This window comes from Artemia franciscana, chromosome 4 (assembly GCF_032884065.1).
Source record: "Artemia franciscana chromosome 4, ASM3288406v1, whole genome shotgun sequence".
NCBI lineage: Eukaryota > Metazoa > Arthropoda > Branchiopoda > Anostraca > Artemiidae > Artemia > Artemia franciscana.
Genome location: NC_088866.1, coordinates 37,000,063 through 37,281,498, shown reverse-complemented (window position 1 = coordinate 37,281,498; position 281,436 = coordinate 37,000,063). Strand labels below are relative to the sequence as shown.

Genomic DNA, 281,436 nt, shown 5'->3' with positions numbered 1-281,436 from the left:
GTCCCGGTCGTCATTTATATTCCCTGTGTCCCGGTTTCCCGGTCGTCATTTGTGTCCCGGTCTGTAATTTCTCTTGGAGTGTCCCGGTCGTCATTTATATTCCCTGTGTCTCGGTCGTCATTTGTGTCACGGTGTCCCGGTCTGTAATTTCGTATTCAATCCGAATTCAGATCTATACCTCATTATTCTAATGATTGCCCTTGAGTTTTGTTGATGGTAATTACTAATCGAACATTCCCTGTGTCCCCGTCGTCATTTATATATCCCCCTGTGCCCCCCGGCGTCCTCGTTGTAGTTGTGTCCCTGTGTCCCGGCCGTCATTTATATTCCCTGTGTCCCGGTCGTCATTTGTGTCCCGGTGTCCCAGTCTATAATTTCTCTTTGAGTGTCCCGGTCGTCATTTATATTCCCTGTGTCCCGGTTTCCCGGTCGTCATTTGTGTCCCGGTCTGTAATTTCTCTTGGAGTGTCCCGGTCGTCATTTATATTCCCTGTGTCCCGGTCGTCATTTGTGTCCCGGTGTCCCGGTCTGTAATTTCGTATTCAATCCGTATTCAGATCTATACCTCATTATTCTAATGATTGCCCTTGAGTTTTGTTGATGGTAATTACTAATCGAACATTCCCTCTGTCCCCGTCGTCATTTATATATCCCCCTGTGCCCCCCGGCGTCCCCGTTGTAGTTGTGTCCCTGTGTCCCGGCCGTCATTTATATTCCCTGTGTCCCGGTCGTCATTTGTGTCCCGGTGTCCCAGTCTGTAATTTCTCTTTGAGTGTCCCGGTCGTCATTTATATTCCCTGTGTCCCGGTCGTCATTTCTGTCCCGGTGTCCCGGTCTGTAATTTCGTCAGTCGACAAACAACTTCATGACGACACACAGCTCAATCCTTATAATGACGTCAGTCGACAAACATGACATCAGTCGACACGCAAACATGACGTCAGTCAACAGACACACAAACAAACAACTTATTTTTATATATATATATACTAGCTGTTGGGGTGGCGCTTCGCGCCACCCCAACACCTAGTTGGTGGGGGCACTTCGCGCCCCCCCCCAAGCCCCCCCGCGCGCGTAAGTCGTTACGCGCCATAATAGTTACGCGCCATTGTAGTTGTGTCCCTATGTCCCACCTGTGAATATAGATAGATATATATATATATATATATATATATATATATATATATATATATATATATATATATATATATATATATATATATATATATATATATATATATATATATATATATGGTTTTAACTATGTAAAACTTGCGAATATACAACATTCTTTGCTGTCCCATTGTCTTTGCATATAAATAGATTGTCAGGTTTACCGACTCTTGAACATGCAACATATAATGGTCCATGGGAAAACAATCTGTATTCAGATCTATACCTCATGATTCTAATGATTGCCCTTGAGCTTTGTTGATGGTGATTGCTAATCGACCATTCCCTGTCCCGGTCGTCATTTACATCCCCCTGTTTCCCCCGGTGTCCCCGTTGTAGTTGTGTCCCTGTGTCCCGGTCGTCATTTATATTCCCTGTGTCCCGGTCGTCATTTGTATCCCGGTGTCCCGGTCTGTATATACATCCCCGGTGTCCCCGTTGTAGTTGTGTCCCTGTGTCCCGGTCGTCATTTATATTCCCTGTGTCCCGGTCGTCATTTGTATCCCGGTGTACCGGTCTGTATATACATTCGTTTTTTAGTTTTGTTTTTCTCCTTTATTTTTTTCCTTTTTTTTTCTTTTTTAGTTTATTTAGATTTTTAGATATTTTAGTTTTTTTATTAGTTTTTAGTTTTTTTTTCTTTTTAGTTTTTTTGTAGTTTTTAACTTCTTTTTAGTTTTGTTAATTTTTTTTTTTACTTATGTCCTGGTCGTCATTTATACTCCCTGTTTCCCGGTGCTTTGTTGATTGCTAATCGAACATTCCTTTTGTCCTGGTCGCTTTCTCTTTGAGTGTCGTCATTTATTTTTTTCTTTTTTAGTTCTTTTAGTTTTTACCTTTTTTAGTTTTTTTTAGTTTTTTAGATGAAAATTTTTTTTAGTTTTTTCCTTTTTTTCTTTTTAGTTTTTTATTGGTTTTTACCTTTATGTTAGCTTATTTTTCAGTTTTTTCCTTTTTTTTAGTTTTTTTTTATTTTTTATTTTTTTTAGTTTTTTACCTTTTTTTAGTTTTTTTAGTTTTTTTAGTTTTTTTAGTTTTTTAGCTTTTTTACTTTTTTTTATTAGTTTTTAGTTTTTTTGTAGTTTTTGCCTCCACAGATCCACAGACAACTTATTTTTATATATATAGATAGTTTTTTTTTTTTACTTATGTCCTGGTCGTCATTTATACTCCCTGTGTCCCGGTGCTTTGTTGATTGCTAATCGAACATTCCTTTTGTCCTGGTCGCTTTCTCTTTGAGTTTCGTCATTTATTTTTTTCTTTTTTAGTTCTTTTAGTTTTTACCTTTTTTAGTTTTTTTTAGTTTTTTAGATGAAAATTTTTTTTAGTTTTTTCCTTTTTTCTTTTTAGTTTTTTATTGGTTTTTACCTTTATTTTAGCTTATTTTTCAGTTTTTTTCCTTTTTTTTAGTTTTTTTTATTTTTTATTTTTTTTAGTTTTTTACCTTTTTTTAGTTTTTTTAGTTTTTTTAGTTTTTTAGCTTTTTTACTTTTTTTATTAGTTTTTAGTTTTTTTCGTAGTTTTTGCCTTTTTTTAGTTTTTTCAGTTTTTTTTTTAGTTTTTTATTGGTTTTTACCTTTATTTTAGCTTATTTTTCAGTCTTTTCCCTTTTTTTTTAGTTTTTTTTAGTTTTTAGTTTTTTTCGTTTTTTACCTTTTTTTTAGTTTTTTTAGTTTTTTTAGTTTTTTAGCTTTTTTATTTTTTTTATTAGTTTTTAGTTTTTTTTGTAGTTTTTGTCTTTTTTTAGTTTTTTAGTTTTTTAGCTTTTTTATTAGTTTTTAGTTTTTTTTGTAGTTTTTGCCTTTTTTTAGTTTTTTTAGTTTTTTAGCTTTTTTATTTTTTTTATTAGTTTTTAGTTTTTTTTGTAGTTTTTGCCTTTTTTAGTTTTTTCAGTTTTGACGTCACCTGATCCAGTTTTTTCAGGTGACGTCACCTGATCCACACATCCACAGACAGACAACTTATTTTTATATAGATATATATATATATATATATATATATATATATATATATATATATATATATATATATATATATATATATATATATATATATATATATATATATGTATATATATCTATATATATATATATATATATATATATATATAAATATAATATATATATATATATATATATATATATATATATATATATATATATATATATATATATTATATATATATATGTATATATAAATAAGTTGTCTGTGTGTGTGTGGGTCTGTCGGATGACGTCATGTTTGTGTGTTGACTGACGTCATGAAGTTAGTTGTCGTCATTTTTGTTATGACGGTGACGTCATTAAAGGTATTTAAGACATGCGTTCACGGAGAAATCTATTAATGTTTAACTGTAAAATGACTGATGAACTTACAATGGCAACAGCCGAGGAAGATGCTCAAAGAGTCTATGCTAAAAAACTTGCTGCTGATAGAGAAAGTAAGAAAAGAAAGCGTGCCGAGGAATCACAAGAACAGCAAGAAAACAGGCTTGAGGCTGATAGAGAAAGTGAAATTACAGACCAGGACACCGGAACATAAATGACGACCGGGACAAAAATGACGACCGGGACACCGGAAAGCTAAAAAACTAAAAAAAGGTAAAAAACTAAAAACTAAAAAAGAAAAAAAAACTAAAAAAAAACAAAATTTTATTAAGTTTATTTTGTAAAAACTACAAAATAAACTAAAAAGAAAAGAAAACTAAAAACTAATAAAAAAACTATAAAAACCAAAAACTGAAAAAGAAAAAAAACTAAAAAAAGGAAAAAAACTGAAAAATAAAGGAGAAAAAGAAAACTAAAAGCCAGGACACAGGGAATATAAATGACGACCGGGACACTCAAAGAGAAATTGCAGACCAGGACACCGGGACACATATGACGACCGGGACACAGGGAATATAAATGACGACCAGGACGCTCAAAGAGAAATTACAGACTGGGACACTGGGACACAAATGACGACCGGGACACAACTACAACGGGGATGCGGGGGGCACAGGGGGATATATAAATGACGACGGGGACACAGGGAATGTTCGATTAGCAATCACCATCAACAAAGCTCAAGGGCAATCATTAGAATAATGAGGTATAGATCTGAATACGGATTGTTTTTCCCATGGACAATTTTATTTTGCATGTTCAAGAGTCGGTAAACCTGACAATCTATTTATATGCAGAGCCAATGGGACATCGAAGAATGTTGTATATTCGCAAGTTTTACGTAGTTAAAAACATATATATATCTATAACGAAAAGAGAAATCTTTTTTCTTTTATCTATATTCACAGGTGGGACACAGGGACATAACTACAATGGCGCGTAACTAATATGGCGCGTAACGACTTACGCGCGCGGGGGGCTTGGGGGGGCGCGAAGCACCCCCACCCACTAGGTGTTGGGGTGGCGCGAAGCGCCACCCTAACAGCTAGTATATATATAAATATATATATATGTATATATATATATATATATATATATATATATATATATATAAACTTAAAAATTAAAACGAACAGATATTACTCCGCGTATGAAAGGGGCTGTTCCCTTCTCAACGGCCAGCTCTTTATGCTAAAGTTTTTACTGTTTGATAAAGTAGAATTGAGAGAAAGAGTCAAACTTTAGCGTAAAGAGCGGGGCGTTGAGAAGGGAACAGCCCCTTTCATACACGGAGTAATATCTGTTCGTTTTAAGTTTTAATGTCGCCCCTTACTTTCAGTTAAAAAAAACTAGGTTTTTTTTATTTAACAAGATATAGGTATCTAAGTAAAGAACGATGTTGGCACACTGTAATTTTCATTTTTTAGACCAGGGCCCTTCGTATAAAAGGAATTGTCGTAGAAACTTCAAAATGGCACATTCTATTGAAATTTGAGAGAGCTAGTGCTGTTTTTAATAGTTAAAATGATCGTTGGGCAAATAGCCCCCCCCACGCTCATCGTTAGCCCGAAAGCATCCAATCAAAATTTCCAGATGATCTTTTTGTTCTAATTAGTTCAAAAGTCTGAAAAGTAGTCAGAGGTTCTAGTCCCTTTTTAAGGGTGAAAGTGATCGAACGGCAGTTACCCTTCCCCCAAACGTCGTGTTTTCCCAAAATATGCAAGGCAAGGGTTGCAAAAGAAATTTGGGGATAACCAGTTTATTCAAAATAGTCCAAATATCATTTAACAAGGCTTTTGACGTTTAATCAAACTCCCAGAGTCCGGGGCATGAGTTGTAAGTTTTGCCCCTGGGGCATTTAAGGTTTTTATGGAAGGGATTGTTGTATAAACTTAAGAGTAGGCTCATTTAGTTAAAAATTGGAAGTTCATCTCCCTTTTCTTTTTCTAGGGTTATAGAGGGCATTTATCTCCCCCCCAAACTACCCCTTTTTTTACCAAACGCACCTGACTGAAAGTGCGAGATAGGCATTTTATTTAATATAGTCTCAACAACATATAACAATGCCTTTAGGATAGAGACAACTCCCCAGAGCCCTTGGGCCAGTGTTTTAAGTTCAGCCCTGGGGACATAAAAGGTTCTTTTGAAATGGGTGGGAATAAAAAGCTTAGATAAAGATCATTTAATTTGAAATTGGAAATTATAGTACCCTTATTAAGAGCTCTAGTTCCTTTTTAAGAGTCAAAAGTGATGGAGGACAGCTAGCCACCCCATAACTACCTCTTTTCACCAAAAGCATCCGATTGAAATTGTGAGAAAGCAATTTTGTTCATAACAGTCTCAAGAACACATAACATAATAACATAATACATAATAACGCTTTCACTGTTGACACAGCCCTGGGGCAAGGTTTGTAAGTTATGCCCAGGGGGATATAAGACTAATATGGGATGGATGATCGTATAAACTTTAGATGGTACTTATTTCAAACGAAATTGGAAGTTATAGTGTTCTTATTAAGAGTCAAAATTATTTGAGACCAACAGTCCCCCCTCCCACGCATCATTCCCCCAAGCCCGTTCAATCAAAATTTTGAGATAGTATCTTTTTTCAGCGTAGTTGAAGGATCTGGAAACAATTTTTTGGAGATGACATCCTCCAGCAGACCTCAGGGCAAGGGTTGTAAATTATAGCTTGCGGGCATATAAGTTTTCATAAAAAGTGCGATCCTATTTTTTGGAGGGGCTCAATGGATTGGTAATCAGAAGTTTTTAGTGGCATTTATAAGATAAATGTGATCAGGGGGCATCCATCCATCCCCCCAACACGTCGTGTTTTCTCAAAATGCATTCAATAGAACTTTTGATAGATATATAGATAGAAAGATAGACTTTTATTGCCACAAAAGCCATTTAGGGGTCATGAAAAATTGTTTGATTCTATTTCTGCTCATTTTTGGTTTAATGGAGTTCTTTACTTTTTTTGAAAAACTTGTTTTGTGGAGATTTTTGTTTTAATTAATAATGTGAAAAGATATTACCCTTTACATCTGAATTAAATCGTGGATTTTACATGTTTTTTCCCAAGGGGAAATATTAGGAAAAATTGAAGATGCTATAAAAAGATATCACCCTTGTTTTAAAACTTTGCTTTCTACATCTAACAAAACTTTTTTTTATCCTGTCCATGCAAGAAGATTTATTAAGCAAGATCAATGGAAGAGTTTAAGAAATAAACTTTTAACAAGTTTATTCGACCTTAAACTTCACGAAAGTTTAAATTTCTGTCATAAAGGTCTACTTCTAATGTGTTCGACAGTTTCATTCAAGAATAGCCTGAGCAAAAATGATTTTTATAAGTTAGAAAAGGAATATAAAATTTTATCCGATTTTTACTTGAGTTTGGAAAGGGATATAATATAATGATTCTAAGGAATCACTTAAAAAATTTGGGCTATTACCCTATGATGATTCCCTTGGTTTGTAGGATTATTGAAAAGTAGCTCTCACTAGAAAAAAAAAAGCAAACCGATTAAGGACATCTTTTATAGCATAAAAATAAAAAATTTTAGTATTATTTCTTTTTTTTCGTTTCATTGGGTATCATTTCTGCAAAATGGCTCAGACCAATGATTGGCTCTCGTTTTCGTTCTGAAAAGGATATGTCATGATTAGGTTGTTGACAAGTTTGGAGTGAAGCCATCTTGATAGCGTAAGAACAATAGACTCGCTTTAGAATTTAAATCATAACTTCAAATGCTCTGTTGCATTAAGAGAAATAACCGGATCGTCGGAGTTCATATTATGGCTTATTTGATCTCCACTTTTATTAATAATAAAGCGCATTTCCTTAAGATTTTACAATTTAAGATTGTATATTACTCATTGTAGGTATCATTGCTGGTGACATCAAATTTTTATCTGACTAATCAATCCAATTTTTCTGTATTTTGTTCAATGACTTTGTAGTTATTAGAATCATATTTATTTGTATACTTATGTTTTTAAGATAGTTTGATTATATATGGATAGTTACTGATGTTACAGTTGGTGTGCTGTAAATGGTGTGCTATGAAAAGTTTTATAGATTAGTTTGTTTTTGTCAGGCTAGGTTCTCACTTTTGACTCCTAAATCGATACTAAAGTTTTTTATGCTAAGATTTTGTGTTTTCAGTAAAACACTAGTTTTCTATAATCTTTAAGATTAAGGAGTTTTATGATCTTTAAGATTAAGATTATGTTTAAGGAATCTTTAAGATTCCTTAAACATAAGGAAATATAATTAGTTGGTTCATTTGTACTAGTTATATTGATTCATGTTAGATTAAATAGAAAACAAGTTTTTTTTAACTAAAAGTAAGGAGCGACATTTAAACTTAAGACAAACAGAAATTATTCCGCATATGAAAGGGGCTGTTACTTCTCACAACTCTACTTTTTAAAACAATAAAATTTTAGCTTCAAGAGTGGGTGTTGAGGAGGGGACAGCCCCTTTCATATACGGAATAATTTCTGTTCGTTTTATGTTTTAATATCGCTCCTTACTTTCAGTTAAAAAACCTGTATTTTATATTTAATTTCTGAACATTTTTGAATTAATGAAGGCTTTGATTTTGGCTCATCGTACATGAATAAATAAAACGAAATTTACATATTGATTTTACTTTTTTCGCCTAATGGCTTTTTCGAAGTTTCGATAGAAAGATTTTGAGAAAAAAGTAGCGGAGGAGAGGGCTTAGTTGCCCTCCAATTTTTTTTACTTAAAAAGGCCACTAGAACTTCTAATTTAATTTACGAACGTTTTTATTAGTTTTTATTATATAAAACCTGGCTAAGGGTTGTGGTGTTGATTTTTTTATCTACTTGGAATTTTATTGCAAACCCTGAAAATATATAATCTCGATTCCCTTTTGAATGAAAATCGTTGACAAAGTTAAAAAACAACTGCTTCCCATTTACAAAAACAGTAAATCATCTGAAAAACAATCATATATTCGGCGCAAAACCATGACTGAAAAAATAAAACCCTATACTGAATTGAACGTTTGCCATTCGAATTCAAAATCTAACGCTCTAGTAACTGAACTATGGCAGCCGATTATTGAATTTAATCTATAAAAGATTCTGTGGAACCATAACTGCGTAACTTCCAACCCTTTCCCCAGGAAGTATGGAGCCCAGTTATTGCTACAGGGCGCGTAGTTATTGAACCGTAAAAGTATAATTACTGAACCTTATTCAGCCGATGCATTTGTAATTGCTTATTACACAACATATAGCTAATTACAGTTTCTATTGTAAAGAGTGAGAATAATAAACTATATTTCGAGAAGCTAAATTTTTGCTAACAGTAGGAGGGGTGGGGTACTTCAAGGGATAATCATTTGGAATTTTGAAGCCCAATTATTAGTTACTCTATAAATTTCTTCTTCTAAAGAAAGTTGATATCTTAAAAATTATTTTGAGGGCCTCAACCTCAGCTAACTATATTAAAAACAAAGACTTCGTGGTTAATTCTTTCAACGGACAAGATAGGTTCTTGTAAACGCCCATTTAAGGGTTTTGAACCATAATTATTACAATAGTACCGTTTATACTTTCAAGCTCTTCATCTTGAGACATGGCACCAAAAATGTTGTTTTTAGTACCATTTTTTACCTGCAGATGGTGAAACTTGTAACAAAAAACGTAGAAATAAGCAATAGTTTTTATATGAGCTAAAAAAATCTATGTACGACGTTCTGCTAGCCCGCTCGGTCCATCCCTTGAGAAATGGCACAAAATTGCCGTTTTCAGTGCCATATGGCCACTGCAGATGGTGTGATTTATAGAAAGCATGTAGAGATGAGAAATAACTTTTAAATGAGCCATTCAGCATCTCTCTATTTTCCGGTAACCCGCTAGCCCTGGAAAAAGAAAACAGAAGAAGAAAAGAAAAAGAGACACATAAGTGCTACCAATGCAAAGAAGTTGGTTTTCCTTGCCCTTCAAGTTGGGGGCTGTAATTCTTCAATGCAAGGTTTTCAACTATGCTCTTTCTAATGGTGTATTATTATTTTTTTTTTTGGCACCATTTTCAAGGGGTTTCAGTCTTTTTCGAATTTACCATGAAATTCTTTTCACAGTATACTTTTACTACTAAGATGAACTGAAATAATAGTTACCATCCTTGAATAAGTTTCAAATGGCAATTCTTCTCGCTAGACAGTTTTTTTTTTTCAAAACACGCTTCTTAACTTTTGGTTACTATGTGCCGTGGTTAGCTCTTTACTATGTTGCAGCTGCTGCTGCAACCATGATATGCTAACTCTCGACAGGGAACACAAGTTATACTCGACTCCAACCCTGTAAAAATAATCTGCGAATCTATTCAAGGTCATAAATCATATCAGTTAAGTACCCTAAGTATCTCGCAATATCCTTAGAGCAAGGCTGTACCCAGGGAGGAGGGGGTTGTCCTGTTTGACCCCCCTAGGATTTTTGTAGGGAAAATTTGTGTTAGAAGTATGGGAAATTGATGTTCGATATGCTCCAAGGCTTGTAGTATATCGAATCTTAATTTTGTGTTTTTCCTTGGTAAATTTTCACTTACCACATGAAGATTTGGCCAAATTAATAATAATAAAAAAACCACCAATTCACAAGAATATAGAGGGAGAAGAGGCAAGGTAGCCACCCTCTACTTCTTTGGCCTCCCCTCTTTGATTTTATTGGTACTTTTGTATTATACGAGAAACACATTCGAGAACTTATAGTACGACACTACCTGTTTTTCACAGTGTTAATACTAGACAATTAGCTTCGACTTGGTGGAAAAACATATTATAGCTATATTTTATTTCAATATTTTGTCGGTATTTTGGTTAGATTAAGTTACGTATTTAACATGCGTTCTGGGTACCCTCCCCTTCCATTTTTCTTTGCTGTAGTTTTTATAGCTGGAGGTAATTGTCTATTATTAGCACCACGAAAACGGGTAATTCCTCATGTTCGCGATACAAGTTGTCGAGGGGGTTTCTCGTATAATACAATAGTATCGATTTTTGAAAATATTTCGTTTGCGTTTTCATTGAAATCCCCTCTTTTTTCTATTTTTATTGACGGGACTGAGGGGAAAAAATAACATTAAAAAATATTTTGCCCCTCCCCTATATTTTCTTGAATTGACCCCACTGACTAGTGAGTTAGGACAAAAAAAAAGATTCAAAAATAATACCAAGTTTTTGTTCATAAGAACCAACTTGACAAGCTTAATTAATAAACATTTTACAGATTAATAAAGAGTCAGTTAATGATTGCTCTTTACATCAAGAAAAGCAGGGTCTATTGTTAAGATTTAGGTAAGAAAGAGAATATATTAGGTTGACAAGGAGAAAAAAAAAGTAAGAGAAGCTTAGAGAGGAACAGAAGTAGTTGAAGTAAATGTTTAATTTATGCGATACAAAAGATTTCCGGTCAAAACTGAAGGAAAATAACAATAAAGAAAGGTCCAATCATATACCCCAATGGCTGATACTTTGCCAAGTAATTTAAAGAGTATAGAAAGGGAATGTACAGAATTCAACATGATGAATTAAAGTGATTGTATGTTGTTTCCTATGAGAAAAAAAAGATGAGGATTAGGTAAGGGGAACATGGAACAACGTCTCCCCTTCAAGTCGGTTCTCAAAAATAATGGTTGAGTCAATAAGAAAATCATCTTTCATCTCCAGCACATTGAGTTTTTATTCAACAAACTTGAATGAAAGAATTTTTTGGCTTTCCAAAATGTTAAATTTCTAGATTTCCAATTTCTAGTTAAATTACTAAGTTAAATTAGTTAAGTTTCCATACATTTCAAATTAAATTACTAAGAGAAATCCAGCTTTAAATCGCGTAAATTACGATTATTATTTAGGATTTTGGCTTAGGGAAACAACTCTGGGTATAAAAATGACTAAAAGTAGAATTTAGTTGTGTAATCATTATTTCTAATGAAAAATCCAGAACCTGAAAAATAGTCGCAAAGCGTAACACCTGGACAAAAGGACAAAAGGACAAAGGAAACAAATTGACGAAGGAAGGTTAAAAAATTAGGCTAATTGGGTTCTAGTTAATTAGTTAAAATTACTTAATTGGGCCCTGAATAAAAAAAGTACAGACTCCTCAGTACTGATAGCTGTTAATAGCCATCACAATGTATTAGAAATTACAACAAAAGTACGAAAAAAATGAGGCAAATAAAGAAATAGACAAAATCGAAGCAGCAATGAATATAATAAGATAACTGCAACACCAGCCAAATGCGATTCAGCAAGATTAACCTAGTTTGAAATCGTTTTTAAACATGAGAGAGTGCTTAATTTTTACCATATATATAAACCATCATGATGGGTTAATTGACTTCTCACACATTTACTCGAGCAGTTGGGGTTACATTTCTGTAAACATTATCTGTCTCTAAAAAGAATAGCCTCTTTAGTGAATAGATATATAGCTTCATATACAAGACGAAAAACCAATTCGTTTATTTCACAAAAGCCTATTTTGAAATGATTCGAACAGTAGTAATGGAGATAAATTAAAAACCATAAATTTGTTTAAAATCTCAAAGAACACGCAGCCATGACAGGAACACAGTGGGCAATAAAACACGCTAGAGATAGATTTACTATGACATTTTCTACTTAAACTATTATTGTGTTCATATTTGGTTGTCACAGAAGTGATTGATACAAGAACATTATGCGATCAGAACATGATAGCTTAATTTAGACCCAGAAAAATTTTCTTCGAGGAAATAATACCCTTAAAATGTCATTATTTACAATATTCACATTAGTGTGAGAATTATTTTCTGGTTGAAGAACAAAAGATAAGTTAGATGCATTTTCAATCTATGTGATCCACAGGTTTGATTAACGTAGCGAGTAAAACATTCTTGTTACAATAATTATCGAAACTGAAAATACTTCATTTTGTATAACGGCAGCTAGGTTAAAACTTGAACCGCTTGATAGTGTTTTAATTGTTATGCAAATTTTGCTTTGAAGCTCTTATTATACTTAATTTTATTCTCAATTTTTTGAATTTGGAATACAAACAGCTGACCTTATCTGTTTTGCTAATCTTCTTTTTTCTTTTCTTTCTAGAGACGAGTTGGAAAGCCCCCAGAATAACCATGCAAATTTGTCCAAGGGCTTATATCGATTCATTTCCGTTCTGATCAGCTTACATACTATATATTTTATATAGCAAGCTATATGCATAGGATGGTTACCTAGGTGGTATCACAGCTCTATTGCGTTGCCAAAGTAAAGAGCGATGTGGGCTTGCAAGTAAAAAATTATTCTTACAACAATTATCTAAACTGAAAATGCATCTTATTGTATAACGGCATCAAGGTTAAAACTTGAACCGCTTGATAGTGTTTTAATTGTTATTAAAATTCTGCTTGGAAGCTCTTATTATACTTAGTTTTATTCTCAATTTTTTTTTTTAAATTTGGAATACAAACCCTTGACCTTATCTGTTTTGCTAATCTTCTCTTTTTCTTTCTAGAGACGAGTTGGAAAGCCCCCGGTACAACCATACAAATTCGTCCTAGGGGCTCATATCAATGCACATTCTTTCTGATCAATTTACATATTATCTATATATATAAAAATAAGTTGTCTGCGGATCTGTGGATCGTGGATCAGGTGACGTCACCTGAAAAAACTGGATCAGGTGACGTCAAAACTGAAAAAACTAAAAAAAAGGCAAAAACTACAAAAAAAACTAAAAACTAATAAAAAAAATAAAAAAGCTAAAAAACTAAAAAAACTAAAAAAAGGCAAAAACTACAAAAAAAACTAAAAACTAATAAAAAAGCTAAAAAACTAAAAAAACTAAAAAAAGGCAAAAACTACAAAAAAAACTAAAAACCAATAAAAAAATAAAAAAGCTAAAAAACTAAAAAAACTAAAAAAACTAAAAAAAGGTAAAAAACTAAAAAAACTAACTACAAAAAAAAACTAAAAACTAATAAAAAAAATAAAAAAGCTAAAAAACTAAAAAAACTAAAAACAGGCAAAAACTACAAAAAAAACTAAAAACTAATAAAAAAGCTAAAAAACTAAAAAAACTACAAAAAGGCAAAAACTACAAAAAAAACTAAAAACTAATAAAAAAATAAAAAAGCTAAAAAACTAAAAAAACTAAAAAAACTAAAAAAAGGTAAAAAACTAAAAAAACTAAAAACTAAAAAAAACTAAAAAAAGGAAAAAACTGAAAAATAAGCTAAAATAAAGGTAAAAACCAATAAAAAACTAAAAAAAAAAACTGAAAAAACTAAAAAAAGGCAAAAACTACAAAAAAAACTAAAAACTAATAAAAAAAGTAAAAAAGCTAAAAAACTAAAAAAACTAAAAAAACTAAAAAAAGGTAAAAAACTAAAAAAAATAAAAAATAAAAAAAAAACTAAAAAAAAGGAAAAAACTGAAAAATAAGCTAAAATAAAGGTAAAAACCAATAAAAAACTAAAAAGAAAAAAAGGAAAAAACTAAAAAAAATTTTCATCTAAAAAACTAAAAAAAACTAAAAAAGGTAAAAACTAAAAGAACTAAAAAAGAAAAAAATAAATGACGACACTCAAAGAGAAAGCGACCAGGACAAAAGGAATGTTCGATTAGCAATCAACAAAGCACCGGGACACAGGGAGTATAAATGACGACCAGGACATAAGTAAAAAAAAAACTAACAAAACTAAAAAGAAGGTAAAAACTACAAAAAAACTAAAAAGAAAAAAAACTAAAAACTAATAAAAAAACTAAAAAATCTAAAAATCTAAATAAACTAAAAAAGAAAAAAAAAGGAAAAAAATAAAGGAGAAAAACAAAACTAAAAAACGAATGTATATACAGACCGGGACAACAACTTTCAACTAGAATATACAAATATTCTAGGAAATACAAAAAGGAGTACAACAAACAACAGAGCAAAATAATTGAGACCCAAGCTCAGTTTTCTGCTTTTGCATTCCCATTTCGCTGCTTTTGCATTGCGATAGATGCCCTGAAAAAACAGCTTTTATTCACAGTACTTTCGAATTATATAGTTTAAGAGACGAAAGCTATCTAAATTTTTTTATTTACTTACTTGTTATTTAATGCCAAATATCAGAGTCCAAAGGACCAGGGTCAAAAAGGAGACATGTGCTCTGAACGTGTCTTACTTTTGGTTATGCAATCCACGCAGCGGATAACTCATTTTTATGTTCGTAACGGTACAAGATTCGACAAATATGACTGCACAGTCCAATTCCTTGTACTTAGTTTACCCATGATACATACATAAGTCATTTGTCGAACAAACTGGGATATGCCGCACTTATAATTTTCACAGCCGAGCTCCCTTTTTACACGGGATAGTTTCTGTTTTATCTTATTCTTAATGTTGCTCTTAACTCTTTTTTTTAGGAAACTTGTACTTTTTTACTTTTACACTGATGTTGGATGAACACATGCTGGATGAACACAGGGCGATAGTTTAATTTTGATAATTTTGCTTTATCCTGAAAAGTAGATGCAGTAAATTAACTTATTTCCTGAAGCATTGCGCAATGCTGTGCAAAAGTAAAATTTTGATTTAAAGGTTCTGATTAGAGGGAGTGGTAGCTCTTCTTGCATTCGGGTAATTTTAGTTACGTCATTGAAAACAAACATAAATTAAATAAAAGTTAAAGACAAAAATAAAAATTTAGAACTACCAGGAGTGTCCTATGCGAGTGGACAGACCTTTTCTCCATTCGTGATCTTCACTCTTGTTTTACATTTTTGTGATTCTTTAAGCACGACTTGGTAAACGCAACGGTTGTGGAACTGGCCCTTCAAAATACTGGAGGACTATAAAACATCAGTGAAAATAATTGGGGATTAAGGAGGAAGTACCTACCTCATATACGGAACAGTTTTTTTTCTAATTTAAGCTATTTTGTCACTTTATACTTCCATTTATAAAAAGGACTTTTTATTTATAGTGTATACAATGGGTGTTTTGGAACACAGTTGTTTAGAATACACTGAAAATGGTATTAAAAATGAATATTTCTTACACCTTTGATTTTTGTTTTAATTGAAGTATAGTAACGTTAAAATTCCAACGAAGAAAAAGAATTTCACGCAAGATAATGGTATTAAAAATGAGTATTTCTTACACCTTTGATTTTTTTTTAAATTGAAGTATAGTAACGTTAAAATTCCAATAAAGAAAAAGAATTTCACGCAAGAAAAAAAATCTACTACACCCTAAACCTTAGTTTTATGTGATCACTCTGTACTTTATCTTTCTGGGTCTTCATTTCACTGGAAAAGAGTGACCTATGTAAACTACGCATATGTTACTATAAATACTGCAAATATCTGCTTTATCTTCTTCTGTCGTATCAAAATCGGAGAATAATTCAAAAATACAAAACTCCTGATATAACTGCAAAACTACAGGAGCTTCATGATAAGTTATCGGCACAAACATATCGACGGCATACCCCATATCACGGGCTCATCCGTTTGTTCTGTTGACCTATATCCATGTTGATTTTGTGGTCTACTTATTGTTGTACTTTGTACCTTTGCTTTCGTCTGTTTGTTTTGTTGATTTTGTTGTATTTATCTGTTGTTTTCTTTTCTTATCTTCTTTTCATTTCTGATTTTTATTCTGTTTTCTCTCTTTTTACTCCACTATCCTCTCATTGTTCTGTGCAGTAGGTTAAAAATAAATTATTATTATTATTAAACCTTTGATGTTTACACTATTTTTTCTCGTGGTGTTTATGGTTGGTCTTTTTTTCTTATTTGTGTTTTGAAAATGTTTGTCAATATTTGTGTTTTAACAATTGTCTATAATTGTGTATTGATATATGATTGTTTTTTTTACTTTCTTTTTTTGTTTATACTCCGAAGTTTTGCATTTGTCTGTCTTCATTGTGGATAATAGATCAATAAATGAATAATAATAAATAAATTGCTTCACTTTTAGATTGTTTTGAACAATAATAGTGTTTTAAACGTGAATGGAAAAAACTAAATAAATACAGCTGTAAAATAAAAAGTGAAAAAAAAAAAACAAATTTCACAATACTTTGAGAACGAAAGAGCTAACTTGTTCTTTTTTCCTTTTAATGGAAAAATTTTCAGCTCAAATGCTTAGAAAGGTAATGAGTTAATAAAATAAATGCAACCACCATTTGCTTATACATATTATTTGCTTATGCATATATAGCTTTTTTCTTTTTGATTTGTGTTTTGAAAATGTTTTTCATTATTGGTGTTATTTTTATTGTCTCTTATTGTGTATTGAAATATGATTGTGTCTGTATTTTCTTTTTTTGTTTATACTCCGAAGTGATGTATTTGTCTGTCTTCATTGTGGATAATAAATCAATAAATGAATAAAACAAATAAACAAAATGTTTCATTCTTATATACTTTTGCACAAGAGCAGTGTTTTACACGTGAATGGAAAAAACTAAATAGAAATAGAAGTAAAATAAAAAGTGAAAAGAAAAAAAGTTTCACAATACTTGAGAACAGAAGAGCTAACCTGTTCTTTTTTTCTTTAAATGGAACAGTTTTCAGCTCAAACGTTTAGAAAGATAATGAATAAATAAAATACATACAACTACCATTTACTTATACACGTAAAAAGGGTAACGTAAAAGAGGGTAAGGTTATGGATTTTAGAAGCTCCTCTTATATAGGGTCATTTCCTTTCTTTTAAGTTTTAATTTCACTCTGAACTTTTATTGAATCTTTTTAGGAATAATGTTTGGTTAATATCTTAATATTAATATAATATTGCATGGTTGTTATAAGTAAAAAAAAAGTGGCTAGCATACATGTTAGAAGATTTTGCTAGCATTATTCTTTATTTATTGCCTCTTCCATATAGAGAATATAATTCCAACACACATAAAAACGGCAGTCACAAAAAACAAAGCATGTACCATCTTCCTGGTCTTGTAGAAATAAATCTTTGCTAAGTCTCTTTTATAATTAGTTTTTAACTCATGTTTCTTACTATAGAAATAAAATAATAACGATTTTGACCCCCTAGTTTGTGTAGCAGGTCAAATCTAACCAGGTTATATGCTAAACTCATTATCAACAAAATATCAAATTTTGATATTTTGAAAATATTTGAAAATATTGAAAATTTTGAAAATAGCAGGTCAAAATATCAAAATATCAACAAAATATCAAATTTTTCCTATTGATCCTGTCAGTCTGCTTGTTAAATGAGCAACAACTTGTTTTTTCAAATATCCTAACAATGTCAATCATCTATAAACAATATTTTAAATATAGCTTGTTCCCCAAATCCTTTCAGGGAATATTCCAGATGAGATGCAGCTGTTTTGTTATACATCAAATCCCCGATTGTTTATCCATTGGCATAACCGAAGTGGGGTGCAATCCAGGAAAGCTTAAAATTCTTGAATTAAATGACAATGCTGTCTCAAAGTTTTGCTTTGAAATTTAGTTTGAGTGATAGCCGGTGATGTAGTGATTCAGTTGCTACTCACAGGGGATTTTAACCTTTTAGTCCTTTTCCATTCCATTAGTCTATTCCTATTATTGGTGCTAAAATTCAATTGAATCCTAACTGATGTTTGACTCTTTCTCTCAACTCTTCTTTTTAAAACAGTAAAAAATTTAGCGTAAAGAGCGGGGCGTTAATGAGGAATCAGCCCCTTTCATATACGAAGTAATTTCTGTTCTTTTTAAGTTTTAATGTCGTTCCTTACTTACAGTTAAAAAAACTTTTTTTTTTATTTAATTTCTGAACGTTTTTGAATCAATGCATGTTTTGATTTTGGCTCTCCGCAGAGGAATAATTAAAACGAGATTTGCATATTTATTTTTTTGGCTAAATGGCTTTCTCATAGTTTTGATCGAATGATTTTGAGAAAAAAAAGCGAGGGAGGAAGCCTAATTGCCCTCCAATTTTTTGGTTACTTAAAAAGGCAACTAGAACTTTTAATTTTTTACGTATGTTTTTATTAGTAAAAGATATACATAACTTATAAATTAGCTTACGTAACAAACTTTTGTGTTTTCATGTTTTTATTACATATATGAGGAGTTTCACTCCCTCGTTAGTACCTCGCTCTTTACACTAAAGCTTAAATGTGTCCTAATTCATTAAAAATGACCTCTGAATCACAAAAGCCGTAGAACAAATAGTTGAAAATGCTAAAAATACTTGAGCGTAAAGAGCGAGATATTAAGAAAAGGTGAGCCTCTCGTATGCGTAATAATTTCTGTTCGTTTTAAGTTTTAATGCTGCTCCTTACTTCCAGTTAAAAACATTTTTTCATATTTTTTTTTTCATTGTTTTTTTTTCAAATAATGCTAGAAAATCCTGCGCTCCCTTCATGGAAATTTTTCTTCCCCTTGACATATTCCTATAAGGAAAGCTCCCCCAACATATCCGCCTCTTCTAAACCCCTTCCCCCAACCAAAAAATCCCCCTAAAAGTGTCTGTACACTTCCCAATAACCATTACTATATGTAAGCACTGGTCAAAGTTTGTAACTTGTAGCCCCTCCCACGGGGGCTGTGGGGGAGTAAGTCGTCCCCAAAGACATAGTTATAAGGTTTTTCGACTACGCTGAATAAAATAGCCATCTCAGAATTTCGATCGGTTGACTTTGGGAAAATAATTAGCGTGGGAGGGGGCCTAGGGCCCTCCAATTTTTTCGGTCACTTAAAAAGGGCACTAGAACTTTTCATTTCCGTTAGAATGAGCCCTTTTTACAACATTCTAGGACCACTTGGTCGATACGATCACCCTTGGAAAAAAAAACAAAAACAAACAAACAAGCAAAGTAATATATAAACACACATCCGTGATCTGCCTTCTGGCAAAAAACAAAAAATTCCACATTTTTGTAGATAAGAGCTTGAAACTTCTACAAGAAGGTTCTCTGATACGCTGAATTCGAAGGTGTGATTTTCGTTAAGATTGTATGACTTTTAGGGGGTGTTTTCCCCTATTTTCTAAAATAAGGCAAATTTTCTCAGGCTCGTAACTTTTGATGGGTAAGACTAAACTGGATGAAACTTATGTATCTAAAATCAGCATTAAAATACAATTCTTTTGATGTAGCTATTGGTAACAAAATTCCATTTTTTAGAGTTTTGGTTACTATTGAGCCGGGTCGCTCACTACTACAGTTCGTTACCACGAACTGTTTGAAACCTGTTTTTTTTCATTTACTAAATGTGAAGGAGAAATTTATATCAAAATCTACTAACGCTGCTACTAACAACTCACCGCAGCATCAAGCGGTTTGAACCCGACAGAGCTGAGCACGCTCCCCCTCCGTCCCAGTCTATTCAAAGCCTCCCTGTTTACACCCACCCAGGAATTTCCAACTTCCTTTAAATCCTTTTTAGCCCTATATGGTTGGCCAAAAAGGGGAATCTTTGGCAATCTGTCATCTTTCATCCGCGGAACGTACCTTAACCATCTCTACCTTTCTCTCATTATAGCCCTAGAAAGCAGGATTGAATCACATTTTTCGTACAGCCTACGCTTTGAAATACGGTCAGTCAGCTGGGTACCCAGAACAATCAGTAGGCAATTTTTCTGGAAAATATCTAGTAAATCTTCATCCGCTTTTCCGAGTGCCCATAATTCCGAGCTATATTTGACCACTGTTACCACTGTAGCTTCCAATATTCTAATTCTGACTTGAAAAACTTATCTTCTCATTTTCCACACTTTTTATAACTGTGAAAAAACACCCTGAACCTTGGCTATTCTACTCTTAACATCTTCAATGCTCCCATCGTCTTTACTGGTAAAAAAAACAAAAACAAGTTTTTTTTAAATGAAAGTAAGGAGCGACATTAAAACTTAAAACGAACACAAATTACTCCGTATATGAAAGGGGCTTTTCCTCCTCAACGCCCCGCTCTTTACGCTAAAGTCAGACTCTTTCTCTTAACTCTACATTTTAAAACAGTAAAAAACTTTAGCATAAATAGTGGGGCGTTGAGGAGGAAAAGCCCCTTTTCTGAGAAATCATACTTGATTTTCAAATGTTGAAGGGGTTGTTAACAGGTTCATAGCATATTCGAAAGTGGTATACCCATAATGATGTTGAAATAGTTAATTGAAATCATTTATTACCAATGGTTATGTCAATTGTATATCATTTGAAAAGGGCTACAGGACACCCTACAAATCCCATTGGGAATCTGCAGGCAACCAGCCACACCCAGGATACCTATAGCCAACTTGACATAACTCAGATACCTGCAGCCAAATTAATTTTTTACCTGGGTTACATTGTGTTAACTGATTTCAAGTTAGGTTCGTTTGGCTTAGGATAGCATGCGGAACGCTTACTGAAGCAAAATGAACCCAACCTAACATCAGTTAGCAGCATTTAACAATCAATAACAATTACATCACTTAACCATCGTTATCATTTAACAATCATTCATCAATTTTTCATTCTATGGTTCCCCCTCAAAAAGAAATATTCACTTGATAAAATCATTTACTAATAACCGGACAAATATACAAAATTCATTTCAAATTGTCTATGCCAACATCATTACCAGCATACCATGTCCAATTCTAATATGAATCTGTTAATAGCCCCTTCAAATTTCAAAGTCAATGAGTTTTTTTAGGGCACAGTTCTGAATTCAAGCTTCGATTTAGCTTGTAGCATCGATTATTTCCTTGAAACAGGTCAGTTGCCACAAAAACTCTCAATTTAAGTCTACAATTTTTTTTCAACTTAAAAAATTTTTTCCTACAGTTTTCTTCCAAAAATATTTTTGTGAAATAACTATTTGCTAATAACATGTCCATTTTACATAAAAATCATTTAAAATTGTCTATGCTTTACCAACATATCATGGCCAGTTCTAATTTAAACCAGTTAAAATTTCTTACATTTCCAAGATCAATAAAGGTTTCTATGGGTATATTCCTTGATTCAAGTTTGTTTTTAGCATGTAACATTAAACATTTCTATAAAACAGGACAGTTTAAAAACACTTTCTTGATTTAAGTCTGAAGTCTTACCAATTTAACAACCTATTATCCTATGTCCCCATTCCAAAGATATTCACTTAGTGGAACCATTTGCTAATAATGTCTCAAATTTACGTAAAAATAATTTCAAATTGACTGTCGCAACCTCATTGCACGCAAAACATATCCTCTAATAAGATTACGTTAAGGTTTCTCAGGGTATATTCCAGGATTTAAGTTGTTTCTAGCAAGTAGCATCAAGCCTTTCCTTAAAAAACCAAAGGAATGGCAAATCCTAGATTTAATTCTATTCTTTTTAGAAATATAACAGCCTAGATAGAGTCACTGGCTAATAGCCTATCAAATTTATGTATTATTTTAATTGCTTGTAGTAACTTCATTACTAGCATACCATGTCCAATTTTGATATGAATCTGTTATTAATACATTCAAACTTCAAAATCAAAGGCTCCTCAGGGTACATTCCATGATTCGAACTTCTTTGCAGCATGTAACGTTAAACATTTACTTAAAACAAACCAGTAACATGAAAAAATCCTTGATTTAACACTACAATTTTTCTCAATTTAACATCCCAGTGTTCTCTGGCCACTGTCAAATAAGCAACTGACAAAACCATTTCAATAGGCCTATTTTTAGGCCTATGCCTAAAATAACAAATACTTAAGAAAATAATTCAATTAAATATTTTTATTGAAAAAACTATATTTAGAATATCATCATTAAAAAAATAAATTAAAAGTGAATGCTTTTATTCTATAGAACACTTCATTATGTTTTCATTTGAGATGTCACTCATTTCATTTTGGAATCAGAAACAAGTTCAAGCATGGCTTGAGGTACAGCCTCATCACAAATTTTATCACTGGTATTATTGGGTCATTTTTCGTATCTGATGGTAAACTGTCAATAGTATTTGTACTGTTCACAGACGCTTTGCTTTTCATTAAATTCTCTTTAATTTCCTTGGTGATATTATTTGCCAGTGCCCTTTTTATTTTGTCAGAGAGTTCACTTTCTATTACCAGATTATTTTTACACAGGGAACAGTTCCGGCACTGAGACAAGATATGATTCAGGACATAAGTGCAGCAGTACGCCCGTCTTCTGATTACCTTCCGTTGGATTCTAACACCCAAAAAACCGTGATAATATTTATGCATAGGTAACGTCTTGCCAGCGCTGTGATCTAGATGTTGACCCTAATTACTTTTAGACTTTTCAATTTTCTATTCAATTTTAATTCAATCCATTTTATCTACACTCAATTACCAAAAACATAGACAACTCTCCCCTGAAGGGCACAACTGTGTCCTGTGTGGGAGCAAAAGACATTTAATTAACTAAATATCAACAATAATACATATCCCCCCTCCCAACCTACCCAACCCCTGTCAACTAATAATAATGACATAAAAATATTTATTAAAATACAGGGAGAGATACTCCAACTTTACCAAACTTTCAAAAATAAATTTGTATACATTTTTAAACAAAAACTGGTTTTTCAACTCCCTGATTCTCTCCGGAAGACGATTCCACACGTTCACGCCCGACTTTCGCAAGAAAAACTCACCTCTAAATGACTCTCCAGTATCACTGACTAGTAGAATCGCATTTATCGTCTCAAACTTATGGTAATGGGCAAGATCAAAATAAAAATTTCTAAAATAAGAAGGGCAAAGCTGATTTAAACTCTTATAAACAGTTACACCAATCTGGTCTTAACATATCTTTTTTACCGGTACAATACATAATGACTTAAAACAGCTAACCGCATCGCTACAGTTAAGACGTTCCCCTAAAATACGAAGATCTTTATTTTGCATAGCCTGCACTTTTTTAAAGTGCAGGATTTATTGCCTTGTCAATTACTATTAATTTCAGGCTTCCATTATCTTTAAGTGCAAACATCTTTGGAAATTTTACTCAGGTATATCCACGATTTTGACAATGGAAATTCTTAGTCACTCCAAAGGAATTTAACTTCTTGCTGTCATTAAAATGCCCGCAAATATTTGCCAAAAGATCCCCATTGATGCTTTTTGATAGTTGAAAAATTTTCCTCTGTCAGTTTTTAATGCTACGATAACTTTATGATGAACACACACGCTCTTGAAATATTATCTCCACCTTTTAAAATAAGATGTGAGTGTTTTTTCTTCCAATGTACAAGTAATACTGTTAGAAAACGTATCATAAACTAGTTACAACCGAAGACCAGCCATAGATTACCACGGAGGCAGTCACGTACATAATTCTTTAATTGACTTGACTCGGAACAGAATTGATGGAACTGGAACAGCGTAATCAGAGGCAATAGTGGGGGATGAACTTATTCTACATGGGGTGGGAGCACGGAAATGTTTTATTCAAAAAATGTTTTAAATTTTAAGTTGTTTCTAAAAATAAAGCGGAACTGTTTAAGTCGCCCAAATAGGGAGACGGGGGCTTAAAATGCCAAGGATTCACACAAACTAACAATGAAATGGCAAGTTCCCACTGTTCAAATAAAAACAGTGGTCAATTTTAGTTTATAATTTTTTTGGTCGGAAATAGGTTTAAAAAGCCTTAGATGTAATAATATGCGCCAAAGGCTGCCATCATTTGGGTACATTATGCAATGCTGGACTCAATTACCAGGAGTCATCAGAATAAATACTATTGAGGAATTTTTTTTATGTTTAAACGATCGATTCTAGCGTGAACGAATATTGTTGCGGGGAAATGCTTGAAAAAATGCATGAAAAAATTTGTGATAATGCACGCCACAGGGTGTCGTGTTCCATGTTCTTGTAGAGTAAAGGTTGAGAATACTTTGGTGGAATAATAGTAAAATAATTTATAGTATAAGCCTTATTTAAATGATAAAAAAATATAAAATTAGAGACGAAACATTGTAATTGACTATAATGTTTTGCTAAACTAAGCAGTGTTGTTAAAAAATTAAGAGCCATATATAAAATACAAGGAGCGGAAGGTTGTGACAAGACGAATCAATGGATTAAAAGTATGATTTATATCAAGAAAAGATCTGAAAAGGGTCTTAGGAATGATAATATCACAGTGACATCACGGCCCAGCCCCATATTGCCATGTTGTTGTGAATTGACATGGTGTTCACGAGGAGGTGGCTTGAGAAACACAACACAATAGGTTTAAAGCCTAATTTTTTATCCAAAAACTATCTGAAAAAATGTCTAAGGAATGGTAATATGTATCACATGGATTTCATGGGCCAGTCAAATATTTCCATTGTGCCGTGAATTAACATGGTGCATCACGAAGGGATTGCTTGTGAAAAACACAAAACAATGGATTTAAAGCATAATTGTATTAAGAAAATTCCTGAAAAAATGCCTTAGGAGATATGGTCTATATGCATAGACTATATCTATATACAATATGCATCGTCTTGGCTCAAAAACGAGGTATTTTCATTAAAACCTCTCGGAAATGCCTCTTAAGATGACTTTCAATTACTTCTAATTACAACCCTCTCGCTCCCCCTAGAATTGGTTGCTAGGGTTCCCGCCTCTCTTTAATTAATAATTTTTTGTTTTTGTTTTATCCTTTATCAGCTTGTTCAAGTTTTGTTCTCCGTTTGATGAGTTTTACCTGCTCTTTTTTCTGTGATTTTATGATTTCATAAGGTTTGTGATGCTTGGTAATCAGGATTGCATAGTCTTGGCTCAATGAAACGTAACATTTTTTTAAAGACCTCTTAAAAATATCTCTCGATATGGTGTAAACTTCCCTCTAATAACAATCCTCTACCTTCACCTGGAATGGGTTGCTAGGCCTCCCACCTTTCTTTAATTTATGCTTTTTGCTTACATTTTGTCCTTCTCTGTCTTTTCACTCTTTGTTTTTCCGTTTGTTGAGTTTTAACTACTTTTTTCTGTGACTTCGTGACTTTATAATGTTTGTTCTTAGTAATAAAAATAAAAAGTCTGTGTCTTACAAAGCAATGTCTAGGTCATGTTAGAAAATTAATACAATGTAGTGAGCTGGTGTGTTTGATAGATTAATAGGCAATAGCGAGGAAATGCTTGCGTGCTGTCGAGTATAAACGATTAGATAAGTGCAATCAATAGCTTAATTGATCTAGAAAGTGTCCAGGAAGCTTTCCATACGTGGGAAAGCTTATTTTGTAGAATCTTCTTCTTGTATCATAATATAGGAATAGATTGCTGGTTAAGGTGTATAACGCACAGTACCCATGGGAGGAAATCTATTTTGATTTCTAGAGCAGACAAAAATTCTTGAATTCTAAAGATTCACGCAGAAAAAATAGATGAAAAAATCTTGAAGAAGATAAAATCTTGTAAAGCCACGTACTTAAGAAAAATTCTCTTAAAATATTATACAACATTCCACGTTTTTGCCGTAATTAAGTGACAGTCAAGTGTGTGCCGCCATTACTTAAAATCCAAATGAATCTTGATTTGACAGGGCCCTGAAGGTTTTTTTCCTGGCCCTCACGGGTTTTTAGAAATATAAAATGACAACCAAAAAAAATATTGTCATAAGTAAACAAACAAGCCCGAATTACGTAATAAACAGGTGTAACACACCGTTACATAACAAATAAAATACAATATAGTATTGCATAAGATCCTTGTGCTCGTAATAACGTCTTAAGGGGCTAGTAGCTTCAATGGTATAGCCTCTATGGGCGTGCTTAAATATATTGACCCAAAACTACTATTACCATTCATAAATTCGAGACGAACTTAGTTCCCGCTCTATACGTTAAATTAATCTCGCATTTTACTACCGACAGTGCAAGTGATGGTATAATATTTTGACTCGAGCAAACTAATAATAGCTTTCTAATGCAAAACTATACTAGAATTCAGTAATAAAGATTACAAAAGTTATAATTACGTGGAACCTTTTTTTTTTCAATGCATAGTTATCTTTCAGAAAAGAACGGGTTACGCATTATCAACTTCCTACTCGCAAAATTATTAACAGGATTACATCCCCAGTTGACTATTCTGTAACATTGAGTATTTTGTATCTTTAAGAAATGATAAAGATAGCCTAGCGAATAATGAAGAAATAAAAGAGCGATCAACCTGTCATGATTTAACACCGATAAAAATTTACACACAGCAATCAAAATTGCCGCTCACCATCTGGACCACACGAAAGAAGTGGTTCTTTTTCAATTTAGTTTTACAATGAGTTAAGTATAGCCTGTGATACGAACCAAACAATTAATTACAGTTTACAGTAAATAATGTCCAAATGACATTATTCACAATTACCGGAAAAGATAAAAATGACATACACATATACCTTCATAAAAAAAGAGCTGCCAGGTTGTAAAAAATTGTTATTAAAATCAAAAATTAACTAAAAGCAGTCAGAATTAATGACAATAAAAAAATATAGTACTATTGTTGCACTTGTTTTGTTAGTGGTTACAGCTACAGTAAATTAGTTTATAAAACCTGAAAGTACTAGCTGGGGCAGGGGCTGTTACAGAATGATTTTAGTCTTCTTTAGAGTAAAATTAATACCATTTTTTTCAGAAAAGCCTCTGAAATATTTAAAATACAGTTTTTGGTGAATATCTAAGTCTATTTCTGAAATGTGTGGTTAACATATTTCTATGTTGGATTTTTGAATTATAATATTTTGTATTTAGGCTATAGGCCAATCTGATCACAAAATCGTCAACCCACTAAATACCTGATTTTGACGAGAACCACGCCCCATTTGTGCGGTATCTTCTTGAGTCAGGCAGGTACGCCGGAATGTCTTTTGTTCTTTGTAGTTTTTATTTTAGGTTGGGGGGGGGATGTTTTGATTAGGATCTGTCTGCCGCACCACTGACCGCTATAACTACTAATATGCCGATTGCTACTAGTCCTATTAAATATAAGGGCATTACGAAACATTCAGGGAATGTTGAAGAGGATAGTGAGCAAAATTTAAACACTTTACGTAGATTCAAATTACTAAAGGATCGTAGCAGCTATATATCAAGAACAGCTTAGGGTATAAGTTGAAATTTCAGTGAGTGAAAAGGGGGATGTTGAACCAACCAAGACGTACTTTAATTGTATCACCCTTACTGCTTTTCCTGCAATTACTAATGCTACTATTAAGGTTAATGATATTAAGAATACATTTTTCAAAATTGTTGCGGAGTATGTTAAGTTAATTTAAAACACGCTTTATGTATTCTGGTTGTCAATTGGCTGTATCAACAGTATACCAAGAACGGCTTAGAGCATTAAGTTGGAAGTTACAGAGCAAGCTGAGGGGCATGTTAAACTAATAAAAATACACTATATCCATACAACTACTACTACTAGCAGTAGTACTTCTATTGCTGTTAATACTAATATTGCTAAGGCTAATGGTATTTATGATGTTAAAAGTAAAGATCACCATCTAGTAGTGTCTAAGGTTAATTTAAAGCTGAATTTTCGGAAGGGTAACTCCCTCCCGGAAGGTTATGATGTTGGTAGACTTCAGGATGAAAATTTGAGAAAAAAAATTCCAGGAACAGTTGAGTACTAAACTTGAGGGTTTAAAATTTAACAATGTGGAAGATGGAAGGAATAATTTCAGAAAAACAATTTGTGAAGTTGCTGATGGTGTCCTAGGGAAGAGTGCTAAGACTGCAACTAGGAATATTAGTGAAAAAGCTTTAGGTTTAATAGAGAGTAGAAGGGGTTTGTATAAGAATTATCTGAGTGATAGGTCGTATGAAAACAAAAGGAATGTAAAGAAAGTGGAGAAAGCATTAAAATATGAACTAAGGAGATGTGAAGTGGAGGCGATGGATAAAATTGCTGAGGATCTTGAAGATGCGGCTAGACGGCATAATAGTAAAACATTATACTGGCATGTTAATAAATTGAAAGGGAGTAGCCAATCCGGACTAGTCCCAGTTAAAGATAGAAATAAGGGCACACTTAGTGATAAGGAAAAAGTTAAAGAAAGATGGGTGGAACATTTTGAGAATGTGCTAAACCGAGATACAGTTGCAGGAAAAGATATCGATGAAAATGAAAAAGTTTGTGATACCTTGGATGTGAAGGAAGATTTGTTTAGTGAGGAAGAATTAGCGACAGTATTATTAGGATTAAAAAAATAATAAGGCCCCAGGTGCTGATAGTATGATTAATGAGTTTCTTAAATATGGTGGCTCTGAGGTTAGGAATAAGCTACTGAAGATTATGAACATGATTTTTGAAAAAGGGGAAATACCCAATGATTTTAGGAAAACCTTAATTAAACCACTGTATAAGAAAGGTGACAAGAGTGAGTGTCGTAATTATCGAGGCATTGGTCTGGTCTCTGTAGGTAGCAAATTACTGAGTAATATGATACTTTTTAGACTGAGACGTGCTGTAGACAAAGTTTTAAGGGAAGAACAATGCGGTTTTAGAAAAGGTAGAGGATGTGTCGACCATGTTTTCACTCTTAGGTTTATAATTGAGAAGTCCCTTCGTTGTCAAACACCTTTGGTCCTTAGTTTTATCGATTATGAGCAAGCTTTCGATTCTGTTGATAGAACAGCATTAACAAAGGTCTTATCGTTATATGGTATACCAGAAAAATACATTAAAGTGATTTGCGCTATGTACGAGAATAATACTGCTGCGGTTAAGGTAGGAAATGAGGTTAGCAACTGGTTTTGTATTAAATCAGGACTTAAGCAAGGTTGTGTTCTATCCCCCTTTATATGGATCATTTTGATAGACTTCGTCTTAAGGAGCACAGGAAAGGCAATTGGAGACCATGGAATCAAATGGGGAGGAAGAACGCTCCTGGATTTAGATTATGCTGATGATTTAAGCATATTAGATGAAAGTGTGAGCAAAATGAATGAATTTTTAGAGGTTTTACGAGTTCAGGGTGCTAAAATAGGCTTGAAAATTAATGTTAAGAAGACTAAGTCACTAAGGTTAGGAATAAGTGAAGATGAACAGGTGACCTTAGGTAACGAAAAGATTGACCAGGTTGGGAGCTTCAGTTACCTTGGTAGTATTATTAGTAAAGATGGTGGGAGCAGTGAAGATGTTAAAAGTAGAATAGCTAAAGCTCAGGGTGTTTTTTCACAGTTAAAAAAAGTTTGGAAGAATAGAAAGATAAGCCTACAAACCAAGATTAGAATATTGGAAGCTACAGTGATGACAGTGGTCAAATATGGCTCTGAAGCATGGGCACTCCAAAAAGCAGATGAAAATTTACTAGATGTTTTCCAGGGAAATTGCCTACGGATTGTTCTGGGTACACGGCTGACTGACCGTATTTCAAACAGTAGGTTGTACGAAAAGTGTGGTTCGATCCCGCTTTCTGGGGCTATAATGAAAGAAAGGTTGAGATGGCTAGGCCACGTTCTACGGATGAAGGATGACAGATTACCGAAGATTGTCCTTTGTGGCCAACCGTCTAGGGCTACACGGAAAGCAGGTCGTCCTTGTCTGGGTTGGGAGGATGTCATAAATAAAGATTTAAAGGAAATGGGAACTCTCTGGGAGGGTGTAAAGAGGGAGGCTTTAAATAGATTAGGTTGGAGGAGGAGCGTGCGTAGCTGTGTTGACCTCAGGCGGCTTGGTGCTGCAGTGAGTTATTAGTAGTAGTAGTAGTAGTAATGGTATTTATGTGAAATTTTCAGGGACTGTTGAGTGGGATTTTGGGCTAAATCAAAACAAATTATTTGCATGTAGTCTATCGACAGAACCTATAAGAAACATCCTAGAAACATCCAAAAGTATTAAGTTTTAAAACATTCAGAGCATGTGAAAAATATGTTGTACTAGAACAAAAAGGTACAATCTGAATATCATTACTACCTACTACTAATTCTACTACTGCTATCACTAACACTTCTCTGTTGCTCCTACTATTAATTCTGCTGAAGTTTAGATTAAGAAAGGTATAGGGTATACGCCTTACCCTAGAATAGGGTATAAAGTAAAAACTTTCACGGAAACCTTATGGTGCTTTAAAACTAAATCAATAGGCACTGTATGTATACTGACTACAATTAAGAAATCTTAGCAATATCCCAAGAACTGCACAGAGTATTAAGTTGAAGCTTTCAAGGCTACTACTATTACTACTTTTGCTCTTACAATTCAACTAACTAAAAAGAGTGTAAGCGAAAGTGTATAAAAAAGTATAGCAAGGTAAGTTGAATGGAAAGTTTTATTTTCCTAAAAACCTGGCCTATAAAACTAAAGTAAACGGTGTTTATATTTGCCAAACGTACTCAAGAGGTGAAGTTAGGTTAATCATAATTGGCTATATCAAAACATTATGAAAATATAATACTTTAGTTTTTATAGTAACATAAATTGGGCTATTTATTTGCACAGTAGGGGGGAAGTGGGCTAGCTTTACTCCCCCACCCTCCTGTAATATACAAATATGTAGCCCAAGCTATACAAGTCCAATACATTATATCACCTGTCATTTGTCTTTGTGGCTGTGCAGCCGGTTTTCTCAGATCTTACGTACACCAAACTTCACGACTGTATTTGTTAAAATACACAAGTGCCAAATAAACAATAGTATGTGTGTCTAGGTTTTCAAAAGGGAGTATGATATAAAAAATCGTCGAAAATTTTCTCGAACAAATAAAGAGTATCCTAAACTGTGGATTCTTATCAAAAACATAAAAGGATTTTAAATATTCTTCTCTTTTCCAATGAAAAAGACTATGTCAACAAGATACGAACAAAAGTTAATTCATAAAACCCTTTTCATAAAATAAGTTTTCCAAAGCAAAGTAAAGAGCGACTTTAAACCAAAAAAGAGCAAGAATCAAGTCAAACGATATTCCAAGCGTAAAACCACCACAAATTACAATCAATAAATAAAGAAAACCAAAAACGAATAGAAATAGCAATATATAACATAATATATAACCTGACTTCTGAAGACCAGAATATAATTTGCGCTTTACTGAAAACAAAATACCGCTGAACTATTTTCACTGTTTTAGCATGAATAAATTCACAATTATTAAGACTTAAAAGAATACATATCAGAATATGTATATTAAACATCCGCATTCACCATCCACATGTATATATCAATCCACATCCATTTGTTGTTGTTTTTACAGTAATCTTGGTTATTTTGTTTTTTTCCATACAATGAAAAAAAAAACACTCAGCACGAAATAAGAATTGTTTTAAACAAAGTGTAAATTATGTTATGGTTTTCAGAAAAATTGAAAAATTGTCGGTTTTCAGAGTAATTGAAAATAATTTTTAGTTGGGCGTAAAACCAACTCGTCTTAGTTTCTGCTCCTTTTGAGTTTTAGTCCGCTATTTATTGTAATTTCTGTCCGTTTTGGGTTTCATCTATTTACTGAAGGGGGATTTGTGGTACCCTTGCGCTTGGAAAACTATTTGATCTGATGTCTGCTCGTTTTGGGTGTGATGTAGCTTCTTGCTTTTCTTTAAAAACTCCTTTTTTTGGAAAAGTTTTTTTTTAATTAAATAAATAAAGAAACAAGTTTTTTGATCTGAAAGTAAAAAGTAACGATAAAACGTCAAACGAAAAGAAATTATTTTCTACATGAGCGGTACTGTCCCCTCCTCGATTCCTCGGTCTTTTCTGCGTGGTGAGAAAAGTTTCCTGGGTGATTTTTTTACGGAGGGTGGAGGTGAACTCCCGGCACTATCTGAAAAACGATCAGAAATTAATTAAAAATAATAAGCATTTTTGAACTAAAAGTAAGAAGCAACGTTATAATTTATAATGAAGAAAAATTATTTTGTGTATGAGGGGACTTTTCCCTCCTCAATCCCTCGGTCGTTACGTTAAATTTTGGTTTTTGTCACAATTCTTTAAGACAGACTGCTTAAACTTAAGGGCAATTGAATTTGAATGAGAAGTATTTTTAAAAAACTTCGATACTTTAGTATGAAGAAGTAGGGTTGAGAAGGCAGTCCCCGTCATATACGAATAATTTCTTTTCTTTTAAATTTTAACTATACTCTGTTCTTTCGCTTGGAATTTTTTTATATTTGACTTTGTTGAAAATCGACTAATTTGATTTGAGTCTGGATTTTTTTTTCTGGGAATATCAGCAGCTGAACGGCCACCAAGAACAAATACCTCATCACCAGAAATATCGGCCCCAGCCGAAGCAAATTCTCAACTACATGACTTCTTCAGCCTTCCTGACTACTGGCATCTCTATATATTTTTCTCTATTTTTAATGGTGAGTGGCGACTGATTGTTGGCAGGAAAGCCACTTCAAAAGTAGATATGCATCGACTATACCGCGGTATATCAAGATCTAAATTCCGACAGAAGGAAGTACTGTTTTGTTAATTTAGATTCGAGAAGATAGGACATCACTGAACGGCTTTTCTGTCATTTTGAAGCATTTCTATGCCTATTCAATGACTAGGCAATGCAGTATATAACACCTATATGTCAGTTAGCCACACTCAATAAATCAAAGATTAACAACTTCAGGTCGAAAAAGGAAAAGCATGTTTTTGTTTAACTGATGCTGGTTACGAGATTCAATTTTGACAAATTTACGGTTGAACAACATCGGATGTAATATCATGAATATTTACGAATCACGACGGAGCCTTATACATTACTGAATGGAAAGCAAAAAGTATGCGAGTTGGTATTTTCTTTTCAAGCTTGATTAAATGGAAAAAAATTTAATATATCGTCAAAAGAAACTTGATACGTCATGATGAAACATTTTCAAGAGGCAAAATTTGAACCAGGGACACAATCGCCCACGACTAAATATTAGATGTTAGTCATCATTGTGACAATGTCATCATTGGCAATACCAGTCAAATTTTCTTAGGAAAGTTCATAAGGTAATCGAAAAGTTAGACAACTAAGTAGCACACATCTTCCAAGCTAAAATCCCAATCTTTGTTTCTTTTAATTGTGTTTTGATGCATATGTGTCACTATTAAGAAATTAATAGGGTAAGCATTTTTTTTGCATCACTTAAGACCCTAAAGCAATTCCTTCTTTAATAGGGGTGGGCTGATGGGGGCGGACTCTGGTAGATGAATTGCGTCTGTCAGAGTCTCCTTCGATAATGGTTGCTGTATGCACGCTTTTTATAATGAAAAACTAAAATTTTCAGGCGAAAAAACTGTTTTATTTTCTTTTGCCATATTTGTTTTTATAGGATTCAGAATTCTGATTTTATCTTGAGTGATTTCAATTTCCCTATCCCTAATACAGTGTAAGTTTTACTTTTGTTTTCTAATAGTTGCCTAGTTCATCCAATTGTGTTTACAAACTATTAACCATTTTACATGGCAAGATATTCAAGTCCATAAATGTATATATAACAAATCTTTATTTATATCAAAGCTATAACCAGAAGCAGGCACCGTGATCTCATTCAATACAAAAATTAGACTCTCCCCACTAAATACTAAGGGCTAGACATACAAATATATAAAATTCTTTTCTATGGGTTTGAATATATTCTCTATAACATTTGAAGAAAATGCACGCGGATGTAATAGCTACCGATTATAAATAAGTCCATGGAAATCACCTAAATTCCTTAATAAAATACATTAAATTTATGTATTACCAACATGTTGACAGCTAGGTCATCTGATGCTACATTTAAATCCGGACGGCAGTTTATAATATGCGGAAATGTTTCAATTCAATTTATTCAAAAAACGGGTAGCGGAGAAGCTGAATATTCGTTTAGACGTCAAAAAATAAATATATACAATCTACAGTCAACACTTATGAAATAATTAAAAATATTCCTAATAATCCAACTACGACTATGAGAGCATTTTGCACTTAGTAGGCTTTTGTTTTTGGAAGGGCAATCCATCTTGGGCGAAGGAAAATAGTTTTAAGGACTGGAGAGGCCAGGAACCGTTCTTACAGGATTAAAACTAAAAGGTTGAAGCAGAACCGAATGGACAGCTTCTCGATTATGGTTGGTATCGAGCTGAGAAGTGAGCAGTTATTCAGGTCCGTAAACAGATGCTGTGTTGCTCTAATTTGTGTCTATCACGACTTGTGAAGGAGTTCAACCGACAAGATAAATCTGTTCATAGAAAGCCTGCCTTTACTTTAAAGCAAACCATTTTGAAAATAAATTATAATTTAAGCAACTCAATTGAGATTGGGTATTTGAAACTTTCCCAGTCAGCATTCCCCAAAACTCAGATTTTAAGTTTTGCCAGGTAAAACCTGGTAAACGAGGAAGCGTAAAAAGTGCTGGATACCACCCTTAAATCAAATTTACTTATATTTAGGCGTTATGCTGTTACAAATCTAATATCTTTAATCTGTCTAAAAAAAAATATATCTTCTTTACTTTTCCCAAGGAAAAGATGAAAGAAGAAAATACCTTCACCCTTTCTTGAATGACTACTCTAAATTACGTTCCTAGGATACAAAACTTCCATATGATGTAGTAAAGGTATCAAATACTAGTCAAATAAGAATCTGGATCAATAAGACATGACAGTGCTTGGTACAATATACAAAATCCATTTTTTGTGAAAACTCTGAATACTAGCTGCTAGGTAAAATACTAATGCCTTGTTGTTTAGAAAACAATTTTCATTTTCTATTTTGAAAAATGATTTCGTGAAATCTAGATGATAACCAATTTTAAGCGAATTCCCTAAGGATGTATTTTTATTCAAAGTCGGTAAAAAAAAACTTATGCTAATGTATCCGTTGAATGAGATGTTTGTCTCAATTATTTGCTTTTGAAATTGTGTGTATTACTTTTAGTAAAATAAAGCGCATTTTTAATAAAGCGCAAATGTAGCCCTTAAGCGGCGTAAGTCCTACTCTTGTTTGTGGTAATTTATTTTTGTTTTAAGTTTACTTGATTATTTATCGTAATTTTTATTGTTAGTTGGTATCATTTATAGTAATTAGTGTATGACTTTATGTCTCCTCGTCCTAGGCATAATTACATAAAAAAGCTAGTTTTTTAACTGAAAATAAGGAGCGACATTAAAACTTAAAACGAACAGAAATTACTCCGTATACGAAATGGGTTGTCCCCTCCGCAATCCTTCGCTCTTTACGCTAAAGCTTTTAATTGTTTTAAAAAGCAGAATTGTGGCAAAGAGTTAAGCTTTAGCGTAAAGAGCGAGGGATTGCGGAGGGGACAACCCATTTCGTATACGGAGTAATTTCTGTTCGTTTTAAGTTTTAATGTCGCTCCTTACTTTCAGTTAAAAAAACTAGTTTTTTCTATGTAATTTCTGAACGTTTTTGAATTAATGCATGTTTGATTTTGGCTCTCCATACATAATTATTAAAATGAAATTTGCATATTAATTCCTTTTTTGGCTAAATGGCTTACTCTTAGTTTTGATCAGACGATTTTGCGAAATAAGGGATGGGGAAGGAGGCCTAGTTGCCATGCAATTTTTCGGTTACATAAAAAGGCAACTATAAATTTTAATTTTTAACGAATTTTTTTATTAGTAAAAATATACGTAACTTAAGAATTAACTTACGTAACAAACTTTTATATTCTTTAATTTTTATTATGTACATGAGGGGGTTTGTACCCTCGTTAATACCTGGTTCTTTACACTAAATCGTAAGTTTTGTCCCATTTCTTTAAGAATGACCCCTGAATCAGAAAGGCTGTAGAATAAATAGTTGAAATTACTAAAAATACTATAGCATAAAGAGCGAGGTATTTGTCTCCTCCTAAATACCACGCTCTTTATGCTAAAGTATTTTTAGAACCCCTCATATGCGTAATAATCTCTGTTCGTTTTAAGTTTCAATGCTACTCTTTACTTTCAAATGAAAAAAACTTCATTTTTTTTCATTGTTTTTTTATATAGTAATTTTAGAAAATCCTGCGCCCTTTTCATTGAATTTTTGTTCCCCCATGACATATTTCTCCAAGGAAAATCCTCCCACATAGCCCCCTCCCCTCAACCCCACATCCAAAACCAAAAAAATCCCCTGGAAACGACTGTACACTTCCCAATAACCATTATTATATGTAAACACTGGTCGAATTTTGTAATTTGCAGCCCCTCCTCCAGGGACTGTGGGGGTGTAAGTCATTCCCAAAGACATAGTTATTATGGTTTTTGACTATGCGGAACAAAATGGCTCTCTCAAAATTTTGATCTGTTGACTTTGGAGAAAAATGAGCGTGGGAGGGGGCCTAGGTGCCCTCCAATTTTTTGGTCACTTAAAAAGGGCACTAGAACTTTTCATTTCCGTTAGAATGAGCCCTCTTGCGACATTCTAGGACCACTTGGTCGATACGATGACCCCTGGGAAAAAAAAAACAAAAAAAAACAAATAAACACGCACCCGTGATTTGTCTTCTGGCAAAAAAATACGAAATTCCACATTTTTGTAGATAGGAGCTTGAAAATTTTTCTATAGGGTTCTCTGTTACGCCGAATGCGATGGTGTGATTTTCGTTAAGATTCTTTTTCCCCTATTTTCTAAAATAAGGCAATTTTTTTCAGGCTCGTAACTTTTGATGACAAAGACTAAATTTGATGAAACTTACATATTTAAAATCAGCATGAAAATCTGATTATATTGATGTATATTTTAGCATCAAAATCCGTTTTTTAGAGTTTCGTTTACTATTGAGCCGGGTCGCTCCTTACTACAGTTCGTTACCACGAACTGTTTGATAAAAGAATTCTTTACTCATCTTTTAAAAGCTCCATTTGGAAAAATTTTGATTAATAAAAAGACTCTTCAAAAGGAAACTGGGAAATATTTTATTCTTATTGATATATTTTGCAAAATTCAGGTTGAAATGTGATATAATATTTAACTAGAATCATTAACTTAGCCTAATTTCTAGTATACAAATTATTAGTAGATCAAAACAAGTCTAATATATACGTGTCTCTTTAGTTCTCTAACGTTTCTTCAGTACCATAGTTATCCATAGAGCATAGTTATGTGCAGGGGTACTTAAAATACCCTGAATAGAACATTATAGAACATACACATGAAGCATAAATCTTGTAACGTCTTAAACAAATAAAATATGCTTCTGAATAAGGTTGTATCCAGGGGAGGGCTAGGAAATTTTGCACCCCTACCCCCTGAAATGTTTGTCCGACTCGTAAGAACGAAAAAAAATGAATACAAACAAAGTTTTGATGTGCTTTTGAAGATTTTTTATCCTTCAACCCGAAAAAATAGTCCTCTTGTCCCCAACCCCCCACCCCCCTAAAAAATATCCTTGATACGACCCTGCCTCTACCACAGAGAAGTTTGATTTGAGCCTTGCCACAGATACATTGGAAGAAATTATTATAAATGCTTCCCCCTTTGCCTTATTGACTGAATTTTGGATAAACATTCCTACCGCTCATCATGCCTTTTTGGGGAGATTCAGCTAAATTGCCCATTAGGTCCCTCATACTGACAAACATTTACCCTTCCCATCATAAATCATCTTCTCCAACAAACCAAGGCTTCTTATCAATAATAGTTTTTCCCATAGCTGTTCTATCTTCGAGAACAATTAGTAAGCCTACGAGATAGCTTAGAATTCTTATCAAATGATTGTTTAGCCTGCTTAGACGAAGCTGGCGTGCGTCGGTCGTGCGCGTGTTAGGCATTGCGCGTTAAGGCTAGTGAAGCAATTAAGCTATTCGAGAATTTCAGTTGCGGAGGATTAGAAACAGTTTAGATTCTGCAGCGGTGCTGGAAAGTCCATAGCGGATGAAATATATTCCATTTGAGGAATGAAGATTTGGATTTTGATTGTTTGTTTGCATGTAACTCATGGTAAGTTCTGTGGTTTGGTTAAATTAAGGGATATAACTGCTGTCTTTTTGGCAAAAATTACTTCAAATAAATGTGTGCCTACTTCTTTTTTAGTAAAAACTCAGTTGATGAAAAGAATTGAACTGATATTAGATAAGCTTAGTTGTTAGAAAAAATTGCTTAAATTCGAATTTCCGATAAAAACGATTTTTATATTCGTAAAGAGCTTAAAGAAGTAATCGAGTGGTATGTTCACTTTATCCGTAAGTCAATAATATGAACAACAAAACCTCAACAACGTCCCGCTCTTTACGCTAAAGTTTTTTACTGTTTTAAAAAGTATGAGTTGAGAGAAAGAGTCAAACGTTAGCGTAAAGAGCGGGGCGTTGATGAGGAAGCGGCCCCTTTCATATACGAAGTAATTTCTGTTCGTTTTAAGTTTTAATGTCGCTCCTTACTTTCAGTTAAAAAAACTTGTTTTTTATTTATTTAATACTACAGAATATTAATCTGTTTCTGTGGATGCTTGACTTATGGTGGCATTATTGTGGATTAACGGGAAATTTATTTGCATGGGATTAATTTGATGCTTCCGGGTATTTTCCAAAATAGTAACCCAACCACAATATTTCAAATGGGACTGTATATAGATAAATCCTTAATAGGAAGAAAAAGTGTTATATGACTATTTTCTTTTGTTGTTAGATTAGGCATTTTCGCGTTGTATTGTTTTTGTGCGTGTTTGTAATTCGTAATGTTGTTTCATTCCCTTGCTTGTTTGTTGTTTATTTATATTTTTGTGTTTAGATGGCCCATGGGCTTCTGAAATACACTTATCCATCTATCTATCTTAGTTTTTACAAGGTTTTTAAAGACACTAAATTTCAGCTAGGAAGGGGGGAAAGCTAGGTCTGCTGGGGAGGGGACAGACTGGGGTCTGTGAGGGGGACTGGTTCCCCCTGCCCTATAGTAAATTACGCCCCTGGTATGGTCACAACAACCATGCCCACTTTTTTTTTTATCTATCACCACTTAGCGTTATCAATTGGTGGTGCTTATTTGAGTTTTGTTTCTTTTTCAGTCCAGTAGTTTGCGCAATCCTGTCTTTGATTGTGAATATTTCTTTTTGAAATTTTAACATTAAATTGAATTTTTTTTCAATTGTTTTTATTTTAACTAAATTTGGTTTCGAATATGAATTCGTTTTTTTGTCTCTTTTAGCCTGTGGTAGTTGTTTGTCATAATGTAATATAATTTTATATACACCCCCCACCCCTGTCTGTTACGTTAATTTTAGTTCTTGGACATTTGTTTTTTTTATTTCATTAGTTTGTGTTAAATTTTTATTGGCCATTTTTACGGTTGTTTGATTTTTTTTTACTTTTGTCTTGCTGTATCTCTTATTTCGGTATCTTTTACCTGACATATGAAGCGAATTCTCTTATAGTGGAGCTTGTAATAGACTTTTAAATTAATCATTATCTTATCACCGATTCAATATTCAGAACCTGTTCAAGCTTCAAAAGAGTTAAAGGTTTATGTGAATTGAATACTAACAGCTTACCTCTTATGGAAATAGTTTATGCTAGAAAATTCTGTCTAATTTTTGTTCAGAGTTGTTGTAGCCATTACTTAATATTCTTCTGTTGAATAGTATTATTCCAAAAATTGATTAGGTTACATACTTAAACCATATCTTATCAGAATACCATGGGAATAATATACTTTAAACAAGAGCTAAGAGCTCGTATGGCACTTGTGACGAGGTCGGAAGAGCCAAGAGCTCATATGGCATGAGCTCTAGCAAAATTCTAAGAACCATTAGATTGGTTTAAAAGGAAAATCAGAGGCTTAATGCTGGTTGGGATTTAAAAGAAGAGCTTTGAGACACGGGGTCCTTCTAAATATCAAAATTCATTAAGATCCGATCACCCACTCGTGAGTTAAAAATACCTCATTCTTTCTAATTTTTTTCTCTCTCTTCAGCCTCCCAGATGGTCGAATCGGGGAAACGACTTTATCAAGTCAATTTGTGCAGGTCCCTGATACGCCTATCAATTTTCATCGTCCTAGCATGTCCAGAAGTACCGAACTCGTGAAATCCAGTCCGGTTACGTCAGTCACATATCTACGACATTTGCTTATTATACCCACCAAGTTTCATCCCCATCTCTCCACTATAAGCGTTTTCCAAGATTTCTGGTTTCTCCCTCCAACTCTCACCAATGTCACCAGATCTGGTGGGGGTTTAATAAGAGCTCTGAGATATTTCCTCCTTCTAAATATCAAATCAAACAGTTCGTGGTAACGAACTGTAGTAGGGAGCGACCCGGCTCAATAGTAACCAAAATTCTAGAAAACGGAATTTTCATACCAGTAGTTACATCAAAAGAATTGAATTTTAATGCTGATTTTAAATAAATAAGTTTTATATAGTTTAGTCCTACCCATACCAGCCTGAGCCAAGTTACGAGCCTGAGAAAATTTGCCCTATTTTAGAAAATAGGGAGAAACACCCCCTAAAAGTCATAGAATCTTAACGAAAATCGCACCATCAGATTCAGCGTATCGGAGAACCCTACTGTACAAGTCCCAAGCTCCTATCTACAAAAATGTGGAATTTTGTATTTTTTGCCAGAAGACAAATCACGGATGCGTGTTTATTTATTTGTTTGTTTGTTTGTTTTTTTCCTTTTTCCCAGGGGTGATCATGTCGACCCAATGGTCCTAGAATTTTGCGAGAGGGCTCAATTGCACGGCAATCAAAAGTTCTAGTGCCCTTTTTAAGTGACCAAAGAATTGGAGGGCACCTAGGCCCCCTCCCACGCTCATTTTTTCCAAAAGTCGTCGGATCAAAATTCTGAGATAGCCATTTTATTCAGCATAGTCGAAAAACCTTATAACTATGTCTTTGAGACGACTTACTCCCCCAAAGTCCCCGTGGAAGGGGCTGCAAGTTGAAAACTTTGACCAGTGTTTGCATATAGTAATGGTTATTGGGAAGTGTACAGACGTTTTCAGGGGGATTTTTTGGTTGGAAGGAGGGGTTGGGAAGAGGGGATTATGTGGGGGGAAGTTCCCATGAGGAATTTGTCATGGGAGAAGAAGATTTCCATGAAGGGGGCGCAGCATTTTCTAGCATTATTTAAAAAAAAACACAATGAAAAAATAAATATAAAAAAGTTTTTTTTCAACTGAAAATAAGGAGTAGCATTAAAACTTAAAACGAACAGAAAATATTAAGCATATAAGGGGTTCACCTCCTCCCAATACCTCACTCTTTACGCTTAAGTATTTTTAGTAATTTCAACTATTTATTCTACGGCCTTTGTGATTCAGGGGAAAAAAATTAAGCTTTAGTGTAAAGAGCGAGGTATTGACGAGTGGGCGAACCCTCTCATATACGTAATAAAAATATACGAATATAGAAGTTTGTTACGTAAGCTAATTCGTAAGTTAAGTATATTTTTTACTAATGAAAATGTTTGTAAAAAATTAAAAGTTCTAGTTGCCTTTTAAGTACCCAAAAAATTGTAGGGCAACTGGGCCTCCTCCCCCCTCCTTTTTTCTCAAAATCATTCGATCAAAACTATGGGAAAGCCATTTAGCCAAATAAATAAATATGCAAATTTCGCTTTAATTATTCATCTGCGGAGAGCCGAAATCAAAACATGGATTGACTAAAAAACGTTCAGAAATTAAATATAAGAAAACAAGTTTTTTTTTTAACTGAAAGTAAGGAGCAACATTAAAACTTAAAACAAGCAGCAATTACCCCGTATATGAAACGGGCTGTTCCCTCTTCAACGCCCTGCTCTTTGCGCTAAAGTTTTTACTGTTCTAAAAAGTAGAGTTGAGAGAAAGAGTCAAACTTTAGCGTAAAAAGCGGGGCTTTGAGGAGGGAACAGCCCCTTTCATATACGGGGTAATTTCTGCTTGTTTTAAGTTTTAATGTTGCTCCTTACTTTCAGTAAAAAAAACTTGTTTTTTATTTAATTTCATTAAGATCCGGTCACCCGTTCTTAAGTTAAGAATACCTCAATTTTTCTAGTTTTTCTCAATTAACACCCCCTCCCCCAACTCCCCCAAAGAGAGTGGATTCAGTCCAGTTATGTCGATCACGTATCTAGGACTTGTGCTTATTCTTCCCACCAAGTTTCATCCCGATCTCTCCACTCTAAGCATTTTCCAAGATTTCCCGTTCCCCCTCCAATTCCCCCAATATCATCAGATACAGTCGAGATTTAAAATAAGAGCTCTTAGACACGAGATCCTTTTCAATATCAAATTTCATTAAGATCCGATCACCCATTCGTAAGTTTTGAAAACCTCATTTTTTTCAATTTGTCCTCTCCCTCAAGCCCCCCAGATGGTCGAACCGGGGAGACGACTATTATCAAGTCAATTTGTGCAGGTCCCTGACACGCCTATCAATTTTCATCGTCCTAGCATGTCCAGATGCTCCGAACTCGCAAAAGCATTGGAAATCCCCCCAACTGCCCCAAAGAGAGCAGATCCGTTCCAATTATGTCAATCACCTGTCTAGAATTTGTACTTATTCTTCCCATCAAGTTTCATCCCGATCTCTCCACTCTAAGCGTTTTCCAAGATTTCTGTTTCCCCTCTCCAACCCCCTACGTCCCCGAGTCCGATTAGAATTAAAAATGAAGCATCTGAGACATAAGATCTTTCTATATATCAAGTTTCATTAAAATCCGATCACCCATTCGTAAGATAAAGATCTTACGAATGATAAAGATCTACAACACTTATCGTGTTTTCCAAGATTCACGGTTTCCCCCTCCAACTCCCCCGTATGTCACCAGATCTGGTTGGGATTTAAAATAAGAGCTTTGAAGCACAAGATCCTTCTAAATAGCAAATTTCATTAAGATCTGATCACCCGTTCGTAAGTTCCAAATTCCTCATTTTTTCTAATTTTTCCGAATTACAACCCACCCCCACCCAACTCCCCCAAAGAAAGAATGAACTACCTGGTTTCGTGTTGTTTGTCTCAAATCCTTGTTGAGTGTCCCTAAAGTAGTGATTCTGGGACTTCTCTGTTTTTTTATTATTATTTTAGCGATCGCATTTCATTGTAAGTCTTATTTAGTTTGTATACACACTATGCTGAGGGTGATCCTTGGATATAGAAGCGGAATATTCATTTAAGGTTTGAAAAGAAATTCTAATGTCTTAAATAAACTCCCCATTGTTTTACCTGTTGTTGTTTTTATAGCATGCTATAAGCGTGTCAGATTAGAAAGAAAGTTAACCAGTACACGAGGAGGTTGAGGTAGAATGTGCCACTGATATTTGTTAAAAAAAGCGTAAGGTTTGATGTCAGACGTTTTCAGGGGGATTTTTTTTTGTTTAGGGGGAAGATTTGAGAGGGGGGTTACGTGGGAGGATATTTCCATGGAGAAACTTGTCATAGGGGAAGGGAATTTCAATGAAGGGGGCGCAAGGTTTTCTAGCATTATTTGAAAAAAACAATGAAAAAATAAATATGAAAAGTTTTTTCTAATGAAAGTAAGGAGCAGCATTAAAACTTAAAACAAACACAAATTATTACGCATATGAGGGGTTTACCTCTTCGTTATACCTCACTCTTTACGCTAAAGTATTTTTAATAATTTCAACTATTTATTCTACGACCTTTGTGATTCAGAGGTCATTCTTAAGGAATTGGGACAAAATTTAAGCTTTAGGGTAAAGACGAGGTATCGACGAGGGTTGAACCCCATCATACACGCAATAAAAACATACGAATATAGAAGTTCGTTACGTAAATTAATTCGTAAGTTACGTATGTTTTTACCAATGAAAACGTTTGTAAAAAATTAAAAGTTCTAGTTGCTTTTTTAAGTAATCAAAAAATTGGAAGGCAACTAGGCCTCCTCCCTCGCACCTTTTTCTCAAAATATTCCGATTAACTGCAATTAATTAATATGCAAATTTCGTTTTAATTATTTATTTGCGGAGAGCCAAGATCAAAACATGCATTAATTCAAAAACGTCCAGAAATTAAATAAAAAAAACAAGTTTTTTAAAATGAAAGTAAGGAGCAACATTAAAACTTAAAACGAACAGAAATTACTCCGTATACGAAAGGGGCTTTTCCCCCTCAACGCCCCGCTCTTTACGCTAAAGTTTCTTACTGTTTTAAAAATAGAGTTAAGAGAAAGAGTCAAACTTTTGCGTAAAGAGCGGGGCTTGAGGCGGGAAAGCCCCTTTCATATACGGAGTAATTTCTGTTTATTTTAAGTTTTAATGTTGCTCCTTACTTTCATTTAAAAAAACTCGTTTTTTTATTTAATAGTATTATAAAATGTAGTATTTTATAGTGAATATTAACAACTATTTATTCATAATGCTACAAGACTACGCACTTTGCTTGTAATTCTTCTCTTCCTAGGGGGGAAGGGACCTTTTTAAGTCAAAACCTCACTTAATCGTTATTACGGAAATAGGCTAGGAAGAAAAATTAACCTCAAACAATTAGATCAAGAATCATTGTAAGTCTAAAACTAACTAAGAATAAAGGCTATTTTCAAACCAAGGGATAAAAATTCTCTGAATCATTAATCTTTAACTCTATGCTAAATGAAAGAATGAAATTAGATTTGAGATTTTCTTTTTTCTTGATACTAATTCAGAAAGGAATTTTCAGTAAATGTCAGAGAAAATTCCAATACAAATTGAATCTCAAGTTCTGGTGCTGGACCCCAGTATCAAATTACAAGCAATAAACTAAATGGTCTATTAAAAAGTGTTCAAGTTACAAAGAAAATTGACTCATTGGTAGGTTTAAAATATTCTACATCACGATCCCATATTATATAGGTCCTACATAGGTAAAGAGGGGAAAGTTACTGTTTCGAAATGATCTTTTTAATAGCAAAGCATTTTACAATCTTAACCAATATATAATTTATTATTTTCAATATTTGCCTTTACGTTAGAAGGGTTTTTAGTAAAATTTTTCGGCTTCAAAAATAGTAACATGAAATTTGGCCATGGTCGATTTGGTCGGTGCAAACTATTAAAGGCAATTGTAGAGAAGATTTAGAACATGCATTTTTGAAGAAACTATTAAGAAATTGATACTTATTTTTGAAATAATTTCAACAGTCTTCTCGCCTTATATCAGGTTTAACAGTTTCACCACCAGACGGTGTGTTGCTACTCGTGGCAATATTAAAATTTCCGAAAACATATTAGACATGCTTTTAAAGCAACTAAGAAAAGGTTTATTTCGGATAACCCCTACTAAGAGGTCGTTCAACATGGCGACAGTCCGTCGAACAGAGGCCTCTTCTATGTACTCCTGGTATTAAGTGGGGTATTAGTGGTATTAGGCCACTATATTAGGTGGTCCTGACGATCAGCCCTACCACAACTGAATTTCGTCGGCATAGCTCTGCCAGTTATGGTCTATATCAGTCCCTCTATTGTAAGAACATGCTTATTTTTGTAAAGAACGTCACTTCAGGATGCCTTGCGATGGTTGAGAGGAATTCGCAGCATTTTAACTAGGTGTTCTTGCTCTGATTGCTTAATTTTAGATTCCCTAGAGAGAAGTAAAATGAGTATTTGGGGCGGCTGCAAGAAGAAGACCAGATACTGGCCTCAAAGCAAGGTGTGAATAGCGAAAGGATGGATCACAGCATAAATATTATACAGTATAGAAAATGTGGTTCAGAAATAGGATACACCACAGCGCGTGGAAAGGGAGTTTCCCTTTGAGTCAGAGCAATAATTTAAGTTGCTTCTTGGGATTCACGTCACAATGTCCGAAAAATTTGTCATTGCCCAACCGCGAAGGTGGATCCGTGGGAAATGTGCAAGACTGATCTGTCCCAAAAATCTTTAACGGAGAAAAAAGGAATTTTCCCCACTGTATAATATTTATACTGTGGAATGGATTGAATAAGAGAAGGTTGTTTGTGGGAGGAGAACGATAATACTTCACTAGGGTGTATAGCTCGCATGAGATCCGGCAAGAAATTTATTTCTAGAAGATTATTAGTATCGACTCTTTTATTTACTGTCTTTTTCAGATAAATTCAGGGGGCTGCTACCCAGGTTCTACTTTGGTAACCAGCGATTCATGGATTTTATTTGCATTCAAGGTTACGTTTCAATTACATCTATTTAGTCCTCTATCTTGCGATTGAGTTGAAGGGTCAAATGATATTCATTTGGATTTGCACCAATCTATTAATACTTAGATTTCAGGAAAAGAAATGCTAGAAATGTTGTCAATTAGAAGGAGAAGGTCAACTTTGCAGTTTTTCAAATCTTTCAATGAAAGTTAAGCTTGCCATTTTTCAATAAAAATACGAAAAAAATGTGTTTCTTTGAAGTTTAAAGGGGGCGAAGAATTTTTACTGGTGATCAAAGCTCCCAACCCCAGTGCCTTCAGTTGAAACCATTAAACTTCAAGTTTCTTTTAGAAAGGCCCTGGAACCCCTTAAAAATGGTGCTGGAAAAAAGTTTGCCATCGGAGTCGCCATAATCAAAACTTTTTACCCGCGATTTACAGTTCCCGTCTCAAAATTTTAAGAAAGTCTGATTTTTACACGGTTGTACAGTATCTCTCCTAATTTTCATGTGTGATAGCAAACCATTGGGCGGTTCCCCCCTTTCTGAAATGGAATGATAATAAAAAGATCATTATCGGAGTCATCATAGTCAAAATCCTTAACCGTAGGTTTAAAGTTCCCGCTCCAAAATTAAAGAAAATCGAATTTGAGCAAGATAGAAATGTCTCCCTTTTCTTTCGTGGGTGCTTGCAGCCTACTGAATGGCTGTAGGTTGATTATCAGGGGTCTCACTTGAAAGTTAACAAATTTTTTGTGTTTTTATTTGCTCAAGTGGACGGTGTCAGGACAATGTGCCATACGGCAAGAGAATCTGTAATTCCGAATGTCTTAAATTTTTGTTCGCCAGGGTTAGCCAACTACTGGATGGTCAAAAATTGGACATTAGGGACTCATTTGAATTTTTTTTTCATCTTCTTTATAACAAGTCCTTCTTATTGCACCAAAAGAGCGCTACACATGACGAAAAGCGACAATTTTTTAAGAAACCTTTTTTCACCAGCACTAGCAGCCTACTTGAATTATGTAAGGGGTGATTAGGGGGCTGATTTGACATTTCGCCCATCTGTTTTTAAAGAAACCAATAATTATTGTGCTATAAAAGCGTGATAGGTGGTACAAAAATGGCAATTTATGGTGTCATGTCCTAGTTTGGTGCGACTAGGACACAGGTTTAACCCTCTAATGAAATGACTTTCCAAACCAAATTGTTCATATGAACAATAAAAAAAAGAGCAATCAGTGGCATTATGAGAGACATATTACTGCATGGTGCATATCTATTTAACAGATTAAACAAAAGGACTGGAAAAATGAGAAAAGTGGATAGGAAAGGGGTGCAAACTAAACAAGGTATACTAGGACCACTTTAGTCTGCTCATTTATATTGGTGCCAGATGTATTGCAGGTAAAAGCCACTGGGGTGTCATGCTCGGCATGGATTTTGCTAAAACCTCGAGACGCTTTTTTGAATAGTGATATTTATAAAAATTAATGATTTTTTTACAAATTTGAAAGGACACTTATTTTCGCTCCCATTTTCACTGCTTTAATTCCAGTTCATTCATAAATATAGAAAAGCATGATTTTAATAAATAATTTTATAATTTTAAGCAATCTGTTTCGCTTCCATTTCGATTCGCAAGTCCAAATGACACACTAGCCTTTTGGAGGATTCGAGAGTAGCGGCAGTAAAACTTTTATTTTTGGAAACGTCTGTTCCTTTAAATATGAAATTCTTAGTTTATTTTAATCTGTTGACTTTAAATCTAAGTTATTCACTCTATGAAAATTTTGTTTCTTTAAAGTTTAACTTTTAGATTTAACCTCAGCAAACTGTATGTGGCTACATTACTCTATCTCTACTCTTCATCGTTTCCTCTTTTTTTTACTTTGTTTCCACATGTCTTAATATCTCACTGTACTTTTGTCCAGAAAGCTTGCTTTTAAAGGAAGCTTGAATTTTCTTATTTAATACATAGATACAAAGCAATCAATTTGAACTCTTACCTAAGGTATCGATCCAAACTCTAATTAGGTTGATATCTGATATATTTGCCATAGTATAAAAGTTTTAATATCCTGGGACCATAATGTAGTTCCGAGCAACTAATACAAAAGACTGATAAGATATTACTTTTCTGCTCCCGTATAGAAGGAGCAAGGTCTCGTGGAGGGAGGAGTCATAAGAAAAAGTTAGGTACATACTCAAAGATAACCTTTATTAATTAAATTATCATATTCTGTTTGTGTGACAAAGTATCTTTGTCAAAAGTAATAAATGAAGAAATAAACCGAAAACAAATGCTAAAAATGAATGTGAGACAGTCAAACCAGTAAGATTAATTTTTTTTCAAAGGTGGCTTCATTTTCAAAACAGTTTGGCTGTCAAAGACTAAGAACACCCCTAAAATTTTGGTGTTGGTGCCCGACTTCAAATTCTCCCATGCTTTGACTTGTCTAGTCCCTTAAGTAACTTTACGCATATGAATGAATCAAGTTTTGTGACAATCAAGATTTTCTCACATCGACAGACTGGCCTATACCGGCATAGACCGGCAAAATATCCTATAGGAGGGTAGGGATGAAGACAGTTTTATATTGTGATTAATTAAAAATAACGTTTCCAAAATAAATTTTTCAAGGAAAAAGTGAAGAGCTCCATTAAACCAAAAATAAACAGAAATAAAGTCAAATAACCTTCCAAGCGTGAAACTACCACGAATCACCATCAATAGATAAATGAAGCCCAAAACAAACACAAATTGACATGAGTAGGGCTGACACCGCCATGCCTTCTAATTAGCAGAACATAATTTGCACTTTACTGAAAACAAAATACATTTTTTTTTAACTTTAATAAGTCAAAGATTATTGAGACTTTAAGGACTAAATATCAGTATATGGATATTAAACTACCAATCTATATTCACTTGTTGTTTTTTTTCAGTAAAGTGCAAATTATGTTCTGGTCTTCAGAAGGCATGGGAGGTGTCAGTCATACTTACATTAATTTTTGCTGGTTTTGAGTTCAACACGGTTCTTTATTGATATTTCTTTCCGTTTTGGGTTTCCTGTTTGTTTTATACTCAGTCGTTATTGAGTCACGCCCTTTTGATAACCTATTTTCACATACCATGTTTTGATTTAGCTCAACACTACCCTCAATATTCCCCGAAAGGCTCACTCGAATGCCCTTAGTCTTTTTGAAAAGTAAAGGTTGAATATGCACACCTTTCTCAATAACATATACTTTATGTAAACAAGGACGTATTGCCTAGCTTACGGACTCAGCCCTGAGGGCTAGAGAAGGGGGTTGAATCCCCAAACACACAATTACTGGACCTTTCAATTATGCTGAAGAAAATAGCCGTCTCATAATTTTGATTGAATGTGTTTTGGGAATAATGGGATTAGGAGGAGGAGGGGGACTGGAGGTCTTACAATGAGTTTTGACTCCTAAAAAGGGAACTAGAACTTTCAATTTCAATAAAACACTTATGTACCCTGGGGCAAAACTTACATCCTTACTCCCGAGCTCTGGGAGGTTTTGTCACCCCTGGAGGCATTTTTATATGATCTTTGAACTATGTTGAACAAAATGGCCATCTAAGAAATTTAATCGGATGCATTTGTGGTAAAGAGGGCGAGGTTTTTCAATAAAAGCCTTATATGCCCAGGGCATAAGTTAAGAAACTTGCCTTCAGGCTCTAGGGGGGGGGCTCTATTAACCCTGGAGTTATTATTATATGATCTTTGAACTGTTTTGTCCAGTATGGTTATCTCAAAATTTGATTAGATGCATTTGAGGGAAGCAAGGCGCGGAGGGGACTAGTTGCCCTCTATTAACTTTTGGCTCCTAAAAATGGAACTAGAACTTTCACTTTTCGATCAAATGAGACTCCTCCAAAGTTAATACGATCAAAATCTCTCAGAATGCCCTCAGACCCTGGGGATTCGTGTCAACCCTGGAGTCATTGTTATATGATCTTTGGACTATTTTGAACAAAATTGCTATCTGACAATTTCGATCGGAAGAATTTGGAGAAAAAGGTGCTGGGGGCTAGTTTCCCGCCCATCACTTTTGATTCTTAAAAAGCAAACTACAACTTTCGGTTTCCGATTAAATGAGCCCGCTTCGAATTTTATACGGCCATCCGTTGTGAAAAGACCTTATAAGCTAATAATGGGCAACTACCATAACTTATAGCCCTTCCCCTTAGGGCTCTGGGGGCAAAATATCTCCAAAGATACAATTACCGGGTCTTTCAACTATGCTCAATAAAATTACTATCTCAAAATTTTGATTGGATATGTTTGTGGAAATGATGGGTGTAAGGAGGGAAGGGACTGGTTGTCCCCCAATCACTTTTGACTCTTAAAAGGGCACTGGAACTTTCAATTTCCAACTGAATGAGCTCCTTTCGAAGCTTCTACGACAAGTCTTTCTATACGTAATGCCTTGGTGAAAAAAATACGCTATTTATTTGGGCAGCGCTATAGCACCACTTATGAAGTAAAAAGAATAAAAACATTTCGTCAGTGTTATCTGCAAATCTAAAATCAAGGGGTTATACAAGGAAGTTCATCAGTTTAGATTTTTAGTGCTGTTCTTCAAAAGTAAACATTTATTATTCTTCGCGTCTTCTCAAAGCGTTGTTTTTTACTGCTACATTGTCTTTTATCATTAAGAAACGTATTTTCTTCTCTTTTTTGTGCTTCATCAAGCTTTGCATCACCATATTAAAATGACTGCCATAAGAATGGCAACGAAAAGAAGGATTTGATCCTCGAAGCGGAAATTAGGTTACTTCTGGATTAGAAATCTTCAAAAATAGTCTCTGAAATGTTGCCTCCAAATTAGGGAGTGACAAGATCATTTCCTTTGAAATTTCTTTGTAGTCTTTGATTGAAGAATCTCTGAGATTGAATCGGGAATTCTGTAATCCTTGGGAAGTTTTATGTGTTACTTTTAGCTTAATAACTTAGCTTTTGATTGTTGCTGTTTTCTAAAAGGAGAAACTTGGGGAAACTTCAATGTCCAAAGTCTACTATGACTTTCTAGTCTAAAGTCAACTAGTATAATGGCCAAAGATCTTCCGAAATTATTCATTCTTGAAGTTCCAGCAATTTTTAATGAAAATTATTGCTTGTTAAATCGTAATCTGGTAATTAGTTAAACAATTTTTTTAATCATTGGTAGGAAAATGTAGTTACAAACGTCAAAGACTATTTTCTTCCGAAAAAGGGAAAATTTCAATCTTTTTTGTGCCACCAAGCACCGACACTTTGGGGCAGGTCTTAGGGTTGGTCTACTCCAAAATATGCAGGTTCTTAGGATTATGTCTAACCATTTTGAAATTATATACTTTACGCTCCCTCGTAGAAATATTTCATAAAATCCAGGGATCCATGTGCTGCAACATCGTTGGTTTGGATATGAAGAGTCTTTATATCCAAAAGCTGAAAAAAATGCTACAATTTTGAAAGAATTGTTGGTACTTTTGTCTTATAGCCTCCACAAGATCTTGTATCGATAACATGAGACAATAACAGGGTTTCACATTTTTTACATCAGACAATATTAGGTTCGGCTCTGAAGGAAACTACATTGTAGCTATATTTTAATTTTCTAGTTGGTATTTTGGTTAGGCTGGTTTAAGTTAGTTTAGATTAGGTATACAGTATAATACGGTCTGGGCGGCCTTCCATAATTCTTTGTTGCAGTTTTAGTACATTTACCGATAAAGTATTATATTTTATCATATTTTATTGTATTTCATTAGCATTAACCAAACTTCAGTTCTTGACAAAACTTGAGCATGGTGGCTATAAGAAACAAGTACAGAAGTATATATTTTTCAGGGCCCTGGGAAGTAGCTCCTTGGCTGCGGCCCTTGTTCGTAAATTTAACCAAAATTAAATAAAAGAATTAAAATTCGGCCGCTCCTCCTACTCCATTCCAATTTCCTTTTAGTAAAATTTAAGATGCAAGAATAACGGTGACCAGTTAAAGACAAGAGAACTGCTTCAAAGCCAAGATAAGCATTGGCAGAAGTAATCAAAATATGATTTTAAGCTGATGGGCATAACGTTTTGTTCATTTAGATTTCTGCAGATACGAATACACTGAACGACTTTCCTGTCATTTTGAAGCATTTCTATGCCTATTCAATGACTAGACAATGCAATATACAACACCTATATGTCAGTTAGCTACACTCAATAAATCAAAGCTTAACAAGCTCGGATCGAAAAGGAAAAGCATGTTTTTGTTTCACTAATGCTGGTAACAAGATTCAATTTTGACAAATTTACGGTTGAATAGCATTGGAATATCATGAATACTGACGACTCATGATGGAACTTTTTATCATAGAGAACGAAAAGAACATTTGGTATCTAAGTTGATATTTTTTTTCCTGCTTGATTAAACAGAAAACCATAATTTCAGTGACAAAAGCTATTCAATTCAACCGTTCAAAAATTACCATAATGCAGTATATCTGTTATTTGATTGAAAGTAAGAACAGTAACTAGTAAGTGACATATTACAAAAAACTAGTTTAATTGTGGAACATAAATAAAAGTAGATTTTAAAGAAATGTATGTAGTATTTTGCTATCCGGCATTTGAAAGTCTACTGATATAATTATCGCATGCTTCTTTATTATTGAGCCACCCTAGCTGAGTGAATACCATACTGGACTTGCAAACAAATGTCCTGCTGGATGCAGGTTCAGATTCTGATGCTGCCAAGATCCAAGTCCTAGCTTGTTTCGGTGGTCGGGGTTATGACTCTACAAGCCTGGTCACCTGTGCAGTGAAGGCAATGAACCTTCGAGGCCTTAGCCTTGGTCCAGTTGGGCCACCCTGAACATAAATTACAAAAATTACATATTGTAACTTCTTTATTCAAGGTTAGAAAAAAAATATTTTGGTTGTCTAGTACTTGCCAAGGAAGGAGGAAATAACTTAATAAAAAAAGGAACAGGTGAATAAAATAAAAAACGATATCATGTGGAACGTTCTGATATTTTTATGATATAATGACATGAGGCTCCCCACTATACGCACATGATTTATTTTAAAATCTTAATGCATTATGATAACAAAAATTGTAATCAAATGAAAGTTTTCCGGGATAATCAGTGGACGATTCTGCTATCCTCTTAAGCAATTTCTCCATTGCTCAAAAATGGTCCTCAAAGATTAGAAATATAGTTTTTATTTTCCATCTGTGCCATTAGAGAAGATTGTCTATTCTCTAATATCCACTTTACAATAAAGTGAATTTTATAATGTTTTATTTTTGATATCATCATAAAAAAAATGCTTGATCCAAACCAAATATTTAAAGCCTACTGGCTCTAAGAATTAGGTTTATTTACTAGGTAAGGGAAAAAAAAGACAGCTAAAAGATCATTGATGTTATAATAGAGATTCATAAGAAGCAAAGTTTCTCTGATGAAAGCAAAGAGTGTTTTAATTAAGTTATAATTAATATATTATATATATATATATATATATATATATATATATATATATATATATATATATATATATATATATATATATATATATATATATATATATATATTATTAATATTATTATATTAATATTAAAATATTATATTATAATATATATATATATATATATTATATTATATATATTATAATATTATAATATTTTATAATATTATATAAATATATACGTATATATATATATATATATATATATATATATATATATATATATATATATATATATATATATATATATAGTTATAATTAATATAATATTAAGTAATTAATATTATAAGTGTTTAAAAGAGTGTATATAGTTTTCAGAATTCTACAAGTATAAGTAAATATTACGAACCAGTTTATTTGAAGCACTTTCTCCAAGACATTGAGCTTAAACTGCGAAGCAATAATTTTTGTTCGTTTTAAGTTTCAACTTCGCTCATTACATTCTAAGAAAAAATTGTTTTTAAAAGTTAATTTTTGTGTGTTTTTTGGTCTTTAAGTTTCACATATCGTTTGCTGACAGGAATTTAAGTTTCAATTATTTAATACTAATTGAATAATTAGATTTATACAACAACAATTACAAATGATTAAATGGAATATTAAATATATTTGATTTCCAATTTGATTTTCCCAAACTGATTTCCAATTTAACTGTATTTTCTGTTCTTTATAGGTTTGTTTTCTTCCTTCGTCGTAACTTAAGCTTATTTCAAGTTTGATTTCTTCTTTAAATTAATTTCTGCTTGTTTTGATGTTTAACATTGTTTTTCGTTTTCATTATAAGACAATTTCTTATAATTACATAATTGCGAAAGTAAAACTAGCTGACTATATATCAAAGAGGGCTAATGTCTGTTAAAATCTCAGGACGACCAAATCTTTTACATAGTATTTTTATCATGCATAGTGACCTACATCCCCTCCTCTTAAAAACAGCTTCTGACTCTCGGTAGATTTCGTTTCTTCGTTTGAAAATCTAATAAATGAAAAATCTTTTTATTTAAATGTTCCATATGTAGGACTTTTCCTCTGCATCAAACAGAGAATTTTCAAACTGTATTAAATTCATCTTTGAGGTTTTTATAAATACTTTCTGGCTTAGTATTAAGATGTCCTCGACTTTTTACAACTTGACTGAGTGCAAACTGTGATCTTTTCTGTTATCGCTTTCCTTAGTCCAAAAATCGTCCCCCAAAATCCAGCAACTATTATATCTTTCAGATAGCCCTCTCCCTTAAAAATAAAGGAGATTGCAGTCTGTGAGACAGAAGCCCACCAAGGGCGAATCTTCAATATTTTTATTGGGGGTAAAAGTGGTCAAATCCGGATAGTCAAGGGGCATAGGGTATATAGTAATTTCTTTCCACATTATTGGGGTGAAAACTGCCCCCTTTCCCCAAACGACGCCCCTGAAGTCCACCAAAATTAGTCTTTTGTCTGTTTTATTGTGATCAAAAAGTTATTTTTAGTCATATTCTTGGAACATGTTTGAGCTGCAAGGGGTAGACTCATTTTGCTGGAACCGGAGCCTCATGCCATTTTATCATGGATAGTTCTCTCCTGCAAGTCTCGAAAGAATCTTGACTACACCTTCATACAAAATATCTTGAGCAATTGGGCAACTTGTTCATCCCCCGAATGGCTCATCTTTACCCTTCTCAAGTCTTCTTAAAGGATCGGACTATTTTCACTAACCTCACTGAGGCCCACCACAGTCTTAAATCTTCTGAAAGTGGCTCAATCGACTTTTGAATTATGCTCTTGGGGAGGCCTACTCACACTCAAGCTGATGCACTGTCTTTGATGTTTTTTCAACGAGTTTTGCTTTTCTTCCAGAATTAAGTAAAAAGTAACTGAAAAAAGGAGATATCACGCAAAATGTTCACTGGGTCCAAATGTTTTGTCACTCTATATGTGCTTTTGCGTATTTAAACTGAAGAAATTAACTGAGAACTAAAATCTTAACTGAGAAACGACGCTCCTTTAAAATTGAGGAAAAGGTTGTCGTGCACGGATCACAATAGACTCGTTTAGCACTCAATGACCCCAACTTAGCAAAATTTTTTGCTCCGATTCAAAATGAACACTGCCAACAATTGTCAATGATTATACGAGTTACAAGAACTTTGATACAAAGGCATGTATTCATCACACACAGCTGCGTAATAAAGGTTTTCAAAGAGCCCACTCCATGAACGCAAGGAGAGTTCCTTGACAAAAGGGATCATCAGCATTCTATTCAAGATTTTAACCCAGAAAGCATACTCAATACTTTAACAATTGCAACCCCACCCGTTCACCGGGAATGATACATTGCTGTTAATCGTGAGAGCTTGGTCAAGTATGAAACCCTAAACCATTGCTGTTAAGTGGTCTCTTTGCTCCATTTGGTGTGACATATCTCCAACTGTCAAAAGTTGAATTTCCCTTCAATATCTCAGAATGCTAAAGACAGTTCAAAATAGTTTAGGGATTATCAAAGTCAAATCTGATACATAGATGTCAACATCCTAACTAAAGGTTAAAATCACAACAAATGGCATTATGAAAATTGAGCCATGTAAAATTAACCTAAAATTATAATCTGTATTGAAGAACGTCGTTTTGGTTCGTTTCCTAAGTACTTTAAAAAAAGGCCTTTGGCTCTGGATTGTTTTTAACCCTGTGTTGTTGTTTTTTTACGCTAAAAGTGCAATCTCTTGATAATGGATTAAACTATTATTGAAAAACATTCTGATTAGTTTAATTAATTATAGAATTATATAAAAACATTTTAGTAAGGTTTTAATTAAGTAGGAACCAAAAAGGTATATTTTGGTCAGGTATACCTACTGAGGGTGCATTGCATGGCAAACAGGAACCTAAAATGGGCTATAAATTAAGACGTATTTCAACGTGCTGGGAGCAATAGATTTACAGAAAATATGTTCCTTTGCATCGTCATAAAAAATAAAATCTGAAAAGCACCCTTTAGGTTTTCAGAAGTACCTTTTTTGCATCTCCATTTACAAAAAAAAAAAAATCCTTGAACCTTTTCGTGAATTGGCAGTAAAGGCTGAGATAAAAACGTTAAAGTTTTTTAATTGTTGTAAAAAGTGGAGGTGTGAGAAAGAGTCAAACTTTAGTGTAAAGATCAGGGCGTTAAGGAGGGGTCAACCCCTTTTATATACGGAATAATTTCTGTTCGTTTTAAGTTTTAATGTCACTCCTTACTTGCAGTTGAAAAACCTTTTTTTTTATTTAATCTAAGTTTAAGAGGACTCAGCAGCACGAGCATAATATTTATATTTCTTAAATCCAATTCATATTCATATATAAGAGGGACTTCCTAGTAACATCTGAAAGTTATTTCAGGCATTTAAGGGGAGTCTTTTTCAAGGGAGGGGTATAGCTTACAAAAATACAAATATTGGGGAGTGATTGCTGAGAAGTATTAAACAGTAACTAAAATTGTTAAAATGACAGGGACAATACTGACATTACCGATGCACCCTTCCCTTTACACACGCCTGATACATCCACTCTTAGGTTGCAGCGATAGCTACAGCCCAGTAAAGAGATAACCACAGCTTTTAATGATAAATAATTTAAGGATGCATTTTGGAAAAAAACTACATGGTGAGAAAAAAATATCATTTATAGCCAATCACGGATTGATATACATCATTTCGATTTATCTTAATTGTTAAATGCAATCAAACATTTCGTGGTAACGAACTGTAGTAAGGAGCGACCCGGCTCAATAGTAACCAAAACTCTAAAAAATGGAACTTTGATACTAATATTTACATCAAAAGAATCGTATTTTGATGTTGATTTTAAATATATAAGTTTCATCAAGATCAGTTATACCCATCAAAAGTTACGAGCCTGAGAAAATTTGCCTCATTTTAGAAAATAGGGGAAACACCCCCTAAAAGTCATACAATCTTAACGAAAATCACACCATCAGATTCAGCGTATCAGAGAACCTTATTGTGGAAGTTTCAATGTCCTGTCTACAAAATTGTGGAATTTCGCATCTTTTGCCAGAAGACAGATCAAGGATGTGTTTATTTGCTTTTTTGTTTGTTTATTTGTTGTTTTTTTTCCCAGGGGTGATCGTATCGACTGAGTAGTCCTAGAAAGTCACGAGAGGGCTCATTATAACGGAAATTAAAAGTTCTAGTGCCCTTTTTAAGTGACAAAAAATTGGAGGGCATCCAGGCCCCCTCCCACGCTCATTTTTTTCCCAAAAGTCTGCGGATCAAAATTCTGAGATAGCCATTTTATTTACCATAGTCGAAAAACCTAATAACTATGTCTTTGGGGACGACTTACTCCCCCGCAGTCCTCGTGAGAGGGGCTGCAAGTTGCAAACTTTGATTTGCAATCTTTTTATAACCACAGTGCCACTTCCGTTAGAAATTATTCACAAATTGAATGTTGATCGTTAGATTCAAATTTATCATGAACGTATAAAATGTAGTCAGTGTACTGTTTTCAAAAAAAAAAAAAAATAAAATAAAGAGAAATATCTAGTACGTCAAACCATAGGTGATAGTTATTTGGAGTATTTACACAGTTTCCTCAGGACAGCATTTTTCTAAGTCCCTTTTCCCTCCCTTTAATAACTTCTTTGATTTCTCCTAGGGTTTAGGTTTGAGCGCACAAGAGGCAGAAAACGACAAAGGCGTCACGATTGACTGCACGTGACCAGTTAGTTGATCAATCCTGAATTTAACGCTTAATATCCGAGTTGATTGAAAGGTCATCTAGATGAGTGACTGCGGTAAAGCTTAATTTCCCTGCCTTTAATTTCAGAAACTAATTATTTCAATTTCTTGGTCGATCTTGGGGAAAATGTGACTCTGACAAATTACTACCTTCGAATATATCAGAATTCAAAGAAGCGCTCTTTTTGTGTGGTCCAGGTGGTAAGCGGCTATAAAGTTAATGTTTTACTGTTTTAATAGCTGTTTTTCGTTTTCTTTGGCATGAAATTAGGAAACATAGACCGTTGCTTCATTTCTTCCGTAACATTGGTTTGAGCTTTTTAAAGCTATCATCTCTAAAACATCACGAGTTCTTGCCCTAAGAAATTGAACCTTGGATACACTACCATATATATAAGCCACAATTTGCGTGGCTTGTCAGTAGACCAGGATAAGTAAGAAGCACAGTAAAGATTTTCAGAGCTGACTTATACAAAATAGTAAATTAAGTATAAATTAAGAAAAAAATGTGCCTGAAAAGTTAGTAGGACCCAGCCAAGGGGTCATATAGCTTTTCGTAGGAAACATTAATCCCCATGCGGCCCAGTAGATCATCAAAGTAGGTGGAAAGTTCAGCAAAGGTCGATACCTCCTTGAGAGTTTTTTTAGTTTCAAAGCCAAAACAGAACACTTGTCAAAATATTAATGATACACAATATACGTATTCTTCAACTCAAGTAGAATAAATTACATGCTAATGTTAAACAAAAGAAGTAAAAAAAAAAATATTAAAAAATGCTATTGCTTTATGAATTCACGTCCAAGTTCAGAATTGCATTCAAGGGCGTATCCCGGATCTTTTTTCAGTTGAGGGGGGAATTATATATATGCAGATATGCAACGTTTTTAACGAGCTAAAATTTGTTTGGGGGAGTGGGATTTCAAACACGGTACCCCCATCTTCTGGATACGTCCATGGTAGCTCTACGTTCAATTGCCTCTTTTTGGTATGAATTTTCTAACAAAATAAAAATAAATGGTTATCCCCTTCTGTGCCTTAAGATACATTTCTAAAGATAAAATCTTAAATGAATTGAAAAGGTAAAGAGATAAGTATTCATAGACAGCAACCATTTCAAACAAAACTAGCAAATGAAACTCTCATTTCACAATGGGCAAGTTAGTTTCTGCAATAAAAGAGCAAAGATACCCCAAACACACCACGGTGTTTTTCCGCTGCTTTGGCAGCCATCAAGTATGCATTTCCCAAATATCACTACGCGGTCCCAAATATCATTACGCGGTCATCCGATAGAATGCCAAGCATCAAGTTGATACCATCAACTGAACTAAGGTAGTGACGTATATGCTCAGGGTCTATACGCGCAATTTCAAATGTGTGTTATGTTTGGAAAAAGAAGTTGCTAGTGGTAACCCTTTATACTGTGGTAAGAAGTGAGTGACTTCAGCCTCAAGCTCCCTCCTCTTACTAAGATACTAACATTTTTGCGACGAGTAGCTAGCCACCTCTTGTAGTTTTTAAATCGTGCCCTTATTGAAACATGAACCAACAGCGAACGTAAATTCCTACTTGTAAATTCCTACTATATATATATATATATATATATATATATATATATATATATATATATATATATATATATATATATATATATATATATATATTAATATATATATCTAGGGCATATCCGAATAGTCTGAAAGCCGAATATATTCCTTGAAAATTGGTGTGTTGTAAAAACTAATCTTCAGGTGTTTCTAGATAATGTTTATGAAACGTATTTTTAGGGTTCAAAGAAAACAACGAATATAATGGCACGGTTAGCTCCGATACCTCTTGTTGAGTTTTTCTAATTCTATCGCAGGAATTGCGCCAAAGAGTTATAACATATGTTACGTAATTTACCGTGAAGGCACAACCTCAAAACACACTATGCAATTTAGAACTAAATAGGAATAATTTATGATTTCTTTGCGGGGGGGAGGGGGGTTTAAAACCTCGAAAAACGCATTAAAAATTTATTTAAGTCTAAATTTCTTTTTTTTACGTTTTTACGAGTTGGACAAACATTTCGGTAGGGGGGTCAAACCCCTAACCCTCCTCCTGGTACGGCCTTGGAAGCAGGGAGTATTCGTTTATTTTAGGCAGTTCATTTAATGATGGTACAGTACAAGTTCCTTTTATTATCAATATACATCCATTTATAAACAAAAATATCCCAAAGGGCTCAATGGCCCGTTATTTGGAAAAAAAACAACAACGAAACAAATATAAATAACTATTAAATACAATCACACTCAAAATATATTTATATTCTACTCACCAATCCCCACCCGAGTACAACTGGTCTCCTCACCACCTACTTAAATATATGTATATATATATATATATATATATATATATATATATATATATATATATATATATATATATATATATATATATATATATATAGTGTCTTCGTTTCTTGTTTTCCCCCTTTGCTTTGCTTGTATTTTTGCATAGCGGGCTTTAATAAATTATTATTATTATTATTGCTCTCAAAGATTATCTGTTTAATCCGGAATCACCGGAAATTGCGTGAAATTACGATTCTAATCAACGAGGTTCTCAGTGACTCAGTGATTTTAATTCAACTTATAACTGCATGTCTGCATGAAAAACTCGTAAGTAAGTCAACTTAATTAAGTACGATTTTTTAAGGCTGAGGGTTAATCGTCTGGCTAATATGGAAACGGTGGATCTTAGCGTGAATTAATTATTTAGTAAAGAATGTATGCTGTTCATATATAGTTCTCGACTATGTATATATTGCTTAGTGACAGACTTATAATTTTAGGGTCTTAGCACGGCTATTCCTTAATTAAGGACATAATATATTCCGTAAATAGCTTGCTTCTTTTATTATAAAACATCAGATACTATAGTAATAGAATACTAACAGTCGAAAAAATGTCAATTTTTTCCATTAAGTGAAAAAATTGCCCAAAACTTCTATGTCTATGGGTACTTCATGCTTGTTTATTTGCCATTATAGTTAATAGCAGGGCCGTGTCCAGGTTTTTTTTCGGGAGTGGGTGTTTGCCAAAGTTTTTTTTCTGGGGGTAGGGTTGCGGGGGGTGACTACAAAAGACTTTAAAAAACGAAGAAACGTATTCAAATTTATATATATTCATTTTTGTTACGTTTTCACGAGTCGGACAAACATTTCAGGGGAGGGGTTCAAACCTCCTAATCCTCCTTGGATATAGCCTTGGTTAATAGTTATTATTTGGTTGATATTTTTTAAAAGTATACGAATTTGAGAATTATACTTGTAGTTCATGATAAGATATCAACAATTCCGAAAGTGTATTTTTTCAATTTGGCTGCTAAAGGGCTGATGCGGAAAAAAATAGTTTCTTAATACTTGTTGTAACTCCAATCGAGGGACCGACCGCTTTCGTCCACGTCCACCTGGTGTATATCTCAGAACACCAAGTGTGCCGCAGGGTTCTCTAACGTTTGATATGGTTTCCACTACACTTGGCACACTTTCGCCGTGAATGGTACGCGCCACCTATTGTACTAAATTTCTGAAAGGGGGCGTTCCATCGATTTCAAGTAAGTCTAAAATCTTTTTAGTAGTTTGCAGGTTTTTTTTTCTTGTTTTAAAATAGAGAATTTACCAAAGAAACGATGTCTTTAGTTCAGTTCGGGCATTCATTCAGGGAACAGCTTTTGTGTTTTGAGAGAATTACTTATGAAAAAAGAAATCGGTTTTTGATTATATTAAATAAAAAAAAAACAAGTTTTTTTAACTGAAAGTAAGGAGCGACATTAAAACTTGAAACGCACAGAAATTACTTCGTATATGAAAGAGGCTGCTTCCTCATCAGCGCCCCGTTCTTTACGCTAAAGTTTGACTCTTTCTCTCAATTCTTCTTTTTAAAACAGTAAAAAACTTTAGCGTAAAGAGCGGGGCGTTGATGAGGAAGCAGCCTCTTTCATATACAAAGTAATTTCTGTGCGTTTTAAGTTTTAATGTCGCTCCTTACTTTCAGTTAAAAAAACTTGTCTTTTTTATTTAATTTCTGAACGTTTTTGAATCAATGCATGTTTTGATTTTGGCTCTCCGCAGAGGAATAATCAAAACGAAATTTGCATTTTTTTTTTTTTTTTGGCTAAATGGCTTTCTCATAATTTTGATCGAATGATTTTGAGAAAAAAAGAGCGGGGACGAAGCCAAGTTGCCCTCCGATTTTTTTGTTAATTAAAAAGGCAAATAGAACTTTTAATTTTTTACGAATCTTTTTATTGATAAAAGATTTACGTAACTTATAAATTAGCTTACGTAAAGAACTTTTGTATTCTCATGTTTTTATTACATACTAGCTGTTGGGGTGGCGCTTCGCGCCACCCCAACACCTAGTTGGTGGGGGCGCTTCGCGCCCCCCCCAAGCCCCCCCGCGCGCGTAAGTCGTTACGCGCCATAATAGTTACGCGCCATTGTAGTTGTGTCCCTATGTCCCACCTGTGAATATAGATATATATATATATATATGGTTTTAACTACGTAAAACTTGCGAATATACAACATTCTTTGCTGTCCCATTGTCTTTGCATATAAATAGATTGTCAGGTTTACCGACTCTTGAACATGCAACATATAATGGTCCATGGGAAAACAATCTGTATTCAGATCTATACCTCATGATTCTAATGATTGCCCTTGAGCTTTGTTGATGGTGATTGCTAATCGACCATTCCCTGTCCCGGTGTCCCGGTCGTCATTTACATCCCCCTGTTTCCCCCGGTGTCCCCGTTGTAGTTGTGTCCCTGTGTCCCGGTCGTCATTTATATTCCCTGTGTCCCGGGTCCCGGTCATCATTTGTATCCCGGTGTCCCGGTCTGTATATACATTCGTTTTTTAGTTTTGTTTTTCTCCTTTATTTTTTTCCTTTTTTTTTCTTTTTTAGCTTATTTAGATTTTTAGATTTTTTAGTTTTTTTTATTAGTTTTTAGTTTTTATTTCTTTTTAGTTTTTTTGTCCCGGTCGTCATTTATATCCCCCTGTTTCCCCCGGTGTCCCCGTTGTAGTTGTGTCCCTGTGTCCCGGTCGTTATTTATATTCCCTGTGTCCCGGTCGTCATTTGTATCCCGGTGTACCGGTCTGTATATACATTCGTTTTTTAGTTTTGTTTTTCTCCTTTATTTTTTTCCTTTTTTTTTCTTTTTTAGTTTATTTAGATTTTTAGATTTTTTAGTTTTTTTATTAGTTTTTAGTTTTTTATTCTTTTTAGTTTTTTTGTAGTTTTTACCTTCTTTTTAGTTTTGTTAATTTTTTTTTTACTTGTGTCCTGGTCGTCATTTATACTCCCTGTGTCCCGGTGCTTTGTTGATTGCTAATCGAACATTCCTTTTGTCCTGGTCGCTTTCTCTTTGAGTGTCGTCATTTATTTTTTTCTTTTTTAGTTCTTTTAGTTTTTACCTTTTTTAGTTTTTTTTTAGTTTTTAGTTTTTTTAGTTTTTTACCTTTTTTTAGTTTTTTTAGTTTTTTTAGTTTTTTAGCTTTTTTATTTTTTTTATTAGTTTTTAGTTTTTTTGTAGTTTTTGCCTTTTTTTTAGTTTTTTTAGTTTTTTAGCTTTTTTATTAGTTTTTAGTTTTTTTTGTAGTTTTTGCCTTTTTTTAGTTTTTTTAGTTTTTTAGCTTTTTTATTTTTTTATTAGTTTTTAGTTTTTTTTGTAGTTTTTGCCTTTTTTTAGTTTTTTCAGTTTTGACGTCACCTGATCCAGTTTTTTCAGGTGACGTCACCTGATCCACGATCCACAGATCCACAGACAACTTATTTTTATATATATAGATAGTTTTTTTTTTTTTACTTATGTCCTGGTCGTCATTTATACTCCCTGTGTCCCGGTGCTTTGTTGATTGCTAATCGAACATTCCTTTTGTCCTGGTCGCTTTCTCTTTGAGTGTCGTCATTTATTAGTTTTTTCCTTTTTTTTTAGTTTTTTATTGGTTTTTACCTTTATTTTAGCTTATTTTTCAGTTTTTTCCTTTTTTTTAGTTTTTTTTATTTTTTATTTTTTTTAGTTTTTTACCTTTTTTTAGTTTTTTTAGTTTTTTTAGTTTTTTAGCTTTTTTACTTTTTTTATTAGTTTTTAGTTTTTTTTTGTAGTTTTTGCCTTTTTTTAGTTTTTTCAGTTTTTTTTTAGTTTTTTATTGGTTTTTACCTTTATAGTTTTTTTAGTTTTTTAGCTTTTTTATTTTTTTTATTAGTTTTTAGTTTTTTTTGTAGTTTTTGCCTTTTTTTTTAGTTTTTTCAGTTTTGACGTCACCTAATCCAGTTTTTTCAGGTGACGTCACCTGACACATCCATCCATCCATCCACAGACAGACAGACAACTTATTTTTATATAGATAGTTATGAGGGGATTCGCCCCATCGTCAGTACCTCGCTCTTTACACTAAAGCTTAAATTTTATCCCAATTCATTAAGAATGACCCCTGAATCACAAAAGCCGTAGAATAAATAGTTGAAATTAGTAAAATACTTTAGAGTAAAGAGCGAGGTATTAGAAGAAGGTGAGCCCCTCATATGGGTAATAATTTCTGTTTGTTTTAAGTTTTATTGCTGTTCCTTACTTCCAACTGAAAAAGCTTTTTCACATTTATTTTTTAATTGTTTTTTTATTTAAAACAATGCTAGTAAATCCTGCTCTCCCTTCATGGAAATTTTCTTCTCCCATGACAAATTCTCGATGGAAAGCTCCCCCAGCATATCCCCCTCTTCTCAACCCCTCCAGCCAACCAAAAAAAAATCCTCCTGAAAACGCCTGTATACTTCCCAATAACCATTACTATATGTAAGCACAAGTCAAAGTTTATAACTTGTTGCCCCTCCCACGGAGACTGTGGGGGAGTAAGTCGTTCCCAAAGACATAGTTATAAGGTTTTTCGACTACGCTGAATAAAATGGCTATCTAAGAATTTTGATCCGTTGACTTTGGGAAAATAATTAGCGTGGGAGGGGGCCTAGGTGCCCTTCAATTTTTTTTGTCACTTAAAAAGGGCACTAGAACTTTTCATTTCCGTTAGAATGAGCCCTCTTGCAACATTCTAGGACAACTGGGTCGATACGATCACCCCTGGGGAAAAAAACCAAAAAAAAAACAACAAAAAAACAAATAAACACGCATCCGTGATCTGCCTTCTGGCAAAAAATGCAAAATTCCACATATTTGTAGATAGGAGCTCGAAACTTCTACAGTAGGGTTCTCTGATACGCTGAATCTGATGGTGTGATTTTCGTTAAGATTCTATGACTTTTAGGGGGTGTTTCCCCCTATTTTCTAAATTAACGCAAATTTTCTCAGGCTCGTAACTTTTGATGGGTAAGACTAAACTTGATGAAACTTATATATTTAAAACCAGCATTAAAATGCGATTCTTTTGATGTAGCTATTGGTATCAAAATTCCATTTTTTTAGAGTTTTGGTTACTATTGAGCCGGGTCGCTCCTTACTACAATTCGTTACCACGAACTGTTTGATTGACTGCGTGTTTGAGCTATTTTATTTGGATTATTTTACTTGGATTAAGTTTATTACGGATTTCTGAAACAATAGATGATTTAGCAGGCTCCACGATTCACTGGGCCGCCATTCCAATAAGGTTGTTCGCCACTACATTCCGTGGAGTTTCTTTTTAGATCATTTGTATACACATTTTTTGGATCATTGTTTTCAAAATGGCGGAGTTCAAGAAGGCGGACTTGGTCTTGGTGCAGTTCAAAGGATATCCACTTTGGCCAGTTTTTATTGTAAATGTTATTAAGTCAGAAGTATCTATGCATAAGGTTACCGTTTTCAGCTACGGATCTCCTGATTTTCATGTATTGAAGCTGCAAATCTTGTATCTTTTGAAGATAACTATGCAGACGATTCAAAGCGAGCACAGAAGGGCGTAAATCACACCTTTCGGAAACGAGAGCAATCTAGACATTTACCTTGAATATGACAGGAAAAGAGATGGAAAAGTATCAAGCAAAACGGCTACTGTTTCGCGCGATTCCTCAGCTCTCCACAATCACCTTGTTTCCGCACAAGCTGAGATGGACAAAATTCGCACTGACCTTGTTAAAGGTATTAAAAAAATGTTCAAGGAAAAGCTGCTGTATCAGCCGGCCCAAAATAACAAAACTTCGTTGACACGCAACTGATTGTTTCGCAAGTTTACGACTCAATTACACTCAAGCATAGTGGGAAGTTCCAAAAAGTACTAATTTTTTAAACAGTTTGAGAAGTCCTATTCATTCTCTGGAGCGTAGAATTGAGAGTAATGAGCAAAACTTTGATGATTTGGGACGCAAGAAGCTTCTCGATTCGTTGGCGTTTTCTGGTTTAAAGTAAAATCCTCAGACTAGTCCAGGCTCAACAGTACTCAACGTTAAACAACGAATGGAGTCAGCAGTTTGTCATCTATACACATGTTAGCGGTGAATTGGTTCAAACTCTTAAACGCCATGTCAAACACGCAAACATCGACTATGGTGGCTCCAATAGTGGTGAAATTTGGAATCAAAGGTATAGCTTGCACAGTTTATAAAGCAAAATAGAAACCTGCAAAATCTAGTATCTCCGTTAGTGAATACCTTATTAAAGTGAAGGAATCAGTAGGCCTACTAGAAGGTGCTAGAGATCGATTTGGTGCTAAGAACGTTTGGACTGATCGCAGCCGTATTTTCAAACAGGAGCAAGGCGACTTAAATCCCGTGTGAATCAGATAACTTACGGATACCCTCTAAATCTTCCAATCATTTTTGTTTGTGAGTTGTGCTTTTTCTCTCTCTGTTTCTTTTCCTGTTTCGTTGTGTATTAATTTTTTTCTTTCGTCTTTCATTTGTTTAATTTATTTTTGTGTTTTTTCTTCTTCTTTGCTATTTTGAAAGTCAGTTTGGATTTCCTTTATTATGTAGAATGATCTTCAATCTTTAGCGAGATTTATGAATAGTCCTTTTTGTATTGAGGACCATTTGGAGGCCCAAGCTGGTCGTAGTGATTTGCCTGTTGCAAATTTTAAACCTCTCCGTCAAAGTTCATATATTAGACGATCTAAAATAGGAAGGGGCAATTTGCTTTCCTTTGTTCTTGTAATTGCCATAATTGCTGGATATTTTGATTTGGTCTATTTGATTGAAGAATCTTCTTCTAAATTTGGTTTTGTAGGAATTTCGAAACATTTTTAAATTCTGACCAATCTCTCTCAGCTTATTTTTTTTTCAGGCTGTGATTTTGAAATTATGAAAGCCAACATCTATGAACTGTGGTGGTTTGGGATTTTTAATAAAGAAAAATTTAAAGTATGCAATTAGAGACGATTTGGGGGTTTGGATTGAAGGCAAGATGGAAAGTTTTCTTTCGAAATTTAAGTTGAAAAAAAAAGATTTTTTTTTTTAGTGTGGTGTATAAGCCGCCCAGTGCTCGTCTGGACGAGTTTATTGATGGTTTTTATGAGTTGCTTCGATGTATTTCTTCTACTAGTTTGGATTTTATATGTAAGGGTGACTTTAACTATAACCTTTCAAATCTTACATCTGATGATTTTAATTTCTATAATTATATAATTTCAAATGATCTTACCCCCTTAGCTTGTGTTACAACCCATATATCAAGTCACTCTGCTACTCTGATTGATAAAATTTTCGTTCTGCTTATTTGAATCACAGTTTTGGAGAAGAGGTTGTGCCCACCCGCTTAGGCCATCCCCCAGTTGTGACTCAGTTGATTTGTCTTCAAATGTGTGTACGAGGTCAAAGAAAATAATGGTGCGTGCGCATAAAAAAAAACCTGAGTAAATTTGTCGAGGAACTGAGCTAGCTCAGCTGGGGACACTGTGTTGAATATAACTGATGATTCATCCCTCGCTTAGAATAAATTCACGTCTTTTTTAAAGCCAATAAAAAGTATCCCTTACGAGCTGTCAGACACAAGAAGGATGAGCCACGAAAGCCATGGATAACTGACTAAATCATAAGAGAGAGAAATAAAAGAAATCTGCTATACGAATAAGCTCTAAATACTCAAGATCCAACTAATTTCGAGGAGTTCACAAAGGCAAGAAACAGAGTAAGTTTTTGCGACGCCATGCTAAAACGAGGTATTTTGTGAAAAGTTCACTGAGCACAAGGGTGATACTAAGGCAACGTGGCAAGTTGATAATGAATTCATGGGAAGAAAAAAGTGCCGCCATTCTCCTTGTGTGGCACGTCTGTAAGTGACAAAGTTGTTGTCGCCAATCATTTCGGTCATTTTTATTCAAAAATAGGATCTACAATTCATGAGGGTGCTAGAAATGATTAAAAAAAAATTTCAGATGAATTTTTGTATAATCGAGGGGGAAGACTGGAGTTTTGGTCTGAAAAATGTACAAGTGATGAGGTTATAAGAACTGTTAAGAATATTAAATCAAATTCTGCTGGGATTGACGGTGAAAAATCTCAAGATTAAAGCCACGATGATGTATCTACTTCCTTCATTGCTTCACATTATTAGCATATCCCTGACAATAGGCACCTTTCCAGATGCCTTGAAAGAAGCTAAGGTAATATTTCTGTTCAAAGGAGGTTTGAAGTCATATATGGGTTACTGGAGACCAATCTCAATATTGCCTTTGTTCTCCAGATACTTGAGAAAGTGGTCCATCAACACCTTTGTGGTTATCTTAGGAAGCATGGTCTATTAAGTGAGACGCAGTTTGGTTTTCGCAGAGGCCACTCTACTAGTCATGCTGCTATTCAACTTGTTGATTTCGTAAATAATTGTCTAGAAAGGGGTGAAATTCCCCTAACAGTATTCTTTGATTTGAAATAAATCTTTTGATACCGTTGATTTAGTATATTATTGATAAGATTGGAATGTATAGGTATAAAAAGATCATGCAGAAAATTATTTGAATGGTAGGCTTATTAACGTTATGATTGATGATGTCACTTCTGCCCCATTTCCTGTGGCCGGTGGGGCCCCGCAAGGCTCGATGCTTGATCCTCTGCTGTATTTGGCATACGTTGATAATATGAGGTTTTATCTGCCAGATTCTTGTCTCACCTCATTTCCTGATGACTCTGCATTAAGATTTTTTAGTTGGTTTTTACATAGTTTGATTTTGAAGGACAATCACGGTTTAGAATGTTTTCATATTTTTACTAGTTTAAGCTTACTCTTTGTTAATATTGCAAAAACTAGTCTTATTTTATATTCAAGAGTAGGTGAGCCCCAGGATATTAATAGAAAAATTTTGTTTTCGAAGGAGCCAGTGAAACAAGTTCACGAAACACGATACTTTGGTTTCTACCTAGATTACAATCTTTCATGGAAACGACATAGTGATGTTGTTGCAACGAAAGTCGCACAAGGAGTTGGAGCTATTCAACGTTTTAAGAATTTTTTACCACCGCAAATTCCATTACTTTATAATTCTTTAGTCCCCCCATATATTTCATATGGATTTGTGTCGTGGTCAAGCAACTTTTTTCAAATTTTAAACTACAAATTCTTCAAAACAAAGCTATACGACTTATTGGTGGATACTTGGAACAAGTCCATGACACTGAGGTATGTTGTAATAAACTTAAAGTGCTTAATGTTGGGCAACTTCGTGACTACCAAGCAGGAATATTCTCGTATTAGTGTTGGAGTTGCATCAGTCCTGAATTATTTAAGATTTTTGCAGAGAAAATAAATTACTTTATAGTTATAGTACCCGTAATGCTGATAATCTAGTCACTGAATACAGAAGTGGAACTAGAGCATTTTTTTCTGTCAGATATCTAGGTCCTAAGGTTTAGAATTCTCTTCAAGAGAGCATTCGGATGGAGGGACACCTTGGTCTACTTAAGAGAAAAATGAAAAACTTTCTTTTGGGTCTTGGTTCATAGATGATTTTTGTTTTATTTTTTCCTTTTCTTTTCTTTTTTATGATTAGAGATTGGTCATAATTTGGTTGTTTATTTATTATTACTTATTTCCTTTTTTGTTTGTTGTGTTTGTTTGTTAAGATTTTTGTTTGTTATATATGTTATCTATTATATCATTTCGTCATAAAACGAGTCGGATTTAATTGAATTTGAGCCGTTTTTACATGCATAAGATCATAGTTTGCTTTAAAACTTATTTATGCGAAAGAAAAACTATTCAAAGCCGAGCTCAGTTATCAACAGCAAGCAGGTATTAAGCACAAATTGCTATGTAGCTCATTCTTTAGTGTGATTAAATAAAAAAAAACAAGTTTTTTCAACTGAAAGTAAGGAGTGACATCAAAACTTAAAACGCACAGAAATTACTTCGTATATGAAAGAGGCTGCTTCCTCATCAACGCCCCGCTCTTTACGCTAAAGTTTGACTCTTTCTCTCAATTCTTCTTACTAAAACAGTAAAAAACTTTAGCGTAAAGAGCGGGGCGTTGATGAGGAAGCAGCCTCTTTCATATACGAAGTAATTTCTGTGCGTTTTAAGTTTTGATGTCACTCCTTACTTTCAGTTGAAAAAACTTGTTTTTTTTATTTAATTTCTGAACGTTTTTGAATCAATGCATGTTTTGATTTTGGCTCTCCGCAGAGGAATAATCAAAACGAAATTTGCATATTTTTTTTTTTTTGGCTCAATGGCTTTCTCATAATTTTGATCGAATGATTTTGAGAAAAAAAGAGCGGGGGACGAAGCCTAGTTGCCCCCCGATTTTTCGGTAAATTAAAAAGGCAACTAGAACTTTTAATTTTTTACGAATCTTTTTATTGGTAAAAGATTTACGTAACTTATAAATTAGCTTACGTAAAGAACTTTTGTATTCTCATGTTTTTATTACATATATGAGGGGATTCGCCCCATCGTCAGTACCTCGCTCTTTACACTAAAGCTTAAATTTTATCCCAATTCATTAAGAATGACCCCCTGAATCACAAAAGCCGTAGAATAAGTAGTTGAAATTACCGAAAATACTTTAGCGTAAAGAGCGAGGTATTAGAAGGAGGTGAGCCCCTCATATGGGTAATAATTTCTGTTTGTTTTAAGTTTTATTGTTGTTCCTTACTTCCAGCTGAAAAAGCTTTTTCACTTTTATTTTTTAATTATTTTTTTTTTTAAATAATGCTAGTAAATCCTGCTCTCCCTTCATGGAAATTTTCTTCTCCCATTACAAATTCTCGAAGGAAAGTTCCCCCAGCATATCCCCCTCTTCTCAAACCCTCCCCCAAACCAAAAAAATCCTCCTGAAAACGCCTGTATACTTCCCAATAACCATTACTATATGTAAGCACAGGTCAAAGTTTGTAACTTGTTGCCCCTCCCACGGGGACTGTGGGGGAGTAAGTCGTCCCCAAAGACATAGTTATAAGGTTTTTCGACTACGCTGAATAAAATGGCTATCTCAGAATTTTGATCCGTTGACTTTGGGAAAATAATTAGCGTGGGAGGGGGCCTAGGTGCCCTCCAATTTTTTTGGTCACTTAAAAAGGGCACTAGAACTTTTCATTTCCGTTAGAATGAGCCCTCTTGCAACATTCTAGGACAACTGGGTGGATACGATCACCCCTGGGGAAAAAAAACAAAAAAAAACAAAAAAAAAAAACAAAAAAACAAATAAACACGCATCCGTGATCTGCCTTCTGGCAAAAAATGCAAAATTCCACATTTTTGTAGATAGGAGCTCGAAACTTCTACAGTAGAGTTCTCTGATACGCTGAATCTGATGGTGTGATTTTCGTTAAGATTCTATGACTTTTAGGGGGCGTTTCCCCCTATTTTCTAAAATAACGCAAATTTTCTCAGGCTCGTAACTTTTGATGGGTAAGACTAAACTTGATGAAACTTATATATGTAAAACCAGCATTAAAATGCGATTCTTTTGATGTAGCTATTGGTATCAAAATACCATTTTTTAGAGTTTTGGTTACTATTGAGCCGGGTCGCTCCTTACTACAGTTCGTTACCACGAACTGTTTGACAAATAAAATATATATTCATTCAAAATTATAGAGCATGGCATAAGAGGCTTCAGTATTTTACATAAAGAGTATAAAGACTTGAAATTGATTTTTCGACTACTTCATTTTGAAATCATGGCTACAGTAGAGCTGAAATTTAGCTGCCAAAAATAACGGCCAATAATAACAAAAATTCAAAACGGTTTTCTGAAGAAAAAAAAACCATTTTAGTTAGAAAAACTTTTCATTTAAAAGTGGTTCATAAATGGTAATTATATAGGTTCATCAATAGCAAAGTCATAGTGAAAACTTTTTTTTAAATAGACTTTTAAAAGTATTTTGAAAAGGCTTAAAATTGTGGCAGGTCGAAATAAATTGTGCCTTATTGGAATCACCATGGCCATGAACCCTGAACTGAATGTTTTGAGCCCCCTCCCATATCTTGGAAAATAAGAGAAGTCCTTTTTGACGTATGTAGCAGCGATCTGTCTTTTTTTGCCATTGTCACTTAGTGTCAGTTAAGAAAAACAATGCACGGGATCAAACCTAGAAGAGTGTTTTTTTTGCGGTTTTTATGCACATTTATTATCTATTAAATAAAAAAACAAGTTTTTTTTAACTGAAAGTAAGGAGCGACATCAAAACTTAAAACGAACAGAAATTACTCCGTATGTGTAAGAAGCTGTTCTCTCCTCAACTCCCCGCTCTTTACGCTAAAGTTTTTGACTGTTTTAAAAAGTAGATTTGAGAGAAAGAGTCAAACTTTAGCGCAAAGAGCGGGGAGTTGAGGAGGGAACAGCTTCTTTCATATACGGAGTAATTTCTGTTCGTCTTAAGTTTTGATGTCGCTCCTTACTTTCAGTTAAAAAAAACTTGTTTTTTATTTAATTTCTGAGCGTTTTTGAATTACTCCGTGTATGAAAGGGGCTGTTCCTCCCTCAACATCCCGCTCTTTACGCTAAAGTTTTACTCTTTCTCTCAATTCTACTTTATTAAACAGTAAATAACTTTAGTGTAAAGAGCGGGACGTTGAGGGAGGAACAGCCCCTTTCATACACGGGGTAATTTCTTTTCGTTTTAAGTTTTAATGTCGCTCCTTACTTTCAGTTAAAAAAACTTGTTTTTTTATTTAATTTCTGAACATTTTTGAATTAATGCATGTTTTTATTTTGGCTCTCCGCAAATGAATAATTAAAACGAAATTTGCGTATTATTTTTTTTTTGTTTGCTAAATGGCTTTCTCTTAGTTTTGATCAGACGATTTTGAGAAAAAGTGTGGGAGAGGAGGCCTAGTCGCCCTCCAATTTTTCGGTTACTTATAAAGGCAACTAGAACTTTTAATTTTTAACGAGCTTTTTTTATTAGTGAAAAATATACATAACTTAAAAATTAACTTACGTAACGAACTTCTATATTCGTATACTTTTATTATGTATATGAGGGGGTTTGCCCCCTCGTTAGTACCTCACTCTTTACATTAAAGCTTTAAATTTGTTCCAATTCTTTAAGATTGACCCCTGAATCACAAAGGCTGTAGAATAAATAGTTAAAATTACTAAAAATACTTTAGCGTGAAGAGCGAGCTATTTAGGAAGAGATAGACTCCCCATATGCGTAATAATCTCATTTCGTTTTAAGTTTTAATGCTGGTCCTTACTTTCAGGTGAAAAAACTTGTTCATATTTATATTTTCATTGTTTTTTTAACAATAATGCTAGAAAATCCTACGCCCCCTTCATGGAATTTCTCTTCTCCCATGACAAATTCCTCCAAGGGAAGATCCTTCCACGTAGCCCCTTCCCTCAACCCCCAAACAAAAAAAAATCCTGAAAAGGTCTTTACGCTTCCAAATAATCATTATTGGTTGTAAACGCTGGTCAAATTTTGTAACTTGCAGCCCCTCCCCTGGGTACTGTGGGGGAGTAAGTGAGCCCCAAAGACATAGTTATAATTGTTTTCGACTATTCTGAACAAGATGGCTATCTCAAAATTTTGATCCGTTGACTCTGGGGAAAAATGATTGTGGGAGGGGGCCTAGGTGCCCTCCAATTTTTTGGTCACTTAAAAAGGACACTAGAACTTTTAATTTCCGTTAGAATGAGCCCTCTCGCGACATTCTAGGACCACTTGGTCGATACGATCACCCCTGGGGAAAAAAACAAAACAAACAAACAAATAAGCACGCACCCGGTCTTCTGGCAAAAAATACTAAGTTTCACATTTTTGTAGATAAGAGCTTGAAACGTCTACAGTAGAATTCTCTGATATGCTGAATGCGATGGTGTGATTTTCGTTAAGATCGTATGACTTTTGGGGGATTTCCCCCCTATTTTCCAAAACAAGGCAAATATTCTCAGGCTCGTAACTTTTGATGAGTAAGACTAAATTTGATGAAACTTATATATTTAAAATCAGCATAAAAATCTGATTCTTTTGATATATTTATTGGTATCAAAATTCCGTTTTTTAGAGTTTCCTTTACTATTGAGCCGGGTCGCTCCTTACTACAGTTCGTTACCACGAACTGTTGGATAAGATGTCAATGATAATACAGCCATCAACAATATAAAAGCAAGAAACATTAAAAATATCATTTTCAGGGTTTCAAGCTAGACTTCCGAAAATAACAGAAAATCCGGCAGACGTTACTGTTATAAAAGGCGATCCAGCAACTCTAAGATGCTCTGCTGATGGTGTTCCTGATCCACAAATTAGTTGGTTCAAAAATGGCAACCTTGTTCCAATTGCCCCCGATGACCCTAGAAGGTAATTTTCTTTGTACCCTTTATGCTCTATTGTAGAATTTTAAGTTAAGAAATTTATTATAAAACTTGGTCAATGGAGTGTTCAATGTCATTTTTGTGGTTTTTATGTGACGGCTATATTAAGTTTATTCATGGGTTGAAGTATATTTTTGCCTAGTCACTGTTTTACCATTGTATAATTAGTATTCTAGTGTTTTTAGTGTTCTAATTAGTAGAGTCCAATCTCGATAACTCAAACGGCAATAACTCAAAATTCTCGATGTTTCGAATTAAGTCTATTTCCGATCCCCTTGGAAAAGTCTTTCTAGGTAAAAGAAAAACCATACAAAACTCAAAATAATTTAACGTTTATATTTTATATCTGTAAGTCGAAGTAACTTATAGGGGGAAAATTATAACACGAAAATTAGTAGATAAGTCGTCATTTTATTTTCACTTTAACTCTACAAGTCAAAGTTTACCTCTGTATCTCGAAGTTCTTCCAACGGGCCTCTGTTAATAGAAAGCCCGGTATGCACGGTGTAGCATGTAAACTTTGATGTGTATTAGTTTTGTTTCACATATTTCTGTATGAGATTCTGCTAATCTTCAGGTGTCTATTTCGTAAACTAAGTTTATTATCGACATTTGAAAGTTCATTCTTGACATTTGAAACTAAGATTTTGATATTGGAAAGTAAGTCGAACTATACGTAACTCGATGGAAAATCGTGGTCCCGTGAATTTCAAGTTACTGAGAGGCGACAGCTATAATTATCATTCTTTAATTATTATTATTTATTTGTGAGCAAAAGACTGAATAAAAAGTGACTTTTGTGAAATTTCTTCATTAATTTTAAAGGTTTTACCATTCTGCATTCTTGAAACAATATCTCTGTTCATCCTTAATTGCGAAATCGTCTTTCAGAATACATGTTTTCATTACCTACCAAATCTGTGCAAGGCAAAGAGCGGTATAGTATAACAGAGTGAGAAAGAAGCGAACGATAGTGTGGTTAATACGAAGGTATGCAACGAAATGGTCAAACTCAATGAGAGCATTTTAAAAATAATTTTAAATAAATTCATTCCTTGGAGAGCATCTCAGGGATGACGAATATTCAAGAATTTCTCCGTTCCGCTACTCTACCAATGGGGTTGCCCAAACAAACATTTCTCATATTTTAGATAAATGCTATACTGCTTTTCCATCTTCACCTGTGCGAAGCAATTCCAAAATAGGTGGTCCAAAATCTTTATTAAATTCCTTTTTGTTATTATTTCTGATATTTACAGATTCCCTCACTGGATTTTGAAAACTTGAGCCAAGACATTGGATTGGTCCTCTTAGTCCTTGTTTATTAACACACACTCGCTCTTATGTTTTTTGAACTCCTCTCACCCTTATCATTTGTGTTTCTTGTAGCTGGAATGATGGCTTTCTAATCAAGGAAATGCATGTTTCTGATATCGCTTACCAAATTAGGCCTTAAGACACCCTACCGATGAGAAAAAGAGAAAATATTAAGGAAAAAATTGGCGCCTTCTTTTCCCACTTGTTCACATTGTCAGCCATAAAAGCTTTTCTTGTGGAAATGTGCAAATGACAAGTGATTATTTAGACAGCTCTTTTTGTATTTACGACTCAACTATAACAATTTTTTGAAACTATACCTGCCAAAATATGATTTTAAGATTTAAGAGCCAAGATATTAAAAAGGATTTACAAAATAAAACATGCGAAGTAAAAGATAAATAACTATATTGAGAAAATAAACGAATGGGGAAGAAAAAAGAAAAGAAGGAAATGAAATGATGCTTCAAATCGTTTCTTCTTAAACCTTTCTTACCATGGATGGGTAATTGCTTTCACAACTTCAAAAAAAGGAATAAGAAAACAGTTTCATTGCACTCAAAACATAATAAACTAGAGCAAGTTCTTAAAATTTTGGATATTTCGGGGAATGGTCCTTCCTACCAACGGACCTGCCAGAAACCCTAAATATTAAAAAATATTTTCTCGACTGAAATTATCACTATCACTATTAACCGCTTACTGCAGCATCTATCCACTTGAAGATAACATGGCTAGACACGCTCAATCTCAATCCCAGTCTATTCAAAACCTCCGTCTTTGCACCCTCCCAAGAAGTTTCCCATTTCCCCCAAATCTTTCCCTACGACAGCCTCCCACACCATTCAGGGATGAGCTGCTTTTCATTTGACTCTAGATGGTTGACCGACAAGGACGATCTTTCGCAATCTGTCATCCTTCATCCGCAGAACTGTCCTAACCGTCTCAAACATTCAATACAGCCCTAGCGAGATTGAATCAAGCTTATCTTACAAATAACTGTTTGAGATACGGTTAGTTAATCAGGTATCCGAAACGACCTGTAAGCAATTTCTCTGGGAAAGGTCTAGAAAACCCTAGTCCGTCTTTTGGAGGACCCAAGCTTCAGAACCATACTTGACCACTTAAGATTCTAATATTCTAATTTTGATTCTCAATCTAATCTTCCTATTGTTCCAAATACTTTCCAACTCTGAAACAACACCATGAGCCTCGACTATTCGACTTTCAACATCTTCACAGCACCCACCGTCCTTACTAATTAAGTACTACCTACGCAGTGAAGCTGTCCTCTTGGTCAATCTTCTCGTTGTCCATCATCACCTCTTCGCCTTCACTTATTCCGAGTTGAGCGACTTAATCATCTTAATAATTAGTTTTAAATCTATTTTTACACCCTGAACTATCAAAACCTCCAAGAATCCGTTCATTTTGCTAACATTTTCATCTAAGACACTAATAAGTATATTATAAGTCTAGGGGAGCTTTTCTTCCCCGATTGATTACCTTTCCTCCCATTACCTTTGCTGTGCTTATATCTTGTCTCCATCACAAATTGCGGTTGCAACCGGAGTAGCTTCAATTTAATTTAGAATTGGCCTTGTTTTAGGTAAAAATAACCATATAAAAATTGAAATCTTGAAATTCCACTCAGTTTTTGACTATATTCAATGAAAATATCCGGGACAAAAACATCCAGAGGGGACACTTTTTCCCCCGCCCCTCTCCCTCCATTGAAGAAACTCGTTGTATGCTGAGGAATGGTTATATTTTTCATATACTAACAATCACTTTAGACAAGGGAGAAAAACAGGGATTAGAGAATCACTAAGTATTAACATTTGATAAGTAATGAGGATAAAAAATGTGTTCGTTTGATATTTAATACCCATCTTCTTTCATCTAGCCATAGAATACTACTGCCTGGTGGAGCCCTTTTCTTTCTAAAAGTCATTCATGGAAGACGAGAAAGTGATAATGGAGTGTACTGGTGTATTGCTAGGAATGCCGCTGGTATTGCTAGATCCAACAATGCCACCCTAACAGTTGCATGTAAGTACTCTTTATACCAAAATACTGATAGCATTTCTTGTATTTACAACATGAAATTATGCTTTATGACAACATGTCCTTAGCAATTATGGGACTCTTAAATACATAAACGTTTAAGGCGATTTAACATTGAATGTGCAGACGGGATGACCTTTGGGGCTGCTCCTGTGTAGGTGTTAAGATAACCCAAATTTAATCAGTAGTTTTTTCGGCTTTTTTTGAATTTTTGTTCTGCAGAATGGGTCTCACTCTCAAAGCACAGATTCAGTAATACTGTTTATACCGTGTAATAATACAAAACTGTTTTTAGGGGCGGTGTATTTTGTATCTACAACTCCTTTTTTTGGATCTTCAACTAGTCCCGTTTATGTTGTAAATATTGATGGGATTACCACAATCACGAGCTCTGCCTCTCCGTGGTGACCCAGTGTATGTTATTTGTTATATGTGCTATATTAACAAATTGAAAAAATTGAATATAAAAAATATGTATTCATTTTTGTCATAGATAATATGCTCCCTACTATCTACTTTTTTTCATTTTGCTTAGTTGACTTGCACCTTTTTCTTATTTTGAAAAAATCTATGAATGCATTACTCCTGGTGTTAAATTATTAGCATGGTAGCCACTGCAATTTTAATTTAAAAAAAGCATATCATTTCCTCAAAGCAGATAGTTTTTTTTACAAATTAAAAAAAGGTCTTAAAAGCCAAAAAATTACAATAATGTGGATGCAAATATAATGTTAATTTTATGGAAACAGAATCCTCGTCCAAAGAACGGGTAATTTCAGAGTTTAGTCGACGGTACACGATCATATACTTTGCACAAAGTTAGCTTTAAATAGGCTACAAGTTTTTGCAGTTAATTTTGCTCACACCAGTTAAATTTCTTGTTTTTTGGCTATGGTTTAGTTCTACTCGTGTTAATTTTTCTCCTTTTATGGCTTACCCTAAACTACAGTATATTGGTCTTTTCTGGTAATTGAAAATGTAGGGGAGGGAAAGAAAGAAAAATTCTGTTCCCTGTAAGCCTTCATGGTTAAACAAACCATGAAAACAGAAAAAAATACTTATTAATCATCACTCACTGAAAAATTAATCCCCCTTTCCCCATGTGAATAGCTACAAATCTTAGAAGCTTTCTGAGAATCTTTTCTCGTAATCTTTTCACAAAGACTCTTAAAAGCTTTCCATTCTCTTTGGTTACTGCTTGACTTGAACTTGGCTTTACTTGGTCACCATGAATAAGAAAAAATTTATTAACCAACAAAAAAAAAAACAAAAAACCATCAAACAGCAAAATACTCTACAAAATGCTCTAACATCAAGTGACTATTCGCTGAAAATTAAGCCAGAGCAAAGTGCCTTACCAAATAAACAAACAACACACAATTGCAGCTTAGACCCAACATATTAACACCATATGGGTGCTACAAAAAAAAAATGAATGTAAATACACAAATATAAATGACTATGAAAACTTAAAACTAATAAAATGGTTTAAAAGCTAATGCCGTTTCTGGTGTGAGAAGGGGGAATTGGCCAAAGGTACTAGAGCCAAAATTTTCATGTTGACCAATGAAATGAAAACCATCTTTCTGCTAGAAAGATATTGGCTTGGATGACGTTGGACGGGTAAAAGGCAAACTTTGTTTGCCCTGAAGACGCAGGTCAAATATATTTTCATAGTTCAAGCTCAAACAATGTGCCACATGCCCGCCCTCTTCTACAGGGCAGAGGGGCAGTGCTGGCTCAAACCCTTACGCTCAATGTTTCTGCCTCAAATGAAATACAACATGCTAGTTTCTGTTAAAAGGTTGGTAGCGGTAGAGGCGAGGAGAGAGGTACTATAGGGCCCACAAGTCTACTCTTTGCCTGCACTATTACTGGGTGGAAGTCCTTGTGCGATTTTATCTCGAATTAGTTGTAATGATACAGAAAGGATGCATGACATTGAAAATCATTGTACAAAAATCCGAATTAAGGTCAATCTCCTAGGTTGAAAGCAAATTCTATTTCCAATAACATTGAAATACGTTAAGAGATTTCCTCCTTTCTCATTGGCTTAATTGCTCCTTGAGGGTTGTACCAGAATATCTAAAGACTGTTAACTTTCCCTGAACATTAAGACCGGATTTAAAGGGAATTTAGATTTTTCACATGTCTAATTGGTAACAGCTGACCATTTGAATTTGGTTGATTACAAGTCAGATAACAGTTTAGCATTTGAATTTTCACGATGGGCAGAAAAAAAATACAAAAACAAAAAAGGGACGGGAAAACCTGAGACATTAGTAAGTTCTATCTCAACGTTATAGTAGAATGTATTACTTTTATTCATTTACAAGTTACTATTTCAAACAGTTCGTGGTAACAAACTGTAGTAAGAAGCGACTAGGCTCAATAGTGACCAAAACTCTAAAAAACAAAGTTTTGATACAAATAGTTACATCAAAAGAATTGCATTTTAATGCTAATTTTAAATATATAAGTTTCATCAAGTGTAGTCTTACCGGTCAAAAGTTACGAGCCTGAGAAAATGTGCCTTATTTTAGAAAATAGGCGGAAATACCCTCTAAAAGTCACAAAATCTTAAAAAAAATCACACCATCAGAGTCAGCATATCCGAGAAACCTACTGTAGAAGTTTCAAGCCCCTATCATAAAAATGGTGGAATTTTGTATTTTTGATAACGGGTGCGTATTTTTTTTTTTTTTTTTTTTCCTCAGGGGTGATCGTATCGACCTAGTTGTCCTAGAATGTCGCAAGATGGTTCATTCTAACGTAAATTAAAAGTTATAGTGTCCTTTTTAAGTGACCAAAAAATCGGAGGGCACCGAGACCCCCTCCAACACACATTTTTCTCCAAGGTCACCGGATCAAAATTTTGAGATAGCCATTGTGTTTAACTTAGTCAAAAACCTAATAACTATGTCTTTGGGGATGACTAAATCCACCACAGTTCCCGGGGGAGGGGCGGCAACTTATAAACTTTGACCATTGTTAACACATAATAGTTGTTAATTATGAAGTGTACAGACGTTTCGGGGGGACTTTTTTTGTGTTGGGTTTAGGGTGGGTTGGGGGGGGGGCAAGTTGAGTGGGAGGATCTTTCCATGCCGGAATTTTTCATGAGGGAAGAGAATTTCCATGAAGGGGTCGTAGGATTTTCTAGCATCATTTACAAAAAGACAATGAGAAAATTATTTTTTTTTCAACTGGAAGTAATGATCAACATTAAAACTTAAAACGAACATAAAATATTACTTATATAAGGGGGTTCATCTCTTCCACAATACCTTGCTCTTTACGCTAAAGTATTTTATATAACTCTAACTAGTTATTCTACGGCCGTTGTTATTCAAGGGTCATTCTGAAAGATTTGGGACAAAATTCAAGCTTTATTGTAAAGAACGAGGTATTGACGAGGGGGCAAACCCCCTCACAATAAAAATATACAATTATATAAGTTCGTTGCATAAGCTAATTCGTAAGGTACGAATGTATATTACTAACAAAAAGTTTGTAAAAAAATAAAACAAATCTAGTTGTATTTTTAAGTAACCAAAAATTGGGAGGTAACTAGGCCTCCTCTCCCACCCCCTTTTTTTTAGCGAAATCGTCCGATCAAAACTATGAGAAAACCATTTAGCTTGTAATTAACATAAAAATTGCTTCTCCAGACTAAACATCCGTATGATATATGGGTAGATTATTGCAAAATATATCGTGCGAAGAGTATGTTCCGGCAGAATATGCTTCAATCTTTTGAGGATGCCAACTCCAAGTGCAACTTTGGTGGAGATAATGTCGCTATGATGCTTCTACGATAGATTAGAATCAATATGGAAGCCGAGGTACCGCAGTGATATAGGTTGTAAAATAGGTTTTTCACCAAATAGAACTTTACTGAATACATCAACAGAATCACCCACTCCACAGAATGTCAGTAAAAAATTTTCTTTACATTCACACACAGCAAACTTAAACTTGTAAACATCTCTAATCTTTTGAGAGTAATATGAGCTTTAGCTATTAAATTATCTGCAGATTTTGGAAATTTTGTTAGCAATAATGTTAGTAATATATGTATCCTTCAGATAAACGTGCATCATGTTCACGTAAACTAAATAAAGTAAAGGGCCCAGCACAGACATTTTGCTATTTATAATATTAGATATCGTCGTATGAGTGTCTACACCAGGTAACTACTTTAACCCATGAAATACAAGGCTATCAAGCATGGACTCTTGATCATAATTATCAAGCTTTTTTTCTATTCGACCAATTTTCTCCTACAAATTTTCAGTTTGAAATCTCAGACTACCTAGTAGAGCCTGCTCAATTTTTGCAAACTATGGATTAAACTCGAGCGTGGTTGAATCATAAACCTGGCTGATTATCAGTTCAGTACCTTCTTTTTTCAGTGAATTTGGATCATTGAACTTTTCAGTAACTGAAAGTAAATGAAAGTAAGGAGCAACATTAAAACTTAAAACGAACAGAAATTACTCCGTATATGATAGGGGCTTTTCCTCCTAACACCCCGCTCTTTACGCTAAAGTTTGACTCTTTCTATTAACTTTATTTTTAAAACAGTAAGAAACTTTAGCGTAAAGAGTGGGGCGTTGAGGAGGAAAAGCCCCTTTCATATGCGGAGTAACTTCTGTTCGTTTTAAGCTTTAATGTTGCTCCTTACTTTCATTTAAAAAAGCTTGTTTTTTTTATTTAATTTCTGGACGTTTTTGAATTAATGCATGTTTTTATCTTGGCTCTCCGCACATAATAATTAAAGCGAAATTTGCATATGAATTAATTGCAATTAATCGGAATATTTTGAGAAAAAGGAGCGAGGAAGGAGGCCTAGTTGCACTCCAAGTTTTTGATCACTTAAAAAAGCAACTAGAACTTTTAATTTTTTACAAACGTTTTCATTGGCAAAAAATATACGTACTTACGAATGAACTTACGTAACGAAATTCTATATCCGTATGTTTTTATTGCGTATATGAGGGGGTTCAACCCTTCGTCGATACCTCGCTCGTTACATTAAAGCTTAGATTTTGTCCCAATTCCTTAAGAATGACCTCTGAATCACAAAGACCGTAGAATAAATAGTTGAAATTACTAAAAATACTTTAGCGTAAAGAGTGAGGTATAACGAGAAGGTAAACCCCTGATATGCATAATAATTTTTGTTCGTTTTAAGTTTTAATGTTGCTCCTTACTTTCAGTAGAAACAAACTTTTCATATTTATTTTTCATTGTTTTTTCAAATAATGCTCGAAAATCCTGCGCCACCTTAATTGAAATTCACTTCCCCCATGAGAGGTTTCTCCATGGAAATATCCTCCCATGTAACCCTCCCCCCTCAAATCCCCCCTAAACCAAAAAAATCCCCCTGAAAACGTCTGTACACTTCCCAGTAACCATTGCTAAATGTAAACACAGGTCAAAGTTTGTGACTTGCAGCCCCTCCCACGGGGACTGCGGGGGAGTGAGACGTCCCTAAAGACATAGTTATTAGGTTTTTCGACGATGGTGAATAGAATGGCTATCGCAGAATTTTGATCCGGTGACTTTTGGAAAAAAATGAGTGTGGGAGGGGGAGTAGGTGCCCTCCAATTTTTTTGGTCACTTAAAAAGGGCACTAGAACTTTTAATTTCCATAAGAATTAGCCTTCTTGCGACATTCTAGGACCACTCAGTCGATAAGATCACCCCTGGAAAAAAAAGAAGGAAAAACAAACAAAAAAAAACAAACAAATAAACACGCATCCGTGATCTGTCTTCTGGCCAAAAAATGCGAAATTTCACATTTTTGTAGATAGGAGCTTGAAACTTCTACTCTATGGTTCTTTGATACGCTGAATCTGATGGTGTTAAGATTTTATGACTTTTAGGGGGTGTTTCCCCTTATTTTCTAAAATGAGGCAAATTTTCTCAGGCTCGTAACTTTCGATGGGTATAACTGGTCTTGATGAAACTTATATATTTAAAATCAGCATTAAAATGCGATTCTTTCGATGTAACTATTGGTATCAAAATTCCATTTTTTAGAGTTTCGGTTACTATTGAGCCGGGTCGCTCCTTACTACAGTTCGTTATCACGAACTGTTTGATTGGTTATATTTTCCAGCAGATGACTTCTTATTTTCTCCAGCTGGGCTTCAGTTGTAGCTAATTGTTCGTAAATCAGGGCGATACTTGAAGACACCGAGTTAGACCCTAATTTATCTCTTGCTTCCAGGGCTTAAAAGGTCTTAGAAAAAGTTTCGTAAATTTCTGTGGTATTAGTAAGTTTTTGTGGCACTTTGTATTTACAAAGTGACATATAGTGATCGTAAATTCTGTCAGTCTGTCTGTCTGTCTTTCCCTGTTTTGCTAGTTTAGTCACTTCCAGATAAGCTAGGACGATGAAATTTGGCAGGCGTATCAGGAACCAGACTAGATTAAATTAGAAATAGTCGTTTTCCCAATTCGATCATCTGTGGGGAGTGGGGAGACGGTTAATTCAGAAAAAAAGACCGGTTTGAAACTTGGTGGAAAAAATGAGAACAAATCCTAGATACGTGATTGATATATTCGGAATGGGTCCGCTCTCTTTGGAGAAGTAGGGAGGGGGGTTAATTGTGAAAAATGAGAAAAATCAGTACCTGACAAGATTAAATTAGAAATAATCATTTATCCGACTCGACCGTCTGTAGGGGGGAGTGGAGGGACGGTTAATTCGAAAAAATGAGGTATTTTTAAGTTACGAAGGAGTGATCGAATCTTAATGAAATCTCATATCTAGAAGGATCTTGCAACTCAGATCTTTTATTTTAGATCTGACTGAATCCAGTTTCATTGGGGGGAGTTGTGGGGGCGGGACCAGAAATCTTGGAAAACGCTCAGAGTGAAGAGGTCGGGATGAAATTTGGTGGGAAGAATAAGCACACATCCAAGATACGTAACCGCCGTAACTGGACCAGATCCGCACTCTTTGGGAGAGTTGGGGGGAGGGTAACTTGGAAAAATTAGAAAAATGAGGTATTTGTAATTTATGGACGGGTGATAAGATCTTAATGAAACTTTATATTTAGAAGGATCTTGTGCTTCAGCACTCTTGTTACAAACCCTGACAAGATCTGGTGACAGTAGCCAGAGGCGGAGGGGGAAACCAAAAATCTTGGAAAATGATTAGAGTGAAGATATCGGGATAAAACTTGGTGGGTAGAATAAGCAAATATCGTACATACGTGATTGACGTAACTGGACGGATCCACTCTCTTTGGGGGAGTTGGGGGGGGAAGGGTTAATTCCGACAAATTAGAAAAAATGAGGTATTTTTAACTTAGGAAAGAGTCATCAGATATCAATGAAATTTGATGTTTGGAAGGATATCGTGTCTCATAGCTCTTATTTTAAATTCCGAACGGATCCGGTGATATTGGGGGGAAACTGGAAGGGGGAACCAAAAATTATGGGAAACGCATAGAGTGGGGGGATCGGAATGAAACTTGGTGGTAAAAACCATCGTAAGTCCTAGATATGAGATTGACGCAACTGGAACGGATCTGCTCTCTTCGGGAGAGTTGGGAGGAGGAGGGTTAATTCTGAAAAATAAAAAAAATAAGGTATTTTCAACTTACGAAGGAGAGATTGGACCTTATTGAAATTTGATATTTCCAAGGATAGCATGTCTCAGAAAACGCTTAGAGTATAGGGGTCGTGATGAAACTTGATGGTAAAAATAAGCACAAGTCCTAGAAACGGGATTGACATAGCCGGAACGGATCTGCTCTCTTTAGGGGAGTTGGGGGGAGGGTTAATTCTAAAAAAATAGACAAAATTAGGTGTTTTAACTTATGAAAGAGCGATCGTACCTTAATGAAATTTCATATTTAGAAGGACCTCGAAACCCAGATCTCCCATTTTAAATCCCTACCAGATCCAGTGTCATTAGGGGGGGGGCGGAAATATTGGAAAACGCTTAAAGCGGAGAGATCAGGATGAAACTTGGTGGAACGAATAAGCACACGTCCAAGATAGGTGACTGACATAACCGGCTCGGATCTGCTCTCTTTGGTGGAGTGGGGGGGGGGAGTAATTCGGTAAAATTATAAAAAATGAGGTATTTGTAACTTCCGAACGGGTGTTCAGATCTTAATGAAATTTGATATCTAGAAGGATCTTGTGCTTTAAAACTCTCATTTTAAATCCCGACCAGATCCGATGACATTGAAGGGAGCTGGAGGGGGAAACCGGAATTCTTGGAAAACGTGAAAATCGAGGTATCTTACAAATGGGTGATAGGATCTTAATGAAACTTAATATATAGAAGAATCTTATGTCTCAGATAATCCATTTTCAATTCGAATTGGATCCAAGGATATAGAGGGTTGGAGGGAAAAACAGAAACCTTGGAAACCGGAAATCTTGGAAAACGCTTAGAGTGGAGAGATCGGAATGAAACTTGATGGGAAGAATAAGCACAAGCTTTAGATACGAGATTGACATTATTGGTATGGATCCGTTCTCTTTGGGGGAGCTGGAAGTTGTTAATTTGGAAAAATTAGAAAAATTGAAGTGTTTTTAACTTAAGAATGGGTGACCGGATCTTAATAAAATCTGATATTTAAAAAAAACTCATGTCTCAAAGCTCTTCTTTTAAATACCGACCAGATCTATTGACATTGGGGGGGGGGAGTTGGAGGGGGAAACCAGAAAACTTGGAAAACGCTTATAAACGCCGTAGATACGTAATTGACGTAACCGGACTGGATCCGCTTTCCTTGGGGGACTTAGGTGGTGTGGTTCAGTGCTTTGGTGATTTTGGCGCTTGCGGACGCGCTAGGACGATGAAAATTGGTAGGCATGCCAGGGAGCTGCACTAATTGACTCTTTACAGTTGTTTTCCCCGATTTGACCATCTTGGGGGCTGAAGGGAGAGGAAAAATTAGAAAAATTGAGGTATTTTTAACTTACAAGTGGGCGATCGGATCTTAATGAATCTTGATATTTAGAAGGACCTCGTGTCTCAGAGCTCTTGTTTTAAATCCCGATCGGCATTAAGCCTTTGATTTTTCTCTTAAAGCAAGCTATTGATTCTTAGAATTTTACTAGAGCTCATATCACATGAGCTCTTGGCTCCTCTTGAGCTCGTCACAAGTGCCATATGAGCTCTTAGCTCTTGTTTTTGACGAATAGTATATAAATATAAGTAGATTCAAAAATTTATTAAATACCCCTAAGAGGTTTCCTTCCTCCCTTACCTGTATTTATGACCCCAGGGCAAGATTGCCCAATGTTTATTATGTACCTTCAGGAACATATGACTTTAACTCCGTAAAGCAAAGTATATGATTACCGCGGTTCCAAACCGGGGTAATCAGTCATTTATGAACGAGCCTATAAATCGTCAACTATATGAGATGTTGGGGGAAAACCAAAATATTCTAAGATACGGCACTATTGGGAATAAAATGAGATCCCGTGGAACTAAAATGGACGAATATCCTACAACTTTAGATAAAAAAATAATAATGTTCGTATATTTTATAGGCCTACAATCGGCGTTTCTTTACTTTTAAGAGCCAATAATGTTTAAAATAATGTGTTTTCAAGAATAACGTTCTTTTTTTTAAATAATATTCATACATTTTATAGGCCTAAAATCGCTATTTCTTTACCTTTAAAGGCCGATAATGTTTAAAATAATGTGTTTTTAAGAATAATGTTCTTTTTAAGAATAACTTTCTTTTTAAAAATAATGTTCATACATTTTAAAGGCCTACAATCAGTGTTTCTTTACTTTTAAAGGCCAATAATGTTTAAAATAATGTGTCTTTAAGAATATTGTTCTTTTTAAAAATAAAGTTCATACACTTTATAGGCGTACAATCGGTGTTTCTTTACTTTTCAATGCCAATAATGTTTAAAATGATGTGTTTTTAAGAATAATGTTCTTTTTAAGAATAATGTTCTTTTTAAAAATAACGTTCATACATTTTATAGGTCTACAATCGGTGTTTCTTTACTTTTAAAGGCCAATAATGTTTAAAATGATTTGTTTTTAAGAATAATGTTCTTTTTAAAAATAATGTTCATACATTTTATAGGTCTACAATAGGTGTTTCTTTACTTTTAAAGGCCAATAATGTTTAAAATGATATGTTTTTAAGAATGATGTTCTTTTTAAAAATAATGTTCATACATTTTATAGGCCTACAATCGGTGTTTCTTTACTTTTAAAAGCCAATAATTTTATCTGCTTTGTAACAGCTGTGTAACCTAACAAATTCCCATTCGTATGAGGTGTTAAAAATGATATTGCCTCAAGGTGTTGTTGCCAATTATACATGTTTTCAACTTCCCTTTAAATCTGGTCGTAATAATAAGGAGATGTCAACATTCTTAATGATATTCTGGCAAACCCCTTAAGGAGTGCTTAAGCCAATGAGAAAGGAGAAAATCTTGAATACTAAGAATTATTGCTAAAAATCATCTCTTATAACTACAAACTTAAGAATCTTTGGGATTATTAATCAGTATAAGATCTACAAAATGACACAAAAATCAAGGCTGTATAATTAGTACAACTCTTTTAAATAGTAAAGGAAGGATATCTTAAATAGCAAATTTTAAAGGAAACTGATGATAATAAAAAAAAAAATTCACGGCCAAAAATTTTGAAATCTTGTGGCAAATCGAGAGGCTACTTTACAATTCTCTACATCTTCTAAAAGTAATTTTATTACTACTTTTAAAAATTAGAGGTGTCCCCACTAATTAATTTTTTATGAAGCTCTAAAGAATTAAAATGCGAATTTGTTCGGCCTATTCATGTTAAAGCTTTCAATGAAGCCACAATAATTTTTTCATCAAAGAATCTGCTCGTGTCTGCTGTTAATACGCATTTCACTGCTATAGGAAAATAGCATTGGCTTCAAACCTCGGAGATCCACCTTAAACAAAGTACGACGGGCCTTTCTTTCTACTAAAAAGCTAGCAGCAGACGAGAAGGTATAGGAGGACTAAGGACCTAGCTTGTACCAAAAATTATAAGCTTTGAATTTCATTCATGATTCTGTCTTCAGTGAGGTGTAACGCGCACTCCTTCTCAAACAGTTCGTAATAACGAACTGTAGTAAGGAGCGACCCGGCTCAATAGTAACCAAAACTCTAAAAATATATAATATATAATATATAAGTTCCATCAAGATCAGTTATACCCATCAAAAGTTACGAGCCTGAGAAAATTCACCTCACTTCACCCCTCTGTTAAGAAAAACAGTTTCTTACTGTTTTAAAAATAGAGTCAAGAGAAAGAGTCAAACTTTAGCGAGAAGAGCGAGGCGTTGAGGAGAGAAAGCCCCTTTCATATACGGAGTAATTTCTGTTCGTTTTAAGTTTTAATCTTGCTCCTTATTTTCATTTTAAAAAAATTGTTTTTTTTTATTTAATCTTCTAATACACGTTTATGAACAATGAATCAGTTGTTTAATTTGGAGCCTTTATTCACACATCTGTGAAGTTATTTTCTTCCTGAAGTTAGAAATATTGAACGATTCAACCATATTTAGCTAAGTTGCTATATGGAAAATATGATCTCATGCCTAGGAGAGGGAGACAGAGAGGTCGAGTGGGAAGGTACGGAGAGGGGGAGAGTAGTTTTTACATTTGATTGGTTATGACCCTTAAGAGCAGCACCAAAAGTTTAAATTGTCAATAAAATTAGCCCTCAAGTTTCTACGAAGCTCCATTGTACACAAAATGACCTTGATGAAAATACACTGGAGACACATCGCTCTTTAATAGGTTAATGATTCTGCTTTGACTCTGATGATTAAAAAGAAAACAAGTGTGACTAAAACAGACTTCCTCTAAAAATCAGCAACTCATTCTGATTGTGCTAATGATCAGAACTGGGATCATAGTCTAGTCTTACCCATATATAGATTGATGAATCTTTCTTAATTACAAGGGTTAGCTGGGGCTGTAAAGCCCACCACGTTGCAATTAGGAAAGAATTTACGATATGGCTGAGATTTACAAATGAAGCTAAAAATTTCCCACCTTTCAAACGTATAATTGGATATGAGAACCTAACCATTAGGACTAGAATTTAATCCAATGACGTAAAGTTTTAAAACAGAATTCTTTTCATATTGGAGACCCATTGTACCTAACTAAAAGAATCAATTGACTATGAATAAGTTCCCGAATCACTTTACCTTAGGAGCTTTGCCCTTGATCTAGCTTGGCTGTCATGTAGACACGAGTTCTGCAAGGAGAGATGAACTGTCGGTGGCGGTTCTGGCCTCTTTTGTGCCCGATGAAAAATCTCGATAAGTCTTTCCCTTCTTCAAAAACATTTCCGGATTAAATAGAAAAAATACTTATTAACAAAATCATTTTCAATTTATTAATTAATTAATAACTAATTTTCTATTTATTATTTAAGCTATTTAGTTATTATTAGTTGTTAGTTATTATTATTTAATTATTTTTTTTATTTAATTTTATTTGATCAATTAATTACTAATTATTAATTAATTCAGTTAGTATTTGCGCCCTGTCTTTTATTTCAAGAAAAAAAAATTACAAAGTGACCCCTCTGTCCCTCCCCTTGAACCACCCCTGTATACTGTGCACTTATGATTTTCGTTATTTCGGTAGCCCTCGAAATCTTGTCACTCAATTACAGATTGGACTTAGTTCCCTGAGTGCCTCTCATGCTGCATAAATACGGTGCATGATCATAGGCAGCACAAGAGTGCTACCTAAGTAAAGAGCGATGTGGGCCCAATGTTTACATAATTTTTGTTATTCCTTTTTTTTTGGTTTTAGCCCATGTAACTTCGTATAGAAGGTCTTGTTGTAAAAAAACGAAACGGGCTCATTAGATTGGAAATTGAAAGGGTTAGTGCCCTTTTTAATGGTCAAAAGTGATTGATGAACAACCAGCCCCCTTCACGCCCATCATTTCCCCAAACACATCCACTCAAAATTTTGAAATAGCCTTCACTGTAGTTGAAAGGTCCGGAAATTATGTCTTTGAGGATGAACCATCTCCCTCCCAGCCAAGGGTTACAAGTTATGCCCTGGGGCATATAAGGTTTTCATGCAAAGACTGGTGGTATAAACTTTGGAGGAGGACCATTGGATTGGAAATAAAAAGTTCTTGGGCAATTTTAAAGATTCATTCCCCCTTTTTTTGTTTTAAACCAGGGCACTTCATATGGAAGGACTTGTCGCACAAACTTCGAAAGGGGCTCATTCGATTGGAAATTGCAAAGTCTATGGCTCTTTTTAGCAGTTGAAAGTAATTGAAAGGCAACCATTCACCGCCCCTTCGCCCATCATTTCTCCAAATACATCAAATTCAAAGCAATTTTGCTCAGCGTAGTTGAAAGGTCTAGTAACCATATCTCTGAAGATGACACCCTCCCCCCCCCACAGCCCTCAAGGCAAAGGTTATAGGTTATGAGCCGGTGGAATATAATATTTTTATGCAAAGGGTGGTCGTATAAACTTTGTAGGTGGCTCATTGGATTGGAAATAAGAAGTTATAATACCCTTTTTAAGAGTCAAAATATCGAAAAGTAGTTAGCTCCCCCCCCCCACTCTCTTACGGTCTATTTTCTCCAAATGCATCTGATAGAAACTTTGAGATAGCTTTTTTTCAATAACGGTCGAAAGATCATATAAGAAAGCTTTTGGGGTTGACACAAACCCCCAGAGTCTAGAGGCAAGGATTGTAAGATGTGTCCTGGGGGCATATACGCTTCTTATAGAAGGAGTGGCAGTTGGAACTTTAAAGGAGGCTTATTATTATATATTATGGTTTGAACTTTAGGAGTCAAAAGCTATGGAGGGCAACACGCCCCTCCCCTCAACATGTTCTTTTCCTCAAACACATCTGATCGAAATTGTGAGATAGCCATTTTGTTCACAATAGTCCAAAGAACATATATCAATGCCTTTAGGGTGTACATACGCTCCACAGTCTAGGGGCAATGTTGTAAGTTATGTCTGGGCATATAAGGGTTATATGTAACAGATGATTATATAAATGTCAAATTAGACGTGGCTTATTTGATTGGATGTCATAAGATCTAATGTCCTTTTTACGAGCCAAAAGTGAATGGAGGCTAACCAGCCCCTCCCCTACAAGCATATCATTCCCCAAAACACGTCTTATCAAAATTTTAAGAGAACCATTTTGTTCAGCAGTGTTGAAAGGTCCAGTAGTTATGTGTTTGGGAATGTCAACCTTCCCACAGTCCTCAGGCTAAGGGCTATAAGTTAGGCAATTCGTTCATTGCTTAAATATAGTTATTGCTATTGCGAAATGTTTGAACTTTATTTTCCAAAAAGAAGAAAGGCACTGAGGTGAGCCTTTCAAATAACGTTGAGGGGAGTGTCCAACTAAATAAAAAAACGTTATGTGCATACGGATTGTCGAAAGAGCATAACTCATGAAGAACTTGGTATAATAATTTGGAATTGTGAGGAAATGATAAGGGAGGTGATCAAAAAGGGAATATTCGTAGGCTATCACTACTACTACAAATATCACTATTGCTACTGCTACCAGTACTACTACCAAAATACTCGATTTACAATATAGGGGGTGAATTTGAACTAAATCAAAAGACGCTATATGCATACGCATTGTCAAAAGGGCGTGTCTCAAGAATTGATTTTGTTATTAAGTTTGAACTTTTAGAGAATTCTAAAAGGAGAAAATCATCTGACCAAAAGGCCATATTTGCACGCTACTACTAATACTTCTGTTACTGCTACATTTACTACTACTGCTACTACATCAACTACTATTTCCATCGCAGCTGCTTGTAAAGGTAATACGTTAATACTGCTGCTGCTACTAGTACTATCGCTATTACTATTAATACTACTACTGCTAATACAAAGACTGCTACTATGACTACTATCAGCTATGCCCAAGGGTATGAAGTTGAAATTTTCAAGTTTTTTGGGGGGGAGAGGAGGGTGATAAAATCAATCACAACATACTGTCTGTATGCAGACATGCAGGTCTATACACCTCTCTTGTCTGGAACTTCAAAACACAGACTTAGAAACATGGAATGTTTATAGTTTAAGGGTAGATTGCTGTTCTGAATAGCATTTCAATTATAATTTTGTTTTTAGGGAATTTAATTCAATAGTTATTTACTAGCGCGCTGGGTCTTTTCACCTCAAAACTGAAAAAAAAATAAGGAAAAAGAAGAAAAAAGTGTAAATAAATATCTTCAAGTTGCTAAGAGAAACAAGTGACCACTCAGAAGTAGAAAAAACTCGAAATATCCACAGTATTATTTATCTTAAGCTTGATATTTTTTGTGTATTCCTCGAACCGATTAGTTTTTTCCATATGAATGTTTAAATACAAACTAATTTAAATGCACAAAAACGTTTCAGCATTTCTTTTTTCACCCCATGAGCGACACTAGAAAAATTTGCAAGCAGCCTTTTCTCCATTGGAAGACCAATATACAAGAGAACCGCAATATTTTACAATCTACGAAACTTTTGTGGAATTTTTTTTTCAAATATTGCCAAAGAATATGCTTTTGAGGGTGATTCCAAACATTATGTATATTAGAGAGAGGATAATCTCCCCCTCCACAAATTGGAAGGGATCTTCCTGAAAGGTTATCTACAAAAATGTGTATTTTTTCCCGAGACAGGTGGTCCTGGATGCGTGTTTATTTTCTTGTTTTTTTTTCCCAGGCTTAGTCTTATAGAAGCAGTCACCCTATAAAATTGTGAGGGGTCTCATTTCAAGAGAAATTTTCTGTGCTAATTCTGTCACAAAAGGATTGCGCCACAGCAAGGTGGCATTTTGTCCCATTGTCTGGTGTGATGCAACAGTTTTGGCCCAAAGAGAGCCCTAATGTTATCGAGGAAAATTCTGATATAGCCATTCGATTGCAGACTATTAGCAATTATTTTTATTAAATAGTCTTTTAATGTCAGAAGCCATTGTGCCACCCATTGGGTGGCACAATGTCACTTTTATTCCTAACAACAGATTCGGTCCATTTCAAATAAACGGTTAATGAAGATAATTAAATCATCATTTGGCCGATTTGATTCACTTGAGGTTTCATAAAATTATGTAAAGTAATGTACAGTTCATCAGCAACTATTAGGGAGGAAGGTCAGCAGGTCGTTTCTGAATGAGGGTGGGTTGGAAGCCTCAAAAAGAGTCCTTTATGCTTAAAATTTATATTTGTCAGCTATAGGTCATTCTGATAAATTTGGAAGGAGGGACACAGTGGAGAATAAACCCCTTATATATTTTCTTCTTAGAAATGCTATTGAAATTAGTCAGCAATATGCTTACTGCGAAATGACGGTAAACCTCTCGTTGCAGAATGTTTTAAGAGTAACATGCAAGACTATATTCATATGCTTGGGTGCATAGAAGAAGGAGGAGGAGTTGGGGCAACCCTATAAATCAGTTTTCTTTTAAAAAAAATGCCATGAAAATGAAGAAAGTAAGACTGTAGAAACTCCTAAAACCGAGACACTTTTCAAGTGGTGCCCTTTTCAGAATTTTACTCCTCCAAGAATTATTATACGAATATTACACTCGTATGTAAATAGTCGGGGCAGAGAAGGGAGAAGTGTGGTATCTTCCTAACGCTTACGATATACTTGTATTGAAAAGATCGCAAGGAAAACAACAAGTAAAGTTTAGCCTTCATAAACACCTTTCTACTTGAGAGGATTCCTACGAATCTCTTATGGCGAGAAGGTGGCTTACTAAAGGACTGAAAATTCTACTTTTAGGCCCACATTTTAAATATATTTATGAGGCGTTCTTCAGATGTATATTAATTCATTATATATATATATATATATATATATATATATATATATATATATATATATATATATATATATATATATACATATATATATATATATATATATATGGATTGAAGCTGAAATTTATGGCAGAAACGTAATTTTTAGGTATCAATTCAATACGATAAAAACCTAAACTTAAGTGGGAAAATAGAGGAGCGGATTTTATTATTCGGGAAATTTGCCTTTTAATTTTTAAAAGCAAATACACTTAATGAGCTCTATTATAGAAAAAAAGCTAAATTTTAGTGGATGCAGTCAGGTTTAACAATGTGCTAGCCCCCATTATATTTACTTTGATCTTACAAATAGTATCACACCAAATTTGTACCTAGGACAGTACTTCAAAAAACATCGACAGTATTATCATTAATGCGGTTTTATTATGACAAACTGCATTACTTTTAAAGTCACCTTTAGCAAGAAATATACATTTAAGTGCCTTAAGGCATGCAAAATAGTTAGACGAATATTAGTTCATAAAAAAAGAGAATTAACTTCGAGAAACTCATTTGGTATGATGTAAAATGTATCCATGAAATTAGGATTCACTTGAAGGCAGTAACAGGCCTCACATCATACGAAAAAAAAAATCGTTTCCTATAGATCAGATGTCGATTCTAAGACTGACCAGCGTCAATTTGCCTTTATTCTTTAATATTGTAAACCTTTACCACTTCAGGCCTAAACCTAACCTTTTTCCAGAAAAACTGTATTTTACTAAACTTCTTAGAAATTCTCATATCCTTGAAGAATGTCAGTGTTAAGCTAATAATATTAAACAGTTCGCCATAACCAACTTTAAGTAAGAAGCGACGAGGCTCAATAGTAACCGAAACTCTAAGAAAGTCTTGATAACAATAGATACATCGAAAGAATCAGATGCTTATTCAAAATATGTAAAATTTGTCAAACATAATGTTACTCATCAAAAGTTACGTGCCTGAGAAAATTTATCCAATTTTTGGAAAAGGGGGCTAACACCCCCAAAACATAAAGTGATCTTAATGAAAATGACACCATCAGATTCGGGATATCAGGGACTCCTGTTGTAGAGGTTTCAAGCTCCTATGTACAAAAATGTGGAATTTTGCATTTTTTGTCGGAAGAAAGATCAAGGATGCGTGTTTATTTGTTTGTTTGTTTTTTTCCCAGGGGTGAACATATCGAACCAATGATCGCAGAAGATTGGGAGAGGGCTCATTTGATCGGAAATCAAAACCTCTGGTGCCCTTTTTCAGTAACCAAAAATATTGGAGGGCAGCTATCCTCCCTCCCACGCTTATATTTTCCTCAAAAACGCCCTATCAAAATTTTGAGATAGCCATTTTTGAGCATAGTCGAAAAATGTAACAAAAATGTCTTTGAGGATGACTTGAATCACAAAGTCCTCGGTGGAAGGGCTGCAAACTATGAACTTTGCCCGCTCTTTGCATATTATATTGGTTATTGGAAAGTATACAGAGTTTTCAAGGGAAGTTTTTCTGGTGGTGGGGGTTGACGTGAGAGGATCATCCCATGGATAAATTTTGCTTGGAGGAAGGGAATTCTTTATGCAGGGGGAGCCAGGTTTCTCAGCATTGTTAAAAAACATCAAAAATTAAATATATGAAAAACAAGTTTTTTCAACTGAAAGTAAGGAGCAACTGAAAGCAAGGAGATATGGTTACTGAGTCGATATCAATTGCGCTTGTGCAAAAACAAAACTGTTATAAGGTTATTTGGAACCCGTGCAAGTTAACTTCAAAGCGAGTAACGCTAGGTAGAGAGTTGGGCATTCTTTGGGGATTAACTTCTAACGTCATCCTGTGGGTTGGCTAAACAAAATGTCCCAACCTTAAAGGTGCATTAACTTTTCCTACTTGTTTGCCAGAAGACGTTTCCATAACCTAACGGTGGCCAGCCAAAATTTTAGAACAAACATAATTTGGCTCTGCCGTCCTACTTGGACAAAAACCTGGACATTTATTTTTAGGCACGCTCCTTCTCTTCCTTTAAGGTTAGCTTTTTGTCACGTTGAGGTTTATTATTGGGCTCATGACCACATAATATTTGAATTGAAATAATTTGCAAAGTTCAAATTATTATTTTCATGGAAATCCTGTCTCTGAAAAGCGTAAACAAAACTTCACAAAATTTAGTATTGTTGCGCGTTTAGTAAATATAGTTATTATATAGGTTCGTCATGAAACAAAGATGATGAAGTTGATGACACTTGAATATTATTTGTTGCCCTGGAATGCTATAATGAAGTTTTGCTATTAAGGCGTGGCAAACTAGTAATTACAGTTTGCACGTGATTAATCATTAGCTTATAAGCCGTAATGCTCAATAGAAATGTAATTAGAAGATTACAATTTTGGTCTCTGTTTTCAGATATTCTCGTACGGTGATCATGTCTATTTATCCCTAAATTTACATTACAATGCACTATTCTAGTTCGAATATCACACGCAGATCGGTACGCATAATGAAGGGGAGGGGTTATCGACGAGTCCCTGCTGTAATGATCTTTGCTAAAAACAGTGTGTCTCGGTAAAATCTTTTTCATCAAGATTTGGGAAAATTCAAGCGTGAAAACAGAACAAATACTGTAGATAGACCCATATCTGATTACAAAGAAAAAAGAAATAAAATACCATTGTATTATTTTCTCGTATTAAAAATGTGCTTTGGTTATATCAATTAAATAAGAGTTATGTATTTTCGTTATTGTAAATATTTATTGTATCTGCCGCGTTCTTATAGAAATCAGAAGATTATCAGAAAGTTTTGTGCCACTGGTATTATTTTTGTTTATAAAAAACTCTATGCTAGATTAGGTGCTGAGGCCTGTCAACGCTTGGGCCCTTACCACCCTTTGATTAGACTGTATTAATTGTATTGTTTGTGTTATTTCGTTTTTCTTTCCTTAATGTTTTTACTCCGCTTAATTTGTCAAAACAAGCGGGTAACAAATAAATTATTATAATTATTATTAATTATTAATTCATTTCTCAGACACATTTTTGTTACGACAAAAAGGCAAGCCTGATAACCCCATCGTTTTAACCTATTGTTGTATTTACCCGTTAATGCTGGTTAAATTTTGAGCAAAAAGAAAAAATTAAAAATCTTCAGATGAGCAAAACTACTTGTGGAAATCTTCTTTTAAAAAGTTAACGCATTTTCACCTCCCAGTAGAAATTTGCAAAAATTCTAATCCATAATTAAAACTGACAGTGATCCTCACAAGAAAAAGCCTAATAAGAAAGGATGGAAATATATCAAAGAGAATGAGTGTTTGCCTAAAAAACCTCAAACCATCTTGCAAAAAAAAGAAAAAAACTTAGTGTGTTCAGTTTCACTGGAGTATTTCAATCAATATTGCCTCTTTCAAGAAAATGTGAGCTAAAAGATTTTGTGGAAGAGGATATTCTACAAACAAGGCTAAATGTTCTTTAGTTACAAATAAAACTCAAATACCTTATATCACTTGTAACAAATAACGATATCTCAAGTGATATCTAGGGTTTTTTGGTCATATTAATGCCGACTAAAACTGTTACTGTAATTTTATTCATAGGAAATCTGTCAAAATTTTGTGTTTTGGACTTGCCACCGCCACCTGCCATCCAGGACTTGCCACCGGTGCCATCCACGGGAAATTAAAGCTATTTCAGCTCTGCTACTATTGTTTCTCCAACCTTTGGAGCCTAATTTTTTGTAAAGCATGAGATTATGCTAATTAATTACAAGAGCTTGGCAGGTAATCCAAAGTTATGGGTACAGTGTTGTCACTTGTAACATGGAAAGTACCCTGGGAACTTAAATAAAAAGTCAATGTTGGTAATAATCTGAGTAAACATAATTCTGGTTAGTGAGCTAATCATTAAAAAGTTCATAAAAGCAGTGAAATGAAAATTTTTTTTTCAAGCTCCCGTGTAAGCCGACGATGACCCCATTTTGACAATTAGAAATCAGCACTTAAATTCCTTCGTGAATTGGTGGAGGTAGTAGAATGAGCTTGGATTCCTAGGCCTGGATTCCTAAGTCCAGCACTAGGTTTAATTTGTCTAAATTTCTTCCCAGAAGTTTTGTAATAAGCAAAGTATTCTAAATTAGACTTGGAAAGTATATTATTTCCACGGATACTTGCGGGAGATCCTGGGAACCGTGGGGAACCCCTGATCTGCGTAAAGTTTACTTTCAGACATTTTTCACCTACATTCACGCAAACCTGTCAATATAAAAACAATGGCAATACTCTATTCTTCTCCCCTTCCTCGATCAGCCCCTATATTAGACTGAGATAGGTTTATGAAAACTGATTTAAGACCTTTGTTAACTATCTGAAGGTAGTCAAAACTTGAAACAAGATGGGATGTAAAAATGTCCACGAACCTGTCTGTGGCATTTAGCATAACGTTTGCGACAAGTTTTGTTGTAGTATTAGCAGCAGAACTATTTTAATAGTCCATAAAACAACTGCCCTATCCAAAATGATTTCTAGGGTAGCGTTCAGCTATCGTAAATAGAAATACATCAAACAGTTCGTGGTAACGAACTGTAAGTAAGGAGCGATTCGGCTCAATAATAACCGAAAGTCTAAAAAAAGAAATTTGTCGTCAAAAGATGCAATAAAAGAATAAGCTTATTATGCTGATTCGAAATATATAAGATCCATCAAGTTTAGTATTACCCTAAACTTGGGTAATACAACCCGCCCTGGCCGAGTGGGTTGGTGCGCTGGATTCGGGATCCTGTGTCTGAGAGGACGTGGGTTCGAATCCCGGTGTACCCAATTCTTCAGTTTGGGACGGGGGTCAGTGGCGTGATCCTGTAAGCTTAGCCAGAGTCGACCCAGCTCTAAATGGGTACCTGGAGAAATCTGGGGAAGGTAAACAGGAAGGGTGTGCGAAAGCACAGGTTGGCTGGCCCCCCAACCCCCCATTGCAAATTGAATTTTCAAGCTCCTATATACAAAAATGTTGAATTTTGCTATTTTTGCCGGATACAGATCACGGATGCATGTTCATTTGTTGTTTCTTTTCCCATCAGGGGTGATCGTATTGAAAAAATAGTTCTAGAAGATAAGGAGAGGTTGCATTTGAACGTATATGAAAAGTTCTAGTGCCCTTTTTAAGTGACCAAAAGATTGGAAGACAACTGGCCCCCTTCCAATGGCTATTTTTTTCCCAAAATTTTTAGATAGTCATTTTGTTCAGTATAGATGAAAGATCAAATAACTATGTCTTAGGGGTTAAAGTGATCCCCCATAATCCGTGGGGAGAGGCCTGCAAGTTATGAAATTTGTTGATTGTTTACGCAGAGTATTTGTTATTGGGAAGTATAAAGACATTTTCCGAGGGGATTTTGTGCTTGGGGTTGATTTCCCTTGGGAGAATCTTCTGGATGAGGGAAATTTCTGTTGGGAATTTTCCAGGGGTAATTTTATACTGGGGAAATTTGACAAAATTACTATAGAAACATCTTTTTAATTGTTTTGCACTCTCTTTGCCTACTCAATTTTGTATGTGGAGATGTTCCGGTGGTAAATAATCCGGGGATTATTTTCCGCGTGTTTTGATTTCCGGGAAAAAAATTCCATGGAAAGGGGTATTACAACAGTGATCGAGAAACCGTTTAAAAATTAAAGTCTTTTTCAAATGAAAGCATGCTAGAAAGAATTTTTCAGATTGAATCGTCCGCAAGAAATTTTACGGAAGGGGGGACTTTCAGCGAGGACGGAATCTTCTGGAGAGAATGTGACGGGGGAGGGTGCACTTTACGTTGGACTAAATTTCCACGAAGGAGTTTTCCGTGAGGGGGTATGGTTCCAGGTATGTTTCAAGGAGGGTGAGCTAGATTTAGGCTACCTGCATTATATGAAAAACGATCACAAATTAAAAAAAAGCAAGTTTTTTAACTGAAAGTAAGGAGCAATATTAAAGCCCGAAACGAACTTAAATTATTCCATATATGAAGGGTTGCTCCCTTCTCAGTACCTTGCTCTTTACGTTAAAGTTTGACTGTTTGTCCTAATTTTTAAGAACGGCTACGGAAAGACAGGAGCCGTTTAATTAAAATAGGAAGCTTTTTTTTACAGTGCTAACAGCTTTAGCGTAAAGAGCAAGGTATTGAGGAGGGAGCAACCCTTCATATACGGAATAATTTCTATTCGTTTTAATTTTAATGTTGCTCCTTACTGTCAGTTAAAACAAAACTTGTTTTTTTTTTTTTTAAATCATATGTAAAGAAAAATGTTGAGTACTTTCTCTTTGAGGTTGCAAGATTTTATTGAAGTTGAAAATACATAGTTGATTTTAGATCCTTACAGGTCGATCAGTAGGTTTAAGGGTTTCATTGGGTTAATTAATCAATAGAGTGACACTGATGTTAAGGTGGATTGCGTCTTCATAAAACGGAGATTTACTAGAGCTTACGAAGTTTGTTCTGATTTTGTGCGGCTGCACTCCCGACTCGCTTGTCATGGCAACTCAGTAGTCAGCTTTAATGCTTTTGGTTGCTTTGTTAAACAATTTGTTGATTTGAACAAATTTAGCTTTTATAGGAAATGGGGGGGGGGTTGCAACTTTCTCAAAATAACAACCGTTTAAACTGCTGGTTAGATTTTTTCTAAACAACAGCAACAACCATAAGAGAGACAAGTTGTACTAAATTGCAGAATGTAATTTTTCTATACGAACAAAACAACAATGAAATTGATGCCATTCCCAAACATTGCCTCTCGTAACCGTTTTTATTGTGGTAAGCTGGTGAATGATGGCATTGCAAAGAATAATTTTGTTCTTGCCATTTCAGATTCTGAAGCAAGATTTTTTTTTTTTTTTCATAAGTCTTAGGAAGGATTATGTTTACCAGATTATTATAGATATGTGCAGCAAAATATTGGCGAAATCTTGCTTTTTTGCAACATTTCGTTTAACGTTTGCGGTCTTTGAAGATGAAATGCTGAGAAGTATTGGGCTACTGCTGGTTTCATTATTTAGCAGTTGCAGAAATACTCCTTGTCAGGCAGGTACTAATAAATCATTCGTGATGCGGTGAATTTTCGCAATTGAGAAATTTCGGTGGAGAATGGGGAGGAAGATTATAAAATATCTTGAAAAATTCCAATTATGTGGAATACGCAAGAACTTAAGATTACTATCATTGTTTGGCCATACACATAAGTGGGAAGATGAAGGGATTTACTACATAATTCAGCTCTCGAAAGGGGGTTTGAAATCCATTTTGTTAAAATTTGCATTTCATCAAATTAATCGAAGCGCAGGAGTTAAACCAGACAATAGCAGAGAGTCCACCAGTCAGAGAGGAAATATTCAAATTTCTTTCTCTGTTGCTAATACTCGCGCTGAGATCGCCTAAAATAGCTTGGAATTGCTTTACGGAAACAAGCGGAGTAGTTACTTTGTGCAAACAATTTTAGCTATCTATGGCTGTAAGCTATTACTGAAGTTAGTATTTTTTTTTTTTTTTTTTGTTTAAAACCATATAAGATTCCTTCCGCTTTTGATCTTCCTTACCTTGGTGGTCTCTTTGTTTTCTTTTTAAAATAGAAGATTCACCGAAAATCGAGTTATTAACAATAAAATATATCCATCGTTAAAATCTATTCAGCTTTTGACAGGAGGTCGATTTTTGATAATTTCATAGTGAAATGCGACTTTGACTGGTCCATGTGGTGTAAATAGCTCAATCTAGCAACAATGTGGCTTTGGCCATCATTCAAAACTCAGTTTCAAAACAAAATGTAAAGACAACACTGTCATTAGTTTCAAGAATCTTAAGATTTCCAAGACTGCATCTCACTTGGGGTTTTAGATAGGGTAAACAATTCGGAATTTGATGTATGCAAAAACAGCTGACTCTCATCGCCAAGTTTCCACTGGAAGGATTAAGATAGACGGTTAATTAGCGATGTGTTCCAAATCTGTTGGCTCTGTCATTAAGTTAAGCTCTCCTGAAATTCACCAGAAAATTATGGGAGAACATAATTGGTGCTGAAGATGAAATATAAATTTATAAAATAAAAATACAAAGTGGAAAAGTCTAAAAAACGTTGAAATTCAGAAGTCAAGCCTTCAGTGAAAGTTGATTATTGTTATTCGTCACGGCTAAATCGTAATATACAACAATAAAATTTAAATTACTAAACTGGTTTTTAGTGTTTATTCGAGGCCTAAATGGAAGGTGAGAAATAACTGATTTCTTCAGTTGACGAGGAATATTTGCCTCATCGTTGGTGCTATCTCTAAAGAGAAGTAAATTCTTACTTCTCTTTAGAAAACGACGAAACTTTAGCTGACCAGAAAGCTTAGTTTTAAAGCATTTTGACTACCATTAAACTTCGCTTCTGTAATAAGAATTATAAGAAGTTTGATGCGAGTATTCTCAAAGTTTCTTTGTATGAGCTTTTTTTCCCCTGCAACTTCTTGCAGAACAAAAAGTCGTAAAAACTTTAGAGGGGCTTTATTTGATTCAATTAGAACTTCGAATGTTTATCTCCCCTTGAAAGGGTCAGAAGTATCCAAAAGGAGATCAGCCCTTTGCTGTGCCCTTTTTCCAACGATAGGCCCGTAGATTATTTGACATTCACTCGAAATGGTTGAAAAGCTCAAAACCGTGCTTTTAGGGGAAATACCACTCTTGCTGCCCCGACAACAAGGGCTCCAAATTATATAAATACCACTTTTTTGTAAAAAAAAAAAAATTAGCAGAAAAGGCATCTGTCACACCTTGTTAAAACTAAAATTCTTCAATAAATTGCAATCTCTATGATTGGAGGAATTCTTTGGGAGAGTGGCCCTTCCATCACCGACTTTTAGTAGAAAGGTTGACGTGTTGTATCCTGTTTAGACCATAATCATGCAAATATTTTTAATCACTGTGATTGGATAATAAAAATATTATCAGTTCAAACTTGATGCAAAAAACTGTATGTCCAAACTTGAGGCCAAAACACGCCTGACTCAATGCAATAATGAGCGTGGTTCTGGCTCGGTCCTAAAAATTGTCGAGTCCAAGCTATGGAACTTTGGTGACGTGAGCTAATTCCTGGCCTGGTACATAAACAAGATAAGTCTCATCTCGACCCAAAAATGTCTTGAGTCAGAGCTGTGTGGAAAAACAGAAAATAGTCCTGACTGTAGTACATCAACTAGTAAAGTCCGGACTAGTTTCAAACTATTTAAATTAAAGCTGCGGAATTTCAGTAGCACGGTGCAAAAACGACCAAAAACCCTTTTTCAAATAAAGTAAGATAAATCTTTGTTAATACTAGCGGTTACACTAATTTCAAAATTTAACTTTTAACAATTATAGATAATTAAATAAGATAAACACAACTTTTGTACTGAAGAAAAACCTATTAGTGTTGGCGGTCGTGCTAAAGTCCATGTAACTACTGACCTTTCAAATTAATTATTTAATAAAGTCAAACCAAATTATAATAACGTATCTAAGCTTATCCAAGAACCGTCCATATATATATATATATATATATATATATATATATATATATATATATATATATATATATATATATATATATATATATATATATATATATTTATCATTACTTCAACGAAGTTCAACCAGGTCTGATAAATAAAATGATGTAAGACGATAAATTCATTCAAACCAAACAGAACAAAAATAATTTTTGTAGTTACAGGATTTAAATAGGCATTGATTATCAAAACCAAAAGAGCGTAATAGATGTTCAAAACATTGGTTTGAAACTTTTTTAAGCATCATCAGTAGATTTATTAGAGAAACCGAAAGAATAATGGATTTTTTTTTTCAGTTTTCACGTTTCCAGCAGGGTTGTCAACCTTTTGTTCCATGAATTTGTCTCCTGAGTATCTAATGATGTCTCACCTCTTTCAAAGCAGCTAGCTAACATCAAATATAATGAAAACGAAAAAAAATCCATGCAAAACCTTCATACAAAATTACTAAGTGAAAAAGCACAAATGAATCCCTTATTTTGGAGAAAATCCTTTACTTAAATCTCTGGCAAAACCTGGATCCTCAAAAAAAGAAAACGATGAAAAGCACTACTTTTGTGAAAAGGAGACATTTTTTTATTAAAAGGTATATTAAGTTGGGAAATCTTTCGTTTAATGTCAGAAATTCACAAAATTTGCCCTTTGTTGACCCTTTATGTCCCAAATTTCTAAAATGTGTCATTTTTTTGTCCGTTTATGTCATTGTGTCTCGGCACATGGGAGTTCGTTTGACATAAAAAGCGCTCATTTGGCAACCCTGGTCTCAAGGGGATCGGAGGAAGTCTTTATTTCTCAGGTTTGTAACCTCTGGTTCCCACTGTTAAGATTTCGCGCAAAAGATTTCTACGACGTGCGACAAATGACAAAAATCGTGCGACAAACGACACAAAAACACCCGTTTTGCAGCAATGTCAGATGCGTTGAATAATTCCAATTCATACGACAAATTGAATGCGTTGAAAAAAAAATCATAACCAAAGTCATGGAGCTGATTAAAAAGCTAATTTTGGATGTTATGTGCCAGCCCATATTATATTCCAAGGATCACGATGTTATTACGAAGGATCACGAGTTTGAGAACCTGATTTGAATTCTTCTAGAGTTTGTCGCAGCGACGCAAAAGTCTGCGTTTCTTTGTGAACCTCCATCCGATTCTGTCGTACGTCTGTTCCGTCAGAAAAAAAAACCGTGTCGGGATTGACGCAGCAGTGGGTACTATAAATAAGAACGGTGATATGATTAAACGTTCCAATTATCGGAGTGCGCGTATCAATTTTTTTTTTTTTTTTTTTCTATGTCGGACTGTCCAAAGGTAAGAAAAGAATATAGAAATTCTGTTATCAGCCGAAAGAAAATTGCCATAACACAAATGCGTCACGTGTTGTCCAAAGCTTCATTTGGTCTAGAGGATAAACATTGATTCAAGTCCAATAAATTTATTTCTTGTTGTGGTATGAAAGGGGGAGGCCTGTTTGGACAGAAAAGCTAGGATACGGTAGGCACTAAATTAAGAGGTGTAATATTGCAAGGTTTCTAGGTTACGTATAAATACTTTGTACCACAGCACCCTTTTGAATACGAAAGACATAAGTGCCGTGAGTTAACCGATATTACTCCTTAAATAGAGTGACCATTTGTCGTTTAAAAAGTTCTCACAATCTGCTGTAAATCAATATAGAGTGCTGTAAATCTGCAGTATCTGCTGTAAGTATCTGTAAATGCTGTAAGTATCTGCTGTAAATCAATATAGAGTGACCATTTGTCGTTTAGAAAGTTCTCACAATCTGCTGTAAATCAATGCATATTGTGACACGTACAAAAGATGGTTTAATCAAAATGTTAATTGTAGGAAGCTATTGCTTCTAGAAATTCTATTATTATTCTTATGGGGACATTGTAAAAGTCAATTTTTTTTAAGTCAACAAATCAATTCCCCTCAGAAACTATCCATGATTGGCTCATATCAATGCTTTTTGATATGTAATTTAATTCAGTGAGATTAGTTTACCCATAGAAGGACTCAAACATTTTGTGGTAACGAACTGTCAGTAAGGAGTGACCCGGCTCAATAGTAACCGTAATTCTAAAAAACGGATTTTGATACCAATAGATACATCAAAAGAATTTCATTTTTATGCTGATTTCAAATATATAAGTATCACCAAGTTTCAGTCCTACTCACCGAAAATTACGAGCCTGATAAAATTTTGCATCATTTTCAAAAAATAGGGGAAACACCCCGTAAAAGTCTTAGAATCTTAAAGAAAATCACAGTATCAGATTCAGCATATCAAGGAACCCTTCTGTAGAGATTTCAAGCCCCCATCTGCAAAAATATGGAATTTTACATTTTTTGCCAGAAGAAAGATCACGGATGCGCGTTTGTGTTTTTTTTTCGTTTTTTTCCCCAGGGGTGATCGTATCGACCCGGCGGTCCTTAAATGTTGCAAGAGGGCTCATTTGAACGGATATTAAAAGTTCTAGTTCCCGTTTTGAGTGACCAAAAAAATGGAGGGCAACTACGCCCCCTCCAATGCACATTTTTTTTTCGCAATGTCGCCAGATAAAAATCCTCAGACAGCCATTTTGTTCAGTATAGTAAAAAAATCTAATAACTGTGTCTTCGAGGACGACTTAAACCCCCATAGTCTCCGTAGGAAAGGCCGCAAGTTATAAACTTTGTCTATTGTTTACATAAAGTAGGCTATTGGTTTTTGGGAAATACACGTATGTTTCCAGGGGGATTTTTTATGGTGGGGGTAGGGGTAGGGGTTGGGGGAGAGGTCTACGTGGGAGGATATTTCCATGGAGGAGTTTTTCATCGGGGTAGAGAGTTTTCCATGAAGGGGACGCTGGATTTACCGGCATTAAAAAAAAATATCAGAAATTAAATAAGAAAAACAAGTTTTTTCAACTGAAAGTAAGGAGCAACATTTTTAAAATGAACAGAAATTATTACGTGTTTGAGGGGTGTTGACCCCCTCGTCAAGACCTCGCTCTTTACGCTAAAGTGTTTTTTTAGTACTTTCAAGACAGGCGTTTATTCTAATTAAACGGCCTTTGTGATTCAAAGGTCATTCTTAAAGAATTGGAAAAAAATCGAACTCTAGCGTGAAGAGCGAGATATTGACGAAGGGGCGAACCCTCTCATATACGTAATAATTTCTCTTCGTTTCAAGTTTCAATGTCGCTCCTTACTTTCAGTTGAAAAAACTTTTTTTTTAAATGAAATTATACTCGTGTAGCTAGGTCTAAGCCTATATATGAACCAAGACAACAAGATTTATGGCTAACGATCAACACGGTTACCACCCCAAGAGGATTTGTTACTATTTCTAGCCATATTTATATTGCTTAAAAAACTTATTTATATCGCCAAATTTATCCATGTTTTCACCAAAAAAATCACTAAATTCTTGTGATTTTCCCCACAGGGTAGCAACACTGCGTATGCACATGTATATTAGCTTCTCTGAGTGTATTCCCTTTTTTAGTTGTTCAGGCATATACACACAGCTTAATATTATGCTTGACTACTGTGCCAATAATAAATTCTATGCAAAAATCGGTGAATTCTACTATGTTTAGCTTTCAAGTATAGACTTTGTGATTGACCAATCGTAGTTTTCTTATTTACATGATGAATCTGATATAAGATACTAAGACATTGTATCAGAGTCGACGATGAGCAGAAAGAAATTAGTGTTGAAATAGGCTTTTCAACCCAATATTCTTTACATTCTAGTTTTCTGCTCCTATAGTATAATGACATGGAAGTTAACAAAATGATTTATTTCATTTTTAATTCGCGGCTTCGTCATGGAGAAGTGTGGCATGAGAGCACCCGTAGGCAAGCACAGAAGAACCCTTGGATTTTGTTAAAATTTCAACCAATTTGATTTTGTTATAAGAAAATACTGAATTAATTATTATACGCAAGAGAAGACCATGTCAAGACGAGAAATACCAATGAGTCTTTTCTACATACATTGAACTCTTAGCTTGGGCAGGATTAAAATAAGTGTTTCATATCAAAGTGTTCTTTTCACTCCCATCCTCCTACTGTCAGTAAGTTTCTTCTGCCGCGAGAGGTAATCGTGTCTCATGAAACATCGTTATGCTTGTTAGCTCTCTTCGGAAATGTAAATTATCTCAAGGGGTTTTATGATTTCTAATGATGTTGTAAGCTGTATTTCCATATGAGTCGTAGTATTTTATTGCATTCTTTATGTTAAATCACTCTTGGATGACACATACAATTCTTAACGAGTAGAACATAAATATTTATTTAATAATCTCAGATGGTGAACATTTTGTGTGGTCTTTCTGCACAAATAGTTCTCTGAAAATTGAAATTTTTTTCTATGCTATTTACATCCTTTGAAAGTCAAACAAAAAGATTGAATTATTGACAAAGATAAAACACATTTAAAAAATTCAAATGCTATCCTGCTAAGTACGGACGCCATGTGTTTTAATTTCGTATTTTAGCCTGATTTTTAGGTGTGTTGTATTAGATAGACGGCAACCTCATAGTCTATGTCGCTATTTTAAGTATTAAATAATAAAAAAAAGTCTTTTTTTTAACTCAAAGTGAGGGCAATATTAAAACTTTAAACAAACAGAAATTGTTCCGTGTGTAAGAGGCACGGGCCCTTCCTCAAACCTCGCTCTTTATGCTAAAGACTTAAAGTTTTGGAAAAATACGTCTCATTCAAATACAAAGGCTCTTGTGGCTGGCCAGTCTCTCTTAAAGAATTTTGACAAAAAATCAAATTTCAGCGTAAAGAATGAGAATTGAGGAACGGGCTTTCCTCCTCAAATACTGAATAATTTATATTTTTTTAAGTTTTAATTGCTACTTGCTTTCTGTTGAAAAACTTTTTTTTAGTCTCTGACCGTTCTAAAATCCTTCCTTAAAATCCTCTGCCCCCCACCCCTCATTTAAAATTCATCTCAGAAACATTCCTTTGCAAAATTCTCCCCACGGAAAATTTTTCCGCAAAAAATCCCCCGCCCCCTATATAAATTCCGAACATTTCCCAATAACAAGTAAGATACGTGATCAATGGGTAAGCTAAATATTTACAGTCCTTTCCTCAGTGACTCTGGAGGATTGGTCATGCTATCCCCAGAGATATGATTATAAAACCTGTCAACAATGCTGTATCAAATGGCAAACTCAAAATTCTGATCAGATTTCTTCGGGGGATCAAGGGGCATAGGAGGGGGGCTAGTTACCCTTCAGTCTTTTTAGTCGCTAAAAAGGGGTACTAGGGCTTTTGAATTTCTTCCGTCTTCTAGGATGATTGACTTAAGGTCCTTCCCAGGGGTTTGGCGTAGAGATCAATGAGAACATGCGCCTCCAGGATGCCCAATCGTTCACCAGGGTCTTGGTTTCCTCCACTAGGGTGTGGGATAAGGATTTCGTTGGCTTTGTCTGACTTCTAGTAGGGACCTCTTCTGGTACGTTTTAATCCGTACAAGATGGGTTCAACGTCAAACACAACCTGTGCTGGGGCTTCATGTGGCACATGAAGGAGGCATATGAAGGTACCAGCGAACAGTGCACTCGGCAAGCTGCGTCTAGAAAGGAGTTTGTGAAGTACGTGATAGGAGAGTCTGGTTGGTAACAAACTCAGTCTAGAGAAGACCGTCGTTTCTTCGATGAAATTCGGTCTGAACACCATCAACAAAGTTGAAGATAGGTTTCGTCTCTGGCCAGGTCTCTGCTCCATACAGTAGCACGGGTCTGACTGAAGCGTTGTAATTAAGCATTTAAAATGGCTGCTTATACCTGATTTTCACCAAATGCTATTCAACCTCACAACATATGCTTACACTTTGGCCATCCGAGATTTAAAATCTTTTTTTTTTCATTGAACTATCTCACGACAGTGTCGATGTCAGGTAAGTAAAGTCTTCAGCCATATCTATTAAGTTGATCCCGATTTTGACTTCCTTTACAGTAGAGAGTGATTTGGGGTACTTGATGATCAAAAGCCACCTTAAACACTGCAAAGGCAGCTTACGCTTTTCGGTGAAATGCTTGCGTCTTCTTCATCAACTGGAACACAGCGAAGATTTCCTCTGTTGTTGACCTGCGAGGCATAAACCTGGTGTGCTGTGCCGAGCTCTTCTTTTTCTACACAGGAAGGTACAGTATATCTCTATTAGTGTCATGGGGAAAAGTTTCTGGGAACAGAGAGAGGCTTAATCCGGCGATATTTAGAACAGATTTGACGGCTGCCCTTTCTTTTTTGGAGTGGAAAAATGGTGCCAGCATGCCTTTTTTTTTGTCGTATGGATTCCGTCGTCCATAACTGAGAAGATGAGTTGGAGCCATAGTAACATTGCTGTATCTTTGTACTATAGTTCTGCAGGAATTTTTTTTCCATAAGGTCTTCCATAGCTGTATTTTTTTCCATAAGTTATGCAGGAATGCCACTGACGCCAAGTTTTGTTTTTTATTTAGACTTTTACAGCATTTTGGATCTCAAGGGCTGTACACGGTTACGATATAAGGTCGGAAGCCACCTCCGGTGTAACCCTGGCTTCTTGAATCCGGTCCAAGTCTGGGTATGCAACTGCCTCAGTATTCAGAAGCTTTAAAAAGTGGCTCTACCTGGCAGAAAATTGAGAAAATCATTATTAACATGCTACCACCGACAGATAGAGCACAGTTCACGATGGAAGGCTTCCCTACCGTCAGCTCACTTAGACTTGTATAGTAGAGAGGTGTCACTTTCCTAGCAACATCTTCAAGATCACTGACTATCCTCTCAACAAAGGTATCTCTATCTCTGTGCAGTTAACTACAACCCATGCCATTGCGACGTCTCTCCTCTGCCATGTTCTTTGCTAGTCAGGCCTATCTATTCAGCTCGATCACGGATAGGGTCTCATGGGATATCCAGGGTTTTTTCTTGTGTTTGGCTCGGCCAATGATAATGCCGGCAGAGTTGAGAATGCTTTCATTGCAATAATTTCAGACAACTTCGGAGCCATACAGGCCTTGGAGGTAGCTCGACCGGTTTGAGATATCAGGAGTATACTTATGGTGCATCTCAGTTGTTGCCAGGCTACTCATATCCAACTTGAGAAGCCGTTTTTATTTAAGCTGTGCTTAAATAAATTAATTTGTGTGGTCTATGCTTCCAAGCTTGGCAGACCTATACGCCCGGAAAATAGTTACTGAAGAGTGCCAGCGTCAAGGAATAAAATATAATCTCTCATCTTCTTTTCTGGCCGTCATTGCTGTACGAAGTTTGTTTATGTATTTTTTGTTTCTGAATGAGTGTCTTTGATACTGCCAGATTGTACATGCTGCACAGCTGGAGGAGTCTCTCTACCAATTCAGCAGATACGGAGTCAACAAGCCAAGAATTTTTTTCACACCTGTCATTGTGATTGGATGAGACTCTAGACAGGTTTGCAGAGAGCTCTGCGTAGAACTGATCCTTCACCTCTGCAGTTCTCGGGTTAGTGAGAATAAAGCATATAATAATTGTCCACTTTCCCTGCTTTTACTGGAACTCAGCCATCAATGTTCTATCTCAGAATTGCTTACAAGAAAGAAGGAATCTCTCTGATGTGTCATTTAGCTCAAGACCTACTCCATTTGTCTTTGGTTTTGGGTTACTAGATAAGATCCGGTGATATCCTTCAGCAATATTTTCATACTCTCTTTCCATGAAACGGATTTTCTTGAGTCCGGCCACAGCTACATTGAAGCGTTTAATTCAAGAGCAAGCATTGGTTTTGTTCCGGAAAAGTTGAGTGTAAATACGTTCCAGATGGCAATCCGGAGTCCACCTTGATCAAGGACGTTCATTCGATGATCTGAAATTGGATCAGGGACATGCTGAGGTTGTGAAAGGTAAAAGTAAGGGTTGTTCGAGGTAAAATCATCATGTTACGCTGCGTAAAGATTTCAGGTGGAGAAATCCAGACACATCTGACCCTAGGCCTGAGATCTGATTAGGGTTAGCACTTGGCTATATACTGAGGGCCCCTGGGGTGATCTCCCACCCTCATCATATGGTTGAGACTGCCCTTAAAATATGGACTGTTTAGTTAGGGGGAATTCTTATATCCATAGCTCTGTTGTCAGCCAACAAGATCTGCCACATTCCGGATTAACTCCATTAACCTCCAAGCTCGAATAGGCTAGTACATTACACTAAAATTGAACAGAAATTAAGCATTATTTTTTTATTTTCTTTCAAATAAAAGCAGAATTAAATTAAAACTGAGAAGGAGCAGCAATTATCCTAAAAATTGGGGGATTGGTGCCCTTCAACCCTAAAACGAATCGCGTAGACATCTGATATGCTTAGTAACTTGAAAAAGGTTGAGAACCTCTGTATTAATGTTATCTCACTAAACGACTATTAACAAAAAAAAAAGAAAACTGAAACAAATTGAAATAGCTTTGGCTCATACTTACGTCAAGAAATCAAGCGGAAATTCAAATCATTAAAACGAACTTAACCGATGACCTGCTAATAGTTTTGGGACCCCCCAGGAGACACCATGAATTAATGGTTTTTTTTGTGCTTACAAGTGCCTTCTATCAATTAATTATAATTCTTGGAGGGATTTCTTGGGTGTAGAAAGATATGGGATCTTCCGGTAAAATTTCCAACATTAGTTTATGCTTGAATGCTCCCTATTTAGTGGAAGGAGGTTGCTAGTCCTACATTTATGTTTTCCCCAAATGGTAATTTATATATAAGCGCGTTTAATGGTGGTTGAAGCGGTGGTATTCTCTCAAAATTCCAGGGATATGAAAGTAAATACATTTTTGTCCCTTTCTCTCTTGGACCCATCTTAGACTAATTCATATCTGAAAAATGTTATTTTCCTTGATACTTTTTTTTGTTCCAAAAACATAATTCTTTCAGAGAGTACTCTGTTCTCGCCAGTGTGGCCATATTCAACCAAGGAATTGAAGAAGCAAAACTAATTAGTTAATTTTGGCAGCACTTATTGTCTATGAAAGTAAAACATTAGCAATCTGTGAATTATAAACCAACTACATCTTCAACCGGAAGCTACACTTTCTTAAACTTTTTAGTACAGTATGATTCTAGCCCGTTTTTTGCTGATTTTTCTCCGCCTTTTTTTGTTGAAATTTGTTCATGCTACTGTCAAAACTCATGGGTAGCTGCATATGTAGATCTTTTCAATAAAAGTTGATTTCCCAATTGTTTTTTGATTAAAAAAGATAACGTTTCCGTAAGTTCCCTTTTCTCCACCAGTGATGTCAGGTCATGGAAATTTAGTGTGGGCAAAAATGTATTTTTCAAAATCTCGAGATGCGATTTCAGTGAAAACACCAAGAAAGTGGTTTTGCAAAATCTAGGATAAGATTGAGGGATAAAAGAATCATGTGAGAGGGATCAAATAATCAATCAGTCACTTAACCCGTACTAAAAAAAAACCTTTTAGAAGCACAGAGTGGTTAATTTTTCTCAGACTCTAAGCTTATTAGGAGGCCTACTGTTGACTTAAGGGAAGATAAGGGATTTTCTGGTATGATTTGGAAAACGGTTAGAAGTCGAACAAAAAAAAATGTTTTTTTTGTTCCGAAAGTAAGGAGCAATATTAAAAGTCAAAATGAACAGAAATTATTTACGTATATGAGGGGGGGGGCTGTCCCTTCCTCAGCCTTCGCTCTTTACTCTGAGTTTGAATATTTGTCACAATTCCTTATGAAAGACTGCTCAATCACAAGGGTCGTTGAGTTTGAATGAGAAGCAATTTCAAAGAACTTTGATAATTTAGCGTAAAGAACGGCGATTAAGGAAGGGGCAGCCCCCCTCATATATGGAATAAATTCTGTTCGTTTTCAGTTATAATGTTGCTCCCTACTTTGAGTTGAAAAAACTTCTTTTTTATTTAATCAATGGCTCGACAACCGCAGATAAGAAACCTAGCTCAGGACTACGAAAACTCAGCATGAAAATTTTGGTTCTTTTGAAGCAGATTTTCCTGTGTTAAGTTTTTTTTTAGCAAAACTTGAGTTCTTGCAGGAGAATTCAAATTTTCTCGCTAATTCTTGTGTATAATATTATATTCTAGCTAATACAGTGTTTTTGCTGATCTCCAAGAAATGTATCTTATTGGTTTTTCTTAAAAATTATCTGAAATCAGAAAAAACTTAAAATATCTTTTACTGCGTTTCATGTTTTATTGACCGTAAGTCATTATTTGAATTGCGTGTAAAGCTGAACAATACAGGGTTTCGTTTTGTTTATTCATTAACCTTTTATCAGAAAAATGAAACCGTCCCCTTCAAAAAAGAGAAGAAGAAAACTCAAATTTGACGGAGCTGGGGTAGAAGAAATAGATTCATCTTGTGTTTTTCAACTTGTGCTGCTCTTAAGTCAAAGAAATTAAGAAAAACTTATTCCTGAATTTTTTGATTCTTTGAAAAATTTTTGAAATTAGCTCCTACTAATGTCATAAAATAGTATTCTTTTGCCAAATAAACTTGACGGCGAGAAAAGGTATATTAAAATTACATCAGTTTCAAATTGCTCTGGGACTTTAGGCAGTACTTTTCATTGTTAGTACCTTCTATTCCCTTATCCATAGAGCTTGTCAAACATTAGGCATGAAAAAGAAAAAGGAATGTGGTACAAGCTTTTTATTGAGGACCGGGAGAGTCATTTTTCTCCTTCCCTCCAAAAACAAAATTCAAAGTCCCGTTACCGTCTAAAAAATCCTAAAGATTTCAACCAGATATCCTACCCGTGACACCAAACTTGGCATCCTTACTAAATATTAAATTTAATACCTTTAATGAATTCTGCGGATTGTATGAAATCTCTATAATCAGAAAGCACTCGCTTGCTTTAAGGCTTCAGACTTTAAAAATGTACGAAAGACGTATCCTCGGTTGTGAACATTAAAAAACAACTGACCCTCATTGTAAAAGTACTTTAAAAATGATTGCACCAGATACCTGTGATGAAACGTCACATGATTGCTTTAAGATTAATAATTAGCTTAGTATTAAGGCATTCACCAATTACCTAAATATTTACTAATTTATCAATTACCAATTACAATTATTAATTACCTAGCAATTTGATCAAGTGCCTGGATAAAGTGAATGACTAATTTCCTTTACCCAATAACGATTTTTCTACAGAATCAAATAAAAAAAACTAATTTTTTTAGCTGAAAGTAAGGAGCGACATTAAAACTTAAAATGAACAGAAATTACTCCGTATATGAAATGGGTTGTCCCCTCCGCAAGCCCTCGCTCTTTACGCTAAAGCTTTTAATTGTTTTAAAAAGTAGAATTGTGGCAAAAAGTCAAACTTTAGCGTAAAGAGCGAGGGATTGCAGAGGGGACAACCCATTTCATATACGGAGTAATTTCTGTTCATTTTAAGTTTTAATGTCGCTCCTTACTTTCAGCTAAAAAAAATTAGTTTTTTTTATTTAATTTCTGAACGTTTTTGAATTAATGCATATTTGGTTTTGGCTCTCCGCACATAAATTATTAAAATGAAATTTGTATATTAATTCTTTTTTTGGCTAAATAGCTTTCTCTTAGTTTTGATCAGACGATTTTGAGAAATAAGGGGTGGAGAAGGAGGCCTAGTTGCCCTCCAATTTTTCGGTTACTTAAAAAGGCAACTAGAACTTTTAATTTTTAACGAACGTTTTTATTAGTAAAAAATATACGTAACTTAAGAATTAACTTACGTAACAAACTTTCATAACCTTATATTTTTATTATGTATACGAGGGGGTTTGTACCCTCGTTAATACCTCGCTCTTTACACTAAATCGTAAGTTTTGTCCCAATTCTTTAAGAATGACCCCTGAATCAGAAAGGCCGTAGAATAAATAGTTGAAATTACTAAAAATACTTTAGCATAAAGAGCAAGGTATTTATCTCCTCCTAAATACCTCGCTCTTTATGCTAAAGTATTTTTAGAACCCCTCGTATGCGTAATAATCTCTGTTCGTTTTAAGTTTCAATGCTACTTCTTCCTTTCATTTGAAAAAAAAGTTTTCATGTTTATTTTTCATTGTTTTCTTATAGTAATGCTAGAGAATCCTGCGCCCTTTTCATTGAATTTTTCTTCCCCCATGACAGATTCCTCCAAGGAAAGATCCTCCAACATAGCCCCCTCTCCTCAGCCCCACTCCCAAACAAAATAAAATCCCCCTGAAAACGTCTGTACACTTCCCAATAACCATTACTATATGTAAACACTGGTCAAAGTTTGTAACTTGCAGCCCCTCCCCCAGGGATTGTGGGGGAGTAAGTCATCCCCAAAGACATAGTTATTATGGTTTTCGACTATTTTGAACAAAATGGCTATCTCAAAATTTTGATCCGTTGACTTTTGGAAAAAAATGAGCGTGGGAGGTGGCCTAGATGCCCTCCAATTTTTTTGGTCACTTAAAAAGGGCACTAGAACTTTTCATTTCCGTTAGAATGAGCCCTCTTGCGACATTCTAGGACCACTTGGTCGATACGATGCCCCTGGGAAAAAAAAACAAAAAAAAAAACAAATAAACACGCACCCGTGATTTGTCTTCTGGCAAAAAATACAAAGTTCCACATTTTTGTAGATAGGAGCTTGAAACTTATACAGTAGGGTTCTCTGATACGCTGAATATGATGGTGTCATTTTCGTTAAGATCCTACGACTTTTAGGGGGTGTTTCCCCCTATTTTCCTAAATAAGGCAAATTTTCTCAGGCTCGTAACTTTTGATGGGTAAGACTAAACTTGATGAAACTTATATATTTAAAATCAGCATTAAAATGCGATTCTTTTTATGTAGCTATTGATATCAAAATTCAATTTTTTACAGTTTTGGTTACTATTGAGCCGGGTCGCTTCTTACTACAGTTCGTTACCACGAACTGTTTGATAAAAATTATAATCGTGGAATTGAGGCAAATGGCATCCAGATGTTGAATCAGCTTGCACTGGACATTACATCAACAATATATGTCAGATTTATTCGTCTGTAATAAACTCACCATTATTAGCATTATTCATTTTTCCTGTCGATTTCAAAAATATTAAATTTTAAAATAGAACCAACACGCACAGCACACATAATATATTCATATATATATATATATATATATATATATATATATATATATATATATATATATATATATATATATATTCATGCCTAAACATTATGCTGCTATGAGGAGGCATCCCATAGTAGATAAAATAGCTACGAAGAATTTTTTCAGTCCGAAAACGTCCGTCAAAATAGACCAAACCCAGAAGAATCATCAATTAGCCAGAAATCCCGTGCGAATGCTGTTTTGTTTACTAGGCTATAATTTCCTCGAGGGGCGTCACTCCTCCAGTGGATATCGAGTTGATCGCAAGTTCCCCATTCTTGCATGTACCCCGGAAAGGTTGAGACAGCGCTTTGTAGAGGCCGTTGTCCATATAGATCTGGATGTTACGCCCTGCTGCAGTTCTCCTCCTATAGAGGATCCTCCCACGATGGTCTTCTGGGTCACTGTGCAATTTAACCTATTACTGGGAGAAGGTTTATAACTCATAGAACGTGTGGACACGCCGGTGGGCCCTCTTAAGTGTACATTTAAGGGTCTTCTTCATGCTCCATCTGTAATTATGGCCCGGGCAAGGGTGTCCCAGTTTCTATTACGGCCCCCAGGGACAAGGTCCCCCCTTGGTCCGTGCCTCCTATGTAGATACCCTACATATCTGTAGGACGCTCCTCCATCGCCTCCTGGGGACACGCTGAGTGGCTTAGGGGAGGCCCCTAAAGAGCAGTAGACTCATAAAGCTTTTTGGGGGGAGTTAAATGTTTTGGGGAAGTAAAAAAAGGAAGCCGTCTAAGAGATTATTTAATTAATGCCTCTACTTAATATGCCGTTCTAGCCGGCACGCTGGACTTTTAATCTTTTGTCTGCAATTAACGGGTTTTGAATCCTGATATTGCTGATTATTTGGTTTGGAACGTGGGCCTACGGTTTGACTCTGTAAGCTTAGCCAGAGTTGACCCACCTTCAAAGGTATACCTAGATAAAATATGGGGGTAAAACAAGAAACGTCGGATGTTTTGGCCTCAATCACGCAAGGAACTCCTGAACGAAGGCAGAGAATCTAAAAGTTTGCATCTGCTTTACACGGATCAATGTCTACGTGCGAAATAGTTTTTTTTTAATTAGAATATGGTAAGTTTTTATATTTCTCTACTCAGGCCCTTGTTGTGACTTGTAAAACTTTCTAGCTTTTTAATGTTAAACCACTCTCTGCATCTGCTGTAATCTTGGTCGAAAATTCCACCATCAAATTATGACTCGCAAGATTTCGAGCCCGTCTGTGAATTCCATTCCTCGAGAAGATTATTTAATGACTCTATTGAAAGCTCTGATTATAGCTGGGCTGAGATTGATGAGAAACTATGCTTGATGTTGAATGCCTCCAAATATTAGAATTAAGTTAGTTATCAACTCTATCCTAGTCTCAAAGGACAAATTGCCTTATTCCGTGGAATCTGAAGGTTCTTCAAAAGAAATTTGATGACAATCTATGAGAGCAGGGAACATTCCTTTAATCGGCGAAATAATTTCACTAAAATATTGTTTTGAATTAGATAGATAAAAGATATTAATGCGTCCTACAGAACAGAGCTATTATTAAGAGAAAAGAGGGAGAGTGAATGTCTAGGATTAATAGTGACAATCTTGTACTTGAAATTCGGTTTTTTTTTTGGGGGGGGGGGGAATGAATTCATTTTAAATGCGATTTTAATGAAGGTGATAAAATTTCAGTTGAAATCACTAATACCTAGGGCCTTACCCAGGATTTTTTTTTTTGGGGGGGGGGGTCACAAAAACTTCAAAACACGCATTAAAAATTCGTTTATACCTATTTTTGTTACATTTTTACGAGTCAGACAAACATTTCGGGGGAGGGTGAAACCCCTACCCCCCCCCCCTGATATGGCCTTGTGAACAACTGAATTATAATTTCTCACAAAGCCATCTAAACCTTCCAACAGAATCATAGGAAACAAGTTCAGAAGATAATCAAATGCTCATGGTCATCGCTCCTTACAGATTGCTAAATTAAAAGTTAATTTAATTTAATCCTTGTCGCATATGCTAGCTTGCTCTAATTCTATTTTCATCTTTAATTTCTTTCATTCGTTATTTCAAATCCGATTATCTGGTTTATAGTCCTCTATACGCCTCTATTGGAACTTCGATAAGATCTGCTAACCAATGATGGACTGCCACTACTAAAATCATAAATTTTCTTTCAAACAAGTATCTTGACCCAGTTTACAATATTTTTCTCGGTTGTTATATGCGAAATCAAATAGGTTGTAACTCACTATTTGAGTTTTTTAAGGATTCAAATCTTAAGCAATACATTTAAATATTTCCTACTTTATCAGCTTTTTGTTTTTATTAGAATTGACGTTTCATTTATGTATTTTTCACCCCCCCCCCCCACCAACAGTGTCAATTCAATAAAATCTGTCGGGGGGGGGGATAAGATTTTCTTAATTAAAAAAAACAAAGATAAGCACATTTTAAAATGTTTGGAGGAGTATTCTCGTTTATCATCAAGCTTTGTAAATAAAATTAACTAAAAAAGTGTTTTAAAAGCCTAGCCCCATTATCATCCACCCCCATTTGATGCCGGGTCCACATATGTCAGCCTTTTGTGTCACACATTGTTTGTCTTTATTTTCCCAAAAAATTAAATTATTTTTGAACTTTTAAATATTTTTAATGAATGCAAAATAAACAAAAAGAAACTGCACAAACCAGAAAAAAAAAATCACTGGGTTAAGGCAATGCGACCTTTTTTCTTTTGATTCTCAATACAAGTGTACTAAGGTTATCTATTTCTGGCTTATTGTGAAAAAATATTTTTTAGACCTCCAGTTGGAATTTCGTGCTATTCCCCAACCAACAAGAGCCATCAGAGGTGAATCTGCCTTACTTGAATGTGAAGTCCCTAAAGGATATCCTGAGCCCAAAATATTTTGGAGAAAAGATGGTCACGACCTGGAACTGAGCTCAGCAGGCCCACGGTAAATTGATTTCTTTGTTCTAAACCAGGAGAAGAATGCTCAGTAGAAACCAAGGGACACACAATTAAGATGTTATTTGTGAAGCTACTTAGTATTCTAGATAAAACTCAAAGTTGGTGTAGTAATCGTTTCCGTTTCCTTGTTCCTGTTTATTATAATTCTGGTCCGAAGAAGAAAAAAATTCAAAAGTGATAAAATTGTGAAATGTTTAAAGAGAATATTGCACATGTGGGCCGTTTTATCATCACTGTACTAAAATAATAAACTCACAGGAATAGGAATGGTATTTATAACAGGGTCTTACATTTGTTCCCAAGAAACAAAAGTAATTATAATTAGTTTATATTGGTAGATCCTTAGCTCTGATCAGGTAGCTTGATTTCATGTTCAGTGCACACATAAACACAACTGGGAGCGATTTTCTAATTTTAAATTTGCCTCCTCCCCCTCCTCAGCCGTATAAACCAAAAAGTCAAAGCATGTTATTTTTTCACGTTTGGAAACTTTATCCACATATGAGCTTTTTTGGTAAAAAAAAAAAAAAATTATCTCAAACCCCTGTCCACCCCCAGTAATTTTTCATACCGTAATTTAATCATTTTAAGATCCCAATAGAATTGTTGATGGGAATAAAATTTGACCAAAGTATGCATCTGATAATCTTTTGCTAGTATTTGGGTGGAAAACTACGAAAACTGCAGGAAATAATGAAAAAGATAAAAATCTTGTCATTTTGCAGGGGGCGGCATCCCCTCTCCAAAAAAAATCCTATTCACATTTCTGCAAAACCAGCAGGGTGATAAAGGAAGTGTAAGAGCTGTCTGAAAACAATTATTAGACTATTCAGTGCGCTGCTAACAAGGCCGCATCCTTTAAGGAGGGATACGGGGTTTCAACCCCCCACTCCCGAAATGTTTGTTTGGCTCGTAAAAAATAGGAGAAATGAATATAAAAAAATTTTTGATGAATTTTTTCAAGTTTTTCTTGTACCCTCCAACGGAAAAAATCTTTTGTAATCCCTCCACCCGAAAATAAAACCCTGGTGAAAAAGGAAATAATGAAAAAGATAAAAATCTTGTCATTTTGCAGGGGGCGGCATCCCCTCTCCAAAAAAAATCCTATTCACATTTCTGCAAAACCAGCAGGGTGATAAAGGAAGTGTAAGAGCTGTCTGAAAACAATTATTAGACTATTCAGTGCGCTGCTAACAAGGCCGCATCCTTTAAGGAGGGATACGGGGTTTCAACCCCCCACTCCCGAAATGTTTGTTTGGCTCGTAAAAAATAGGAGAAATGAATATAAAAAAATTTTTGATGAATTTTTTCAAGTTTTTCTTGTACCCTCCAACGGAAAAAATCTTTTGTAATCCCTCCACCCGAAAATAAAACCCTGGTGGCCAGCCTTTTCCCTCTCCCCCCCGCCCCTCTTTGAATTTTATAATATGACATCACGTTCCCCTTAGATCTTGTCTCTGAAGAATTACTACTTTACATTGTATGCGCTATAAGCAATTATATAGAATTCCTGTCTAAATCTGAATGTTCTCCCATACCTCCATGGTAGGGTGCTGCATTTCTGTTTGGAAGAGCTTACTTTAAATTGTTCGTTTTTGTCTATGATATTTTGGACTCATGTCGGTTGATATTTTAGAGTACCCTGAGAATATGACTCATGTTTCAGAATTAAGAAAATATACCCCCCACCCATACAACTCCCGTAACCCAACTCTGCCCATGCTGTTGACTATGGATTTTCGGGCTGGGGATTGCATGGATGTAAAGTTTGCAGAAAGGGCTTCCTATCCCCTGGTTTATAGACTTATCTGATAACATTAGATACATTGTGATAGAAAAAAAAAGCTTTTTAGGTTCTATGGTATGGTTTTCTTCGGTTTCAAAAGACTTTTACGAAGAAAAATAAACAGTAGCAATAGATTTGAGACTAATAACTGTAAATTTGAACTCATGAGGAAAAAATAATAATAATAATGACGCAATACTGAGATAATACCACACTGAGCTACACAACACGCAACAGGTAGATTTACTATGACACTTTCAACATGGACTATTATTGTGTTCATATTAGGTTGTCATAAGAAGTGATTGATATAAGAAGGTTAAGTGATCAAAGATATGATAGCTTAATTTAGACCCTGAGAATTATCTTTTGATGAACAATTCTTAAGAAAATTAATATTTTCAAGGAGCGATAATGATTTCTTTGTGTACATCAGAAAAACACCTTTAACATCAACAGTTTGGGACAATGAATTGTCAGGGATAATTCAAGAAACCAAAACCCTAATAAAACTAATTATATATAGCAGTATTTACATGAAAAAAAATTAGATGATTTGGAATAGTGTAATTTATTAAGTTTAAATCTAGCCTTCAACAGGTAATTGCGTAAGAAATTTCTTGTAAATTTAAAAACAGTCAAGAAAACATTCCGAAAAGGGGAAATATTTTGATGAATATTATGCAACTTTAGATTTAAAATGTCTAAGGAACCATATCGAAGGTTTCAAATTAGTAGCTGCGTAAATTAGAAGTTTTGCATTTTCCCTTACAAAACCGATCATGGATACGTTTTTGTATAGGATTTTGTTATCAGGGTTGATTAAAACAACCCTGAAAGCTTGGCCGCCCATTTGAAGTAACAAAAGATATTGTGCCGAATTCTCTCACTTATCTCAGTGGAAATTTCTTTCATTTAGTGCCTCAGAAGTAAAATTTTGGCAAGATCAAAGCCAAATTGTTATCGATAAGAAAATCAGATTTAGCCATTAGTCGGATCATTTTGTCACATGCTCGTACAGCCATCTTTCTGTCAGCACAAAATGGCCATGTGTTACACAGAACGCACGTGCAGTATCACTTGCAATTTATGAATGTTTTATTATATACAAGCAATGGATGTGATGGGGAGAGGAAATCGGAGGATCTCTCTATGGTGGAAGGACAGCCCAAAGACATATTTATTTAAAAAAAAAACCCTGGTTGAAATATTCTAAATTTTTGTGAAAATGCTTTTGATCAGCACAAAGAAGGGACCTTTCCTCGATTTGAGTTTCACTCGGTTATTTATTGTAATTTCTGTTTGTTTTGGGGTTCATTGATTTATTGATGGTGATTTGTGGTAGTTTTACTCTTGGAAGATTATTTGACTTTATTTCTGCTCATTTTCAGGTTAATGGAGCTCTTTACTTTTCCTTGAAAAACTTATTTTGTGGATAAAACTTTTTTACTTAGTTTCTGTTCTTTTGTATTGACGTAGAATTTTTCGTGGAAAATAAATATAGTATATCTTTTCGTTTTTTTTCTGTAAGGATTCATAGGGCCTGCTATTTCTGCTATTTCTATGTTGGAGAACTTTTTCAAATTTTTTTGATCCTGACACAAACCGTGTTGTATAATTTAGTTTTATGCCTCCTCAATTTGACCTGAATTAATAAAACTTAATACCATTTCTAAAAAATTATATCTATGCTCTTTGACAACCTGGATAAACTTAGACTCTTTTGATTTATTTATGCTGCTTCAACTACTACTTTGACAATGTGTATGCACAGGGTTTCTTTTGATTTGGTTCAAATTTCCCCTTAATATTTTAAGTGTAGTAGTCTGGTAGTAGAAGTAGTAGTAGTAGTAGAAGTAGTAGCAATGGGGGTAGTTGTAGCAGTTGTAGGGTCGTACAAATATTGCCATTTTGGTCAATTAATCAAGACTTTCCTCAATATTCTCGGAAAGGCTCGCATGAATGCCCTTTGTCTTTTTGGAAAGCAAAGTCAAACATGCAAACCTTTTTCAATAACATATACTATTTGTAAACAAAGAACAAATTATCTAACTTACAATTCTTGCCGTGAACGCTGTAGGGGGGTTGACATCGCCAAAGTCATAATTGCTGGACCTTTCAACAATGCCGAAGAAAATAGATGTATCAAAATTACGATTGGACGCGTTTTTTTTTTCCGGAAATGATGGGCGTGTCGGGGAGGGGGGGCTGGTTGTCCTCAAATCACTTTTGACTTGTGTGAAAAACGGCACTCACAACTTCCAATTTTAAATCAAACGACCCCATCCGAAGTTTATGTGACGATCTATTCCATAAAGTCTTATATGCCCCCAGGGCATACACAACACTTTCCCAACGGCTCTGGTGGATTATGCCAACTCTGGAGGCATTGTTATTTGGGCTTTGGACTATTTTTAACAAAACGGCTGTTTAACAATGTCGATTAGATACATTTGGAGAAAAGATGACGTCGGGGGGGGGGAGGCTAGCTGCCCTCTATTACTTTTGTTTCTTAAGAGGGAATTATAACTTTCAATTTACAACTAAATGAGCCTACTCTAAAGCTTATAAGACCATCACTTCCATAAAAAACCTTATATGCCCTCGGGGCATAACTTATAACCCTTTCCCCCAGGTTTTGAAGGATTGTGTCAACGCCAAAGGCCTTGTTATATGATCTTTAGACTATTTTGACCACAATTGCTATCCCAAATTTTCTATCAGATGCAATTGAGGAAAATAAGTCGTGGGAAGGGGTTAGTTGCCCTTCGATCAATTTTGACTCTTAAAAAGGGTACTAGAACTTCTTATTTCCAGTGAGCCCCCTCCGAAGTTTATACGATCACCCCTTCCATAAAAGTCATATGTTAATATCGAGCAACTATTATAACTTATAGCTCTTGGCCTGGGGGCTGTCATCCTCAAAGACATAATTACCTGACCCTTGAACTATGCTGAACAAAATGGCTATCTCAAAATTTTAATGGCATGTGTTTGGGGAAATAATGAGCTTAAGGAGGGAGAAGCTGGCTCCCCCAGTCACTTTAAACTCTTAAAAAGGGCACTGGACCTTTCAATTCCTAATCGAATGAGCCCCTTTCAAAGTTTTTACGATAAGTCCTTCTATACGAAGTGCCCTCGTTTGAAAAAAAAGTGTTGTGCCGACATCACTCTTTACTTAGGCAGCACCATTGTGCTAACTGTGATTTCAAATCTATGAAACTCATTAAGTTTAATGTAACCCATCAAAAGTTACGACCCTGAGAAATATTACTTGATTTTTGAAAATGTGGGTAAACACCACAAAAAAGTTAAGCGATCTCAATGAAAATCACACTATCAGATTCAGCATATCAGAGAACCTCACTATAGAGTTTTCAAGCTCCTATCTACAAAAATGTGGACTCTTTTTCTTGTGGAAAAAAAATCATGGATAAGTGTTTTTTCTCTAGAGGATCGGAAGAGAGCTCATTTAAATTAAAATCAAAAGTTTTAGTGAGCTTTTTAGGTGACGAAAAAGATTGGAGGACAACTAGCCCCGTCACTAGCCGAATTTTGCCCCAGATACATCTGATCAAACAGTTTGTGGCAACAATCTGTAAGTAAGGAGCGACCTGGCTAAATAGTAATTAGTAAACTATCATGCTGATTTTATGTTGGTTTAAGTTTAGTCTTTCCTGTTTAGTTACTTACCCAAGTTACGAGCCTGAGAAAATTTGCCTTATTTTCGAAAAAAGGGGAAACATCCCTAAATATCATACAATATTAATGAAAATCATACCATCAGATTCAGTGTATCAGAGGTCACCACTGTAAAGGTTTCAAGCCAGGGAACCACCAGGGAAGCGTTTTTTTCCTGGGGTGATCGTATTGACCCAGTCGTCCTAGAATGTCGTGAGAGGGCTCATTCAAGCAGAAATTAAATGTTCTAGTGCCTTTTTTAAGTGACCAAGAAAATTGGAGGACAACTGGGCCGCCTCCTCCGCTCAGAGTATTTTTAGTACTTTCAAAAGAGTTATTTATTCTTATTAAATGTCATTTGTGATTCAATGGCTATTCTAAAGGAATTGGAACAAAATTCGAAATTTAGCGTAAGGACGAGGTACTGACAAGGGGGCAAAACTCCTCATATACGTAATAATTTCTGTTCGTTCTAAGTTGCAATGTTGCTCCTTACTTTCACTTGAAAAAAGTTTTATTATTTTATTTAATCAATAATTTAAGATAGCCATTTTATTCAGTACTATTGAAGGTCCAATAACTATGTTTTTGGTGACGACTTGACCAAAAAACCGAAATTATGATTGAGAAATATACGGAATTTTCTGGGGGGAATATGTTTAAGGGGGATTTTCTATAGGGAGGATTTTCTGGAGCAAAGAAAATTTCCGAGGAGATTTTAATGGGGAAATTTTACACGGGGTGGACTAAAAGGGATTTCCTGGCATGAATTTAAATAATTAAAAAAAACTCTGAATGTAAGGAGCAACAATAAAATTTGAAACGAACAGAAATTATTCTGTATATGAGGGTGAATGCCCCTTTCTCAACTTTCGCTCCTTACGCTAAGTTTTGACTTTTTATTCTCCTTACTCTCAGTTGAAGAAACTTGCTTTTTTAATTTATTTTATGGCAAGAACTGATTTGACCTCTAGGAAGGAGAAGGAAGCGGGATCCAACTGGGCCTTCGGTCCTTTTAGTTGAGTTTGTGAATACAACTTTTCATATCTAATTTTTTCTTTGTCTAAGAACGTTTTATTTAAGAAAAAGAGAAAGGCTTTGTGATCGAATAACTTTGAGAAAAACAAACGCTGTAACTATTCCAAAGGTGATTTTTAAGCACTGTTTGAATTTTTTTTTTCCTTTTTTCAGGCTGAAAATGGATGTAAATGGGAACCTTTTCATAGAAGTTGTAAATCCCAGTGACGCCGGCCGATATCAGTGCGTTGCTTCAAATGTTGCTGGAATCCGAGAATCTCCACAAGCCATTCTGTCTGTTCATGGTATGTTTGAAGAAATTTTGAAACTTAAAAGTGGTCCACCTCTGTGGTCTGTCTATGTTAAAGTGGCCCACTATGCGATCCGCCCCTATGGCCTTTCTATGTTAAAGCTGTTCACCAGACGTTCCACCTCTATGGTCTCTACATTAAAGCTGTCCGCCTCTATGGATGTTATGAATCCGGCCATTTTTTTTGTTTTGTTTTTGAACTTACAAGTTTTTTCAACTTTTTTTATGTCTTAAAATGACTTTTTTTTTTCATGTATTAAAATGACATTACACATACTTGTAACAAAAAAAAATTACTTATGATATTTTTGGGAGCCGAAATGAAAATGGTATACATGTGCTACTTGTGATTTATATTAGTAGTGACATTTTTTTTTGGAACAGCAATTTCTTCAAATTTTTTTGTTCTGAATTTCTCTAAAGAAGAGAAAAAAGTTACACTTTTGTTTTGAATTTCTCCAAAGAAGAGAAAGAAAATACACATCAAATCTGAATTTTTCCAAAGAAGAGAAAAAAAAGTTCAACTTTTCTTCTGTTTTTTTTTTTCTACTAAAAAAAACTTCTAAATAAAGCTTTTAATTTAAGTAATCTTGTTAATGTTTAGTGACTCGGAACTAGCACTTAGCCTTTTTGGTGGTTTCAAAGGCGGCTAGACCACAATGATCAGTGGTGTTTAAGATCTCTTTAAGTATTCATATTATGTACCGTTTTAAGGTGATTTATTGTGAATTAATGATTATTTCTGTTTTGATAAGTGTAGCAACTTATTGTAGCAGGGTTATTCTCCTTTTGAGTTTTGCATTCTCTCTCTACTTATCATGGAAAAACTATATTTTAATTATCTTAAAAGAAGGATATTGATAATCACTTACGTCTTTTCCTTGCAAACATAACTTTTTCCGGACAAACGCTATTTCCGGATAAATATTTCGACTAGGATAAGATTAAAAGTATTATTTGTTTTTAATTTTTCAAATATGAAACTTGTAACTTCTTGTCAAAAAGTTCGTAGCAATGAACCGTAAGTAAGGATTGACTCGTGGTAACAGCAACTGTAATTCAACTTTCTAAGGTGGTCCTAAATATTATACACTTTCTTAAGTTAAAAGTGCCCCACCAAAAGTCAATATCCTTAGAAAGTTTGCTTGCTTTTTGAGAAAGAGTGAAAAATCCCGTAGTAGGTGAGTTATTTTAATGGAAATTAAATAATCAAATTCAACACATCAGAGAATTCTATTTCAGCCGTTTCAATCTCTTATCTGAAATTTTGTATTTTTTACCTCCTACATCTCATTACTAGAGTTTAACTTTTTGTCCCTTATGCTTTGATAGTGACTATGCAAGTACAGGGGAAATTGGAATGGGATAAAAAGTATATTTCAGAATAGCTAAAAGATTATCAACTTTTATTATTATCGTACATGGAAACACTAAACTGAGTCAAAGCTCAGGCCACAGGAACCCACTGCCTCAGCCTTCCCCCACAAAAAAAATAGAGAGAAGGGTTAGAGACTAGTGGCAATTTTCCACATACTGCGCAAACTGTCCGAGCCTAACTTCTACAACTGCATCTTCCGGTGTAACAAGTGTAACATACGATTTATGGAATGTCTTCAGGCAGGTTGGACTTTTTCTATGAGATACCTTCTTCTTTCCGTGGCAATGTGACATTTTTGGCAGATTTAGGAATCAGCTCTTTCAGTTCGAGCGAGATGATATCAAAATTTTTTTATTACTTTTGCGGTTAAAGTAAATATTCATATTTCAGAATTTTTAAGGTGAACCAGCTGTTAAATCAATGTTTGGTTGAACTTTGGAATTAAATAATTTATTTCTTTACATCTCACCTTTCTGTGTCAGTTTTGTTCCAGCCTGTCAAGGATCCATCTTCTTATAGCGTCTTTCCAGCAACTCTCTGATATGGAATGAAAGGCTCTTGTCTATAAAAAGTCATTGACCCATGGCTGCTTCATCTACAAATTTTTGTCTGTTGTTCCAGAATGCCGTGTGGCCCACATCAATATAACATGATTAACATTTAATGCTAGCCTCTTTAAGGCTTCATAGTTCTCGAAATCACTTTTTAACTGCTCTATATTCTCAAGAGCCTTTAGACATGCTTGGCCATTAGATGTGACACAGACATTCCTATCTGTACTTTTTATTCCTCCAGTCTCTTAGTTGCCTCGTCTCTTCTAAACATTTCAGCCTACACAACCATTAGAATTCCTTTAATTGATAGTTTTTATCTTCTTTCAGATCAGCACTATTATGGTACATCACTATTCCTATCCCTGATTTTTCATGGGCTCGCAATCTATCTGTATAATATGTCATTGTGGTATCTTTGTTCTGCAAAACAATTTCCCGCCCAATTTCAATTTGATAATCTGAAATTGCTTTACAATGCTTTTGCTTCTGCAGCTCCCTCCACTTAAGCAAATACTTAAGCTCCTAAATAAACTTAAGTTCCACTAACAGGCGTCCACGTGGCTTTTTATGTTGCTACTTTGTAACTGCTGTCTTAGAGTCAATTTTGTCAGCGATCTTCTGTCTTACAGTTTCCTGTTGTTGCTTCTACCTGTCAAAATTTTCTGCAGGATGAATAGCCCCATGATGATGCGGATGTCTTAAAGCCCGCTGATCCTTATCATTAGACAGGCAAGCCTTGGCTCTCTTATCAAGGGGGATTATATGTGCCTGAATTTGAGTCTTAGTTGACCCAGACCGCAATGCCATACGACAGCATTGATTAAATTACTGGTTAGGCGCACTTTATCTTCACAACAGACTTCCTATCTCAACTGATGATCAATTATCACCCCCAAATATTTCACATATATTGTTAGCTATATCAGATCACCGTGCATTATAAAGTAAGAGCAGCTTTCTAATTCCATTTGTGAATACTGTCACTTCACTTTTTTTATGGTACAAAACCATTAACCACAGTTTATGGTTTTGTACCCTTATCTGAAACTCTTTAGCTTTCCCATTTGATCATCCGAATGACTTATCATCCTCACCTGACCGAACGAAGTAGGTGGGGGGTTAGCTCGTGAAGAGGTATTTTGTGGGTCTCTTGTAAGCCATTGCAATCAGCCGTTAGCCATTTAAAAGTCCAAAAACTCATGCTGCTGGCCGTAGTCAATGAAGAGAGCAGATGAAGATTAAAATCATACAAAGTAATATTGGTGCACATGATTTTTTTTTTTTTTTTTCACCAAAAGAGAAACAAGCTCACCAAACTCTCGTTTTAAGTTTTAACACACAAAAGCGTCATTACCTCATGCTCAAAAATATGGGTGTGAATAAGAATATTCTTGAGTATCAAATAATCTTCAAAAAGAAAAAAAAATGGCTGGGTAGAACCGATCGAAAATCAAGATTCTGCATGACAACTTAAATTAAGTCGATATTTCGTTTTGGCTAGATATGTGACATACGACAGTCATGTAGTTCTACTATGTCGATTGGCTAAAATAAAATGCATTTTGCGGTAAATAAAAGCATCGCTAAATTCACCAGACACGGTAGTTGTTTCAGTTGTATCCATTTCGGCGCTTATTTTAGCTCAAGATGCTTCCTTTCTATGTATCTTTGCTAAGAAAAAAAAAAACGCTGTTTGGTCTCACTTGTCATGCACCTAGAGCTTCAGAGTCGTGCTCACGACTCTGGAAACTAAACTGCTATGAAATTTTGTTATTGCTGGCATCGTATTTACCTTTCATTTACTTTGTGTTCTCACGCCTTTACATTTCAGGACGACCCGAAATATACAAATTGCCTCAAAGCGCTTCTGTTCTTGCCGGTGAGGATGCATATTTTGAATGTCAAGCGGCAGGTGATCCTGTACCAAGGATAACTTGGTTTAGAGGTGATACAATTGTTGGTACTGGACGAACTCTTAAACTCGAGCGAGTTGCTCCAGCTGATCAAGGTGTTTATGTTTGTGAAGCAGAAAGCATTGTGGGGATGATGAAAGCAAATGCAACTCTTTCAGTTTTTGGTACGTATTTCCATCATCGATTATACCAAATATTCATACTTTATCTTCTGACTCACATTTGGGAAAATAATTCAAACACAAAAAAAAATATGGAACAGCCATTAAGCAAAATTTAAAAACATTTTTAAATTTTTTTAGTATATCTTCCAGCTTGAATAGTTTCTTTTTAGGTAAGTTTTGGACATAGTTAATGGTTATTGCCATCTTTCTAATGATATAATCAACTAAAAGAAAAATAATTGTGTGAGACTAATTCAGCCGATCAGATAGTCCATTGAAACTAAAAAAAAAAAAAAAAAAAAAAAAAAAAAAAAAAAAAAAAAAAAAAAAAAAATATGAACAGAAGCATCAAAGCAGTTTAAGCTCTAGAGAAATGAACCTTTAATCTGATTCCAAATCTATAGAATTTATTGAGTTTAAAATTATATATCAAAAGTTAAAATGCTTCTAATGTTTTTGGATATGCTGAAGTTTTTTCAATGGGAGAGGGAAGTTCATCAGACTTTCCTATAAGAGGAAGGAGATATCAGAACCATTAAAAAGGCCATTTCAGATCTAAATATCCCATTTCTGTGAATAATCCTTCTGGTCAATACTGGGGGGGGGGGCAGCATTGACGTAGTATCGTTTGCACTTATCCTTGTTTGAAATAATGCATTCGAAGCATACGTTCAAGATGGATACTGAGACTAAGGAGGTAGCAACTCCCATTAAAACGAAACATATTTAATGTGATATTGGGTACTATATTCACTTGATTATGTGGAGCGCAGCCCCCCTCATACACGGAATAACTCATATATGGAATAATTTCTCTTCGTCCTATATTTAATGTTGCTCCTTATTTTCAATTGAATAACCTTTTTTTATTTAGTTTCTTACAGTTTTCAAATAATTCTAGGAAATCCCCTTCCCTCCACCCGTGTAAAGTTTCCCCGTGAAAACAGCGGAAACTTTTCTCTTCACGGAATATTCTCCCCATAGAAACCCACAAACCACACAAAATACCAAGCCCTTGATAATTTCATGTATTTTCCAATGACACATACTATAGGTGAACAGGCGAACAATGGATAAATTGCACAACTCCAGGGAATTAGGGGGTCATTTCATCCTCAAGGCCATAGTTATTGACTTTTCAACTATGCTGAGTCAAATGGTATTTAAAAAAGAATGATTGGAAGTGTTTAAGGAAAAAGAGTCATAGGACTCTTTTTATTTACGTTCAAATGAGCACTCTCCCGTTCTTCTAGGAACATTGGTATGGCACGACCGACCCTGAGAAAAAAACACACATCCCTCTTTTTTCTTCTAGCAAAAAAAAATACAAAAAATACAAAATTCCACATTTTTGATAGATGGGATCTTAAAACCTCTACAGTAGGGTTCTCTAGTATTTTGAATCTGATGCTGTGATTTTCATTAAAGTCACTTGACTTTTGGAGGGTTTTTTTTCCCCATCTTTTGAAAATCAGGCAAACTTTCTAAGCCTCGTACTTTTTGATAGGTAACATTGAACTTGATTAGTTTTATATATTTTGAATCAGCATGGAAAGTCAATTCGTTACATGTATCTTTTGCTAGCAAAATTTTGTTTTTTAGAGTTTCGGTTACTTTTGGGCAAGTCCCTCCTTACATATAGTTTGTTACCACGAACCGTTTGATCGATCCTTAACCTGGTTAAAGAGACAGACAGATGGTTTTGATTCGATGAAACCTACAGGATGCTGGCACCCAACAGATGGGTTGTTCAAGACGAAGATGCTTTTTTAACCTGAATGACCTTGAAAAGTGTAAGCTGAGTGAGTTTATAAAAGGCAAAGTATGCACTCCGCCTAATCATCTGTCTGTTCACCTTGAAAGACAGTGGCAAGAGCAGAGCAAGCTCCTCACAAAGGAAATAGTGGATGTGTTTGTAAAAGACACTCATACACGTCACATATTGTGCTACGCTGTGATATCGAAGTTAGTTGGTTATATGGTAGTGGTTAAGCATATCTTATAGCGACGCATATTTCGGTTTATTGTGCTGTTTACCTATTTAGTGATGCAAACAAGGGATACTCACCCTTCAGTTCTATTATTTGCACAACCATGTTTTAAATTTTCTTATATTTATTGAGCGATTTTTCCTTTTTCTGACATCGAAATAAATTTCCAACGTCGAAAGTTGTTATCATAACTTTAAATTTAAAACATTACGTCACACCAGCCGAAATTGAAGAAATTCTCATTCCAGAAAAAAAAATTCTCCGAAAAAAATGAAGCTCATTTCCGCCATGACATTTTCCTACTAAAGAGGGTCTTGAGTGCTAAGTTTCAGCCCATTTGGTCCATTCTCTTCGGGGTGTATAGAAAACATGCAGACAGACAGATGGAAGAAGGGTTTTTTATTTATTACGGATAAAAGCTTTTGGTCTTTTTATACAAAAATGTATAAAGTGTCCAAAACGGGTAAGATTCAGCCTGAATCAAACTCAGTTTCGTGTTCAATTTATATGGAAGTCATTTTACATAAGAGTTATATGCAAAAAAAGAGAAATCTCAAGATAACAAAAACAAACGGGACTACAACCAGTTGAAGAAAAAAAACTAGAGGATATGGATATTTCGTCTGTAAGCATTGAACAAGGAGTGTTCAACGCTAAGAAGCAAAGATAAAATCTAAGCTAACCTAAAATTGAATAGAATCTAGAACCATAAAATAAAAAATATCTTTATATGCGATTGTTGCTACTGTGATTGAGCACCACAGAAGCTGAATAGAGTTGCTTCAGTGACAATACTGAAGCAACTGAGTGTTCAGTGTGTTCGGAGTGTTCAGGCGAAATATCTGCCTCATTTTAGTTTGACTTCTCCTTCTACTGGCTGTAGTCTCGTTTCTATTCTTCATCTTTGTTTTTGTCGTGGCTGGCCATTACGACTTTAGATCTTTCATGAGTTACATACAACCTGAAATAACCCTAACAAGTGCTGATTACTTACTAAATATCAACTTATTGATAAATTCAAATCGCGTCGATAAACTTTGAACTGAAAAGATATGCAGTCTAATAGATATTTTTCCCCTCTCTCTTGCTTTCATCTCTTCGTTGTAGTTAAAACAAATATAAAAAAAACTGCTATAACAGTTCACATACTGTATTATAACCCCTTCAAGATAATTTCTTGCAATCACGATAATATCTCTTACAAGAAATTTCAAATAAAATTTCTATGAATAAAGTTACCTCGTACGACGTTGAAGGATCGGTCTATCTTTTTCCCATTCAATGCCTGGATTGATGTTTTCTGACTGTGTTTGACATTTCCGACGTTTTCTTAGAGATAAATTGAGATACGATGCAATTTTCTTTTTCTTTAAGACCTCAAAACGGAATAGAGGATCATTTACAGTTTGGTTTGAAAACAACCTTTGTCATTTTTCTTGTAATGTTTCTTTCAACGGCCAGCAATAATTGAAAGAAGAAGAATTTATGTCACGAGGTCGTTCGTCTATTAGGAATTGGTTTACCTCTTCTTATTCTATGCACCAGTATTGAGGCAAAAAAATTCTTAAAACCAAAATTTAGGTTTATACAGAATTTGTGGATTATAAAAGATCACAAAAGATTTTGGAAAGGCACAAATTCATAATATTTTAATGCCAGTAGGTACGCATAAAGTTTTATTTGTAAGGGGTGGGAAAAGTTAATCAAAATGGCAAAAGAAAAAAATGTAAATAATATTAAAATCATCGTACGAAATACCAGATTTCGGGAAGCTCTCTAAAAACTCCTTGATTAGCCTTATGGGACCAATTAGTGAAGAATTTGCCTTATGGGACAAGGGAGCACATTGGTCAAAGCAGACAAATTCTATGAAAGTTGTGTAAGTAAAATATGAAAATCGAAATTTTTTTGAATAGTTCAAAATCTTGGGCCCTTCTTCTCCCTCTTTTTTTTGCAAATATTGGAATGGCATCATTCGAAAATCCCTTTGTCTATTAAAAATGAGAATTGCTCCTCTACATAGGGAATTAAACAGCCTAGTTTTAGAGTTTTCAGTTTATTCAGATTTTTCGGTGTATATTTCTTTTGCATGTTATCATTTGTTTTACGGTTTTGCATGCTTGAAAGGAATATAAAATGAAAATTTTTCTTTGAAAATACTCCCTTCATAAAAAAAAACTGTTCTGTTTAGCTTGAAGTAGCTGATACCTTAATTTTGAATGATCTTTGATGAAAATAATCCAGCCCTTTACTTGTTGATCGAGATTTTTTAAATTCTAGCTTCACTTTGTTATTCAGATATAAGCCTGTCCAGCAAGTGCAAAGCAAAAAAGAATTTTATTTGGGTCTTTTAATCTTAAAAAAATTGTTTTAAAATCAATGAATCATTCAATTTATTCGACCTATAAATTTACAACAAAAACACTTCAACATGGACTCCCTCAGAAGGCTCTATGGCCAGGAAAAAAAGAGGGGAGAAAACACTATTTTGTGAGAAAATACAAAGCAGCTCTATTTAAAAAGAAGTGCTCATTGAACAATTTTAATCTGCAAACTCTCCTTCAGTAATTTAGATCTGTTGATGCCAAAGACCTTTGTCCTTTGATATCTCGGTTGGTACAAAATGTAAAAAAGTACCTATCTGGTACCTATTGTACTAAAGTACATGGTTAGTACTTCGGTTAGTACCAACAGTTTTTACAAAGCTTATCTTTTTGGAGTAGAATTTATCCTGAAGATGGCAGAGGCCAATCTCTCCTTGTCAATCTCTCTTCGATTTTGACTATATGGACTATTTGAGTGTCAAATATAAAAAAATCCAGTAAGATAAACGAACTTGTGAAGGTGTTGGGAGTTGAGAATGCAAAAATAAGTTTTGAGACTAATTCACATAGACTTGGCATAAATGAAGGTGAAGAGATGATGTTCGGTAACGAGTAAACTGAGCAAGTAAATAGCTTCACTTACTTGGGTAATATCAAACAGTTCGTGGTAACGATAGATACATCAAGGGAATCAGCTTATTATGCTGATTCCAAACATATACGATTCAACAAATTTAGTGTTACCCATCAAAAGCTACGAGCCTGAGAAAATATTGCCTGATTTTTTAAATAGGGTGTAAGCATCGCCTTAAATTAAAGCAATTTCAATGAAAATTACACCATCATATTTAGCATACCCGGAAACCCTACTGTAGAAATTTGAAATGTCAAAAAATGTGGAACTTTGCTATTTTTGCCAGAAGACAGATCCCGGTTTCGTGTTTATTATTTTTTTTCCAGTGGTGATTGTATCGAAATAATAGTCCTAGAAGATCGTGAGAGGGTGTATTTGAAAGAAAATCCGAAGTCCTAGTTCCCTTTTTGATCAAAATATTGGAGGATAACTGGTCCCCCTCCCGCGCCCATTTCCCCCCAAAATTATCTGATCAAAGTTTTTAGATAAGCATTCTTTCAGTATAGTTGAAAGATCAAATAAATATGTCTTTAGGTGTAAAATGAACCCCACAGTCCGTGGGGAGAGGCCTGTAAGTTAAGAAATTTTCCCATTGTTTACATATAGCGTTTGTTATTCGGAAACATAAAGACTATTTTTCAGGGGTGGGTGGTTGTGTTTGGAGCATTTCTATAGGGAAGATGTTTCTTGGGGAGGGAAATTTCTGGGGGGTGAATATTCTGGAGGAAATCTTACACTGGGGGGATTTGACAGATTTACTATACAAAACTATTTTCTTGTATTTATTTATTTGAAAACCCGTCATAAAAAGGCAAAAAGACGGAGCAGTAAAAGAAAACCAAGTAGTAAAACAATAAAGACAACAATAAAGACAACGGTAAATTTATTGTAGACCACAATAAAGGAAATTGGGCAAAATTTTGCCAAATTTTCGAAAAAGGGGAGAAACCCAAAAGTTGAAGGTACCTTAATAAAAATCACATCGTCAGATTCAGTACATCAGAGAACCTTGGAAAGATTTCAAGCTCCTATCTACAACAATGTGGAGTTTGGAATTTGATATGAGAAGAAAGATCATGGATACGTGTTTATGTGTTTTTTGCGTGTGCTTTTTCCTGGGTGATTATGTCAGACTCATGGTCCTAGATAATTGGGAGAAGGATCATTCGATAGGAAATTAAAATTTATAGTGTTCTTTTTAATGACCAAAAATATTGGAGGATAACTACCCCCTCCCACGCCCCTTTCCCCCACGACACATGATGAAAATTTTGAAATTGCTATTTGGTTCACCATGGTTGAAATAGGCAATAACTATGCAAAGGGGAGAGTTTTCCATGGGGAGGAAACTTTCGGGGGTAATTTTCCGGGAAAAACTTCACACGGGGGAAAGGGCTTTATATTAAGCACCTTATCCATTGTTTACGTATAGTATTTGTTCTTAGAAAATATACGGATTTTTTTTTTTGGGGGGGGGAGATTTCCATTGGGGAAGATTTTGCAGGGCAAGTTTTCCGCAGAAGTGAGGGGGAGTTCCTGGCATGATTCATAAACCGATCAGAAGTCAAATTAAAATAACGTTTTTTTTTAAATTAAAGTAAGTAGAATTTTCCAGAGGGAAATTTCTGGGGGCCATTTTCCGGAGGAATTTTTCATGGAAGAACTCTGAGAGGGAGTTTTAATTTTTGGGAGGGGCATTTTTCAGAAAGTAAGAAGGGGGATTTCTCGGTATAATTTGAAAGTACAATCAGAAATTAAATCCAAAAAACAGTTTTTTTCAACTGAAAGTAAGTAGCAATATTAAAACTAAAATTGACACTTCAAAATAGGGATGAAACCTTTTAATTGACAGTGAAACGAATACAAAATTTTAACCAAATATTTCGGACCTTGATCTTTTTGGTTCCGGTTCATTAGATTTATCTGAAATATCAGGTGGACAGAGGTCAAAGCTCTTAGGTGAAAAAAGATTTACTTTATTTGATCTCAGTAAATTATCATAAATTGAATTTAATCCAAATTCACCCGTATCTCTGTTTATGGAATTATTCTTGAATATTTTTTTTTATTTGTTTCGATTGTTTCTCTGAAAATTTGCTTTAAACCTTGTTCCCTAGAAATCAAAGAGACATTCTCAAACAAAATAAAAAATTCTCAAACAAAAATATGTTCCGATAGAGCCAACGTGAAATCTTCAGGTTTGGAATTTTGGTTTAAGAACGATGAAATAGAATTATGATATTGTAGTAAAGAGCTTTGACCTCTATCCACCTGATATTTCAGATAAATCTATCAAGCCGGAACCGAAAAGATCAAGGAGATTTGTTTCCGCTGTTGCATTGAAAAAAATAAGAGCAATAAACTATATGTAATTAGCTTATCGGGTATAAATTGTGTTGTTTTTATTATTGTCTTATAGTTTTACTGCTGAGATGGACACTGTATATGTGTTCGAAATATTCAATGGAAAAAAATTATATTTATTTCACTGTCAATTAAAAGGTTTCATCCCTATTTTGAACTATTTTACTTTCGTCATAGAAAGGCAGTGTGGTCTTCGAAGTTATCAACATTAAAACGTTAAACGAATAGATATTATTCCTTATTTGAGGAAGGCAAACCCTTCCTCAACCCTCGCTCGTTATGATAAAGTTTCGTAGCGCTTTAATAAAATCTTCTTCCAATTTAACGTCACCTGTGTTTCAGGAGTCGTTCGTAAAGAATTTAGAATATAGTCTGACTAAGTCATTTGACCCAATGTCAAACCTTAAAGCCTCTCAAAGCTATTATGCTACAGTCTAAAATATGGACAAATGTCAATCAATCATCCCCTTAAACATGCCTTAAAAGTTTCAATTTAATCCCTTTAATCGTACCAAGTGTTGTTTGGTTCTGCTTAACATTCCCTTCAGTATGCCACGGAAACCTCAACTTAGTTACCTTAGCCACTCCTGAGATATTACAGGTGCGTTTTTTGACCTTCCTGACAGTTCAGTCAAACACCCCACTCAACATGCCCTGAAAGTTTCGATTCAATACCTTGGACATTCCCAAGGCATTATAGATGTGCCCCTCTGGCAACCTGGATGCACGTATTTTTTTTTGTTTGTTTGTTCAATAGCCCCGTTAAAATGCCCTGGAAGTTTAAGCTTAATAAACTTAGCCGCTCCTTAGAAATCGCAGATACTCCGTGTTGGCGAACTTTGAGAAACATTGTGCCTACTTATTTAGTTAAGTTTTCCCTTAACATTCCTTGAGAATTTCACCTTGGAACCATTTCTCTTAATTATTGCAAGAGTTGTAGGATCAGGAAGAGTACTAGTACCCTAGTAGCAGTGATAGTAGACACATAATGCCTTTTGGTCAGTTCAACATCCCCCTTAGCATAGCTTGAAAGTTTAAACTGAACAACCTAAGCTGTATAGTAGTATAATACTCTAGCTTTAAGCGTATCAATAGTAGCAGTAGTAGTAGTAATGGTAGGCATAGCAGTAGTAATATTTGCAGTCCCTTTGTTTGATTCAGCATCCTCCTCAACATTCCCGAAAGTTTCACGTTATTGCTTTTAACTTGTTTAGCAGTAACAGCAGTAGTAGCCCTGGTAGCAGTAATACTTGTAGTATTATTTGTAGTAGTAGCAGTAATAGTGGTTGTAGTAGTAGTATTGATAATAATAGTAATACCAGTAGTAGTATTAGTAGTAGTATGCAGAAAGCTCTTTTTGGTTAGTTGAACATTCCCCTCAACATGCCTTAAAAGTTTGGGCTTAATTTTCTTAGTCGTTTCTGAGATATATTTAAACAATACCCCGTGTAATCATAGATTTCCTGAAGAATATGGAGGGCATATTCCATCTTGGGTGTCCCATTGGGTAAGGACTTTTGAAGATCATTGTCTGGGCCAAGAAAATCGTACATCTTGTTGTCCATATATCCTTATTTAAATTTGTTTCTTAGAATTTGCTGTCTATTTACGTACTTCATCTTTTACTTACCAGTCATTGTGTGATTGGTTTAACGGGAGCAAAATACTTCATCTAGCAGTCTTTTTTATTCATTCTGATTTAACCCATAGGAATTTCAATTGCTTTTTACCAATTTTGCTGACCCTTTCGGCTCGCCTTTAAAGCCTTCTTAAGTGTGCCTCCATAAGTTTAAATCTTTCATTTATTTTTCCTCTCATTTCTTTTAAATTTTATGAGTCATTTGTTGCCTTCTTTGCAGTGCAACCAACTGTGACAAGCACAGAGAGGCATGCAAAAGTTGTCTCGGGTGAAACTGTCACTTTCCCATGTCGTGCTGAGGGATTGCCTGCTCCAAAAACTTTCTGGATTAAGGAGTCATCAGATAACTGGGAAGCAAACGGCAGAACGAACGTCATGGATGGGAAGAAAAGACTTGTGAATGAAGACGGTTCACTGACTTTAAGGGTAATAAACACTCTTCTAGTTTTATGTACGAATAAAAAGCATTCACAAGAGACCTACAATGTGTTTTAGTCTTAGTGGTAAGCCTGCAGAAAATTTCCAGTGAGGCGGTAAAGCCTTTGAAGCTCAACTGCAATTTATTGGAATGATAAGTGAAGTTTCAAAAATAAATAATAAATAAAATAGATGTTGAGTATAAATCTATTTTTGCAATATTTCTAGGCTTAAAAACTTTTTTGGAGATTAAAAAATAAAACATGCATAATCTGTTTATGCATATAATTAAACGCTCTTTTTCTATCAAGTTTCTTGTTTGTTCAAATTTTTAAAATTTAATGGTGAATTTAACGTAGAATTATAGAGAAATTAAGTAGTGAATTAAAAATACACAATAAGGTAAGTTTCCACTCATTCCTTGCCGCTTGTGAAAGTTTATTCTGGAAATTTGTCAATTATAGATAATGGTGAGGACGGTGGAGGACTAATCCGATGTTGACTTTAATATTACGTAGATTTAATATAAAGGTTAAAGATCAGAAGAGAGACAAATTTATCTCCCACTTGCATTGAATGAAGACGCCAGGCATAGCATGTGACGTGTAATATTAAATCAAAACCAAAATAAAGGAATTTAAAAAGTCGTGTTTTTCGGAGGCAGAAGGATGTTCCTAATTAAAAAAAAAGGAAAAAGAACTAAAGTTTTGTAAACCCCAGTTTTTAATCCTGCACTGTTAATTTCACGAAATTAACTAGAATGTTCAGAAAATATTGTAACATACGTTTCAGAATTAAAAACATAACAAAAAACAAAATGACAACAATTTTGTTTAATTAAAGGAATTTACGCCCTCAGACATAGTTAGCATACAACTTAACGTAAGGCCATACCATAATCGCAACCTTGCACCAGTCTATAGATACCAATTTGTGTGTCGTGGAGGTGGGACGGGTAAGATTAAGGTTGCAATTAGGTTCTAAGTTAGGTTCCAATTATTCCTTATTTCAGTCATTATTCAGTAGCCAAAAACCATTTTTGTCCCAAAAATGCTGCTATGACATTTTTTTTTAGCAGTTTTCACCCCTGACTGCAGAACGTATTTGCTTTTTGGTATATAAAGCAAGACGAGTTATTCGAGCTGAATGTTATTGAGTATAGAGTGGCTGTAATTCACGAAATTATTTATTTTTTGTTGTTGTTATTTTTGGGGGAGGGGGAAATATAATTTGTTAATAAAATTCGGGTAAGTTAATCTATTGGGGGGTTCAATTTTTCTAACAAAACACCAAAATGGTATTTCCCAATGAAAATACCAAAAGAGGTATATTCAAAATCTAGGAAGGGAGGGAGGGAAAATACCCCACTTTGAATAAATATCTAATTAGCACCAATGGATTTAGAAAAGTACCCAAATACAAAAAAAGATCCCCCCCCCCAATCTCACCTCCATCCAAAAACAAAGTGGTGGCAACGTTTTTTCGAAAGGCTATCAATGGGCTAGTGCACAAACGTTTTATGAGTTTATGACTTTACTACCAATTATTTTCAGTACTATAGTAGTACTATAAATTAAGTTGAATTTTTTTTCTTATATTACGTTTCATTCATATTTCTTTTGGTTATTAAAATTCGGATGCTTTTTAATCTGGCCACACCTCACCTCTTAAATCTGTTATTTTGACTGAAAAGGATGCATTTCGTTTCAAAAAATTCAACTTAGCTCTGCTCTTTTATTGTAAAGGAAGTAATTTCATTAAAAGTTTCTTTCCCATTGCTAGAAAAAGAACTCAAAACTCCACGAAAAACCGACAAAGTTATTTGCATCTCATTAATTTTCTCTCACACATGTTTAAGTGATGGTCTTTTCACGCGATACTTTCGTTTTATCCCTTCAGAAATTGCTTAATATCACGCTCACGTTTTAAGCTTTCTAAAGAATTTCTTTTTCAATTTAACACTTTATGTATTTTGAACTTTCTATAGCCGATGAGAGGTCAAACTAAGGGAGGTCACGCACCCAGTTTGCGTGGACAGCATTTATTCCTAAAAGGGCCGAATTGAAATTTAGGTCTAAAATATTATATGGGTGGACTTCTAACAGAAGAATATATAGGATGCTATTGTAGCGAGAAATCACTCAGAGACTGTGGGATAAATTTTTCCACCACCAAATTACCAATTTCTCAGGTTTTCTTTCCTCAGGCCTCCCTCTTTATGCCAAAGAATTGGACGTTCTTTAAAAATGCTTTTCACTCAAATTCAGCTGTCCTTATATTTGAAAAGTCTTTTTTAAAGAATTGAGACAAAAAGTAAAACTTTAGTGAACAAAACAAAATTTTGGCAGAAGAAAAATACCAAATTCAATATTTTTGTAGGTAGGAGCTTAAAACCTTCACAATAGGGCTTTCTTTCTTGCTGAATTTAATGACGTGATTTTTGTTAAGATCGTTTCACTTTTTGGGGGCGTTCCCCTTTCGACAATCAGGAAAATTTTCACAGGCTTGTAGCATTTGATGGGTAACAATAAACTCGAAGAATTTTGTATATCTGGAATTACCATAAAAATCCAAATTTTTTTAATGTTTGTATCGATAAAAATCACATTTCCTATAGTTTCGGTTGCTATTAGGCCAAATCAATGCTTACTTAGAGTTCATTACCACGAATTGTTTGATTGTATCACCACATTGAATTACTGTCAAACCAGAAGCTTAACGCATAATTTTTTGAAAAGTTTACATCAATTAGCTATTTTGGAATTTTATTCTATTGCTTTTTTACCCTCTTTGGGCCAAAACTGTAATTTTACGACACTAAATGGTAGAAAATGCTAAATATAGCTGAATATAGAAAATTACTGTGGCACAATATGTTTTCATATTAAAAATATATATAGTACTTTTAATTGTCCCCTAAATTAACACTTTTACGATATGCATCCACAATTTCTGAATTTTATTCGACTGCTTTTCGACCCTCTTTGGGCCAAAACTATCATTTTGCGCTAAATGGCAGAAAATGCCGCCTTATTGTGGCACAATATTTTTCTCTGAGAAAAATAGATATAGTACTTTTAATTGTCCCCAAAATTAGTCCTCTCAAGGTATTCTGAGATCAGCCGTGGTAATTTTTCCGCGACATAGGCTTGCAAGCTTCCACATCAGGGTTCTCCTGTATGCTGATTTTGACGGTGTAACTTCGGACAAAATCACTTGCACTTTTTTGGGTATTCTCATTTTTTTTAAATGTAAATTTTATCAAATTCATAACTTTTGGTGGGTAAATAAAAGCTAAATCGGGATCTATCAAATATGATGACAAAAATGATAGTTCTCATTGAGAAATGATAGTTCTCAAACTGGAACAAGTTTGAGCAGCAGATGAATTTTAAGGAAAGCGAATAAAACCAAACAGTTTTGTTCTCTCGGCGGATGTAAATGTATCTTTTGCCATATAAAATGATAGAAAACACTGTTTTGATACTATCGTCCAATTTCTTGAAAAGCTTTTAAGGATTAAATACTTTTTAAATGGACATGTTGACTTTGCTCCATATTTCTTCTTGGCAAGGAATTGTTATTCTTGATAAATGTTCTCGTTTTCCAGTATATTTTGAAGCTTTTACTTGAATTAAATTGCTGTCTGTTGAGGCTGTCTGACTTGAAAATAAAATTTGAATGTTGTATTATAAATTTTTTCTTTCAAATTATTTTAAAAAAGTGATGCAAGACCTTTTCAAGATTTAAAATACAAGCTTTTTCTGCTTGTAATTCTCCGTTTCCTCTGAAAAAAAAAAAAATCTTGAGTCAAACAGCTAAAAAAAGACTGAAGCAGCCTAAAAAATACCATTAAATTTTTTTCTTTTAAATTATTAAAAAAATAGTGATGCAAGATCTTTTCAGGATTCAAAATACAAGATTTTTCTGCTTGTAATTCTCTTTTTCCTCTGTTAAAAAATCTTCAGTCGGACAACCAAAAAATAATTATATTCAAGTTCTTTGAAATAAACATTCAAATATTTTAAACTACAAATTCAACAATTCAAATTCTTGCCGCACAATCAGTAGAGAATCACATAGAAAGACTGCATGATAATGTTCAATTTAGAGCCTTCAGTTTTCTATGTGACACTTAAAAAATTTTACAACTGTAATCTCTAAAAATGTCGTAAGGACGCAAGTATCGCGTGTTAAAATTTTCTAAAAATGTCGTAAGGACGCAACTATCGCGTGCTAATTTACGCTAAAGTTTGACTCTTTCTCTGAACTCTACTTTTTAAAACAGTAAAAAACTTTAGCGCAAAGAGCAGGGCGTTGAGGAGGGAACAGCCCCTTTCCTATACGGAATAATTTCTGTTCGTTTTAAGTTTTAGTGTCGCTCCTTACTTTCAGTTAAAATAACTTGTTTTTTAATTTAATTTCTGAATGTTTTTGAATTAATGCATGTTTTGATTTTGGCTCTCCGCAGATGAACGATTAAAACGAAATTTACATATTTAACTTGTTGGTTAAACGGGTTTCTCATAGTTTTGATCGAACAATTTTGAGAAAAAAAGGAGCGGGAGAGGAGGCCTAGTTGCCCTCCAATTTTTTGGTTACTTAAAAAGGTAACTAGAATTTTCAATTTTTACGAGCATTTTTATTAGTAAAAGATATAAGTAACTTACGAATTAGCTTACGTAACGAACTTCTATATTCGTATGTTTTTATTACGTATATGAATGGGTTCTACCCCTCGTCAATACCTCACTCTTTACACGAAAGCTTAAATTTTGTCCCAGTTCCTTATGAATGACCCCTGAATCACAAAGGCCGTAGAATAAATAGTTGAAATTACCAAAAATACTTTAGCCTAAAGAGCGAGGTATTGGGAGGAGGTGAACCCCTCATATGCGTAATAATTTCTTTTCGTTTTAAGTTTTAATGCCGCTCCTTGCTTTCAGTTGAAAAAAACTTTTCATATTTATTTTTTCACGGTTTTTTAAATAATGCTAGAAAAACCTGCGCCCCCTTCATGCCAATGTTCTTCCTCCATGACAAATTCCTCCATGTAAAGATCCCCCCACATAACCCCCTCTTCTCAAACCCTCCCCCAACCAAAAAATCCCCCTGAAAACGTCTGTTCACTTCCCAATAACCATTACTATATGTAAACACTGGTCAAGGCCCTCCAACTTTTTTGGTCGCTTAAAAAGGGCACTAGAACTTTTCTTTTCCGTTAGAATGAGCCCACTCGCAATATTCTTGGACTACTTGATCGATACGATCACTCCTGGAAAAAAAACAACAACTAAAAAACAAACAAATAAACACGGATCCGTGATCTGTCTTCTGGCAAAAAATACAAAATTCCATATTTCTGTAGATAGGAGCTTGAAACTTCAACACCAGGTTTCGCTGATATACAGAATCTGATGGTTTGATTTTCATCAAGATTCTATGACTTTTAGGGGGTGTTTTCCCCTATTTACAAAACTAAGGCAAATATTCCCAGGCTCTTAACTTTTTATGAGTAAGACTAAATTTGATGAAAGTTATATATTTCAAATCAGCATTAAAATACGATTCTTTTGATGTAACTATTGGTATCAAAATTCCGTTTTTGTTAATATTGAGCCGCGTTGCTCCTTACTACAGTTCGTTACCGCGAACTGTTTGATTAAGTTTGTTTAAGACAACTAATTGGGAAAAAAGAACTTTCTTTTTAGGACGTCTACTGTAATGTAGAATACTTTTTCCTTCTGTTTGTCTCCTAAGTTATATTCTAATATATGTAGTTAAATATATATATATATATATATATATATATATATATATATATATATATATATATATATATATATATATATATATATATATATATATATATATATATACATATATATATATATATATATATATATATATATATATATATATATATATATATATATATATATATATATATATATATATATATATATATATATATATATATATATATATATATATATATATATATATATATATATATATATATATATATATATGTCATACAATTATAGGCAATGTCTCTTTATTGAGCAATATTATAATATTTCCTTCAAAAAAATCTAATATAATGTGTAATTAACCAAAAATTCATTTTTGGTTTGTGTGCCCTTTTTGTCTCAGAGCTGGGAATCGAATAGAAAATTTTAAGAAAAGTCTCTTTTTTTGGAGAGGGTAAGGAAGACTTTAAATTTCATTTTTGGGCTAATGGATTTATTTTATGCCTCTTGTTCGATATGCTCTTTGGCTAGTGTACTACAAATTGCAAAAGACTTCTAACAATTAATAGTAAACCATTGTGAAGTTTCATCTTTGTTCTCAATTTTTGCTATTTGAAACTATATATATATTTTTTTTTTAGAATGTTGAAGTAGAAGACGGAGGAAAGTATGTCTGCATGGCTGTAAATGGAGGTGGTGCAGATTTCGCTCGAACTAATTTACGTGTCTTATACCGACGACCTCACGAAATTCCACCCGTTATCCACATAGGCCCTGCAAATCAAACATTACCCCTTAGATCCGTTGGGATATTGCAGTGTGATGCAGAAAATGCGCAAGTAACATGGTCAAAAAATGGCAAAAAGCTTGTTCCACAAGAGAGATTTTCTATAGATGAGCATGGGACTTTAAGGATTGAAGGTACTTACTTTATTGATTTTCTTCTGTGTTTTGCGACTCTACATTACTTGGGAACTTTGCTCAGAAAAAATATAATTTTTTCCAAGAACATGATCTTTGACACAGCTAAGTACATTTCAATTTAATCAAGAATTTCACCTTTAAGAAGAAATAATTCAATTCAAATTACAATGAAAGTTACAGTTCATTGCCATATCAGCGGTAGGAAAAACAGTTACCATTAGGTAATTTTGAAGACCCCTCTGCCTTTCCATGACAATTTTTACAGTTCAAATAGGGACAAATCCTTTTATCGGACAGTGAAAAAAAAACAATAAAAAAATATACTGGATATTTCGATCACTGTATATGTGTTACAGTAGATCACTGTGCTGTATATGTAAGCCTATGGCTTACTCCATTTTTGTTTAAAATAAGTGGTGTGAACGTGAGGGCAGCTAAATTTCCAATTGATCGAATGTGTGAAAATCAAGTTTTCTATGTGATGGAGCCTAGGATGAAATTCTAGAAAGGGAAGAAAGTCCTCTTAAACTTAGTTAAATTTAGAGAATTGCATTACCAACTTCAAAATGTCTGAGAAAACAAGAGAGAAATTTTCAGATTCATAATCTATCAATAATAAAGAAATTTCGTATTTTCCTAAGAAAGGTAATCACAAATAAGTTTTTCCCCTTCCTTAGCGGGGAGGGGCTTTGTATCGTACACCTCAGTGCTAAAATATTGAGGAGGGTCCAATTCAAACAGAAATTTAAAAAATCAGTGCAAAGAGAAAAGGTATGGAAAATCGTACACAAAAGTGCTAATTTGTTTTCGGGCATTTTGTTCTGCTAAACAACAATTTTGTTCCAACACGACATTTGACTTAATTTGTGTATAATTTTTCAAATATTATTTTTAGGTCTCCAAACTTCAGATTCCGCTCTGTATGAGTGCACTGCTCGTAATGAAGCTGGAGAGACCCGTTGGACCGCTAAACTTTCCGTTGAATCACCAACAAATCCCAACATCGTTTTTTACAGAACATCAACCGATCCTTTGGCCTTACCTGGCTCCCCAAGTCAGCCAAGGGTTCTGGATAGATCTGCCCATAGTATCACAATTGGGTGGAAAAGCGGATCAAGAATGGGAGCTTCTCCTTCTGTTGGCTATATGGTAGAGTATTTATCTACAGAAGAAGATCTATCCAAAGGTATGTTTGAACTTTAGGTTGGATATATATCCGATTTGTAATAATAATAACACATTTCAGAATAGGGTAAAATTATATCCAGGGTAGGTCCAGATAAGGGGAAGGTCTCTACTTGGCCGTTATATCGTCGTGAAATTTTTTTGGTAAGTGAGATTCCTGTAGTGTATAATTTCTAGATCTAAGGTTTTTGGCCCATAGGAGCGTTGCGGTCGGTCAGAAAAAAACATTGAACACTTGTACATTAAAGAATATTTTATTTATTAGATAATTAATTTCGTTCAATTATTACACAGTTAGTATATAATTAGAAGAACAAAGGATCATGTACCATTCAATAACCTAGGAGATAATTAGGCTTTAGTACTCTTCTAATAACACAAGTAATTAGGCTTAAATTTGTGCTTATGAGAATGGATCCTGGAGATGATTGATTTTATTTTTAGTATATTTTTTGCGCTTCCGACAGTACAAATGTAAAAAAAAATGATACCGTATTTAGTCCAATGGTGGCATTTGTATTGGCTATTTACTGCATAGGAGCTAAGAGACGCCAGAACCTTTATCCAAGACAGGAATGGTATTGGTGCCTCTACACAAAGATTACTGAACAGAATCTTATGCACAGTGTACCACGTTGCTGCCAAAATGTTGGCTGTATCCTGTAATTTTTAAAGTTGACTCTTTATTTAAAGCCGTAAAACTGCTCTCGCAAAAATATCAAACAACTTATTTTGGCTCTCTTTTAAAATTATGAAAATTGGAGATAGGATTTCAGTTTTAAATAATTTTCTCATTTGTGAAGGGGTCGGGGGGCAGAGACTGACGCACTACTACTGTACCACTAGCACAAGTGACAAATTTTATGGACTTTTTTATGGAATTGATTCTTTACCTTCACGAAGTTTCAAATTTCTTTCCAGATAGCATTTTCTACCAAGCGATGAAACCTTTTTATGCTTCCACTCCTTCAGCTAATAATTGTTTTTCTTTTAATTGTAAAAGAAAAATTGTAAAATTAAAATTGTAAAAACTTAAAATTGTAAAAGAAAAATATTTTACTTTAAAACCTTATTAATGGGAAGAAGGTTTCCATTTATTTTTCAAATCTCTCCTCCCCCTCCTATCCTTTTCAACGGGTTTTAAAATATTATTACATTTTATTACATTCACACACACACGCATATATATATATATATATATATATATATATATATATATATATATATATATATATATATATATATATATATATATATATATATATATACATATATATATATTTATATATATATATATATATATATATATATATATATATATATATATATATATATATATATATATATATATATATGTATAATATATATATATATATATATATATATATATATATATATATATGTATAATATATATATATATATATATATGTATAATATATATATATATATGTATAATATATATATATATATATATATATATATATATATATATATATATATATATATATATATATATATATATATATATATATATATATATATATATATATATGTATGGCAGGCTTCTATATATGGATTCTCATTGTCGCTTGTCTTCTAACCGTAGACAACTTGAGACAATTTCCTGTCTTTTCATAGTGGGGTCTTATCAAAGATATTTGATTATTAAAGCAAGTGCGATTTCAAAACAACGATATCAAACAGTTCGTGGTAACGAACTGTAGTAAGGAGCGACCCGGCTCAACAGTAAACGGACTAAAAAACGGAATTTTGATGCATCAAAAGAATCGAATTTTCACGCTGATTCTAAATATATAAGTTTCATTTATTTTAGTCTTTGTCATCAAAAGTTACGAGCCTGAGAAATTTTGCCTTATTTTGGAAAAAAGGGGGAAACATCCCCTAAAAGTTATAGAATCTTAACGAAAATCACACCATCGCATTCGGCATATCAGAGAACCCTATAGCAAAAATTTCAAGCTCCTATCTAAAAAAATGTGGAATTTCGTATTTTTTGCCAGAAGACAAATCACGGGTGCGTGTTTATTTGTTGTTTTTTTTTGTTTTTTTTTCTTTTCCCCAGGGGTCATCGTATCGACCAAGTGGTCTTAGAGTGTCGCAAGAGGGCTCATTCTTACGGAAATGAAAAGTTCTAGTGCCCTTTTTAAGTGATAAAAAAATTGGAGGGCACCTAGGCCCCCTCCCACGCTAATTTTTTTCCAAAAGTCAACGGATTAAAAGTTTGAGATAGCCATTTTGTTCCGCATAGTCGAAAACCATAATAACTATGTCTTTAGGAATGACTTACTCCCCCACAATCCCTGGGAGAGGGGCTGCAAGTTACAAACTTTGACCTGGTTTGGGGGGTGGGGTTGATGGGAGGGGGCTATGTGGGAGGATCTTTCCTTGGAGGAATATGTCATGGGGTAAGAAAAATTCAGTGAAAAGGGCGCAGGATTTTCTAGCATTATTATAAAAAAAACAAAGAAAAAATAAACATGAAAACGTTTTTTCAATTGAAAGTAAGGAATAGCATTGAAATTTAAAACGAACAGATATTATTACGCACATGAGGGGTTCTAAAAATACTTTAGCATAAAGAGCGAGGTATTTAGGAGGAGATAAATACCTCGCTCTTTATGCTAAAATATTTTTAGTAATCTCAACTATTTATTCTACGGCCTTTTTGATTCAGGGGTCATTCTTAAAGAATTGGGACAAAACTTACGATTTAGTGTAAAGAGCGAGGTATTAACGAGGGTACAAACCCCCTCGTACACATAATAAAAATATAAGAATATAAAAGTTTGCTACGTAAGTTAATTCTTATGTTACGTATATTTTTTACTAATAAAAACGTTCGTTAAAAATTAAAAGTTCTAGTAGCCTTTTTAAGTAACCGAAAAATTGGAGGGCAGCTAGGCCTCCTTCCCCACCCCTTATTTCTCAAAATTGTCTGATCAAAACTAAGAGAAAGCCATTTAGCCAAAAAAAAATTAATATACTAATTTCATTTCAATAATTTATGTGCGGAGAGCCAAAATCAAACATGCATTAATTCAAAAACGTTCAGAAATTAAATAAAAAAAACTAGTTTTTTTAACTGAAAGTAAGGAGCGACATTAAAACTTAAAACGAACAGAAATTACTCCGTATATGAAATGGGTTGTCCCCTCCGCAATCCCTCGCCCTTTACGCTAAAGTTTGACTCCTTGCCACAATTCTACTTTTTAAAACAATTAAAAACTTTAGCGCAAAGAGCGAGGGATTGCGGAGGGGACAACCCGTTTCATATACGGAGCAATTTCTGTTCGTTTTAAGTTTTAATGTCGCTCCTTACTTTCAGTTAAAAAAAACTAGTTTTTTTTTATTTAATCTACTAAGCTTCAAACTTTTGGTTTCTTTTTTAAGATTTTTGAATTGTTGTAACACCTTATTAAAATATATACAAATATTTTTGCAATTACCAGCCGCCGAGCAATTACCACCAGCACTTGGTACGCGGCAGGCTTCTAAATATGGATTTTTAGCGTCGCTTCTCATCTAACCGCAGACAATTTGCTGTCTTTTCATACGACAGACTTTTCAAAGATATTTGATTATTAAAGCAAGGCTGGTTTCTAATAACGATATGTACTAAGCTTGAAACTTTTGGCTTTCTTTGTTAAGGTTTTGAATTGTTGCAATCCCTTGTTAAATTATATACAAATACTTTTGCAACTAGCAGTTTTTTTCCTCTTTACGGAATTTAATGTCTTTTCTTACTGTATTAAATAAAAAAAAAACAAGTTTTTTTAACTGAAAGTAAGGAGCGACATTAAAACTTAAAACGCACAGAAATTACTTCGTATATGAAAGAGGCTGCTTCCTCATCAGCGCCCCATTCTTTACGCTAAAGTTTGACTCTTTCTCTCAATTCTTCTTTTTAAAACAGTAAAAAACTTTAGCGTAAAGAGCCGGGCGTTGATGAGGAAGCAGCCTCTTTCATATACGAAGTAATTTCTGTGCGTTTTAAGTTTTAATGTCGCTCCTTACTTTCAGTTAGAAAAACTTGTTTTTTTTTATTTAATTTCTGAACGTTTTTTGAATCAATGCATGTTTTGATTTTGGCTCTCCGCAGAGGAATAATCAAAACGAAATTTGCATTTTTTTTTTTTTTTGGCTAAATGGCTTTTTCATAATTTTGATCGAATGATTTTGAGAAAAAAAAAGCGGGGGACGAAGCCTAGTTGCCCTCCGATTTTTTGGTTAATTAAAATGGCAACTAGAACTTTTAACTTTTTACGAATCTTTTTATTGGTAAAAGATTTATGTAACTTATAAATTAGCTTACGTAAAGAACTTTTGTATTCTCATGTTTTTATTACATATATGAGGGGATTTGCCCCATCGTCAGTACCTCGCTCTTTACACTAAAGCTTAAATTTTATCCCAATTCATTAAGAATGACCCCTGTATCACAAAAGCCGTAGAATAAATAGTTGAAATTACTAAAAATACTTTAGCGTAAAGAGCGAGGTATTAGAAGGAGGTGAGCCCCTCATATGGGTAATAATTTCTGTTTGTTTTAAGTTTTATTGCTGTTCCTTACTTCCAGCTGAAAAACCTTTTTCACATTTATTTTTTAATTTTTTTTTTAAATAATGCTAGTAAATCCTGCTCTCCCTTCATGGAAATTTTCTTCTTCCATGACAAATTCTCGATGTAAAGTTCCCCCAGCATATCTCCCTCTTCTCAACCCCTCCACCCAACCAAAAAAATCCTCCTGAAAACGCCTGTATACTTCCCAATAACCATTACTATAATGTAAGCACAGGTCAAAGTTTGTAACTTGTTGCCCCTCCCACGGGGACTGTGGGGGAGTAAGTCGTCCCCAAAAACATAGTTATAAGGTTTTTCAACTACGCTGAATAAAATGGCTATCTCAGAATTTTGATCCGTTGACTTTGGGAAAATAATTAGCGTGGGAGGGGGCCTAGGTGCCCTCCAATTTTTTTGGTCACTTAAAAAGGGCACTAGAACTTTTCATTTCCGTTAGAATGAGCCCTCTTGCAACATTCTAGGACAACTGGGTCAATACGATCACCCCTGGAAAAAAAAACAAATAAACACGCATCCGTGATCTGCCTTCTGGCAAAAAATGCAAAATTCCACATTTTTGTAGACAGGAGCTCGAAACTTCTACAGTAGGGTTCTCTGATGCGCTGAATCTGATGGTGTGATTTTCGTTAAGATTCTATTACTTTTAGGGGGTGTTTCCCCCTATTTTCTAAAATAACGCAAATTTTCTCAGGCTCGTAATTTTTGATTGGTAAGACTAAACTTGATGAAACTTGTATATTTAAAACCAGCATTAAAATGCGATTCTTTTGATGTAGCGATTGGTATCATAATTCGATTTTTTAAAGTTTTGGTTACTATTGAGCCGGGTCGCTCCTTACTACAGTTCGTTACCACGAACTGTTTGATTTTCAAAGGTATTTGATTTTTAAAAACAATCCAATTTCTAACAACTATTTGTACTAAGCTTGAAACTTTTGGCTTTCTTTTTTAAGGTATTTTTGAAATGTTGCAATCCCTGGTCAAAATAGAGAAACGTCATTTGTAATAATTGCAAGTTTTATTATTTTTTTTTTTATTTTTTTTTTTTTTTTATTATTGGCCTTCTACTGACATATAACTGGTTACGTTCAAACCTGTAATCTTAATAAAGTAGCGAGTTGATTTTATCTAACAAAAAACATGCTAATTTTAAAGCTTTCTGGCATTTTTTTTAGTTTTAATTGAAGTATTAAAATTATTGCTCAGGGACCGTAAATATTTTTGCGTTTACATAATAACTTTAGCGGTTCTGAACTGAACTTAAAAAAATTTTCAACCTTTTTTCATGTCTTAAAGACATTGTTGGACAACAGGCATATAGAAGAAAAAATGTAGCACATACGTATTTGCCAATACCCGAAGAACAATTAATTAACCCTCTCCCCCCCCAAAAAGAAAAAATATATGAGGTCAACTTGCCCCCTTCTCTCTCCCTCGGAAAAATCCCGGAATTTTCAATTCCATCCCCAACGGTTGAGCAGTGAGTACTAACCATAAACTACATAGCGCCCTTCTAATGGGAAGGTATAATAGGAACTAGGTATAACGGGAACTGTATTATATGAAATGTTGAATGGCTTCAGTTAACCACTGTATAATATCCTACGAATGAATGCTGGTTGAATGCTAGTTATTGAGTGAGAGTCACAGACATAGCCATTTATGTAGGCAGAGATTGGGAGACTTAGTAATTATCTTGAAAATCTGGATTGAACTAAGAATACACCCTTTTTGAATGCCATTTTCAGATTTAGTTCTATTAGCCTTTCTATTGAAAATACTCTGGAGTTAGGTAAGTGTGGAGAAGGGAGGAGGCCTCACTCCAGATCTTGGAATAACAACGACTTTTTCAATAGATTTGTCAATTTTGTGTGTGTTTTTTTCATTTTTACCTGCCTTCCTCTGCCTCCCTCAAATTCTGCCTCAAGGCCTCACGGGGGACATGTCCTCTTTGCCAATGTTCTGTTGAAACTTCACAACACATGGTAAATTTCAAAAAGACACACGAACCTATAAAAATATTGACGTTGTAAATATGTTTGACAGTTTAATGGCGTCAATTGAGGTAATAAGCCCAATAATCAGCTCGTAGATTTTGACAACTGGGAATAAGATAACATGACTAATGCTGGAGAAGTTTTTCTAGACTTTCTTGCTGATTGTGACACTTGCGAAAATCCTGGTTTAAAGTTAAGAACTATAGTTTAGGCTATTGTTTAGAAATTATCTCATCCCCTCCCCACAAAAGAGGGAGGGAAAGAATGAGAGAAACCAAAAAATTCTGATTTTTAAAATATCCCCTCCTGTTTCCAAAAGTTAAGAACTATTGTTTAGGCTATTGTTTATAAATTATCTCATCCCCTCCCCCCAAAAGAGGGAGGAAAGAATGAGAGAAACCAAAGAATTCTGATTTTTAAAATATCCCCTCCTGTTTCCAAATTTAGAACTACAATCCACAAAACGTTTTGAGCCCATGATTTTTTTTAGTAGAAGTTGCTCTAGTACACATAAATAAGATAACAAAATAAAAGTAAAAGCAAACAGCCTAAAAAGATCTGGATCGTAACGTTTTCACAGCAGACTGATTAATTTCTTGTCCCTTATTATGGCAATATTAAACCTCATCCTCTATCTCTCTTTTGGTTTTAGTTTCTTGCGTTATTTATATTTTGAATCATTTTTGAAGGACTCAAACAAAATGACAAGGCGAAGACATTCTGTTACGCGTGGATTATTGCCATTTAGCGTGTCTGTATGAAGTCACCCGATAAAAACGAGAGGTTGGAATTTGGCAATACGCAAAGCTCCGACAAGTTGAAAATAAACGATATTGTAAGAAATTCACTTGAGAAGCCTTTAAGATGTCTTAGAACTTCTTATCATATCTTGAACTTCTAAAAGAAATTTGTCTACCAATAATGCAGCAGTGCATTAAATTGTAGTTTGTCGAAATTGACTTTTAAATTGTAAATTTGTCGTAATTATGAAAGTAGATGCAGCGCCAAATTAAACTTTATTATGTGGAAGAGGAGTTGAGTGGGTAGCAGTCTCCCTATAACATGGAGTAATTTCTACTCATCTTTAGGTTCCAAATTCCCACCTACTTTCCTACTATGTGGAGTGGAGAAAAAAAACGACAAAACCAAAGTGTTGCTCCTGCAACACAATTAGATTTCATTCGTATATGAAATAAGTTGAGTGGGTAGCAGTCCCCTTACTACATGGAGGAATTTCTATTCATCTTTAGGTTCCATATTCCCACTTACTTTCCTATTATGTGGAGAGGAGAAAAAAAAAACAAAAAACGACAAATCCAAAGTGTTGCTCCTGCAACACAATTAGATTTCATTCGTATATGAGAGGAGTTGAGTGGGTGGCAGTCCCTTACTACATGGAGGAATTTCTATTCATCTTTAGGTTCCACATTCCCACTTACTTTCCTATTATGTGGAACAGGAGGAAAAAAAACGACAAAACCAAAGTGTTGCTCCTGCAACACAATTAGATTTCATTCGTATATGAAGGGAGTTGAGTAGGTGGCAGTTTCCTTACAACATGGGGTAATTTTTATTCATCTTTGGGTTCCACATTCCCTCTTATTTTCCTATTACGTGGAAGAGGAGAAAAAAACGACAAAACCAAAGTGTTGCTCCTGCAACACAATTAGATTTCATTCGTATATGAATGGAGTTGAGTAGGTGGCAGTTTCCTTACAACATGGAGTAATTTTTATTCATCTTTGGGTTCCACATTCCCTCTTATTTTCCTATTACGTGGAAGAGGAGAAAAAAACGACAAAACCAAAGTGTTGCTCCTGCAACACAATTAGATTTCATTCGTATATGAAAGAGTTGAGTGGGTAGCAGTTTCTCCCTACTACATGGAGTAATTTCTATTCATCTTTAGGTTCCACATTCCCACTTACTTTCCTATAGTTCTTTTCTTAATCTCTGCAAGGATCTCCGCCGAGCCACATTCACTGAAGAAAACAAAACAAAAAAAAAACTAAAAAAAAACCGAAAACATCAGAAGAAAAAAAACTATAGGAAATAGTTAATCTTAAGCAATAAAACCATAAAAGAAGAAGGAAGATCAAACGATAAAAAAATATGTTGTCACAAGGCAAAAACCCATAAAAGCTTCTTGAACTAACAATCATCACTGGTAAAACGTTATGTCAAGACCATGCTTACCTCTCCTCCAAATAGCAATTAATAATAACAGGGCTATTATATGATTATATTACCAAATATATATTGTATTACCAAATAGCAATTAATAATAACAGTGCTATTATATGATGAATGCTATATCTACAAACGGAATTTTTGGTTTTGAAGATTGGAACTTTGAAAACTCAATCCACTAAACAGACGGAGTTGAAAACTTAAAAACAACTTAAATGATTACTTCACAGCTTATCTAACATTCTTCGAAAAAACTAGCGCCGATAAACCAGCTGGTTATATTTTCTTATGTTTGTAGGATTATAGAAATCTAGCACTTTACTGAAAACACAAAACAATATAGTAATTTTGGTGCGGTAAAAGCAAACCATTTAAAGACACTATTAACAGTATAAGAATAAAGCATTTGAGGAGTCTTGCTTAATTTATTTCGTTCAATCTGGCATCACTTCTGTACAATGAGCTCGGTCCAATGAGTGGTGTAGCTTTGGACCTGAAAAAGACATGTATGATTGTCTTCTAGACAAGTTTGAAGTGAAGCAATCTTGATAGTGTCAGGGCATAGACTCACTTAAGAATTTGTGTCATAACTTGAGACTCCCCGTTGTATAGAGAGAAATAACTGGATTTTCCAGAATTCATATTATGGTTTATTTGTTCTTCATTTCGAGTAATACTAGGTGAGACCAAGATGCTACATGATAAATCAATCCACTAATTTTGTATGCTGATTAAAGACATTGCACTTATTGAAATGATATTTGTTTTCATGCCTAAGTTTTAAGATGAATTTAATTGTATACTGATAGCTACTAATATTACAGCTCATGTAAGAATATGGAAAGCGTTATAGATTAGTTTGTTGTTATGAGGCAACGTACTCACTTTTGATTTTCTTGTTTTTATGCTTGGCTTTTGTGTTTTTGGTAAAGTGCTAGCTTTCTATAATCATGCAAACATCGAGAAACATCATCAGTTGGTTTATTTGAACTAGTTTTATCGATATATGCTAAATAAACAGTGAAGTAATAATTTTGGTTCGTTTCAAGTTTCAACTTTGTTCTATACTTCCCACAGAAAAACTTTGTTTTCATGAAATAATGGATGTCTGTTTTTGATTTTAAAAAAATCATGTTGAAGGCACAAAACCATCGCTTAAAAAAAAAAAAACACCCGATACTGATGCGACCGATACTATAAACACGATACTAACGTCTAATCGGTAATGTCCGATACCGATACGGCTGGCACCGGGTACAGAGGGTCACCTCGGATGGTCATATCATCACCTGAAGCATATCTATTGGACTTTTGAACTATGTTGAACAAAGTGGCTATCTCAATGTTTTGGTCGGATGACTTGGGGGAGGGGTGCAGGGTTAAGGGGCTAGCTAACCTCCAATCTTTTGGTCACTTAAAAAGGACGCTAGAAATTTTAATTTCCGTTCGAATGAGCCATTAAACATCTCTGTGTGAAGTTCTGATAAGCAGCTAGCCCTGCTAATGTCGTATTAGCCTGCTAGTGAGCAGACGATTTATGACACTTATAAAGGGGGCTGGGAGAAGGAGTATATGGGAGGGGTTTGTGTAAACATCTATTTAAGGGGCTTGGACCATAATTATTACAATGATAACCTTTTATACTTCTGAGCTTTTTCACTTAAGAAGTGGCATCAAAAGTACTGTTTTTCTGCTATATTGTACTTATAGATGGTAGAATTCATAAAAATCACGTAGATATGAGCAAATAGCTTTCAAATGAACCATTAAATATATCTCTAAGAAATTCCGGTTGCCCACTAGCCCCAGCTTTTCCCCTTGAGACATGACACCAGAAATGTCATTTTTAGTACCATTTGACACTTGTAAATGACGAAATTTATAAGAAGAACGTATATATGAATAATAGCTTTTATATGATCTATCAAACATCTGTCTACGGTGTTCTGGTAGCCCGCTAGCACCCCTTGGGAAATGGCACAAAAAGCCATTTTTTTTGCCATATTGCACTTGCAGATGGTAGAATGTGTGAAAGGCATGTTGATATAAGAAAAAGCTTTTAAATGAGCGATTAAACATTTCCCTATGATGTTCTGGTAACCCGCTAGCACCCCTTGGGAAATGGCACAAAAAGCCATTTTTTGCCATATTGCACTTGCAGATGGTAGAATGTGTGAAAGGCATGTTGATATAAGAAAAAGCTTTTAAATGAGCGATTAAACATTTCCCTATGATGTTCTGGTAGCCCGCTAGCACCCCTTGGGAAATGGCACAAAAAGCCATTTTTTTGCCATATTGCACTTGCAGATGGTAGAATGTGTGAAAGGCATGTTGGTATAAGAAAAAGCTTTTAAATGAGCGATTAAACATTTCCCTATCATGTTCAGGTAACCCGCTAGCACCCCTTGGGAAATGGCACAAAAAGCCATTTTTTGCCATATTGCACTTGCAGATGGTAGAATGTGTGAAAGGCATGTTGATATAAGAAAAAGCTTTTAAATGAGCGATTAAACATTTCCCTATGATGTTCTGGTAACCCGCTAGCACCCCTTGGGAAATGGCACAAAAAGCCATTTTTTTGCCATATTGCACTTGCAGATGGTAGAATGTGTGAAAGGCATGTTGATATAAGAAAAAGCTTTTAAATGAGCGATTAAACATTTCCCTATGATGTTCTGGTAGCCCGCTAGCACCCCTTGGGAAATGGCACAAAAAGCCATTTTTTTGCCATATTGCACTTGCAGATGGTAGAATGTGTGAAAGGCATGTTGATATAAGAAAAAGCTTTTAAATGAGCGATTAAACATTTCCCTATGATGTTCTGGTAACCCGCTAGCACCCCTTGGGAAATGGCACAAAAAGCCATTTTTTTGCCATATTGCACTTGCAGATGGTAGAACGTGTCAAAGGCATGTTGATATAAGAAAAAGCTTTTAAATGAGTGATTAAACATTTCCCTATGATGTTCTGGTAACCCGCTAGCACCCCTTGGGAAATGGCACAAAAAGCCATTTTTTTGCCATATTGCACTTGCAGATGGTAGAATGTGTGAAAGGCATGTTGATATAAGAAAAAGCTTTTAAATAAGCGATTAAACATTTCCCTATGATGTTCTGGTAACCCGCTAGCACCCCTTGGGAAATGGCACAAAAAGCCATTTTTTTGCCATATTGCACTTGCAGATGGTAGAATGTGTGAAAGGCATGTTGATATAAGAAAAAGCTTTTAAATAAGCGATTAAACATTTCCCTATGATGTTCTGGTAACCCGCTAGCACCCCTTGGGAAATGGCACAAAAAGCCATTTTTTTTTCCATATTGCACTTGCAGATGGTAGAATGTGTGAAAGGCATGTTGATATAAGAAAAAGCTTTAAATGAGCGATTAAACATTTCCCTATGATGTTCTGGTAACCCGCTAGCCCTGGAAAAAAAGAAAAAAGGAGACATATCAGTGCTACCGACGAAAAAAAAACGATTTTCCTCGCTGTTCAAGGTTGGGGACTATAATTCCTCAATTCAAGGTTTTCAACTATGCTGATTTCAGTGGTCTACTTTTTATTTCTATCTGATGCTATTTTGAGGGGCTTAAGGATTTATTTTGAAATTACCGTAAATTTCTTTTCGCAACAATACTTTACTTTTAAGATGAATCGAAATAATGGTTACTATTCCTCAATCAGTGTCAGAAGGCAATTTTTTATCCCAATAAACCTGGCAGTTTTGTTTCAAATCATGTATTTAGCTTTTGGTTACTATGGGCTATGGTTTGCTCTTTGTAGGTTGTAGCTACTGATGCAACCATAATATAGCAAAGTAATGCGGCAATTTACATTTAACCTATAATATTAAGAATTTCAATAAAAACGATAAAAAAGGGGTGTTGCTTTTCCTGTCGGAGTTCATCGAAGTTAAAGCTCTACTGCCAAGAGTTCTAAATGCTACAATCTTGAAGTAAATAATATTGGACGCAAGTTATGATAATGTTTTACATTCCAAGAAATAGGTAGGCAAATAAAAAGAAAAAAAGTTCCACAAAGTCTTAAGGTGACAAAACTACCTATTTAGCTAATCTTTAGAGCACACATGTCCCCTTCCTCGGGAAATGAAGGTTACTTGAAAGTACTACCAAGTTGAAACTTTAAAGTTGTAACCCATACAGAATACTGATTACTCGAGATCTATGAGGAAACGAACTCTTTTTTTTCAAGTGGCCCAACTTTTGTTTAAAACCTAAATGCCTTCGTCTCAGACCGTAAATGTTTGTACATTCACAATCCATTCTCGAAAAAAGTTTTAGATAAAACATATTTTCTTTACCTAGCATTAGTTACTTTCATAGAGGGGAAAGTATCTCCACAAGGAATTATGGCAAAGTTACCAATTATGGTGTTTCGAATTTACGTGAAAATCTGTGAACACAAAAAATTTTATTTTTAAAAGAAAGACTTTTAAAAAGAAAGACATTTATGTGCAACTATACCCACAGAGAATTTTGAAGAGAGGGAGGATATATTCCCAATTACACCCCAAAATATCTCCCCAATCACCACCAGACATGAGTTATAAAGTACCAAAATTCCTGTCTTTTGCCTTAAAATACCCTTCTTGAAGCAATCCCATGAAATTGAGATTTATTCAGTCTATACAGGATCGTTTAAATAATGAAACAATTAGAGATGAAATAAGGATTACACCTTTTAAGATATAAGGTTTCCCAGCAGTAACAGAGATTGAAGCATTACGCTTACATTTAAAAAATGAAGGAAAAAATAAAAATTGATTTCAATTTGATGCTGTTCATTTTGTAACAAACATTTCATTAAGAACATTGCTTCCAATCGTCAACAAAAGAAGTTGCTCCCTAATAGAAATCTTGCTCTCAATTGCCTATCAATTTCGTAACAGGACGTATCCCCCCTTAATTTATAGTCAAGGGCGCAGTTCCCAAACTTGATACTAGGACAGAAGTAAAATAAATCATGTTTTAATGATATCGTTATTTAACTGCATTTGATCGTAGAAATCCTGAAAGTAATGTCTTTTCTCGGCACAAATTTCTTTGTTTCTGATTCTTCGTCTAGGAAACAAGTACTTACAAATGATATGTGGCTAAGTGTTGTAAGCATAAAGAACGTTATTAAACTTTATGTGAACTATGCAAACAAATTCTACAATGAAATATATAATTTTAATCAGAAGGAGTGAATTTGGGGATCCTTCCCTCATTGGTCTACAACACGCCTTTATGATTTATGCTATTATCATTTAACTATCGCATATAACAGGCCCACTTAAGGTCTCTCATAACACTTGAGACCTCAAATTCAATTTAAGCTCTTTTAGTCTGGTGGAATTTAAATATGTTAAATATAATGATCTGAAAAAATGTTAGTCGTTTCTAGACTCCCCCTCTCACCTCGAGCACCTTTATGACTATCATTTTAGCAGCAGAAAATGAAAAGAGTAAAATCAGTAGGCCTATATTTATAATTTAACTTAAACCTAAGATTGTGACAAATCACGACTTCTCTGTTATATTTTTATATATAATGTGCTATCTTTATTTTCACATATTTTAAATACATCCAGGTCATATGGGTAATAGAAAAATGTACAGCCAACGCAAATATTACTTTTTTACCATTCGTTTGAGATATCCTGAAAATAAACCAATTGTGGCTTTTTGTTTCACTTTTTACTTCGAAATTCAGTTTTTGCAAGGAAATTAAAAATATAAGAATAAATAACATTTTTCTTTGTATTTAAGTTTGAAGTAAAATAACTAGCCTACTTTAAAATCAGAAGTGGATTTTACTCCATTTTTCTCTTTAAAATTCAAATAAGGTACTGTCGTATTGAAGACCGTCTTTTATGAAATTAAATAAAAAAAACAAGTTTTTTTAACGGAAAGTAAGGAGCGACATTAAAAATTCAAACGAACAGAAATTATTTCGTATATGAAAGGAGATGCTTCCTCATCAACGCCCCGCTCTTTACGCTAAAGTTTGACTCTTTCTCTTAACTCTACTTTTTAAAACAGTAAAAACCTTTATTAAGTTCTAATTTAAGTTCTAAGAATTTAAGTTCTAAGTTCTAGTGTTGCTCTTTACTGTCAGTTAACAAAAACTTGTAATCTTGTTTTGTATCAAACAGTTTGTGGTAACGAACTGTAGTAAGGAGAGACCCGGCTTAATAGTAACCGAAACTCTAAAAAATGGAATTACGCTGATTCTAAATATATATTTAGAATATAAATAAGTTATTTAATTATATATAAATATATAACACCCCCTAAAATTCAAAGATTCTTAACGAAATCTCACCATCGGATTCAGCGTATCATAGAACCCTACTGTAGAAGTTTCAAACTCCTATCTACAAAAATGTGGAATTTATATTTTTCCCCAGAAGACACATCACGTGTGCGTGTTTTTTTGTTGTTGTTTTTTCCAGGGGTGATCGTATCGACCCATTGGTAATAGAATGTGACGAGAGGGCACATTCCAACGGAAATTAAAAGTTCTAATCTCCTTTGTTACCAAGTGACCAAAAAAACTGGAGGGCATCTAGGCCCCCTCCCACGCTAATTTTTTCCCAAAGCTACTGGATCAAAATTTTTAGATTGCCATTTTGTTCAGCACAGTCGAAAAACCTAACAATTATGTCTTTCAGGACGACTTAATCCCCAACAGTCCCCAGGGGAGGGGCTGCATGTTACAAACTTTGACCATTATTTACATATAATAATGGTGTGCACAGCGTTAAAGGGGGTCGGGGAGGAAGTTACGTGGGAGGATATTTCCATTGAGGAATTTATCATGAGAGAAGAAAATTTCAATGAAGGGGCCGTCGGATTTTCTAGCATTATTAAAAAAAAAATAACCAAAAAAAGCTTTTTTTCAGGTGGAAGTAAGGAGCAGAATTAGAACTCTTTACGCTAAAGTATTTTTAGTAATTTCAACTATTTATTCTACGGCCTTTTTGATTCAGGGGTCATTCTTAAAGAATTGGGACCCAATTGAAGCTTTAATGTAGAGAGCGATGTATTGACAAGGTGGAGAACCCCCTCATATACGTAATAAAAATACACAAATATAGAATTTTGTTCCGTTGGTTAATTCGTCAGTTACGTTTATTTATTACTAATAGAAACTTTCGTAAAAAAAGTAAAAAGTTCTAGTTGTTTTTTTAAATAACCGAAAATTGGAGTGCGACTAGACCTCCTCCCCTACCCCTTTTCTCATCAGAATCGTCCGATCAAAACTATGAGAAAGCCATTTAGCCAAAAAAACATAATATGCAAATTTCGTTTTAATTATTCATGTGCGGCGAGCGAAAATCAAAACATGCATTAATTTAAAAACGCTCAGAACTTAAATTTTAAAAAAGTTGGACTCTTTGTCACAATTCTACTTTTTAAAACAATAAAAAAGTTTAGTGTAAAGAGCGAGGCGTTGAGGAGGGGGCAACATTCTCAATACGGAATAATTCCTGTTTATTTTAAGTTTTATTGTCGCTCCTTACTTGCAGTTAAAAAACTTGTTTATTTTTAATTTTAATTTAGTTTAAGAACGAGTTGAAATGCTGTCGTGTTGTTCACTATTTTGTTATAAAATAGATATGTAACTATTATTTCATTTTTAAAACGGGTTTCAGAGAAAATAAAAAATTAAAAAAAAAATCAATACAAATTTTGTTCTCCACTGTACTATTATCATTCAAAAATTAGTTTTTACTAGTTGGCTTTTCCCAAACTTTTTTTTTTTTTTTTTTTTTTTTTTTTAGTTCTGAAGAATCAAATCCCAATCCGATTCTGATTTGGTCCAGGTTCTAAGACACAGATTGATACTGACTATTTAAACAAAGACTAAAGCAGATGGAACAGCGATAGCCCTGGATCCAATCACACTCAAAGCCAATTTTTTTTTCCAGCAACTGCATGTTGAAGACAACGTTCCGCTCCAAACAATGGTTAATCTAAAAACTTATTCATATATATATATATATATATATATATATATATATATATATATATATATATATATATATATATATATATATATATATATATATACATATAGCAATTGGGTATACACCACCACTTGACACAGCATTACCGTACACTATGTCTATATTGTAGCTAACTCGAAACCTTCTCAAGAGAGGAGAGGGGGTTTTAGACCTATTATATATCCAGGGCTATATCATAGCCTCAAAATAAGTAGAGCCTGGGTTCTATTTATTGTGCTTCCAGTATAAAAAAAAGGTCAAGTATCTTTGTTAAACAAATACTATTAGTCTCTGGAGTCTCTGGATTGGGTTATGTGTTGAGTTTTTTCCTTGTGTTGAGTGTTTTAAAGGTTTGAATCCGTTATTTTGAAAAAAAATTTCTTTTATATATTTGTTTCATTTTCGTTTCTCGCCTGTTTTTTTCCTGACCATAAAGCCTTACGTTAGAGGCAATGTTGAAGTAGTTTTTTTGTTGTTGTAAATTTACTGATGAATAGAAAAATTCCGTAACTCTGAACTCTTGTCAATTTTTTGTATGATTTTTAAAACTTTTCCTCGAAAATACAGCAAAAACTTCTTTTGCTATTATTATTACTATTTAGTCCGCTCTGGATTGTGTTATGTATTTTTCAAGACTATTAAATGGATTTTTTATTGTAAAGCTGAATTTTCTCTTGCTTTGTTCATGAATTTCTTAGTGTTTGGCTCTTCAAAGCTTCACAGAATAACACTTTCAAAAGATCTAATTTCTATAACAAGCACTCCTTGGAATCGATGTCAAAATTTTCACAAAGGAAGAAAAGAACAGAGCCTCTTATTTTTTGTAAGATCAATTTCAATTTGTGGAATTTCTAGAAAAATATGAGTTCTAGATCGAAATAATGATACTTGAAAAAAATTAGGAAAAGGATATTATAAATATACCGGGTAGAAAATCACTTTTTTCCTTTCAACTAAAAAAAAAAGCTTTGTAAAAATAATAAAGAGCTACGTTAAATCAAAAACAATAGTCTGGTGTTTAGAATGCTTAGTGGGCGTCGGCCTTAAGCTTGTTAGTGCTATCTGCTCGTTATAAGTTGGACTTAAAATATTCATTGCAACTTGTTTTTTTTTTATATCAGATTTTGCATATGAATCCTTTTGGTAACCTGAATGTATGCACTATATTTTGATTTAGTCCTACATCCCCCTCAAGTTTCCCTGAAAGTTAATACCCTTATCTGCTCTTGAGCTATTGCTAATTTGCCCTTTTGACAACCTGGATGCACATAATGTCTTTGATTGAGTTCAATATCCCTCAAATTCTCTAAAAGGTTCAAATTAATATCCTAAGCTGTCCCTGAGATATTGCAAATAAGCCCTTTCGATAACTTGACAGCAATAGAATTTGTTTATATTTATCTCAACTTTCTTTGAAAATTTCAACCTAATAGCCATTTTGACAAGCTAGGTATACTTAAAGTCTTTTGAGTTAATTCAATATTCCACTCAACATTTCTCGTAAATTTCTTCAACTTGCCTTGGAAATGTCTAGTTAATGACCTCAACCGTTCCTGGGATACTGCACACATCTGGCCACCTGGATGCACATAGTTTCTTTTGCTTTGGTTCATAATCCCTCCACAATACTCCATGAAAGTGTGAACTTGATGACCTTAGCCATTCTTCAGATATTGCAGATACATTGTTATGACAACCTGGATTCATGCAGGGGCAAGCTGTATGGAGGTAGGGGGACGCCACCTCAAAGTTTTAAGCCAGTAGGTAAAATAGTGGCGTGAAAGACCACTATTTTACTTGATAATTTTCTATTAGGTACGTTATTCGATGGAAATAAGAGAATTGGAATGCGTGGAACAAGGTCGTTCTCAGTCAGTAAAAAAATGAAGTTAATAATTGCGATATCACCCAAATCAGTGGGCAATAATGACCAGGCGTCATTCGTTAAAATTCATTGCCCCCCCCCCCTTCCCATGAATATTTATGCTAGTGACAACTTTCGACTCATATAGTGTCTTTTGAATTAGTTCATAATCCCTCTTAAAATTCCCTGAAAGTTTCAACTTAATACCCTTGGTTGTTCCTGAGATATTGTACTAATGCCCTTTTGACAGCCAGAATGCACGTAGTTGTATTTTAGAAACGCCCATTCTTCTAACCGAGTGTGTCTGTGCTCTTCTTTTTCAATTTTGACTTGCTCACATGTTCGATGTCACATGTCTTTTAACCGCATGTGTCTTTACTCTTCATTTTCATTTTTGACACGCCGTCGCTGTTCTTCTAACCGCGTGTTTATTTGCTCGTCATTTTCATTTTCGACTCGCTCACATGCTCGGTGTCGCATGTCTTCTAACCACGTGTGGTTTTTGGGATTTCAGACAGTTCAAAAGAACTAAAGATTGGCCGCTTCGGAAAATTCCTTTAAGGCAGATATTTATTCTTAGTTCAAATTACTTTTATTACTTCAATACTTTTTACAAATATTAATTTATTTTTCTAGTAAAATGGAAAATTGCAACAAGGCGATTGCAGAGTGACTTGTTCACCTTAACAAATATCAGTATCGGTTCAGCATATTTGTTCGTTGTTCGTGCAGAAAATTTACATGGGCTATCACTTCCAAGCCCTGCATCTGAATGGGCTGAACTGCAAGATTCCGATATGGAGTTGGAATCTTCAGAAACCACGCAAATAAGAGACGCCTTATCTGTTCCTGGGATACGATTTGATGCTGTAACTGCTTTGAACACTACGGCTGTGCAGCTACAATGGGAGGTAAGGTTGAAATTTCACTCTTAAGCATTAAAAAAGAAACATTTAAAACATATCCACCTTGATTTTGTCACACTTTCCTAAAGTGATTAATCTTTGTAAACATAATCCAAGATTGGCAAAAAAAGAAAGAAAAAAACGAAAACTATGTAAAGGTTCCCTGTTTTATGGATTATACGACCTGGATCCTTTGGAAATCCTCAGATTAACCTTAGAATGTGTGCTGTTGACATCTAAAGTGTCCAGTCAATACTTTGTAACTGTTTTTGCTGTGTCATTTTTTTCCTTGTATTTTTTTTAAGAATATATCTAGAGAGCATTTAAACTATAATTTTTAAGTAACTTCTTATTGCAATAAGAATTCTCCCTGGAAGGTTTTTTCCTGTTCTGTATTACTTGCATTAGAATAGCTTTGGCTGTCAGCATAATATCTTTTCTATTGTAGTGGCTAAATGATTTCAATGCAGGGCATCAACCTAATTAAGGAAATAATGGTTATCATGATTGTAGCGAAAGCTGGGATCTCTTAAAGAGCCACGACTCATAGGAACTGAGAGTTTAAAATTGCATTTTGTAAAAAAGTGTTTGATGAGAAAAAAATTGCTATTTGATGCTGATCCAGGACTGGTAGCCCAACTGTTGTTTTGCTTAATCTTAAAAGTAAAAATACATTGCCAATCAAATTAAAAAAAAATTTGAAGAAGAGCTTGAAACTGCACAAAAGTGGAGATAAAACGAAACGAAAAATGTACTATTGAAATCACCCTGGCCGAAAACACGCCACAGAACATTTACAGTCTTAACACCTCAAACAACTAAGAAAATCCCTGCTTTGCATAGCTAGCACTGTGAAGTGTCTCCCTTTTTCTACCAAGGCTAACAGGCTACCATGGGATCTTATGTCTCAGATGCTCCACTTTCAATTCGAATCGGATCCGGTGACATGTGGGGTTGGAGGAGGGAAACCGAAATCTTGGTAAACGCTTAGAGTGGAAAGATTCGGATGAGACTTGATGGGAAGAATAAGCATAAGTTATAGATACGTTGTTGACATAATTGGAACGGATCTGTTCTCTTTGTAGAAGCTAGGGGGTGTTGATTTGGAAAAATTAGAAAAATTGAGGTATTTTTAACTTAACAACAGGTGACTGGATCTTAATGAAATTTGATATCTAGAAGGAACTCATGTCTCAGAGCTCTTATTTTAAATCCCGACCAGATCTGGTGACATTGGGGGGAGTTGGACGGGAAACCGGAAATCTTGGAAAACGCTTAGAGTGGAGAAATCGGGATGAAACTTTGTGGGTAGAATAAGCAAATGTCGTAGATACGTGGTTGACGTAACCGTACTAGATATGCTCTCTTTAGGGGAATTGGGTGGGGTTCAGTGCTTTGCCGAGTAAGGTGCTTCTGGACGTGCTAGGACGATGAAAATTGGTTGACGTGTCAGGGAGCTGCACAAATTGACTTGATAAAGTCATTTTCCCGATTACACCATCTGGGGGGGCTGAAGAAGAGGAAAAATTGGGAAAAATGTATTTATAACTTACGAGTGGGTGATCGGATCTTAATTAATTTTGATATTTAGAAGGACCTCGTGATTCAGAGCTCCTATTTTAAATCCTGACCGGCATTAAGCCTCTGATTTCCTTTAAATCAATTTATTGATTCTTAGAATTTTGCTAGAGCTCATACCATATGAGCTCTTGGCTCTTTCGGCCTCGTCACAAGTGTCATATGAGCTCTTAGCTCTAGTTTTAGAAAAAAAATTGTCAATTCGGTCAATTTTTCTACCTTTGTCACATTGCCCCCTTCCCAAGATTTTGTTCATTGGCGCCCTTGTTACATTGGATCTCCCAAGATTTTGCTCTAGATCCGCCCCCTGAAGTAGGAGGCTAGTCGAAAATAGCGTGGAAAGGTCCCTAATGGCTCAATTCGAAGCTCTTGATCATATGTACGTACTATTGGTAAATTCTTCCCGTCAATGCCTTTCTAAAGTGCAATATGTCACTAGAATTGGAACTTTTTGGTGCCAGTTCCTTAGCTGAAAGGCTGGGAAGCATAAAAAGAGCAACGTTATATACTCTATGGTAGATGACCATGAACTGAAGGTTTACAACTCCCCCTCGTCTATGATCCCATTCCAACTCCTCATAGCAAGTGAAAATTTAAATCACATTTTGAGAAAAAACTGTCCAATGAAAAGAAAATTGTCTCGCTTTGGTTTTGGAACAACAAGCATTATCTATAATTGTCTTAACAGTAAAAGTTAATTACAAAGACAATTTTTTGGAATTTTGAAAATGGGCTTAAAAAATGATGTGTCTTATTTTATTCTTTTATTCCTTCAGAACTAGGGGGCTACCAAAACATCGTCGTCAGCATCGTTTGAAATCTATTTTTCTACAAGTATATGCTAAGGACAAATTTGTCTTAAAAAGGCATTTCTAAGCTGGTATATGGCAACATGGGACTTGATATGTCCTCTTCAGAGTTGATAGGGTTTGAAGCATAAACAGTGTAAAATATCTATGGCTAAAACTCTTTAACTGGATGATTAAAATTCTCTTTTGAATGCTCCCCCTCCCGGTCCCCTTAATAAGTAAAATTAAAAACTAATTTTGAAAAACTGTCACGTGAAAAATATTTCACTCAAGTTCAAACGTGATTAAGGAGTAACGGTGAAGACCATTGATGTTTGTCCGAATAGCAACTTACCATTTTTAAAAAGAGCTTAAAATTCTAATGTGTCTTTTTTCATTATCCAGCGCTAGTGGGGTAACGAAACGTCTTAGGAGCGTCAAATTGAAAAATCAAGCGAAATAACCTAATACGAATAACCTAATAATAAATAGTAATAACCTAATAAATAACCTAAAGAAATGAATAACCCTGAAAGCATGGATCAATTGTTCACTTGTTTTGGCGGTACAAACAGGCCAATCAGTTGGGGGTAGAAAAAAAGTCACTGACCCCCCCCCCTCTTCAGTTCAGAATTAATTCTGGGTTTAACCTCGTATTCTTTTTAATGATATAGCTTGATAATTTCCCCTAAAATATCGAAGTCTAAGAAGCAAAAATAACGAAAGTATACCTTTTTTGAAAGGTTCAGAATTCTTTGCAACTTTTTAGCAAAAGAATTACTGCAATAATAAGTCAAATATCTGTAAATCATATTAAGCATTGCTACTACAATTTTTTATGTTCTTGAATTTTCTAAACTTCAACAAAATACATATTATACATTACTTCATAAAAAATAGAATTTGTATCTGCAATTCCTCAAAGATGCCAATGATAATATAACTCTTGGAAATTTTATAAGACAAAACTGAACATTTTTTTTTCTGGGCAAGTGCAAGAAATGTGTGAAGTAATTATATTTAATGCCCTTTTTCAACCAAAATTCATATCAGTTTTTTATTGTCTTTACCCAATTTAGACTAAATTTCTTTAAGTTCATTCTGTTTGTAAGAAATCTAAAAACCAACAAAACTAGTTTGAAAATAGGGGTTTTTCTGATACAAGTAAAGAGCGGAGTTGAAACACAAGACAAACAAGCACGTTTATGCAACATATATACGTAAGACTGGTTTAGATTGACCTTACTCATGATTTTACTTTATTCATTAAATTTTGAAAAACGGGTCCTTTACTGAAAGCACAAAATCGACATGACAAAACAGGATTGAGACCAGAAGAGTTCTTAAATCGCCCGCAGAAAATCAATGACTAATTTATAATGCACTTTGTAATCTCTCAATAGCCAAGGAATCAACAAATTTCAACGTATAATTTAAAATTTATACCGTTATCAAGCAAGTCAGGTTTTCAGTAAAGTACTACTTTCTTGAAATTCAACGAATACAGAGAAACATCACGAGTCGGTTTATTCGAACCAGTTTTTTTTATATATGTTGTATAATCTGCGAAGCAATAATGTTTGTTTTTTCAAGTTTAAACTTTATTATTTGCTTCCATTAGATACGCTTTTTTAAGAATTGGTCACTACTAAATTTCAACCTACAATTCTTATGTATAATTAAGTTTATTTAAGATAACTAAGCAAGAGAAAGGTAATTTCTTGCCTTTTGCTTTCGTTCATAAAGTTGTTTTTATTCTTTATTTTTGTGTTAGAGGGGTGTATTGAGGGAGGTTGTTTTGAATGATTCTACTGAGCCATGAGGAGTCAGAAGTGACACTTTTTAGGTATACTCGTTGCTTTCAAGAAATTCTAAGCTTTCTAAATATTGTACAGTACGGCTACCTGGTTGATCATCCGGAATTTTGACATAACCACTTCCAGTTTCATGGATCTTCATAACGAAAACACAAATTGATAATTGGTTCTAAATAGTCCCAAAAGAAGCTCAATCTTTGGCAAACGCTCCACAAAGCAATATTTTTATGGCACTTGGTATTTACCAAGTGAACTCGGTATTGATATATACCGGTTAATTCGGAAAAAATAGAAAAAATGATGTATTTTTAACTGACGAATAGGTGATCAGATCTTAATGAAATTTGATATTTAGAAAGATATTGTGTCACAGATCTCTTATTTTAAATTCCGACCTGATCCAGTGCCATTGGGACAGTTGGAGGGGGAGACCGAAAATCTTAAAACGTGAAAATTGAGGTATCTTTATCTTACGAATGGGTGATTGGATCTTCATGAAACTTGATACACAGGAAGACCTTATGTCTCAAATGCTCCATTTTCAATTCGAATCGGATCCAGGGCAATGGGGGTTGGAGGGGGGACACAGAAATCTTGGAAACCGGAAATCTTGGAAAACACTTAGAGTGGAGAAATGGGGACAAAACTTGATCGGAGGAATAAGCACACGTTCTAGATATTTATTGACATAATTAGAACGTATCTCCTCTCTTTGGGGGAGTTGGGGGGTGTTAATTCGGAAAAATTATAACAAATTGAGGTATTTTTAACTTAAAAACGGGGATGAAATTTAAATTTAGAAGGAGCTCATGTCTCATAGCTCTTATTTTAAATCCTGACCAGATCTGGTGACATTGGGGTGAGTTAGAGGGGGAAACCGGAAATCTTGGAAAACGCTTAGAGCGGAGAGACTGGGATGAAACTTGGTGGGTAGAATAAGCAAATGTTGCAGATACGTGATTGAGGTAACCGGACTCGATCCGCTCTCTTTGGGGGAGTGAGAGGGGGGAGTCCAGTGCTTTGGCGAGTTTGGTGCTTTTGGACGTGCTAGGGCGGTGAAAATTGGTAGGCGTGTCAGGGAGCTGCACAAGTTGACTAGATAAAGTCGTTTTCCCCGATTCGACCATCTGGGGGGCTGAAGGGAGAGGAAAAATTAGAAAAAATGAGGTATTTTTAACTTAATGAATCATCTTAATGAATTTTATATCTTAATGATATTTAGAAGGACCTCGTATCTCAGAGCTCTTATTTTAAACCTCAACCGGCATTATGCCTCTAATTTTCCTTTTAAATCAGTCTAATGATTCTGAAAATTTTGCTAGAGCTCATGCCATATGAGCTCTTGGCTCTTCCAACCTCGTCACAAGTGCCATATTAGCTCTTAGCTCTTGTTCAAATTTGTGTCTTCTATTGATCAGAATAATGTAACTTCGTGCTATAAATTGGGTCTAAAAGACACTTAGCCGTATTTTCTAGGACAGGCAATTATTTTCTGCAAATCGAGTTGAACCATGTTTGTTTAGATTTGGTTAGGCAGGCTTGGTTGGGGCTGGACCGGGCTAACCTCAATACTTCTTTATTCGGCCTTTGAAAGTAGGGTCAAAAAGCTCCTGTTTCTTTTGAAATTCGATAATCATTGAGAATCTGCTATGGCAAATTCTGCCACCTTTCAAGCAAGCTTAATTTTGAGAAATTGTTTAATTGTGAAAATATATGTTTTATATTGGAATATGAGTGGAGCAAGATCTTCAGGACTTTTGTATTATGTTCAAATATCGTACACAGTACAAAGAAGCCTAGAATTTTCGCTAGAAAAGAGAAAGTGCTTAAAGAATTAATACTAACAGATTAGTTCGAAGTCTCGAAAAAGTTACTCCGACATTTATGATTCTTTGTTGACTTCAAATAGTTCAATTAAAAAAAAATGTTATAAAGGTGGAGGGCCCTTGCAGCATAACAAATGAAAAAAAAAATCAGCATAAACCTGGGCTAGGCCTCTGACTTGACTTTTTGAACTAATTTATAATCGTGCAATAACACATTTCATAATCAGTTGCGTTTTTTTGCTTGCAATCCCAAAAATAGAAAAAATATGTTTCTATTGCTCCCTTTGTGCATTTTAATGTAATTAACGTTACGAAAGCCTGAAGAGAATTGCTTTCGGTGATTGCTTCCTATAAATAGATAAAATAGTCACAATTGTGTGATAAAATTTCCTTGATTACTTTTAAAGGTCGTATAATATAAACACCAAATATAATAAAAGTGCAATATAAATATCAAAGAATAATTTTTGTGTACGACTATAACTTTTCCTCATATGTTGATGCACTGTAAAATAATAGGCTTAGAAGAGGAACATTTTGATTTTGACATTTCTTCTTCTATTACGAACAAATAAATATTCAAACGAGGATAAATCCCTTTATTTAGACAGTGAAAAAAAAAACAGGTACAAAGGTCCACATATTTCAATTACTTATACCGCAACCGTCATCTGTAGAATTACTAAGATAATATAATTGAAAATAGCATATTTATACACAAAAAAAAATCTTATTATTATTTTTATGTGTGTGTGCATAAATATGCTAGTTTCAGCTATATTATTTTAGTGATTTTTATATGTTCGTCATAGAACGGTAGTGTGGTCTGAGAAAGGAATTTCTAATTTGAGGTTTTACGTCGAAAAAAATTATCTTCTATTAAAATTCTCTGAATGTAGATAGTTTGTTACTATGTCCAAATCTTATTTTACGTGAATACTTAACTTCTTAGATCGTGAATAAGTGTCAAAGCTTGACTCATAACAAGTAAGAACTTCAATGCCAAAATGCTATTTCTTCCCCCAGCAATTGTTCGCTATCCAAAATCTCACGAAACTTTTCCCTATTTTATTTTGTGAATTTGTCTTCACTTGAGGGAGTCAGATTATAATTCTCCCTTGATGTTGAGTGGTATGGAAGGTGTGTAAACAAATCTGGATTATCGATTGACGAAGTACTGTGATGACAAATCCTGTTTTATTTTTCCTAGAATGAGCATTGTCATACAAATTCTGATTGATGTTGAGGGAAAATCTTTAGAAAGAATTTAAGGAAGAGTTGGCAAAACTTGAAAGCTTTTTCCTCGACATAATATAAAAAAAAAAACTAAAAAAAAAACCACAATGGGATAGGGTCGTTTTATATCCTGTTATATTTAGAAAAACTTTTTTTATATTTAAATAAAGTAAATATAAGTAATATTCGCAAAGTAAGCGGAAAATAAAACCCATGTAGTTATCAACTAGATATAGTTACTTCATTCTAATTTACATCCAGGAAAAGAATATTCTATCATGAGTGTAAAGAAAGGAAATTTAAGTGGATAGCATCCCACAATTTCTTTTTGTTTTAATTTGTACTGTCTTCATTAGAAAATAACTACTTATTCTATTTCTACTAATTTTTATTATAAGTTTAAAAAATTTTCCACAACAGAAGTTTTTTTTCAAGGAAAAGTAAAGAGCTGCATTAAGCACAAATGAGCAAAAATAAACCCTAGTAGCAATTCAAGCATAAAATCAACATACATCACAATTAATCAATAAACGAAATCCATAACGAAATAAGATCACCATAAATATCAAATTAAACTTAAATCCAACAAGAACAACCAGAAACGGAAGTAGTGCTGACACGCACTATCCCTTCTAATCACTATCCCTTCACTATCACTATCCCTTCTAATCACTATCCCTTCACTATCACTATCCCTTCTGCTGACACGCACTAGCCCTTCTAAGGGCTAGAACGTTATTTGAGCTTCAGTAAAACAACTTTCATTTCAAGCTGTGTTTTATTTGTTGTAGCATGGACAAAAAAACATAATTACTAAGATTACTGGAAATAACAAATCAAATATAGATTTAAATTTTGATATATTGATGTTCGTTCGTAAAAATCTCGGTAGTTCTGTATTTATTAACGTTATAAGAAAAAAGTTTAAGATCTATTTTGTTTTCAGTAAATCGTAAATGACGCTGTAGTTCTTAGAAGGGTGTTCGACCCATTCTTGTTTGTAGTATTTTCGGTTCGTTTTAAGTTTGGTCTTATTATTTGATTGAATTTCTGTTTGTTTTGCGTTTCATATATTCATTGTTGGGATTTAGCCCTTTACTTTTCTTTGATTAACTTCTAATTGGATTTTTTGTGTTTAACTGTTTGTGTTTAACTTTCATCATTTTTAATACATTCTAATAAAAGGAATATTTTTAAAGTTAATTCCGAGTTTTCTCTTAAGAATCAAGATTTTCGCTTGCTGGTTATATTTGAACAAAATTTTGCATCAAGTTTGGATAGCAGTTGTACTATGGGAACTCGGATAGATTGCTACGTGAAATATTATTCAAATAAATGGATTGACAATCTGCATAATTTTTAAGCTTCAATAGGACTGAAGCCATTTTGGCAAGCATAACGTTACAACTATGAATATGCACAAATATCAATCAACCATCCTTCTAAACCTTCCCTGAAAATTTCTGGTTAATTCTCTTAGTCATTCCAGAGTTTCCACATTTACACCCATTTCACTAACTCGGATACATATAGCATCTTCTGATTCAGTTCGATATACCCTTAAAATCTTGTTCCAAATCATCCTCAACATTCCCCGGAAGTTTCTCCTTAATATCATTAGTTGTTCTTGGGACATTATAAATGGGTCCATTTGATAACCTGAATGCGTTCAGTTTCTTTCGATTTAGTTCGGTATCTTATCTAACTTCCACTAAAAATTTCAATTGAATACCCAAAACTGTTTTCAGAAATTGGATCCATACCATTAAGACAACCTTAAGGAGTTGAACTCTTTAGACTTAGGGTAATAGTTGTGGTAATAGTGCTAATAGTAGAAGTAGTAGCAGCAGTAGTAGCAGTAGTAGTAGTAGTACTAGTAGTAGCAGTAGTAACAGTAGTAGTAGAAGCAGTAGTAATATTATTATATGTAGTAGTAGTTATAGTAGTGGTAGTAGTAGTTGTAGTGGTAGCTGTAATAGTAGAAGTGGCAGTAGCAATCACAGTAGTAGCAATAGTAATTATTGGAACTAGTTGCAGTCTCAAGTAGTAAGATTAGCAAGCAGTTACAGTTACAGGCATTCACAGGCACAGTACCAAGTAGTTGGAGTCACAAGTAGTCGAAGTTATAAGTAGTGACAATCGTATGTACTGGCAGTCTAAAGTCGCAAGTAGTTACAGCCGTAGTCGTTACCAGCCATGTAGCGAAAATATGCATGTGAAATTTTTCGTGTGAAGATACGTTATGTACGTGAAAAATATTTTTTTCCAAAAAGGAGCCTCCAAACGAAGTTTGAAAAAACTCGTGACCTATCCAACGTTTTTTCACACCAGAAAATGTTAGTATGGCAATTTTCAGGAAACAAAAGATGGTGCTGCTTTCGAGAAGAAACGTACATATATATTACCGTGACTGTCCGATATTCGAGATTGTTGACATCCACCGGTGAATGTTCAAAATATCTATTTTTTTCCTTGGATTTCATCAGCGTTGCCAATCAACTTATTCAGTTAAATGCAAGATTTGATCATGACACGTTAGGTTAGATTTTTAACCCATTTGTGAAGATTTTTAACCCATTTCTGATATTTATAACTAGATTTAACCTAACCTAAACTAGCATAACCTAACTTTAACTTTTTCCATCATACCTTGCACAAGACTGAAAAAGCTGACTCGCCAAGCTAATTTAGTCCAAGCAGAAAAAAGGAAATTTCGGACATTCACTGGTGAATGTCCGAAATTTACCAGATTTTGGACATTCAAGGTAACATATTTTACACACATAAATACACGTAGGTCATATACACGATTATTGCTCGTTTAATAAGATATATGCATTAGCAGCACTTGTAGTATTAGTAGCATTATTTTCTAGCATTCGACCAACCCTCTAAGGCCAAACAAAAAAAAAGGTCATTCCCAAATGTGGTGTGAGGATGTCGTCAGGAAGGACTTAATAGAAATTGGAACTTAATAGGGTTTAAAGAGGGAGACTTTGAGTCAATTGGGATGGTTACTTGCTTCAAATCAATGCTTTAAGAATGATAATCATTCTCCAAAACTGGATTCTTAATACATTCTTGAAGGGATTTAAAATATTAAAAATAAACTGAGAGTCATTATTTTTACAATTTCGAGGGGGTTTACAGGAGATATCTTGCTCTTTGGAGCTACTTTGATTGAAGGTTAAAAAATATTAACTAAGAAATAAGCTTCTCAAGTCTTCAGGAACTCATGGAAACACTCTCCCAGCCTACCTATGTAAAGATCCACTGATCCCTGACTCATGATGTGCAACTATGCACTACCTTACATAATTTAACATTGCCTCAGACGAATCAGCTTAGTTAGATGAAGCTTAGAAATAATTGCATTGAGAAAGTTTTCTTTCTAATCAAACAGTCTGTAGTAATGAACTATAAGTAAAGAGTGGCTAATGCTAGTAATAACTAAAACTCAAATTAAAAAGGAAATTTAATAACAATCCATGTGCATAGAAATGACCGCCTTTATTGTGAATCCAATTATCCATGATTTCAATTAATTTAGTTATGAGCTACCCTTCAAAAGCTATGAGCGTAAAAAAAATTGACTGATTTTAGTAAAAGGGAGCAGCTTCCTCAAGAAAGGGGGTTTTATTGACGAAAAAACGCCATTAAATTCAGCATATTAGATAATCGTATTCCAAAGATAAAGTAAACCCCGTCTACTAAAGAGCATTTATTTTTTATTTTTTCGGAGAAGAATGGTCACACATGCATCTTTTTTGTTTTGTTTTTGTTGTAGCTTCTTTTTTCCAGGGTGAATCTGCCGAATTGCTGGTGCTAGTATGTGGGAAAGGGGCTCATTCAACCTTAAATTACGCACTCTAGTGCCTTTTTTAGGAAGAAAAGAAATCATGCCTGAACGAAGTTTTTTTTTTCTATTTTGTCTTCCAAACAATATATAGGCCCAAAGAGAGCCAGAATGCTAATAACTGAAAACTGACAGATGGTCGATCTATTTGAAATTATGAAACAACTATCTATTCTGTTTCTTATTTCACCACTGCGCGAAGGCGCGCAGTGGCATTCTTTCATACAGATGAAAATAGTCCATAGAACATAAACTGTTAAAAAACGTGTGTCAATGTGTCAAACTTTGTCAATAAACTTGTCAAAACTTGTTTATTGACACAAAACTTGTGTCAATAAAATTTGTGTCAATATCACGCACAACATATACATAATTTTTGTGTCTATTCTAGTCATTATTGTGGCATTTAAGGTTATACGAAACCCGATAGTTTATCGTAACGAAGTGTAACAGTGAGGCGCGGTGATAGCAACCAAAATTCAGAAAATTGAAGGTTAGAAATAATTTACGAACAAAAAGAACTTACATTATATGTTGATTCATGTATGTGAAATTCGCCTAGTTTAAAGGTACCCATCAAGAGGGTTCTTGCGTAAATTTGGATAACTTCAAAAAAAGGAGGGAGCATTCTCGTAAAATGATCTGGTCCTAGTGAATATCAAACCCCTATTGGAATTGTTAACTGGTTTGTGTCAATTTAATCTGAGAGAAAAGAAATAATTTTACAATAGTAAATAGCTTCTTTAAATCTGTTTTTTTGTTATGCTTAAACAATACCCCACTTGCTAAATTTACATTTTGCTTATTAAGAATTATGAGTACAGGAAATAAGTCCCATTTTCAAGAAATTTACACCAGGAAATCCCAAATGCAAATGTTCATGGTCAAAAACCCGAAGCAGAGGTCTTAAGCAGCTAACTACAAAAATACGAAATTTCAAACTTTTTACTAGAAAATGGTCACGGATACGTGTTCCTTTTTTTCAGGAAAAATTCTATCCAATTACTGGTCTTGGTTGACTTTCTAGTATTTAGGTAGTAAAGAGGTGAAACCCCAGCAAAGTTCTGATTTATACCATTTATGTAATCATCCGCCACAAAACAGAACTCCGTATTTAGTTTCTGATAAGACTCGGTGACAACCAGGAGGTTTAAAATTATGAAGAACCGGATTTTACAACCTCCCAGCTTCAGACATACTAGCCAATGGTTGCGCAATGTCCCTCATAGCATGTCCTAAAAATGCAGTCAGTTCACATAAAACATACAGTTAATAATGAACATCTATTCAATAATGTTAATTGTTTGACGATATCGCCTAGTTTCATAACAGCTATTAGGAGAAAGTCATTTGATTTTTCACTCATAAGAAAATTTGCACAAGAAAAGTTATGAGCATAAGAGTATTATACTTTGACAAATTCGCACATGATAAACGACAGAGCCTATGACAAATTGGCACAATTTGTGATAATTGGTGAAAATATCCTATACCACAGGTTCGTTCTTAATGCAAAAAAAAAAAAATTTAGTTTTTTCCCAACAAATTAGTCACGAATATTAATTTATCTGTTTTTTTCTTTGCTTACTGTTTTTATGGCACTTGGTATTAACCAAATGACATATAGCAATCGCAATTTCTGTCGGTCTGTCGGTCTTTCTGTCGGTCCCGGTTTTGCTACTTTAGGCACTTCCAGGTAAGCTAGGACAATGAAATTTGCCAAGCCTATCAGGGACCGGACCAGATTAAATTAGAAATAGTCGTTTTTCCGATTTGACCATCTGGGGGGGGGGAGTGGAGGGCCGGTTAATTCGGAAAAAATACAAAAAATGAAATATTTTTAACTTATGAGCGAGTGATGGGATCTTAATGAAATTTGACGTTTGGAATGATATTGTGTCTCAGAGCTCTTATTTTAAATCCCGACCGGATCTGGTGACATTGGGGGGGATTTTGGAGGGGGAATGCTAAAACTTGGAGAACACTAAGAGTGGAGGGATCTGGATGAAACTTGGTGGGAAAAATAAACACAGGTCCTAGATGCATGACTGACATAAACGGGACGGATCCGCTCTCTTTGGGGTAGTTGGGGGGGGGGGTTACTTCCGAAAAATTAGAAAAAATGAGGTATTTTTAACTTACGAACGGGTGATCGGATCTCAATGAAATTTGATATTTAGAAGGATATCGTGTCTCAGAGCTCTTATTTTAAATCCCGACCGGATCTGGTGACATGTGGGGGGGGAGTTGGGAGGGGGAAACCTAAAACTTGGAAAACACTTAAAGTGGAGGGATCGGGATGAAACTTGGTGGTAAAAATAAGTACAAGTCCTAGATACATGATTGACATAACCGGAACGGATCCGCTTTCTTTGGGGTAGTTGGGAGGGGTTAATTCTGAAAAATTAGAAAAAATGAGGTATTTTTAACTTACGAACGAGTGATCGGATCTCAATGAAATTTGATATTTAGAAGGATATCGTGTCTCAAAGCTCTGACCGGATCTGGTGACATTGGGGGAAGTTTGGGGTGGGGGAACCTAAAATCATGGAAAACGCTTAGATTGGAGGGATCGGGATGAAACTTGGTGGGAAAAATAAGCAGAAGTCTTATATACGTGATTTACATAATTAGAACGGATCCGCTCTATTGGGGGGGGGGGTTAATTCTGAAAAATAAGAACAAATTACGTATTTTTAACTTACGAATGAGTGATCGGATATTCATGAAACTTCATATTTAGAAGGACCTCGTAACTCAGATCTCTTATTTTAAATCTCAACCGGATCAAGCGTAATAGGGGGGGGGGGCAGTTGGGGGACCGGAAATCTTAGAAAATACTTAAAGCGGTGAGATCAGGATGAAACCGGATGGAAAGAATAGAAACCTGTCTAAGATACGTGACTGGCATAACCGGACCGGATCTGCTCTCTTTGGTGGAATTGGGGGGGGGTAATTTTGAAAATTGAGGTATTTGTAACTTACGAAAGGGTCACTAGATCATAATGAAATTTGATATTTAGAAGGATCTTGTGCTTTAAAGTTCTAATTTTAAATTCCGACCAGATTCTGTGACATTGGGGGGAGTTGGAGGGGGAAACCGGAATTCTTGGAAAACGTGAAAATTGGGGTATTTTTATCTTACGAATAGATGATCGGGTCTTAATGAAATTTGATTTTTAGAAGGAATTCATGTCTCAGAGCTCTTATTTCAAATCCCGACCAGATCTTTTGACATTGTGGGGAGTTGGAGGGGGAAATCTTGGAAAAACACTTGGAGTGGAGGAATCGGGATGAAGCTTGGTGGATAGAATAAACAAATGTCCTTGATACGTGATTGACAGAATCGTACTGGATTCGCTCTCTTTGGAGGAGTTGGGGGGAGGGGTTCAGTGATTTGGAGAGTTTGGTGCTTCTGGACGTGCTAGGACGATGAAAATTGGTAGGCGTGTCAGGGAGCTTCACAATTTGACTTGATAAAGTCGTTTTTCCAGATTTGACCATCTGGGGGGCTAAAGGGAGAGGAAAAATCAGAAAAAATTAGGTATTTATAACTTACGAGTGGATGATCGGATCTTAATGAATTTTGATATTTAGAAGGACATCGTGACTCAGAGCTCTTATTTTAAATCCTGATCGGCATTAAGCCTCTTATTTTCCTTTTTAAATCAATCTATTGATTCATAGAATTTTGTTAGAGCTCATACCATATGATCTCTTGGCTCTTAGCTCTTCTCGCCTCGTCACAAGTGCCATATGATCTCTTAGCTCTTGTTTTTTTTTTAAGTTTTTTCAGGTTTCTTTTTCAACCAGTGCTATAAAAGAATCATGTTGATTTTGACTTGGGTCAAAACGCTACCTATAAAAATTTTGAGATAGGTAATCTGTTCTGTTCAAAACTATCGAAAGTAATACCTTATATACACCCTTTTTGCTTCAGATCGTGCCAAAAAAGCGCCAATTTCAGCCATTTTTCGCCAAAAAACAAGTCAGGCTCGCCCTAGGGCCAAATACGACAGATTGATAATTCTGAGATAGCCATTCGGTTTCAGGCTACAGAATGGCCTAGGTCTTTAAAGATGATTCCGCCACATTCTGGTCCATTTATTCTTAAGAATATACCCAGTGATAACTCCCTTCTTATTGCAGAAACGGAGATTAAATAGAAAATTTTATTTTGACTATTAAAACATTTCGAAAATATTTTAGCCTGTATATACAACTAAATGAGTCCTTTTCGTCAAAATAATAAAATATAAAAGTTTAACTTTAGCAAAAAGAGTCCCTCCCCTCTCCATAAAATGTATATTTTCCTTGACATACAACTAAAAAAAAAACAAATACATAAGTTTAAAACAAGCTTTTGTCCTAATAACAACAAATACGGAAATGAAAACTGAAAACAAACAAAAATTACTCACGATATGAAGGGTTTGCCGCCACCCTTCTACCGATCGATCCACGCGCTCAAGTGTGAATTTTATTTTCATAGCTTTAAGCATTAATGCTTTTGCATAAAAGCAGCAAACTTTTGAAAAAAAAAAACAATATCAGGCTGGCTTAAAAATTAAAAATTCTAAAACATTTATATTAATGAAATTTGCTTTAAAAAAAATTATTTGTAAAATTTTACTATTTGAACGAAAATTCATATAAATTTAACAACTGGTGCCATGTGCTGCCTTCGAAAATCATTTTTGGAAAACAGGAGGTAAACTTTAGCAGTAAGAGGGGGTTTAAAGGGGTGGCAGTCCCCTCATATATTGGGTAGTTTGTTTTTGTTTTCAGTTTAAATTTTTCCTTTATTTTCAATTTAAATAATTTTTCCTTATGTTAAGACTCTAGAAAACGCAAATAATTCTGTTATAAAAAATACTGAATATAAAAAAGAAAAAAGAAAACATATAACAATAAAAACAAAAAAGAACCCATCAAAAATATGGCATATCACTACCAATTAATGTCTCAAGTAGGAGGTTAACTAATAATTTTACTTGTAGCTGGAAATAATTGCGTTTTTACTAACATTTTAGGGTAATTTACTGTGAAGTTTTGACACTCGTATAATGGTAAATAGTAATACCATCGGAAGTATGTTTAAGAGACACTCCCCCATTTCTTTGTAAACAATACTTTTTCCACTTCAATGGTGTACGTATTATGTTCTTTTTCTAAAGAAGTTGAGCCATTAATTTATGCTAAGTAACGCCTAAAAATTAGTGTTAATGTTTTTATTACGAGATCTTCTGTAAGTAATTTGACAGCTTCAGGTTTTTGTATTTAAATCAAGTGTAGTAAAGGGTATGAGCTTTCAACTGAAGCTGTGACTGAAACTTTGATATGTATTTAGGAATCCCAATTCAGATTTTACCCAGTTTTTTTTACCCAGGGAAGGTAGGAGGGTAAGGTTTGATCGCACCGTTAATGATGTCAAAATAAGCATATTGTAATAAAGATACATAATAAACATAAAACCAACAATAAATACAAGTAGGACTACTTTCTAACATAATATATCGGGGAGAAAATATTTTAAGTCTAATCGAAAATTAAAGCTTAATGAGTTATCAGTCATACTCGTATCTGGAAAGCTCCAACGTACAAAGCCAAACTATCAATCTATGAGTCGAGGATTGCATTTTTATGCAACACAGCGTTCAAAATTTCTCTTAAATGCTACATTTGTAAAAATGTTGAAAAGTACTCATATTTATTATGTTGTAAACACTTTCTGAAATTTCAACAAGAAAGTGAGATTTCCTTTTGATAGATTATTTTGTTGGAAATATTTTTTTAGGACTTAGTGTCACCTTGAAATAATTCTATTAAGTTGAAAAGAAAAGAAACAAAACACAAAAAACACACTCCCGCACCAAGCCACCTGAGACTACCACAGCGGCAAACACTCATCTTCCACCCCCCCCCCTCATTACTCTTTCCCACAGATACACAATTTCCCTTCAACCGTTTCTTCTTGTGACTTTTTCCAACCCTATTTGAGGAGGTAATGTTTTTCATTTGCTCAAGATGGATAAACAAAATGATAGTCTTTTGGCAGTCTATCATTCATACATTCGTCGATTCATTTGTCCACCCATAGACCGTTGCCTAGCCTACGAAAATGAGATAAGCCACATTTTTCATAGAAATTTTTGATTTATATACAGACAACCAATGGCATAAAACTGTCCTCAGACAATTCCTCTGCAAAACATGTAGCATATCGACCCCAAGCCACAGAGCGGCCCGTGTTTTAGACAGGGCTGCCAAATTTTTTTTTAGGGAGTGTGTCATATTTTTTCCGAAAATGTGCTTTTTGTGTCATCTCAGATTCCATAATGTGTCGCAAAATTTGTCAAATTTTTTCGCTACAAGTGGTATCATATTTAATTGTCAAATCTTTATTTAGAGTTTTGAATATATAATCTTTTCCAAATCAGTTCAAAAAGGAGTAAAGTTAACCTTATCCTATTATCTTGGGATCTTGACCTTTTTGTGACGTCATGAAAGAAATAGAAACATTCGATTAAATTAATGTTACACACTATGAATTTGTGTCTGGGCGGCCAACGAGGCAAGTTTACATTTATAAAAGTTTTAGGGACAATCAATTCCGACAGCAAATTGAAAATAGAGTTTTCGTATGACGTCGTAATCGTAATCGGCTCTATACGTAATCGGCTTTATTGGCTAAGTAAGCCATTCAACCAGCTTCAATCTAGTATTTCTGTCATATTTTTTGGTGCCTTTTTAGGCCAGATGGATTATTCTGAAGGAAAGAAATCTCTGAAAATTTGTAATCTTGTCCAAGGTTGGATACCCCTCCTACACTCCTAAAAATTAACAAAATTTAACAAAATACACTCTGACTTTTTTCTGTTTTTTCAGCTCAGTTAGACGAAGAACTTTTCGTCAGGTTTAGAATGTGTTTCTTAATTAAAGCAAATAAAAATTAACAAAAACGTTTTTCTAATAAGATCACACACTAAAAAGAAGAGAGGATAAAATTGATTTAGCCCAGAAAAAGTCCTTAAGTAGCATAATAATCTTTCAGGCTCATAATAGTCTTTCAGCAGTTGTGATATAGACAATGTGTAGTATACAATAAGATTATCTTAAAAACTTGATAAAAATAAACATTTTTTATCACAAAAAAGTAATATGCTATTTTCTGCTATAGTAAGAGTAATTCTTTTTTAAGAAATATGGGGTAGGAGGGGGTGGTAGACTAAGTCTCTTAATCTTCCCCTATTTAATTAGCCACTGAACATCCATTTTAGTGATCCTATGAATGATCTTAATTCATCTTAAGTGAACATTAAGTGATCTTACGAATGATTCTTGCATAAGTTTCATAATTTTTGTATGTTTTCAGGTTATTGAATCGGAAGTTAGAATTGACTCAATTATAATCTTTTGGCAACTATTAGGAGAACCTGAATCGAGTCTCACAACATATGCAGTTGAGCCGACTATATACTCCATTGTAATTGGGGGCCTCGAGCCTGGCAGTACTTACGAATTCTTCCTTGTACCAACATCAAAGGGACTCATTGGAAGACCAACAAAATGTCGAGTTACTAGAACTATTGAAGGTAAAGCGTTTTCAGTTATAATCTGAAACTAAGCTTTGGATGATTTATTGCAAAAAATAGCCTAGTTGCTAACTAAATAAGCTTTTATCCAAGTCCTTTGATGACCAAACTTACAGGAGATTTTTTTATCGTATGTTGAATAATTTAAATGTAAATTAAACGGCTTTTAGAACTTCAAGAGATAAAAAGAAATAAAAAATCACTCAAAACGATCCTTAATATTCCGTTTAGAAGGACCACCTGTGGCAGGTTTTCTTATATTTAAGGACATAATTTGGGAGGAAAGAGGGTGTTTTAGACACTATACAAAAGTTATACCCAATTCGAAAATCCACATAGTTCAAACTTTGAATATTTTTGACAATAGAAATTTTTTTTCCACCATTTTTCTTTTTTAGTACCTTCTTTCATAAGCCTCCCTTTCTTTCCTTTTTTTCTTTTAATATTATATCAATTATATTCAGTAAAAATAGAGGTAACATGATACTTTTGTAACAGATATAACAATATAACAAGATTTTAAAAAAACTAGAATTTCTATGACATTTTTTCTTCCTCTATAAAATGGTTGTAATTTTGATTTGCAGCCCTTTAACTTCTAAAATTTTTTGTTTCCCTTATGTGACATTTTTGTTCAACAGATTAATTTCTATATAAGTAAAGTGTTAAGGTCGCAAAGGAATTGAATTTGCATTCCCGTCTTCGCTGTATTCTTCTTAATTGAATTCATCTCTCTTCTTAATATTCTCTAGAAAAATAGGTCATTGTTTCCTTCGCCTCTTTCAGAGTTACCATTACCTTTGATTGATCTTCAAGTACAACCAATAAATTCCAGTACAATCCGAGCATCCGTCCGCCCATCACTTACTTTTCTCTCACAGAGAAAATATATGATTTTAATAACACCTGTTCTTCAACCATCAAGTTCGCTCAAGACGACTTTGTTCCCTGACACTTCTGTTTTACTGATTGGTGGACTGAAAGCAGCGGAGAGTTATGCAGCTCAAATTTACGCCGTTGGGCGAGTGGACAGTGTTGCAGTTTCTCCTTCAGTTTCTTTCACCATGATGCCGAACGGTATCACAAGTGCGGTTTCTGAGGGACGTATGGATGAAAGTGAGGTATGATCTCTTAGATCTTTCTTTAGGCAGTGTGACTTATTAATTTTATCTTTATAGGTACATGAAATACACAGATCTAAACTGTGGGACCGAAGATATGAAAGAAGTACAACTTTCTTAGTTTGTTAATCCATCCTCACTGTAGTCAAACTTGATCATTATTATTGGGCACTAAAACCAAAAATTAATTTAGGCATCAAGAAATATTAAAGTAACAAATTGCAAATTTAGGAAGTATTGTTAAAAATAGTGATAGCCATTCTCTTGCTAGTTGTCATTTGCAAGAAATGTTTCAAAAATTGATCTTGACTAAATTCGTCCTTTAAAGTATCCTTGTCTGATCGGATGGGTTCTTGTCGACACACAACTTACGAAAAGCTAAGACACATTACTCATAATGGTGATACACAGCTTCAATTTTGTTTTCTTTATTGAGTCATTTAATAAAGAGAATTCTAGATTAGCGTTTCTGCCGGAATTCTTAACATAACTTCAAAATAGTGCGGAAAACAAAACCGTCCCAAAAATGTCTAAACACTATATTGTTCTTGACAGTGTATTAATTTTGAATAATTAATATTCTGTTCAAAACTATATAGCCTAACGTTAGAACATATAGTCTCCTCTGCCTCTAAAGTCAAACATTTCCTGGTAGTGAACTGTAAAGTACGGAGTGACAAGGCTTAAGAGTAATCCAAATTCTTAAAAAAACAGAATTTTGATACCAATAGATGCATCAAAGGAATCGCATTTTTATGATGATATTAAATATTTAAGTTTAGTCCTACTCATCAAAATTTACGAGCCTGAGAAAATTTGCCTTATTTTCGACAAAATGAGGAAAAACCCCCTTAAACTCATAAAATCTCAATAAAAATCACACCGTCAGATTTAGTGTACCAGAAAACCCCACTGTATAGGTTTCAAGCTCCTATCTGCAAAAACGTGGAATTCACGGATGTGTGTTTATTTGCTTTTTGTTTTTTTCCCTGGGATGATCGTATCGATTCGGTGGTCATAGAATGTTACAAGAGGGCTCATTCTAACGGGATTTAAATTTTCTAGTGTCCTTTGCAAGTGAACAAAGAAATTTGAGGGCAACTAGGTCCCCTCCAATGCTCATTTTTGTAAACTAAGTCACCGGATCAAAACTAAGGTATAGCCATTTTGTTTTGCATAGTCGAAAAATCTAATAACTGTGTCTTTGAAGACGACTTAATCTCCCAAAGTCCTCGGGGGAAGGGCTGCAAGTTAATAACTTTGTCCATAGTTTACACATAGTATTGGTTATTGGGAAGTATACAGACATTTTCAGGGGGATTTTTTCTGACGGGTGGTGCTTGGGGGGAGAAGATTACGTGGGAGAATCTTTTCATGGGGAAAGAGAATTTTCAATGAAGGGGGCGCCAGTTTTCCCAGCATTATTTAAAAAACAATCAGAAATTAAATTCCAAAATATATGTTTTTTCAACTTAAAGTAAGGAGCAACATTAATACTTAAAACGAACAGAAATTGTTATGTTTATGAGGATGTTTACCCCCTCGTCAATACTTTGCTCTTTAAGCTAAAGTACTTTTTAGTACTTTCAAAAGAGATATTTATTCTAATTAAACGACCTTTGTGATTCAGAGGTGATTCTTCAAGAATTGGAACAAAATTCGAACTTAAGCGTAAAGAGCGGGGTATTGACGGGGGGGACCCCCTCATATGCGTAATAATTTCTGTTCATTTTAAGTTTTATGTTGCTCCTTTCTTTCAGTTGAAAAAAATGTATTGTTTTTTTTATTCAATCACACAAGGTAAAGACTAGGAGTTTTCAGTTTTTCTGTATCCTGACACTGGAAGCACATTTTTTAAATTTTGTTGTACGAGCCAATTAAAAGTGAGAAGATATGATAAGTATGAGCTGGGTTAGCTATTCTTGGGATGACTCCTTCTACTTGCTCTGAGGGTTACCACTTATGCTTGAGGGGACTCTTCTGCCTTCCACCTGAAAGACTTGTTTTAAGTACTGAGATCGACACTGCTATCAACTTGAAGATTTGATGTCTTTGATGTATATTGAACGTTCTACGAAGAGTGATATTTCAATAATATTGAAGTTTGATTTTTTTTTTTTTCTATTTTAGAGCGATAAAACATTTTTTTACATATCAAGGGAAAAAGTATTCTAAAGAGACAACACAATGTGTCGAGATATTTAGCTTTCAAATTCTAAGGAGTAATGTTTTTTCTTGAAACGTCTTCATGAATTTTTTTTTGTTGCATTAAATTAGGCACAGGCACACCGGTAACCCAAAATTTTTCACTAATACAACCGTGGTAATTGACATCATCCGTCCTTTTCATGCTAATTTTGCTCCACTCTATCAAGGCTCCATTTTGTTTTTACTGCTTTCCTGCAGCTTTCACAGATGGAACCAAAGGTTCTGGGACTCCCTGTGAAAGATCATGAGACATCACATGTTAGTGATTCCCCAGTCTTAGCTGCGTCATCTGCCGATTCATTATCTGTTTTCCAGAGTGTCCTGCAACACACATTAGTGCAATTCAGTTTCCAATAGATGCTAGTTTTTCTAAATGCAAGGTTTCAAAGCATCCCAGCTTACTGTTTTGCCAACTCTAATGCTCTCAAGAACCCTTAGGTAGGCCAAACTTTCGATTCAGATGCATATATGTCCACTCATAATTTCTATTTGAATCAGTCTTATAGCTCAATGTTCTATTCTGAACATTTCAGTCTGAAAGAACGAAGCCAATTCCTCACAATGATAGCCTATTATTTCTTCATTCAAACCAGGCCGTTCTAGTGTATCATTGTTCAAGTCCTCAAATCTCCTTGAGCTTACAAAGCATCCATATAGGAAACTATTTCTTCATTTCGCTTCCAGGATCCAAGTTCGCTTCCAGGATCTTTATTATTATTGGTGTTATATCGTAGTTTTATTTGAATAAATTGAATTGAATTGAATTGAATTGAATTTATGTGAAGCAGCACTATCTCCTACTCCACTTTTTTTGTCCTTTTTGGCAATCTGAATCGCCTTAAAGTTTTTTACCAACGGAATGGTAAATGGAATCTGCACCCCCCTATAAATAAGCAATAATGAGTTTAAGGCGACCAGGTGGCTTTTGATTTTCCATTTCACACCTACTGTCTCTTAGTCCATTGGTGAGCAATCTACAACTTAATACCATTTCTGAATAAATCTTTGTCTAAAAATGTTTTCTGTACTTTTAAGTTTTACGCATGAATCCATTGAAACTGTAGTAGCTCCATAACACGCTGAAGTCATCATTACGTAGTCTTTGGTAATTCTATTTCTTATTTGTTATATCCTTTCTTTTTTTTATTGTACTCCATCGTTTTCTTTTCTTTTTTCTTGTTTATAGATGGGTAATAAAAAAATATTCATTCATCCATTCATTTAAAATGTTATTTTGAAAACAAATTTACGAAAATTTCCAAAAATAATCTGAAACCCCCTGAAAATGAGTCAGACCAAAAGAAAAAGCACAAAAAGGGAATCGTCTTGGCTGAAAACTATTTAGAGGAAACTAAAATTCCCTTACTTGAACAACAAGGAAAATTACATTTTTTGCCAGGGTAGCACTGAAGCCTGGATCCACTAAGATAGATTCACTAGGTTTCTTAAGTCATCCCAATCTCCTCTTTTGTATTGCCAGATTTGCCGTTTGTTCTTTATAGAGGGATGAATACACAATGACGACAACGTTGTCATTTGTTAAGGCATGGTCGTGAAATTTAAAAGAATCTGGGTGATATGTAAGGAATGGATCTAGACAAGAGGACCTGTTTGGGCCACGGTAGGTGCTGAATTCAACCAGTTGTTACAGCCCGTACGAAAGAGAAAGATCATGCAATTCTAACCTTTCCTTTTCAGTGTTCTTGCTGTGGAGCCACACCCTATGATAGACGTTGAAGTCTGTATAGAGGATAATAGCAGACTTGGTGTATTTTTCCGAATGTAATTAAAGAAAATTTCAAGATAACTACTTATCGAGCATGTTGGGACGTTATATATATTCTCAACTATCACAGACTTATTTGAAAGGGTAACCCTGGCCCACAGAGCTTCTTCACTTGCCAAATTTGTGAGATTCAGACATGAGTATGGTATACAAACAAAAATATTGCCCTCGTCGTGTTTCGCACCATCAGTGAGTTTTGCCTGAAGAATGTGTACCCCTGTATGGAAACCTCAATGCTCGGTATCTCGATGTAGAGATTAGTCTCAGTAATGCACATAATAAATGGTTTTACAGAGTTCACCAGGAAGTCGTCCCTCCAAAGAGAGTGAAAAGTCTCGCACCACTAGCCACCCATCAGTATCAAGCAGCAGTCGCTTTTCAAAGGCGATACGAGAACAAACTTCTTTATTTTACCTGAGACTGCTCCCCATGAAATATTTTTTTGTTTCTTTGTCCGTACTTCTGCAGTGAAGTCAACATCGGCAGTTTGGTACTTGGTTCGTGGTAGAGAGTCAATACGACATTATTTATTCATCAACTGAGTGAGCTTTCCCGTACGACACTGCAGATTCACCTCTGGTTTGCCAGCCAGTGCATATAGATAGAGAACAAGATTGCGCGCCAAAGGATAGGGTATGCTCCTATTTGGCTAGAACAGGCTTAGGTCTATGTAATGTTTGGTGACCTTGGGCAAAGGTAAAGCTGAAATCTATGCACTGCATACTTTCACCCAACTTCTACGTAGAATTATGGAATCATTCTGCCCTTTAGTGATATGACATCCAACTTCAGTCCATCCAAGCTTGGCAGCATCCCCACCAAAATACTCTAATTCATGGCCAGACATTGGACAGAAATGCCTGCGACTTGGTGACGATTGCAATTAGCAGTAGCATGCCCACATTTGCATATAGGTTTTAATGAGGTATACTGCAACCCGAGAAGGTTCCCGTCACTATCTCCATTGTTATCCATGTTTAAATCTCACAATACAACCTCTTCTGATTCCCATTTTGAAGAAATTTATCTGTTTTATGCATTTTACATATATTGGGCTTTATGGAGGACAAGACCTAATAAAAACGTACACTCAATGGGTACTTGCCTTGGGCCTTACCAAACTAGGGCATCATGGTAACATGTGTATGTTATGTAACTTTCAATAAATAAATACCCATGGCCGGATGTCAAGAACAAGAATTAACAATGAATTTAACTTTATGATTAACCATGACCAAATAATTTTTAAGAATGCAATAATGAAAAAAAATGGTATACTATCAATCATGATTTTAAGAAAGCAATTTGCCATTAAGCTCAGGAGAAAATATTGGTTAAGTTCTATGGTGCAGAAAAGTTCATTTTCTGATTGATACATGGTATCATGGTACCAAAAGTTCATTTATTTTCTTTTTCATTGATAGATTGAGAAGCTTTATTGAAGAAATTTGTACGATACAAATGGGTGGAATCAGATAACAATAATTCTGAGTAGGAACTTTTACAATGTTGATACAGTTGTACCGTTGGATCCATGTGTACACACGCAAACAGTAATTCTGTATTAATAGCCAAGCACGTTTTTCCTTTATACTTTAGTTTCTTGTATTTTATTCTATTCTATCAGAATTGTGTGTTTGTTTCTTGAGTATTATTTGTCTGGAATAGCTATGTCGTCGTTGTTAATGTGCCACAAGCTTCCAATTCATATCTCTCTTAAATTGTTTAGGGTTTTTAGTCTCTTTTTTTCTTTTTTGTTTGTTACTTCTTTATTTTTATGTGTGGTCACTATACCACCAGTTCCGAGCCAAACTATCAAGTTATTATTAATTTTCCGTCGTAAAATCATGATGTATTTCGACCGAGGTAGAAATAATATAAATTGACATGTTGGAAACCTTTCTTTCAGTTGACTGTTTGTCTTTGCTTCGACAATTCTAGCAGTATTATTTCATGTTGAAAAAACGATAATATTTAGTTGGAAGTTCTAATAAACTGATTTCAAATCTTTAAATTGTTTCAATTTTTCCAGCAGAATTTTTATTTGTATCAAATTTAAAGAATGAAATCAAATATGTACAAAAACAAAACCCCTTTAGCTCATCACATTAAAGGTTCAATGGGTCCCTATGCAATTCAGGTCGTTACAAAGGCTGTTTTCCTTATGTGATGTTTTCGTGTGACTTTTTAGTTAGCTGAAATTTTTAAAAGAATTGAAAACAGTTGAGAAATAATTAATATGCATTTCTAGCAGCAATAGTTATACGAAAGGAGTTCATTAGTATATCAGTGTCAATAGCTTGAAGCTATGGTTCCACAGGAAATTTGATCGATGGTTTATGTCTCAATCAGAAGCTTATGAAGAAGGGGAATGCGGGAACGTCTTGAATTGGAAAGGCCTTCCTGGTGCGTTTATTGAAAACAGCCAAGAGGGAACAATCTCCGTAGTCTTTGTTTTCATTCCATTCTCAAGTATGATGGTTATACTCACAAGGATTATATCTCCCCCGTTCAGCTTTATAGTCTTTAAGAAGGATGGCAAAATCTATGACGCTCCAGATAAGATCCAAATGAGATTGAAAAAAATAAAATTGTAGTGACTGATCAATTGTAGAAACCTGAAACAAACTTTGATAAAGTTTTAGTTGTTAATTATTGCGTCTAGCGCTGCTGAATAACCCTAAAAATAGAACAGTAGTTTATGTATCTTCTATTTTAGCTCCATGAAATTAAGGAATAAACTATCTGAATTAATTTTTTTCCTCTTTTGACCCTTTAAAAAAGTTAATACTGAATTCAGGTTAGGGTTGACCTTTTTTTGAGCCGTCCAAGCAGAGTAGTTACTATGGTAGACTTGAAATCTGATGTCCGTGAGGACAGGGGTTCGGTTTCTGGTATCGCTTGTTATTTGGTTTAATACGGGGGGTCAGTGGTGTGACTCTGTAAGCTCAGCCAGAGTCGACCCAGTTCTAAATGAGTACCTAGGAATCTAGGGAAAGTAAACAGGAAATGATGTGCGAAAGAACAGGATGGTTGGCCCCCAATCCCCTATTGCACTTTCTGGCTCAGGGTCCATAAAACGAAGATCGGCACTGCCGGTTAGGGCTCCAAAGCCGTATTATTTAGGTTTTTTACTAAACTGCTTTTTATATATTTTTAAGTGTCATCTCTAAGTAGGTCTTTTGTTTCAAAAGGAGTTTGGCCTTTTAACAATCCTAAATATAGAGGTGATTGCTTAGGATTTTGCTTTGGAAATACAAAAGATAATAAATAAAAAACAATAACAGAAACACTAGCTAAATTATACAAACAGTATGGGACCCAGTAAGCTTTCTTGGGCCCGTCAGCACCTATTTTAGACACACAGTCAAAATATATTCCTCAGAATGAAGGAAGGCTAGGAAGTAGATCCCCTCGTACTCGGTTTTGGTCTGAAGGATCGCTCATCAAACGTTCCCATTTTTGTGCCTAAAATTTTCTTTCTAAGCAGTCCAAAATATTTTCGATTGCTTCTAGGAAGACATTTTGGCCTTGGGCCTTAAATGTTGCTATGCAGCATAAATTGACACTTAATTCAGGTGCAATTTTTTTGTAGCCTCACATGGACATTTGAATTGTAAATTTTTCTGTTGAGTAAATCGTCTCAAAAATTCTGCGAACACAGATATAAGGGCCCTTTAATTTCAATAAGAAGCTTTTTAAAGTAGTAAAAACCTTTAACGTAAAGAACGGGGTATTGAGGATTGGGCAGCCTCTTTCATATGCGGAATAATGTATGTTCGTTTTAAGTTTTAATGCTGATCCTTGCTTTCACTTGAAAAAACTTGTTTTGTTTTTTTATTTAATTTATGATGGTTTCAAATAATGCAAGGAAATCCACCCACGCCTTGCGGGCTCGTAGCTTTTGGTGGGTAGTTTATAAATTTGGAAATATTGATGTAAAACTTCCGTTTTTTAGAATTTCGACTACTCTTGAGCCGTTTTGCTCCATACTACTGTTCGTTACTACGAATTGTTTGATCAAATATATTCTACGTACTTTATTAATTTTTTTTTTCATCGTTGGCATTACAATTTGAACCTCGTAATTTTATCGAAATTAGTGATTCACCGTATTTCAAAAAGTAGGCTGTGCGAAAAATACGGCTCTATCCCCCTTTCCTGGGCAAATGATCAACGAAAGTTTGAAATGGCTAGGGCATGTTCTGCAAATGAAAGATTTCAGAAAGAACGTCCTTTTCGGCCAACTATTTGGGAACAGACAAAAACCGGGTTAAGGGATTTAAGGGAAAGTTGAACTTCTTGGAAAGAGGGAAGCTTTGAATAGATTAGGATAGAGGAGGAGTTTCCTTAGCCGGGTTGGCCTAAGGTAGCCTGGTCCTGTTGTGAGTTGCTTACAGTAGTAGTAGCAGTAATCCAAGGTCATAAGAGTAAGCAAGCCCGGTTGATTGACTCTATCTTTAAACTCTGTGGCAGTGAACACAGTTGAAATTATTATTTAATTGTTTCTTTTAGCTACACATGAAGGACATCTGGTTTGCCGTTTTGATTGGATGCCTACTTTCCGGATCTATGGTCATTTTTGTGGCTGCATTTTTTACGAGAAAAAAAATGTTGAAGAACAAAGAAAGATCTTCCAGTGAGTTTCTGCTTTTGAATTTATGTATTTTACACTATCGTCATTGTGCCTTTGCAAAAGTCGGATAAAAAGAACTCTAGGAGTCAACAAAGAGTGAAATATCTGCTCTTCAAAACATTTCCGTTGATACTAACAAAGATGCACCCTTGATTTTTTTTTATCTTTTTAAATCAGAACTGTATGTTGTATTTGTTTGTCTCTTGTCTCCTTTTTTCGGGAAGCAAGCTAAAGATGGCTACACATATCAACGAGTCTTAAGAATTTTGGAACGGACAGGGCACTCAGAGCAGTTGAAGATAATCAATGGAGAGGTTAGACTTACCTAGGGAACTAAGTCAACATAATAAAGGAAAAGGCATTAAGAATAGCCAAATATTCAGTCTTTTATATAAGTTCCTGTTCGTTCCTAACTAAAGGGTATCACTATGGATCCAGGGGGACAAAGGGCACCGGTAACCCCAAGATTGCTTATGGTACCCTTATTCCTTGTTTTTTCACAAAAGTTCTCTTTTTAAAATAATGTTTTCAATTAGGTCATTTATTAATGCCCTTGCTGCATTGCCCTCTCCCCAAAATTCTGATCATTGGCACCCTTTTCACATTGGGCTTTTCCCCCTCTCCTCCAAGATTTTGCTCTAGATCCCCCTTAAAGGTAATTAGTGTAGAATTCCATCATGAACGATAATATTAAATACTGGATGTGACGAGTTATTATATATATATATATATATATATATATATATATATATATATATATATATATATATATATATATATATATATATATATATATATATATATATATATATATATAATCGAGCTTTATTAGCTAAAGATACAAAGATCTTTAATTACGACACAATGGTGGGTAATAAAATTTACAAAACACCAGACCCTATGCCGTGAAAAAGGCTACAGTTTTGGTTTTGTTTGAGTAAAAATATGCCACTAACCAGTGTTACGACCTCTGAAACTGCAAAACCTGTATAAACTGCCTCCATGCAGTTCAAAATCAATTTAGAACCCTCAATTTTTAGTATATTTAGCCCTTGATAATTTACAACCTAAAACGAGCTGACATTGTCATATATTGCAGAATATGTGATATTGTAATATGCGAGAGAGGTACCCCATCTACTGGATAATCCAAGGGGGCTTTGGAGACTCCAGGCCCTCCAATATTTTCAACTGCCCACATTTCTTCTTTTTTTTCTGTTTTACACTCTTTTTTTAAACAAATTTGTCAATTTGGTCAATTATTGGCACAATTGTCACATTGGGCCCTCGCAACACTTTGGTTATTGGCGGCCTTGTCATATTGTCCCCTTCCAAGATTTTGCTCTAGATCGGCCCCTGGCCCCATCAGCCTGTGGCTCATTACGTTTAAGTTTGGCGTAATAACAGAGCATTCTACATTGCAATTCTAGAATGCAGCAAACATAGACATTTTGTAATTCAAACTATATAGTTATTTATCAATTTGATCTTAAATATTTTGATCAAACAAATTCTGGTGGTCAAAGCAAATACATTTAAATGCATTCATTCTCGAAGCATAGCGACAAAACACTCAGCAATTTTTTCAAGTTATTTTTGGGCAGAGTAGGCTATTAGTTTTTGGAGTATTGAAGTAAAAGACCAAAGCACTATCCTAAGCAATGGGGCATGGAGGGGTCATTAAGCCCCCTCAAATATTGGATAATTTGTGTTTTTTATATCTTACAGTCGTTCTTTACTTTCACTTGAAGCATTTGTACTTTTTATATGATTGATTTTCAACTGTGTTTCTTAAAGTAAAAATTATATTTCATTAAGAACAGATAATTTAGTTTTTTTCTTTTTTAAAATAACATAGAAATTTGCAAAATATGAGGGGTTTGTCACCTACTTCTCCACTGTGAAACACACTGAGTGGAAAGGTATGATCTACCAGGATCTATTTTCTTAATTGTTTTCTCTTTTGTTCTGATTTCTCACAAAGTTTCATATTCTAATAGCTTTTGACAAGAAGATTTAAATTAGTGAAGATTGTATAATGCAAATTCAAATTTACGATTTTAATTATTTACGTTGCTGCTCGACTTCCTCTTCTTAGATTCTCGGTTACTATATTTTTTCTATTTGCTTCTTTTTGTGGTTGCTATTAACTAACTTATGCATCATTATCACTAACACCTCAGAAAACACTAAAGCTTCACGTATTTTTGTATAAAAGTTTCGCTTCGGGTTTCTCAAACACGTTTAAGTTAGTTGCATAATTTTCATCAGGATCATACCCCTTTTTGTGGGTTTTCCCCCTTCTTTCAAAATTAAACAAATTTGTTTATCCTTACAACTGTTGATTAGTAAACTAAACATCATTGAACTTTATATATCTGGAAACGGTATAAAAAATAGGTTATTCTGATACATCATATCCACAAATCCTTTATTTTTAGAGTATCGATTACTATTGACAAGGGTCACTTTTTGTCACCCATAATACAGTTACTCACCCCGATTTATTATGAAGGTTTATCCAAATATTGTAGAAATCAATTTATATTTTAGGCTCAGTGGCTTCCAAATCAGGCACTGTCAACATCTACAAATCTCCTGATATAAAACCAGGTGCCATGAGAGGATGGGAATTCAATGATAAAGAAGGTGTAAATTTTCGGCTGCTTCCACAAGCTATTGAAATTGATGCAGTCTATGCTGAAGTGAATCATGGTCCATCGTTTTCATCATTCCAGAGAAGACAGCAAAACTATTATTCTTCATCAGGCTTTGGTGAAGACCCAATATATAGGACTTACTCTAAAACAAAAGTAAGACTTTAAGAACCCTTTAACTAAATACAATTGAGTCTTGTAGTTTAAACATAGAGTGAAAGGTCTTACAAAAGGCTCATATGCTCTAAATAATTTAAATAAAAATAAACTTGACCGTCAATATTTTCTTTAAATTTATTGAAAAATAAGTATATGAACTTTGTTGATATTTATACCAGCTTTTATTTCTGTGTCATCGGTAAAAATTTTCAATAGATTCCTCACTCGATTAAAGAACTTATCAAATTATGATCGTTCATTAGCTTTTTTCGGTAGTAGTAGTAGTAGTAGTAGTAGTAGTAGTAGTAGTAGTAGTAGTAGTAGTAGTAGAACAATTTTATTGAAAATAATAATTTTTATATAATAGCAAAACAAAAGCGGAGTTTGCTAGGATGTGCTAAAAAAGAAAGAAAAAAAAAGGGAGTATGGAGCACGAGACCATTTACTGAAACCAACATAAAAATGAACAACAAAACACTACAATATAAAATCCGAAAACAACACAATGAAAAATACAGAAAAATAACCCACTGAAAATATGGTTAATCTGTTTCGAAAGCATACCTACTGAGCAACTCCGCACGTAAATCAGATTTAAACTGGTTACAATTACCATTATTCTTAATATCCTTACTAAGTTTGTTGCAAAGCTTGGAAGCTCGATAAACAAGAAAAAAAGAAGACCTACTAGAAGCAAGTCTATGAACCTCAATATTTTCTCGCATCCTAGTATTGTGCTGGTGAACATCTGACCTCTCACAAAATATGCCTGCAAAATAATCAGGAAGGCTCTCATTATGATACTTATATATATAAATCAAAGTATCAAAATTACGCAACCCGGCTCCAGGCATTATATTCATTTCACTGTAGACTGACTTCATGGACTCCTGGTTCCCCACGCCATAAAAAACTCGGATAGCATTATTCTGGATGACACGGATTGGACGAAGTAACGAGGGGAAAGTGCCAAGCCATATCGAGGAACAATACAAAATATAAGGGTGAATAAAGGGAAAAAGGGTAATCGAATGATTATTCATTAATAACTATCAATGGTTTTTGTTCATTCCTAAGGATCCCACATACAAATAGTGGTATGTACACATTTACGTAACATACATGTGTGTGCCACACATGCATATATGGCACACATGTGTAGGAAAACGGATTATACTTTCTTTACAAATAACACATGTGTCTGATGTCGGATCAGACAGAATTTTTAATCGTTAGTATATGTTTTGGGTTTTACTTCTCGGTTGTATCGGACCCTATCAAATTTGTAACGTGTTTTCCTTAATGCACAAAACATTTATACATTATGTCTATATATTATTCTATATGTTAGATCTACGTACAATTTTTGTATTATATATATTATTATATCATTTACATATTGAATCTATATATTATAATCTTTCTATATTATACTACATTTATTTTATCTATAAAATAAACAAAAATAAACTGTCTACCGAAATTTCTGTATGTTTGTACGATTATACAAAGTAACCATTTACTGAAACCACAAAACCCGCGTAAAAGAACAAAATGTTCACTTATAAGCCAGAAATTCATTAAGTAGCCAGCAGAAAATAATAGGCTAATTTACAGGGTTTGTAATAGATTTTCAACCAATGTGATAATAACGTTAGGGATGTAACTTAAGTTCTCGTAAAAGCTGAAACAAAATAAAAGTTCATTTAGTAGCTGAAAAGTCATTAAAGCCAAGAATGAGCCAACATAGAGTCACACAATCTTCCAAGCGTAAAACTACCACACATCACTATCAATAAATAAATGAAACTTAAAACGAACAGAAATCACCGATTCAAATAAATAGTCGAGTCAAACTCATAATTTGCAAAATTTAACATGAGTAGGGCTAATAGCCCCTATGCCTTCTCAAGACCAGAAAACAATTTACGCTTTACCAAAAAAAAAGTGAACAAATAAATGACCGTGGATTGTCAGTTAATTGACTTATGCTGACATTTCTTCGTTAAGGTTTTGATAATTTTTATTTATTAAAGTAAGAAAGGTGAAAACATTTCAAACGATTCTGTTTTCAGTAAAGCGCAGATTGTGTTCTAGTCTTTAAAAAAATAATAATAAATTACGCCCACATCGCTCTTTACTTAGGTATTACTATTGCGCTGCCTATGATAGTCGTAAAAAGTTTATTTAAAAAGCGAAAAGAGTTGTTAATTGGAGCGTACTAATGTCACAGAAGTTCCTTAGACAGGTTGAAATCGAATTTGCATGAAAAAGCTTAATCTAGAAAGCCTAGTAAAAAAGAGAAAAAGAAATAAAAAGTAACCACATATTATGTTGCTAGATCAGGAGAAGAGATCGGAACCGAAATCAGTGCCTTTATGCGTCTGTTGTCGCCAGACAAGCTAAAGATATCAAACAGTTCGTGGTAACGAACTGTCAATAGCTACATCAAAAGGATCGCATTTTAATGCTGATTTTAAATATATAAGTTTCATCAAGTTTAGTCTTACCCATCAAAAGTTACGAGCCTGAGAAAATTTGCCCTATTTAGGAAAATAGGGGGAAACACCCCCTAAAAGTCATAGGATCTTAACGAAAATGACACCATCAGATTCAGCGTATCAGAGAACCCTACTGTAGAAGTTTCAAGCTCCTATCTACAAAAATGTGGAATTTTGTATTTTTTGCCAGAAGACAAATCACGGGTGCGTGTTTATTTGTTTGTTTTTTTTTTTTTTTTTTTTTCCCCAGGGGTCATCGTATCGACCAAGTGGTCCTAGAATGTCGCAAGAGGGATCATTCTAACGGAAATGAAAAGTTCTAGTGCCCTTTTTAAGTGACCAAAAAAATTGGAGGGCATCTAGGCCCCCTCCCACGCTCATTTTTTTCCCAAAGTCAACGGATCAAAATTTTGAGATAGCCATTTTGTTCAGCATAGTTGAAAACCATAATAACTATGTCTTTGGGGATGACGTACTCCCCAACAATCCCTGGGGGAGGGGCTGCAAGTTACAAACTTTGACCAGTGTTTACATATAGTAATGGTTATTGGGAAGTGTACAGACGTTTTCAGGGGGATTTTATTTTGTTTTGGGGTGGGGCTGAGGAGAGGGGGCTATGTTGGAGGATCTTTCCTTGGAGGAATCTGTCATGGGGGAAGAAAAATTCAATGAAAAGGGCGCAGGATTCTCTAGCATTACTATAAGAAAACAATGAAAAATAAACATGAAAACGTTTTTTCAAATGAAAGGAAGAAGCAGCATTGAAACTTAAAACGAACAGAGATTATTACGCATATGAGGGGTTCTAAAAATATTTTAGCATAAAGAGCGAGGTATTTAGGAGGAGATAAATACCTCGCTCTTTATGCTAAAGTATTTTTAGTAATTTCAACTATTTATTCTACGGCCTTTCTGATTCAGGGGTCATTCTTAAAGAATTGGGACAAAACTTACGATTTAGTGTAAAGAACGAGGTATTAACGAGGGTACAAACCCCCTCATATACATAATAATAATTAAAGAATATAAAAGTTTGTTTTCTAAATTTACGTATATTCTAAAGTTACGTATATTTTTTGCTAATAAAAAAATTCGTTAAAATTAAAATTAATAGTTGCCTTTTTATGTAACGGAAAAATTGCATGGCAACTAGGCCTCCTTCCCCATCCCATATTTCTCAAAATCGTATGATCAAAACTAAGAGAAAGCCATTTAGCCAAAAAAGGAATTAATATGCAAATTTCATTTGAATATTTTACGTGTGGAGAGTCAAAATCAAACATGCATTAATTCAAAAACGTTCAGAAATTACATAAAAAAAAACTAGTTTTTTTAACTGAAAGTAAGGAGCGACATTAAAACTTAAAACGAACAGAAATTACTCCGTATATGAAATAAATTGTTCCCTCCGCAATCCCTCGCTCTTTACGCTAAAGTTTGACTCTTTGCCACAATTCTGCTTTTTAAAACAATCAAAAGCTTTAGCGTAAAGAGCGAGGGATTGCGGAGGGAACAATCTTTGTGGGAGGATCTTTCCTTTTGAGGAATATGTCACGGGGGAAGAAAAATTCAATGAAAAGGGCGCAGGATTTTCTAGCATTACTATAAAAAAAACAATGAAAAAATAAACATGAAAACGTTTTTTCAAATGAAAGTAAGGAATAGCATTGAAATTTAAAACGAACAGAGATTATTACGCATATGAGGGGTTCTAAAAATACTTTAGCAGAAAGAGCGAGGTATTTAGGAGGAGATAGATACCTCGCTCTTGATGCTAAAATATTTTTAGTGATTTCAACTATTTATTCTACGGCCTTTTTGATTCAGGGGTCATTCTTAAAGAATTGGGACAAAACTTACGATTTAGTGTAAAGAGCGAGGTATTAACGAGGGTACAAACCCCCTCGTACACATAATAAAAATTTAAGAATATAAAAGTTTGTTACGTAAGTTAATTCTTAAGTTACGTATATTTTTTACTAATAAAAACGTTCGTTGAATATTAAAAGTTCTAGTAGCCTTTTTAAGTAACCGAAAAATTGGAGGGCAGCTAGGCCTCCTTCCCCACCCCTTATTTCTCAAAATCGTCTGATCAAAACTAAGAGAAAGCCATTTAGCCAAAAAAAAATTAATATACTAATTTCATTTAAATAATTTATGTGCGGAGAGCCAAAATCAAACATGCATTAATTCAAAAACGTTCAGAAATTAAATAAAAAAAACTAGTTTTTTTAACTGAAAGTAAGGAGCGACATTAAAACTTAAAACGAACAGAAATTACTCCGTATATGAAATGGGTTGTCCCCTCCGCAGTCCCACGCTCTTTACGCTAAAGTTTTTAATTGTTTTAAAAAGTAGAATTGTGGCAAAGAGTCAAACTTTAGCGTAAAGAGCGAGGGATTGCGGAGGGAACAATTTATTTCATATACGGAGTAATTTCTGTTCGTTTTAAGTTTTAATGTCGCTCCTTACTTTCAGTTAAAAAAACTAGTTTTTTTTATTTAATTTAACATAGAAAAGATAGTCAGGAGGATTTCTATACCGTTCACCCTTAACCAAATTCAAACCATGCAAAGACATTTTTTAATGATGTATTTTATTTATTTTTTTTTTATCAGCATCCCAAACTACTTTACACTTTCATTATACAAAATTCAGTTCTGTATTGCCTTTCAATAAATTGTTATTTCTCTGTAATCCTAAAAAATAGAAATGTATCAGAATTTATTTTCTTTGCGCTTGTGTTTATAGATATGTTTAGTATACCTTAAGTAAGATAATTCAATTGATTAGGTTTCAATTGACTCTTTATTTTCATATGAAAGACTTTATATTTTTGTTATTCTTTGCTCTTTTTTCAAAGGAAACAGAAAAAAATATCTCAAACTTAAAACTCATTACCTTTATCAAGTATCTCCTATATTCTCTATATAGTATATGGTATTGTTTTGTGGTTTCAATATTCAGAATTAATTTAACTTAAGATGGGAAAAATATTTTGTGCTTAGTAAACCTTGCCTGTGTTGCAAACTGTTTACAGCTATAAGTAAATGAAAAATATTCGCAAAACTACATGCCTGTATGGATCAATGTCAACCCCTTTGGATAGTAAAATACACATGTTTCACCTGGATAAAAGCATTTTGTTTTTTTTCATCAAGCAGGTGAGTAGTTTTTAACAATACCCCCCCCCCCTAATGGATATTTGTCGTATGGGTGCCTTATTATAAGCTAGACTGGGAAGTACGGATTGTTTTTTTGGGAAGGGGGAAGCAACTTAAAAGGTTCTGCAATTAGGCAATTTATAAACTAGAGTTTCAGTTGAAAACTACTGATCAGTGATTCTATAGCAATGGGCTGCGTTTAAAAAACTATTCGTTGTCTTCATTTAGATTTTTCCGCCATTCCAGATAAAATATTTGCCACTGTTTTCACTGAACTTAGTAACTTTCAGCTACAAACGTTGAAAGCCGCTTTGGATTTGATTAGTTAGTCATTGTATGGCTCTATAACTCTTATAGAAGCCAGAAGGCCTAATCCCTCCCACTTCCTCCTTGGGCTTTACAATAGACGTATAATGGAACACAGGAGGGTAATTGCCCTTTTGAGGGAGTATAGGAGGATAAAAGTGAATTTCTAGCGGCACTCTCTAATAATGTTGTGTGTTTGGGGTCTGCATGAAAAAAAAAAGTTTTGTTTGACAGTTTTAACTCTAGAGCTGTAATCCCTTCTGGTTTGTTCTTTTTTTCCCTGAAAAACAACCCTACTTAAGTACCTAAAATCACATGTCTAAGTAAATTTCAGCCGATCTATCGAATTGAAAGCGAAACTCCAAAAAGTTTTCCTAGGTAGTTGCCCATATCAAAAAGAGTTACTTCAGTACATTTTCAACAGTGCATCAGTAGAAAGGTTTTGTTCATTCTAAATACAATTTTGCTGGCTGGAGCAACTAGTTTTTAACTTTGAGCCTAGGCCCTAACGGGAGCAAATTCCATATCACTAGCCAGATTTCCTTCAAGATGAAACAGTTTTTACTGCTATTTGTTCTCTGCAAGGCTCTTTATAAATTGACTTGTCACACTCCGAGTGTGACATTTTGTTTTCACGGTACACCACAAAAACAGATTTTAGTTTTTCATAAGTTTTTTTAGCTAAAAAAAATAGAGCTATGGTTTTAATATTTTTAAACCATATTTTTAGCTCTACTCTGCACCATTGGCGTTTTCTGACGCATCGACGGGTGGACCTTACGCATCTTCTTCTGGTGCAAGTATCTATGAGCCTGGTAAGCGTTTGTTCATTCTTTCTACGAATACAATAGAAGACTGTTTTCGGTTTGGATTTTCCAGAGACATTTTTCTACTCTTACTTATTTCACTTAATAGTCGTAATATTCACAAACATCACTTGACGGATGGTTTGGGTGAATTAAATTCACCGAAAAAAAACATCTGATTGTATTTCTTTGCCTTCAATATTCAATTTTTTTAGGTTTTGAGTGATTTTCGGTGAGGGATTTAAATTTTACTTTGAGAGCCCTTCTAAAGCCGTTTTGTTTTTGCACCGAATAAATTATATGGGAAAGCGAAATGCGAGAAAAAAGGACCTGGCAATATAAAAGCGGAAAGTAATAAGTTGCAGTTTTTTTGTTACAAACTGTCTCTTAATTATAACGTAACTCCAACTCACCCGCTCTCAAACCTTAATTTTAAATCAAAATGTAGTTCATAGTAATATTCGAAAAAATGAGGTCACTGTTTTATGGGTTTTAAGGAAAGTTCTTTAGAAGTGTTTTCTATAGGTGATTCTTTTTAAGAGAGATTCTTCTAAGATTAGAGGTGATAACTTCACCACCACCCTCCCCCTCCTCTTTGTCTGTATTTTTAGAAATATCACTTAAATGGGCTTTGACGCATCTGTTACGTATGTTCACCCCAAGCATAGAAAGACTCACTGACTCTCATCCACAATATCTGATGTGAAATTGTACACGAAGGTACACACTTTACTTTAAGTCGCAAACAAATCAGCTCGGTGAAGAAAGATTTAGAAATTGTCTACATTAAATTTTTATTTTGTAAAAATTTAATGTATTCTAAATAGATTGTATGTGTCGACATTTTTATCTAATTGTAATTTGGCCCTATTTAAGCCAAAAGAAAAGGCTACTCTGCGCGAAAAGGCGCTAGAACTTTCATTATCATTGGAGTGAGCCCTCTTCCAATAAGCTAGTACTAATGGATTTGATACAATCACTTTTGAAAAAAAGTGGTAAAAAAATAACTGCGCCCATCCGTGGCCATCCTTCTCGAAAAAAAACGAAATATTGCTTTTTGTAGACAGGGGCTTGAAACGTATATTGTACGATTCTCTGACATGCTGAATCTGATTATGTAATTTTAATCATTGTCACTTTTCATTATGTGGGGGTTTTCCTTCCCTTTTCTGAAATTAGCCAGACCTTTCTGTAGCTCATAACTTATGATAGATACTTATAAAATTAATAGATTGGTAAAGTTTATCTATCTGAAATTACTGTAAAAGGCGCTTGTTTTGATTTATGTATTGATCAAAATCTTAGAGTTCCAGTAACTAATATCACGAATTACGCGTGAAAAGTACTGATAGTATCATATAGAAAAAATCCGTTCCCAATTAATTGATTGCATTTAAAAGGGTATTTTAATATCATTGTTATTCGTTCGTCATCCGCAAGAAGTACAATCAGCCACTTCAGAAAATAAATCAATGAACGGAATCAGCTGTTAAGAACTTAAAAATTAGACAATAAGAAAAGGGAAAATGAGCCAGTTTTGAATGAGGAAAGCTCAAAGCAATATTGTCTGAACCGAATGTAAGAGCTGACTTTTTACCATAGTGGCCCAAATATTGAGAAGTTCAGAAGGATTACCTCTAACATAATGCCTCGTATCAAGTAATGTGAGACCTTGTTGACCTCATCTCAAGTATAAGCAGTAAGAGGCCCCTCACGTGTGAATGACAGTTGCATGTTTGAATATGTAAATTACATTTTTAATATTCACAAAAGCTATGCGGGGGATGGATGAGGAATAGAAAATTTTCTGAATAACCTTTAGACAACACAAATGTCTTTTCCCAGAAACTGATTAAAAATCGTTAAGATATTTTACCGGCAACATTGAAAACAAATATCAAGAAATCAAGGCCCAAACGCTAGGAAGCAGAAATTTTGGCATAATAAATATATAAGTGCAATGAATCTTAAAATCTTTCAATTTTTCTTTTCATCATTTTTATTTAAGTGCAATTCTAATCTTAGAATAAGAAGTGTGATAAAAAATAAAACAGTGATTTAAATGGGGCTTTTCTCTATCTTCCTGTCTGTTATGTCGTTTCCGTGTCGATCACTAGAAAGTTCTCATCTAGTCTTTCAATTTCGAATTAATTATTCAGCTTTTCTGCTCCGTCTACCTTCTTAAGATTATCATTCATGCATGTTACACAGACAAAGAGCATGAGGGGCTTCTATTACAAATTAATATAGAAACTTTTGTGCTTTACATTAAAGTAAAATAAACAAAAGAAAGGCCTTACGGAGCAGCTAATTCTGAAGACAAATACTTCATTTTGCTGACTGCCTAGTCTTACTCATTTTCATGCTTCCTATTGCGTTTCTTGTTGTTAAAAGTAACAAAATAAGTTAATTGAATAATATCTTCGTGGAAGGGAAGACCTTCTTTTTAAAACCAAATATTTTTCAAATATACCTGAAACCCAGTGTGTTCTACAGAGAGCTGTACCTATGATGTTGATCGGGGGGGGGCAAGCCTATTTGGAAGGATCAAAATATATAAAAGGTATTTTAGAGCCCTTGCTACGAAAACTTCATATTTTTGGGGTGGATTTGGAAAGTACTTGCGAGTAGAGGATAGGGGGATTTGTGATTAATGTCCACCTAAAATATGAAGCGAGTTGTAATTTCTTCAATAATTTCTCATAATTTTAGTTTTTAGTTTATCCGCAATTTTCCCGAAAATTTTAAGACATAATCCAAAATAAATTTTTGAGTGTATGCCTATTGTAGAAGTGGATCAAAACTTGGTAGCTTCCCGACTACAGCCTTGAACTGGTACTCCTCAGAACATAAGACAGAGGTTTTTAGTGTAAGATACAATTTAATGAAATTGTTAAAATGAAGCCAGATAACACTCAGATTTAAAACCTAGCCGAATTGACCAAAAAATTTATTTTCTAGCACTTTTTCTATTAATGAGAAAGAGAAAAACTATAGAATGAATTTTATGAGATATTTAGCAGATTTTGTTTATGTAATAATGAAACTTTCCCTATTTGAATATTTTTGTGTAATTCAATTTTCAATGTTTCTCTTGCACAGAAGCATGATTTTCCATTAAAATTTTTATAAATAGACTTCTGTAGATATTTATAACCTTAAGAACTACCTTTTTGGCATTACAAAGCCTTTGTTATCCATTTATCCATACCATAGCTATAAAACAGCCTTTCCTATAGTTGGATCGAAAGAATGAGCTTTACGATTCCTTTAATAGAAAATTAGCAACTAAATCCTTTGATTGTGGGGGTTAAATTATTTAATTGGAGGTTAATTCCCTTCTTTGTAATATTTACGTAACTTGAAAATATCTATAAGCTCCAATGAGGGTAACACATAAATATTGTCCTTAGTTTCATGCTAATGAGAGCTCGAACAATTCCTTATTTTTATAGGAATTTTTTTAGGAAAATTTTTTTGTTTGGAACGATTCCACATCTGGATTGAAACCTCACATCATAGAATAAGTAAAATCATTGCGACAAAAAAAGAAGAAGATATTCTTGCCGCATATTTTTCAATTACATAATGCTTAAAGTCTTTCTTACTGTAATTTTTTTCCTTATTATTACTACAATTTTTCTCTTTAGAGATGCTTTCCACTTATGATCAAAATGAAGAAACGCCAATATTTTATCAATCAGTTCCAATTCCGTTAGGATCATCTGCTGGAAGAATACAGAATGGATCTTTGCGAAAGGTCAGTTTTCAAATTTTAATAAGCATGAAACAAACTTTTCATAAAGATGGGAAAGGATTAGCAAAATTAAAATTCTGAAAATGATGATAGTGTATATTAGCAAATAAGTCGGTATAACTATATGATTTTAGTAGTAATAAACTCAACTATCAGTGAAACTTAACAGCAATGCTGATTTGTACTTCCTTAAAATTTGCAAATCTGATATCTTTCACGTGTTTGCAAATATTCGCATATGAGAACTTCTTCATGCACAGAACAACATACTATTGACAACACTGCCTAGACCAAAGGCCGGAAGTCAGTTTCTGGGTGAACATTTGCTTTTTTTGTGAAAAGATTTTCAAAATGTGTATTCTTAAAAGCATTAACAGGCAAAATTATGCAAATATGTACTAAATTTGTACAAGGAGCCCTCACGTTGGTTTCTCTTATTTTTTTTTTTTTTTTTTTTTAGAAACTGATTTCTTTTTTCCTGACATTAAAGAGTATTTACTGATCGATAAGACTAAAATTAACAAACCCGTCTGAATTATTGAAATGTTTTAGATTCAGGTAATACTAAAAAACTCTTATAAAATCCTCCGCAGTCGGTTCTATATCCTTAATCTATTCTGAATTCTATGAGCCAATAAAGCTTCCTTCTCATGACAAAGAGGGCCTCCGAAACTTCGTCAGCATTATTTATTATATTTTCTTCCTTTATCCGTTTTCCTTTTTTGCTTCTCTATGTTCAGTTAAGAGAATTTTTATAAAAGAGATACATTTAGAGAAAATAAGAAAAATTAATAAGAAGCTATACATGATGTAGTTGCAACTTCACTGATATCATTATAATTTTTTTTGTACCACTCTCAGTCAAATTATGGTCAATGAAATTGAGTATATTTAGAAAATTACATAGGAAGAAATAGTAGATTTTACGAAAAAGATTGGTACTTTAATTTTTTTTTACTCCTTTGGAGATATTCACTTGCAGGGAAAATCTGAGCCCTTTAAGTCCATTTAATTATTGACCTATTACGTGTATTAGTATATTTACTTTCACTCAGTCATTGTATAAAAAAATATATTCCTATTTAAAACAGAATCATGGCATAACTATCGGTAGCTACTATATGCTGTAGAGAGCACGAACTAAGCTGAGCTTTAAATAAGTAAAGAATATAATGCAAACAATTTTTTATAATAATTAGTTTAAATTTTGTTTTTTTATAGTTCTTTAAACAGACACTAAAAAAGAAAGAATTGTTTATAGATTGATTAAAAGTAAACAAATAATGTTGATGTCTTAGAACCGATTACTTTAATCTCACCGCTGCTAAATTGAATGGAAAACCGAGCCCTTACTGACGCTAGATGGGGTGAAAGATATCTATATTGATTTTGAACGATTTCATAATCTAATGATGATTTCATAGTGATTTTCATAATCTTATTTTCAGTTATTCTAGCCTTGCCATTGATGATAAAATATCCGTGTTCTAGTATTTTTAATGCTTTATCATGAAAAGCTTCAAATGCTTCAATCTCAATTACGAAAAAAAAAAATCAGAGGATCAATCTCAGGTGAAATAAAATACTTATAGCCTCCTAGTAAACATGTTTCTGTTTAAAAGTAGATTAAAAAATCTGTTTTACAATTTGACATTCCAAAAAATAGATGGCAAAAATATTGAAAATATTGATTGGACTTTCGGTCATATTCAATATAACATTATGATAATTTCAAATAATAGGAAAAAATGATTTTTGAAATTATATGATTTAATTTGTATGCTATGCGTGATAGATTTTAAACATTTCAAGGATCTTTTGGCCTGGGGGCCTAAATTCTTCTAAAATTGTGTATATTTCCAATTCTAATTAAACTTCAAATTAATCCGTTTTTAATATAGTAATCCTTAAGTGGATGGGAGACATTAAATTGTCGATAAAATACAATACTATAAGGCATGGGTCGGTAACTTTTTGTTGTAAAAGGGCCGAAATTTCACTTGCGGTGATTACATGGGCCACACTTAGATTAAAGATAATTTTTTAAACCACAGTGGCCTGCCATAACCTAAAGAAAGAAAACGATCAAAAATGGGGTTTGTTAATGGGTTAATGGGTCATATGTCATTACACTGTAATGTAGTATTGTTGGTATGCCATAATGATTAAAGTATATCTACAATGTTAATATACAAATATTTTAGGTTTAAAAATGAAATGCTTAATTTATATTTTTACGACATATATTGCAGGTAGGCCGTTTATTGCAGGCTATGATCAAGTGAACTGATGGAACTCGAAAATCCCATGTTAAAATTCAACATTTATATTTAAAAAGTACTCAAGTATTCATTGGCGGAAGATACCGCTTTTAATACAGTCCGTAGCTTCTTGAAGATGCTACAAAATGTTTGCTAGGATTTTGCTCTATTTCCTCTAATTGCTTAGAAAATGTCTAACTCTTTTTCACAAGTGTACTGTATGAAGGATATTGCTTTTAGAACAAAATCGGTACTATCATGAGCAGAAGACAATAACCTGTAAGATGATTGCAACCATTTTTCGATGTATTTTCCTGTTTTCGAACAATCCCATAGAATATTTTCAGCTACCTGAATTTTGTTGCCAGAAAGAATCGTTTCAGATCGCCCTAGAGACCAGATTGACCAGCTGGTATAATTAGCCTGCTATTTCCGCCAATGAATAAGTGCTATTTGAAGGGTTTTTGACAATCAACGGTCTCTAGAGAATTGAGAGACACAAGGCTACCCTAACTTCAATTTTGAAGCTCGATGTTTTCAAGTTCACTTAATCACGGTCAATACAATCAATGAGATTTTTTGTTGTTGCATTTGATTTACAATTTCTTTTTACATTAGCCTGTATTTTTGTAGTAGAGACGTGTATTATTTCGTGTAAATGTATATTCGATTACCAAGAACAGTGTTTGTTTATTCAATAATAAAAATTAAAAAGTTTGCTCAAACATAGTAAATATCAGCTGAGCAAACCTTTTCAAGTCCTTGCAGTTTTCAGAGGCCAAACTTCCACAGAAATCCGCCAAATTTATTTTTTCCTTAAAAGCTATTTTAAGTGTGGTATCACTTTGCAAATCTATTGCGTTGATTTGCAAATCACTTGGTATCCACTGCAAAGGTGTTTTCAAGAATGTCCATCTTACGTAATGTCCATCTTACAATGTCCATCTTACAAGAATGTCCATCTTTTTGAAATCAGCAAACCACTTTTCAAACTCAGATTCAAGTTATATTTATGCATTTTTCATTTTAGTATTTTGCCCAACAAAATTTATATCAGCCTCTTCTACTGCTTTCTTGTAATTTAGAAAATGATTATTTTTTGCTTGTAAGCGTTTATCGAGTAGATTCAGTTCTGTAATCAAATCAGTTGAAAACCCAAGATTTACAACCCAACGGTTGTTTTAAAGTTCGGATACTACCTTCCCTTTCATCTCCATGAAGTTACAAATTTCTTTCTTTAAATATAAAAATTTAAAGATATTAAATATAAAATAGGAATTTTACACCTATATATCACATTGCCTTTAATAAGCCCATTCCTCCAATGACTAGACAAGCCCCGAATCAAAATTTTTAGAATGAACCTTACATCAATTTAAACAATATATAGAGCTTTAATTAAACAATATACTTTTACACCTAAATAAACTCATATAACACCCTTAATAAGACATTAAAAAAAAAATCTTCAAAAAAACTTCATTAATGAAGTTTATGAAAAAATTGGTCAAATTCGTTCTAAAAAAATTCATTACAAAAAAAACTTTAAGATTAGCTTCAACACCTTTATCAAAAAGACATGAAAAAATTTTCAAGTAATTTTTCTTTAATTGCTATTTGCTTAACTTTTTCCTATCTAAACGTTTTCTACTATGCATATGCTATAAATTGAAATGTATTTATTTTTTTAGGGAACAGTTCAGACAGTCCATCCCTCTCCTAGATCTATAAGGCGAAACAATTTGAATTACCACCTTGCAGGAGAAGAGGATTTACAAGCTGCATATGAACGTTCGGGTCTTGTTCAAATTGAATTTATGAGGTCGCATCATTGACTATTGAATACTATGTTGCCATCTGTATTTTCGCTTTCTAGTCACTTACTATGTCTTACCTTTTTTTAAGTTTGTAAATTATTTTGTACGTAATAAATTTCTACCTTATGTAAGCTATGTAGGATGGAAAAGTGGGAAGTGAACTTTCCGGCTTGAAGTCGAGTTCAACAACTTTCTTTTGGGCATGGTAGATTACAATCAGAAAATAAAAACTAGGTGTTAATGTTCAACCTATTACATTAATAAGGTTAACCAGTTCTAGTACCATTTAGAGATAAAACAGAACTTGTTGTTAAGATTCTTGTATTTGCGTGAAAAATACTTTACAGAGAGCAGAGTTTAATAAGACACCTTTCTGAAAACATTAAAGTGAGCCCGAAAAAAATTCTGAACTTTATCTAGCTGCTTAAATAATTTCTTTTACCACATAACTTTTCCATTTAAAAGTACAAAAACTATTGAGATTATAAGTCGATATAGAAAAAAGTACAATAAAACAAAATTGGATTTCATATCCCAGGTACCATTCTAAACGGGGAATAAATCCTTAAATGTGGGAATAAAATCTTAGTATTGATTTCCCGTTAAATAGGATATTCAAATGTGAAAGTAGAATTTTATGAACTCAATTTCGTACCCCTTTTTTTGCTACCTTTATTACACATTTTACTTTTCTTTCTTTTTTCACTTTTGCCTTGAACGATCAAAGTGTTTCCAAGATATTTGACAATATTGATCGCTGATATATGCTCTGGCAACTAACTATTGGCAATACTTGCCAATTCCTGTTACCCTTAATAATTTAATTTGTATACATCAAATTAATAGCGGTGCCGTCAATTTTCTTACTGAATATACTCATATGGAAGTCTACAACGTTATCAGTGGTTGCAATGCTTCTACTTTTGAAGAAAAAAATAATATGGCACATGAATCTATACCAGATCTGTATCGAAACGTAAGATGGTCAATTTCTTGCCATGACCTACTATTGTCGTGCGGTAACTATCGCAATTATGCCAATAGTGGTAAATTTTGTGACAAGTCACAAAGTTGAAATTTTATTTACTCAGTTTGTGAGCCGCAAAGAATTATTGTGGTTGTACTTCTGATATGTGAACCGTGCTCTTGACATCTCTGATACAAAACATGCCTTAAAAATTTCATTTGGTGTAAAGCATTAGATCCGTGATTCCCAGCGTGGGCACAGGCCCCACGGCTGTGATATGGCAACATTTCGGTGGGTTATTAGCAGGACCTGTACCCTTCAGCTAACTGTACTTGAGCCTCAATTTTGAAAAAAAAAACAACACTCTTCATTTGATGACGTTGCATTCAAATGCATTTAAAGAGAAAAAAGATCAATGATATTATTGTAATGATGTGTAAAAAAAAGGTGTAAGATTTGTATCATTAGTATAAAGTATGCCTAGAGGACGACCTGTAAAAACATACCAAGTTAATGGCATTTTAAGCTTCCTTCAGGTGAATGCACATAAAATTTTGAATAACAAATTTTAAATATTACAAGGGGGGCAGTATTTTAAAAATGTCTAGGTGGGGCATGGCCCAAAATCAGCTGGGAACCGCTGCATTAGATGAATAAAGCATTCAAATTATTTGCAAGTATACAGTACATACAAGATAATAATATAGAGACTTCGGGTTTAGCTCGAGATTCGAACCCAACCTGATCACTATAACTCCTCCTTATTCCAGCCGTCTCATCTTATAATCATTAAGTTTTGCTATCTCGGAAATCCATACTTCTGGTGAAATAAATCATAATAACATTTTCGTTATTCGGTGCAACTTACATTTTTGTTAAATATAAAATTAATTGTGTACAAAGACTTTAAAAAATAATGAAGTGTATTTTCAGTGCCAATTCATCATAATATAACTACAATTATTTATGCAGTTAGCTATTAGCTATGGCTAATCAGCATTTGGCTACAAAAATATCTTTTCCCGCAGAATGGGAAACCAGGACAAAAATAGGAAACCAGTCCCGGCTGATTTCCTTACAAAAATACCAAGTTTCAGGTACAACAGGAAGAACTAGAAATCTAAATACGCAACCAAGAAATACCCTTTGTATTTAACAGAGTATAAAACCTGGAAAGACGTAGAAGAGAATCGTTTTATAGGTGATTTGAAATATTACTTTTAAATAAAATTGCCATTGAATAAGTTTAAAAATAATGTTACCTAAAGGTTCATTTAAAGTTTTGATTACCATAAGAAGTAGTCTGATAATTATATATTTCAGACAATTTATATTACAAAGTGAATCACACCAATGAGGAATTTTCATTATGATAACTTTTTGCTCAAACATTTTAACAAACTGTATGCAACCAGTGGCACGGGCTAATGGTAACCGAGTCCAAAAGTAAAATTTTCATAAAAATTTGCGTATCAAAAGTCGTTTTTTAACCGTGATTCTGAATGTGCTGAAATTTTTAAGTTTCAAATCACCAACCAAAGGTTAAGACCCAAAGAAAACTTGCCCTATTTTCGAATAAGGGACAAAATGCCCACAAAATGTAAATTCCTCAATGGATATTGTGTTTTACTGTGTAGTTTTTTTATCACCTAACTACAAAATATGGAATTTTACATTTTCCCCGACAACGAAGATCAAAAATACCTGTTTATTTGTTTGTCTGCTGTTTGTTTTCTTTATAGGGTAATCGTATCGAACAATAGTCCGATGAAATTGGAAAAATCTCATTCGAATGTAAGTCAGGATTTCTAGTGCCCTTCTAAGTACCAAAAAATGCAATATACCCCAGCAAGGTGGCCTTTTCTTCCATTTCCGGGTGCAGAAAACATTTTTTGCCCAAGAGGGGCCAAAAACCTATCGAGTGGTCATTCTAAGGTGACCAGTCGATTCAAAATTGTTGAAAAACTATGTACTGAGCTTTCCAGATTTGGAGAGAGTAAAGTTGGGCGGTTAAGTAATTGCCTTTAAAAATGTATGAAGTCTGTACAAAATGAACGGTTTATATAGAAATCTATTTTAAAGCTTCGTTTAACTAATTTGAGGCATTTGTAAAACTGTGTACAGCGGTGTAAAATTGTACATTAGCCATTCTAAAAGACAATTAGTGTGTATTTGTGTAAAAATCGGAGTATCCTCAGACCTCAAAAGTGTATTTCATCCCAAAAGTCTTAACTCCCCGTGAGCCTTGAAACAAAAATAAAATGATATTTTGGAGAGTGAAAGGAATATAAATTAATCTATAATTATTCTTGATTTCCAGGATTTTTTAGACTATGCTGTTAATGTGGATGATACAAGGGGATAGTGTCATCTTAGTATAGACAATCTGTTTCTGTTTAACGTAAAAGATCACAGTTGCATGCTTACCAGTACAAAAGTTGGAAATGTGACAGGTGAATACCACTAGGGGGTGAGATGGGACTGGGGGCAGAAGAAGTGGCATTGGAAACTGTGGATATTATGATCCAATTTTTATTTTTGGGGTTTCACAGTGCCTATCTCCTAGCAAATGTTAGGAGCGGGTGCATAACTTGAGGGATGATTATCATTCTCGAAGCATTTTTATTCGAATATAACTGGAATGTAAAAGTGTTGATTCAAGGAAGGATTAGTAGCCTCATTCACATTTAGGAGAGCCTTGAATTGAACACCTTTTAGGACCAAGCTGTAAGTAAGGAGCAATCCTTGTCAATAACAAGCTCAACTCTAAAAACTAAATAAGCTAAACAGAATATATTATTTATAGTACTACTACTTCAAACACACTTCACCGCCAAGCCGCTTGAGGCCAACACAGCTACACACGCTCCTCGTCCATCTTAAGCTATTCAGAGCCCCCCTCTTTACATCCTCCCAAGAAGTTCTCATTTCCCTCAAATATTTCCTTACGACATCCTTCTAGCCCATTCAGGGGTGATCTGCTTTTTATTTGGTCCTAGACAGCTGCCCAACAAAGACAATATTTGGCAATCGGTCATCATTCTACAACAGAACGTGTCCTAGCCGTCTGATCCTTTCCCCCATTATTGCCTTTAATTGTGGGGCTGAACAGTATTTTTCTTATATCTTACTGTTTGAGATGTGGTAATTCAAGGGTACTCAAACCCTTAGGCAATCTCTAAGGAAAACATCTAGCATATCCTCCTCCGTTTTTTGGAGTGCCTCTCCTTCAGAACCATACTTGACTACCTCCATCAGTGTAGCTTCCAATACTCTAACCGTGGTTCCCAGATTGATCTTACTGTTCTTTTAAAGTTGTTTCAACTGCGTAATAACACTTTTAAAACCTTCACTGCACCCACCGTCTTTACTAATGAAAATACCATAAGGTAAGCAAAAATGTCCACTTGACCCATCTTCTCATTGCTCAATATCACCTCTTCACATTCACTTACACCTTGTCTTAAGAGCTTGGTCTTCCTTACATTAATTGTTCAAACTTATTCTTGCATCCTGGACTCGCAGAAACCTCTAGAAGTGAATTCATTTTGCTAATATTTCCATCCAAGATGCTTAAATCATCATTATTTTCAAAGTCTAGGAGAGTGTTACTTCCCAATTTCATTCCGTGTTCTCACATTGCCTTTGATCTGCTCCTTAGGAAAAGTGAAATCTGCAGCTAGAAGACTATTGACAACCAGTATCAAAACGAATACATCGAATCATAAACGAAATCTTCGGTTAGAAGAGAAGTAATAATAAGAATCCCAACGAGGTATAGAAGAAAACAAACCCATTAAAACGGAGGTTTCTTTGATGCATCACCAGCAAGGAATTGAAGACATGCCAGACCTTCTTAACTCAATTGTTGTTGCTTATTTGGTACCTGGAGACTTAATAAAAAAGAATAACATATGCGAATACTCCCTTTAAATGAACAAACGGGTATATGTTTAAAACCGATTTTTGTTGAAATTATATGCCCTTTTAGTATTTTTTTTTCCCAAGGTGGTTGCATCGAACCTAACCTAAAACCTTAAAATCAAGAAAAAGTTCATAATAGTTACTGTTAGAAGACAAGCAAAAACGGCAATTAATATATAAAAGCCTGTTGTGTGTCGAGTGCCAGGGTCCGGCCTCAAAATCAGCTACATAGTTTATTGTTTTTTTTCTCAAAACTGGTAAATTTATATTTCTGGCGACAAACAGATTTAAATAGGCAACAACTTTAAATGTTCGTATTTCTCCCATGGCAGTTGTATCGACCCTATGGTGACGCCGTGATGTCAATAAATTTCACATTGTATCGGGTTGAAGACAAGTAAAGAGAATCAATATATACAAGCCTGCTGCGGAACGGTGCTGCGGAACGTTGCGCTGCTGCGCAACGGCCAAAGTAATGGGAATTGTTGAACAAAAATTAAAGAGCGACATTAAAACTGATAATGAACAGAAATTATTCGCATGTGATGTTTGCTGTCCACTCCCTCCCCAACCCCTACTCATTACGCTAAAATTGGACTTTTTGTCCCAATTCTTTTAGAGTGACCCCTCACACACAGCTGCTATTGAAATGGAAAAGTGAATATGTTTAAAAGACTTTAAAACTTTAACACAGAGCAGTGGTGGAAGAGGGTGCAGCTATCCCTATCTATTGAAAAATGTCTTTTAATTTCATGTTTTAGTGACACTCTTTATTTCGTTTGAAGAACCTTAATTTTTATTTAAATTAAGGAAAACGTGTCAGCTTTAAAGGAAGTTCTTCAAGAAGGAAAATATCTATTTGTGATTGAATTTACAAAGCAAGCATTTTTGTTTTGTTTTTTTGGCAGGAAGCAAAAACAACGTATTGTCCTTTTGTTTTAGTCAATGTCAAGAATATCAAAACATTTATATTTGAAACTGTAGGTACAATTGACCTTTCCTCATGCAGCAATATTCGATAATTAATATCTAAGGCTTGTGTCCATAAAACACAGAATTGGCTATGACACTTTCCTCTACAAAAAGGTTTCAGCTCCTATTTTTCAAAATGTATTGCTCGGATGGACACGAATTAAGGGCGAAATTCAACCCATACTTTAGAGGGGAATCCTAAACGTTCCAATATTCTAGGACATTTCTTTCTTGGCAGTTTAAATTTTAGAAAGATATTTTAGACATTCATATCTTTGAATTTACGCTTTCTTATATTGATAAAAAACTATGAATTAAGAGACAATAGTGATACTTAAAGAATAGGTTAAGAAAAGAAATCTTTCATAATTTCTTAAAAACCTGTTTAGTGTTCGCCGTTACACATAGACGAATCAAATGGCTTATAGTAACAGGCTGTAAATAAGGAGCAAATCGGTTCAATAGTAACCAAAACTCCGAAACCAGGAATTAGCATATGAGGAGGCTTCCCTTCCTCAACACCGCGCTCTTTTCGCTGAAGTTGGAATTTTTGTCCTAATTCTTTAAGAACGATTCCTGAAACCCAAGGGCCGTTAAACGAGAACATTAAATTATATGAAAAATTTAGCGTAAAAAGGGAATTATTGAGGTGGGAGCAATTCCCTCATATACGTAATGATTTCTGTTCGTCCTAAATCTTAATGTTGCTCCTTACTTTCAGTTGAAACGAACATTTTTTGCTTATATAATTTCAGATCGTTTTTAAATAGTGCAGGGAAATCCGGCTCCCCCTCCATTGAATATTCCTTCCTACCACTGAATATCCCTCCATGATATGTTATTCCCACGGAAAATAGCCCTAACCACCAGGAAAATTCTCCCTAGACAATGCCATTCTAGCTGAAAAATCCCCCCAGAAAATTTCTTACACTTTTACACTTTTCATTTGAAGAAGACTTTTTTTCCTGATTGTTTTTAAAATCATGCCAAAAACTCCTCTCAATGGAAAGCTCCTCCTGTAAATACCCCCCTCCCCAGCTCCCTAGTAAAAAGTTCCTGCCGAAGAAAATTCTCTCTGGAGAAATGGAATACACCCTCCCCCCCCACGGAAAATTTTCGAGTGGAAAATTTTCGAGTGGAACTCCCTTTCCCATAGAAAATTATCCTCGTGAAAAATCTCCCAAGCAGAAAGCCCCCCCCCCCCAAAAAATCTGTATATTTACCAATATAAATTAGTATACGTATGCAATTGGCAAATTTCAGGACCTACAGACCTTTCTCCAGGGTCTGTGGGGATCTTGTTGTACGATTTTTTTTAACCATTCTGAACAAAATGGCCATCTCAAAAGTTGGATCGGACGGCTTTGAGGAAAAAGGGGGAGTGATTAGGGGGCTAGTTGCGTTCTAATCTTTTTGGTCACTTATAAAGGGTCACTTATAAAGTAGCAAGTATGACGGAAATAGACCCTTAAGGTCCAAACCGAAGGTGTTGATCTCCATTTCGTGGTCCTTCAGCCAGCGATTGGAATGGGAGCTGGGGGTCATCTATCCTGTGCTTTCACACATCCTTCCTACTTACCTTCCCCAGATTTCTCCAGGTACCCATTTAAAGCTGGGTCCACTCTGGTTGAGCTTACAGAGTCACGCCAATAACCCCCATCCAAAACCAAATAACTGGCTATACCAGGGATCAAACCCTTGCCCCTTGGACAAAGGATTCTCAAACCAGCATAAAGGGCACTAAAAATTTTAATTTTCGTTTGATTGAGTCCTTTCCCGATATTTTAGGACTATTGGTTTGATGCTTTTACCCCTGGGGAAAATAAACAGAAAAGGAAAGAAAAAATAAATAAATAAACATTCATCTGTGATCTTCCTTTTGGTAAAAAAAAAAAAAAAAATACAAATTCCACATACTTGTAGATGGGAGTTTGAAACTTCTACAATGGGGTGTTTCAATTTCCATCCTTTTTTGAAAATCTGGTGAATTTTCCCAGGCTCGTAGCTTTTGAAGTGTAATACTAAACTTAATTAATCTTTTATACTTGGAATCAGCAGAAAAAGCCAATACTTTTGACATATTTATTGAACTAAAAGTTTTGTTTTTTAGAGTTTATGTTACTATTGAGCCGCGTCGCTGTTTATTTACAGTTTACCTGCTTATTTCCTAGTTACATTACCAGGAAGTGTTTGATTCCAAATGTATAAAATTCAATAATTTTGACGTTACCCACAAAAAGATACGAGATTGAGAAACTTTGCCTAATTTTCGAAAAGGGGTGAACCCTCAAAGAGGATAGCTGTTACAATTAAAATCATAACGTCAGATTCAGTATATCAGGAAATTTTATTGTAGATATTTGAAGCTCCTGTCTACATAAATGTAGGATTTAATTTTTGCCAAAAGAAAAATCACCAATGTGTATTCATTTATTGAATCAATGTTCTTAGAAGGTCATGAAAGGGCTCATTCAAACAGAAGCAAAAGTTTTATTGGCCTTTTTTAAATGAACAAAAATACGGACGGACGACTAGACCCTTTCAAGTCTTTTTTCCCCAAAGTCACCCAGTTAAAACTTTGATATAGCCATTTGGTTCAGCATAATTAAAAAGTCCAATAACTATGCCTCTGGGGATGACATGGCTCCCAACAACCCTTGGAGAAAAGGTCTTAGGTTATGCACTTAGTTAATTGACTACTTGCAGTATTTTCTATTTAGATATAACGTAAATCTTTCGCGGAAGGGGCAAATTTCATCCAGCGGTTGGGGTTTTTCCACGGGGAAAATTTTCCGTAGAGAAGAATTTTCTGGGAGGGGAGGAATTTCCTGAGGGCATTGTAAAATGAGTGAATTTTGGAATTCGCACACCGAATTCTTTTCATTTGTTTGCTTTTTTTTCATGTACAACTTTATATTTGGATAGAATGCTCCGTGGGTCAGAGGAAAATTTCAGCAGCTCGAAACTGTGTCAGGGGATTTACTTTGGGGATTTACTAAAAATATATAGGGGAATATATAAAAATATAGGGGATTTACTTCATATTTACTTTGGAGTTGAAGCCAAGGGGCATTTTGTTTCCTATATAGGTTTATTGGACAAGGTGGTTCTAATAGTATACATCGTTTTTTGTATACAAACTCCTGCAAATATTACTGGATTTTTCTTTTGAGCTTCTGTAACGAAAAAATTGAATCAAATTTTCTCCAAAACAAAGGAGAAGAGAATATCATGTTACGCGTGTCATAAAAACAATAGTTTAAAAAAAAATCTATTTGTGGCTAGCCACAGTAATTTTTTGCTGTCAAGCTCAATAAGAAGACTGGTAATTTTATTTTTGTGGTTTACATTAATGGTAAAATATACGAAACTGCTATATTATCTACTATAAAGTAACTAGAATTAACTATTCCAGATGGTTAATATTTCCCAGATGAAGATTCTAAATAAATACTCTAGCCTAATTTTAGACATTGGGTGGGTTTTACCTGAAAAGGGTTGATTATCGATAATTCTGGACACCAAAATGTAATTTATTTAGCTGGTATGTTCCATTTTTCTCCAGCCCAAAAATATTACCCTATTCAGAATTAGAGATAAATTATACCTCAAGATCAAGGAACTAAATGGACATTAATTGGATTATCAAATTTTGAAGACACATGATCAATGTTAATGAGTTTATAGACTTACTTCCTTGTGCTTATATAAACAGCAGTGGTCTGAAAATTTGTCAGTAGTTTTTCTCATTTTGTTTTTATCTCAATTAAGTGATGTTCATTATTGTAAGTCTTGTTATCAAATCTAGTTTTTATCTAATGTTGAAATAGTAGGCCTATTCACTAGTGAACATAACCAAGAATGCTGGTTTTTTTTTTAGAAAGATGACTATGGACAATTTTTTGGACCATTGACATTTTGATAATCTAATTGACAACAAAATATATAAAAATCAATTAAAAAACACGTGATTTGAAGTCATTAATGAGGAAAACTTTCGATTGACCATATTTGAGTAGGCCTATAAATAAGCACACAAAGGGCTGCTTGCCCTTTAAAGCTCGAATTGTATACATAATGTGCGAAAAGGGGTATTCTATGAAGCTCATCATAATTTTGAATTTTTAAACATATATTAGAAAGAAAACTTTGGTATGCAAGTTGGAGTTTTATCACAGAAATGTAATTCTCTGAAGGAAAGCAAAAAATATTGAAGGAATTCTACACCTTAACTCTACCTTAAATACAGGATGACAAAGAATAATGTGAGCTTATGCGATTCACAGTTAGAGACATGAGCATGGTGGACTTTTATATTGAGAGATTGAGTTTTCTTTCAATTGTTTTGGAATATTTACCACATCTTTTTGAAGTCTGGTCTCAACAGTATGGTGTAACACCACACAATGTGGGGCAATCAATGTCAGTTTGATTGTGGAACCACCATATACCCAATATACTGATATTAAAATAATTAAGAGACTTTTGATAAGCCTTCAAACGACGCTCTACTGAAATAGACATTTACCTGATGTCTTCTTTGATATTGTTAACTCTTACTGTCTTTTTTGAATTTATAATTTTTAGGGAAAAACATTTCTTAATTATTGCTAATCCTTTACATGAAATATACAAAGGATAAAAGTTGATGCTCCTAACAGATGTCATTGAAACTGAACTTAGTTTGAAATACCTTTTGTCTCTATTAGTACATACATTTTTCGACGAAGTCATTTGTATTTTTGTGATTTCCCTAGCCAGTTGGAGCAAACTTCCACTTTTATTAAATATTTTTTTCGTCAAAAAGAGCATAGTGGTACAGAAACTTATAACAATATTTAGCTAACGCTAATCAAAAATAAAATATTGATGTTTATTAGTCTTTAAAGCAACATGTATTCACTTTTATTGGTTCTTTAAATATAAACTATACCAACCTCACTCCCTTTGTGCCCCAGAAAATTCATTTGTCAGAATATGGCTTTTATTTTGCTTATACATGACATGGTTGCAGAACTATTAGTGAAAATTTGATTAGTTTTAAATCCAAAAATCATTTTTCCATGAATGAAAAGACCGCAACTTTACTATAGTCTTCTTTTCAGGTGTGTATATTAGCAAATATTTTTGTTCTTGCTATCTGCAAGCCCATTGGCATCAACAAAGCTATAAGCCTAGGCTCTTCCCAAATAGATGGCATTCCAGGAGAAATATATTTTATACCACAAGATCAATCATTAGCAGACATGTCTGGAACAAACCCAGGCTCTAAATCCCGAGCTTTCGTGATGTTGCAAGCTTTCCCTCAGCCGTTTCCAGCAGGGCCCAATGGATTCTTTGGTTTTCCTGAGGTAAGAAACCAGTATGATGCATTAACAATTAAATTGATGTATCGATATTTTCTGTGGTGAAAGGTTTTTATCTTTGGGTTATTCAAAAAGAATAAGCGAGATAATAAAAGCGTTTTTTTTTTTCAAATTTCCACCAAGTAGTTAAAGTGAACTTTTGGTAAAATTCTAGACAAGCTCCTTTTCGGTATCAGGGAAAGACGATGGGAACATTAAACTTTCAGTAATGAATCCACTGCTAAAAACACACTCTGAGAAAGTATTGCTAAGCTACTATGTTGACCCTCTCCTGATTTCAAATTCTTCGAATTTTGCTTACTTGACAGGTTTATTGGAATTATGACAAAACATCACTATACCTTAATTTTCAGATTTTAATTTCTTTTTCTCTGGTATTAATTTTGAAAATGCGATTCCTGTTATTTTCGGAGAATTTTAAGCCATATCAATGGGTTTTTTCTAGATTTAGGAAATGTATTTGTAGATCTTAGAAACCAAGTAAATTGGGATTTAGCAAAGTTGTAAAGCTGAAAATACTTTTTTTGTACTTTAGTTAAGCAGATCTATTTTGCAAAGTTTCAGTTTTATAACAAAAAAGTTTTTAAAGGTCATCAAAGGTAAATACCCTCTAGAAGGAGAAGGAGTGGAGATATGTGCTTCAAAATACCTACCCAGGACATAATTCAGTCTGCAGATCCATACCTGAAAGCTTCATTTCGCTAGCCTAACCCGTTTCCAAGATAGTGAAAAGTAGCTCGTCTAGAATTCCACCAAACTTTTTTGTAAATCAGTAAAATTTTCGTTCTACGTTAAATATGCCTTTTCGCCAGCCCTAACACTTATTTAGACATGAGGTTACTTTCTGATAGTTCCATTCACGTTGCGCATATATTTCCCAAGTCTTTATAGTTCTTCACTGGGTTGGCAATGCTGGTTTGGTAGCTGGCTGCAGTAGGATCTTAAAATACATATCCGCATTAAATTCAAGGTCCCCTCTCCGTATTTTCACCTGTTTACTTTTCACAAAATTGCCTTAGTGGGTGACACTGAAAACACATATTATACATCTGTTCTTGTGTTTTTTATATTTGTCATAGTATTTGAGTTAGCATTTAGTGTAAAGTTTTCCCCCTGAAACATAGGCTAAGCATACTCTAATAATATATATTATCATACTTGTGTCTAAACATACTTCAAGACTAACGAGATGTATGTACCACCTACAAAACTGAGGAAGGGATTTGGAGCCTGGAGAGCCTTTGAGAGAATGGTACATTAGAAAGATAAGGAAAGAAGACAAATGCTAGAAAAAAAACATACAAACATATACAAACCCAAAAAAATCAGTGATGTTTGTATGTATCCTAGACTTGTTCAGGCTTCAGTATGCGGGGTGAAGAGGACTGGGAGACATGTGCAGCGGATACTATTATCATATTTGGAAAACGCTTTGAGTTTGGATTCAAATAGTGGGTAATATGGATTGTATAGACATTCAGAATAAGATTTCATGTTTAAACTTAACCTTACTCAATATTTTGATCGGTATTTTTCTTTATAACATAACTCTTATATTTTATTATAAAATAGTTATCATCAGCTTATTTGTGGAAAGATGTGTTTTTATGCATTTGTTCAAAAAATTTGATACTTGAATTGTTAGTGTTTTTCAATACTATTAATCTTGAACCGTTTATTTTGGTTTCTTTTATAGAAAACTAAAGCAATTCCTGACTCTACAAAAGCAATTATTAGTTTGGAAATTTAATTTTATGTTAAGATCATAAAGAAAACTATTTTTCAGCATCAGCCGATCATACTACGGCAATCATTACCGTTTGGGTACCCAGGCGAACAGATAGAAAGCTTTGTTCCAAAGCGTCCAGTCACATCAACCACAGCAAAAACACATTTATTAAAACCAGTTTCAAAGGATATTGAATTTACAACGTCTAGACCAGTTGTTACGACGACGAAGCCAGCGCCTCTTGCAAGCTTGGGGCCTACAGCTTCAAGTAAGGTTTCCTGGTCAGCTACAGTAAGAACACCTCAGCCAATAATTGCTCCCACTCCTTTTTCAACAGAAATCCCAGTTCGTAGCATAACCAGCCCTGAGATGTCGAATTTTAAAAAATCATCACAGCCATGGCCTGTTTCAGATATTTCACAAACCTTATCACCATCAAAAGCTTTAGTGACGGATAAGAGATTTTCAGAGGAAAGAGTAAGTTATTTATTAAGCAATTTTAATTGTTTAGTTAAGGCATGTCCTTTCTTTATATATCTGTCTTTTTATTCCTTGAGGAGCGGCTCCAGTCGTTTATGTTTATGTCGTTATACCAGCTTGTAATTTGTTTTGCAAGCTTTTTAATTTGTAACTACAATAATTTTGTAATTATACGAACAATCTAATTCGTATTATTTTTTCCATTAAAAAAAAAAATACGTTCTGAGACCATACTGGCTATGCATGACGTATGAAAACAAAGAAAAGAAATAATAAATGAAAAGAGAAAAATCAAATAGGTGAAATCGAGGATTTTATTAGCCAGTAGCAAAATATGAAAAACAAGCAAATATTTCGACAAGGACCTCCGCCAAGTCTTCCTCAGTGCTAAGAAAAAATAAGAAAGAAGAAAAGAAAACAAAGAAACAAAGAAGAAACAAACAACCAAATCTAACCTTCTTAAGTGAACTGTACGAGAAGAAAAAAGACACTGAATCAAACAACAAAAACCAACTTGAAATCAATGAAAGAGAAGTTACCAATTAGATTGCAACAGATTTCGCCTGTCTACAATTTCGGTTTTCATTAGATATGCGGACAGGTTGTCTTAAATTAGACTGGGCGAAAATATTCATCGAGTGTTTTAATATTAAATTGTTATAAATTGGGGTTAAGAAAATATCTCTCGTGTCTCTATTCAAATTTCTATTTATATGTTTTTTTTTATCTCAATCGCCTCTTTAATAGATTGCGGTAGGCCAATTACGGTAGATATTAAAGTTGCCTGTTCAAAAAGAACTAAATGGTCTGGATTTTCGTATATATGCTGGACCAGAGCTGAATCAAAGTTTTCATTTTTATTTTCCAATCCCATGGACTTAACTATTGAAATTTTCTGTTCATGCAATCTTTCCCCTAGATATTGATGGGTCCTGCCAATGTAAAATTTTCCATATGAACACGGGACTCTGTAGACACCACTACCTAGTATAGGGCCCATTTTATCATTTCCCGAGTTGAAAAATGTTCAACTTTTTGTTCAGTTTTGAAAGAAACAGAGAGATTATGTTTTTTTTTTAATTTTTCTAAGTTTGCCGCTGCGTTTCGAGACGTATGGTAATGGAGTGAAAGTTTTTTTCTCAATTGTCAGTGTAACTGAATCAAGGGGGACGGGCTCCCTATTTTCTTGTTTTACCTTTTTTAATCATCCATCTATTATATTTTCAATGAGATTGATTGGGTAGCCGTTGCAGAATAGAATATCTTTAACATAATCTAACTCGGATTTTACATGATTACGTGAACATATTTTTAGAACTCTGTCGACTAAAGAAATTACTACCCCTCTTTTTACACAAGGAGGGTGATTTGACGAGATATGTAATCCCGATCATTATGGGTCGGCTTTCTATATATAGAAAATTCAAGGCTAGGAATATTTTTTATAATTAAAACATCCAAGAAAGGAAGCTTTCCTGAATCTTCCAGTTCTATTGTAAATTGAAGATTCGAACGAAAAGAATTCAAATGTGCCAACAAATCTTTTAGAGAGTCCTGACCATGTTCCCAAACAGCAAGAATATCATCAACGAAACGAAACTAGAGAGAGTGTTTTGAGGTGAAACTATTCAAAGCAGACTGTTCTATGAAATCCATGTAAAAATTAGCCAAAAAAAGAGAGAAAACAGTGCCCATAAGTAGACCCTTGACCTGAAGGAAAAAAAATTTCTCGAAACATAAAATATAAAAAGAATTTGTTGCAAAGACGTACAAGCGTCATTATTGTGTCAATTTCCAAGGTTTTATAATCTGACCAAGCAGAATTTTCCTCTAATCTTCTTTGTAAGGCCTGTTCACATTTATGGACATCGCATGAAGTGTACATGGAAACTGCATCAAAACTAGATAAGATTTTTCAGCTTCTCAACAAGATCTATGGAACTTTTTATGTAAGATTTCTGTGTTGTTAGAAGAGACTTGAAAATTGTAGCTAAGAATCTTCCTACACCTGTAGCTGGAGAACTATAACATGCTACAATAGCACGTAATGGAGTATCCTTCTTATGGATTTTGAGTGGACCATAAAATTTTGGGGCTGAACAACCTTTTGGGTAATTTTTTCTGTACAGTTGAGGGTTGATTAGTCTATTGTCTTTTAAAATGTCTAATTCTTTTCTCAACTGCTTGGTGTATTTATCTGTGGGATCAGTTTTTATTTCTTTATAAGTATTTTTATTCAATAAAAGGGTATTTAATTTATTTTGATAATCTGGAGAATCCGTAATCACAACTCTGTTTCCCTTGTCCGCTCTTGTAATTACTGTATTTTTATCTTTTTTCAAATTTTGGAGGATTTTAATTTCTTCCTTTGATTGAGTTGTAAGCGACAATGACAGCTTATAATCCAAAATACTCTTTACTATTTCTCCTCTTAGTAGGTCTGGATTTTCAACTTCACCATGAGAGCTAAAAATTATTTCTTTTCTTTGTTTTCATACACCATTTAAAATAAGGAGTAAAACAAAAATCTTATTGATTTCACTTTATTCTAGTATTACATCTAGTTTGCTGTTGTAACAAAATAACCTCAACAAGTGGGATTGAGTAGCATTAATTAGTACAAACTTTTGATCATGTTATACGTTCATTATATTGACATGTACATTACGCTGCAGTTTATGAAGCTAAGCTCAAGCAAAGTTTAGGATGACCTGTAAGCATATTGTGTTATGCCCAAAGAGCAGAGATGTGGTGAAAGTAAAAGCTTGAAAATGTCTTCCTGCAAACTAATTTTGGTTTAATTTTTATTCCTGAAAGCTTCATTTACCTAACAAAACAGTTTCCAAGTTTAGAAAACTCATTCTTTTAGGAGCACGGAGGCTTTAAAAGAGATAGAATAGCAAAATATCTCAGATATAAAAAAAAGCTGGAGTAAAACATTCAGAAGAAAACAAAACCTATTTTTGAACCGAATTATTTGGTTTTAATCCAGTCCATTTTTAGCTGAGGTAAGGATGCTGGGACTGTTTTGAAAAAAAAATAAATAACTTTAGTTTTATCGATTTTATCCTGTTGTAAGTTTTTTTTCTTAAATATTTTTTTATTGGTGAGGACGGCCCTTGGACAAAGGGCCGAAATATTCATTCTAATTTGTTTCCCACTGCCTTATGATATTTCCTATTGTTCTTGTTTTTGGTGTTTCTGTTTGTAATGTTAGGACACATTAGCCATAAGAAGACCAAACTGGATATATTTGTATATTGCACGGGCAATACATTTGTACCACTATAGCGAGATCCTCTTCCTAGTTCAGGGATTCCAAAAAAAAAAATTGGATTGAATTAAACTGTTACAAAACCCTTTCTAAGGAGTGAGTAAGAGTTTAGGGCTTGAGAAAAATCGTATGCTTTTCACTCCATGTGTATGGTATCTTTTGAAGGGGAGAAGCAGGGAAGGGGTATATGATTACCCATCTGATTAGTAGGTTTATGCAATATCTGATTCAAATATAGTATGCATACAGAAAAGACCAGATTCAAGATTTCAATTTTCCTCAATTAAAATAGATTTTTTAGCTAAAACTACACTGAAAAATATAACTGAAATATGATTTTATTTCAGGTTCCTGCAATATACGACTTCAACTATGGTATAAGCGCAAGTAATGGAGACGTTAAGTCAGCACAAGAAAGCAGAAATGGGGACAAAACTGTTGGACAATACACTGTTAACGACCCTGATGGAACTGTAAGGGTAGTCAAATATACAGTAGATGGCGATAGTGGATTTGTGGTAAATATCCTCTTTACTTTGTTTATATTTGAATTTTTTTTATCTTTATTCTTTTGTCTGCCCAGATGCCTGTCAAAAGCTTTGTTTAAGGTTGCAAAACCTTGACAGATCTGTCAATATGGGGAAGTCTAGTACCTACAGACTAGTAAAAGAGCAAACCACAGCCTGTTATAGCAATCATTTCAGAATAATTTTAAAAGAATCTGTTTAGAACTCAGACAAGAAGGTTAATAGAGGCTCCTCCCCTCTCACTCAGTTATGCATTAAACTTCGAAGCTTTGGAAAAAGTTTAGTGTTTTAAACCTTGGATTAAGGCTTAAACCTCAACAATATATAGAGTTTAGTTAGGGTATAATTTAGTTTCCTTTTTGAAATTTGTTGTTCAAGATTAGAAAATTTAATGTTATGTGCGTGTTTGGTTGAAAAAATTATTTATTCTGATTTTTTTTTCTTTTCAGCCACTAATTAAAAAAAAACTATTATGTTATTTCATTTATTCTATTAAGCTACTTTCTATGCTGTGGAGCAACACAACTGCTTTCGCAGTTGTTCTTTTTTTTTCTTTTTCTTTTTAGTGATCAGAGGTTGGTAGCTCTGATGTGGTAAGAGATGCACATTCTCCAAAATTTTTCCCAAGTACGGGAATTTTGAAATTGGACAGAAAATATTTCAGTGAAATCCGTGAAGTTTCCCAGTATTTTTCACAAAAATAAATAAAACTTATTCTTCCTATGTTGTACCTGGTGTTAAAACAAAACTATTCATTTCTGGGAAAATAAAATTTTTCAGAACAATTCTTCTCACAATCCTGCAGAAAATTAAATTATCCTTATGAAAACCAGAGAACAAAAATTCCGTATTTTCTCTCGATTTCCTGAAAATAATTTAGGAAAAATCGATCTTGAATGAGAAATTCCAATTTTGTGGCTTATTTTCAGAAATTTTTGGGTTGATAGGTCTTGCACTTTAATTGAGCAATTTTACAAAAAGCACGCAAGAAGATGTGAGTTTTTTTATATACGAAATTGCTCTGTTCACCTAGAAATTATTTCCAGACTTGGCATTACGCTTAATTTCTTATTCATATCCTTGAAGTAACTTTTTCTAGACAACATAAAACTTTTCTAATGTGTATAGACAGCTCTTCTAAGAACTTGAGCTGTTTAACTTTTTCCAGAAATAAAATCGACTCTGCAAGTTTTTTTTTGTTTTGACGTTTGGATTTTGCAAATTCCCTATATTTTGTCAAAGTAAAATGTCCTAGCTTTGACGTTGAACTGTATAGAAATCAAATAATATGAATACTCAAAAAGTTTCCTATGTTCTGTTTTCAAATTCTTCTTAAATCCTTGGGAAATAGCACTCAAACACATAATTTCAAAACAGAAATTCATATTTTTTTAAAGTTTTGTAATTTATTAAATTCTAGGCATTTAACTTCATAAGAATTAAGCAAGAAAACATGCACTCTTTAATATCCAAGAAGGGGTAATACACTATGACTTAATTTCTTAAGTTATCATAGTGAATCAACTTGCTTAAATCCTATACTTTTTTCTAGACAAGATAAACTTCCAACGCGTCTTATAAACAAGTCTTGATCTTTCAAGAATTTAATCTAACATTTATCTTCCCGAAATAAAGTTTTCAATGGGACTTTTCCAACGCTGAACTTTTTATTCTGTGAATTTACCGCAATTTATCACGTACAAAATGCAAAAGCATCTAAGGTCAAAAATTTCAATTTTTTAAAAATTTTTATCTGTAAATTATTAATTTGACGCATCTTATATTTTAACCCAGTAGAATTATGAAAAGTACATAAGATGACTTGCTTTCTATTATATAATTTTTTTTTCCAAGGCGGATACAAAGGTCTTAATCTGACATTATAGAAAGGAGTTTCTATTAAAATGAACTTGCACTAGTTTTGAAGAAACAAAATTTCTTCTGTAACCTCTTCTGTTTCTAAGTTTTGATTTTCCTAATTCGCTACAGTTTCTCTATTTGAAATGGTTTAGCGTGGAAAATAAAGTTTTTAGGAGCCAAATAATTACAAATACTGATAAAACTTCATCTTTGCTCTTCGGTAACCAAAGCGAATTCCATAATATCTTATGGATTTTTGGGATTTTTCTCATAAAAATTGCTTTATGCACTTACAAATAATTTCGAAAGTTATATTGGGGCTTTAAATTTGTCACTGATATTCATTAACCGCAGCAAATAGTATACAACCTTAATACAAACTATAGTAATAACAATACAAATACATACTTTGACGTTTTGTATTTAAATACTAGTTCTGTGCATACTTTTTGAATTTAAACAAAAGGAATAGTTGTGGGAAAAGTCAAAGTCATGGCCAATTGTAGAAAAAAGCCAAGACAGATTGTTCAATTAAGTGGGCAGCCCAGTCAAGGTTAATTTTACCCCTTTGACTGCCGTTGTTACTGTCTCCCATTTATGCTACACCTCTCCGTGCATACGTGTCCCTTCACAAATGCCGAACTAGAGTCGTACCTGTTGGAGGTTCTCGCTGGCGAACACACGCAGGTTGACTACGGGTTGACTTATTTGAAAATTTTCCTCTCATGCATGTCACTCCACAATGCTGAACTAGAGTCAACCCTCTCATGCTAATTCACGGTGGGTTCAACCTGTTGGAGGTTCTCTCAGGTTAATTCACGGTGGGGGAAGGGGGAAGCAATATATTGACAAATTATGTTTGTATCCACAGAAGGTGCACACAGACTTTCAGGAGCTCTCTATTTTATACGTAGATCTTACAAATGATAACTTAGAATAATGATTACGCATATTCAAAAATCATACGGGAGCTTACACATCTAGTTGCAGGTTTTTCTCCGAAGCAGTGGACCATGGGTCACAGTTACTACAACACTTCACGGGGCAAGGGCTCTAGATACCTAACAACTGCCTCATTAAACTTTATGTTAAGCACAGACTTAAAAGACTAGTTTTTGATGTGCTGTTGATTGATTATTATTTGTGCTTGGTGTTGGCTAAATTATTTTGCTAGAATCACTGCTAAAAAATATTTGTAATCAATTCTAATTTTGAAACTATAAATGCTGATTGACACAAACTTTATACAACTCTTAATGAGGAAAGTAAGTTTTTAAATATAACAAAAATGATCACAAAATCGAATGTCTGTAAAATGGTGCCAGATCGAAAAATAAATGAATAAAAAGAGAGTATATCACTAAAATTCTTAAGGTCAAAACCACTTGAAGGAGGGGGGGTTAACACCTTACCTGAAAAAATAAAATCCTGCACAAAACAGTGTGGAAAGGCATTTTGATACGGAAGGATTGATATTCAATTTTTGTCAGTGACTGAGGTCTTGAATCGTAGTTTAAACTACTTAATAGGATCCAGATTAAATAACAAAACATAAGGGGTTTCAACAGCTGTCTATAATTTTCGTATGGTTTGTCTGAAACTCCCTTGGACAATGTAAACCCAATTTGACAATAATGCCAGAAAACATAATGATCAATACAGAGGCACTGGTAATAAATGAAGTTTAAATGAATTTAATTTTTTCACCTTTCATTCTTTTCAAAAATTATTTTTTCGAATAGGTGTTGCTTATTCAGTTCTTTATAGCTAAGGTAATGAAAACAGCGAAAGAATGTATCTCTCTTATTTTAAATTGGGGATTTCTCTTCCATAGTGACATCTCTAATATTGCCATCTATTTGCTGTGCGTATTTTGCTTTAATTGGGATTTCATTCCCTCTTTTGGCAAGATTTGTAATACCAAATTAAGGTCATGGAATCAAAAACAAATCTTCAAGAACTTCCTTGCTAAACAGCTTTTCAAGACTGCTGTTCAAAATTAACTAACTTAAAATTTTTACTAGGCAACAGTGGAGGTGCTTGGAACCCCGGATGTCTCTAATCAACCCCTTTCAAATGTAGACTCCACCAGAACAAGAACTACCACATTTTCTGGAGCTAAGAACTCAGGAAACGACCCTAAACTGAGCTCAACCCAAAGAGCTGATCCAATATTTGGAACGTGGAATGCCCAGTATAGAGACCCAACTACAAACTATGTATGGAACACTAAATCCACTGAATATTAAAAAGTTTAATCTTCCAAAACTTTTCTTTTCTAAAGAAATATATTATATTCTGTTGATTCAGTTTACTGAAAACCCATTTAAAATATAGTAAAATAACTATAACCAAAGTGTGTAGAGCTAGACATTGAGAATCCTGTAATTATCAGAATAAACAGTTTCTGTTTTAAAAATTATGGATGCTGATGCAGAGCTCTCGCATCATTGACCACAACCCAAAAATTACCTATAGGACATTTTTTTTCCTTTCTCTTTTTCCCTTGTATTTTATATGAAACTTTTGGCCGTTCCTATAAAATTGGACAGTTAAGATACTTCAATTAAAAAAAAAAATTATGTATTTTATTTTACTTTTTTGTTTTCTTATGTATTAGATTTAGTCCCTATATTTACTATGCATTATAAAATGTTATTGTTTAAGTTTATGTTATATTGACACATACAAATTTAGATGATATATATCCTTTTCGAAAAATTAACAAGGCACTTTTTTATCCATAACTTTGTTTTGTATCAAAAAATCATGACTAAAAAGGGGTTGTAAGGGTTTGATGTACGGTGTGTCTTTTAATTCTTTAGTTTAAAATATATCATATTTTTGCTACTTGTCAAAATTTTTTGTTTTATTTTTTTTCTGAGACATATGTGTATCCACAGTAGCCGGGTGGGAACAAATCTCTTTTTCTATGATCTATACAACAAATATTAATGAAAACATGTTGAAATACTCCGAGAAAAACTCTAATAAAACTTGTTGTTTTTCAAATTTGGAAAAATTTTATGTTAATGTAATGCTATCTGATTTTTTTTTTTTTTTTTTTTATAACTAAACTACTTTTAGGACACCTAATTTTTTTTTAAACAAGATGGCTGAAACAAAACCAATAGACCAGAATAACAAATAATATTGAGAATGAAGTACCGGTGGCGTCGTTTCGGGGGGGAGGGGAGCAGTTACCCCCATTGCATTCGACTCTCCAGATGGAGACCCCTCTTGCCCTTCAAAAAAATGCTGGAGCTACGCCCCTGTGAAGTATTAAAGTTTTTTTAGAATGTTTTTTATACTCAGATTTACAGTGCCAGGTGCTTCATTTAACAAATACACTTGTGTTTTTTTTACCTCGTTTTACTTCAAGGCTGTAAGTGTCGTGTGTAAGTGTTGAATCACGCTTCCATCGAATTAGCCAAGATTTGGCATCTGCTAAGAAAATATTAGCACTAAGCTTCGTGATTGGTCGAAGAAGGGATGGGATGACCGCCTGTCCAAATTCCCAACGATGGTAAATATCAAATTCGGCAAAGGACCAGCACTGGCCTTGGGCCAAAGTGGATAGAGGAGACTGATGTCATTCAGTATGCCGAGCAGTACCCTGGGAGGTAATTCCAAATAGATGTGAAAAGCCAAAGGAAGCAGCTCCTCGTTTTTGTTTGTAGGAGTGAACCGTTAAAGTAACTGGGTCCATTTAGATGTGCTCCTTCCTGCTTTTTTAATTGTTTAGAGGAAGGAAAACCGTGGGAAAACTTGTGAAAACATGATAAATTCATCTACTTCCTTCAGTTTTTTGTCAATTTTTTTTTTTTGAGAAGTTAGAGCAAGTCAAGAATAGCAGCATAGTCAGCCCTATAAGCTTTGTCTTGGGTCTTTTCAAGCAGAAAAACGAATATTTAGGATTATCAGCAAACACTTAGCACCCACATTTAGTGATGATTCTCCTGAGGGAGTCGTGAAACTGTTTGACTAAGCTAGGTGGGTTATGGTTTTGTGTTAAGTTATCCAAATCTGTAATCCAGCAAGCTAACCATAAGTAAATCAAGATACTCGTCCTACCATGTTCAAATGGCTCTGTAACAATTTTTTGTAAGGGCCGAAAAAGGAACATACCATCATTTTCATGTCTAATTAGTCCGAAGTTAGTGATTGGTCCAATCAGAGACAAAAATAAGAACTGTTGTGATGAAAAGTTGGGAGTGGTGGTACTGTAGGAAAGGCTCTCGGATACCTTTGTGCCTTTACTAATGCGTCTTCGAAATCTCCGTTTGCTTTCAGTTAAAAGAAGATAATGGCTACCTACCTTTAAAAAAAAAAATAGAAGGATAGAGTTTGGAAGAGTTATGGACCACTTTGATCCTCTAATCCAACAGATTGAAAATCATTGCTTGTTTTGCTTTAAAAGCTGCTATCTACCTTTCTTCTAGGACCTACCTAATCCATTTGGAGCTTTGACCCTCTTTAATTACCCCCTGCCTTACAACCTCCCTAATAGCGAAATTGGGTCTTCAGACGCCATACCTTTCCCTAGTGATCCTTTTTTTCTTTGTTCTTTGTTTGGTTTTTTTTTTCAGATTTATTGCATCTAAAAGGTAATCGTTAGATCTTGGTAGAGGGATTCTTTTAATAATAAATCAAAAGCTGTAGTAGCATACTTTTTTGGCCTCGGTACATCCTCACAACCCCACAAAGGATGACATAAAGTTTAGAGGTAGTCGGTTTCAAGAATGAAAATACTCAACTAGAGCATATGCATAGGACACAAATTTAAGTGACTTCCTTCTATGTTTCTGAGACAGAACCATCCAAAAATCTGAAAAGGCACAAATGAAACAGTTATCCTAATTTTGGGCTAAGTTTGGCTGAAATTCGGTAATCACTTCTACGGTATATCATGGTGATAGGAATTTAGAGACCCTCCCCCTGTCCTCCCTTTAAACTGCCAGATCAAATCTTGGTCTTCCGAGGATCTGATCATAACCAAATGATTATCAATTATTTTTTACCAAGTTCTTTTAGGTTCATTGCCAATAAGCTTTCATAAACGATATTGCTAGCTCCTACAGAATTTCTATTTGATCAATAACCCCCAAAGAAATAGTTGCTGGACCTTTCAACCTTGTGGAAAAAATGGCTATCTTAAAATTAGTATCAGACACCTTTGGTAAACAGGGCCATGGGGGAGGGGCTATTTACCTTCCAATCTTTTTTTGGTCACTTAAAAAGGGCACAAGAACTTTTAATTTCGTTGGAAATACACCCTCTTTTGATTTTCTAGAACTACTGGTTACGAAACGATAACCCATGAACAGAGAGAAAAAAAAAAATCATGCATCCGTAATCTTTCTTCTGGCGAAAAACACGAAATTCCACATTTTTGCTAATGATAGCTTGATACATCTATAGTAGGGTTTTCTAATACACTGGATCTAACGGTGCAACTTTCATTTAGATTCCTTAACTCTTAGGGTTTTTTCTCCCCTTTTCGCAAATCAGGTAATTTTCCTCAGGCTCGTAGCTTTCGATTGGCGACACAACACTTAATGAATCTTATATATTTTGAATCAGCATAAAAGACCAATTCTCCTAATATATCTATTGATATAAAAATTATGCATTTCAGAGGTTCGATTGCTATAGAGCTCAGTTGTTCCCTACTTAGAGTTTATTATTTTGAACTGTTTGATGGGGAAAAGAGAATGGTATATACGTGCAAGAGTATTCCTGAAAACATGAGTAATTCAAAGCTTTGAATGAAAAAATGGAAAATATGGGTCAATATCTATAGAATGAAGGCTTTTGGATATTTTAGGGAAAGAGAAAGGTATCTCATATTCCTGAAAAATTCAAAAAAATCAAAATCTGGAAAATCATGGTTGGTAGCAGGGAGCGGGTAAGAATCTTCTACGTAAAAAGTATTTTATACATTTTCAAAATTTGGCTAATATACAAGCTATGGCGGTAATATTCTCCTCTCACTCAAGTAAAAAAATAAAGGTAAGAATTCAAAATCAGGTCAAAATGTGAGTTCAACGGATTTTTGTCCTTTTCTCTAAAAATGAAATTTCTAAGCTTGTTTATACATATATCCCCCAGTTAATTTTTTCAGTGATTTAAGAATTTTACAAATATATTTCTTAAATTTTGGTGTTTTCAATTGTCTTTTTATACTTTTGTCCAATTTGTGTTTAGCATTGTCATTGAAATTCAAATATAGAAATAAGTGGTTTGAATTTTTGGGGGTATTGAGTTACTCTCTATCAATTCTCATTAATATCTATAAATTAAACACAATCGAAAGAATTATAGAAAAAGAGTCAAAAGAAATATATACATCTTAGTAGAGACAAGAGAGTGGAAGGCTGGAGCATACTTAAATGTGTTAGGACCCTTGGGAGAATGAGTTATTTCTAACATTTAAAATTATGGGTAAAAAGGAAATATAAATTTAATTCAGGCTAATTATGGAGTGGGGAAGAGAGTGCACAGATCTATTGTGCTTGTTACTGGGATTAGCTCTAATTCTTATTTAAAGGAACAAAATTAGACTTGAAAAGAAAGATTTAACTCAAAGGAGTGCCAAAAAAGACAACTCTTTATCGGACCATGATTTAGGCAATAGAACCACTCCTGAAATTTCTTTCAATTGAAAAAAATTCTAGGCTAAATCAACTGGATATTATAAGTAGGAAACTTCGAACGAGAAGAATAGCAGATTTTAAGCTTCTAATCAGCGCTAGTCCAAACTTATTCATAGGCTTTATTCTTAGGGTTAAGTTTAGTCAATCACGGTTTGGTCTGAACGGGGGTTGAGTCAACGGGGGTTCACCTAAATGAGTTTTCAGCTGATGGTGGAGTCAGTATAATGGGGCTGAGGTTCACGGAGGTTGAGTTGAACGAATTTTCAGTTAAATGGGTTCGAGTTGCACAGGAGTTGAGTTAAACTGGAGTTCAGTCAAACGGGGTTTCAGTTGAACGAAGATTCAGTTAAATGGTGTTGGTTTTCCTAGAGGTTCTCTTAAACGGGGGGCTCAATTACATGAGGGCTGTTGTACGGGGTTCAGTCACACGAGAGTTCAGTTGCACGAACAATATAAAGTTATTTTGAAACAATGTAAAAAAAAGGATTTTGTTACTAGGTTTAGTATAAAAAAATAAATAAAAAGTAGTAAAAAAGAATTGTAAGCGTTTCTGCCAGGAGGCGTGCAAGAGCAGTTCTGATTATAAGACATTGTGACAGGTTACAATTTATTCAGAATTGGAATAATTCTTGCTTCTAGAAAATTAATTTTAGTACCAAAATTGTTCATATTTCAAAATCAACACATCCATCCAACGTTGATGGTTTTTCTTTGTGTTATAATCGTAAAGCTAATTCAACATAAGATCAGCTTTTAAATGCCCCTCTCATAAAACGGTGCATCGGAGTCTTAGAGACATTCAGTAATAAAGATTCATTTATGTTTCGGCTCTGAGCTAAGTGATTCATAGCTGTTTTGGTTTAATGAGTTAAATGCAATTTTGTAAATTCATTATTCATATCATTCAGTTGTATGAAGTTTGATCATATTCTCTTTTCTCGTTCTTCTTTTGTTTCTAGAGTTTCCAAAATTTTCACTTATTTATACAAATAATAGCAACGACAAATAGGATAACAAAAATAGTTCCAAAATAGCACGGTAAAGTCTTATGCGTAGATTACGCTGGTTTTGTCGTTTATTTTATCTTTCTTATTTTGTTTCTTCTTTATTTTCTGTTACTCGAAAGTGTTCCCAAAATTTTCATCTATTTGCATCAATAATAGAAATCACAAATAAAATAATACTAATACTTTCCAAATTTTCCAACTTTTTACGAAAATTTGACTATTTTTTATTCAAAATGCTGCGCATAAACTCGTGTCTGGTAAAAGTATATTTATTCGGGAAATGGTTTTAATAGTTTACTTGCAAAGACGAGGAAAGGATCAAAACTAGTTATTCACGTTTTATTTGTTTTGAGCGTAATGGTAACTGATTAGCCTGTTTTAACCAAGCTCTCTTTACCAAAAACCAACGAAGGCACATTAACAAATGTCAACCTATAGTAAATATAAAACAATTAGTATAAGTGATAATTGGTCCCTTTACATGACAAGTTAGATACTTTTGGTATTCAGCTCACAATCAAATGCTATTGAGATTGCCCTTTGCTAATTTTGGGATACATGCATTGGGAAAAATAAGTGGTTAATTTTTACGACTACATTTTTGGTTTTTAGGTGAGAATGGGGGAGGTATTATATAAACAAAGGTCCAACAACTGGAAAACAACTATCATCTAATCGAAGAGTCAGCTATAGGTGACTCTTATATAGAGTCAGCGATAGGTGACTCGATAAAATTCATGTTCTCATGCATTTGGTTAAATTATGTAACAAATATTCCATGCATTTCTAGTTTTGAGATTCATATTACTAATAGGTAAGGGGCCTTCCTATGGGAGCACCTCTGCCAGGCCTACTCGCAAATATATTCGTCGAGAATCTTGAAAATTGAGCATTGGATTCGCATTTTGTTAGTCATGTGTTTTGGGGACGCTTCATGGACGACGTAATTTCAGTTTGGAATTATGGCTAAAGTGAACTTAAAGGTTTTCTAGAACATTTAAATACTTACGATAGAAACCTGCAATTCACTCTAGAGGCCGAAAGAGATGGAAAAATACCTTTTTTAGATGTATTGATAATACGTAGTGTGAATAAACTTGATTTTACGGTTTACAGAAAACCTACGCATAATAATAGATACCTTCACTTCAAATCTAACCATCCACCGTAGGTTAAAAGAGGCGTGGTAATATCTCTTGTGGATAGAGTACTTAATATCTGTTCAGAGCCGTATATTAAAAAGAATTAAATTTTATTACAGACATACTTTTTGGAAACGGGTACCCAATTTCTCTCATAAATACTGTTATTGCTCAAACATTAAGGATACATTCTTCTAAAACCTTAAATCCCACACCAGTAAATGATTCGAATAAACCCACAAGCCCGATTTACCGGCCTTATATTCCGAAAATTTCTTCAAAACTGAAAGAAGTTTATTTAAAAAATAATTTTTGTATTGTTTTCACAATTGATTTAAGTATAATGAACCTTCTCAATTCAGGTAAGGATAAAGCCCCAGTTACTCGTCTAAGAGGAGTGCATCAATACCATGTAGTTGTGGAAATTATTACATTGGTCGAACCCACCAAAATTTAGGAACAAGATTACAGCAACAACATGAAAGTATTGAAAAAGCATTGAAATCTAAAAATAGCTCCATATCTTTTGATTCAGCTTTAAGCAATCATATTTTGGAAATCTAAACCATTATGTTCTATTTGTCAAAACAATTTTGATTAGCAATGACCTAGGAATCAAACAAACTGTCCGCGAGGCTATCGAAATCAAACGAAACTTAAGGATAATACATCCTTAAACAGAGGCTTGGGTGAATACACACTCTACCCTTTGTACACAAAATTAATTAGGGAATATAATCTAATTCAAAATAAAACAAAAATAGGAATCAATAAAAACAAGCCTAATCCCAAAAGAACTACAAGATTAGCTGCAGAGAAGGCAAACATCGCAATAAGAAATTATTCCAATTTTGAATAAATACAGTTAGTGAAATGAATGAACCTTTTTAGCTTGTAAAATGTTAGCTTTTATCACACAGTCTTGGCTGAGCTTTTCGTTAAGAACTAATGCTGCTTAGGCTATTTTAAAAAATGGATTTTTAACCAAGGACTTTTATTGTAAGTGTATTGTTGTTTATTATTTTCTCTGGTGAGGACGGCCCTTATGAGAGGGGCTGCCCCCCCAGTTAACTTTCACTCTTTAGTTCGACTTTTTGTCCCAAGTCTTTAAGGACGACTGCTGAAGTACAAGGGCCGCTATCCTGGAATAAGAGGGTTTTTAAATCGCTAAAACTGAAAAAAAATGAAAAAGGGAACTTTATCGTTTTAAAAATGAAAAAAACTAAAAAAATGGAACTTCTTTTTACCTTAAGCATAAACTTTAGCACAAAAAGAAATAAACACTCATGTTATCTCTCTTCTGAGGAAAAAGATGGAAAACTCCATTTCTTTAAAAAGGAGCTTGAAACTTCTACTGGAAGATTTAATGATATGGTTGAATCTAGTCGGGTGATTCTTATTAAGCTCCCTTGACTTTTAAACGGTGTTTCCCCCTTTCTCGAAAATCAGGCAAATTTTCTCAGGCTCGTAGCTTTTGGTGGGTTGTATTAAACTCGATGAATTTTACATATTTGGAATCAACAAAAAAGGTTTTTTTATGTATTAATTTTTATAGAGATACCTTTATTTAGAATTTCAGCTACTCTTGGCCCGAGTCACTGCTTACTTACGGTTCGTTAAAACGGACTGCTTGACAAGTAAAAACCTAAAAAAGTGTCCCTTTTTTCAAAATCGTCATTACAGGTTGAGTAAAACCTAAATGAATACTTTCTCATTTGTTTTTAATTGACTGCTATGAACATTTGCTACTCGACTTCTCATTTTTTTAAAGTTGCAGGTGGTGGGTGTGGGTACTATTGTGCTTTCAACTACTTCCAGAAGTACTTTTTTACTTCTTTCGTTTTATTTACACTTGCATGTGACACTGGTAGACGGCTCTCTGTATTTTCCGACTTTTTCCTTGTCTTGTAATTATTCGTTAAAAAAAAACCCAACACATGACTACTGTTATGGAAATGACCTAAAGTGTCTTGCCTGTGTCCTCTGGAAGACAGTTATGTGTAGAATTTTCAGCTGGTTAGTCAGAGACTTAAGCAGCGTAATTCCAACTCTTTGTTCGATTTTGAAGGATTCAAAAAATCAGAATAAATGATTGGCAAAAATTTATTGCCTTCTGCATTTGTCAGTAAGTATTTCCTATGCCGAAATTTAACACCCCTATGGTTAATTGCACAGCATATAGTCAAACTTCGTATCGAAACCTCACCGCCCGTATACAAATCAGGTGAGTTGAATAGTGAGAAGTTATTTATTAAAGCAAGACTAGTTAATTAGCAGTAATTGCTTGATTCTGCTAAATGCAACAAGGAACACATATTTTTGTAGAAAAGACAATGGAAACCTTTAAAGAAGAAAAAAGGAGAGTGTTTCGCAAGAATAGTAATTCTCCCAGAAAATGGGTTTTTATACATATTAATGTCAGAATTGATATCCCAAGCAAAGTAAAAAATGGCTGAGATGAAATTCCTTGCCAACCATGTAGCTTAAAATAGTTTTACTAGCAGGTTCATAGGGAGGTTAGGACCTAAGATGAGTATATTATTCAACTAAAATTGGATAAATGTAAAAACAAAAATCTCGGAAGAGGTGGGTATGAGACAAATTAAAAGAATTCTGAAAATATGTAAATTATATGGAGATGAGTGAAAAAGTCACTTCAAACAAACACTTCTTCAAAGGCTATGGTGTCTTTGTGGGGATTAGTACAGTTTATTAGTTTCACAATTTTTGCATTTTGTTGGGAAATATTATCTTAAACTCAACATTTCAAAATGAAAAGTCCAAAGGCCCAGCAGCTCTTTTTTGGGGATAAATTATCTTATTGCAACAAGATAATAATAAATGATAAAATTCTAAAATATTTGTAGAATCTATCCAAAATAGAAATTTCAAATGATCTTGTGTAGATATCCATGAATCACCCAGGATAATGGAAGAATTTACGCTATTACCTGCTTGGATTATACTTAAGTAAGTCATTGAAAACATCTGAAGCATGTTTACAGTCAGTCCAAGTTACCACCTCCGACACTGTATCTTAGAATAAAATGCATAGGCTGAAAAGAATAACTCTGAAAACTTTCTTAAACAGGCTAAAAAAACGAACTTTCTCTCCAAACGGAGTTTTACGATGAGCCATCCCAGCCGAGTAGTTCTGTACTTGGAATGTTCTATCCTTCGGGGTATATGATCGAGTCCTGTTGTCGCTGATTCTTTGGTTTGAGACTGGGATCAGCGATGTGACTCTGCAAGCTCAGTCAGAGTCGATACTAGCTCCAAAGGGGCACCTGGAGAAAAACGGGACGTGGTGGATGGTGCGTCCCCAAGCCCTTGTGGAACTCCTGCCAGAAGGCAGAGACTTATAATATTGATACCTCCGCTAAGTGGACCATTATCAGGCATGCGTCCCCAAGCCCTTGTGGAACTCCTGCCAGACGGCAGAGACTTATAATATTGATACCTCCGCTAAGCGGACCATTATCAGGCATGCGTCCCCAAGCCCTTGTGGAACTCCTGCCAGAAGGCAGAGAGTTATAATATTGATACCTCCGCTAAGTGGACCATTACCAGGCATGCGAAAAACTTTTTTTTAGATAAAGAGAAGCCTGCTTATTCCTTTCTGTGTGTAAGTAGCAATACGACACTATACTTAAGACAAGATACCCTCAATATTTACCGTGCTGAAAATCCTAGGAACGCTTATAGCATAAATCGTGTATTGAAATCCAGAAATGTAAAGATTGTTCAAGGAGCAGGGACTATGAACAGTAATTTTGAAAATACCCAAGATAGGATAAAAAATAATTGAAAATTGTGCATACTATCGGTATTATCGTTAGCATACTATTCATTATCCTGTCCTTATGGAGGGGGCAGTAATAATAAATTGGTCACAAAGTTCGCCGTAATCTTTTGCATAAACCTTTACAAGCTTGTTCAAAGATTGAACATGACTCAGCCATACCATATTTTGTTGGCATACCACAACATTTGACTGTGACCGAACCAAGTACAAAACTTCAACACTTTCGGTAATCTAAAATCTATTTCAAGAACAAGGGTCCTGCAAAAAAGCTCCGACAGTGTAAGAATTATCTTGAGATGATTTTTTTTTTCAAATTGGAAAACTTGTGTGATAATAGTATGCAATTTATTCAGAGATAAATTTTAAAACCTAACTAAACAATCCATTAAATGGTGTGATACTGCTTTAATTTGCACAATCAGGAAGTTAATTCAAATAGAACGAATATGGGTCTCGTGATCCCAAAGTCTGTTTTACATTTAGGATATTGGGAAGGGATTCGTTGCAACTAAACCCCCGTGCAACCAAACCCTGTGCAACTAAACCCATTTAACTGAACCCTCGTACATCTGACCCCATATACAACGGAACCCCCGCTTAACTGAACTCCCTTGTAACTCAAACCCCCGTTTAATTGAAACCTCGTGTATTTTAACCCTTGTTTAAAGAAAACCTGATTCAGAAATGATAGCTATTATCTAAATGCATCTTCATAGTATAAGTTTATTGTGGAAGTAAATGCATGGGAAGTAAAAGAAAAAGATCTGGAAACGCTGATAAGTCTCCCTTTATCTCTTTTATTTCTCCAGTACTAAGAGGGCACTAGAACATCGCAGAGAGCTTTTTAAGGTCATTTGAAAGCTAATATTTACATTTATCCATTTTTATTGTTTCATCGTGATAACACTATTTTATAATGGTTTATGGCACCAAATGCGCTCTTAGTGTCATTTCTGAAGTGTAAACACGCAAAGCCGTAAAACGTCTACCGCTCCAAATCTCCATGGTAGAAAACCCTTTAACTGATATTTAAAATCCCCCTCTTGAATACTCCACTTTCCAGTTACCTTTAAAAGTGGAAAAACAAAATAAAAGTTTTGAAAAAACCACCAAGTAAAAAAAACTCATTCAAATACAAAGCTGATTCGTTGATGATTGATGCTATTTATTTTTATTTCAACACTAAAATCACTTACGATACAATCTCTTGAGAATTGCGAAAACGTGCTTGATACCCGGAGGTGACTTCTTTTTCTTTCTTTTTTTTTCTCCAGCACTAGCGAGCCACTGGAATGTCGTTGGGGCGCTGAAGTTGGTTAATATCAGAGGCTTTCGGAATTAGTGCTGTGTTACCATCCCCAATAAAAACTGGTGCTATGTCTTGGTTGATCGTATGTGTTATGACCCAAACAAAGTACCTTTACGCAACTTTAAAAATCAAACCGAAAGAAATTGGGGACTCTGATAAAATCAGAGTTTTCACTTGCCTCTTGCTAAATTCTTATACGAAACCTAATGAAAAGCTCTTATTTTGCGATAAAACCAAAAAATACTATATCAGTCCATGATTTTGTTGATTAGGGTTTAAATAGGGTTAAGTAGGAATGAGGTCTCAGTTAAATGGGGTTGAATTGCACGGGGTTTGAGTTGCACGAGGGTTCAGTTACACAGGTTTCGTTGCACAAGGGTTCTGTTGCACGAAAACCATTAGAAAGAAGTAGACCAGCGCGAAAGCAGATATCCCCTCTTTTTCTTCTTTTTGTTTTTCTTGATAGATTTGTAGACTACAACTTCAAAAGCTTTCTGTTTTTGTATGTTAGATTTGTAAAACATAGGTGAAAACTACACAGAAAAAAAAATGAGCTACCTCAGTAAGAGGGGGGGTGTACCTGTTCAATCTAAGGATCAATCCAAGTCCAGTCATTTCAATTATTCACATAAATTAATGAAACACAAATCAGGGATTCTATTTGGGAGGGGGCAGCTAAGTTCTTCCTTGTTAGACTTTGAAAAACACTCTTTGGAAGTTGCACTTGCAAAGACAGAAAAAAACAACAAAACGTCCCTCCCCCTTAGTATTGGCAATAACATTCTTTGTTTTTTTTTCGTTTCTTCATTAAAAAAGTCGAAAAGAATCTTTCCCCTCTCCCCTCCAGTGGCGTAGTTTCGAAACCCTGGAAGGTCAAAGTTGGAGCGAATTTTCCCAAATTAAGCAAAAATGAGCCATATAAAGGTAAATTTATACTAAAGAAAACTGACTTGTTTCTCTTAATGCTTGAATAATTAGGGTTATCTGATTTTGACATGATTTTTTGCTGAAACAAAATTTCAGATGGTGGGGGACAAACTTGTATCTGGGAGGGGGGTGATATGGGTTCTATAAGGGGCAATCCCCCTCCTTCTTCCCCATAGTAATTTACGCACCTTCCCCCTCCACTCTAAGTTCTATTGTTTTTTAGCCTCTGTTATACGGAAAACGTTATAAGTGAAGCTTTTTTCCCCCACTCTTTTTGTATAAGAGTTGTGATTCCAAATCATGCGTCATTAAGGAAGAAAGCAGCCAACTCGTTTTTACCCTGAAAAGTGTGTCATTTTTTCAGATAATGAAAAATTTTACACTTTTCCTGCATAGTATTTTATTTCTGCTCATCTTGCATGTTAGTCTTTTTTTTCTCTGTAGAATATTTTTTAAAGCCTTTTTTAATTACTCTCAATTAAAAGCGTTAGTTGAAGATTTAATGATACAATACATATAAATTTTACGTGTGTCAGTCACAAGATAATGGGCACAGTAATTTATACTGAACGAGTTACAGAGCGAGACAATCACTTAACATCAGTCGTAAAATAAAAATGCTAAATGAATAGAACATAACTTTAATTTATTCTATACTGGATTAAATGGTTATATAATAAAGTGAGATAGCATAATTAAATATTGAAAAAACAAAGACAATACAAATATGAAGAAAAATCACCACTTGGATAGTTTGCACAGCTTACCTGAAAGTGCACGTAAGTTATAGAGATCTTGATAATGTATTTAGACACCTGAAATCGTTTTGAAACGCTTAAATCAAAACCTAATGAAATAGCTAAGTTGGTTGGAAGTAAAGAACAAAGTTTCCATTTTTTAAGATTTGTGATAAATGCGATAAAAAACCTTTCGAGTACAAGTCGAGTATTCTATGAGTAGCACAAGTCGTATCCACTGAACTAAATTTTAGATATGAAGATGGTGTCATCCGTATCCTCCCAGCCTCACAGAAAATCCCCCTCCCCACGAAAATAAGTACCTCCTATACCCTGATTCCCGTAAGAAAAACTTTCGTGTGTAGGCCTAATCTTTTTAAATTATTTTTTTTAACAGAGATACAAAGACAAAGGTATTCTACAACTCCAGAGGTCAATCCTTCCCCTTAAATTGGCATCCCTGGAAAGTGCAGAGGCTGGCAGATCTTATTCTAATTCTTGGTTGGTTACAATAAATGCAGTGGGGTTTTACAAACAATAAAATAGAGCCGAACCCAAAATAAAAATTTTCTTTCTCTTTTCTTTTATTTTATTTAAAAATAAAAGAAAAAATTTTCTTTCCTCTGTAGATCTAGAAAGATCTACATAAAAATAAAGGGTCCCATGATACAAATTATATTATGGAGTAGCATTTATTCTGTTAATAATCGCTTATTCTCTTTTTTGCCTCGTTTATCTGGTATGTTACGAGGCAAGGTGTTTTTTAGGCAGCTAATTAATAAAGCAATCGCACAATTATGCAACAGCACTGTTGAATTAACTCAAGTCGCAACCTTTAAAAATTGTCGTAAGGTGATTGATGTTCCTTTTCCATTATCTTACAGTCAAACTTAATTTTGACAGGTTTTTTCGGTACAGCCAAAATCTTTAAGAGGATTTAAGAATATATGTTAAGGACGATGTAGTAGGGAACAAGTTCCCCTATGTCCAAACGTAACTGAATGGAATCGTCCTCAAACTTACCATTGATTTCATAATTATGTGTTTGGCTTTGTTTGTTGGCACTATTGTTCAATCATAATGTTTAAACTTGAAATTTGAACACTATTCAGCTCTGTGATACAGGAAAGAGATGCACAATTGGAACTATAGCACTGTTCTATTCATGACCTTGCACCAGAACCAAGGCCTATCTGGCATCCATAAGTTTGCCAGACTTCCGGTAGCTGAGCTTGAAGAGCTTGGCAAATTAAAAGAATTAGCAAGTATTCTTATTTGTAAGATTAGTTTGGCAAATTCTTCAAAGACATAGTGTTAATAAGAGAGGAACAGGTTGTTGCTCATGCAAGTTTTTTGGAAAAAACTTCTTAGTATTTCAATTTCCATTTTCGAAGTTATAAAGTTAAAACAAAGAAGGGTCACAAATCATACATAAATCTTATTTTTGGGGGGGTTGACAACTGTGGTGTGGGTCTGGCATTAGATAGACCACTGTCATAAACGACAGCTTGGAGGTTTCGTTTAAACAAACCGATTCATTGGAGATTTCATTTATCACATAGTATCATACTAGTTACGCAAAAAATTTTAAGGGATCATCGTTACATTTATCTGAGCCACATTCTTTAGAAGTTGAATTTTAGACAAAGTATTTCAAAATTTCATGATAAGTTAAGAAATATCTTTTAGTCGGCGCTAACAGTTATCTGAAGAGATGGCAGTTCCGTCTTATTGACGAGAGTCTGGAATCTAAGATGAGTGATCATGTTCATGCACTTACTAGTGCGGAGGAGGGTCAGTAGGTATCTGGGTATCTCACCAAAACTAAGATTGGTCTAAAGCACAACAACTTCAATTACAAATTGGAAAATTAGGACACATGGTAACCCCCTCTTTTGGCCTTTGGAATCGTTGATTTGGTGGAGGTTTTTTCTAGTGACCTTTTTGAGGATTAAAAAAACGCACCTCAATATGAAACTGTTTTCCATCATTTTGTGAAGCAAAAAGCAATATAAATTGATCCAAAATACTTGCAGATTAAAAGTCTTATGATAGCCATTTTTCCCAAACTTCGACTCGTTTCCAAGACCCCCCTCAGGAGCATTATGATTTACTAATTATGAACAGTTAAAAGAGGAAGGCAACTAAATTAAACTAAAAATGCTTTTAACATGAAACTAAAGAATTAGACCTTAACGAAAAATAAATTCAGCTATAAAACGAAAAACAAAACAAAACTATAAAATAAACATGCTCGTTTTCGTAGTATCATCACAAACTAGTTCAATTTTAATGCAAAGACTAGGATATTAAGAGACTCTATAGCCTCTCATGTTTATGGCAATTTTATTATTTCATGCCAGTTTTCGATTTTCTACGAAACAAAATGTTTTGAAAATTTGATTTGTTATCTAGATCCCAGCAAGACAAACTGGAATCTTTAGATACATACAGTGTCATCTATTTTTACCTCATGTGAAAATGTATATCCAATCCATTTATTTAACAACAATAAAATAGAAATTTATCCACAAAAATATAGACATGCATGTCTCTACTTTAAATTGTACATAAACAAAACAAAGCCTAAAAAGTTTTAAAAACAAGAAGGTGGAATATGATGGGGCTAAATTCAAAGGTGCTCACAGGAGGGAAATCAAGGTAGTTTAAACCCATATAGAACTCAGCGATAAACTTGGAAAAATTTTAAGCAAACATAGTCTTTGTTTTTTTTCTTTTTTTTAATGAACTAAAGGTTGAACTTTTTTTATTCAGGGAATGATAAAACTGACCCTATACTGGGCAGTCGTGTTTGCGGAGTCCCTTGTTCTTGTGGGAAGTTTTACTTTGGCACGCCCCTCAACAACTGGGGGGACGACTACATGAACATATGCTATCAATTGATAAATCTCTGAGACGAAAAAATAAAAATTTTGATTTTGATTCTGCCTTGGTCCTCCATTTTTGTGAAAATCCAGATCGTTTAGTCCATTTTGATGATGCAACTGTAATATCTAGAGGAAATAGCTGGCTATATTCTGTTAGGAAGGCAATTGAAATTAAAAACACATAAATAGTGACCTTGCTTTAATTCGAGATACTGGAGATTTTCCTATAAACCGAAACTACAATAACTTAACATTAAAATATTAAAATGACATTTTTCTTCAGCTTAAATTGAGATCATCTGACGGCAACTTTAATAAAAACTGGGTCAGGGAGCAAGCTAAGTCAGTCACCAGGCAGAGAATTCTTGCCCAACCTACTTGTGAATGGTCTTTCATTTATTCTGGCTTGGTTTTTTGGTTCGTTTGATTCAGTGTCTCACCAGCTCTGTTTGAGTTTATTTCAAAGGGAGGAGGCAATGTTTGCCGCTCCCCTGGAAAATCACCCTCCTTTAAAAAATCCTACTGCAGAAAATCCTCCTCCCCCCCCTCCTACGGAAAATTCTCCGATGCAAAATTCCTCTACACTAGGTACCTCAAAATGTTGATCAGTCATCCTAAATGTTAACAAAAGGACAAGATATCAAAACATTAAGATAGGGGCTGGATGGTCTCAAATCCCTTTTAACTTATAAGAATAGAAACTAGAATTCTCAAAAAAATATCCATACGTTTCCCAATAACAAATACTAACCTTTTAGCAATGAACAAATTGCAAGACTTGAATCCCTATCCCTGAGGGCTATGTCATCCACAGAGGCATATTTATTGGACTTTTCAATGATAATATGAAAAAAACTTCGTTTTCTTAAAGAGTTAAAGAGGCTGCGTCCCAAAGTCGAACCTTAAAACGTACAGGAATTAGAAGAGGCAGTTGGGGGGCTGCCGCCCCCCAAACCCCCAGCTTTTAAAGACTCTTTTGTACAGGTTTTTTGTTTTTTTGCTAACCCCCAGCTCTTGGCTTCGGAAAGGCCCTCTTTTAATTAACAAAAAATTGAAATGAATGAATAATGGAATAACTTCGAAAAATGTTAAACACAAGAGGACAGGAGAACCATTGCGCCGAAACTAGTAATTAGTAACAATGAAGTCCCCCCCCCAAAAAAAAACCTGTACAAAAGAGTCTTTAAAAGCTGGGGGTTTGGGGGGCGGCAGCCCCCCAACTGCCTCTTCTAATTCCTGTACGTTTTAAGGTTCGACTTTGGGACGCAGCCTCTTTAACTCTTTAAGAAAACGAAGTTTTTTTCATATTATTTCTGTACGTTTTTCTACAATCCATGGTGGATGTAATTTAATAATTCCTGTACTCCTCGTACAGGAATTAGGAGAGGAACTTGGGTGGCTGCCGCCCCCCCCCCCGCTTTTAAATCATTGTATAAAATAGAAAAAAAATAGATAGAATGACCGAAATGTTTCTTTTGCTCATAAGAAGCTAATATTCTGTTATCTCTCAAATGATAAGCTGTCCAGGTGTTATCAAAATTTTTTTGATGTTGTGAAAAAAAACCGCCCGTAAGGGACTTGAACCCTTGACCCGAGGATTAAAAGTCTCACGCTCTACCAACTGAGCTAATAACTTGCATGTGTGTAAATATAACTTCTCAATAGCTTTTAAAAATTTCAAATTAACATGGGCTCTTATGGAGAGAAATCCGTTAATTAAATAGCTAATGGGTGGTTTCTGGAAAACAGGGAAGGAGTTATCGGATCAAGCTGAAATTTCGCGGATAAGCTCCTGGGCCGTAGGGGACCTTAACTTGTGAATTTCAGCCCGATCGGACAACGTTAAAAGGGGTGGGGGGGGGGGTTGGAGGGTCGAAACTTTCGGGGGGTTAAGATTTTCCTACGAAACTTTCATGGGCACTTACTCGGAGAATTCCGCATCGAATGAGTCTTCGTACACCCAGATCCGATGTCGGATGTGACCTGTAGGCGTCTAGGAAAAAAAAGTAAATGAATTTTAAGTGGCTATGCGTGGTTTCTGGAAAACAGGGAAGGAGTTATCGGATCAAGCTGAAATTTCGCGGATAAGTTCCTGGGCCCTAGGGGACCTTAACTTGTCAATTTCAGCCCGATCGGACAACGTTAAAGGGGGGCTTGGGTTGACAGGTCGAAACTTTCGGCCATATTTTCCCCATGAAGGAAAAGTTGGAGGGGGATGAAATTTTGCAGGTTTCTTAGTTGGAGCTCGGGCTACGAAATGCATCCCTCCCCATCCGTCTGCGACCACTGGAACCGAAGATCGCTTAACATTGTCGTGTGTCGCCTCTTTATAGAGGCACGAGTGTGCCTCCTTGATGATGAGCCAAATGGCTATCTCAGAATTCATTTGAATACCTTTGGGGGAAATATTCTACGGCTCACTATTTATTCTACGGCCTTTGTGATTCAGGGGTCATTTTTAAAGATTTGGGACAAAATTCAAGCTTTGTGTAAAGAGCGAGGCATTGACGAGGGGGCTGACTCCCTCATATACGTAATAATAATATGCAAATATAGAAGTTCGTTACGTAAGTTAGTTCGTAAGTTACGTACATTTATCACTAATAAAAACGTTTGTATAAGAAATAAAAGTTCTTGAGTTGCCTTTTTAACTAGCCCAAAATTGGAGGGCAGCTAGGCCTCCTCCCCCACCCCTTTTCCTTATCAAAATCTTCCGATCAAAACTATAGAAAAGCCATTTAGCCAAAAAAAAATTAATATGCAAATTCTGTTGTAATTATTCATGTGTGGTGAGCCAAAATCAAAACATGCATTAATTTAAAAACGTTCAGAAATTATATAAAAAGCAAGTTTTTTTATTGTTTTAAAAGGTAGAGTTGTGATAAAGAGTCAAACTTTAGCGTAAAGAGCGGGGTGTTCAGTTGGACACAGCCCCTTTCATATACGGAATATTTTTTGTTTTCTTTTAAGTTGTAATATCATTCCTTAATTGCAGTTAAAAAATCTTTTTTTTTTTAACTTTGTATAAAAGACCAAGACTTTCTTTTGCAGGCTCCCAGTCATTTTAAATATGATATTGTAATAATATTGAAAGTTGCACCCCTTTCATAGTGAGTTATGCTCTTGTCTTAAATTGTACAAACTTATTATACTAACAGGCTTTGACAGTTAACTTTAGACTTAACTGGTTTTACATTTTAAAGCGGGTTTGAGAATTAAATTCTTTTGAAGTAATTTGTTTCCAAGCTTCCATTTTCCAGAGCTTCGATTACTATTGATGAGTATCACTCTTTAGTTAGCATTCAATACCATGGACCGATTATTGGTTAAAATTTTGGACAGAATAACTACAAGTTTCAGAAAAACATGTAAAATAAACTGTTTTCCAAACACTCACTTTTACGGTAAACCAAGGGAAGAATTGTCATGTTTCAGTTGTATAATAGCTTCTAAGTTTATTTCTATTCTACACGATCTTCCAAAACATTGTAACCAACCGTCGGTCAACTTAAATCTAATAGTCAACATAGTCATAAAGTAAAGGAACATAATAGAAAATAGAAAAAGAAAGAATGCCCCCAACTTTTTCTACTTTATACAGTATAAATTGTTCGGTTATTTTCTTACAGCCGATTATTTTTATTTACTATGTAAAAAAAAATTGTATTTGTATAAATTTCTGAAAGTGGGTTATAAAAAGTGCATCTATTAAAAAGAAAGAAAATGTTTCCCCTTCTCTCTTACTCTCCATATCTTTTAAGGTGTAATGTTTTTTAATCCATCTATGAATATCTTCTTGCCACAGATTGTATTATACTGAATGGAATAAATACGAGAAGTATGAAAAACTGTGATCTGATCATCAATTTGTGATATGGGAAGTGATCTGAATTTGTCTTAGACCGTTAGTCAGAAGAATCAAGGGGGGTTTCGTTGAAAAAAAAAGTAGGTTCAAGTGAACAAAAAGAAGTCATGTTGCAAAAAGATTCCGATTCTAATTTTTGTCTTTCTGTTACTTAGAGCAATAATTCTACCTAGAGAGAAATACTGTCGAGCCAAAAATCTGAGATAACCTGAAAGAATAGAACTATTGGAAAACTGCTATTATAATCTCCTTGCTTGAATCGTCCCTTTTTTTGTTTATTGTTCTTGAATATAATGAGACCAAGGAAACCACATGGACAAAAATTATCTTTGTAACATAGCAGCACATTTTTTTCTTTCTTTTGAACATGATTCTTCTTAAAGATTTTTTTTTCATTCGCTGGTGTGATTTCATTTATATCTTGTTCTCAGTAGATCAAAAATGACTCTTTAAGCTTTAGTTACCCCCTGGCGAGACAGCCCGGCTTTAATTTGTTTTAATTTCTGGTCTTGTTTAAAGAAGTTTTATTCAATTTTTCCCTAAAACTTTAAATAGTTCGCTCATTACTGAAGGAATTGAAGCTTATCCATTGTCCCTCTTACAGGTATTGTTAGAAAGTTGGCTTGCGGCAAATAAATAAAATTTTAAACCAAGAGAGGAATATTTTTTGTAATTTGAATTTTAATTGGTACTCCTTAAAGAGCAGATTAGATTACAACACATCAGTTATTTCTATCAAAAATTTGTTCCCGAGATACACCTTTTCCACAGTACTTTATTGCTGGGATACAAATCGAGAAAATAGGATACGTCGAAAACATACAATAGACGTTCTGTTTTCAAGCAAAATAATATAGTATAAGAAATTATTACTCTCGATGCACTTTTGTCAGGAAGCAGAAATTGCTGCAACAATCCACGGTATCCAATTGGCGTAAACCTAGTTTATTTAATTCCAGTTCGTTTTAGGTTTCAGTACAAGTGACCGAGCTTTGCTCAGTGAAAAGAAAGACTTCTTTCAAAGAAATATTTTTTTAACCTCTTTCTCAAAACCACTTTAAACTGATCTCGCTTTCCGAAAGGTGGGGGAAATCAGCAAAAAAAAAAAAAAAAAATTCACCAGCGCCTCTTCCAAGCATTAATAAAAAAAACTCATAATGAAATTTCTTCAAAGGAAAGTAAAGAGCTTACATTAAACCAAAGACGAGCAGAAATAAAGCTAAGTAATTTTTAAACCGTAAGACGAACATGATTCTTTTTAAAGATTTTTCTTCATTCGCTGGTGTGACGGATAAGAAACACAGTTTCATTTATAAGTTTCATTTATAATTTCACAGTTTCATTTATAATATTCATTCATTTATTTATTCATTTATAAGATCCTCGTCAATAAATAAATGCACCGAAATGATCAGGCATTACAATAAATAACTATGTCATACTCAAAACGAGCAGAAACTACCACAGAGAAAAGCAGGGCTAACGCCCGGTGTGCCTTCTACGGACCAAAACATAATTTACACTTTGCTGAATACTCTTTATTTTGGGCTATGTACTTTTATTTCTCAAAACATCAAAAAGAGAAAAGAAAATCACCTTCACAACCAAGATTACTGAAAAGAAAATTACACTCGTAAACAATTGCAGTGGCAGTTGTAGTAACATGAATAGTAGTTGTAGCAGTAGCAGAATTAGTAGCAGTAGTAGCCGTGGTAGTAGTCCTGTGGTTACTACTACTGTCGTAGGATAAACAGAGGAGACGAATACCCTTATATACGGAATAATTCCTGTTCGTTTTAGGTTTTAATGCTGCTCCTTGCTTCCAGCTGAAAGAACTTTTTTTTAATTATTTTCTCATTGTTTTTTTTTTTCTTAATAATGCTAGAAAATCCTATGCCCCCCTTTATAGAAATTCTCTTCCCTTATGATACATTCCTCCAAGGAAAGATCCTCCCACGTAACCTCCTCTCCGACCTATCCCCCCCACCGCGAAAAAATCCCTCTGAAAACGTCTGTAGACTTCCCAATAACCATTACTATACGTAAACAATGGTCAAAGTTTGTAACTTGAAACCCCTCCCCGGGGACCGTGGGGGATTAAGGTGCCCCAAAAGACATAATTACTAGGTTTTTCGACCGTGTTGAACAAAATGGCTATCTCAAAATTTTGATCCGGTGATTTTGGGAAAAAATGAGCGTGGGAGGGGGCCTAGGTGCCCTCCAATTTTTGGTCACTTGAAAAGAGCAATATAACTTTTAATTTACGTTAGAATGAGCCCTCTCACGAAATTCTAGGACCACTGGGTCGACACGATCATCCCTGAAAAAAAAAACATTTTTTGTAAAAAAAAAATTACTTTTTGTCTTCTGGCAAAAAATACAACAATCCATATTTTTGTAGATAGGAGCTTGAAACTACTACAATAGGTTTTCTGATACGCTGAATCTGATGGTGGGAGATTCTTTGAGATTATATGACTTTTAGGGGGTTTCCCCCCTATTTTCTAAAATAAGGCAAATTTTTTCAGGCTCGTAACTTTTGATAAGCAAGACTAAACTTGATGAAACTTATATATTCAAAATCAGCATAAGAAATACAATTCTTTTGATGTAACTATTTGTATCAAGATTTCATTTTTTAGAGTTGCAGTTACTATTGAGCCGGGTCGCTCCTTACCGCACTCCGTTACCACGAACTGTTTGAAAATGCAGATTTTTGTATTTCCCCTGAGAAGGATAGTCATGGAAGGGCTTTTATTTACCTTAGTTTCTGGCTTCAAACTGGCTGCCAAACTAGTGATCTTAGAATATTGCAAGGAGGGGTGTTGAAAGGGGGCTAGTTGCCCTCCAATCATTTTGGCCACTTAAAGGGGGCACTAGAAATTTTAATTTTCACTCGAATGAACTCTCTCACGGTATTTTAAGACTATTGGCTCGATACGGTCACCCTTAAAAAAAAATAAATAAACACGCATCCACGATCTTTCTTCTGGCAAAAAATAAAAATTACACACTTTTATAAATGAGAGCTTGACACCTCTACAGTAGGGTTCACTGATATGTCTAATCTGATGGTGTGACTTTCATTAAGTTTCCTTGACTTTTAAGGGGTTGTTCTCCCCTTTTTTGAAAGGTAGTCAAACTTTCTCAGACTAGTAGTCTTCGATGAATAGCACTAAGCTTAATGAATCTTATAAATTTGGAATTAGCACAGTAATCTGATTCTTGTGACGTATCTACTTTTTTCCAAGTTCCATATCTAAGAGTTTCGGTTACTATTGAGCCGGATCGATGCTTACTTACAGGTCGTTACCACGAAATGTTTGAAAGAACTTTGGTAAGCTTTATTGTAAAAATAAATCTATTTTATTGTCCTTGGTACTCTAAAAACGCAGTGTTTTCTTAAAATCGATAACGAAATTAAAGTATAAATGAACAAAAACTAACTTTCATGAGATACCAATCAAACAGTTCGTGGTAACGAACTGTAGTAAGGAGCGACCCGGCTCAATAGTAACCAAAACTCTAAAAAATGGAATTTTGATACCAATAGCTACATCAAAAGAATCGCATTTTAATGCTGGTTTTAAATATATAAGTTTCATCAAGTTTAGTCTTACCCATCAAAAGTTACGAGCCTGAGAAAATTTGCGTTATTTTAGAAAATAGGGGAAACGCCCCCTAAAAGTCATAGAATCTTAACGAAAATCACACCATCAGATTCAGCGTATCAGAGAACCCTACTGTAGAAGTTTCGAGCTCCTATCTACAAAAATGTGGAATTTTGCATTTTTTGCCAGAAGGCAGATCACGGATGCGTGTTTATTTGTTTTTTTTTTTTTTTTTTTTCCCAGGGGTGATCGTATCGACCCAGTTGTCCTAGAATGTTGCAAGAGGGCTCATTCTAACGGAAATGAAAAGTTCTAGTGCCCTTTTTAAGTGACCAAAAAAATTGGAGGGCACCTAGGCCCCCTCCCACGCTAATTATTTTCCCAAAGTCAACGGATCAAAATTCTGAGATAGCCATTTTATTCAGCGTAGTCGAAAACCCTTATAACTATGTCTTTGGGGACGACTTACTCCCCCACAGTCCCCGTGGGAGGGGCAACAAGTTACAAACTTTGACCTGTGCTTACATATAGTAATGGTTATTGGGAAGTATACAGGCGTTTTCAGGAGGATTTTTTTGGTTTGGGGGAGGGGTTGGGAAGAGGGGGATATGCTGGGGGAACTTTCCTTCGAGAATTTGTAATGGGAGAAGAAAATTTCCATGAAGGGAGAGCAGGATTTACTAGCATTATTAAAATAAAACAATTAAAAAATAAAAGTGAAAAAGCTTTTTTCAGCTGGAAGTAAGGAACAGCAATAAAACTTAAAACAAACAGAAATTATTACCCATATGAGTGGCTCACCTCCTTCTAATACCTCGCTCTTTACGCTAAAGTATTTTCGGTAATTTCGACTACTTATTCTACGGCTTTTGTGATTCAGGGGGTCATTCTTAATGAATTGGGATAAAATTTAAGCTTATTGTAAAGAGCGAGGTACTGACGATGGGGCGAATCCCCTCATATATGTAATAAAAACATGAGAATACAAAAGTTCTTTACGTAAGCTAATTTATAAGTTACGTAAATCTTTTACCAATAAAAAGATTCGTAAAAAATTAAAAGTTCTAGTTGCCTTTTTAATTAACCAAAAAATCGGGGGGCAACTAGGCTTCGTCCCCCGCTCTTTTTTTCTCAAAATCATTCGATCAAAATTATGAGAAAGCCATTGAGCCAAAAAAAAAATATGCAAATTTCGTTTTGATTATTCCTCTGCGGAGAGCCAAAATCAAAACATGCATTGATTCAAAAACGTTCAGAAATTAAATAAAAAAAACAAGTTTTTTCAACTGAAAGTAAGGAGTGACATCAAAACTTAAAACGCACAGAAATTACTTCGTATATGAAAGAGGCTGCTTCCTCATCAACGCCCCGCTCTTTACGCTAAAGTTTTTTACTGTTTTAAAAAGAAGAATTGAGAGAAAGAGTCAAACTTTAGCGTAAAGAGCGGGGCGTTGATGAGGAAGCAGCCTCTTTCATATACGAAGTAATTTCTGTGCGTTTTAAGTTTTGATGTCACTCCTTACTTTCAGTTGAAAAAACTTGTTTTTTTTATTTAATCCTCAAATAGAGATAACTATGAGTATATACTACAATGAAGAACTGTGGCGTCCCTTCCCTCGAGCCAGTAAAAGACTGGAGTATCAGTTGTACTTTAAGAAAATGGTGATAAAAACAGGGTTTGAAAAAGATTTAAGAACTGTAAAAATGTTTTTCTTCAATAAATTCATCCCGAAAAAAGGGGTTTTGCAACTCATCTGACTCCCCACAAGGCTAGGGTATTACTAAGGGTTAGGGTCCCTAGACCACTGGTTCCATATGGTCAAAAGAACAATAACAACAAAATAATCGCAAGTAAAAACTCATCACTGACCATCCTTCTTGAGGAGAATACTATATATCGGATTTTATTTAGCATAAGGACGTGAGGCCTTCGCTTTAGGGGTCCCGGGCTGATCAAATTTTTGTAATTACTTCTTATGAAGATAATACTTCTTTGTGGGTGAGTCTCCCCAGTCATTGTAAAATCATTTGAAAAGAAAGAATTCTAAAGCTAACCTATGCTGATACGTAACTTTAACCATGATTAATTTTAAATGACTGGAATCAATGTAAAAGCGCATTCTTTCAAGTTGAATATTGTTTACTAAATTCTATTTTATAGAGTTCTCATTACTATAGACAAAGGCCTCTCCTTACTTACTGTTTGTTAGCGTCAACGGTTTGATTGTACCAGTTTAACTGAAGATTTTTATCTCAAGTATAATGGGCTCAACATAAATAGCTATTTAGTTCGAAGACTTATTCAGAAAAGGTCAATATTAATTTGGTGCTGAACTACGAAATTTTAAGCACAATAGCCGATTGTTTCTTTTATGGTATCCATAAAAGATATTTTCTAAAGAATATTATAAGGCCTATTGTTTCATACGATGAGTTAACGAGATCTGTAAATGGATATACTTGTTTCGTTTTGGGATATATGGAGCCCTCTCAATATTTCACAATTTAAGTGTTTAAGTCCATTATTTCACGGTATCAGATTTTGACATTATAAAAGAGTGAAGGACCACTTCCCTCAAAAGATAATTTAATCGGTTTTTTGCTTCGACCTTGTGTCGTTTCTAATACTTAAGAGAATTTTCCTCATATACTCCCCCAATCTTATCTAATAGACTATTATATGGGAAGCATGGTTGGACTGAGGAGAAGGTTCTCCTGGGAGTGACCCCCAACCCAAAAGAATTCTATAGTTTTATGGTTTCGTTCATATTTTCCTGTTAATGTCACTTAAAGTGCCAATTTGCGAAGGGAGGGAGGGGCAAGGGTTTGGAGCCTGCGTCCTTTGAACCAACCTTGACAGAATTCCTGCTCTTATCACGTGTGGAGGTTCCTATCGTAGATTCTACGGACGTTCAAATGGGGGGTTTACCTTCATAATGTCAGCGTTTATTCGATTTTGCCTATACACAAATTCATGACGAAGGATACCCTCGTTTATTTTGAATCAAAACTTCCCTTTCTGAGCCAATGTCCACCAAAAAGGGCTATTTCGAACCTCTGGAAGTATATCAGCGTGCTATTTTTTCAAAACGCGGAAATCACTCTACCTCTGGAATTGTATCAGCTAAATGATTCTTTTTTTATTTTAATGCTAATAATGATATGAATGAGATGATATATTTGTCTCGAAATATGAGCTCAAGTTTTTGTACTGTGACCTTATCAGCTGTCCTTTTATAATATCTCAGAAATATTTGTTTTGCTCCGAAACACTAATTCTAAGGATTCTAAGACTTTACTGCTCAGTATCATATAGTTTTGCACACTCAGAAAAATAGGACAGTTTCTGTTTTTCCTTTTGTTTAATACTATCGAGAAAATATAGGCTTCTGGGCTCCAACTGTATACCCTTAAGATTCTTAAAGTTGACCTCCTGGATTCTAGAACTCAAGAATCAGTTCCAAGGTCCTGGAATCCAAGTCTTAAATCCTTGAATCCGAGATCCAAGATTTCAACTTTCAATTTTGGATTGAATGAATCACTGCCAAGTCTCTATGAGCATCCTTTCTATTATTTAATAAAAAAAAAATTTAACTGAAAGTAAGGAGCAACATTAAAAATCAAAACGAACAGAAATTACCCATATATGAAAGGGGCTGTTCCCTCTTCAACGCCCTGCTCTCTACACTAAAGTTTTTACTGTTTTAAAAATTAGAGTTGAGAGAAAGAGTCAAACTTTAGCGCAAAGAGCAGGGCGTTGAAGAGGAAAAGCCCCTTTCATATACGGAGTAATTTCATATAAGGAAGTATGCGCATATTGCCTTTTCCTCAGTTGTACATCCCCCTCATCATGCCCTGAAAGTTACCACTTAATATTCTTAAACCATTCACAAAATTAAAAATCTTTATTTCGATCTGAATGTTTCCATTTCTCATAATTTCAGACAAAAACGTTATAACCGAGATTACCAAAAAAAATGAATTTAATTCAAAGAAGATGCCTGCAGTATACTGATATGCTGCAGTATTGAACTAGCTCTCAAAGGGATTACACCTGTTTGAACTTTTGAATTGTTTGAACTTGATTCCTTAGCCATGAATTAATTCGGTGACTACTGAAATTGTGCAATCTGATACTTGAATTTATCACACAATCAGATTTTTGGCGTTTCGAATTGAGAAAGTTAGATACGATAGCCAAGTGTGGTGTGTAGAGAAAATTGGATATAATTTGCCTGCGCGTTAATTACGCTGTTTAGTGTAGAGAAGGATTAGCAGTTGGGCCGACCTCGCACAGTTTGGACTGATTGTTCACTTGGATACATTAGTGAGGCTCGGCCCTCACGGAAAGATAAGTTTCTTTCACTTCATAATCTTTCATTTACTAGGCATGAATCCTGTGAACATTAAAATCGGTGATTTATTCCTAGCCAAATTTGCGGGCTATCGCCTCTGGCCAATTCGAATCCTAGAGGTAATGATGACGAATACCGGAGACTGCAAATTTGCTGTTTTTTGCTACGGTAAAAAACAAGTTTTTTGCTACGGCAAAAAAGGGGCTGTTCTCTCGTCAACGCCCTGCTCTTTGCGCTAAAGTTTGACTCTTTCTCTCAACTTTAATTTTTAAAACAGTAAAAACTTTAGCGTAAAGAGCAGGGCGTTGAAGAGGGAACAGCCCCTTTCATATACGGGGTAATTTCTGTTCGTTTTAAGTTTTAATATTTTTCCTTACTTTCAGTTAAAAAAAACTTGTTTTTTTTTTATTTAATTTCTGAACGTTTTTAGTTAATCCATGTTTTGATTTCGGCTCTCCGCAGATGAATAATTAAAGCGAAATTTGCATATTCATTTATTTTGCTAAATGGCTTTCCCATAGTTTTGATCGAATGATTTTGAGAAAAAAGGAGGGGGAGGACGCCCAGTTGCCCTCCAATTTTCTGGGTACTTAAAAAGCAACTAGAACTTTTAGTTTTTTACGAACGTTTTCAATAGTAAAAGATATATGTAACTTACGAATTAGCTTACGTAACAAACTTCTATATTCATACGTTTTTATTATGTACATGAGAGGGTTCACCCACTCGTCAATGCCTCGCTATTTGCACGAAAGCTTAAATTTTGTCCCCTGAATCACAAAGGCAGTAGAATAAATAGTTGAAATTACTAAAAATGCTTTAGCGTAAAGACTGAGGTATTAGGAGGAGGTGAACTCCTTACAGGCGTAATATTTTCTGTTCGTTTTAATTTTTAATGCTACTCCTTACTTTCAGTTGAAAAAACTTTTGCATATTTATTTTTTCATTGTTTTTTTTTTTTAATAATGCTAGAAAATGCCGCGCCCCCTTTAAGGAAATCTTCTTTTCCCATGAGGATTTCCTCCATGGAAAGTATCCCCCAAATAACCCTGTCTTCTCAACACCCCTCCCAACCAAAAATTCCCCCTGAAAACGTCTGTACACTCCCCAAAAACCATTACTATATGCAAACACTGGTCGAAATTTGTAACTTGCAGCCCCTCCCACGGGGACTGTGGGGGAGTAAGTCGTCCCCAAAGACATAATTATAAGGTTTTTTTACTATGCTGAATAAAATGGCCATCTCAGAATTTTGATCCGACGACTTCGGAAAAAATGAGAGTGGGAGGGGGCCTAGGTGCCCTCCAATTTTTTTGGTCACTTGAAAAGGGCACTAGAACTTTTCATTTCCGTTCGAATGAACCATTCGAATCGACCACTTGGTCGATACGATCACCCTTGGGAAAAAAAAAAAAAAAAAAAAAACAAACAAAAAAACAAACAAATAAACACGCCTCCGCGATTTGTCTTCTGCCAAAAAAATACAAAATTCCACATTTTTGTAAATAGGAGCTTGGAACTTGTACAGTAGGGTTCTCTGATACTCTGAATCTGATGATGTGATTTTCGTTAAGATTCTGTGACTTTTAGGGGGTGTTTCCCCCTATTTTTAAAATAGTGCAAATATTCTCAGGCTCGTAAATTCTGATGGGTAAGACTAAACTTGATGAAACTTATATATTTGGAATCAGCATTAAAATTCGATTCTTGTGATGTAACTATTGGCATCAAAATTCCGTTTTTTAGAGTTTTGGTTACTATTGAGCCGGGTTGCTCCTTACTACAGTTCGTTACTACGTACTGTTTGATAAATGCATGTATATGTTACTGTAAATCTCAGAAATCAGTGAATATCCGAAATTTCTTTTTTTCTGCTTGGATCCAATTAGCGCTGCGAATCAGCTTTTTCAGTTTTATGCAAGCTTTTTAAAACCTAACGTAGCCTGTCACCATCAAACCTTACATAAAACTGACAGAGCTAACTAATTCACAAAGAGAAAAAACGGTTTTCGGACAATCACCAGCGAATGTCGACATTAAGGAATTTCGGGCATTCACGGTAACTTATATATAAGTTTAAAACCATTAAGATTTACAGAAAATATGACATAGTAGAAAAAAAATAACACACACGAACCTAAATTAGCATTTAGACATCAAGACTTGCATAAAAAAGAATACTCAGGAAAGAACTTTTAACATTTATGAGTAGCTGATTTCTAAGGTAATTTCTTAAATCTAATTGGCCTACCATAACGTAAAGAAAGAAAACAATCCAAAATGGGGTATTTAAAGGCCAAATGAAAATACTGAAGAAAAAAAACAGAAAGCGAAATCGAGAGAACAGCCAACTCTCTTATTCAGCGCGAATAAAATAATATGATCAAGGAAAAAACAAAAGCCAAGAAACAAGCGAGGAAAGTGCAACAAAACCAATGAAAGAAAACCAACAAAAAATTAAATAGTTCAATAAAAGACCAAAAAGCAAAATCAAATACCTAACAAAAAATAATGTGAGCAATTCTCTAATATCCGCGATTTGCACAAAATCCAAACAAATTTAAACTGTCAACGACAGATACTAACGGACAACTGAGAAATAAAAGAAAAAAAATCATTCACTCAAACAAACGAAGCAGCAATTGAATAAACTGAACAACTAGGTCACTTGATTTCTGATTTTAACTATTGCATTTCTTGCGAGTAACCTTTGGGTCCTAAGGGGTTGATGGTGTATTTGACTATGTGATTGGGGAAGTGGTTCAACATTTATTTCAGGGATTACTAAAGTATCTGCTCCTCTCTTCTTAAGAGAACCGAAAAACGACTAATTTATTCTCAAATTATCTGTATATATGTTCAAAGCTATACCTAAAAGTTGGTACAACAGCTTCTCTGTAGTGCTGGACAATACCTTTGTCGTGTGAAATTAGGCTATCTTGGTTAAATAAAACAGCATGATCTGGATTATTAAATGTGTGTTCTGAGAGGGCAGAGTCAAAAATTTCAGTTTTTTTCTTCACTTTTAAGGGTGTTATTAATTGAGGTAGAGTACTGAGTTAATCTATCCATAAGTCGTTGATCAGTTTTTCCAATGTACCAAAGACCACAAGAGAAAGGAATTCTGTAGACACCGGAGTTTTCACCTATCGGGATAGGGTCTTTACCTTGGTAGATTTGGAAACTGGTAGTTTTTCTGGTTCTATAGTAAGTGAAAATATTATTTTTCCTTAGATTTTTGGAAATGTGGTCTGAAACCCCTTTAACGTAAGGGAGGCCAAGATACACAGAATTTTCTCTTTGACTTGCTTTTAATGTGTCACTATCTAACGATTTTCTAATACGTTTTGCAACTACAGAATTTATTAAACTAATTGGAGAATTATTCCCAAATAAAATATCTCAAAGGTGGTCAAGCTCTGAATCGAGGGAACGTGGAGAACAAAATTGCAATGCTTTGTCAACTAGAGAGGTGACCACTCCTCTTTTCACAGTAGGAGATTGATTAGAGGAGTCAAACAGGTCGTGGTGAGAAGGGGAGAAGGCTATGTGGGAGGATCTTTTCTTTGAAGAATATGTCATGGGGGAAGAGGAATTCAATGGTGGGGCGCAGGATTCTTTAGCATTATTGTAAAAAAATGTTCGTTAAAAATTAAAAGTTCTAGTTGCCTTTTCAAGTAACCAAAAAATTGGAGGGCAACTAGGCCTCCTTCCCCACCCCTTTTTTCTCAAAATCGTCTGATCAAAACTAAGAGAAATCCATTTAGCCAAAAAAGAATTAATATGCGAATTTCATTTTAATAATTTATGCGCGGAGAGCAAAAATCAAACATGCATTAATTCAAAAACGTTCAGAAATTAAATAAAAAAACTAGGTTTTTTTTAACTGAAAGTAAGGAGCGAGATTAAAACTTAAAACGAACAGAAATTACTGCGTGAATGAAAGGGGCTGTTCCCTTCTCAACGAACCTATTTTTTATTTATTTAATAATATAAGTAACGGTCACTGTGTGTGGGTTTTCTATAGACTCTAAACTCCAAGCATGTATCATTTCGGTGAAACAGGACATCTAAGTAAGGAAGATGCCTTTCTACCTCTAATTTCTGAGTAAATTTAAGTTTTGGATCCAAGGAGTTAAGCAAGTGAAGGAAAGATTCTAGAGCTTCTTCACAATGCTCCCACAAACAAAAATGTTGGTTCTGGTTTTGTGTAATTTTATTATTTAACTTTACATGAAGTTTTACACCCCTTGTACTCTTTATGCTGACACTTTTAGTTCGCCTTTTTTTTATTGTTTGACAATTATGTTATATTTTTCATTTTTTCCGATTTGTTGTATGCCTGTAGCCTACTCTTAATAATTTCGACTAAAAGCCTTCATTTTGTGCATTATTAAATTTGCTACATGTTTAGTAATAACTGGTAACTTTTTTTTATTTTTTTTTTTACTTACTTTTATCGTTTTGATTGTACTTATCGGTTATATAATAGACACTCGGGAAGTTAAGTTCGATTAATGCTGCTGAAATGAAACAAAATATTATGAATATACAATAGTTTAGAAACAAATTCGGGCTATATATTTGCACATTAGGAGGGGTGGGAATAAAACCTAGCATATATTAAATACGTAAACTAACTATCGCTGTACTTAATATATGCTATGGCTTACCCCCCCCTAATGTGCAAATATATAGCCCAAATTAGTTTGCATAAACCAAAACAAAATAAAAACTTAGTAATTAAATAAAATATAGCTAAAATTTATTTTGCAACCAAACCAAAGCTAATTGTGTCGCATAAAGAAGTTGCTTGACCACTTTCTTGTGTCATGCTCACATCATACGCGGTCGAAATTGTATAATGTCTATTGTATAACCGATAAGTACCGTTTTGATTTTGTCTTACTTCAAAATTAGTGCAAATTTTACAATTTTCTTTACTTCGTACATATTTCTCACGATACGTGCAATTTTGACAGAATTTTCTAGCGAGAGAAATTTCAAACATAAACCTCTATCTTACCTTTTTTAACTTGATATGGTCAGAAAAATATTTTATCATTTTACCCTAGCCAGAAAACAAATCAAATTCCCCTTTTAGTCTTGGCTTAGCTTTGTGTTAATGTTTTCATACTTTTGTAAGTTAAATTCCGAACAAAAAAGATAACAAACCAGATTGGAACGATATTACTTTCAATTTCCAATTTTGTAAACACCGGCACATGTGACACTTCACAATAGCGGTATTTTCCGTGAGTGCTTTCAAACATCTGAAGTTGGTGACATGTTTATTTCTATTACTCCGTTTCTCGGATTCTAATAATTATTTCTTTCTCAAAGGTTTCTTTCATTAAATAGAAAGCGATCCAGACGCTCTTTGATTGTGGTAGGATGCCGCTGGCAATAAATTTGAACTTACATCACACCTCTGTTTGCATTTATTTGTCTTAACATGCAAGTGTTGGTCTTCCATCATTCTAGAGGGGAAAGAAACTTGAATAAATAAATAAAATGGTGCCTTAGTTATTTTGAAAATACGGACGCTAGTTTCCCCAAGTCATTTATCCCTTAGCTCTTTTATCCCCGAGTCTTTAAGTTGTCGTCTGTATATTTCCAAGAAAATCTAAAACGCATTGCTTTTAATTCAAAATCTATGTAGAACAAGAGCTTTTTAAACAAAATGTTTAAGCTTTAAATGTTTAAGTTTTAATGCTTTTTCTTCTTCTTCTTTTTTTTACTGAGAGAGGGACTTTTTCATAGGCACATTGTATTATTATTACTTATTTTTTTCATAGACCAGGGCACTTCATATCGAAGGAAATGTGGTAGAAACTTCAAAAAGGGCTCATTCGATTGAAGATTGAAAGGGCTAGCGCCCTTGTTAATAGTCAAAAGTAACTGGATGGCAACCCAGATCTCAGGGTAAGTGTTGTAAGTTACACCCTGGGGGTATATAAGGTTTTATAGAAAGGGTGGCTGTAGGAACTTCAGAGGGGGTTTATTGGACTTGTAATCAGAATTTCTAGTGCAATTTTTACGATTCAAAGTGATAAGAAGGTCGATTTGTTGTCGTAAGAACTTGGAAAAGGGGTCATTTGATAGGAAACTGAAAGGGCGAGAGCGCTTTTTAACAGTCATTCATATGAAGATTTATGTTAGATATGACATAAATATATAGTCAGATATAGTCATTCATATATAGTCAGATATGAAGATTTAGTCATTCATTGATATCAATATTTATCTGATTGCCTAGATGTTATTAGTTGAGGTAGAAAATGGTCACCAATACCAGTTTATGTCTTCTATATATATATATATATATATATATATATATATATATATATATATATATATATATATATATATATATATATATATATATATATATATATATATTGAAAGCAATCAAAATATATTGAATATGATTGAAGCTTTGTAATTGGCTGGTCTTAGCTAGATATTGAAAAAATTTAAACTGCCCATGCTAGCTTTACCAGAATTTACTTAAATTTTATTAGGAATGAATCCACCGTTAGGTGAACCTTAGAGCCAGCTGCATTTTGCTGTTAACGAGCCTTTAGAGTAATAACCTGTTCAAGACAGTTTACTTGACAAGGGGACTGGATTGAAATTGTTTAAATGTTTTAATTTTTCCGTGTTTTCAGTAAAAAGAAATTTGTGCCCAAATATTACTTCTTTATACGAATTTAACTTCTTAGCTTCATTCCTTTCAAGTGTTAATTTCTTCCATGCTAACATATTCGTTTCTCCCAATCCTTGTGTAGTTTTTTTTAACTTTAGCATCAATATTAGGAGGCTTACGGCCAGAGCCATCTTGGACCTAATAAGCATTTTTAGTGTCTTGATACGCTCCGCAAGAAAGCTCGAACATGTTCTGCACAATCCTGGGTTTCATAGGCAGTGCAATAGTGCTGCCTAAGTAAAGAGCGATGTGGACACAATGTATTATTTATTTATTTTCTTTTGTTTTATTCTTTTTAGACCAAGACCCTTCGTATAGAAAGAGTTGTCATAGAAACTTCGAAAAGGAATCATTCAATTAGAAATCTAAAGAGTAAGTGCCATTTTAAATGGCCAAAAGTGATTGGAGGGAAACCAACCCCCCTCCCACGTACATCATTCCCCCTAACAAACCCATTCAAAATTTTGAGATAGGCACTTTGTTCAGCGTAGTTACAAGTTCCAGAAATCATGTCTTTGAGTAAGACAACCCCTCCCCCAACCCTCAGGGCAAGGTTTGTAAGTTACATCTTAGGGGTATATAAGGTTTATACAGAAAAGGTGATCTTATAGACTTCGGAGAAGTCTTATTAGGTAGGTAATCAGAAGATCTAGTGCTCTTTTTAAGATTCAGGGTGACCGGGAGGTTAAATCCCCTCCCCCACCTTGTATTTTCCGGAAATGCATCTGATAGGAATTTTGAAATGGTCATTTGTTACCGTAGAAACTTCGAAAAAGGCTCATTCGATATGAAATTGAAAGGGCTAGTGTCCTTTTTATTAGTCAAATATGACTGGAGGTAACCCCCCCCCCCTTCCCACGTATATCAATACCAAAAACACGCCAAATCAAAATTCTGGGATAACCATTTTGTTTTAAGTGTAGTTGAAAGGTCTGGAAATTATGTATTTTTTCCAACATGAGAATTAACATTAGAAGGCTAAAGGCCAGAACCATCCTTGACCTAATAAGCATTTTGCAGCGTCTTGAGACGGTCCGTGAGTAAGCTCCCTCATGTTCCGCATAGTCGTGGGTTTCACAGGCAGCGATCACTTTTTGTGAGTCAAAGTGATCGGAGGGCAATCACCCCCCCCCCCCCCAACGTCATATTTTCCACAAATGCATCCGATAAAAAGTTCGAGATAGCTACTTGTTCAAAAATAGTCCAAAGTTCATACAATAAAGCCTTTGGGGTTTACAGAATTCCACGGAGTCTGGGGGTAAGGGTTGCCCAGGGCAAATAAAGTTGTTATGAGATGGGTTTCGTTTGAACTTTAGAAGGGTCTCATTTAATTGAAAATGTATAAATCTACTTCTCTTCTAAGAGTCAAACATGATAGAGAGCAACTAGCCCCCCCCCCCATAACATCTTCTTTTCTCGAAACACATTCAACTGAAAATGTGAGATAGCCATTTTGTTACCAATAGTCCAAAAATAATATAACAATGTTTTTAGGGTGGACATAATCCCCCAGAGCCCATGGCCAAGGGTTGTAAGTTATGCCCCAGGGCATATTTTATGTTCAATTGAAAATTCAAGTTCTATCAAATAAATTATGATAAACTTTCTACTACTAAGTTTATTTATTGGCATATATAATGAAAAAATTTAAGATGGACTGAAACATGTTTTCTTCCTAAGGTATGGAATACAAGTAGAATAGCTCAATGCGTCTTTTTTGCGTGAAATTCCCTTTGGCAGCTCAATTTCACAGGTGGGGTAATATTCCAAGGGCGAGGGGTAGTTTTTCATTGGTATTTTACTTTTGATAGGCCTATAGGTAGAATTTTCTATGCGAGGATTTTTCGTAAGGGAAGTTTCTGGGAGAACAGGTCTAGTACCGAAATTATAAATTCTTTCGTTTTTTATAGAGCCAAAAGTAATTAAATGGCAATTAGTCCCTTATCACGCCCTTTCTAAATGCCCTCTCATGTTCATCCTCCTGTAAAATTTGAGTTTTCATAAGCCATTTATTTATAATTAGTTAGAAGGTCTAATAATTATGACTCTTGGGTGACATGGCTTCCTCCATCCCGTTGGAGATGGTGTGTAAATTGTGCATGTTGCCACTTTTTATTAGCAAATACATCTAACTGTATCTAAAATCTTGTTTGTTCGTTGTAAGGAGGTGTAAATGGTCAGAAATCATATGTTCAATGCCTAGGAGCGCATACTATATATCGTGCAATTACACCACGAATGTTATTAATATTCCTAGAGTTGTGGGGACTGCACCCAGAGACGTTTAAATGGGGGGGGGGGGGCAGTGGCTTCAAGATCCATGGCTTGAGAGGGGCCTGGGAGCCCACTTTAATCAAATCTTTTATTTTGATTATTTTTGTTTTGCTAATATTTGAGTTGGAAGGGGGTGTAATGAATTTTTCCCTGGTCGACACCAACTCTAGAGATGGTTCTCCATATGCCACACATAAAAGGTGGTACTAAGTAGGAGACACTTAACAAGTCGCTAATTTCAGTGTTCAGGAAACCAACAAAATGATTTAGCTAACACTTTTGTCCATTCCTTGGGACACGATAAAATAATTCCGGTACGAAAAATGATATCCACTGACAGTAAGTTATTAAACTGAGAATTTTATCGTTTCTTAAAATGGTTTGGGGGGGGGTCTGGTGGGGTTTCTCGTGGCTGAAGCTTTCCGCGGGGGAATTATCTGCACATAAATTTTCAACGGTCAACGTTCAGGGTGGATTCACCTAGTAGCAAAATTAAAACTTCTGTTACTCTTATAAAGAGTCAAATGTACAGAAAATTCAGAAATTAATGTGTTGATTGTTATTACAAAAACAAATTTTCTTACTAATTAAAAATTTATGGACAATTTAAATTTCAATTGTAATCAAAATTCATAAAGTTCAAATTTATTACGCATAAATTTGCATTTAATTTTTTTCCTTTTTCAGAAATTAATAAAAAATTTACAGAGATTAAATGAAAAAAAACAGTTTTTTTTTTCAACAAAAGTAAAGAGCGAAAATATGACTAAAGTAGAGTAAAGAAATAACAAACATCATATGGATTAATCATTAAAAAGTTAACAAAAAAAATTAATAACAATGAAACCAATAATTAACATACGATTTACAAACAATAAAATTGATATTCAACTAAACTCAGAACGAGCAGAAATTACTAGAAACAATAAATAAAGAAGTCTTTTTCCAAGCGTAAAACTAGCACAAAACATCATCAATCAATAAATGAAGCTCAAAACGAACAGAAATTACAATAAATAACCAAGTCAAACTGAAAACGAGCAAAAACTAACATCAGTAGGGCTGAAAACCCCCATGCCTTTTCTAGACCAGAACATAATTTACATTTTTACTGAAAAAATGACTGGATTGTCTGTTTAATATACACATACTGATATATTTATTGATTTATATTTTATTTATATATATTATATTTTATTTTATATTTATTTATGTTTTTTGTTTATTAAAGTTAAAAAAGTTAAAACATTTTAAATGTATTTTGTTTATTTAAATCACCGAGTAAAATTCAACACAGAGCAAAAAATATGAGTAGGGCTGAAAATTGAGACCAGAACATAATTTGTGCTCTACTTAAACAAAATACAGTTAGCAAGCTTTTACTTAGCTTTTTCTGTTTAATTTTTTTTACTAGATATATGAAAGGTGAAGTCTTCTCCCTTGCACTCCAATTACAGCGCGAGTGCCATTCGCGCTTTACTGAAAGCATATATTTTAAGCGATTTCAAAGTGACACAGAAATAAAAATAGACTTCTTGTCAAATAAAACTCAAGGTCGTAACCAGAGTAAAGGGCTTACCTGACTTAAAATCCCTGCTCCCCATCACCAAAAGGTTAAATCCTACTCTGAAAAAAGCTATAAAAATGCAAATGAACTAATCTCGATGCGTTTTGTTAAGTTTTTTGTAACCCCTGCCCTCGAACAAAACAATGCATTCGGAGTGATGGATCTGTCTGTACTTCATCCCCCCTCACCCTTCGATCAAAGACTCAATTCTACTCATAAAAAACTATAAAAATGCATATAAATTGATTTTAATGCGTATTTCATTTTTTTTTCCTAACACCCTCTTCAAAAAATCATACCCTCTCCCCGAAAATAATCTTAGACATAGGCATAAAAATAAAGGAAACTGTTCATAATACATATTTTTTCAATGAGATACAGTTTAGAGTTTGTAAAACGAAAGAAAAGCGAAAGAAAGCACACTATTTTTTTTTTGTAAAAATTGGTTCGTCCTGAGATGTCATTTTTTTTGCTTTATGGTTATTGTTATAACAAAGAAAAACTTAATTAATTTCTTGATCGATTATTAAATAAAACAATAATGATTAGAAGCCAAATTCCATTAACAATCAAGATCACGTCGAAGAAAAATTTCACGTTAAAAATTTTAGTTTTTTGTCTAAATTCTTCTTTTAATTTTATTTCGTTTAAACATAAAGCAATGGTGCCTCAATTATCCTTTGAAAATGAAAAGTTTTGTTTTTTGAAGAAATCCATTTTGTTGTTTAGAGTTAGGTTTATCAATGACACATCTTCGGCTCTTTTATGCATTTTAACGGAATTTGTTTCAAATGAAAAAATATTAATGGAACTTAGGTGCATATCAGCCTGATGGAGCTAGATCAAATAGAAAATTAATGATAACAGTTAATGATAAAAGAGAAATTTCTTAAAATTGCTTTCAGAACAGCGCGAGTGACACTCGCGCTGCAATTGGAGTGCAAGGGGGAAGACTTCTCCCTTTACATATCTAGTAAAAAGATTTTAAACAAGCAAAAGTAAAATGAAAAACATTTATATGTATTTTGTTTTCAGTAAAATTATATTTTAATTTTAGCAAATTATATTCAGCTCTTGAGAAGGCATGGGGGTTGTCAGCCCTACTCACGTTAATTTTCGCTCCTTTTGAGTTTGACTCGGTTAATAGCTGTATGATTTAAATAAACAAAATACATTTAAAATCTTTTCACCTTTTCAACTTTAACAAATAACAAATTATAAAACTTTATGGAATATATGTCAGTATATGTACATTAAACTGACAATCTAGTAATTTTTTTTTCATTAAAGTGCAAATTCTGTTTTGGTCTTGAGAAGGCATAGGGATTTTCAGCCCTACTCATGTTAATTTTCACACTTTAAGTTTGACTCGGTTATTTATTGTAATTTCTGTTCGTTTTTGAGTTCCATTTATTGACTGATGGTGATTTGTACTAGTTTCACGCTTGGAAGACGACTTCCTTGTTTATTTTGTCAAGTAATTTGTGTTCGTTTTGAGTTTTAGTTGAATATTAGTTTTTTTGTGTAAATTATAATTTCATTATTGGTTTCATTTTCACCCGAAAACACCCCCTCCCTCGTGAAAAATTCCCTCTGAAGAATATCCCTATGGAAAACTACCATTCAAAAAAGATTGCCTCCCGAAAATTCTCCCGGAAAATTCTCCCTGTATAATTTCCCGATGGAAAATTCCCCCACACAGAATTAAGTGGCCGCGGACAAAGTACAAAATATGCAACCCAAAATGTCGATCAGATGTCCTAAGAGGTAGTAAACGGACTAGATATCAAAACAGTTTTAGGACAGGAGCCGATTAGTCTCCACTCACTTTTGACTTATGAAAAAAGGACTAGAACTTGATTTCTGAACGAATGAGCATTCTCTGAAGTTTCTACGACCATGACAGGGAGATCAGAAGAAGGATGGGGCAGCCCCCCTCCTTTAGGGATTAGATATTCTAAGAACAACATAGACCAGATATATTCCCAGAGATCAAGAGAGGCTGCATATTGATTTCTACTTCCATCCCTCCCCCTCCCCTTTCTTGGAACTAACTTTGTATTCATCTGAAGGCTCAATGTGTAAATTTCAACTTAATACACTCAAACGTTCCTCAGATACTGCTGATACGCTCTTTTGATAACTAGCATGCACAAAGTATATTTCGATTGTGTTCAGTATTCCTCTCGGAAGCTGTCGAGTGTTATACCAACCCCGCAGGCATAGCTATTTGACCTTTAGACTGTTTTGAACAAGATGGCTATTTCAAAATGTTAACCAAATATGTTTGGAGAGATAGCAGCTTAAAAGGGCATGGGAAGGAAACTGGAAGCCCTTCAACCTATTTAAAACATCCCCTCAAAAGGCCGTGAAAGTTTCAACTCTATACCCTCTGCCCTTGCGCTGGAGATTCCAGGAGGTGGGGTGTCAACCTTGGAGCCACAGTTATTTGACCTTAGGACTATTTTGAATAATTTGGCTATCTAAAAATTTTCATCGGGTGCATTTGGGGAAAAAGGACATGGGGGGAGTGGGTTGCCCTCCGATCGCTTTTGAATCTTAAAAAAGGAAATAGAACTTTTGATTTCCAATTGAACAAGCCCCCTTCGAAGTTTAGAAGAATATCAACCAGACATAGCAATGTTTAACTTGTTTAACTTAAGACCCTTGCCCGGGAGCTGTAGGGGTTGTCAACCCGGAGATATAATCATTTGACTTTTGAACTATTTTGAGCAAAATGGCTATCCCAAAATTTTGGACAGAAGCATTTGAGGAAAAAGGGCGTGAGGGGGGGGGCTGGTTGCTATCCATTCACTTTCGACTCTTAAAAATGGCACTAGAGCCTTGATTTACAATTGAATGAGTCGTCCTCCTAAGTTTATACGAATAAGTAGAAATTTCAAGTTATCAAGGGGAAATACAAAGAAAATTACACCGGGGGATTTCTGCGAGGGAACATTTCTAAGGAGAGAATTTTCTGGGGAAGGATTTTTGAGGGATTATTTGGATGGAACTTTCCGGGGAGGATTTTCGTGGTGGAAAACACCTAGCACCGTTTTTAGAAACTTTTTCACCATAGTTCAATCAAGCTGTCGTGTCGTTCTAGTCATTTACTAAATATAAAAAAGTTTTTTATTAATTAAAAGTAAGAAGTAACATCAAAGCCTAAAACGAACAGAAATTATTACGCGCATTAAAGCGGTTGTCCCCTCCTCCTGAACTCGTTCTTTACGCTAAATTTTTCATAGACTTTTGAAAAAAGCTTATTATTCTGGTTTCAGGAGTCGCTCTTAACGATTTGGGACAAAAAAGTCAAACTTTAGCGTAAAGAGCGAGGTCTTGATCAGGGGGCATCCCCTCCTCAGAAAAGAAAAAATGTCAACACAAATAGAAACAATAATTTCGCCATTAATCTACGCCACAGAAGCAAAAAGGAAATACACTAAAGACCTGTATAAATAGTAAACATTAGTCTACTACTACTACTTCTACTATTAACAACAACTCAATGTGGCACCCAGCCGCATGAGGTCAACAAGGCTACGCTCGCTTTTCCTCCATCCAATAATGTAGTGAATCCCTATTCTAGCCTATGAGCTATGGGAATGAAAATGAACTTCACATAAACACTAATAAGAACAGTAACCGTTATATTTCTTTTCTAAAAGGACCAGAGTGTAAGCGCAATGTGCCTGACTTGTATAAAATGGCACCTATATACTTTCAAATCTCCTCATAGTTAAATTTAGCTGATTAATCATTTGTCGACAGATGTGTCTTTATTGTTACGAACACATCTGTCAAAAATCTATGATTGGAATGAAATTATAAGAAAATTTCCGACTTTATTATAGGCCGGCTTAACCCCCTAAAATTAATTTGATTCGCATAAATGGTATTTATCATTTATAAATGAGGTATTACAAAGATTAATTCCTTGTTGGCTTTCTTTTCAAGGGTAATAAGAAAGAGATTTGGCTGTTGGATTTCTAAACTATTATCATATTTCTTCCAGCCTGGATGTTTATTATCTAATTCTAATTAGTTAGACTGTTCACTTAAATTGCATTATGTTGTCTTGTCCCCGAACACAGATTTTCGGAAGAAAATTTTGTTTTGAACAAAGAGAATCCTTTCTTAGAAATCTGTTCTTTTCTGGATTTGGCTTGGTGCCGTCAAATTTCTATTAGGGCACCAACGCTACCCAGTTTTGTGAAGATATTCGTGATCTAATTAAAAGTATCAATGAAAATGACAATCCTAATTTCTTAAATCATACCTCATTCATACCATTTCCACAAATTCTTGTTTTGGTTATGAAATTTTTGTAGAAACGGCAATTACGCTAGAATATTCAATTCTGGCGAAACTAAGCAAAACTTTTTTTGTATTTATCTAGCTCCTTTTCCTGGATGCACACCGGGTAGAATTTGGAGGCAGGTAGTACCCCCTTGAGATACCAAAATATAAAACAGTTTAGAAACTTGTAAAACTTTTGAAAAGGCACATTTTGTGGAATTTCAGACCTTTACCTTCTAAGGATACTTTCAAAAGCTTTCCCTTTCACTGGAATTTTTCTTTACCCATAAAGGCTACTCTTGTAAACATTCTCATACTAATCTTCAGTTGAATTCCCTTGCTTTAGCACAATCAAACATGTTGGTCAACCTATAAAACTTTTAAATTATGATTTTCTTTATATTTACGAACAAAGCAAGTCATTGTCATTTCATAAATTATTTTCTCTAACATTTCTTTTGCCTTTATGAATGGTATAAAATGATAAGTTTTTCCCTCTAGTTGTTCATACAAGTTACAAAGGCTGCTGTTAAAACAAATATTAATGAACGACATTGAGGCGTGTACTTTTTTACCAAAGTGTCACCTAAGATGGATTACGCATTTTCTTGTCATTTACTTTTATTAAGAACATATAATGTATTGGTTATTTTATGAAAGGAACGTGTTTTTCTGTCGCACATTTCCTTTGTTTAAACTGAACAAGTCCATATGCATTTAGTTTAAAATATACTCTTGACCAGAAAAAAAAATAACATGAGCTTTTCTTATATCTGTTTTGTTCAAATTTATATTAACAGAAGAGAGTCAAGCCAGGTTCCTTTTATTTTGGCAGTGTAGTCTTCGAAGTTATCTATAGAAAGACCAGAAAGAAAAAAATTACTTAGTTCTGTTTTATTACTATCAATTACAAGTTTTTTGTACAAAATGGGTTTTTCTGAAAATCCAATTTACGTCCACAACAAATTTGACAACAATAGATCAATTTTTTTGATGTTTTGAAGATAAGAATAAGTAAAAAATATAGCATGGAAAATTATTTTTTAAACTTCTTTCGAACCAAAAAGAACGCTTAAAGACGAATTTATTCAATCAGAACATTCGACGTTGCAAATATAAGAGGTTTTTTTATTATTTAAAAGCAGGTTTTTTATTTATTTAAAAAGGTTTTTTATTTATTTAAAAAGCAGAGTTGTGAGAAAGAATCGAACTTTAGCGTAAAGAGCAAGGCGTTGAACAGGGAGCAGCCCCTTTCATATACGGGGTAATTTTATTTATTTAGAAATGTATTTAAAATTAAAAATTTTTTAATCAAAACTTATTTTGTTTATACGGGGTAGTTTTTTATTTATTTAAAATGAAGAGCATATAATAAAGAAAGAAAGAGTCGAACTTTAGCGTAAAGAGCAAGGCGTTGAACAGGGAGCAGTCCCTTTCATTTTTAAGTTGTAATGTCACTCCTTACTTTCAGTTAAAAAAAATATTTTTTTTTATATTTAATTTCCGAAAGTTTTTTAGTTAATCCATGTTTTGATTTCGGCTCTCTGCAGATGAATAATTAAAACGAAACTTGCATATTGATTTTTTTTGGCTAAATGGCTTTCCCATAGTTTTGATCGAAGGATTTTGAAAAAAAGGAGGAGGGAGGAGGCCAAGTTGGCTTCCAATATTTTGAGTACTTGAAAAGACAACAAGAACTTTCAGTTTTTTACGAAGGTTTTCATTAGTAAAAAATATACTTAACTTACGAATCAGCTTACGTAACCAACTTCTATATTCGTATGTTTTTATTACGGATATGAGAGGATTCACCCACTCGTCAATACCTCGCTCTTTACACTAAAGCTTAAATTTTGTCCTAATTCCTTAAGAATGACCCCTGATTCACAAAGGCCGTAGAAAAAATAGTTGAAATTACTAAAAATAGTTTAGCGTAAAGAGTGAGGTATTAGGAGGAGGTGAACCCCTTATATGCTTAATATTTTCTGTTCGTTTTAAGTTTTAATGCTGCTCCTTACTTCCAGTTGAAAAAACTTTATCATATTTATTTTTTCATTGTTTTTTTAAATAATGCTAGAAAATGCTGCACCCCCTTCATGGAAATTTTCTTCCTCTGTGACCATATCCTCCGTGGAAAGTTTTCCCAGCATAACCCCGTCTTTTCAGCCCCTCCCCCAACCAAAAAATCCCCCTGAAATCGTCCGCACACTTCCCAATAACTATTACTATATGCAAACACTGGTCAAAGTTTGTAACTTGCAGCCCCTCCCACGGGGACTTTTGGGGAGTAAGTCGTCCCCAAAGACGTAGTTAATTTTTCATTCCCGTTTGAATGAGCCCTCTCACAAATTTCTAGGACCACTGGGTCGATACAATCACCCTTGGGTAAAAGAAAAAAAAGCAA

At 34.4% G+C, this 281,436-nt stretch overlaps 2 protein-coding genes across 2 annotated transcripts; both read left to right on the top strand.

Moving 5' to 3' along the window:
- The first annotated feature begins 38,239 nt into the window (after positions 1-38,239).
- On the top strand, positions 38,240-214,913 carry LOC136026375 (roundabout homolog 2-like). The gene is made up of 17 exons (XM_065702920.1): positions 38,240-38,360; positions 75,255-75,420; positions 78,658-78,803; positions 121,133-121,289; positions 127,962-128,092; positions 131,861-132,106; positions 141,279-141,484; positions 147,870-148,149; positions 149,048-149,338; positions 168,639-168,913; positions 187,384-187,603; positions 188,390-188,724; positions 197,234-197,357; positions 199,908-200,167; positions 206,872-206,956; positions 210,598-210,707; positions 214,657-214,913. The coding sequence occupies exons 1-17, from the start codon at positions 38,318-38,320 to the stop codon at positions 214,798-214,800; spliced, it is 3,219 nt and encodes a 1,072-aa protein (XP_065558992.1). The 5' UTR covers positions 38,240-38,317; the 3' UTR covers positions 214,801-214,913.
- A 9,420-nt stretch (positions 214,914-224,333) lies between these two features.
- On the top strand, positions 224,334-236,731 carry LOC136026373 (uncharacterized). Its single transcript, XM_065702918.1, has 5 exons — positions 224,334-224,430; positions 225,751-225,996; positions 227,798-228,217; positions 231,842-232,012; positions 235,906-236,731. The coding sequence occupies exons 1-5, from the start codon at positions 224,419-224,421 to the stop codon at positions 236,128-236,130; spliced, it is 1,074 nt and encodes a 357-aa protein (XP_065558990.1). The 5' UTR covers positions 224,334-224,418; the 3' UTR covers positions 236,131-236,731.
- Positions 236,732-281,436: the final 44,705 nt, after the last annotated feature.

Excerpts from the sequence above, each read along its gene's own strand:
- LOC136026373 (XM_065702918.1), top strand. Across the intron at positions 228,218-231,841 it reads AGAGATTTTCAGAGGAAAGA|GTTCCTGCAATATACGACTT; the intron begins GTAAGTTATTTA and ends ATTTTATTTCAG. Across the intron at positions 232,013-235,905 it reads ATGGCGATAGTGGATTTGTG|GCAACAGTGGAGGTGCTTGG; the intron begins GTAAATATCCTC and ends AATTTTTACTAG.
- LOC136026375 (XM_065702920.1), top strand. The coding sequence starts at position 38,318 with ATGAAGATTTGGATTTTGATTGTTTGTTTGCATGTAACTCATG. Across the intron at positions 78,804-121,132 it reads TGCCACCCTAACAGTTGCAT|ACCTCCAGTTGGAATTTCGT; the intron begins GTAAGTACTCTT and ends AATATTTTTTAG. Across the intron at positions 121,290-127,961 it reads CTGAGCTCAGCAGGCCCACG|GCTGAAAATGGATGTAAATG; the intron begins GTAAATTGATTT and ends TCCTTTTTTCAG.